This window comes from Elgaria multicarinata, chromosome 5, assembly GCF_023053635.1.
Source record: "Elgaria multicarinata webbii isolate HBS135686 ecotype San Diego chromosome 5, rElgMul1.1.pri, whole genome shotgun sequence".
NCBI classification, from domain to species: Eukaryota; Metazoa; Chordata; class Lepidosauria; order Squamata; family Anguidae; genus Elgaria; species Elgaria multicarinata.
In genome coordinates this window covers 3,207,917-3,496,274 of record NC_086175.1, presented here as the reverse complement: position 1 = coordinate 3,496,274, position 288,358 = coordinate 3,207,917, and the positions used below count along the sequence as shown (strand labels likewise).

Here is a 288,358-nt window from a genome sequence, read left to right as displayed (position 1 = left end):
GTTTGTTCTAGAGCCCTCATTCTCAAAGTGTAGATAGAAACCAACTATAAAGCTAAGAGAAATTAGGTCCTCCAGACTTTCTGGATGAACATCAATTTATCAAAACATAATTACACAACATAATCTACATATACCTTTTATGCATCATAAACATAAATATAGTAAAAAAGTTGTCTTGAATACTTTTTCTTTGGACTGAAGAATGTCCAAAGTACTATGGAAAATTTCAGAATCCGTAACAAAAAGGAAACTGAATTTACCAAAACCAGCTGCTCAGAATTAAAGTGTCATTCATTTCAAAATGACTTCCCTCCTGGGAAATGGACTTAAAAGCACCCTTAACTTTATTGGAAGTTTAAAGTAAAGCCAATATGAACGTTTGGTTACCCAAAATTGTGTTGATATCCAAATGACAGAAAAAATGTTAAGTCAACATAGAGGGTCAAATGAAAAATGAAGCTAAGCAATCCATTGATTTTGGTAAGTTTTTTTTTAACTAATCCTGCAGTAAGCAAGACAATGAAAAAGTTTGTATGATGTTCCTAATTTACTGGGTTAGTCATTTCATAACCAAAATGAAATTCAAGTGATTTGAAACACTTATTATAAGCAGCATTCAGGTACAGAGAAAAAATGTTTTCACAATTTCAAATTAACAAAAATAATCAAGTTATAATTCCCCCCCAAGTCATTTTACATGTAAGTTAGACACCAATACAAAGCTACATTTTGAAAACATTTAAAGAGTCAATGTTTTAATTCCACAATATATTTTACTTTGTCAAACAAGCTTAATTCTCAGGCTTAGACACCCAAAGGACAGTCTTCAGGGAAGTTGTGCGTAATTAATTTTGTTGTTGTTGATAGAAAATATTAACCCCCAAAAGTGAGCAATCCCTTGATCTTGTACATCTACTTAAGGCCTAAAATGCTCTCCCAACCCCCACCCCGGACACTCATGCACATTACGCAACGTATCACTCTGCCTGCAAATTCCCGATGGCCACCACCTTCCAGATGGGGAAGAGAGGATTGGAGAAGTTGGCAGCTGCTGGAATCACTGATTACACTGTGGCTTTTAAAGTGACAGAGACATTGATAGGAAATCTAATTACCAATTGGAAAAATGGAGTGGAGACCAGGGTGAGTATAGATGGATGGGGGAGAACTGAAGCAGAGCAAGGAATTGAATTTCACTTTTTGAAGATGTCTGCTGGCAGTGGGATAGTACTGCATCCCATTTTCTACTAGCATTTTTCAGATGTTGAGCAATTGGCAAAACAACATGTTGTGCAGAGGTTTTTGAAAAATTCTGGATAGCTCTAAATGATTAGCCTGGACTGTATATTATGCCACGGCAATATCAGAAACTTCAGAACACACACATTTGTTTGCAGAAGTCCTTTTAAAAACTTAACTGATAAAAAAAAATTGATGGGATTTTAGAAAACCTTTGAATGGTCTCTATACTGGGAGTTTTGCTGTACAGATGTTCACTTCTTTGCCAAGTAGAGAAGAGTACGTTCATGCCAATACAATATTATTTTGCTGGCTCCTAATTTGTATCATGATCTCCAGCAAAAGTGTACTAAATCAGTGCAGCATGCCAAAGGGTGCACGTGGTTCCACAAGAAGGAATAAATCCTTAAAAGACCAAAACTATTCTTATCTTTGTGGAATGATAAGTTGCCTGTGTTTGATCACAGAAATGTCTTTCTGCATCGTCAAAGAATGTTTTTAATCTTGATTTGCCAATAGAACACTGATGTTTCTCATCTCAAATAGTAGATGCTGGACAAGGTACATAAGACGTTCCGCTTAATTCAGGCTTGGAATCGGAATGAAAACTAATTCTTCACTTCTAAAGCTTCCTTCTCAGTCTTTTCTTTAGTTTTCTCTTTTTCTTCCAGTTTTTCTTCCTTTTGCAACAGTGACATGATCTCTGCTACTTGGTTAGTAGAAATATCAATATCTTCTTTGTCAATCAGTTCTACCACCTATGCAAATATAAACTTATGTTATATGCATGATAAAAGTAGTTACATTTTGCTTTATTCACAAATCATTGAAATCTTCCAGTTAAGGAAAATAAGTCAAGCATGCCTACCTAAGCAAAAATGGATTCACCACTGAACTGGACCACAAGGCCAAAGAGCAGGGCCTCGCAGCTCAGAGCAACCCCGAATGACCAATCAGGGAGAGGCAGGTGATGAGGGCACCAGGGAGCAGAAACCAAGTTGATTTTATTCCAGCGGGCGTTATGGTGCTATGATTTAAATGAGTGAAAAACTGCACATGCTCAAGAGTATAATTTTTTTTAATAAGACTGGCAATCAGTTGTAACATATCAAGAAGTGGTAGTAAAGCATGGAACAGCACGCAGAGGGGGAGAAGAGGAATGTTAATTGTGTACTTCACAACTGAAGAACTACACAAGGCAGTCTAAAGAAGAGTTCATATGATCATTATGCCCCACCGTCAACCACCACACAATTTTACAATAGTCTATAGTTTATTGGCTTAGGAAGACCAATGTGGGACTTTCCAAATAGCAATGACTTTGTCATGAAAAGGCATTGACGTTTGGATGGGGTTGGACAATGTGTGATCTCCCTTATAATTTTATTTATTTAAAATATTTCTAGCCAGTCTTTAAGGGCAAAAGCCCTCCCAAAGTGGATTACACATATAACAATGATAAAACAGCTAAAATTAATAAACTCAATTGAGAACCATTTCAATTGGGCTTCAGGTCTGGTTTTGGAACGGAAACTCCCTTGGTTGCCCTGTGGGATGACCTTTGCCGGGAGAGAGACAGGGGGAGTACGACTCTGTTGATTCTCTTGGACCTCTCAGCGGCTTTCTATACCATCAACCATGGTATCCTTCTGGATAAGTTGCCTGGGCTGGGAATTGGAGGTACTCTGTTGCAGTGGTTCTGCTCCTACTTGGATGGCAGATTCCAGAAGGTGGTGCTGGGGGATTATTGCTCTGTGCCATGGCATTTAGGCCATAGGGTTCCACAGGGTTCTATTTTATCCCCTATGCTGTTTAACATTTACATGAAACCGCTGGGAGAGGTTATCCGGAGATGTGGGTTGAGGTGTCATCAATATGCGGATGATACCCAGCTGTACCTCTCCTTTTCATTAAACCCAGGTGAGGCAGTGGCTGTACTGAATCAGTGCCTGAGCATGGTAATGGACTGGATGAGGGCCAATAAACTGAGACTCAATCCAGACAAGATGGAGCTACTGTTAGCGGGTGGTTCGCCTGGCCGGTTAGGTGATGTTTACCCTGTTCTAGACGGGGTTGCACTCCCCCTAAAGGATCAGGTTCGTAGTTTGGGGGTGCTCTTGGATCCAGAGCTGTCACTTGACGCACAGGTGAACTCAGTGGCAAAGAGCACCTTTTATCAGCTTAGGCTGATATACCAACTGTGCCCTTATCTGGACAGAGATAGCCTAGCTATCCACACTCTCATAACCTCTCGTTTGGATTACTGAAATACGTAATACGTGGGGCTGCCTTTGAAAACAGTCCAGAAACTTCAACTGGTACAAAACAGGGCAGCACAGTTACTAACAGGGACTGGCCGACGAGACCACATCACATCAGTCCTCTTCCAGCTTCACTGGCTGCCAGTCCAGGTCCGGGCCCAATTCAAAGTGCTGATATTAACATTTAAAGCCCTAAATGGCTTGGGGCCAGGCTATCTAAAGGAACGCCTCCTCCCATATGTACCTGCCCAGACCTTAAGGTCACCCTCAGGGGTCCTTCTCCGTGAGCCCCTGCCAAAGGAAGTGAGGCAGGTGGCTACCAGGAGGAGGGCCTTCTCTGCTGTGGCACCCAGCTGTGGAATGAGCTCCCTAAGGAGGTTCGCCTGGCACCTATACTATATTCTTTTAGATGCCAGGCGAAGACCTTTTTATTCTCTTAGTATTTTAACAGTCTATAAATAAATTTTAACTTGGCTATCTTAAATTTGGATTTCTGCACTGCTGCTGATTTTATCCTGTTTGTGCTTTTATATTGTATTTTATATCATGTTTTTATACTGTAGTTTTATACTTTGAATTGTTTTACTTTTTGTGAACCGCCCAGAGAGCTTTGGCTATTGGGCGGTATAGAAATGCAATAAATAAATAATCTAAATCTATCCATAGCAATACAATTCACCAACTCCAATGTACAGTTTCTTCCTTCCACAGTTTAAGCTGTTGTAGTACCCATGCCACAATAGTCTTAGTGGCATCTTGCACAAGGCGAGATTGTGTGGAGTCCTTGAAAAACTTCTTGCTATATCATTTTGCTGACATAAGAACGTAAGATGAGCCATGTTGGATCACACCAGGGGTCCATCTCATTCAGCATTCTTTTCTCACAGAGGTTAACCACCTGCCTGTGGGAAACCCATTAGTAGAACATTAGTGCGACAGGACTCTCCCGGTTCTGTTCCCCGGCAACTGGCGTACACAGGTGAACTGCCTCCAACACTGAAGGTAGCATATAGATATCAGGACTAGTAGCTATTGACAGCCTTATCCTCCAGAATTTATCTAATCCTCTTTTAGGGCTTCGCATGTGCACTCGAAGAAGCTCAAAATATAAATGAGGCAAGTAAACCTACTAATATAAGTAAGCACAAATTAACATGAAACGTTAAAGTAAAAGCCTTGCTAACATGTTTATAATTGGTGAGGTTAGCCTTCTATCAAATTTACCCTCATGAGACAAATTAGTTACTGAGAGTGGGTTTTGGCCCATATGCTAGGCCGGAAGGTCCTGGCAGTTATTTTTCTGGAACTGCCTTAAAAGGCCGCAGTTCCGAGAAAAGTCACTAGATGGCGCCAAAGGGCAAAACTATAACTGGTGAGGAGAACTCTGGCATTTTGTATATAGGATAATGCTTTCCACTAATTTCCCCAGAACAGACCTTGAGCTAACTGCCCTATAATTTCCTGGATTCCCCCAGATCCCTTTTTAAAAATTGGCATTATATTTGCCATTCTGCAGTCCTCTTGCAGAGTGGCTGACCTTAGGGATATGTTACATAGTTTTGTTAGATGATCAGCAATTTCACATTTGAGTTCTTTAAGAACTCCAGAATTAATACCATCTAGACCCAGTGATTTGTTAGCTTTCATTTTGTCAATAAGATCGAGAACTTCATCTCTTGTCTCCACTATTTGCATGCAGAAGTCTGTTCCAGCAGGGATTCCACCGTCCTCACTCCAAAAATATCTCCTACGCATGATTCTCTTTCTACATCGGATGTTCTCCACTGCTTTTGTAGTGCTGCCACGTCTATACTCTGCATAATACAGCACAAAATCTGTCTCCATAACAAGTTAAAATGGAAGAGTAAGAAGGTAGGCTGCAAATTGCGATCAAGACTATACATCTGCGAGCATTTAAGTAAATTAAGCGAAAGCCTTAATTTGTTTGTTCTTAAAGAACAATGCTAGAGGCGATTGCAAATGTTCTAAACAACCTTAGTTGTCCCGAAATAGTTGTATGGGTTAGATATTCTAAAGTCCAGTAACAGCTGATATATCCACATGAATTCTTGACACGCTTGTGCTGCTGACACATATCCTGAATCAGGAGACGAGAGGACAACTGTTACATGTTTTCGGCTGGCCCAACTAACGGCTCCACCTCCATAAAAGAATAAATGACCACTTGTAGACTTTCTGTCTGTGCTGTCTCTAGCCCAGTCAGCATCTACATACCTTATCAACTTGGGATTGTTAGTAACTGGCAGGTTTGGTTTTAGGTGTGAAGTTCCATTTAGGTACCTCCCCAACCTCTTCACTGCATTCCAGCAGCTTTTGGCTGGGAAGTTGTTTTTTCTGGACAAGAGTCCCACAGCTTCAGCTTTGTCTGGTCACATCACGATGCTAATATTCAGAAGCTTTCCAATTGCTTCTTGTTGTCTGGCAGGGAGTGGAGTGTTTCCATCTTGTTTAAGGTAATTTATCTCTATAGAAGTTCTCACTCCTTTTGCAACCTTGAAGCCAATGCTATCAAGCAGATGTTTTTGGTTAAGAGGGTAACTTTCATCTTCTTCCCTTTCTATTTGTATCCCAAGTTATATGTGATGTCTCCTAGCTGCTTCACTTCCACTTCTTGGTTAAGATACTGTACTATTTCATCACAGTCTTTCTTATCTTGGTAACATAAGATCAGATCATCCACATAAACTAAAATGTATGTCCATCTGTTATCGCTGTTTCTTGAGTACAGACAGGGCTCTACTTTGCTTTGTGTGAATCCTTCCTTGGTGAGCATCTAATCTAGTTTTCACTCCACACTCTTGCAGCTTGTTTTAGGTCATAAATGTTTTTTTCAGTTTGCACATAAGGTGTTCTTTTTCTTGTCCTACAAATCCAGGGGGTGGTTCCATGTATATGTTTTCTTCAATCACTCCAAAGCAATCTTTATATCCAGATGTTTGACATGCATTCTTCTGGATGCTGCTATACTTAGTAGTATTGCTATAGCGATGTGTGTTACAACAGGAGCAAATGTTTCATTGTAATCTTTGCCCTATTCCTGGGAGTACCCCTTATGCACCAGTCTGGCTTTGTATCTTTCCTTCCGCATTGTGTTTGATCTTGAAAACCCATTTGCAGCCTATTTTCTTCTGGGTGGTAATTCTGTGAGTGTCCAGGTTTGGTTCTGAGCTAGAGATTCAATCTCTTCCTCTGCATCTTTGCTCCATTGTTACCTTTCTGCTGCTGGCATCTTTGCTCCATCTTCCCATGTCAGGGGCTCCGGTATAGCTTCAGTCTTGGCAAGACAGGAGAATTGCTTGGGTGGATTTCCCTTGTTTGACCTGATTGAACATCTGACACTTGACTCAGTATTCCTTTCTTCTTGTTTAGGCACTTCAGGATTTTTTTATGTTAGTCTCAGATCTGCTACTAATTGTTGTGGACTTTCATTTTCCTTTATTGATGAATTTACTTCAGCATTTAGTATTATTTATTATTTATTTAAAATATTTATATCCCGCCCTATATCACTAAGATCTCAGGGCAGCGTACAGATAAAAACATAAAGTATAAAACAATAAATATACACAGTTAAAAACAAATTAAACCATGATCCAAGCTAAAACAATATATAATTTAAAAGCAATAGATGCAGTTAAAACAATGTGCCAGTGAGTTTAACCATCAAAGGCTTTATTAAAAAGCCATGTTTTTACTTGGAGTCGAAATGCAATCAATGTTGGCGCCAATCGGGCCTCCAAGGGGAGGGCATTCCACAGTCGGGGTGCCACCACAGAGAAAGCCCTCTCCCTTCTTCCGTACTTGATTTTTCACTTTCATCAATGTATAAAGCATGGCATTCTATGATTGCGTCTGACTGAGTGTCCAAGATTCTATATACTTTGCATCTCAGTGCATATCCAACAAGTATGCCTTCTTTGGCTCCAAGGTCCATATTGATCCTTTTCTTCTTTGGGATGTAGGTGTATGCCTTTGAAACAAACACTTTTAGATGTGCCATGCTTGCCTTGTGTCTATACAAAGTGTGATGTGCTGCTTGCCCATTTGGTTGGCAATGTGTTTTGTAAGTAAGTGACCATCATAGTTGCTTCTCCCCGGTACTTGTTATGTAACTCTGCATCAAACAGCATGTATTTTGCCATTTCTGTAACAGAATGGTTCTTCCTTTCTGCCATTCCATTTTGTTCCAGAGTATATGGCACTGTAGTTTGATGTTCTATTCCTTCTTGCATCTGATATTCCATCACTTTCTTCCCCATGTATTCACCTTCATTGTCTGTTAGGATCACTTGTGGCTTCCTATGGAATCTGTTGCTAACCACTGCCACATATGTTTTAATGCTTTTCAGCACTTGACTTTTCTCTGATTAGGTACATGACTGTGTCCTTACTGTAATCATCTATAAATGTCACCATGTATCTGTTTCCTCCTGGTGTTTGCATTTCCATGAGGCCACAAGTATGACTATGAATCACTTCTGGGGGGGAGGGGGGCATGATTTCACTCACACAGTGCTTGTTAAAGCTACGTTTCCCGACTGCCACATGATGTCATCAGTATACCCTTTGTTAGATTTCCTTTTTTAAATTGGGAAATGATGTCATAATGCCTATGCCCAAATCTCCTGTGCCATAGGTTCATAGAATCATAGAATAGCAGAGTTGGAAGGGGCCTACAAGGCCATCGAGTCCAATCCCCTGCTCAATGCAGGAATCCACCCTAAAGCATCCCTGACAGATGGTTGTCCAGCTGCCTCTTGAAGGCCTCTAGTGTGGGAGAGCCCACAACCTCCCTAGGTAGCTGATTCCAGCGTTGCACTGCTCTAACAGTCAGGAAGTTTTTCCTGATGTCCAGCTGGAATCTGGCTTCCTTTAACTTGAGCCCGTTATTCCGTGTCCTGCACTCTGGGAGGATCGAGAAGAGATCCTGGCCCTCCTCTGTGTGACAACCTTTTAAGTATTTGAAGACTGCTATCATGTCTCCCCACAATCTTTTCTTCTCCAGGCTAAACATGCCCAGTTCTTTCAGTCTCTCTTCATAGGGCTTTGTTTCCAGACCCCTGATCATCCTGGTCGCCCTCTTCTGAACACGCTCCAGCTTGTCTGCGTCTTTCTTGAATTGTGGAGCCCAGAACTGGACGCAATACTCTAGATGAGGCCTAACCAGGGCCGAATAGAGAGGAACCAGTACCTCACGTGATTTCGAAGCTATACTTCCATTAATGCAGCCCAAAATAGCATTTGCCTTTCTTGCAGCCATATCGCACTGTTGGCTCCTATTCAGCTTGTGATCTACAACAATTCCAAGATCTTTCTCGTTTGTAGTATTGCTGAGCCAAGTGTCCCCCAACTTGTAACTGTGCATTTGGTTTCTATTCCCTAAATGTAGAACTTGGCATTTAGCCCTATTAAATTTCATTCTGTTGTTTTCAGCCCAGCACTCCAGCCTATCAAGATCACTTTGAAGTTTGTTTCTGTCTTCCAGGGTATTAGCTATCCCACCCAATTTTGTGTCATCTGCAAATTTGATCAGCGTTCCCTGCACCTCCTCGTCCAAATCATTAATAAAAATGTTGAAGAGCACTGGGCCCAGGACTGAGCCCTGCGGCACCCCACTCGTTGCCTCTCCCCAGTTTGAGAAGGTTCCATTGATAAGTACTCTTTGAGTCCGATTCTGTAGCCAACTGTGGATCCATCTAATAGTTGTTCCATCTAGCCCACTTTTAGGTAGTTTGTTAATCAGAATGTCATGTGGTACTTTGTCAAAAGCTTTGCTGAAGTCAAGATATATGACATCCACAGCATTCCCACAGTCCACAAGGGAGGTTATCCTATCAAAAAATGAGATCAAATTAGTCTGACAGGATTTGTTCCTGACAAATCCATGTTGGCTTCTAGTAATCACTGCATTGATTTCAAGGTGTTTACAGATTGACTTCTTTATAATCTGCTCCAGAATTTTCCCAGGGATGGATGTCAGACTGACTGGTCTGTAGTTCCCAGGTTCCTCCTTTTTGCCCTTTTTGAAGATAGGGTCAACGTTAGCCCTCCTCCAGTCGTCCGGCACCTCACCCGTCTTCCATGATTTTGCAAAGATAATAGACAAAGGTTCTGAGAGTTCTTCCGCTAGCTCCTTCATTACTCTTGGATGCAGTTCATCGGGCCCTGGAGATTTGAACTCATTCAAGGAAATTAGGTGTTCTTTGACCATTTGTTTATCAATCTCAAACTGCAATCCTGCCCCCTCAACTTCTGCTTCACTTTTTCCAGGGGGGTCATAGACCCGCTTTTGGGAGAAGACCGAGGCCAAGTAGGAATTGAGCACTTCAGCCTTTTCTTTGTCGTGTTATCAATTTGCTATCCTCATTAAGCAGTTGAACCACCATTTCTTTCCTCTGTCTTTTACTACTCACGTATCTGAAGAAAGCCTTTTTATTGCTTTTAGCATCCCTCGCTAATCTCAGCTCATTCACAGCTTTAGTCTTCCTGACACCATTTCGGCACTTCTGCGCCACTTGTCTGTACTCTTCTTTTGTAGCATGGCCTTCCTTCCACTTCCTATATGTATCCCTTTTTGTTTTCAGTTCATCAATAACCTTTTGTGGAGCCACATTGGTTTCCTCTGTTGTCTTCTATCTTTTCTCCTTGTTGGAATTGTTTGTAACTGTGCCTTTAAAATTTCATTTTTTAGATACTCCCACCCATCCTGCACTCCTTTTCTCTTTAGGCTCCCTTGCCACGGGACCTTACTTATTATAGTTCTGAGTTTATTAAAATCAGCTTTCCTAAAATCCAGAGTACGTGTATGGCTACGCTCGACTTTTGTCTCCTTCATAATCAAGAATTCAAGTATGACGTGGTCACTTTCCCCCAGAGTTCCCGTAACTGCCACTTTATCCACTAAGTCATCCCTATTGGTCAATAACAAGTCAAGGATTGCCGATCCTCTAGTTCCTTCCACCACTTTCTGTAGGAGAAACTTATCACCCATACATGTCAGGAATTTCTTGGAAGGGCCGCTTTTGGCAGTAATGGTCTCCCAACAGATATCAGTGTAATTGAAGTCCCCCATCACTACTACATCACACTTCCTTGAAACACTGGCAATTTGTTTCTCAAAAGTTTCGTCCTCGTCTTCTCCTTGATTGGGTGGTCGGTAGTAGACTCCGATTATCATATTCTTTTTATTCCTTGCCCTATTTATTTTAATCCAGACGCTCTCGACGGGGCTCCCAATCTCATCCGCCTGTATTTCTGTGCAGGGATAGGTATTTTTAACATATAGTGCAACTCCACCTCCCTTTCTATTTCTTCTGTTCTTTTTGAACAAGTTATATCCTTCAATTGCTATATTCCAGTCATGGGAGTCATCCCACCAAGTTTCAGTTATACCTATCAAGTCGTATTTGCCTTCATGTAATAAGAGTTCAAGTTCGTTCTGTTTGTTTCCCATGCTCTGGACATTAGTATATAGACATCGAAGACCATGTGTTTTATAGTCTGGCTTTGTTCCTACCTTGTTGCAGACACTATTTTGGGACACTGTTGGAGCTGTTCTCTGTAGGTTTTCATACTTCTTGTGAGAACATTGCTTTGCAATACTAGCATACACTTTTTGATGGTTAAAATCATATTTATCATCAATTATAGTTCCAGTTGAAATTAAATCACTGACTTTGTTGATTGTACATTTGTCCCCTCTAAATTTCACAGTCAAACCTTTACACACTAACAGAAGGCTGTTCTTCATCTCTAGGACGTATAAGACATTTTCCACTTGCACTTCCCTCGTGCCACCCGCTGGTGTTTTACAGTGTAGAACCCTTGTCCCTTTCCCCTTTTGCATTTAAAGCTCTCCCATCAACAATGCTGCTGCTATTATTATTATTATTATTATTAAGTTCTCTAAAGCATTATCTGTAATTGGTCATATGAGAGGCTGCTAACAAAGCAATGTACCACTTAGAGTTTGAGTCATTCAGCGTGACTTTAACACATGCACGCTGTGGATTCTTTTGTACCTCACCTTTCTGTGAAAAACTTCCTCTGTGTTTTCCTTTATAGCTTTTGGCATGCTGCCTTTATTCAGAAAAACGCTTCTTGCAAGTTGTATTTTTATTGTCTTTCACTCTGTAAAGCTAACTGTGTCTAAGTGATGTTGAAAACATAAGCTTATAAAATCACAGCATTACCAAAACCAGCAGAACAAACAGCAATGTTTTTAAATAAAAAGCATAAGAATTCTCTGATCTGCACATTTCTAAAAGCATAAAATAAAACCATTCTTCAGCAAACTCACCTTTACAACATCATCTATATCAATTTTTCCATCCTTATTTTCATCTAGTGCTTCAGCAAGCCTGTTCAGTTTGCTTTCGGGTATCTTCTGAATCTGTTTCATCACACTAATAAGCTCATTGATACTGATGAGATTCTCCCTAAATGGGAAACACAACCTGTGTACAGCAAGCAATTACTACAGATGGTTAAAACACATCCCTCCTTCCCCACCCACACAACTATACAGTATTAGTCATTTAACCAGATTCTGTAATGAAAACAAGATAAATCACATTTATCTTCAACATGATTAAAATATCGTAAGGATGATAAGTTGTTAATTCTTTTGGGAGGGGGAGTCAGTGAATGGAAGATTGGAGTGAATTCTGATTGGCTGTTGGATTCAAGTGTTTGAAGGAGAGTGACAAGTTAGAAGCAGTATGTGTGTGGAGGGTTGACAGAGTGAGAGAGAGTCTGGATTTATCTGGTGAAGGGGTTAGATCAGAGTACGATCAGCGTTTTATTGTTCTGGAAAAAGAGGGAATAAAAGGAGATAGATTTGACTAGTGGGTAGAGTAGGAAAGGATACATGATATACTGTATTGTAACAAACAAGAATTGCAACAAATGAAACTACAAGATTGGGAAACTGCATAAACTTACTTATTGTTAAATAAAAGTTATTTTGTTTCATAAACTGGATTGGATTCTTAAAGTACCTGAGGCAAGGTACTGGGATATATGGTGGCAGCGGTGAAGTAAAAGGGTGAATAGAGTGGAGCACAAAGTGCTGGGATGGTTGCTGTGGGGCCAAGAAGGGTCAGTGAATCACAGAACCAGTGAGCAGCAGTATTTCAACTGGGTGCATGGTTGGTAAAAAGAAGACCCAAAGGGAGCAGCTGTGGCAGATGTCACGGAGACATTTCCCTCTCACCATGTTTGAACTTGCTGACATTTTTACAAAGTACAGCTAAAAGGGCATTGTTCTGCACTTCTCAGATTGCTTGGTGCTGCGACAGAACAGTACCAGAAAAACAAGGCTTCCTTCTAACCTTGGGGCTGGAGTGGATCACCCCAACAGTTGTGCTGAACATTTCCAAACTGCAGCAAAATTGTAATAACCCCTCCTCCTTCTCTAGTTCCAAGGCTGGGAGGAAACCTGGGACACTTCCTGCTCACTAGCGAGAGACAGAAAAGCAGCCATGGTGAACAAAATTGTAGACCCTTGCTCCAGGGTCTGAATCTGAACAGAGGAATGATAACACTTTAGTAGATTAACTTGTGCACTGGTCTAACACCGCGTTTTCAAACAGTCACTTACCTGCCATGGAACCTTTTGCAAGTTGTAGAAGATTCTGCAGCATGTCTAGGGTGCATCCATTGAGGCACTGGGAAACCATGCTGGACTTCACCATCATCCTGCATCCACTTAGAGTGCACTGCAGCATACACCCAACCCTCCCCCTGAAGCTACACATTACAGGGGATGACAGCTTGCCCTCTACACCTCTTTCAGGAAAGTTTGCCCACCATCACCAATTTTAAGGAAGCCCTATTAAGTTTCCAGGAATCCAAGTGATTCCTGGAACAGCCTGAAAACCAGTGACAAGGTATTTGAAATGTTTCATTACTTTGTACTTGTGCTATTGTGATAAGCAAAGTATTTTAAATTGCTTGTTTGATGGTATATCGTCCCTTAGCAACCGAAATTAATAATCAAAGAAGGGCTGCAGTTGAAAAGATTGTGGTTTAAGAGGTATCTATCTACACATGAGCTTTGGTTGCCTGAAAATCAAATCTTTGTTATGTAATAATGTATCATGAACATACAATTAGTAGAATATAGCTCAGTGTGACAGAGCACCTGCTTTGCATGCAGAAAGTCCCGGGTTTGATCCCTGGCTTCTCCAGGTAAGGCAACAAAAGAATCCTGCCTGAAACCCTGGAGAGCCTCTTCTGCCTGTCAGTGCTGACAATACTGGACCAATGGCCTGGCTCAGTATAAGGCAGCTCCCTATATTCCTATGTACCTGCTTATGCTTTATCTTTGAAGTCTGAAGTAATGCTGATTGGAAATATTAAACATTTAGTTCAAGAAAAACACAAGTTACTTTTGTCTATTTGTGGCTGCAAGTGCCTAGATCCCAAAACAGTTCCTAATGTTTCAACATGGTTAAGGAAGATACAGGATCTAGCTATTATGAATAAAATTACAAGAATTATTCGAGGAAGAGGAAGAATTAATGTGAATACTATTATCTTTATGTTCTAACCAAGAATTATATAATTATGTCTATAGAGTTGTCATCCAATTCAAGGACTCATAGTTAATCAATCATGAGTTTTAGTCAATCAGTTGTTTAAATGTGTATATGTGGAAAACATACCTCTAAAAACAAAACATACTTGCTTTGTTTTCAGATGAAGATAATGCCCCTTTTAAGATGGTCTTTGCCATAAGTACTTGTACTAAAAATATTTTTTGCCTGCTGACTGATTCGTCAAGAGATACCTTTTCAGTCAGGAAAGAGTTTCCAGCTATAACCATAAAATACATGAAAATTTAGATTTTAGAAGTTCTGAAGCACACTTCCTTTAGCTATAAAATCTTCCTCAAGCTAACCATATTTACAAGCATAAACATCTTCATTTATAGCAACTATCACTTACCCAATGGGAGGGCTAGTATCACTGTCCAACTGTCCATCCACCACTTTTTGATCTGTCTCTAACTCCCCAATGATTTTGTCAATCTGCCCAATCATTCGGTTCACTCTTTTAGTCAGTCTCTTGCTCGCTTTAGATTCTTCAACTATTTGTTCTTCTCCAGCCTTAGACAACTCTTTGATCTCTTGCAAATCCTAAGGAACAAAAACATTTTCATGAAGGCCCATTCAGATGCTAACCTAGATGTGCTGGAAAAGGATAGGTGGAAGGTAACTTTCCGGTCCCCTCTCCACCCCAACAGCCTCTCAGCAAGCCTCTTAAGAGTCAAGGGCTCCTCCTGAATGGGATGGATTGTGGTGCAGAGGGCCCAGGACAAATGGCTGAAGATGGGTGGAGGCACCTTCTGTCAGCAGGCAAGCTGGCCAATTAGTTCTTCCTTCTGATTGGTCCAAGCCGAAAAACAGCCTCTCATCTTGAAGTGACCTGTCTCAGTCTCTCTCTATCAGAGGGACGAGGTCTAGAAGGAGATATCTTTGGCAGCTTCTCTTGGACAAGTAGTATGATTCATGATAGCACTAGTTCTTCCTCCCAATAACAGGTCAAGATTTCATTTTACTGGCTCAAGACAGCTCTTAGTCTCTTCTTACCTCACTATACTCCTGCACATCATCCTTGAGTTCCTCAAGCTCCTCCTTCTCCTTTGTTAGTGATTTCTTTTGTTCCTTTAATTTAGTACAAGCATCACTGAGCAAGTCAATCTCTTCTTTGGTTATTTCTTCACCCTATGGAGAGAGAGCATCTCATGTTCTCCACATCTTATAACAAACATTTTTTATTTTATTTTATTTTAATAAGTGCAGTCCATAGGAAATCCAAAACTTTCTAATAGTCAAGACAATTCTAGATAAATGTTATTACTAGTTTATGATTACAGCCTGTCCTATATGGGTATCATTCATTGAACTGAATAGGAATTGTACCAGCAGTATCTACAGGCAGAGATTAAAACCAAGCTGTTAGATGAGCAATTATCCTGTCCACTGCAAATGAGGAGCAATGTGCTCAGGTGTCAGTAGCAGATTCTGCTCAAAACACTTCACTACAACATGCAAGTTTTCCATGTTCATCAGAGAGCATGGACGCCACCGCTCAGTCAGGATTATCTCCATGCTGAGATTCAGAAAGGTATGAAATGGGAAGAGGAAGAGACATCTCCTGTATGTCTAGAACGTGTTTAATATGCATTACCTGAATTTTAACATAGCATGTATCTCTCTTGCTTGATCTACTTGCCTTTAGAAACATTTCTGTGTTGCACCTACTCTCTCTGCTTGTCTGGATTACACAGGTTGATCTGTGCAGGGTTAATAACCCCTTGGGCAGGACTTTGGACTGTATGACCTATCAGTCTTTGAGACACACATATTCCTCTTGTAAAAAGTTAACATGGACATCACTTATCAAGTCAAATAGATGAGACTTTTTTCACTACAGAAGGCTTAAAAAGAAGTTTTTATTTCTTAAATGAGAATGAGAGAGCTAATGGCCAGGCCAAGGGGGCAGCCATTTTCTATCCCTTATGTGGGGGGAAAGAAATTTGAGCCTCTCTAGGTAGTTCCTGTCTCCACAGAATGCTGCCTCTGAAAGGCAGTCCGTAAGATATTTAATACTTCCCAGAGAGAGAAAGTAGTGATTGTTATCAGTGTTCCAACTCTTTCTCCCCTTCCCCACTGCCTATCATAACTGGAACCTACTTCTTCTATAAAGTTGAGAAAGAAGAGAGGACAGAATTCTGCAAGGAAGTACAAAAACCTAACTAGCCTCTTATCACCTCTCTAACCAGCAAAGGGTTTCTGTAGATTTTGTGGCTATCTATTATATCAGAGTAAGAACATGAATGAGCTGCATATATTGCTGAGGTTGTTCTTATTGTATTGTCAATGAATGAACAAATAAGAGGTCAGTCGCTGGCTGAGTTCTTTCCCTTTTTGTGGCCGGGCCATCCACACAACAACATTCTGTACATTATAAATGTGCATGCAGTGCTGAACCAATGCAATATCCCCATAAAAGCACAGACAGATGTGGAGATGTCTGCAGTTTAAACGTTAATGAATAAAAAGGCTCTCAGTGATACAGAATCATAGGCTTGGAAGGGAACATTTAGGCCACTGAGCCCAAACCCTCATTCAGTGCATAAATCCAGCTCAAAGCATTTATTTATTTATTTATTTAAGGATTTTTATGCCGCCATTCAGCCAAAAAAGGCTCTCACGGTGGCTTACAAAAGTATTTCTTGACAGTCCCTGCCCATAGGCTTACAATCTAAAAGACATGACACAAAAGGAAAGGGGATTGGGAGGGAGGAGGAGGAGGGGGAAAAGGAAAGCAAACTCAGGCACTACAATCTTAGTTGGAAAGTTCAGCAGTTACAGTTGACAGCAGGAGGGAGCGGGCTTGAATACCTCCAGTGATGGAGAACACCACACCTTCTTCACAGGACTTAGTTCCTAGTTCCCGAATAATGTTTCTTGCTCTTATCTGAACTTGTTCCAATTATCTGAATCCTTCTTAAAGTGTGGTGTCCAGAAGTAGACAGTATTCGAGGTGAGATCTGACCAGCGCAGAGTACAGTGGACTATTTCATCCTGTGATTTAAAAACTATACTTCTATTGATGCAACTTGAAATTGCATTTCCTTTTTTTGCAGCTACATCACACTGCTGACTCATATTCAGCTTGTGATAGACTACGTAACTCCAAGATCTTTTTTTGCACATACTATTGTCAAACCAGTATCCCCTGTCTTATACCTGTGCATTTGATTTCTTTTTCCTAAATGAAGAATGTTATGCTTGCCTCTGTTAAATTTCATTGTTATTTACTACCCAGTTTTTTAAAAATTTTGAAATTTTGTTTCTGTCTTCTAAGGTATTAGCTATCCCACCCAATTTTGTACCCTCTGCAAATCTTAGAAGCATCCCCACACCTCTTCCTTAAAGTCATTAACGAAAGTGTTTAAGAGTACAGGGCCCAGGACCAAACCCTGCAGCCCCCCCGCTTGATACCTCCCCTCCATCCTTTGATTAGGTAACATAATATTTTAGGATTGTTTCTGGCTGTCATCTGCCCACTATATTTTATGTAACATTGTCCTCCAGTCTTCAATCAAGAGTTTTGTTTTTTTTATTAATTATTTTAACAGGATGGAGTGTTTGTTTGTTTTTTAAATCCTTTGAATTCTCATGGCCATTACAACTGCGCAGGCAAAGAAAAGTAACTTCATAGGGTGGTTTTCATGCATCATTAGACAAGTGCCAGCAATGGATCTATTGGACACATTGTAACAGTCTGGGCATTAACAGAAACTAAAATTGGCTGCTTTATACACAATCTGTTTAACTGCTTTCAGCATTTGTTTAAATTGCCAGTTTACAATTGCTATAGAAATATAATGTATTCCTAACCTTAATGAACAGGCACCACTGCCATGTTTCAAACTTTGCAGCATGAAAACAAGAACAACTAATAAATAAATATTAAATATTCTTAGATGACATCTACACAAAATGTATGTTAATAAAATCCAAGTACACCAGTGGTAGCCAACGTATTTTGTTAAGTGAGCCACATGTTAAGTGCAAAGAAGTTGCAAAGATCACTTTTTATGTTTAGCGAGGTCCACATACCCTCCTGCTCCTGTCTAGGAGCATGACAAATTTCCACAGCCTGTGCCACAAGTTGGCTACCCATGAAGTGCACTATAAAAAACTAAACTACATTATGAAAGGGTGCAAGACTACCATAGGCTACTATAGACTACTACAGCTCAGAAACGGGTTTAGTGAATAACATATTATTTGCTAAGGCAAATTCATATGTTTTACAAAAAGCTAAGTAGCTAACAGATATACTTAGAATACTTTTTAGACATCTCCCCTTCTCTGCCAAACAAAATCTCAAAACTAGTATGTCCTAGATAGTACATTCAAAAGTACAAATAAGTCAGAAAGGTGAACCCAAACCATCAAACAATAGCCCTATTCAGTCTTTCTATACCTGAACAGAGCGAATACTTGAGGCGGAAGAGTGCTCCATCCCCACCCTTGTACTTTACTGTTACCCTGTACTCTTGGGAGGACAAAAGTCTGAAGGGGAAGGTTTCCAAGCAAGCCAGGATCCTGGCTTTCAATGGGATTCTCCATGGATACAGCACACTCCCTTCTTCAGACTGTCGCCCACCACAATGGAAATGCGCAATGAGGGGGGCAGAGCTGGAGCACTCACTCTCCTCATGCGTTTGCTCTACGTGGATACAGAACACCTGAATAAGGGTATAGATTTTTTTAAAAAGTGGGTACTGAACACTCTAAATGGAAAATATCAAACCCAGGTATCTTTCAGGCTAAGACATTCTGTATCAGGAAACATTAAGAACAGTAAATGGAGAGAAATTAGTCTCAACACTCAGGTTTGGAAAATGCCTGACCAGATTTGTAGAGCCAGACTTATTTGAAACCAGTTTTACTATTTCTAGCAAAGATCTTTCCAAACACAAAGGCTTGCTATAGATTAGCTTTTCCCAACCTGGTGCTCTCCAGAGGTTTTGGACTACAACTCTGAGCATTCCTGACCACTGGCTATGTTGGCTAGGGTCAATGTCAGCTGAAGTCTAAAACATCTGGAAGGCACCAGATTCTATAACTGCTATAGATGGTAGCCCTTCTGCAGATAGGGTTTTTTCAGCAGTTTGACCTCTCTGTACAGAAGAGAGAGCAGCAAGTGATCTTTTTGTACAATTGCAAAATTGCATCAGGATTTGATATTTTCCTTAGAAGATACAAGGAGGAAAGCGTTGTTTTTACTGTTGAAACAGGCAATTTCTTTTTCTTATTTGATATAAAATGTAAGAAGGACTAAAAATTTCTCTTGATTTTGTGGATTATTTCAAAATTACAACCAGTTTGAACAATTTGTATGAGATTTAATATTTCCATATTCACTTGCCAATAACATATAGTGTATATATCTGGTCTGTTCCAAATATGCAGTTTACTAATGTTGTTTTAGTTAAAGAAATAGGTCTGTGCCTCATTCTCACATACAAATTTAAATATGCTGATCCAGTTTACCCTTTTCCCCAAGTGACTGACTGCCTCGGGCAGACTGCCTGGAATCAAAGGCCTAATCAAGGGGAGCAGCCCTCTCAGGCAGGAGTGCCCAGTGTCAGTGCTGGCCTCTCCCGTTTTCCTTCTCTCCTCCCTCCTTGTAAGTGCTACGCAGTCTGTTAGAGCTCTCCCTCCCACCCATATACCCCCTGTAATAATGCCCAGGGTTCCTTAGCAAGGAGAAATGCCTATTAAACTATTGTAGATATGCCCCGAGAGAAAAAAGGGGAATATACACTAAAATTAACATTGAATTCCATTATTTTTAATTGGAATTAAAGGTGGGTACTGAGTTTGAAAAGGCTACTGAAACGTCCTGTAATTGAAGTATTTTATATTACTCAAAATACTTGCAGGTAGCAAATTAAGTAAATTCTTGTCTATTTGTATATGAAGGAGTAATCTGAATCTTTTATAACTGGACTCATTCACTAATTTAGTCATAGTTTGCCACTGTCCTATGTAGAATTCATGATGTCCTTTGTAGCACTATATTTCCCACCACCTCTGCCCACAAATCACCTTAATGCCTTCTAACACGGGCGCTGTATCTTTTAAAGTCTCTGAATGAATGGTTAAATCCACTTTCGCCAATTCTTGTTCAGCATCCACAGCTATCTGGCTTTTCTTTATATGCATAGTTGAAGCATCAAGATCTATTGTAGATTCCACCTCCATCTGAAACAAAGTTATAGGATCATATGAAATATAGTTATTTAATATACTTTGAAGTGATCCTCAGTTGCATCTTTGAAACTCCATACATGCACTTGGCAATGCTAATACGTATTCCAAGTGAGAAAGAAGGAATTCCAACATTTCTCCTCTCTCTGGTTGGTGAGTGGGACCACATTTTCCTTCTCCCTCATTTCTGCCATCAGAGGGCACTGAAAGAGTAGAATTCTCTCTAGGAATGAGGAGCAGCTGTTGATCCATTGAACAACAAACAGTCAGGCCAATTCTCCCCACTGGTGTCATTTTGCTGTTCTTGATACTTTGGCCAGTAGCTGGGCTACTCTTCTTGCTTCTCTAGCCACGATATAATGGACACTGTTGGGAAAGTAATGACTTGGTTTGCACATCACGATAGCAATTGGGTTGTTTAACCCAGGAATTCCGGGGACGAGTGCAATGCGACAACCATGTGCTCATTGTTTCTGCAACAAACCATGGGCAATTGTTGGGTTAAATCTGGGTTGTTTAGCCCATAAACCACCTAGGACCTTGCTAGACCAGGGGTTAGCGCGGTGCGAGGCCCGTGCTCGCCCCTGTGTGTCCAAATGACGCACAGGGGATCCCGGCCTCAGCCAGGGCTCGAGCCACCCTGGAACCGCGCTAACCAGAACCACTTGTAGCGTGGTTCTTCCTGCGGTCCTGGCCTCAGGTCGGGCTGAGGCTGGGACCACACACGTGTGGACCGGTCTGCTGCTTTTCCTGGCTACCGCACTTACGCGTGAGTAGCCAGGAAAAGCAGCGGACGGGCTGCAGCGCTCCCGCCGCCACCGAGTCCCCAGCCTCCATTTCCCGCCCCCCCCATGTCCCCGACCTGTGGCCGGGGACTCGGCAGCGGAGGCCATCACAGGCCGGGGACACGGGGTGGGTGGGTGGGAAACAGAGGCTGGGGACACGGGGGGGGCGGGAAACAGAGGCCAGGGACACGGGGGGGGCGGGAAACAGAGGCCGGGGACATGGGGGGGGCGGGAAACAGAGGCCAGGGACATGGGGGGGCGGGAAACAGAGGCCGGGGACATCAGGGGGGGATTGCGGGTGGGAGACATCGGGTGTGGGATCGGACATTGCGGGTGCGGGCGGGCGAGAGAAGGAGAACAGGGCTGGGGGACATTGGGGGGGAATCAGACATTGCGGGTGGGGGCGGGTGGGAGAAGGAGAACGGGGTCGGGGGGGAGAGAAGGAGACTTAGAAAAACTACTTACCTTTCCTGGCTCCTGCTGCCTCTTTAAAAATAAAAAAAATGGCGTCCGCAACAGTTCTCCAGAGCTTGTTGCGGCTCCCTGTCCTGAAGAAGCGGCTTTGCAACCAGCCACTTTTTAACTTATCTACATGGGCTGTGTGCCCAGACTGGGAAGACCGCCAGGTACCAGCAAACACACCAAATGAAGAGATAACACTTAATTTGTATTTCTCACACAGTTCAAAACATAAAGAAACAGAACAGTCTTTCTGTGCTTACGCCGAAGTCAAAGCCAGTCTATAAATCAATCCAGTTGTCATAAAGGGTCCGGGAGAGAGGGTCATGAAAGTCCACAAAGCCAGTCCGAGTTCCAAAGGGCAGGAGAGAGTCACAGAGTCCAAGAAGTCCGTAGTCCAACCGGTATATCAGAAACACAACAAGGCCAAGGTTTCAAAGTCCAGAGCTTTCTCAGGCAAACCAGATTAAGTCTGACAAGATCCTGGCCTGCACACTGTTACTTAAATACCCAAGCCCAGAATCAGAGCTGTTCCCTGTTTATCTGGCGTTTAGTAGCAATATGCTTGGATCTGCGTAACACCTCCTTCTCCGCCCTTTGTTGTTTGAACGATGGCACCGGTAAGATGTTTGTTTACTCTTTACTCCTCACATCGAGGCAGTAGCTAAATCCTGTCGTTTCTTCCTGTATAATATTGCCAGGATTCGACCATTTTTGTCTGTCTCTTCTGCCAAGACTCTCGTTCACGCACTGGTTATCTCTCGGTTGGACTACTGCAACCTTCTTCTCTCTGGCCTTCCTTCGTCTCACATCAGTCCACTGGTCTCTGTCCACCACTCTGCTGCTAAGATCATCTTCTTGGCCCGCCGCTCTGACCATGTCACTCCACTTCTGAAATCTCTTCATTGGCTTCCAGTTCACTCCAGAATCCAATATAAACTTCTCCTGCTGACCTTCAAAGCTCTTCACGGTCTAGCTCCTGCCTATCTCTCCTCTCTCATCTCACACTATCGCCCCGCTCGTGCTCTCCGCTCCTCTGATGCTATGCTTCTCGCCTGCCCTAGGACCTCCACTTCCCTTACTCGGCTTCGTCCTTTTTCTTCTGCTGCCCCTTACGCCTGGAACGCTCTTCCAGAACACTTGAGAACTACAAACTCAATCACTGCTTTTAAAACTCAGCTAAAAACTTTTCTTTTCCCTATAGCCTTCAAATATTGAGTTTGTTCTGACTCTATACTGTTAGCTTCTCCCTACCCGGTGCCTGTTTACACTTCCCTGTGCCTGTTTGCATTCTCCTTCCCTCTTTATTGTTTACTACAACTTATTAGATTGTAAGCCTATGCGGCAGGGTCTTGCTATTTACTGTGTTATCTGTACAGCACCATGTACATTGATGGTGCTATATAAATAAATAATAATAATAATAATAATAATAATAATAATAATAATAATAATAATAATAATGTTTGCTCTTCCTCTAAGGCTGAGCTGGAGGGAGCCTCTGCTGGCTGCTGCCCAGCCATGCTGGTACTGGGTCCAGCCTGCGGCTCTTCATCCCCAGACTCCTCATTGTCAGATACCTCACAGTTCCTAACACTATTCCCCTCTCCATAATCCCCTCCTGCCGCCCTAGCCGGGCCAGGTTTTGAAGGGTAGTTATTGTGAAAGTCCTGCACCAAGAGAGGAGCATGAACATCCCCAGCATTCTCCCAGGAGCGCTCCTCTGGCCCATACCCCAGCCAGTCTATCAAATACTGCAACTGCCCCTGATGTCTCCGAGAGTCTAGGACCTGTGCAACTTCATACTCCTCCTCCCCATCCACTAAAACCGGGACTGGAGGAGCCTTTGAGCCAGCATCCGGCCTCACCCCTGCTGCTGGGACCAATAGGGAGCGATGAAACACTGGGTGAATACGGAAAGTCCGAGGCAGCTGCAACCGGAAAGCCACTGGATTGACCTGTACCGTCACTAAAAAAGGGCCGATGAAGTGGGCGTCCAACTTCCTGCAAGGTCGATGCCGTGGAAGATTCCGCGTCGACAACCACACCCGATCACCAACTGCAATTGCCGGACCCTCCTGCCTTTTCCGATCTGCCCCCACCTTGTAGGCTTCCTTGGCAACCTGCAGCTGCTCCTGCACAATAGATTGCACCGCCTGTAATTCCTGCAACCACTGGTCTGCCGCAGGAACTTTGGTGGAGGCCTCCTTCTCCGCCCTTTGTTGTTTGAACGATGACACCGGTAAGATGTTTGTTTGCTCTTCCTCTAAGGCTGAGCTGGAGGCAGCCTCTGCTGGCTGCTGCCCAGCCATGCTGGTACTGGGTCCAGCCTGTGGCTCTTCATCCCCAGACTCCTCATCGTCAGATACCTCACAGTTCCTAACACTCCCGTCTGAATAAATTCCTAACGCGAGATCAGGTAGGTTTAGCAAGGCCCAAAGTGTCCTGGGTTGTTAATTGCAAGTGTAAATGACGAACACATGGGAGAAAGCACACTCGTCACTTCACTTACTCCAGCAATTCCTGGGTTAAACAACCTGGAATTGCCACTGTGACATGCGAACCAAGTCAATATCTAGTTAATGCATATACATGCAGCACCCTCTGGCGCACTCAATTCCTTTCAATCTGTTTTTTGGAGTAGAATTCACAGATATGTTCCTTACTCACAGAGGATTATAAAATGTTGTAGGTGTATATGCAATTCTGATCCTGAAAATCAGTCATTTGAATGAATAAATTTCTTAAATTCAAAAAGTAGTTTGGCAACTTGACATAAGAGTTGTTTAATACTACCACGCCACCAGTGTAAGCTTACTATTTCCTAATTTTCTTTTGAAACTGCTCACATATGAAATCCCTTAACTGTTTAAGTTTCAAAATACATAGTTGCAGAAACATTCAAACACATCAGTACCCCTTTTCATCCTCGCCATCATGTATTTATTATTAGAACGTTCTGTTCAATTGAAAAGCCAATTGAAAATCAAGCCTGAGAAAAACAATAACAAACACTGATACCATTTCAAACTGCCTACCCTCTCAGCAACTTGAAGGGTCTCTTTGGCCTTCTCAGCAGCTTCTGAAAGCCTTTCTAACTCTTTTTCTTGGTTTTCTTTCTTAATAGCTTCTTCTTCCTGAAGGGTTGCTTCCAGTCTGGTTTTATTGTCAACTTTTTCTCCTTCCACTTCTGCTGCTTTCACTTGAGCTTCTTTGGCCTAAGGAAAAAAAATCCACATCTATTCCCATTTTTACACTATTCTATAGGAACATTAACAAATGTTAAAACATTATAATGATGAATCAACTAGACTACTTCTGCACTCTACAGTGTAGGAAAATTATCATTAATCCAATACCATTCTTAGTAAATAAAAAGAGAAAAACTCATGAAGCTTCCCCATCTGGAAAATGGGCGTGTGTAAAAACAACCCCCCCCCCCCCCTGCCAAAGACTAGTGGCTCCACACAGAGCTTGGCTTGGGGCTCGTTTTCACCACACACACCAGTTTTCTGGACGGGGAAGCTTGACTTTTTACATGAAGCCATGGGAGAAATCGGAGACTCCACCCCGAGAAGATGTCGCTCTGACATCTCTGTGCACAGCTCCGTGCATGGAGTAAACAAAACAGCTTTAAGTACCACCGTGAGGGATCCCCGGCTGTGGAAATCTCTCCAGAATTGAAGGGGAGATCGTTCAGAGATTTCCATAAGAAATCGGAACCCCCCGATGTGAATTTTACTGCTGAACGTCAGAAGATCTGCAAGAGGGTGAGATTAATGAGATTACAACTCTCTGGTAGCTGTTTTGAAGCCTGGACACCGGGCGTTAAAAGCTGACAATTCTTGTTTCTAATTAGGTTGAACTGCAGTATGCAATTATCTCTAGGCTTTCCTCCTGTCAGAAATGTGAATCTTGAACTTACTAATCAACTTGATCTTTCGGAGCTATAATAAACTTGTAAGAAGGAAGAATAAGCAGGAAATTGCAGACGGAGAAGTTAAAAGGAACCTTCCAAAAACCTTTCTCTCAAGTAAAAGTGGAGAGAGGAGGATTTTTTTAAACAGGAGAGCTAATGCTTCTTCCTTTGTATTTTTTTTTTTTTTTTGCCTTTAAAATATTCTCTCCTGCTGTTGTTGTGAATTGGAGTGCTTGTATGGATTTCTTTCTTTCTTTCTACCCTCTTCCTTCTGCTTGGCTGTGTGAGGAATGAAAAACTGCTTCAAGCTATCTAGAATGTAAACAGAGATAACTGAGTTCGGTGAGGGTGAAAACAATCACCGAGGAAACCAGCAAGAGTTGATTAATGTGTAATGGCTGATTCCAGCAGAGTAACCAGGAGCAGGACTGGGTCTTTAGAGACACCTGCTGGACACACCAAGAAAGACATTGGGAGAATTTCTTTAGAATCACTGGCTGGAAACACTACAACAGCCACAGGAGGCAAAAACAATTCATCAGAACACAAGAAAGATACAGGAAAGATGGCACCACCTGATCATTCACAGAAAATTATTGATCTCCGAAGCAAGAAGATGGGCCAGATAGGAGCCAAGAACAGTGTAAGGAGAAGCAACTCAGGGAAATGAAGGTATAGGATCAGGGGAACAAAGGATGAACTGATGCAAGAAATCAAGAAGATGGGCAATGTTCTGAAACAAGTGACTGGGGAAATCCAGGCAGTCACAGACATAGTGGATGTCCTAGAAAACAAATCAGGAGTTCTGAATGCAGAATTGGAGAAAGAACAAGATCTTTTGGATCTAACTCCATTAACGTCTCCCAAATATAAAATTATACTATGTAGCAAATAGATTAAGACATATTGTAGAAGCAATTATAGGAGTAGGAGATCTATATTGGATGGCGGATAAAACTACAAGTAATGTAGAGATGAGCTTGGAAAATGTCTTTTTCAAGGAAGGAGGGAGAAAATGGGTTGAAAGTATAGATAATCCACTCCTGAGGTCTCAATGGGAAATTTGGAGTAAATTTAAAGGGAAGCTGCTTCCGAGCAACTCTCCCTTGTCACCGGTAATAATGTTAAAGAATTTCCCAGAGGAACTGAAGGGTAGATTAAGTAAAATATTAAAAGAGAAAAACAAATTGAAATTAAAGAATTGGATAAGAGATATAAACACAAGAGAAGATATGGAAGATTGGTTAAAGGAGAAAAAATTATCTTGGTTAGAGTATGGGCAATTAGAACAATGGAATAAAAAGTGGATTAAAGATAATAGAGTTTGTAGAGAAATGACGAAGTTTGAAGAGTTAATAGTAAATAAGGAAAAAGGTAAAGGAGGAAGTATAGTTTTAAAAGGGTTAATGAGCGAAATATATAAAATATTGTTAGAAAAGGAGTTAAGGGATAGCTCAGGGAAAATGGTATGGGAGACAGATTTGAAGGTACAAATAGGGCGACAGAGCTGGGAGGGACTGTGGAAACAAAGAGTGTTGAGAAGTATGTCAGTGAGAATAAAAGAGAATTACTATAAAATTTTGTGGAGGTGGTACCTAACCCCGATTAGATTGAATAAGATAAATGATCAGCCTTCAGCAAATTGTTGGAGAGGTTGTGGGGAAAAAGGAACGTATTTACATATGTGGTGGGAATGCAAATATGTACATAGATTATGGAAGATGGTGTTTTTTTGAAATTGAAGAAATAGTGGGAATGAAAATAGAACAAACACCAAAGATTGCATTACTGTCACTATTTGAAGATATAAAATGTGGAAAAGAAACTAAAGAGTTGATATCGAGTTTGCTGACTGCAGCACGATTGATGGTAGCTAGGATCTGGAAGATTCAAGGGGAATACTCTATTGAAGAATGGTATAAAGAAGTATGGGATATAGCTATTAATGATAAACTGACTTGTAATATTAAGTGGAGGAAAGGTATAACTAAAATAAATGAGTTTGAAGGAATCTGGAAACAGTTCCTAATATTTGTGTTTACTAAGGGAAGTGGGAAACCGCCAGCAGAAGAAACGATAAGATTTTGGAATCAGGAATAGATCCCGAGGTGGGGGGAGCACTATTATGTCAAGAATGATTATGTTATGGTATAATATTTTATAGTTAATATCTATTCAATACATATGTACTCAACATTTATTCAACATGTATGTAGTATGTAATAGTTGTTTTGATGTTTTCTTTTATTGTAATGTTGTATGTTTAATCAATGTGGAAAAGCAATAATAAAAAAAAACTAACTCCATTAACTATTTATTTATTTATTTATTACATTTTTATACCGCCCAATAGCCGAAGCTCTCTGGAGTTAAAAATGGAGTTAAAAGATAAAGAGCACTGCTTATGTTTAAGATCTATCCCAGAAGCTATCCCGAACCCTGAATGTGATCTTAGAAATGAAGTGATCAAAAGTTTGTCAACATTCTTGGACAGCAAGGAGGACATTATAGAAGCGGAAGTAGATCGTGTCTACAGAATAAATTCTTCATACGCACAAATAAGAGGGGTTCCAAGGGACATTATTGTTCACTTTGTAAGAAAGACAATAAGGGATCAGATCCTTCAGAAACACTATCAGAGCAAAATGAAAATGGTGGGCAAAGAAATAATCGTGTTGAAAGAGATACCTGCCAGAATATTACGTAAGAGGAAGGACTATGTATTTCTGACAGTACTAAAACAGAAAAAGATTACTTTTCGTTGGGAGCTCATGGAAGTGGTTCTTTTTACCTTTGGGGACCAGAGATATAAGTTAAATTCCATACAAAAAGCAAGACACTTAATAGAAACCCACAAAAAAGAATGGGACGAGTCACAATCAAAACTGGAAGAGGACTTAAGCACCAGGAGTGCTACAAGTAGAGAATGAGACTGCTTCCCTTTTCCTTCTGTATTTAATATTAACCCGATGATGGATTATAATTTTTTAACTTGGAACATTAATGGAGCAAATGCTCCCCAAAAGAGGAAGAAAATATTTCATTATTTTAAAAAAAATAAAGCAAGATATTATTTGTTTACAAGAGACTCACATCAGAAAAAAAGACGTCAAACATTTAAACAAAAAAAAAATTAGGTAAAGAATTTATTTCACCAAGTGGAAAAAAGAAAAATGATGTTGTCTTATATATCAAACCATATTTAAACCCAGAATTAATATTGACAGAGGAACAAGGCCAATTTGTGGGAGTAAAAAATACTTTAAATGGCATGTCAACGTTGGGGGGTTATGCCCCCAATGATCATAAAGCGGAATTTTATGAGAAGTTTATGACTAACCTGATTGACCTATCCTATGACAATTGGTGTTTGTTTGGTGGGGGATTGGAATGGAGTGATTTCACCACAAATAGATAGGACATCGGGGGGAAAGATTTAAAGCCATCAAGACAAACTCCCCCCAAAATTGTTCGGCCTTATGAATCATAGAATCATAGAATAGCAGAGTTGGAAGGGGCCTACAAGGTCATCGAGTCCAACCCCCTGCTCAATGCAGGAATCCACCCTAAAGCATCCCTGACAGATGGTTGTCCAGCTGCCTCTTGAAGGCCTCTAGTGTGGGAGAGCCCACAACCTCCCTAGGTAACTGATTCCATTGTACTGCTCTAACAGTCAGGAAGTTTTTCCTGATTTCCAGCTGGAATCTGGCTTCCTTTAACTTGAGCCCGTTATTCCGTGTCCTGCACTCTGGGAGGATCGAGAAGAGATCCTGGCCCTCCTCTGTGTGACAACCTTTTAAGTATTTGAAGAGTGCTATCATGTCTCCCCTCAATCTTCTCTTCTCCAGGCTAAACATGCCCAGTTCTTTCAGTCTCTCTTCATAGGGCTTTGTTTCCAGACCCCTGATCATCCTGGTTGCCCTCTTCTGAACACGCTAAAGCTTGTCTGCATCCTTCTTGAATTGTGGAGCCCAGAACTGGACACAATACTCTAGATGAGGCCTAACCAGGGTCGAATAGAGAGGAACCAGTACCTCACGTGATTTGGAAGCTATGCTTCTATTAATGCAGCCCAAAATAGCATTTGCCTTTCTTGCAGCCATATCGCACTGTTGGCTCATATTCAGCTTGCGATCTACAACAATTCCAAGATCTTTCTCGTTTGTAGTATTGCTGAGCCAAGTGTCCCCCATCTTGTAACTGTGCATTTGGTTTCTATTCCCTAAATGCAGAACTTGGCATTTATCCCTATTAAATTTCATTCTGTTTTCAGCCCAGCACTCCAGCCTATCTAGATCACTTTGAAGTTTGTTTCTGTCTTCCAGGGTATTAGCTATCCCACCCAATTTTGTGTCATCTGCAAATTTGATAAGCGTTCCCTGCACCTCCTCGTCCAAATCATTAATAAAAATGTTGAAGAGTACTGGGCCCAGGACTGAGCCCTGCGGCACCCCACTCGTTGCCTCTCCCCAGTTTGACTGGGTTCCATTGATAAGTACTCTTTGAGTCCGATTCTGTAGCCAACTGTGAATCCACCTAATAGTTGTTCCATCTAGCCCACTTTTAGCTAGTTTGTTAATCAGAATGTCATGTGGTACTTTGTCAAAAGCTTTGCTGAAGTCAAGATATATGACATCCACAGCATTCCCACAGTCCTCAAGGGAGGTTATCCTATCAAAAAATGAGATCAAATTAGTCTGACAGGATTTGTTCCTGACAAATCCATGTTGGCTTCTAGTAATCACTGTATTGATTTCAAGGTGTTTACAGATTGACTTCTTTATAATCTGCTCCAGAATTTTCCCAGGGATGGATGTCAGTCTGACTGATCTGTAGTTCCCAGGTTCCTGGGAGGAAGAGGGCAGAAGAGGGCAACCAGGATGATCAGAGGTCTAGAAACAAAGCCCTATGAAGAGAGACTGAAAGAACTGGGCATGTTTAGCCTGGAGAAGAGAAGAGAAGATTGAGGGGGGACATGATAGCAGTCTTCAAATACTTAAAAGGTTGTCACACAGAGGAGGGCCAGGATCTCTTCTCAATCCTCCCAGAGTGCAGGACACGGAATAACGGGCTCAAGTTAAAGGAAGCCAGATTCCGGCTGGACATCAGGAAAAACTTCCTGACTGTTAGAGCAGTGCGACAATGGAATCAGCTACCTAGGGAGGTTGTGGGCTCTCCCACACTAGAGGCATTCAAGAGGCAGCTGGACAACCATCTGTCAGGGATGCTTTAGGGTGGATTCCTGCATTGAGCAGGGGGTTGGACTCAATGGCCTTGTAGGCCCCTTCCAACTCTGCTATTCTATGATTCTATGATTCCTCCTTTTTGCCCTTTTTGAAGATAGGGACAACGTTAGCCCTCCTCCTGTCGTCCGGCACCTCACCCGTCTTCCATGATTTTGCAAAGATAATAGACAAAGGTTCTGAGAGTTCTTCTGCTAGCTCCTTCATTACTCTAGGATGCAGTTCATCGGGCCCTGGAGATTTGAACTCATTCAAGGAAATTAGGTGTTCTTTGACCATTTGTTTATCAATCTCAAACTGCAATCCTGCCCCCTCAACTTCTGCTTCACTTTTTCAGGGGGGTCATAGATCCGCTTTTGGGAGAAGACCGAGGCCAAGTAGGAATTGAGCACTTCAGCCTTTTCTTTGTCGTCTGTTATCAATTTGCCATCCTCATTAAGCAGTTGAACCACCATTTCTTTCCTCTGTCTTTTACTACTCACGTATCTGAAGAAAGCTTTTTTATTGCTTTTAGCATCCCTTGCTAATCTCAGCTCATTCACAGCTTTAGCCTTCCTGACGGCATTTCGGCATTTCTGCGCCACTTGTCTGTACTCTTCTTTTGTAGCATGGCCTTCCTTCCACTTCCTATATGTATCCCTTTTTGTTTTCAGGTCATCTCTAAGCTTTTTGTGGAGCCACATTGGTTTCCTCTGTTGTCTTCTATCTTTTCTCCTTGTTGGAATTGTTTGTAACTGTGCCTTTAAAATTTCCTTTTTTAAATACTCCCACCCATCCTGCACTCCTTTTCTCATTAGGCTCCCTTGCCACGGGACCTTACTTATTATAGTTCTGAGTTTATTAAAATCAGCTTTCCTAAAATCCAGAGTACGTGTATGGCTACGCTCGACTTTTGTCTCCTTCATAATCAAGAATTCAAGAATGACGTGGTCACTCTCCCCCAGATTTCCCGTAACTGCCACTTTATCCACTAAGTCAACCCTATTGGTCAATAACAAGACAAGGATTGCCGATCCTCTAGTTCCTTCCACCACTTTCTGTAGGAGAAACTTATCACCCATTCATGTCAGGAATTTCTTGGAAGGGCCGCTTTCGGCAGTAATGGTCTCCCAACAGATATCAGGGTAATTGAAGTCCCCCATCACTACTACATCACCCTTCCTTGAAAGTCTGGCAATTTGTTTCTCAAAAGTTTCGTCCTCATCTTCTCCTTGATTGGGTGGTCGGTAGTAGACTCCAATTACCATATTCTTTTTATTCCTAGCCCCATTTATTTTAATCCAGACGCTCTTGACGGGGCTCCCAGTCTCCTCTGCCTGTATTTCTGTGCAGGGATAGGTATTTTTAACATATAGTGCAACTCCACCTCCCTTTCTATTTCTTCTGTTCTTTTTGAACAAGTTATATCCTTCAATTGCTATATTCCAGTCATGGGAGTCATCCCACCAAGTTTCAGTTATACCTATCAAGTCGTATTTGCCTTCATGTAATAAGAGTTCAAGTTCATTCTGTTTGTTTCCCATGCTCTGGGCATTAGTATATAGACATCGAAGACCATGTGTTTTATAGTCTGGCTTTGTTCCTACATTGTTGCAGACACTATTTTGGGGCACTATTGGAGCTGTTCTCTGTACTGTGGTGCATTGGTCTTCATCCATTGTTGCATCGAAATTTACGTCTCCCGCCCCAGTAATGGACAATCTGGGGTTAGTAGACGCATGGAGATACAGAAATGATAGTTCAAATAAGTATACTACTTTTCAGAAAGGCATAAGTCCTTTTCAAGAATAGATATGATTTTGACAACTAGAAAATTTCTCACAAAAGTCATCAAAATAGAAATTTTACCAAAATCTTTTTCACACCGCAATCCTATATCTATGGTGTATAGGAGAAGAGAAAATACATTTAAATGAAACCTCACTGCAAGATAAAAGTATGGGGGACAACAGGAGAAGAAAACTGAAAGAATATTTTGAATTGAATTTGAATAAGGGAACAGATTTTCGAATGGTCTGGGATGCAAGTAAGAATTATGAGAGAGGATATTTCATACAAAAAAATAATCAACTCAAGAGGAAAAGGGAAGAGAAAATACAAAACATCCTGAATGAGATTTTAAAAAGAGAAGACCACCTAAGGAAAACACCTGGAAAGGCAAGCGTTCGTCAACTAATTAAAATGCTTCAACTATCAATGTCAACAATATGGGATATGGAAAAAATAATAATTGTGAAGCAAAGAAATTTTGAATCAGCGAATAAGCCAGGAAAATGGCTGGCGTATAAATTGAGAAAAGAAAGAGAAAAGAAAATAGTAAAAATAAAAGAGAGTGGAATAGAATTAACAGATAGCACAGCCATACAAAGAGTTTTTCACCAATATTATTGGAATTTGTATAAAGGGCATGACATTTCAGCAGATTTAATGGACAAATATATTGAAAAACAAAAATTACCAAAAATTACAAAGGAAGAAAAACAAATGATGAATGGACCTATATCAATAGGTGAAATTGTGGTGGCAATAAGAAAGATTAAGCTGGGGGAAATCCCAGGAATGGATGGGTTGCCAGGCCTATACTATAAAAAACTTGAGGAGGAACTTTTACAACCATTACAGACCACAATGAACGCTATCATGAGCAGTGGGGAGACCTGGAAGACGGCTTATATAACGCTTATACCAAAAGAGGGGCAAGACTTGACCATGACAAAGAACTGCAGGACAATGCATGTAATGTGAGATAGTGGAACAGAAACTCATAAGAAAATTTGATTGCATTAATGCGGCTTTGAACAGAGAGTATAGGTTTTATGCGCATTACAGGGACATATAGTTTGAGGTTATCCTCCATTTTTGCATGCTTGCTCAATATAGTGTAGATATCTCTTTAAATGATAATGGAACATACACTTACTACCTTACTATCTCACCTTGTCTGTTCCTACATCTTATGAAATATCAACTAGAGAAACAGAATTAAACTATTAGTTCGTCTAAAACGTGCTAGTTCATTCTTCTACTGATTTTTATAAACCGTTTCTGCCCCAGCTGATGGGCTAAATCAGGCCTCTCTTATAGGTCAATATGGTTGTCATCTTTTTATTAGTCCTGCTTCTGTGCATTGAACAGCAGCTTGATTAACCAAGTGAAGTTCTTCTTGGTATGGAAATAAGGGGTGGGGAAAACTTCAGTTGCACAATTTTCATACTTCAGGTGCTAATAAAACCCAAGTGGCAACCCTAAAGATATTGGCATCTCTCTGCTTTCAAATGCTGAAGTACTAAGGAGAAGATGGGAGGGGGCATATTTGCAATGAATCAACTATCAGGGGCCCTTTTAGGCTTCATTTAGGACTTGAGAAATGAGATGTTTCAAGTATGTGGAACGTTCCCCGCATTACAGTCATACTACAACAAACACACGGATCATATGTGAAAAACCCCAAACAAGGAAAGGTAAGATTTAAAAGTGTTTGTTACAAAATTTAGTGATGTTTATATAAAGCAAGACATACCACACTTTCAGGTAGTATTTGCAGGGTTGTTTTAAGCTGGTCAGCTGGTGAAAGTGTATCTGGAAGGTACATAGCTCTAGATAAAATAAGCAGTGAAGTTGGGATTTCCTGATTCAGATGTAAATCTAACCACTGCAATTAAACAAATAAAACAAAGTATAAGAACATGCTCAAAAACACTTTGTCACCATAGACTTAACATGGACAGAATAAGCCATGTTTAAACATTTAGTAGTGGACTTCTGGTTAAGTACTATTTATCAAGGGACTTGGAGCAGGAGAACATCATAATCAACAATCACAAAATACTTTCAGAAGATAGGCCAAAACAAATATGCTGGTCTTTAAGATGTCACAAGACTCTTCATTGTTGTTGGCCCTCAAGTAAACGACAGGTATTTTATTTTATTTATTTATTCATTCAATAAATTTCTTAGCTACCTTTCAAGACCATAGTATTCCCAAAGCAGCCTACAGCATATCAACAATACAATTCAACAAATTTATTAAGATACCCTCTTAATGATGGAGGTACACCTATCAAGGTGGGATACTGAAAATTGGGGATTCAGGGCCAGTTCGCACAACATGGCTTATGCAAAGTGGGTTCTTTAACCCACCATGAGCCATGGCACGTGTTAGGCCTGTGTGGCTGGCATTTTGAATATGCAACCCCAGATTGGTTTGATAGGGGGTTGCAACATGTCATGCGAACCCAGGTATCAGATAATTTGAGGGTTACATAACCCTCACATAACCCTATAACTAATTGAGGGTTATGTGAGGGGTGTTTAACCCTCGAATAACCCACAATGGCCAGGTCTGCGTAACACGGGACAATCTCTCTTGTGGGGGCGGGGGTTAGATACTGTAAATGGTGGCTGCACATGCTGCTGTGGGACCATGCTATGTCATGCAAACCAAGTCTCAATAATTATAAACGGAAGAGAGATGGATTTGTGAGAGGTATAGTTCACCTCATGGCAACATGCTTGCTTGCTGCAAATGTTGCAGATATCACAAAACTAGATAGGCCACCATGAGAGGGCTGGAATGGAATCAGCGGTCAGAGTATATCACATATACAAATGACACTGGAAAATGTAATCAGTGGAGAACAAAGTCCCAGTCCTCAAAAGGTTACAGCAATGCCAGCTGTTCCACATGTTCCCAGACAGGCAAAGCTGTGTGTTCTCAACATGCAGATAAGCAAATCATACTGAGAGGATTAATTAAAATTTGTTAGACGTTAGGTAATGTTTTGTGGCAAGGGCTAAGGTATTGCCTGGCTGATTTTGTTGTGCTTCTACAGGTTAAGGATATGATTATAAATTAAAATTTAATACAAAATTTAATACAAATGATGTTAAATTATTAATACTTCCAAAAAGCAACTCATTTACAGATAAAGTAATAAACTAAAAAGTATTAAGAATTTAACTTCAATTGTATTAAATTTTAACTTATAATCATATCCTTAACTTCCTTTCTTTTGTCTGTTTTTGGTGCTTCTACAGGTTTCATGAGCTGGGTGATGGAAGAGTCAATGTTCAGCATTTGAGAAAACTCCAAAAACTATTTGCAGAACTCATCTGCCTGACAAACTATATCTCCAGGTTACAGAGGGACAAACTATATCCCCAGTCCCTCAATTCCAAGGAGACTGGCATAGTGGCCTCTCAGTACTGGGGATGCTCAGTACCAATAGTAAAAACATTAGTAAAATACCACTGACACCAGATGAGGGACGGTAGGTGGGCTGCATGAATACACAGAAATTCAATTACAGATAAGCAACCTAACTTTCTTCTTTGTGATCTCTGTGCATCACACTTACAATGGAGGGTGGGTCAGTATCATTAGTGTAAAATCTCTGATAGCACCACTCATCCAAAAGAGCTGTCGTCTCTGGCTCGGACATCGAGACAATAGTGCAGTTATTTTACTATTGTATTAGTTTTATATGTTTTTAACCAGTTTTATGCATCTTATTGTATTTTGTATTTAATGTTGTTCCACCCTCAATCCAGAGGGAGAGGCTGTTCTATTCTATTCTGAATGTCAAAGGCTGCACCCACGTTGCTGCTCTGCAAAGTGCTGGCAGTGAAACTCCTCTACCAAATGTTACCGAAGTGGCAACACCTCTAGTAGAGTGAGCTTTTACTTGAGTTGGCCTCTGAAGTCCCGCTAACTCATATGCGAGCTTGATAGTTTGGACAACTCAGGCAGCTAGTCTTTGAGATGAGAGAGGCAATCCTTTTGTCATACCACCATAGCAGATAAACAGGCAAGGGATCTTTCAAAACAACTCTGTCCCATGACGAATGTCTAAGGAATGCATTGCCGACTCCAGCAGTGTCGATGGCGAAGGAAAAAAAGGCAGGAAGGACAATGTCTTGTCCTCAATGAAAATCTGACACCACCTTTGGTAAAGGCAGCATCTGGGTATAATACTGCCTTGTCCCTATGGAACAACAGATATGGTGGGTCTACTCTTAGTGCTGCCAGCTCTCCGGTTCTTCTGGCAGATGGGACCACTACTAGAAAGGCAACCTTAAATGAGAGCAAATGGAGATCCACTTGGCCAGCAGCTCAAAGCGGGGGTTGGTTAAAGCTTGCAGGACAACAGAAAAATTCCATGATTGAATCAGCAACCTTGTTGACCCAACTCTGTTTTTTTAACCCTTCAAAAAAACTGGATACCAATAGGTGGAAGAAGACTGAATACTTTCTCATGTGTGGGCGATAGGCCAATCCAGCCGCCACATAAATCTTTATAGAAGAGGGCTTGATTGCTGTTTCGTGGAGGGAAGAAATTCAAGCAACTTTGCGAAGTAGCAAGAGGTGGGACTGAAGCCATCCTTTTCTGCAAAGATGGAGAAGGGGTTCCATTTGCTTGCATAAGATTTTCTGGTGGCTGGTTTCCTAGCTTCCTGTATTAGTGCTGAAAGAGTTTCCTCCCTTTTTTTCTTTATTTATTGTGAATATTAACAAAATCGAACAGAAAATACATTGTGAAAAAGAAAAAAACATACATTAATATAGGATTATCGTTAATTTACATCATGTATACCATTCATAAAAAAGGGAGAGAGTTATACAAAGGTTTCAAGAAAAGCAGACCAGATATCCGTATATTTATCCACTTGCAAATTGTGTCTATATAACACCTGTTCAAAAGTTGATAATGTTATTAGGTCCTCGATCCATTGCATTATGGGAGGTGTGAATTTGTCCTTCCAATGTGATAGTACAAGTCTTTTGGCTGTCATAAGAGCTCTGAAGATGCATCTGCGCTGATCATGTGTTAACTTCCAAGAAGCCGGTAGGTAATTTAGGAGGACATGCACATTGCTCCATATTCTAGATTGTTTCAGTATGAAGTTAATTCTTATTGTTACCTCCTCCCAAAAAGGTGCAACTACAGGGCACTGCCAAAACATCTGAGTTAAAAAAGCATTAGATGCATTACATCTCCAACAATTGTGCAAGTTAGACAAACCCTTATTGAAAAGGCATTGTGGAGTCCAATAAACCTGAAACATTTTTTTTTTTGCTGAATAAGACATAACCTGAGATCCATAAAAGCTTTAGATATAGATGGTAGGGCAACTGTTAGGCAAGATAGGGCACTCCAATTCTCTATTCCTATCCAGTCTTAAACTATGGGTATCATATTTACTTACTGCTACTAAATATATATATATATATATATATATATATATATATATATATTATATAGTCGTGGATCGACGTGTCAGTTCAGCTGTTATAAGTGTTTCTAACAGTGCTGGAGGCTCTGAAGCTGTAAAAGCAGCTGGACCAAACCTAGATTCCAACAGGTGTTGCAGTTGCAAATATTGCCACTGGGCTGTAACAGGTAAATTATATTTAACACACAAGTCTGAAAAAGGCAAAAACTCATCGTCTGAGCCTATTAGTTGATCCAGAGAAAAAATCATCCTATCCATGTCCTCCACAGAAATGCTTACCTTACAATTCATAAATCTGGGTTTCCCCTTAAATCTGGAAGAGTGTCACAAACTATGGTCGGAGGGTTTTGATGTCCGAATGCCTGATTCCCGCCCCCGTTTTAGGTTAGGAAGTCCCGGCTGTTGGGGGAGCCAGAAAAATGTCTTCCTGGAGTGTAGTAGTTGTGCAAACCATTGCTGATGAGGCCACCATGGAGAGATGAAGATGTAGTTGGTTCTGTCTTCCTATATCTTCGCTACCAGAGGAAATGGGGGGGGGGGGAGATAGAACATCGTTCCTTTCCAGGTCAGAGAGAGTGGTTGCCCCTGCCTGCGCAAAACTTCAAGCAGACTTTGTTCCATCCCATTGCAAAGAGGTCAATCATCGGAAAACACCACAGAGAAAAAAGGCAGTCCCGGATTGAAGAGTTCAGTTCCCACTCAGGTGAGGTCTGTGCGGAGTGGCTCAAGAAGTCGGCCATGTTGTTGTTCTCATGAGCTATATGGATAGCAGTAACTTCTATCCTGTTCTTGATGCACCAGTTCCAGATTTTGATAGCCAGGAGGACAAGCTGACTGGTGGGAATCCCTCTTGTTTGTTCAAGTAAAAAACAGCAGTTGTATTGTCGGATACAGCAGTTGTGTTGTTGGATACAACCTGGATGTGTCGATTCCACAAAACAGTTGTGAAAGCTCTCATTGCCTTCTCCACTGCTAGCAGCTTGAGGTAATTGATGTGGTTGGCTGCTTCTCGTTTCAACCAGCGAACCTGAACTTTGAGGGCACCACAATGTGCACCCCAGCTCAACATCGACGTTTCAGTAGTTACCATTCTGGGGAGCGTTGGACGGTGGAACGGAATGCCTGCAGTGAGGTTGCCCATAGTCTCCCACCAACTTAGTGACAGCTTGAATGTGGGAGGCATTCTGCTGAGTATCAAACACTTTGATAAACCAATTCTGGAGTATTCTCATCTGCAGCCTTGCAAATGGAACCACAGCATGTAGCCCAGAAGCCGTTGTATAGCAAAGGCTTTGGTTGATGTTCGGCACCGGATTGTCTTGGCTAAGGCTTTTCACACTTGTGCTCTCTTTTGAGGGCCCTTTGTGGAGTCAATGGTTGCTCTGATAAACTGGATGATATGAGATGGTGCGGTAATGTTGTTGCCGGTACTATTAGTGTTGTCAGAAAGGCTGTTGTAGTTGCAAAAAAACCATCTTCTTGGCCGTGGCTCTGGTTTTTGCAGCGTGTCCACTGTTTCATCCATCTTGGAGTGTAACAACCCCACCCCATGAAAAGGAATGTTGTTGATTTATGTTTGTGCTTCATGTGAAAGCCCTGCTAAATGGAACCATGCATGTCTCTTTCCCAGTCTGACTGGGGTGATCGGGACCTGTCTCTGTGTTGACTTGGCTCCGATGGTGCTATTCTGTTCCCGCCACATCTCCTCTGGAAGTAGTGGATAGTATCAGAACAGGGGAGCGTGTCGCACTTACAGACGTAGGTTTTGGTATGGTATCGGCAGCTGGACACATTGGAGAGTCAAGCAGCTTGCTCTCCAATGCCAAAGTGATTGGTATCAGTGCCGACATGGGTACCAAGTTCTCTTTTCTCCTTGGGATCGGGGAGTCGAGCAACGGCGGTAAATGTACTGGTGTGCTGTAAGGAGATGGGGGGGAAACCCTCGGAATCCTTCCATCTGTTTTTCTCCTTATGCAGCTCCTGGTGTTTAGGGTTTCTGATATTTTGGGATAGTTTCTTTGCCATCGCTGTGGTAAGAGACTGTCAGATCAGCAGATGTTCTCTATTTTCCAACACAGTGGTAACCTTCCCAAGTGTAGAGCATGCCATAGTAGCACTTGGTGGTTCAGAGGCTTTTTTTAGGAGCGTCAACCATTTGTAGAGCCTTTTCCCACAGAAGGGATTGAAGTCGGTCAGCCCGGTGTTTTCAGGTTTGTTTGGTGAAGGACGGACAGTGATGGCAGGTTTCAACAATATGTCCTTCACCAAGGCATAAGACACCCAAAGGGTGTCTGTCTGAAGGTGGGAGCTTGCTCCCACGATGGACACACTTTCAAAATGGGGCCTTAATGGCCATGAGCCTCAAGGCACAGTGCGATATAAGATTGTTTGTAAAGGGGGGGGGGGAAATAGGTGCAAAATTGAAAGCTGGAAAATACTAGTAAGAGGCAGGAAAGATAGAAGAAAACTTTTTAAAATAACTCTCTCAGAGAAGTCTAAATATAGAAGCCTCCTAAATTGAAGCTGCCACAATGTTGGTCAAAGAAAAACTGAGGGACTAGGTGGGAACCCTGTGGAATATGCACACTAGGGAGGAGTTCCCGCCAAAATCTCCTCAGCTATAGAAGTTTCCCAAATGAAGCTCCGCACAGGCACAGAGCCCATATTTGTGATACACAGATGACCACAAAAACAACTGAAGGCTTTTTACCTTCTTTCTTGGCAGGAACTGGAATATTTTAATCCTTTGTCTGCATGTAGATAATCTCCAAAATATTTCTGGCCAGCACAGAAAATGTGTGCCAAATTATTCTTGGAAAGCACATCTACTCCCCCAGTGCCACCACCACATACTGTGCTTGGTTGTCAAATGGGAAGCCAAGGAATAGGCCTTCATCTACATAGTCCAACAACGCAACTTTCAACAAGATGTTGTTTCTGATACCATCTTCCATTGGTTTATGAACATTGGGCATTGCGGGTACCTTGTTAGCTCACATGAAGGCAAGTCTGGCAAAGACGGACAGCATAACTGACGCTCATACTATGGAGTCCACAGCAGCTTGCCGAGGTCTTCCATATGAGTAGATGGGAAGAGGAACAGTTTTAAATGAGAGCTTCTGCCACTGGGCCTCAGGGATCTTTAGATTAGTCATCAAAGTCTTCTCATACCTGGGCAGAGCTACACTCACCAGGGAATGTCTCAAAACTACAAGGTAATTATAGGAATGGTAAGAAATGGAGTGGGTTTTGAAATGAAAGACACTGTTTCCACAGGGGCTAAATGAGGAGCTGGAATTCTTACCACCCCTATAGTGACTGTGTAGTTCTGAGACATTCCCTGGTGCTTGTAGCTGTCCAGATATGGGAAGACCTTGATGAAATTTCCCGGTTATAATACTTGTAAGAAACTCAAAGAAAAAAACTTCTCGAATAGTATATAAAAATACATTGCCTTCAGTACATTCCATTTAGCTGCCTTCACAAGACAATTTGTTGTTAATAATTTCTGCAGACATTATAAAGTAAGTACGTAATATTTTAACTGTTTTATATTATTAAATATATGCACAGGCCTTATCAGCAATGTGCCCTAAAACTTTCTACATGTTTTATTTGAATTATGTTATTGTTTTCATATATGCACAGGTTGTGTTTGCAATGTCTCTTATAATTGAAAAAGGCTTTAAATTCTGTGTTGTCTCATACTTGCTTTTTATATATGGACTCTTACATCCCCCTGAAGAAGGCCTTAAAAAAACCAGGAGGCCAAAACGCATCAGGCTTTTGTACAATAAACTTCTCTACAACATCCTGAGACTTATTTCCGTTTTTGTGTACATCTTGGATGCTCACCCGCCTTGCATTCTCAATATATGAAGAACATTATAGATGTAATATTTGAACCTATGGGAATTTTATAAGGAGGTTTGGATTGAGTTTGCCTGCATTAAGCAGGGAGTTGGATCTCTTTACTCCTTCTTTCAGCCAAATTTGTAATCTGGAAGTGCTCTAAACCTCCAAACATGGTTCAATAAAATATGGTAAGTCTTAGTTCAAATCAGATTCTTCACAAATTAAGCCCAAATCTGTGGAGTATTTCCTTGAAATATAGCTATCTTTTCTGAACTGTATTGATTTTACCACATAATCATACAAAGGTGTAGGAGACTAAAAGCAGTTTTTACTTTGTGATTTGTCCTCACTGCTATATAACAGAAGAACGGATGAGATTATGTTTTTGTTTGTCCCCGACCCACCCACTTATTTTTTGTATTTAAAGCTAAAAGAATTTAAATAAATCCTGGTACAAAGGAAGCTAAAAGAACAAAGTGCTTGGATTATTCTGCTGCAAAGACACTGCATGGTGTTCTCTCTGCATTATTGTTTTTCACAGCTCTTGGGACCTCTGCAGAAGCCTTGTATCATAATGTTTATGCAGTGTGCGGCAACTCTGAAAAAGGCAAATTCCATGTCAAGCATAAGTAGGGAAGGAATTGAAAATAAAACTGCTGATATTATACTCCCCTTCTACAAATCTATGGTGCAACCACACGTAGAATACTGCGTACAGTTCTGGCCACTACACCTAGAAAAGATTATTGTAGAGATGGGAAGGTGCAGAAAAAGATAACTAAAATGATCAAAAGGCTGGAGCATCTCCCCTTATGAGAGAAAGTTGCAACATCTGGAATTGTTTAGCTTAGAAAAAAGGTTAGTAAAGCAGGACATGATAGAGGTGTACAAAATTATCCATGGTGTGGAGAAATTGAGAGGGAAACCTCTCTCTCTCTCTCTCTCTCTCTCATAATAATGCTAGAAACCAGGGGCTTCCCATGAAGCTGATTGATGGGAAATTCAGGACAGGTAAAAAGAAGCAATTTTCACACAGCGTATGGTAAAACTATGGATTTCACTTCCACTAGATGTAGTGATGGCCACCACTTCAGATGGCTCTAAAAAGGGATTAGATAAATTAATGGAGAATAAATATATCAAGGCTACTAGTCCTGATGGCTATATGCTACCTCCAGTATCAGAGGCAGTATGCCTGTGTACACCAGTTGCTGGGAAATATGATTGGTAGGGGATTATTGCATTTCTATCCTGTTTGTGGGTTTCACACAGGCATATGGTTGGCCACCATGTCAACAAAATGCTGGAATGGATGGATCCTTGGTCTGATCCAGCATGGCTCTTCTTATGTTCTTAAGACAGAAAGATAAGATCTACCTCAGAGAATTACTTTTCCTTCCATCCAACCTCCTAGAAGCTCATGGCAGCAGAGTTCTTCTCTCCCTCAATTTATCGTCACAACAACATTGTGAGCTAGGTTAGGCCATGAGGGAGGATTTGATCCAACACTATAACACACTAATTCTTTTTAACACTCTCTTCCCAGCCTTTGTGGTACGGCTTTACTCAATGTTGACCTACCATTAAGGGGGGGGACACTTTATTGCTTTCTTATTCCTTTACTGTTGTTGTAAGAATCATAGAATAGCAGAGATGGAAGGGGACTACAAGGCCATCAAGTACAACCCCCTGCTCAATGCAGGAATCCAACCTAAAGCATCACTGACAGATGGTTGTCCAGCTGCCTCTTGAATGCTTCTAGTGTGGGAGAGCCCACAACCTCCCCAGGTAACTGATTCCATTGTCGTACTGCTCTAACAGTCAGGAAGTTTTTCCTGATGTCCAGCTGGAATCTGGCTTCCTTTAACTTGAGCCCATTATTCCGTGTCCTGCACTCTGGGAGGATTGAGAAGAGATCCTGGCCCTCCTCTGTGTGACAACCTTTTAAGTATTTGAAGAGTGCTATCATGTCTCCCCTCAATCTTCTCTTCTCCAGGCTAAACATGCCCAGTTCTTTCAGTCTCTCTTCATAGGGCTTTGTTTCCGGATCCCTGATCATCCTGGCTGCCCTCCTCTGAACACGCTCCAGCTTGTCTGCATCCTTCTTGAATTGTGGAGCCCAGAACTGGACACAATACTCTAGATGAGGCCTAACCAGGGCCGAATAGAGAGGAACCAGTACCTCACATGATTTGGAAGCTATACTTCTATTAATGCAGCCCAAAATAACATTTGCCTTTCTTGCAGCGATATCACACTGTTGGCTCATATTCAGCTTGTGATCTACAACAATTCCAAGATCCTTCTCGTTTGTAGTATTGCTGAGACAAGTATCCCCCATCTTGTAACTGTGCATTTGGTTTCTATTTCCTAAATGTAGAACTTGGCATTTATTCCTATTAAATTTCATTCTGTTGTTTTCAGTCCAGCACTCCAGCCTATCAAGATCACTTTGAAGTTTTCTTCTGTCTTCCAGGGTATTAGCTATCCCACCCAAATTTGTGTCATCTGCAAATTTGATAAGTGTTCCCTGCACCTCCTCGTCCAAATCATTAATAAAAATGTTGAAGAGCACTGGGCCCAGGACTGAGCCCTGCGGTACCCCACTCGTTGCCTCTCCCCAGTTTGAGAAGATTTAAACTCATTCAAGGAAATTAGGTGTTCTTTGACCATTTGTTTATCAATCTCAAACTGTAATCCTGCCCCCTCAACTTCTGCTTCACTTTTTCCAGGGGGGTCATAGACCCGGCTTTTGGGAGAAGACTGAGGCAAAGTAGGAATTAAGCACTTCAAACTTTTCTTTGTCATCTGTTATCAATTTGCCATCCTCATTAAGCAGTTGAACCACCATTTCTTTCCTCTGTCTTTTACTACTCACATATCTGAAGAAAGCCTTTTTATTGCTTTTAGCATCCCTCGCTAATCTCAGCTCATTCACAGCTTTAGCCTTCCTGACGCCATTTCGGCATTTCTGTGCCACCTGTCTATACTCTTCTTTTGTAGCCTGGCCTTCCTTCCATATATGTATCCTTTTTTGTTTTCAGGTCATCTCTAAGCTTTTTGTGGAGCCACATTGGTTTCCTCTGTTGTCTTCTATCTTTTCTCCTTGTTGGAATTGTTTGTAACTGTGCCCTTAAAATTTCCTTTTTAAAATACTCCCACCCATCCTGCACTCCTTTTCTCATTAGGCTCACTTACCACGGGACCTTACTTATCATAGTTCTGGGTTTATTAAAATCAGCTTTCCTAAAATCCAGAGTACGTGTATGGCTACACTCAACTTTTGTCTCCTTCATAATCAAGAATTCAAGTATGATGTGGTCACTTTCCCCCAGATTTCCCGTAACTGCCACTTTATCCACTAAGTCATCCCTGTTGGTCAATATCAAGTCAAGGATTGCTGATCCTCTAGTTCCTTCCTACACTTTCTGTAGGAGAAAGTTATCACCCACACATGTCAGGAATTTCTTGGAAGGGACGCTTTTGGAAGTATTTGTCTCCCAACAGATAGGGTAATTGAAGTCCCCCATCACTACTACATCACACTTCCTTGAAACACTGGCAATTTATTTCTCAAAAGTTTTGTCCTCATCCTCTCCTTGATTGGGTGGTCGGTAGTAGACTCCGATTACCATATTCTTTTTATTCCTTGCCCCATTTATTTTAATCCAGATGCTTTTGATGGGGCTCCCAGTCTGATCCACCCGTATTTCTGTGCAGGGATAGGTATTTTTAACATATAGTGCAACTCCACCTCCCTTTCTATTTCTTCTGTTCTTTTTGAACAAGTTATATCCTTCAATTGCTATATTCCAGTCATGGGAGTCATCCCACCAAGTTTTAATTATACCTATGAAGTCGTATTTGCCTTCATGTAATAAGAGTTCAAGTTCATTCTGTTTGTTTCCCATGCTCTGGGCATTAGTATAAAGACACCAAAGACCATGTGTTTTATAGTCTAGCTTTGTTCCTACATTGTTGCGGACACTATTTTGGGGCACTATTGGAGCTGTTCTCTGTACTGTGGTGCCTTGGCCTTCATCCATTGTTGCCTCGAGGTTTACGTCTCCCGCCCCCGTAAGATTCAGTTTAAAGCCCTCCTGATCAAGTTCTTCATGCTGTGGCCGAACACATTCTTTCCAGCCCTTGTGAAGTGCAACCCATCCCTTGCCAGCAGTTCATGTTCCAAGTAGCATAGCCCATTGTTCCAGAATCCAAAACTCTCACGTCGGCACCACCTTCGTAGCCAGTCGTTCATCCATAGTATTTTTCTTTCCCTTTCTAATCCTCTTCCAAGAACCGGGAGGATGGATGAGAAAACTACCTGGGCCCCAAAGTTCTTCAGTTTCCTTCCCAGAGCTTCAAAGTCTGAAATGATTTCTTCGTAGCTCTGCTTAGCAACATCTTTTGTTCCCACATGGATGAGAAGAAAGGGGTATGTGTCCGTGGGTTTTATGAGCTTTGGTAACCCTTCAGTCACATCTCTAATCTGTGCTCCAGGGAGACAGCACACCTGGCGAGTCCATGGGTCTTCATGACATACTTGGGTTTCAATCCCACGCAGCAGGGAGTCTCCCACAACAACTACTCTTCTCTTCTTCTTGGTTGACCTACCTTCTGCCTCTTGTTCACTGTTGCATGGTGTCTCCTGTACTTCTTCCTCTGCAAACTGTCCTTCAGTCTAATCCTCCAGTAGCTGAAAGCGGTTGCTTAACTCCAATGGCCCCACCGGTGCAGAACGCCCTCTAATTCCTCCTCTCCTAACTGTCACTCTTTTCCAAGGAGTTTCCTCTTCATTGGCTTTCCTCCCCTCAGCATACTCCACTTCTGCTTCAGCTGGCTGTTGTTCTTCAATCTCATGTGCTTCTTGTTGCTGTTGCAGTTCCACCGTTCGGTCTCAGAATTTTTCATCTTCTCTTATTCCTTGGAGGGCGGACACTCGCCGCTCAAGTCCTCTCACTTTTTCTTCCAAAAGTGCCACCAGCTTGCACTTGTTGCAGGTGTACGCCATGTTGACCTGGAGTGCCCTGTAGTTTATTTCCCTCTATTATGAAAATGGTTATATTTCTATACTCTATTATTTTCTACCAGCAGCAAAAGCACTGGTAGAAAACAATGCAGAATATCCAGCATATATGCTTCTGGATCACGACCACTATCTAACAGCAATTTCATACTTTAAACTTCTGAAAGGATTCTTTACTTGTGCTAGTTCCCATTAAATTCTGCTAAGGACAACATGCATGCCTATTTCTGAAGGACTTGGAACGTGATGGAACATAGTTTAAGAAACACAATTAGACAAAATTATCTTATGAGAAACAAAACATTCATTAGTAGTGCCGACTTCTAAAAACGTTAAGACAAAAATAAAACTACACAGCTTTTTCTGCACACTGTTCCCACTAATCCCCAGTCTGCTGTTTGGACTGAAGGATCCACCAAGGAGCAATACCATAAAACATGAGGGATCAGCTGCTTTGGTAACCAAAAACTCAAGATATCCCTAGTTGATCAGTACCTGCTTAAGCTGATCTTTCAAACGTTCTTCTGTTACACCAAGCGCTCTCATACCTCTTGCTCGACATGCTGCTTGTAGCTCTTTAACTGTCAGGCTATCCACATCTTCCTCAGCTATTAGCTAGATATGACACAAAATTAATATTTTACCAATTAGTATTAAGAGATATCATCATTACCGAAGAATACAATAATGAAAGAAACTTCCAGCACCAAAACCAAGGTTAGAAAAAACAGTTTTTATACTAATAATGCTATGTTCATGCATTGTGGACTTTAAAATAGTTCTACTTAATTTGTGAGTTACGCTAATCATCATTAGTGGGTAATATTTGGATGGCCCTGCACTACCCATGAGTAATTGCTGTTATCACTTCTGTTCAAGTAGGATTCATCTTCTTTTTGTCACCAAGGTGTCCAGTGTGTGGGGTTGCTGTTTTTTACTTATCGGGGAAAGATCTGTCTCTCTCTCTCTCTCTCTCTCTCTCTCTCTCTCTCTTGGACTGGGGCTGGGGAAAATGGAGTACATGGACAGAGTTTAATATTGGTAAGAATCTCAGTAGGTAAGGGAGAGTTTTACAAGTTCAGGGAGGGATCTGCTGTCTTGAGGAGTTATATGCTTTGCATATAAAAGGCCCTAGGTTCAATCCCTGACATTTCCATCAATAATAATAATAATAATAATTTATATCCCGCCTTTTTCCTAGTACTGGGACTCAAGGTGGTTTACAAGATTAAAACATGTACAATTAAAACATATAAAAATAAATTACAAAGGTTAAAATAGAATTAAACCTACAGTAAAATTAAAAACATGTTAAAAAATTTAAAAACAGTAGCAGGTAAAAAGGGCGGGATCCAATACATTAACACAAGTCCAGTATAGTTCCAAAAGCCTGTTGAAACAAAAAAGTTTTTGACTGCCTCCGAAACTGTAGCACAGAGGGAGCCAGCCTAGCCTCCCTGGGATCTCACATAGCAGGGCATATGTTTGAGATTCTGGGGTGGGGGGTGCTATTATAGCAGACAGGCTATATGAACCAAAGTAGTTCCTCATACATTGTGTTATCTCAAAAAGGACATCAGAGCTGGGAAAGATAGAAAAGAAGGCAACCAGAATTATCGGGGGGGGGGGGGGTGTTGCAGGCCATCCACAATGTCATTTTTTACTTGCACTAACATCGGCATGGTAAGAGCAAGTACCCATGGCAGACCAATTGTACATAGGGTGACAAAGAAGATGTATGTCCTTAAAAGTGACTGTCACATATTACATCCCAGCATGGCTTGGGCTACTTTTGGAATATTTCTTGCATAAAATTACAGGTAACGATAAATGCATAATAAGCATTAAATAGCAATGTGGGATGGTTACAATTGGTCCGGCAGTCCAAAGACATTCTTCTGCTATAATTGATGGTTTTGTTACTCAAGCCTTTATTTATTATTTATTTATTGCACTTCTATACCGCCCAATAGCCAAAGCTCTCCAGGCAGTTCACAAAAACCAACACCACAAAGTACAATTTAAAGTATAAAGCTAAACCACAATGTAAAAACACAATATAAAAGTACAACCAGAATAAAACCAAGCAGCAATACAAATGTTTAAAATACAGACATTTAAAGTACAGATTTAAAACAGAAAGTTAAAAGACTAAGCTAAAAAATGTTAAAATACTGCAAAAATAAAAAGGTCTTCACCTGGCATCGAAAAGATTATAATGTAGGTGCCAGGCAAACCTCTCTAGGGAGCTCATTCCACAGCCAGGGAGCCACAGCAGAGAAGGCCCTCTTCCTGGTAGCCACCTGCCTCACTTCCTTTGGCAGTGGTTCATGGAGAAGGACCCCTGAGGGTGACCTTAGCGTCCGGGCAGGTACATATGGGAGGAGGCGTTCCTTCAGATAGCCTGGCCCCAAGCTACTTAGGGCTTTTAATGTTAATACCAGCACTTTGAATCGGGCCCGGACCTGGACTGGCAGCCAATGAAGCTGGAAAAAGACCGATGTAATGTGGTCTCATTGGCTAGTCCCTCTTATAACATCTCACCTGTTGAAGAAATACTTCTACTACTAATATATGTTTGGTAGCATAGCTCCTTATCTTAATATACACAATTTGTATAATGTGTTCAAATTGGCTCATTACTTTCAGATTTGTGATCTTGAAAATTATCTTCAAGGTAATTTTTTAGGGTGGTATCCACCCACATCTTCTTGTCATGCTATGTATAATTGATCTAACATGGGTGCCTGCTTTTAATATGTCAACACTAGTAAAGCATTTTTTGGATGTGGGTTGGCTATTTTACTTAAGAAGAAGGGATAAAGCACTGGTCGTCAATCTTTGAAGCACATTTGAAATTTTGAGAGTTTTGTGGCCTCTCTCCAAAAATGGCTGCCATGCAGGGAGGGTGCCATTCACAAAATGGTTGCCATGGTGGACATGGCCAGACACAAATCACCCACTTCTAGAAGGCAAACAGGTGAGGTTAAAAGAAAATAATTTGCCCAAGGAAAGGCAGAGGTGTGGTATGAGCTCCGAAACACAAAACCATTTTTTGAAACAGTTTTCTGCTCCAATACCCATTTTTCAGAAGGAAAAGTAATGAAGCTCAGACACAAAGAACTTGAACAAGAAAACAGAATACAAGGCAGAGGTGGGTTCTGAGCCCCAAACAACATATCACATATTCAACCCCACAAAAGCACAACAAATATACCCATTTCACAGAAGAAAAACTGGTGATGCTCAGAGAAATACACACCAACCCTCCCCAATCCCCCCTCGCCTGGGAAAATGCACCCCCCCCAAAAAAACCCCAACCCCCAGCTCACACACTATTTAAAGTAACAGGCAAAGCACAAACCACCACAGAAAAAGACCCAAGCAAAAGACACACAGCACAGGTAACATCCCCCCACTCCCCTCTAGCCCCCCAGGACACTGCCTACCATCCCCAGCTAACCTTTTTTCTCTCCTGGGCAGCTGGACATACTTCAAATCCAAAGCATGGGCTACAGCCACCCACCACCATTTTTATTTTCTAAAATTGTCTCTGAGGCCCAGAGGAATTCATTACAATAAAGATGGTGCTGGAGGTGGACACTTCACTTTGCATCATTCCAGCTTTCCAATTAGGAGGGACAAGAAGCCTGGTGGGCGCCAACGGACAGGTCCTTGGACCCCACATTAGAAATTACAGCACTAAACATGGGGGGGGGGGTATTATGGGGGAAACAAACAAAAAACTTGGTAGATGGGGCAACAGCAAATATGACAGATATATAAAATTATTAGTACAAAGACAGTAGACAGGAAAAAATGGTTCACCTTATTCTTTTTTCCTTCCTTCCCCAATAAGAGCATAAGACTCTTAAAACTAGGACCTGAAGACATCCAATGGAGTTGATAGACAATAAATTCAGAACTGACAAAAGTACTTCTTCACACAATGCATAATTAACTAATAAAATCTGCTACTGTATGATGTGGTGATGTCCTGTAGAGCTTTAGAGTGCTTTAGAAAGGAATGGAAAAATTCGCAGAGGATAAAGCTAATAGTCATTAACAGACTTTATTAGATGTTTTGAGCAATATACTACTGATTACCAGAAACTAATATATAAGAATGATCTCTTCCTTGTGAGCTTCCCACAGTTTGACACATAATGCTAGACTGTCATCTGACCCCACAATGCATGTTCTCATGACCAGCTACAGCTCTCAACACCTTCTTTACATCTTTTGAGTCCTCATTTTGTCTCTATTTTCTTTGGGCCTTGCAAAAATCCTGCAAAGTTTACAGGAAAGTAAACTGAAGTTTAGTAATTAGATAATTACTAATTAGACAACGACTGCTAATTAGGTTCTACTCCATTGTACTCTGTTTGTTTCACAGACTATTGCTGTCCTAAGATAGAAGCAGTCTGATCAAATGTACAAGACTCTCAGATGAATGGAAATCTCTATCCTAAAATGCAAATTCTTAAAATAAGAATTTTAAAGGCCAAGAGAAGCAATTGAAAAAAGTTAACAGGGAGAGATCCTCTTACTTTATCATCAGCTTTGATAGTTCTCAACCTCATTATCAGCTGGAAGCGGAGAAAGTTATTTGTTCCAATTGACTGAAGTTCTAGTAGTTTACAGAGAGCAACCAACTGGGGTCTTGTGAGATTATCAAGGGTTAGTTCATCTTCAAACAGTTTAGAGAATCGTAAAATTTCTTCATTGCTTGGTCTTTCACCAGTTTCACGGATCTGAAAATAGAAAATGCATGTTATAAAAGACATACAATGGTTTCCATAGTGTTCACTTAAAAATGAGAAATACTAATATGTAGGACTTATCACAGAGAAATAAGACTTAATATGTAGGACTTATCACAGAGAAATATATTAGTATTCCACCTTTGTATAGCTTGGAAACAGGTACAGAAATGTGATAGTTTCACCTTTCTTTTTAACCAAACCAAACCAAACCAACAACAGGAGGGCTATAGTACTCAAAGATGCCAAAAGAAATGTGAAAACTGCAGTTATTGTTTGCAAAAGTCTTCAGCATTCCATGTATAGGGGTCTGGGATAAAATTGCTAACTTGAATTTCCAGTATGCAATTACTAGGAGAGATCATCCAGCAAAATTGAATACAATATTACTAATATGCTCATGACAGCCAGCATTATTTCCCCCCCTATCAAATCCAGAACCAGATGTAGGTTCTTTAAGGCAATGGCTCACCATCATTATGGGTTGGTGAAGGGGAATAAACAGAAGCTGAATCCATAAACACAGTGTGAAGGTTTGAGATCTACAGAAACAAAGTAAAAAGGCCTGAGGTTTTCTGTTGGGGGGGGGGGCATCCCTGAGAGGAGTAGGTTCATTTCCCCAGTTAAGTTTTATTTCTTCAGGTTTGAAACAGTACTTTTGTTTTTGGGGAGGAGGGGATAAAAGCAAAGAGCCAACCTGGAAAAGCCAGCCAGAAAAGACAGGAGCATAGAGAAGAAACAGCCTGGGAAAATTTAACTGCAGCTTAGGGTAGGGTTGTGTTTTGCAATTTTTATTTCCTTTTAATGCCTTTGTATCACTCAATTCTATTGACTAAATACCTTTATATGTAATTTGGTTGTTTTAATATACTAGTAAATTGTTGTATTAAACTTCAAGTGTCTGGTGTGCCAATCACACCACGTCTACAGCCTAAACTCCACATTGCTGGGAAGAGGAAGGTAAAAGAAGGAAGGTCGGACTCTTAAGGAGGCAAGAGATCCTTAGAGGGTCCAGGACATGGAAGGAACCTTGACACACAGCTAGGAAACTGATTTGTGTGGTTTAGAGAAGACAGGGCTAGCCACTGCGGCTCTAGACCTTGCAATGATTCTTGAGAACCAGGTAACGACAATGGCTAGGAATGCTCTCTCTATTTGGATCTCATAAGCCAGTTGCAATCTCTTGTGTAAGATAGGGATCTAGTCAGCTATACATTGTCAACTTCCACGGCTGGCTTCCTGCAATGTGCATTACCTGTGCCTTTCAAGAGTACTTGACACAGAAATCAGCTGCCTGTCTGACAGGGAGTAGCTATCCACTATGGCCATCTTTGCACAATTTCACTGGTTGCCTATTAGCTTCTGGACTCAATTCAAAATGTTGGCCATCACACAGCCTGGGCCCAGCATACCTAAATGAATTCCTTCACCACCCATATGGACCCTTCACCCTTAAGATCTGCAGAGGAGGCCTTGTACTACATGCCTTCTACTTGTGAGCTGAAGTCTGGCATGTGGGGCAGTGCCTTTTCTATTGTAGCTCCGATTTTGTTGAACAACTTTTGCAAAGATAACCACCACACATCATTACCTGGCCTGTTGTTGGATAGTTAAAATGTTTCTGTTCACCGGGCATTTTTGTTTTACTTTGTTGCTAACCACTTTTGAGTTTAATATACTATTATGATGTTCTTTTCTCTCTCTGTCTGTCTGTCTCTCTCCCCCTCTCTCAATAAATAAATATATAAATAAATACTTTGTTACTTCTTTAGGCTTTTGAAAATCCTTTGTCATGCATTTATAGGAAGAATATGGACTGTTTTACAAAAAAACAAGCACCCTTAGACACGTGCAGCTACTTACACATTTCTTTAGACCCTGATCGAAGCTATTAACTTACCAAAATGATGGATTCTCCATGTTGAAATAAATACATCATGTTTACCCAGATATGTTTACCCAGATATTGTCCTATCTGCTAACTGTTGGCTTACCTATTGGTGCTAAAACTTTAGAACACAGAGAATAGGAAGTGCAGTACAGATGGCAACTGCTTGACTATTCAGTACAGACTACTCCAACTCTGATTGCAACGTTCTGTATCTCGACAAAGGCAAGTGTGTTTGAGTGGACAGGCCATGTAGTATAAGCCTGCTTTACATGCACTGCTTTGCATACTAAGAAAGCATTAGAAATTGCAATATTGAGTGCAGCAGTCGTCATCATCATCATCATCTTAAAATAGGTGCTATCCCAATTGAACACACGAGCTCTATTTATACAGTTTTAATTAGGGAACTGCATTAAGGAACATTTATGCCAGGATGAGTGGTACATCTGCTCTTTAAAGAATTATAGCACCAAAAAGAATCTATTGAATTTTAGGTTCCTTGTAGAGCAATCTTCCACAGTTTGGTGCCCTCTAGTTGTTTTAGACTATTTCTGACCACTGGTCATGGTGGCTGGGGCCAATGGTAGCTAAAGTCCAAAATATTTGAAAAACAGCAGGCTGGGGACATCTGTTGCAGAGGTTTGAAATGTTTGAGGTCATTTTACTGCAATGCTCTTATAAATGGATTTTTAAAATAATACAATTTTCCTTTGAATGAATCATATTAACAAGCACAGGAAAACACGATAGAACTTGGCATTCCAGACCCTTTCGACATTATTATTATTATTATTATTATTAATTTATTTATATAGCACCATCAATGTACATGGTGCTGTACAGAGTAAAACAGTAAATAGCAAGACCCTGCCGCATAGGCTTACATTCTAATAAAATCATAATAAAACAATAAGGAGGGGAAGAGAATGCAAACAGGCACAGGGTAGGGTAAACAGGCACTGGGTAGGGTAAAACTAACAGTATAAAGTCAGAACAAAATCAAGTTTTAAAAGCTTTAGGAAGAAGAAAAGTTTTTAGCTGAGCTTTAAAAGCTGCGGTTGAACTTGTAGTTCTCAAATGTTCTGGAAGGCGTAAGGGGCAGCAGAAGAAAATGGACGAAGCCGAGCAAGGGAAGTAGAGGCCCTTGGGCAGGCGAGAAACATGGCATCAGAGGAGCGAAGAGCACGAGCGGGGCAATAGTGTGAGATGAGAGAGGAGAGATAGGAAGGAGCTAGACAGTGAAAAGCTTTGTAGGTCAACAGGAGAAGTTTATATTGGATTCTGAAGTGAATTGGAAGCCAATGAAGAGAGTTCAGAAGTGGAGTAACATGGTCAGAGCGGCGAGCCAAGAAGATGATCTTAGCAGCAGAGTGGTGAACAGAAACCAACGGACTGATGTGAGAAGAAGGAAGGCCAGTGAGAAGAAGGTTGCAGTAGTCCAACCGAGAAATAACCAATGCATGAACAAGAGTCTTGGCAGAAGAGACAGACAAAAATGATCGAATCTTGGCAATATTATACAGGAAAAAATGACAGGATTTAGCTACTGTCTCAATATGAAGAATAAAGGAGAGCGAGGAATCAAATATAAAGCCAAGACTATGAGCTTCCTTGACTGGAGTAAGTGTAACATCATTGACAGTAAGAGAGAATGAGAGATGCGGAGAAGGTTTAGGAGGAAAAACAAGCAATTCAGTCTTTGCCATATTAAGTTTCAAACGACGATGAAGCAACCAAGCTGAGATATCTGAAAGACATGCCGAGATACGATCGTGAACACCAGGAGAAAGATCCGGAGATGAAAGATATAATTGTGTATCATCGGCATACAGATGATATTGGAGGCCATGAGATTGAATAAGATTACCCAAGGGCAACATGTATAAAGAAAACAACAACGGACCAAGCACCGAGCCTTGCGGAACCCCTACTGAAAGGAGAAAATTAGAAGACGAGCTGCCATTAGCCAACACGCTGAAAGAGCGACTCGCTAGATAGGAGGCAAACCAGTTATAGACAGAGACACAAAATCCAAGGTCATGAAGGGAATCTAAAAGAAGATCATGATCAACCGTGTCAAAGGCTGCAGTTAGATCAAGGAGAATAAGAACGGAATAAAGGCCTTTAGACTTGGCAGTAAGAAGATCATTGGTAATCTTAGTAAGGGCTGTTTCAGTGGAATGCAAAGGACGGAATCCGGATTGAAAAGGATCCAGAGCAGAGTTGCTAGAAAGAAAATCAAGACAACGAGAGTAGACCACACGCTCCAGGATCTTTGAAACAAACGGCAACAAAGAGACACGTCGATAGTTAGACAGAGATAGCCTATCAAGAGTAGGTTTCTTGAGAATAGGAGAGACTGTAGCATGTTTAAAAGCAGAAGGAAATGAACCAGAGGACAGAGAAAAATTAATAATATGAAGCAAGGAAGGGAGGATAGCAGGGATAAGATTAATAAAGACGCGAGAAGGAATCGGATCACGAGAGCAAGTGGAAGGCTTCGAAGAGCGCAGTATTGTAGACAGTTCATCAGCTGAGACCGAAGGAAACGCAGAGAAATTTGCAGGAGGAACTGACAGATGAGGAACAGGAACTGGAAGAGGAGCAGAGCTGGCCAGATCAGAGCGAATAGTTTGGATTTTAGCATTGAAAAAAGAGGCAAAGTTATTAGCAGACAGAGAGGCGGGGAGAGATGGTGGATTAGGCTTCAGAAGAGAATTGAAGGACGCAAAGAGCTGCTGAGGATGCCTAGCATTTGACCGGATCAACGTTGAGTAATACTGCTGTTTGGCCAATGAAATGGCAGAAGAGAAAGAGGAAAGTACAAATTTGTAATGGACAAAGTCCGCCCAGTCCCTGGTCCTACGCCAAAGGCGTTAAGCTGCCCGGGTTTTCCTCCGGAGTAGAAGTTCCGTTTGACCGGCTTCGCACCCACGGCAGAGAGCCTCAGGCCGAGAGCCCTTGTGCTCTCGCCCTTCGGCTCACGCCTCCAGCAAACTGGAGGCTGAAATACCTAAAAGAGGCGGAGCAGATGCTGAAATTCAAACAGACCAATCAATGTTGCTCAACAGCTTCTCTGCTGAGCTTAATAGCAGCTGCTCATCAAACTGCTCATCAAACTGCTCAAGCTGCTCATCATTAAATCAGAATAATCTGTTTAACAGCTGAAACCTCTAGAAACGGAGGAATTCAACATGGGCCTCTAAGAAAAACTAAAGACTGCCAAACTCTGAATCTGGGACTTTGGGGTGAGGAGTGAGTCAATGCAATGACCTCACCCAAGACACTTCATTCCCTAAAGGTCCTGTTGGGAGAATGAAAAACAGTTAATTGGAGACTGTTCAGCAGTGCATAGCTCCAAGATGGAGCAGGATCCCTATTGAACTTTGGTTGCTGTCAGGGACATGGCTCTCAGCACTTCCATTTCAAAGCGAGCTGAAAAAGGGGTTTAATGCCAACAATGGGCGTTGCTAGACCTACCGGGTGTTCCGTCGTTGAGGAGCGGTGAAAGCGGCTTTTCCCGTTCAGCCGTGACGCCTCATGCTCCACACCTGCCTTCGATTTGTGGCGGAAGTTTGCGCCGGTTGTGCTGCTGCCGCCGCGAGCACGGTTGCGCAGCCACACCGGCCTGATTGCCGCGGCTTTTTTTTTCGCTCGCTGCACGGTTTGCGCAAGTCCGAAAGACCGCAAACTTGCGCAGCCGTCAGCGATGCTGCCGCCGGCCCTGGCGGCGGCAGCGGCGGCAGTGCCAGTGCCAGCCGAAGTGCTGCTGGTGCTGTTGAGGGTCAACATTGATGCGCTCACTTCCTGATGGGGGTCGTGGCGGGTGTCATATGACCCGAGGTCAATCGTCTGCATGGCCACTCTGTGCCTACATCTCCCATCATGCCTCTGAGGTGTCGGCGGCGATGACCGCCTCTGTGCCCTGTGCCCCATCCCAAGGAGCCAACCCACATCTGGCCGTAGCCATGGCAGCAGCCCACAAACAGCTCTGCCCTCTGCCAGCCTGGTACCCACACTAACAGGCAGCGTACAGCACCGCCATTATGCGGCCACGGTAGCTGCCCACCGCAAGGAGTCACCAGCCACTTTTCCGTTCCTCCGTTCCTGCGCAAACTGTCACTGGGGAAATAAAAAAAAAAAGCCGCTCCGCCGCGCTGCCCCAGCTGGTGGACTGCGCGCAAATGGCGGAGGCGGCTTGACCGAAGCCGCTGACCACTCCCCCTTAGCACGCCTTTTCCTGACCAGTGCCGACCGCAGTGACCTCACATCCTCCCACACGTACTCCGAATTACCGCGGGACAGCAGGAAAAGGCGCCCTAAAACTCACTTTTTTAAAGTCGGGAGAAAGAGGCTTCACCGCGGGATAACGGCGGATCCTCGTGAACGTCATCTGGAAGCCTCGACGTGACTGCGGAAGGTAACGCGCGCTAGAGCCTCGTCTAGTAACGCCCAATATCAATCAATTAATTATTCCACATGATTGCCTCACGCAGAAAGCCTTGTCTTTTTTCCAGCAAATACCTAGGGCCTAGAGCAGCCTTCCCCAACCTGGTGCCTTCCAGATGTTTTGGACTTCAACCCCCATCAGCCCTTCCCAGCATGGCCAATGATCAAGAATGCTGGGAATTGTTGTCCAAAACATCTGGAAGGTACCAGGTTGGGGAAGACTGTCCCGGATAACCAGTTTTGGTTTCATATAAATTACCTTAGACTGCATTACTTTATTTATACAGCAGGTCAGCTGGTCATGACTCTTCAAGTCTTAAATGGATGATCATCACCAGGCTTGTGACTAGGTTATAGCAGAAGATATGCTCTTGCTTTTATTTAGTGTTTTTAATCTTTTAAATTTATATTAGCTTTTATAATGTATTTATATATTACAACTGTTAATTCCTTTAGGCACCTAGTGCAGAAAGGCAGTGTATACATTTAAACAATAAAGCAATATATGAATGGATTAAATATTTTACCTTTTGAAAGAAGGTCGAAAAGTCTTTAGTAGCATTCCCTTTGGCTGCTTTATTTTTTAAGGCTATCTCTTCGATAGTATCTTGAAGAAATTTAGCCAGTTCAAGCTTCACTCTTAGTTCTTTCTTCAATCTCTCTTCCTATAAAGAATATATATATCTATATTAATAGAAATACCCTCTGGACATGCACTATTTCTTTTCAAATTCCTGTGTCTCAATAAACATAAAGAAGGCCAGACTGAGTATTACAACGCTTAGTAGCAAATGCCATCATAGGCTTTTCCAGCCTATGCACATTTACCCCAAAACAGGTCTTACCAAATAAATGAGGCTCACTCCCAATTAAAAGGTGGGAAAGATTGTATCCTTACATATGACTATCCAAATGTATTGCCGCTCCTCAATACATCATCAGGATGTTTCTTCATGTGCATACACTTAAGTTTCTTTTCCTTTCTTAACATTTGTGTAATACATATACTGCGCAATTTTACAAAACCTGCCCACAATAATAGATTTGATCTGAAAATGCTTATTAATATCATATTCCTGCAGCGAATTCTTCCAACACTATAGTTTTACATAACAGAGTGCTACAAAAAAAAAGGACTATGAGTCTACATTTTGTACATGCTCCTGTTATCACCCAAACAATCAAATGCTATGCATAAACCCACATGCACTTAAACACCACAGGTTCCTATAGGCAAGGATTGATTTAATTTTAAAATTTTAAAATATTATTAGGCTGCTTTTCATGGTACAACCCTTTATTTATTTAAAGGTTTTATACCATGTCTTCAATAAAATTCTCATAGTGGCTGATACAACAACTTTCAACATCTGATTATTTCTTTCAAATTGTATTGTCCCATCCATATATGATCAGATGCATGTATAATCTAAATTTAAAATTCAGCTTTCGGAATGGTTTGGTTTAAATTACAGCTTTAAGTTTTCTCAATAAAATTTGTATTAATTTGGTTAACGTAGCCATTTAAATTTGCTGATTTGTTAACCATATACTGGCTGTGTTCAGACAACATGACAATCAACAATGGGGTAATAACCAACTTGACAGTTTATCGAGGATGTACTTCCTACACAACAGGATAATAATCAACCGTGGTGTGGATTAGGATCAGCACTGAGTTGCCTATTAGTCCACACTGAGTTGACTCACTCATCCCCCTCCTTCCCTCCCCACTCAGTCCTCCCATGACAACAAATAGTCATTGCTGCCAAAAATCTATCCTGCTGGCTGGACTAGAGCAGCAGGCACAGCTTTGACCACTCTTGCCTTGCAACTCTGTGGCTGCTAAAATAACCAATGGTGACCAAGGAAATAACCAATGGTAACCTCCACACAACATGATAACCAATGGTGATTCAAATAGCCAACTATGCACAGCGTTGGTTATTTCAGCCAAATAACCAAATGTTGGTTAAAAAAAACTCCCTCCACACAACATGATAACCCATGGTGGGTTAAATAACCAACTGTTGACTATTTAAACCACTATTGGTTATTGTGTTGTCTGAACCCAGTCACTGCATTTATGCTTTCTAGAAAGCTACACATCTTAAATATATTGCAATGATTTTACTATAAATATGGAATAGCTCGGGAACACTGCTTAATATATAATTCTGTTCATGATTTGTATCTATCTTGATTAGATGATGCGGAAATCCACTAGCCCTTGTACAGATATCAAGACAATTGTAAAAACATATTGTACACTTGTGCCAGATTTATAGTTGTTCTCAAGGATTTCTCTTTATATTTAATAAGACTGAAAGTACTCATTTTCAGACGTGCTTCAGCAGAAGTCTGTTTGTGCTAGAAGGAGGCGGAGGCGGACAACAATTCCTCCTTCCTGCTGTAGCTCCCTGAAAAGCTGCTCGGGGGGGTTGGGGGACCCAATGGAGCAGCATAGGAGGTGGTGCTGAGGCCTGAAGGAGTAAATGAAAAAAAAAAACACTCCCCTAATTCTGGTAGGGAGGCCTCTTCTGGATACTGGTTCCCTCTGCGAATGGAAGGAGACCTGGATCCAACCCAATGTGGAAGGAAAATAGCTTGGGGGGGGGGAGAGGGAGAATGGAATTGAACTATTCCCTAATCATTTATAACTCAAAGGTGGCGGGGAGACGTCCTAGAAGAAAAATAAATTCTAGTTTTTAATGACTTTTTTTTAACTAGACATTCTGCAACACTGAAGATATAAAATTCATTAAAAGCAATATTTCAGCTTAGAAAACCAGCATTGCCACAAGGCATTAAAACCGCAAATCAATATTGTAGTTACCTTCTTAGATTTTGTCTCAAATGTTGAAGGAAGCATACTGGGGAATAGCTTTAAGGCTATAGGGAGAAGGAACTCCATGAATGGAACAACAAGAAAGACTAGGAACGGGACCAACCGAAAGAGATCAGCGCATATCCGAAGGAACTGTAAACAAGTACATAAGAAAGTTACTGTTTAACACATCAGGATGTACAGTCGATATAACAGCAAGTTCTCACCATTCTCTCGGCACGCTCTAAAGAGGGTGAATGTGGTTAACCTTGAGAAGTCTACTCACTTCTTAAATCAGTTGTAAAGTGTGAGAAAGTGCAGCAATACAGACCATGGATGACTTTGTCTTATTCTGTAACTCCATCCTTAGATACTGACTTGTTCTCTTCCTATGGAGTGAAGACATATCCCTCTATCCACTGCTGCAGTGCTTTTCAAAACTTTATTTATTGCATTTATATTCCTCCTTTTTTCCTCCAAGGAATCCTCCTCCTCTTCATTTTATCCTCACAACAACCTTGTGAGGCAGGTTGCGCTGACCATCTGTGACTGGCCCCTAGTCACCCAGTGAACTTCCATGGCCAAGTGGGGACTAGAACCCGGATCTCCCAACTCCCAGTCCAACCCTCTAACCACTATACTGCACCAGCTTTGTCACTACATCCTGGTCCTTTATTTATTGATTTGTGTTTAAGGTCTTGCTGCTCTGCTGCTTTTTTAAAAGCTGTGATTGCTCGCTGGGAGGATTTTATTATTTTATGCTGGCAATAGTGATATATTAGTCAGAAACTGGCTGAATATTGATGGGGGTACACTTATAGTATGGCCATGGGTAGTGGGCAGTATGGCATGGTAACAGGTCAGTTGAGAAAAATGATTAGATATCTTACACTTGTTCCCTCTTCTGGTTCTTCCTCCAACTGGATGGCTCCTTTATTTATTTATTTTATTTCATTTCTATACCGCCCAGTAGCCGAAGCTCTCTGGGCAGTTCACAAAAATGAACCTTGGTAGCTTACCCTACGGTTTTCTCTTGCTGAATACCACTTCAGTTCAAAATACATTCTCTTTCATACGTGATTTAATTGTTGATGAGGTGGGCAATCTAGTTTGCATTAGGCAGATGAGTTGGAAGAATAAGACTGGGTTTGGATGTCACAACAACCCATGATGGGTTAAATAACTGTAATCAGTCAGTTTTTTTTAACCCACGATAGTTATTTGGCCAAAATAACCCACTCTGAGAACTCATGGTCTGGAGAGTGGGTTATTTAACCTACCATGGATTATCGTATTCTGACATGGTCACAGTGGGTTATTTTCATTGCCTACAGAGTCACTTGGCAAGAGTGGTCAAAGCCGCTACCACCATTCTCCTCCAGCCAGATTTCCATGACCTTCCCTGCAACTGATCATGCTCACAGCCAGACACCAGCCTAACCCTTCACCCAGCAGTGCACTGTGCAACCTTCCCAAGTGTCAAACACTGTCAGTTAGCAGAAGCTGTGCAGGGTTATCATTTTGCCTTAGGTGCCTCCTTGCCAGGGGATACTGCGTATGAGGTTTTGTCCCACTCCTGCAAACTTCCATGGAGTTATAGTGGCAACTCCCTTTTTGGCAAAAAGGTGTGTTCACTCATGTAGCTTTCTCAGTGAGCTGGGTTTCACAAGGCTTATGTGCATCTGTTCTAGAGGTGGCTGTGTATGAAGTTTGGTCCTGATCCTGAAAAGTTCCAAGGGTCTATTTTCACCACCCTCTTTTGTGCACCTGGTTTTTGCTCCATTGTGTGTAATCATGCAGGGGTCTGATGGTGCATAAGGTGCCTCATTAATAGGGGAGGCTAATTATAAAGTTGGGTCCTGATCCTGCAAACTTCCAAGGGTTTATCTGCGCCATCACCTTTTTGAAGCACTTGAGCTTTTTTTCACTCTTTCATGTTTAATTCGGCAGGGTTTTGATGGTGTATCAGGTGCCACCCGACTAGCAGAGAGGTGTGCATGAGGTTTGGTCCTTCCAGCACTTTAGAGCCACACACACACCCTTGTCAGGGTGATGCTGGAAGTGATGAATTAACCACTCCCCTCTCATTGGGATATTGTGGAAGGTTAAAAAAAAAAAAGATTGCTGCAATGTTGTCAATGGGTGAAACGGCGCCACTGCTGGATCTGAAGGACTGCAGCGGGACCGGGGTGGGGTGGGGAATGACTCAGATTATGCACAGTAGTTAATAAGCTATGCACAATAGCTTATTTGTCTGATCATGTGCAGGATAACAGTAGCTTATTTTCAAAAAATGCTACTGTGAGTAGTTTATTAACCCATCATGGTTTAAAGTGACGTCCGAACACAGCCTAAATCTCTCCCAGAAGTGCCCTTCTAGGTACTCTGTGCAACACCAGCACAGACTTGAGGGTCAGGGTGGTGGTGGTGGTTGTGGTCCATTTTCAATGCTAATCTTCAGCATGTCATATGTTGGGCATTCAGGACAGATTGGAGTATCTATTACCTCCACCCCTCTTCCCCTTCGTGTCTGAGCTAAAGCAGATGGTCTTGTAGTTGATGCCAAAGACTCCCAAGGTGTCTTGTTCTACAGGACCTCAACAATCATGTCAACAGCAGGACCTGAAGTGACTCAACATTTCAATGGTGTTGTCCCAACATGTCATTTGTTCAACATATGTAGCAAAACAAATTCTTGTTTTGGTTTTCTCAACTGGACAGGAAGATGGCGTTCTGAAAGTAGGAGATTTAACATCCATCTCAGTGTCATGATCAGGTCATTTCCTTTTGAGGTTTAGACTTACGCTAGCTGTTTCCCTCTTCAAACATGGGGGAACCTATTAAAATGTTTCGATGGATTCTAGATGACTCTGGTGGATTTCCCGGTTGATATGGCTGCCATTGCCATCATAACCCTGGTTGCTCTGTAGAGACTGCTCCTTTTGCTCTCTTTAAGGCACCAGCCCCTTTAAAATATCTTTAAAGCCTCTAATTTAGACTGGAATTAGACTGCTCCTGAAGAAACCTAACCTGGGCCCTACAAATCTGAGTAACAAAATCTGTTGCTAACATTCCATTTCTGATGAGATGTTCAAGTGGGTGATTGCCAGCCAATTCCATCACATGTGGATGAAACGGAATGTTTAAACCAATTTCAAACTGGGCTTCAGGCCTGGATTTGGAACAGAAACTGATTAGTCATCCTGTGGGATCACCTATGCTAAGTGGGTCCCTGTTGATTCTCTTGGAGCTCTCAGTGCTTTCAGTACCATTAATCATGATATCCTTTGGGATGGACTGACCAAGTTCGGTCTTGGAAGCACTGCATCACAGTGGTTCCTCTGCTACTTGGATTTGACAAGGTAGTGTTGGGGGATTATTGCTCTGCCTCTTGGCAGTCACATTATGGGTTTCTACAATGCTCTATTTAATCCGCCATTGCATCTACACGCAACAGAAGAGTTCATCTGGAGATGAGGATTGAGGTGTCATGAGTATGCAGATGACACTCAACTCTCTCTTTCTCTTCATCTAATCAAGATGAGGCAGATGTTTTGAATCAATGCCTGGTTAAAGTAATGGACTGGATGAGGGCCAATAAACTGAGACACAAGGCAGACATATTGTCTGTGGGTTGCTTGTTTGCCTGGTCTAGTGGTTTTCAATTTTTTCTGGAGTGGGTTGTACTCTCCATTTAGGATCAGGTTCGCAGTTTGGAGATGCTCCTAGGTCCATTATTTTTACTCATGTCACAAGTGACCTTAGGCTGATATACCAATTATGACCTTTCTGGACAGAGATAGCCTTCCTACAATTATCCATCTCTGGTAACCTCCTATTTGGATTATGGCAATACTCATAGAGATACCCAACAAAATGTTAGTGAAACTTCAGCTGGTTCAAAATAGGGCAGCAACATTACTAACTGGGTTGGCCATTCTGATCATATCATGCCAGTAGTTTTCCTTCTACAGTGGCTACTAGTATGTTTCTAGGCCCTATTCAAAGTGCTGATTTTAAAGCCCTAAATGGCTTCAGCCAAGCTACCTGAAGGATTGCTTCTTCCAGGTATTTATATACCCAGACCATAAGATCTTCTTCAGAGATCCTTCTCAGGGTGTCCCTGCCAGATGAAATATGGTGGGTAGCTACTAGAGAATGGGCTTATTCAGCAGTGACACCCAAATTATGGAATGCCCTCTCCAGAAAGACTTGCCGGATGCTTATGTTATGATCCATTTGGAGTCTAGTAAAGATTTTTTTAAAAAAAATTTTTTTAAAGATCCTCAGTGTTTTTAGCTTGGCTGCAATTATTTATATCCCACCATTCCTCAGAAAGAGCCCGGAGCAGCTAACAACTTATTTAAAACACAGTACATCACATAAACAACATTAAAATCATGACTCTAAAATGGCAAACATATAATAAAACAAAATAAAAGCATTAACACAATCAATCCATCAAAAAAGGAACAGAGGTTTTGCCTGTACCCCAAAACAAGTCTGTAATTTATATGTAAAAGAGAAGAGCATAGGGGACAGCCAAATCTCTACTGGAAGGGAGTTCCACAGCTAGGGTACTGCCACTGAGAAGGCCCTGCCACCACATGTGGTAGTGTCATGGGTCAGTTGGGTCACGTTCCTCAAGGGCACCATAAGCAAAGCCTCCCCAATATTGGGAAAGGAGGGTCTTCACATATTTGGGTACTACTTTTGCACACTAGTACTAACATCTTGAATTGGGCCCGATAATTCACTGGCAGCAGTGCAGTTTTCAAAACTGGTGCGATATGCTCCCATCTCATCCCAGTCAACAAATGGTCCGTCTTCAAGAGAAGCCCCACAGACAACATTGCAATAGCCCAATTGGAATGCTATCAGAAGTTATGTTTTGCTGTTGCTATTTTTATTTAGTTTTGCAGTACTATGGTTTGACTGTTTTTATTTTTAGGGGTTTGTTTATTGTTTTTATGGTTTTTCACTTTTATTATTAACAACCCAGAGTAGGTGGTATACAAATGATATAAATAAATTAAATTGAGAAAGTTGGACAACCTATTCATAGAATAGTAGAGTTGGAAGGGGCCTATAAGGCCATCGAGTCCAACCCTGCCGCTCAATGCAGGGGGTGTAATTGTAGACATTACTTCATTGGTGTGATCTTGGGATCATAGGTTACCTTAGCAATACATGATTTAATTTTAAGATAATCATTTGAATGCTTTGCTTTAACATGTTTATATTTAATTCAAGCTTCATTTTAAACCAAAGTTATTTTTTTCTTAATTGTAAATTGAAATGTTGTTTGCTTTTTTGCTTGTGCTACTCTTTAAGGTCTAGTAAATATTGATGATAATGGTATAGTAGTAATACTAATACAGATGATGACGATGAAGAAGAAGAAATATGCCTACCATTGGGACTTTGGCTAAGAAGAGTGTGGGAGGTGACAACAATTGTAAAAAGAGAAAAAGAGGCAACTAATGAACACATTTAACAATAAGACTTTTAAGCACTGCTGGGATCAACATAGTAAATCCTCTAATTTTGGCAATATTAGTGATTATATACTTTATCAATGCTTAAATTAAGTATTGCATAATTCTTGTAAACTTCTTTGTTTGGATACTAACTTCTCTTCCATGAATTAAAACAGAGTTATGGTAATGGAACAGGACTTTCTTGCTTCCCCCTTACCTCTGCAGGCCTCTGAGTACGAGAAGATCCACTCCTAAGGGTTGGGCAACCCTTGGGAGTAGTATGGGATATACTGCAGAGGCTGCAGATTGAACAGGTCTTAGCAGAAGTTGACCTTCCACGTGCAAACAGAAGAGCAACCTAGGATTCAAGCCATTGTACACAGTATATTAAGATGTATCAATCATCAAACAAACAAAAACAGTGGGGCTGAGTAGAATTTTAAATATATTTTTGCTTAACATCTTTTATATTGCTACCAGCCTCAAGTTTAAGCATGTGATACAATGTACACTAGTATTTATTTATTTTTAATGCAGTTTTTACTGACTTTCAATAAAAGAAAAAAAACAAGGTTTAGCAACCAGGAAGTTTCACATGTGTAAAGAACCCTGAGGACAATACTACCTACATGCTGTGGGAAAGAAATCAATGTGTAGTAAATTATGTTTTTACAATAGTAAAAAAAATGTATCTACACAATATGATTACCAATTGCTTCAAGTCAAAGTAATTGCTAACAGAGCATCCCAACACACAAGTTTCTGTGGTAGTGTATGATTTTTTTAAATATAAAATTGCAGATACTTGGGCAAAATTGCATCTTATTGTACTTGCTACATATCTTTTTAATATAAACAGCCAAACAAATGTCTACAATTGAGCTACTGTAGTGTGGTGACTACATGGTATGACAAACTGACCAAAATAGTTTCTAACAAGCAAAATGTTAGAAGCAACAATGTTAGAAACAACAATACTTTCTTATTCTGAACCATTCAAATGTTCAGAATACAAAAATAAAAATACAAGTTAATGAATTTGTGAACAACTACTGCAGACTAATTTTTGCTTTGTTTATTCTAAAACATAAAAAATACAATTTAGTGTGCAAACCTATGCATGTTTAAACAGAAAAAGTCCTACTACTCCCAGCATGCCCTAGCCAAATGTGCATAGGACTGCACCCTTAAGTTGTAAGCCTATACCCACCTAACCCAGGTGTAAGCCCCACTAACTCAATAGTCTTACGTCTGAGTAAAAGATTGTGCTGTTGGAGAATACAGACCACTGAGTACAAGTGGCTGAACATCATTGGACACCTAACACTTTTCATATATGGAGTAGAAAAACTGTCCTGTGTGAAAATGGTGTATTATTATGCTTCATTTAAATACATATAGAAGCTGCATAATTTTCTGCATAATTTTCCATACATGAGAGGATACATTTTTTGTAGTTTTACACTCTTGTATTACGCAGAACTCTTTATTTTAACCAGTGATGTTTAAGATGTGCATTTATTGGTAAAAAGTTTCAAAAATGCATCTCTAGTGTCACTATTTATAAACAAGTTGGCTAGGTATTGCTTAAATTCAAGAAATTTCATGTGAATCTGGAGTCCCCCAAATAACAATATAGATTGTTACCTGTCTCCGTTCTCGACGGGATAAGGTGTTGCCATGAAGAACTTGCCAGAGCATCCTTGCAGCAATTTTTGTATCAATCCACAACAAACGAAAGCCATGATAGTAGTGTTTCAGTTCATCAACAACCCTCTGTCCAAGAGACCTTTTAACTATGTTTTCTTCTGTTGTTGGGCTATATACAGGGCCTCCTTCTTCTAACTTCTTATTTTTATCCTTGAGAGACTTCAGGGATTTTTCTACCACAGAGTCATCATAATTAGGTTGTGAAGAATGCCACTTCCGTACTGGAAGATAACATGGCCCCAAAAAACTTCTATTTGGAGATGGTGACCACAAGTCAAGTGATCTAAACGCTGTAAAGTGCCGTTTTTCTGATCTTTCAGTCCAATCATCTCTTGTAGAGAAAATGTAAACAGGAGAGATACTAGTGCAATATTTAAAACGAATAGGCCTGTAAAAAAAGTGCATTTTAGTATTTACATTGCATACAGCACTTTAAAATTCATCCCATTTACCTTCACAATTACCCTGTGAGGTGAAATAGTAGTTTTACCCAGGCTTACCCAAAAAGATTTGTGTGACTGAGTGGAGATTTGAGAATGCCTCCCATATCCAAACCAGCACTCTATCTAATGCACCATATAGATCCTCTGACAAAGAAATGCTTATGCCTTCTACTCAGAATACAGCAATGGAATTCACTCTCTCTGGCTTATTATTTACAGAATTATACTGGGGGAGGTAGTTACATGTCAGGAAATTGATATGAACAAATCTGTCATGAAGCTTGGATGCACCATTCATTATATTATATCATATTATACACATAACACACACCCCAATGTTACCAAAGGCTTACCAACAATGAAAATGCAGGATACTCATGAAAAGGGGAATGTTTTTCAAAACAGAGTAAAGAGAGACAAATGGAAGGTAGCTCGGAGTTGTGAGTTTGCTGCCCAAACATTCTAGAAAAAAAGCAATGTTAGAGGAACGTCTTCCTTGGAAGGAGAAATGACAAATATAATAAAAGTGTTCCAGAGGTACCGAGAAGACGGGGGAAAGGGAAGCAAGGAAGACATTCAAGATTTAGGGAAAACTGAATCAGATGAACTGAAGGAGCAAACAGAAATAAAATGAGAAATCAAAAGAGAAGAATACAAAGCCAAGGCAGATGAAAATTTAAAATAAAAAACAGTAGTGGGTTATAATCAGTCCAAAAAGGAAGAGGTAACCAATATACAGACCAAGAAAAGATGAGTAAGAAAAATCCCAAGATGAGGAACAGCATAAAAATGCTGAAGTTAGTAGACAGGAATTCTTTCAAAAATTGCAGTGTCAATGTGAAAAATGATAGGATTTTAGAAGTGGGACCTGCAATAAATGTTGCAGTGTGGAGTGCTCCTGGTCCAGGGTTTTGGCAAGCTATGCCCTCTTCCAGGATAACCGATTCCCCCTCCTATCCCGTTTTCCATTTGCCACCCCCATCCCGGCCATACTTAGTCAGCATTCCCTGTCCACTGAGCATGCTTAGTCCTCATTTGGCTGGAGGGCGTTTTTTTTTGGGGGGGGGTGCCTCTCTTAAAGTGGTGTCCTACCTTTTTTAACTTCTGCAAAGTTGAGGTTTTTCTAAACCTGCTGATACCGCCTTCTTGTGCATGGATAATGCCATTTCGACTACATGAGGATTGGCACTCAAGAGAACAAGTTTGATATTGAGATATAGCAGAGGTGAGCCGCTTGTGGTCCTCCTGATATTTGGCCTAACTTCCATCATCCTTCATCATTGGCTAGGCTGGCTATGGCTGATGGGAACTGTAGGCCAAAATTTCTGGAGGGCTGCAAATTGTATATATGATAGGAAAAACAGGGGCAGAGGGGAGCATCACTGAATGTTTTAAAAGGCATTTCCACTTCTACCAGCCTTCCTATTGCAAGTAACAATCGTCCCAACAAAACTGTAGAATACAAGGTTTGTATTTCATTAATTGCTGTTTCTTACAGTATTTGAGGAGAACTGTACATCAATATGTGCTACATTATATATGTTGGGTTATTGCTAGAACTTTTCTCTTTTTGGAACTCTGTTTGTGCTCAGAAACAAACACACATCACGCAGGTCTTATATAGCAGAGCTGGTTTATTTCTTTCAGGCTTCTGTGCAGTTCAATTCAGATCAGTTCAGATCAGCACACTGAGGCATACACAGAGAGCAGTGATCATAGAGCAGTGATCAGTTCCATTTTATACAAGTGAGAAACTATATACAGATCTACACAATTCTTATCTACATTACATACAGCTGTGATGAGGCTAACTTAGAATCTTGGCAAGGTTCTCAGAATAGCCTCTATCTCAAGGTAATTGCCCACAGATAGACTTTCTCTGTTTAACCCTGAGATAGCCATACACACACAATTTTAATGACTAAGCAAGTATTTCTTTTCATATACTTAACAGTCCTCTTCTTGCGCATGTTGTTTAAATTGTGTTACAATCTGAGACCCAGCTTTAAAAGCATCTCTTTGTGTTTTATTACTGATACTGGTTTTGTGAATAAATCAGCTAACATCATTTTAGATGGACAATATTCAAGCTTAATCCAGCTTTTCTGAATTATATCTTTCACATGAGAATAACGAACATCTACATGTTTAGTTCTTGGCTTACACTTTTCAGATGTAACCATATTAATACATGCTTGATTATCTTCAAATATGGTTACTGGTGTCTCAATTTCTAACCTTAGATCAGCAAATAATTGTTTATACTACTCAATCTCATTACAAGCCAGAGAGAAGCTGATATATTCTGCTTCTGCACTAGAGGTTGCTACACAATTTTGTTTTCTTGTAACGTTCCATCTGTCTTTTCTCATTTTGTTTAACTTTGAATATTCATTTACAGGTAATGGCTTTACGACTTTCAGGTGAAGGTACTAGCTCTTACGTTTCATTTTTTTCTATTGCTCTGATTTCTTCTGACATTGCTTCATGCCAGCCCTGAGCTTCTGTAGGTTCCATTTCCTGAATTTCCTTAAATGAAGTAGGTTCATAGGCTATCAGTAAAGCTCTATGAGAAACTTGTTTGCTTTGGTATTCATCTGAGTAACGAATTGGAGCTTTGCGTTCCCTTTCTGGTCGCTTTGGCATAGTTACAGGTATAGTTTCTTCTTTTACAGTTTCTTCTCTCTCTTTCTCTTGCTGAGATTGTTCAGGAATTTTTTTTGTTTTTATAGCTTTCTGTTCTATAGGCAAACTTACATACTGTTTTGTTTCTTGCATTTGTTCATGAAAAACTACATCTCTGTTCACAATTACACTTTTGTGATATGGAGACCACAAACGATAGCCTTTTGTTTGTGTATCATATCCCAACAGTTTACATTCCAAACTTCTCTGAGCTAGTTTTTTTGGTCTGTTTTCTTTCTGAACATGAGCAAAACATTTACTTCTAAAAACTCGTATATGTGACATTCTAGGTTTTCTTTTGTAAAACATTTCATATGGGGTTTTTTCATGTACAGAGTGGTAAAGCCTGTTTAACAAATAATTTGAGGTGGACAAAGCTTCTGCCCAGAACAGATTAGACAATCCTGACTCTTTTAATAGAGCTCTTAACATGTTCTGCAAGGTTCTGTTTTTCTTTTCTGTAACTCCATTTTGAAATGGTGAATAAGGAGCAGTAAGGTCATGTTGTATACCCTCATCACTGAGGAATTTTTTAAATTGGTTGCTAAGAAATTCACCTCCCCGGTCTGTTCTTAGATTAGCTATAGGTTCTTTAAATCTATTTTTATTCTACTTAACAAACGCTTTAAACTTTCCAAAAGTTTCACTCTTCTGTTTTAACATATACACAAATCTAAATCTACTGTAATCATCAACAATAGACAAGAAAAATCTGTTTCCTCTTTGACTTGTCTCAAAAGGACCTGCAAGATCTGTATGTATTAATTCAAAAATTCTTTTTGTTGTTCTCTCACTATGTTTTGGAATGTTTGACTTATGACACTTGATTTCACTGCATACATTACATTCTACATAGTTAGAACATGGTTTGATTTTCACCCCTTCACACAATTCTGGAATCTTAGAAATTGTTTTATAGTTAGCATGACCAAACCTTTTATGAGTTAAATGGATACACTCTTGGTGTGGTTTGCAATTGGCTATTGTTTTTGTTGTGACTTTGCTGGCTACAACTTCATTTTCTGTACAAGTATTAATCACATACAAAGATTCTTTCATTATTCTCTGCACACACACCTTGTTTCCCTGTTTTATAGTACAATTTTCTTCAGTAAAACAAACCTCATACCCCATTTCTGTTAACTGAAATACACTTAGAAGGTTTGTTTCTAATTCTGGTACATATAAAACACTTTGTAGTTCAACTCTTAGACAATCAAAATATACATTATCCACACCACAAATCTGGATTTTTGTTCTATTTGCAAGGGTAACACACTTTTGCTCTGAAGTAGAAGTTTCTAAGGTTACAAATGAAAGTTTGTCTTTTGCCATACTTATTGAAGCCCCAGAGTCCAAAAACCAAGGATTCATTGTCTCTTTGACTCTTGCTAGAAGATACTTCTTTGTTGTTTCAGCTTCATTCATGTTGTTTTCTTCTCTCCACTTTGCTGTCGACTGCTTTTTCTTCTTCTTGTTGCAATCCCGCCTTAAGTGTCCTGTGGAACCACAATTAAAGCATTTCCTTGCCTTTAATGCAGCCACCACGTCAGAAGATTTATGGCTTTGTTGAAATTCAGCCACAGGAAGTTTAAGGCTCTGTTGTTTTGAAGCTTGTCTTCTTTCATAGGTTTCCAGTAGTTTTCTAGCTACATACTCGAGGGTTAAATTTTTCTCTTCTTGACTTTCCATCATGGTGACAACCGCGTCGTACGATGAATCAAGACTTGATAAAATCACATAGACTTGGTGTATAGTTGTAAACTCCATCCCTCGTGCCCTGAGTTGATTGAAGATTTCTCTCATGCTTTTCAAATGGTTTGACATAGACTGGTTTCAGCTTCATTCCATACAGCTTCCGGGTTAGAATTATTTTACTGCCCGCTGTTTCTCTTTGATATACAGCTTGTAGCACATTCCAGCACTCTTTTGATGTATTCAAAAACTGAATGAAGGAAATCTGAGAGTCTTCCACAGCTAATGCAGTAACTGCTATTGCTTTTGCATCGTCTTTAAACCATTTAGCATTCTGTGGATCTGCTCTATCTGGTGGATCCTCTGTGACTACATACCACAGTTCAGCCTGAATCAGATACATTTGCATTTTGTAAGACCATAATGCATAGTTAGAGTCATTCAGCTTTTCTAACAATTGATGCAAACCAGACATATTAGCTCCTGCCATTTCCTCTGCTTTAGGAATTGGTATCTCACCGTCCTCCTGCTCAGAGTCTTCTTCAGAGTCAGCTGACTGAGATTTTTCCTCACTTTGCAGCACTGGCTTTAGCTTGATGTCTTCCTCCATCAACAGTCTTCTGTTTTAGCAGACTCTTGGTTCTGATACTGCACCGTTCCCACCAAGTTCTGGTTCTTCTGCCTGGGTTAGGCTGGCGTAGGCTGCCTGGACTGGACTGGGCCCATAACCTTTGTTGGGTTATTGCCAGAACTTTTCTCTTTCTGGAACTCTGTTTGTGCTCAGAAACAAACACACATCACGCAGGTCTTATACAGCAGAGCTGGTTTATTTCTTTCAGGCTTCTGTGCAGTTCAATTCAGATCAGTTCAGATCAGCACACTGAGGCATACACAGAGAGCAGTGATCATAGAGCAGTGATCAGTTCCATTTTATACAAGTGAGAAACTATATACAGATCTACACAATTCTTATCTACATTACATACAGCTGTGATGAGGCTAACTTAGAATCTTGGCAAGGTTCTCAGAATAGCCTCTATCTCAAGGTAATTGCCCACAGATCGACTTTCTCTGTTTAACCCTGAGATAGCCATACACACACAATTTTAATGACTAAGCAAGTATTTCTTTTCATATACTTAACAATATATGTAATACTGCATTACATATAAGTGGAGAGCAATAGCTCCTCCTTCAGAAATAGCGTAATGGCTGCCTCAAAGGGCCTGGGAATGGGGCTGAGGAAAGTGGGAGAGCTGTGGAATGGAGAGAGAGAGAGGAAAGTACAATGCCGGCTGGAAAGGGAAGGGGTTTCTTGCCTTGAGAAGAAGACGAGGTGGCAGCAGCAAGGCAGTGAAGAGAAAAGGCTGAGAAGGTAATTCAAGGAAGTGTGGTGAGGAAGAAGCAGATAAAGCAGCCATTGGCTAGAAGAAAAGTGAACTTCCATAACAGAGCCTGGCAATAAAAGACTAAAGAAACTGGGACAAGCAACACTGTGCTTCACAGTGAACTGTGGCTTAAAGCTAAAGTTCATATTTGGTTATAGTTCTATTGGTCATTTTGTTAGTAGTGCTATTTACCACAAATTCTGTTAAATATTTGTTTGTTTCTTGAATGATTGCAATCTGCCCCTGTACATCCTAGTTATGGAAACCTGAAACATTACACTAGCACCATTTAAGAATGCAGGCAAGGAAAATACATCTTCCATTTGGAAAGTAGTGTATGACAGATACAAAATCAGGAGCGGGCAATTTATGGCCCTCCACATGTTTTGGCCTGCCACTCCTGACATCTCTCACCATTGGCTGTGCTAGCGAGAGCTGAACAGTAGACCAAAACATCTGGAGGGCCATAAGTTGCCCACCCTTTTTCAAAATATATTTGCCAAAGCTCTCTGGGCAGTTTACAAGACAAAGCTTAGAACCATATTTATTTATTTATTTCATTTTTATACCGCCCAATAGCTGAAGCTCACCATAAAATATCATAAATAAAACCATATGTTGAAAACAACAAAAACTCAAAAGTAGTAACAAAGATAAAAGCCAACAGTGTAAAGATCTAAAGACGCATTTAACACAATTTCTAAAACTGAAAGGCTAAAATGCTGAAAAAAATAAAAAGGTCCCCCACCAGATACTGCAAAGACCACAATGTAAGTGCCAGGCCAGCCTCTCTGGGAAGGTCATTCCACAACTGAGCTGCAACCATTGAGAAGGCCCTTTCCTTAGTAATCACCTGCCTCACCTCATTTGGAAGGGGCACCCAGAGAAAGGCCTCTGAGGATGATCTTAGGCTCCAGACAGATATATATGGAAGGAGATGATCCTTATGGTAACCTGGCTCTGAGCTAGTTAGGGCTTTGTAAATTAATACCAGCATTTTGAATTTGGACCAGTGCAGCAGAACAAGTTGCTTGGGTATACTGGTGACAATATATACGATAATAATAACTAATTTTTTACTATAATAACTATAGTTAAAAAACAATCCTCCTTGGTGGAGCCCCTGGCCCCCTTAGTTACCTATTTCATAAAATGTATAGTTCTGTAAGGCTACATGTATTAGAGGAGGGATTGACAAGAGTCTTAAATTGGACTTAACACTGCAGTAGTGCGTATGTATTGTTGATATATGTTTGTATAAATGTGAATGTTAATTTTACCACTGAAGACCAAAGGTCGAAATGTGTTTGCTATTAGTAGAGTGTTTGTAGGTAAAGATAGTTTTTAAATGCAACAATATTGTGTTTTTATTGGCCCAATATATATTGTGTATTTGTTTCCATTTTTTATATATGTGTTTTAACTAGACTGAAAAGTTAAAAAAAAAATTACTATTGTTATTACTATAGTTATTATTATTGCTTGTATTGTCAACAGTGTACCCAGCCTAGTTTTTCTGCTTTACTGTTGTATTTGTAAGGGGTTGGCATAAATTTCCTGTTCTGTTCAAGCTTGTTTTTGGACCAGTGCAGATCATAGAGCACGGGTGTAATATGATCATATTGGTCAGTCCCCAATATTGGTTGTTGCCCTATTTTGGATCACCTGAAGTTTCTGGCCCAATTTCAAAGGCAGTATGTCATAATCAGGCCTGTTCCCCTTAGTGCAGGGGAAGGACTTTCAAGCTATCAATCAGAATCAGATTCTGAAGCTGAAGAAACAGGACTAGAAACGTACCAGCCTACACAGGAAGGCAGAGAGGGGATTCTCTGAAGCTCCTCTCCACCGGACCTTATCAGTGAAAATGTTAACAACTCAGTGTCTGTGGGAACTCAGCAATCCTCTTAGGGGGAAGGGATCCCAGAGACCACCACAGGTTCAAAGGGCAGAGCTAAAGGAAGGTGAGAGGCAATCAGCTTGGCTAGCTTCTCATCAAAAAGTCCTCCTTGAAGTTTAAGAGCCTTAAAGACAAGGATAATTGTCTCACTTAGTTAGCCAAGTTTTAGCCTAAAGGAAAGTTCCTAGGGTGCAAGATCTCTTCAGGTGCGGAAGAGATGTTTATTTGCTGAATAAAACTTTGTGGATTACTTGGCAGACCTCATTATTGTCTCACAGGACAGTAGGAGGGCTTGGAAACACGACAGGCATGACTAACTGTAGCTAGGCAATCTGTGTCAAGATAGGTATGTAGTTGGTATGACAACCTAAGCTGATAGAAGGTGCTCCGTGCCAATTATGACAATAATGGCATTGCTGGGCCTAAGAGCACCACCCCAACTATGAATTTGATCCTTTAGGGGGAACCCCCTCCAGAACAGGTTAAATAACACTCATATGGGCAGAAGAACCACCCTCTAAATAATAATTTAGAGGCAAAAGTGGTCCAGTCCTTTGCAAGTCCTTCTCCCCGCTCCCCCACAGTTGCCAACTATCTACTGTGAGGACAGGCAGCCACCATACCAGCAATGGACTTGTGAATATGCTTACTTACGCATTGTTTATTAGCCTCTGCGATGTACAACTAAAACAAGCATGTTTTTCCCAGTGACCTAGAAGTTAAAAAGAAGTCAGTTTATAAGCAGATTAGGGATGTATCACAATGTAATATATTTATCCTTGCACTCTCACATAAAATTGGCTTTGTTCAGATGCTGCTCCACCACTGCAGGCAGAAACAATGTCATGTTTAGGACCAGTTGCAAGAAATCTTCAGCAGATTTGGTGAGAACAAGCAACGCAGGAGGCTCTTGAGATAAATCTGTAGTATTGGACTCCAAGCCCAGCAACATCAGAAGAATCTGATGAACTCTGTGAATTAGTCTGTTATCTAGCTACACTACAGTTGTGTATCTGTGTCTAACCCAGGGGTAAGCAACCTGGTGCCCACCATACGTTTTAGACTATACCATAACCACCTTGAGAGCCATTTTTTGTAGAAAGGTGGAGTACAAATCAAATAAAAAATAATCCCTCTAGCTTGCTCCTTCCCAGGATATAATGTATTATGTTTTTAAGTTTCCAAACCTATACTTTTAATTCAGAGATTAATTTTAGATTCATATCCGTAAAATAACTAAATATATGTGGATAGCCAACTGTTTGTGCTCTGTCTTCATATATGGTTTATGTAACTGAGACATGCTCTGTTTATGTGCATTTATGATGTTATAAAATAGATGAATTAGCCTTGTCTATTTTGCAAAATAAAGAAATAAAAATTTAAGTCTGTCTACAGGTACAACTTAGTTGTACTTAAGGCATGGTCATTACTGGTGAACAAACAATTCCTAGAAGCACTTAAGACTACTTAAGAACCACATGCAAGAACAGTTAAGATTAGGATTATACAGCAAGTGGATTTTAGAAATAAAACAGGGGGCTAGCATACTTAAATTCAAACAATACAAAATAAAACTAATAGAAATATTGAGCATATCAGAACAAAATGAAATTAAGGAAGGACAATGAATTGTGAAGATCCAACTACACATGAATAAGGGGAAAGCGTGGCTAGACAGAAGTGTTTCCTAAATATGGGGAATTATAGTCAGGGCTGGAGTATCTTGAGGTGTTACGGTCTATGCCCATACCTTTGATTACTGGCATCCTTGAAATGAAGGACTCCCTTATCAGGAATGCCCCTAAATATATACAGAGTGTATTTTCTTCAGTTATGCATAAGTGAAATTCAATACTACACACATAATGCCATGATCATCACCACCAAGTTTCCAACCTATGTACATGGTTAGAGATGCTCATTTTATGTTTCTATTTTAAAAATATATTATCAGGAATATCAACCTATGCTGCTATTCTACATGAAATAACAGACATTTCATTTCTAACATATACAGCAGCAGCTGTTAAGCATAAAATGGCTCAGGAAGTGTTAGGTGAAATGTTCGTTGTGTGTTTCACAACTGAAGTAATGCACAGATTGCTTCATACGCAGTATCTTAGTACTCCTTACAACAGCCCTGCGTTGTAGGCGAATATTATCTACATGAGCAGGTGTACTTGACGCAGATAATTCTGTTGCCAGCCAGGCGGTCACCTTTTTTTTTTTAAGCAACAAGCAGCAACAGATTCCTGGGCAAAAATCCCGCAGTGTCTCAGGACAAAAAGTTGCTCATTTTTCTGGAGCGCATGGGGCAAGCACAGGGCACGTAGAAACTTGGGAGCAGATGTTTGTTGTTGTTTTAAATGGATACTGTTGTTTTTATGTTTTTGATGGTTTTTAAATCTTGTATACTTTTAATGTTTACCATTTTTAACTGCTGTAAACCGCCCAGAGGGCTTCGGCTGTGAGGCGGTATATAAATGTAATAAATAAATACATAAATAAATGTTTGTCCTAATGGTTGCTGGGGGTGGGGGTTGCACTGTGTTTTGGAGAGGGAGACACGCAGGGATTCTGCGAGCCTTGGGCAACTGCAAAGGTGAGGAGACAGGAGGTCTGCATAGGTGTATTGATTTAGTTGACGGATGAGTGGGGCACGTGCTTGTGTGAGGCATGTGAGCTGTGGAGTGCATGCCAGTACGTGTGAAAGAGAAGCTGAAGGAAGTTGGGTAGTGAAGTTACTGCATGTGAGAGAAACTTGTAGGCGCAAGCCCCGGGTACCATTTCCTGCCTCGTCCCGGGCAGCAAGCGGCCTTGGGCGAGAAGGTGCCGGGGACCGGGCCGGCCCGCCCGTCTTCGTCGCCAGCCCAGCGCTCGGCCGCGGCACGTCGGGCCTTCCGCCATGGAAGCCCCCTGCGCGCAGGAGGAGCGCAGAGCAGGGGGCCGACCCGGCCCTCCCCTCCCCTCCCGCGGCGCTGGGACCAGGCCGCGGCTCCCTCCACAGCCGCCGCGCCAGGCTCGGCTCGGCTTCTCAGCGGGCCGCGGGTGGCCCTCGGCAGCCCCTGGGAGGCCCTTGCGCCCACGCCCCCCGGCAGGCCCCCGCCTGCTCCTGCTCCTCACCGGGCTCAGGCTCCCACTGCCACCGCCTGGAGACGCTGGAAGCCTTCCTCCCGCAGCGCTTCAAGAGCACGAAGGCCATCTCTCCGCAAGCAGCAGCAGGCCGCGACTGGCGAGGGGGAGACGAGACGAGACGGGACGGAGCGGGCCCTGCCCTGCCCTGCCCTGCCCTGCCCTTCTCTTCTCTTTTCTCTGCCCTCTCCGGATACTTTTCCTCAGACGCGTCCACGTGAGGGGAAGCCTGACACGCCGCATACCGGGAGACGAAGTTTCCGGCTCGAGGACCAATGCACGCTGGGAGGTGTAGTTTCCCACTTGAAATAACCCCAGCCGAGCCCAGTCGCCCGCCGAGAATCGAGCCCCGCTAGCCTGAAACACGCGTGTGACGTGGCTTCCGGACTGGTTTCGAATGGTGCTTCTTGACTCCTTCGGAGCGGCCGTAGTAGGAAATCGCCAGAAAAACCCGGGATTTTCACGTAGCTGTGTCTGCGGAACGAGCGCGTCTCCCTCCCCGCCGGAAGAAGAGGTAGCGCCGAAGACAGGCCCGCCCGCCCGTTTTCACTCCTAATTTACGTGGGGAATTGTATTTTCTTCTACTCTTTTTCATAGGTTTAAAAGCGCAATTTTAAAACCCCAACACCTTCCCGCCCATCTCCCCCCCCCCATTTGAATTAAGGCCTGCGTGAGAGAGGACATGAACACCACCCTCGGGTCTTGCGATGAGGTTCAGACGTAATTCCATAACGGACTCGCCTCCCTCCCTGCCCTAGAAACTCTTGCTGCTGACGGCTAAATAAGTGGCAGTCTTGGTGCCAATAAGATCATCTCGGCCAAGCATACTGTATGTGGATTTACCCTCTGTCACGCCTGCTTACATGGAGGGTAATATTGGCCTACCATGCAGGGCTGAGGTAAGGATTACTAAGATTTTTTTTTTAAAAAAAATTACTTTAAAACACAAAATAAACATCTTACAAAAAAGAAACAACAACACAACATACTACATACATTTTGAATAAATGTTGAATACATATATATGAGTAAATATTATCTATAACCTATTCTATCATACAATATAATCATTCTTAACATATAAGTGCACCCCCCACCTCGGGATCTATTCCTACTTCCAAAATCTCATACTTTCTTCCGCTGGCGGTTTCCCACTTCCCTTAGAAAACACAAATATTAGGAACTGTTTCCAAATTCCTTCAAACTCATTTATTTTAGTTATACCTTTCCTCCACTTAATATTACAAGTCAATTTATCATTAATAGCTATATCCCAAACTTCTCTATACCATTCTTCAATAGAATATTCCCCCTGAATCTTCCAGTTCCTAGCTACCATCAATCGTGCTGCAGTCAGCAAACTCGATATCAATTCTTTAATTTCTTTTCCACATTTTAAATCTTCAAATAGTGACAGTAATGCAATTTTTGGTGTTTGTTCTATTTTTATTCCCACTATTTCTTCAATTTCAAAAAACACCATCTTCCATAATCTTTGTACATATTTGCATTCCCACCACATATGTAAATACGTTCCTTTTTCCCCACAACCTCTCCAACAATTTGCTGAAGGCTGATCATTTATCTTATTCAATCTAATCGGGGTTAGGTACCACCTCCACAAAATTTTAAAGTAATTCTCTTTTATTCTCACTGACATACTTCTCAACACTCTTTGTTTCCACAGTCCCTCCCAGCTCTGTCTCCCTATTTGTACCTTCAAATCTGTCTCCCATACCACTTTTCCTGAGCTATCCATTAGCCCTTTTTCTAACAGTATTTTATATATTTCGCTCATTAACCCTTTTAAGATTATACTTCCTCCTTTACCTTTTTCCTTATTTACTATTAACTCCTCAAACTTCGTCATTTCTCTACAAACTGTATTTTCTTTAATCCACTTTTTATTCCACTGTTCTAATTGCCTATACTCTAACCAAGATAATTTTTTCTCCTTTAACAGCTCTTCCATATCTTCTCTTGTATTTATATCTCTTAACCAATCCTTTAATTTCATTTTGTTTTTCTCTTTTAATATTTTGCTTAATCTTCAGTTCCTCTGGGAAATTCTTTAACATTATTACCGGTGACAAGGGAGAGTTGCTCGGAAGCAGCTTCCCTTTAAATTTACTCCAAATTTCCCATTGAGACCTCAGGAGTGGATTATCTATACTTTCAACCCACTTTCTCCCTCCTTCCTTAAAAAAAAACATTTTCCAAACTCATCTCTACATTACATGTAGTTTTATCCTCCATCCAATCTAAATCTCCTACTCCTATAATTGCTTCTACAATATGTCTTAACCTGTTTGCTACATAGTGTAATTTTATATTTGGGAGACCCAATCCTCCCTTTTTTTGGCTTAAATACCATTTATTCTTATTTACCCTCGCTTTCTTATCTCCGTTACAATATTTGTTTATAATATTTTGCCAACTTTTTATCTCAACTTCTGAAATTTTTATTGGTAACATCCTAAACACAAAATTAATCTTTGCTAAAATCTTCATTTTTATTAATGCTATTCTTCCAAGCCAAGATAGATTTAATCAATTTTTCTAATACCTCTTTTTTTTACCTCGTTAAATTCTCCTTTTCTAAATTGTCTACGTTTTTTGTAATTTTAATTCCCAAATATCTAATCTGTTCCTTAACTCTCATTTCTATTCCCTTACGTTCCCATTCCTTTTCTTCCTTCTTAGTATGATTAAACAAAATCATCTCTGATTTGGACCAATTTATTCTTAATCCTGTAGCTTCTTCAAATTCTCTCAATTGTTGTTTAATTCTATCTATTTTTCTTATTGGATTCTTAATAGTCAATAGGGTGTCATCCGCAAACATATTCAATTTTATTTTCCTTACATCTCCAATTCCTTCTATCTCTCCATCATCTCTTATTGCGTTCGCCAATACTTCCATAACCATTGCAAACAGGACTGGCGAGAGCGGACATCCTTGTCTTGTCCTTCTGGCTAGTCGTATCTTTTCAGTGAGTCCATCGTTTACCACCACTACAGCTGTATTTTGGGAATATAACTGTTCTATTATAGTTTTAAATTTATTTCCAAATCCCATTTTATCTAAAATAATCTTTAATGCCTGCCAGCTCACACAATCAAAAGCCTTAAAAATATCCAATGCCAAAATTCCTGCCTTGATCTTTGATTTTTTTATCGCGTGTATTACATTTAAAACTCTTCCCACTAAACTATGCATCTGCCTCCCCGCCACAAACCCACATTGATATTCTCCTATATATTCTGATATAAATTTATTTAACCGTTTAGCCAAAATAGATGAAAAAATTTTAGCGTCTTGATTTATTAATGAAATAGGTCTATATGAATCGGGGATAGTCAAATCTTTGTCTGGTTTTGGAATTAATATTATCAATGAGTGTTCCCATGATTCTGGTATCTTCTCTCCTTGTAATATAGCGTTATAAAGTTTCAATAATTTCGGAACTAAAAACTCCTTAAAAACTTTATAATATTCTGATCCTAAGCCATCTGCTCCCGGTGATTTACCCACTTTCAAATTATCAATTACATCTTCAACTTCTCTTTGAGTTATTACCTTCTCCATTTGCTCTATGTACTATTTTTATTCCCTTCTTTATATACCTTCCTATATAATCCTCCAACTTCTTTTTTTGAATTTTTTTACCCTTATATAATTCCTGATAAAATTTCTGAAATTTTTTTATTTTATCCTTCATTGTTTGACAATAATTCCCTTGATTATCCTTCAATGCTCCTATCCCATTTCTTGCTTTTTCTTTTTGTGTGAGTCTGGCAAGCAATCTAGAATTCTTATTGCTATTTTCAAAATATTCCCTTTTCAAATACATTAAATTTTTTTGAACTTCCTCTAAATTTAAATTTTCTAATTGTTTCTTCTTAGCTTGTATTTCTATTAATTTATATTTATTTTTACCCTGCCAATATTCTTCCTCCAAACTTCTAATTTCTATCTCTAGCTTCTCCTGCTCTGCATACTGTTGTCTTTTTAAGTTGCACATTTCTCTAATACAGATTCCTCTTACTACAGCCTAAATGGTGTCCCAAACAACTGACCCAGCTGTTCCTCCCTTTTCATTGATTTCCCATGACTGTGACACTTCCCTCTGAATTTTTTCTACCACTTTATTATATTTCAATATTTTTGTGTTCATTTTCCACCTGTACGCCTCTTTATAATTCTTCTTAATTGCAAATTCTAAACTTAACAATGCGTGGTCAGTTACCTTTATTACCCCCATTTCCATTTTACAAATCTTAGTTGCAAAATCTTTTGAGACAAATATGTGATCTATCCTGGAGTATGTATGATGAACTGGGGAGTAATATGAGAACCCAGGCTTAGCCCCATTAAATAGGCGCCAAGAATCCACATAATCATTTTCTTTTACTAATTTATTCAATATAGTAATATCATTCCTCTTTTCAACATTAGTGGGGTTTGACCTGTCCCATCTATTATCCATAACCATATTAAAATCCCCAGCTAAGATAACATACCCCTCCTTGAATTCTTCTATTTCTTTAAATAATTTTATAAAAAACTCTCTATGTCTCTCATTTGGGGCATAAACATTAATTAATGTATATACCTTTCCTTCAATTTTACCTTTTATCATAAGATATCTACCACTATCATCCTTTTTTATGGTTTCTAATATAAATCCACTTTTTTTAAAAATCAAAGTGGCCACTCCGTTTTTTTTTTTGAAGTCCCCAATGACTTTTCATAATAAGCTAACCACTTGATCCTTATCATATTTGCATTCTCGAACCCTTGATGTGTTTCTTGCATCATTATAATGTCAGATCCTTCCTTATTAAACATTTGTTCTATTCTCCTCCTTTTCACGACTGCCCCAAACCTTTAACATTAAGTGTTGATACTTTTATTTTTTATCCATATTCACCCTTTTGATGTCTCTTCCGATCCCTTGTGCTCTGAAACTCAAATTCACATACATAAAAACACAAACACCATAACAAAACCCTCAATCCCCTTACTCTAACCCATACCATCCCCCTTCCCCCCTCCCCTCCCCCATCTCTTCCCCCCCCCAAATCCCCGTAAGTCTAACACTCCAGCCATCTACTTTAGGGGGAGGGGGGGAGGCAGTGCTGCGCCTGGCCGGCAAGGTCTCTATGTTTAACATTTCTATCTACAATTATCTCATAATACAGTTAACAATTCTATTACATTCCAGATGCCCCAGCCTCATCTCCCCCCCACCTGTTTCAGTCACACTTGCTTCCTCAAACAGACCCAAGCTCTTCAACAACTCCTTACCCTGATCCAAAGAAGTTACTCTGTGCTCCCCCCTACCATATGTAAATCTTAAGAAAACAGGATAACCCCACGAATATGTAATGTTTTTTTTCACTAATATTTCAGTTATTGGCTTGACACTGTGTGTCCAATTCAGTGTGTGCTGACAAAGATCATTATAAATTTGCACTGATTTGCCTTTATACTGTAGCTGGTAGGGATGTGCTCCGCTCCGATTAGGAGCGTAGAAGCAGTAGCGGATTGGCCTGCTCCGCCTTACCCAGAGGCGGAGTAGGAGCGGACCGCGGACCCCCTAGAAGCAAGGCGAAGAGAAGCGACCATTTTTCGGAGCTCCGAGTTCAGTCGGAGCGCTCCGGTCGCCATCTTGAAAACATTTCGCCATAGGATTGCATTGCGGCAAATAATCGCGCATAACTACATTGTTTTTGAAGCTATCGTTCTGGAAATTCTTGTGCACAGAGAGTCGTGGATGGGGGTCATTTTGAGACCACTCTCACCTCTCTGCGTGCTGTGGTTCACGTGCAATAATTTTTTAAAAATCGGGTCAACCGCGGGGCTCAAACGGCGTTTCGGCTTTTCGCCCATAGGATTGCATTGAGGGAAAGAATCGGGGATAACTGGGGGGGGGGTTAAGCTATCGTTCTGAAAATTCTTGTGCACAGAGAGTCGTGGATGGGGGTCATTTTGAGACCACTCTCAACTTTCTGCGTGCTGTGGTTCACGTGCAATATTTTTTTAAAAATCGGGTCAACCGCGGGGCTCAAACGGCGTTTCGGCTTTTCGCCCATAGGATTGCATTGAGGGAAAGAATCGGGGATAACTGGGGGGGGGTTTAAGCTATCGTTCTGAAAATTCTTGTGCACAGAGAGTCGTGGATGGGGGTCATTTTGAGACCACTCTCAACTTTCTGCATCGTACGGGTCGCGGGCTAGAAGTTTTTAAAAAATCGGCGGGAAAAATACCTTTTTCAAAGGGCTGAGGGGCAGAGTCAGCTCCCGGTCATGATGATCCCAAAGTTGGAGGAGGGCATAGGCAAAACAGGTAACTTGGGATTCTGGGAAACTTCTCTTTCTTCATCTGAACGGGCTTTTCCCCGTGTTTTTTAACACAGTAGCCCCACCAAATGCACAAACACAACCTGAAATCATATACTAAGCCAAGAATAAGAGATAGAAAACACAGCACTGCTCCCCACCCTAACCTTGGTGAACAACTGAATCGATGTGGTGCAAGGGGATGAGCTCCCCTAGGGCATCTCATCGTGGACGTGCCCCCACTCTCTCCTGCACTGGAAGGCCATAGAGCCTTCCAAAGAGAGTAAAACGGTGGAGCAATGCCTATCATGAGTTGAAGTGAATGGTCACTTTTCAGTGGTGGAGCAATGCCTGTTATGAGTTGAAGTGAGCGTTTTACTTCTTCTCAGAGCTGTTGGTGGCTGTCTTGAACTGGCAGCTACTTCCCCCTCCCCCGGGCACGTCCCCCTATTGCTGGTAAAAGACAGATATAGCCTTTTTTTTTTAATTCTTCTTGCTGTTTATTGAGCAACACTGCTGCTTTTAATTCCACCCCTCCTTTGTTTATTGATTGATTTATTCCATTTTATATGCATTACTGGCTTATCCTTGGCTCCCTTCCTTATGCCCCCAGAAATGCCAGCTGCATGCCTGCCTGCCTTCCCTCCCTCCTCCCCTGCCCACCTCGCAGGGATGTTGTGTGTGGGGTGCCCGATTTTCAAAAATTCGCCAAAAATCAGGGGATGATGGGATTGCCTTGAAACTTGGCGTGTGTGTGTATACGCCCATGAGGTGTCATGGTGCCAAACGTGAGGTTTCTAACTTCAACGGAAAAAAAGTTGTTTACTTTTTTAGCTTTCAATGCAACCCTATGGGGGGGCAAAAACGGAGCTCCGGATCCGGATCCGGAGCTCCGAGCGGAGCGGAGCGGAAGTGGGCGGAGCGGGGGCGGGGCGGAGCGACCCGCTCCGAAAAATGGCGGATCTGCAAGTGAAGCGGAGCGGGGGGTCCGTGCACACCCCTAGTAGCTGGGCCATAGATCTCAGTTTCTTCATAACTTGCTCTTTTTTATAGCAATTGCCAAATTTCACCAAAATATCTCTGGTAGCTCCTTTGTAATTTTGCCCCCCCACTCTATGGACTCGGTCCAATTCGCATTCCTCTAATTGCAAATCAGGCATCATCTCTTTAAACCACATCAAAATTATATCTTGCAAGTTTTCTCCTTGTACTTGAATTAAATGTTTTATGCGAAGTGATGAACGACGATTTTGATCTTCTAAGGCTATCAGCCGTAATTCGTGGTCCTGGAATTGCACATTAGACGATTTTTCAAAAGCCTCTTGTCTCTTCTCGATCAGGTCTGCTCCTGCCTCCAAATCCTTTATACTCTTGATGTTCTGCGTGATTTTATCAGCTAACACAATCATCCGCTTATCCAATTTTTCCGTTTGCTGGTCCAGTTTTTTAAAAAATGATTGCATTGTTTTCTGCAATAACACTCTTGATTTCAGCTAAGGTGGCTGGCTGGCTGCCAGCTGATTTTCCACCTTCGGCCATTTTAATCTCTTCTGTTGCTGTGTCTGTATCTTTCTGCTCTTCTTCCGAAGCCAATTTTTCCAGATGGGGGAGGTTATGATTACTGGGTCGTTTCCTTGACCACGTAACTTTTGCAATTTCCTTTTTAATCTTTCTTTTTATATTCGACATAGGGCATAAATCTCCTTCTTGAATCCTGGCTCCACTTCTTGCCAGGCTATTTTTATCTCTCTGTGCTTTTCAATACTTAATATTTTTTTATTTTATTTTTTTATTTTATTTATTTAAGGATTTTTATGCTGCCATTCAGCCAAAAAAGGCTCTCACGGCGGCTTACAAAAGTATTTCTTGACAGTCCCTGCCCACAGGCTTACAATCTCTTACAATTAATAACTCTTTCTTCTCTGGGGGGGGAGGAATTTCACCACACATCAAGACAGCATTCACTGGGGGAGACTGAAACAACCATAAACACAGTCCCGACAGCACCAAACAGCCGTTTCCCCGCCAAACGCTGCAAACGCTCCAAAGCTGCAGTCCGCCTCCCCCCCCCCTTGATCTCAAATTAGCACACCGCCCATCAATCAGTCTGTGCCTGGGTTACTTTCACTCTATAAAGCCAGTGTTTTACAGCTCTTCGCTTTCCAATAAAAAGTGAGATTCACCATAAATCAAGTCCACGTCTCTAACAATAACAAACCATTAACTGCCGTGCACTTCCCGGCACCTAGCAATCAGTTTCACTTTCCACAGAGACGTTTCTCCAGCTGCTTCAAATTTCTCACTTTTAAATCATTTCAACTTTGCACCATTATCAGCAACATCAACAATTAATATTCATAGTCCTTTTCCATCGTGTTCCTTTGAAATTTATGCCCTTTTAAAAGGAGATAATTGACTTTTCCGGCGTGGCCGTTTGGAAAGTTAAGAAACTCTTACCAGCTTCATGGCCGCCAAGCTCCACCCCCCCCCAAGGATTACTAAGATACTGTAGCACTCTGAACATTTGAAATGGGCTATCTACTATATAAATGTGAACTAGCATGTGTATCACTTCAACTGAGAAACAAACGTTTCTCTATCCCTGCCACCGTATGCTCTATCAGATCTGCATACTTATGTTAAGCTAGAACAGCAGCAACAATTGGTAACCCTAATATATTTTAAAACTAGAATTAAAAGACAAATAAGCATCTCCAACTATGTATATAGATTGGAAAACTTGGTGATGATCATAGCACATTATATATGTAGTATTGAATTTCAATTATGAGAAACTGAAAATACTCTGTACATGTTCAGAAGCATTCATATTATATGGGAATCTGTCACTTTCAAGGATGCTGATAAACAACGGTATAAACCTAGAGAGCAACTTCTGAAGTTAGACTACAGCCACTGTGCTGTAGTAGTTAATGTGCTAGACTGGAACTGGGTCTAGATTTCACTTAGCTATGAAGCTCACTGGATAATTTTGGACCAGTTGCTGATTTTCAGTCTAAACTACCTCACAGAGTTATTGTGAGAATAAAATGGAGAGAAGGAGGATCATATAAGCTGCCTTGGAGTCCATGGAGGAAAAATGGTGGGATACAAATGTAATAATTATTAAATAAAAAACAAAACAAATAAAAATCTCTTTCACACCATGTATAGATCTCCTTAAAGGCATTTACAGGGCAATCCAATGCATATTTACTCAGAAGAAATCTCATTATATTGTATGGGGTTTGTTCCCATGTTAATATGGACAGGAGTGCTATCCTTAATCAACGAAGGGTGCAATCATATGCATTGTTAGAAAGAAAAGAAAGCCCTACATCTTCCTGCATGATGGCTTGGGTATGCTGGTAGTTGTAGGACTTATTTCTATCTAAAAATATGTAGGATTATATCCTAAGAGGGCAGTGGCAGCTGGTACTTGGGCTTGTGGGTGGAAGATTGTGGAGAGGAACAAAAAAGCACTCTTTCAGACTTTGTACAAAAAAGGAAACCAAGTCAACTAACTTCAAGATCATGAGTGCAAAGTATAGGTGTGTAAACACAAAAGCACTCTTTTGGGCCCACCTTTAGCCAGCAACAACCCCCTTTGCGCACACACCCACGCTCACACATACAAAAGAAAAAGTCAAGTAACTTCAAGATCATGAGTGCAAGACAGAGAGTAAATACAGAAGTAGTCCTTTGGACTCACGTTTAGCCAGTGACAACGCCATCACACACACACACAAAATGAAACAGTCAAACACTTTCAAGATTGTGAGTCCCAAGGCCAAACTCGCACTGTTCTTGAAGAACTCTCTCTTCTTTGCTTCCTGTTCTTAATGGGCAATGGAAAAGGGAGCCCATGTTGATTTTCCCCACCCCTCCACATGCGTCTCTTTTCTGTTTTTGCTATTTTGCACTCAGTCCTGGTGCAAAATACCTCCTCTCCTGCGCCTCAGAGGGCCTGTCTATTTCCAGTCTATTTTCTCCACACTAGATTTAAGAACAGTAGAAAAGCATTACTGGATCAGACCCGAGGGTCCATCTAGTCCAGCATTCTGTTCACACAGTGGCCAACCAGCTGTTGACCAGGAATCCACAAGGAGGGCATGTTCCCCAGCAACTGGTGTATATAGGCCTTTACTGCCCCTGATACCAGAGGTAGCATTGATAGCCTCCAGGAATGTATCCATGCCCCTTTTAAAGCAGTGGGGGGATTTGGAACCCTGTACCTTTCCCCTTTGTTAGGATGTTTCAGTGGGGGTCAAGAAGTCTCAAGACAGCGTCTCCATCTCAATAGGAAAGGTTTTATTGCAAGCAATAAAGTGAGTCAGCACTCAGAGCGAGCGCTAAGTGAGGCTGGTCTGTCATACAACAGTACATAATTTTTATAGACACTTCATACTGATGTAAGTATTGCATACAGTTTCGTCAGTACAATTCATTTATTAGTCATTTGTATTGATTAAACATTAACTTTCATTGACGTAAACAATTCTTGTGTTTTTAGCCAAAAGGCCAAACTCTACTATGTGTCTACATGTCTGTCTCAGACCTGAGCAAGATGGAGGGAGTCAGATTAAGCTCACGGTCTTGATTTCTTCCACAGTTTCCCCCCTTTGAGCTGAACTTGGCTCATTCAAAAAGATATGTTGGAGACATTGGTCTAAGAAATAGGTACAGGGTATCGGCCTATATAGCCTGAATGGCCAGACAGATAATGCTCCATATTGTGGGTTCTGTTCACAGTATCCTCGTTTTGTTCTATGAAATTTAGCATCTGATTGAACAGGGGATGACTTTCTTCTTCCTACTCTTCATTGGTAAAATTTAAGAATTCTATGTCTACATTTTGTAAATAACCCGGACCATGCTCTTTAGAAGAATATTGGAGATTCTTTATGACAGATGTATTCATGAGTGTGTCTATCTTGGAAAGTCCATTTCAGTCTATGTGTCCTGGTTCGTGATCATTCTCTATCACTTTCTCCACTAGGCTCTGGTTCTCTCACAACTGTTTCTCACTCTCTATTCTTTGAGCTGAATTTTAATATGTATTCACATTCATCTTCTAGAACTTCTCTCATTTTGGGTCCAGTTCTTTTAAAGAACTCAAAACATATAGTGAGTTTTCTTTTGGTCTTAACTCTGGTTAATAGAGGCTATTTTTGTCTGGATTGGTATGAACCAAGATTCCATTACCCTTTGGTTATTAACAACTCAAATTTTTGTGGTCTATTTCACTAGGGGCATTAGCACAGTAACCACCCCTACTGTCCCTTCTTTGGAAGCAAGTTTTTCACATAGCTGACAATGTTTAAGTTGGCCCCCATCAGCTATGGCTTGCATGGCTCTGACATGGGGATGTTCTGGGAGAGCTCTGCTTAAACTACTCACTATTTGGATTACTAGGATCACACAGAATATAAACATTTTCATTATGCAAACACTTCCCGACACCAAATACAAACTACAAACACAAAACACATTCCTGTGAACGCTATTAACTCGCTTCTCTGTGGCCATAGCTAGACGGGCCTTTATCCCGGGGTGATCCTCAGGATCATCCCTGTGTGTCCCTTGCCCCGGGATCTTGCCCTCCACTTTGGCCCTGGTTTTTCTGTGGTCCCGGGCTGAGCGGAACGTGTGGCCGGGCACCGCAGGTTGACCCGGCTCCTTGCGAGGAGCTGGGAGCTGCGCCCATCAGGGCTGGGGTGGGGGGAGCAGGGAAAGTAATTTAAATTTTAAAAATTACTTACTGTTTGCACATGAGCATTCGTGCACTGCTGCCCCTTTAAGTTTTAACAAATGGCGGGCGCGATGCCTCTCCTTCTGAGGTCGTTGCATGTAAACAGAGGAGGGATCTCGTGATAAACAAATCACGAGATCGTCCCTCCTCCATCGCGGGCTAACCGGTAGGTCTAGCTAAGGCCTAATTCAGTCATTAGTTTAGTTTACAACCCGGGATGGCACATATGACATACTGTCGGGAGTAAATTTTCAGACTGCACAGTAGATATGGTAGATGCTCTACCATATCGTAGAGTATGGTATAGTATAGTATAGTATCTTCTATTGTAGATACTCCTTCAAGTCTGACAGCCTTTTGTTCTCCCAACTCTAAGAAAAGGTTGTGAAAATAATAAACACTTCGTTGTCTTTCAGGTTTTCCAATTTGTATAAAATGCTGTTTTGGTACATCCCATTCATTTGATGTCTCTTTAATCAATCTTAACCATCTAATCTTATATTGTTCATGTGTAAAATCTGTTCTTCTGAATATCTTATGGGGACACAATTGTCTTTTCCAGATTCTGATTACTTTTCTGAAGTCAGGGCATTTGCAGGCAACTTTCAGTTCTTTCACAGTAAAGCTGTGCTCAGTGGATGAAGCTGCTAGGCTCACCTACAGTCTTAATGGGGGATTTATCTTGGCCCTTGGTCAGAGGTTGTAAAGGGAATTTGTTTGTTCTTTGTCTCCAGCTCCCTCGTCAGCACTTCCCTTTTCCTCCAACTCCTGGATTATTTCAGAAAAACATTCACTCTTAGTTATAGGACTCTCGTCCGGTTTGTTGTCTTCTTTCAGTCTTTTTACATGGGCAGCATGTACCCAGGTGTTTTTCTCAACTACTTTGACTGCGGTATGTGTGAGTGTTTTTTTTAATACATGAACAACATATATCCAGAAATAAAATTAAGCATTATAAGTTAGACTCAATAGCTTTTAAATACACTATGCTACAATCTATTTATAATAAATCAAACCTAACAAGTTCATTCTTGCATAATCTATAATGTAAAATCAAATAAATGTAATCATTTTCAGCATCAATTGATGCAATATCAACATGAAAGCCAGATGTTAAAACAATTAATTAATATCAGCATGAAAAATCAGTCCTTTACATTTACAATTGTCTTAGCAAATATTTTAGCTTTTATAAACTAAATTGATATTTTAATCTGTAAAATAAAAAAAAATAAGAAGAGTTTATCAGAGCAAGAAGCTCTCTTAAAAGTCCAGGTAAAGAATTTGAAGCGGACATCTTGTTTCTGCTTTAGACAAAATCAAACAAAAAAGAATATAATTCTGTAAAAGAAGAACACAAAAGGGTTGCGGAGAAAGTCAGCAATCTGGAAGCAGAGATGCACACTCACAGACTCTTACTCAGGGAAAAGGGAGAGGGAGGGTCTTTTCTTTGGTAGAAGCAGTTCTTTTCAACTGGAAAGCCCACCATGTTTTCTGTGCCCTGTTCCAGTTAACAAAAAGCACTGACTCTTATTGTGTGGGCTGTCAGCTCTGAGAACTTACTTTATACATCACAAAGACTGCCAACTGCTCTGGTAAACCAGTGTAACTTTGCTGTTAATTTATGACATTTCACTCTGCATATAGCTCAGAGTGCACAGACAAAAGCTTATTGGTCTGAAATACAAATGCCAAGTCTTCTGGGTGATCAGCCTGGAAGCTTAGAATTAGGAGAAGTCAGGAAAACACATACACTAGGTCTTGCAACAAGGTTAAAACACAAAAACATAAATATGCAACAGCTCAACAATTAAATCAACAATAATACACTTTTAAAAACCAGCAAGATGATTTTGACAAGACAAAACAAGGGAATAGGTCAGCGCGCTTCTGTACTGAAAGGAAATTGAAAAGAATGAAAAGAATATTCAAAAATTAACTGAGTAACTCAGTACACCAGGAAAACTGACATGGGCCATAGACTCATGGATGTATTCCAGGTTTGGGTTTCACATGTGTTTTACAGAAATCCATACAAGTGACACAATTTTGACATGCTCTTTTTCCCCGCTGTATGTTTTCCTGGGGCACACCATTGTTTCCGTATTAAATCGCAATCCGCCCTTTGTTCATGTGCGACATTTGATGGCGCTTGTGAGCAAGTTTTTTTGGCTAAGACACAAGGTTTATTATAATGGGGTATCTATACTTTGTTTTCAAGTTCTCTTATGGTTTTCTTGTGGACTGTCTTTCTAATAGAGGAGCAGTTTCTTATATTTTCTATAACACTGTCGAAATTAAAGGAATAGCTACACAAAGACAGAATGTGGTATGTGGTTTCTGTTCTAAGCAGCATATTAGGCAATTTTATTTTCTTCTGTGTTTCTTCAGAAACATGCGGCAGAAACATGATTCCTTCCTGCGGCAGGAAGGAATCATAGAATAGTAGAGTTGGAAGGGGCCTACAAAGCCGTCAAGTCAAACCCCCTTCTCATTGCAGGAATCTACCTTAAAGCATACCAGATGGCTGCCCAGCTGCTTCTTGAATGCCTCTAGTGTGGGAGAGGCTATGACCTCCCTAGGTAATTGGTTCCATTGTCGTACTGCTCTAACAGTTAGGAAGTTTTTCCTGATGTCCAGCCGGAATCTGGCTCCCTGTCACTTGAGCCCATTATTCTGTGTCCTGCACTCTGGGAGGATCGAGAAGAGATCCTAGCCTACCTCTGTGTGACAACCTTTTAAGTATTTGAAGAGTGCTATCATGTCTCCCCTCAATCTTCTCTTCTCCAGACTAAACATGCCCAGTTCTTTCAGTCTCTTCTCATAGGGCTTTGTTTTCAGACCCCTGATCATCCTGGTTGCCCTCCTCTGAACATGCTCCAGCTTGTCTGCGTCCTTCTTGAATTGTGGAGATCGGAACTGGATGCAGTACTCAAGATGAGGCCTAACCTGTGGGGAAGAAGAAGGACCGAGGGGACAGGAGCAGGCAGAAGTAACATCGGGGCCTGCTCCTGCTGGACTCTTCCCCCCCCCCCACAGGGCAAACTGCCATCTTGGCCCTGTGGGGAAGAAGAAGGACCGAGGGGACAGGAGCAGGCAGAAGTAACATCGGGGCCTGCTCCTGCTGGACTCTTCCCCCCCCCCCACAGGGCAAACTGCCATCTTGGCTCTGTGGGGAAGAAGAAGGACCGAGGGGACAGAGCAGGCAGAAGTAACATCGGGGCCTGCTCCTGCTGGACTCTTCCCCCCCCCCACAGGGCAAACTGCCATCTTGGCCCTGTGGGGAAGAAGAAGGACCGAGGGGACAGGAGCAGGCAGAAGTAACATCGGGGCCTGCTCCTGCTGGACTCTTCCCCCCCCCAGGGCAAACTGCCATCTTGGCCCTGTGGGGAAGAAGAAGGACCGAGGGGACAGGAGCAGGCAGAAGTAACATCGGGGCCTGCTCCTGCTGGACTCTTCCACCCCCCCCCAGGGCAAACTGCCATCTTGGCCCTGTGGGGAAGAAGAAGGACCGAGGGGACAGGAGCAGGCAGAAGTAACATCGGGGCCTGCTCCTGCTGGACTCTTCCCCCCCCCACACAGGGCAAACTGCCATCTTGGCTCTGTGGGGAAGAAGAAGGACCGAGGGGACAGAGCAGGCAGAAGTAACATCGGGGCCTGCTCCTGCTGGACTCTTCCCCCCCCCCACAGGGCAAACTGCCATCTTGGCCCTGTGGGGAAGAAGAAGGACCGAGGGGACAGGAGCAGGCAGAAGTAACATCGGGGCCTGCTCCTGCTGGACTCTTCCCCCCCCCCCACGGGGCAGGCTGCCATCTTGGCCCTGTGGGGAAGAAGAAGGACCGAGGGGACAGGAGCAGGCAGAAGTAACATCGGGGCCTGCTCCTTTTTTTTATTTATTTATTTTTATTTTTCTACAATACTTAAACATACACATTTACATTTTCACATAAAAACAACAACAACATACTACATAATGTTGAAATGTTGAATACATAGTATCTTATCTTAAAAACATAATCAAAATTAACATACAAGTGCACCCCCCACCTCGGGATCTCATTCCTGATTCCAGAATCTCATACTTCCTTCTGCTGGTGGTTTCCCACTTCCTTTAGAAAACACAAATATTAGGAACTGTTTCCAAATTCCTTCAAAATCATTTGATTTAGCTATACCTCTTCTCCATTTAATATTACTTGTCAATTTATCATTAATAGCTATATCCCATACTTCTTTATACCATTCTTCAATAGAATATTCCCCTTGAATCTTCCAGTTCCTAGCTACAATCAATCTTGCTGCAGTCAACAAATTCGTTATCAGTTCCTTAATTTCCTTTTTACATTTAAAATCTTCTTCAAATAGTGACAGCAATGCAACTTTTGGTGTTCGTTCTATCTTCATTTCCACAATTTCTTCAATCTCCAAAAACACCATCTTCCACAATTTCTGAACATAGTTACATTCCCACCACATATGCAAATACGTTCCTTTAACCCCACAACCTCTCCAACAATTTTCTGATTGCTGATTGTTTATCTTATTCAATCTAACCGGAGTTAGGTACCACCTCCATACAATTTTAAAATAATTCTCTTTTATTCTTACTGACATATTTCTCAACGCTCTTTGTTTCCATAATCCCTCCCAACCCTGTTGTCCTATACCTTCAAATCTGTCTCCCAAACCATTTTACCCGAATTATCCACCATCCCTTTCTCCACCAATATTCTGTATATTTCACTCATCAACCCTTTTAACACTGTTCTTTTCTCCCTTTCATTATCTTTCTTAACTATTAGTTCCTCAAACTTTGTTAATTCTCTATAATCTCCATTATCTCTTACCCACTTTTTAGTCCACTGTTCTAATTGCCTATAATTTAACCAAGTTAATTTTTTATCCTTCAAAACCTCTTCCATATCCTCTCTTGTACTCATTCCTCTTAACCAATCCCTTAATTTAATTTAATTTTTTTCTATTAAAACTTTACTTAATCTACTCTTTATTTCCTCCGGGAAATTCTTCAACATTATTACCGGTGACAAAGGAGAGCTGCTTGGAAGCAGCTCCCCTTTATATTTACTCCAAATTTCCCAGTGAGACCTCAAAAGCGGGTTATTTATACTTTCCACCCATTTTTTTTCCCTTCCATAAAAAATACATTTTCCAAATTAGTCTCTATATTACTCGTAATTTTTTCTTCCATCCAATCTAATTCCCCTAATCCTGTAATTGCCTCCACTATATTGCCTGCTCCTGCTGGACTCTTCCCCCTCCCCCACAGGGCAAACTGCCATCTTGGCCCTGTGGGGAAGAAGAAAGACCGAGGGGACAGGAGCAGGCAGAAGTAACATCGGGGCCTGCTCCTGCTGGACTCACTCTCTCTCTCTCTCTCTCTCAATCTCTTTCTTTCTCTCTCCTCCCTCCTTGACTCCTTTTCCTTGTGTGTCAGGTCTTTATTAAATTGTAAGCTTGAGGGCAGGTGTAAGTGTAAGCCGCTCCGAGAGCCTTTTTTGGCTGAGGAGCGGGGTATAAGTATGATAAATAAATAAAATTAAAAAATTTTGTGATCTACAACAATTCCAAGATCTTTCTCGTTTGTAGTATTGCTGAGCCAAGTGTCCCCCAACTTGTAACTGTGCATTTGGTTTCTATTCCCTAAATGTAGAACTTGGCATTTAGCCCTATTAAATTTCATTCTGTTGTTTTCAGCCCAGCACTCCAGCCTATCAAGATCACTTTGAAGTTTTCTTCTGTCTTCCAGGGTATTAGCTATCCCACCCAATTTTGTGTCATCTGCAAATTTGATAAGTGTTCCCTGCACCTCCTTGTCCAAATCCTCCTCGTACCACAGGACTGAGCCCTGTGGTACCCCACTCGTTGCCTCTCCCCAGTTTAAAAAGGTACCGTTGATAAGCACTCTTTGAGTCCAATTCTGTAGCCAACTCTGGATCCACCTAAAAGTTGTTCCATCTAGCCCACTTTTAGTTAGTTTGTTAATCAAAATATCATGGGGCATTTTGTCAAAAGCTTTGCTGAAGTCAAGATATATGATGTCCACAGCATTCCCACAGTCCACAAGGGAGGTTATCCTATCAAAAAATGGGTTCAGATTAGTCTGACAGGATTTGTTCTTGACAAATCCATGCTGGCTTCTAGTAATCACTGCATTATTTTCAAGGTCCTTACAAACTGACTTCTTTATAATCTGCTCCAAAAAAATTTCCACGGATTGATGTCAGACTGACTGGTCTATGGTTCCCAGGTTCCTCCTTTTTGCCCTTTTTGAAGATAGGGACAACGTTATCCTTCCAGTCATCCGGCACCTCACCTGTCTTCCATGATTTTGCAAAGATAATGGACAGTGGTTCTGAGAGTTCTTCCACCAGCTATTTTTTACTGTTGGATGCAGCTCATCAGGCCCTGGAGATTAGAACTCATTCAAAGAAATTAGGTGTTCTTTGACCATTTGTTTATCAAGAGAAGTTCTTTATTGTGTCTTAGCAAATTGCTATTATACACAAACACAGAATAAAACACTATACAATTTTGAACTCCACCAACAAACCATTAAGAGTTTAATAGTTTTCCATACAGCTTTTAGACTTCGTGGCACATATTTGTATAGCATTGACAAGGAATTTGGAAGTTCTAAAAGATACATATTTCTCAGCATCAGACAATAGGAAACAAGTCTTAAACCATTTGTTTATCAATCTCAAATTTGCAGTTCAGCTTGTACTTCACTTTTTCCAGGGGGTCATAGACCCGCTTTTGGGAGAAGACTGAGCCAATGTAGGAATTGAGCACTTCGGTCTTTCTTTGTCATCTGTTATCAATTTCACATCCTCGTTAAGCAGTTGAACCACCATTTCTTTCCTCTGTCTTTTACTATTTACGTATCTGAAGAAAGCCTTTTTATTGCTTTTAGCATCCTTCACTAGTCTCAGCTCATTGTCAGCTTTAGCCTTCCTGACACCATTTTGGCACTTCTGTGCTACCTGTCTGTACTCATCTTTTGTAGCCTGGCCTTCCTTCCACTTCATTCCCCCCCCCAATTTTTTTTTTATTGTGAATATCAACAAACAAAACAAAAAATACATCGTGAAAATGGGGAAAAACACACCATAGATTGTGTCTATAGAATTATCATCATTTCCATCATATAAACTTTTTTTAAAAAAGGGAGCCACTTCCCTATCCACTTTCTCCACACCATGCATAAGTTTCTACGCCTCTATCATGTCTCCTCTTACACACCATTTTTCTAAGCTAAACAATCCTAGCCTTTCTTTATAGGGGTTATGTAAAATCTAGAATGTCCATTTCCCCTGACACGCAGACATGCATTCACACACGCGTGTACATGCGCACCCGCACATGTGTACACGCAACCACCCATTCGCACTCACACACACCCTGCATCCCCCTAAGACACTCCACCAAGAGCTACATCCATTCCCCTTCATACTTTCCTTTTGTAAGCCCCGCTTCCCCTTTAAGAACACCTTGCTCCTTTCAACGTCCCATCTGCAGTTTTGGCAGCCCTCCAACAATAGCATAGCTGCTACATTGTATCCTCCTGCCATGCACACCTTATCTGCTGTTTAGGAACAGTGCCAGGGTCAATTAACCCTGAAATGTAAACAAAGACAAGCATGGCTGCAAACTGCTGGCCAGCTCAGTTGCAGAGGCACGGGAAACTCTCAGAGAGGACCCGGTCTACCCAAACGAGAGCGCCATTGAAAGCCTGCGCAGGAGAGCACCTGGAAAGGGTGAATGGGTGCACAAGCCAGGGAAGAGGAGTGGCCAGATGCCCCCCCCCAGTAAGAACTCCATTTACCCCCATGCAAGTGGCATGTAGGCATTTACCCAGCCCTCTAGCCTAGTCAGAGGATATTGATTGAGTTAACCCTGCCGAATCCACTCCACTGACTAACTGCGTAGACATTGCCATATAAGGGAAGGGCTACATGCAGGTATGTGGCGCAAAGCACACCTGGGAACAGGTATCTTGCACGTGGTTATGGCGATGGCCAAATGTTTTCCCCGCTGCAGTTCCTCTCTTGACCACCGCTTGAGCGCAACTGTGCATGCCTGAGTGATGTAACAGATGAGGCGGACCAATGGGATATGGGCAAATGATGTGTAACATCTGGACTATATATGCTGTGGTTTGAATGCAACGCGGTGTGACCCTGTCTTTGCTGCATGAGCGCCAGGTTATCACCCTATTCTCGAGAATAAACATTTGGAGCCCAACGTCTTGCCTGTGATCTTTCGCAAGTGTTTTGACATTGGACTTTGATGCACTCGGAATTAGCATAATTTATCAACAGAGTTGCTCCAGCCCCTTGATCATTCTTTTGGGGTGGGGGCATTTTTCTCACTTTCTTGTTTGGAAGAATCAGCAATGAATAAACACACACTAGGCAGGCAGGAAGGCTGCAGGATCCTCTGAGGATTGCAAGGAAAGTGCTGCTCCTGGCTAGGCCAGGGCAGCATTTGTTGTTGTTGCATTTATATCCCGCCTTTTTTCCTCTGAGGAACCCAAGGCGGCATACATAATCCTCCTCTCCATTTTATCCTCCGGGCACTGGCCAGAGTGACTCCGGCTCGGCCTGCGTGGCGGCGCTGCCGCGTGGGCCGCTTCCCCACTTGCTGCGCGGCTGGTTTGAACGAGCCGCTTCAGGGGTTGCGGCGCGAAGGCGGCGGCAGCCAATCAGCGGGAAGGATTTTTCGCGCTGGTTTTGGCTGGTGAAGGAGGCGGAGACCTGGGAACGGAGGGCCGGTCGGTGGGTCGCGCTGGCGGGCAGGCAGGTGGAGGAGCAGCCGAGGCGAGTGCGGCGTGTTCAGCGGCAGGGACGGGGATGCGAAAGCCCCTCGGAGCGCAGCAGGTCAGTGAAGGGCGGGCCTCCCGGCAGGGGCAGGCGCCGGTGCGGCGCCTTCGCTGGCTGGGAAGAATGCGGCGGCGGCTCCGGCTCCTCCTTTCCCGCCTCTCGGGTGCCTGTGGACGGAGGTGCCGGAGGCAGCCGCTGCGCGTGGCCCTGGCAAGGGCTGGGCTTGTTTCCCCGGGCCGGGGGCTGGTGGCTGCGGAACGTGAGGCTCCCTTCCTTCCTTCCCCCGGGGAAGAGGGAGGCCCTGCTCCGGGCGCGCCTCCCCGCTCTTGTTCCCGGGGCCGGACGCGCCCTCCCGCCGCAAGCTTCGACCTCCCCGGGCTCCGCCAGGGGCTGCGCCCCTCCCTCCCTTCCCACACTCCGGTTCCCCTATTTTTGCGCGCGCGCCCCTTCCTCCCCCCCACACTCGGAGAGCCCGTAGGCGGAGGCTGCCCCCCCCCCCCGGGATGGGTTCCTCTCTCCGTCCCCCTGGGCCGGGTTGGGCCTGGCGCAGAAGCGCCGCCAAGCGGGAAATGTGGGGCTGCGAGGGCTCCGCGCCTCGCCTCTCCGCCGCCCGTTCAGAATGATGGTGGCGGTAACGGGTCCTATTAAGTAAGGCTAACTTGGAAGGCTCGGGAAAACAAAACGAAAAAGGATCTCGAGTCGGCAAAGGGCTCCCCCCTCCAAAGAGGGGGCGATTCCCGGCCGGGGCTCGTGCCTCGAGGTCTCAGCCCCCGCCTGGGCGCGACGGAGGCGGCCCGCCTGCTCGCCCCTTCCTCGCTCAGAGGCAGCTGTTGCTGTTTGAATTGGCAGCAGGAGGAAGGAGGGAGCGTGGATGCAACTCTGGGAACGTATGGCGCGGAAGCCATGTTTGATTCATTCTCCACCAAGTAGGATGGTGCGATAGTGATGCGTTTGCATCCTTCTGCTGTTCGTCCTGTACCAAGAAGAATGGAAGTGATTGTGAACCAGATAAAGTAGCGCGCTTCTAGGCTCAGTCCTGGTGTAAAAGTAAGAGGGGTGCTTTTGCCGAGCCTGGGATGAAGTCTTATCCCCGCTATACAATGCCGGGGAAGAGGGGATGACAAACAGGCCTTATCCTGAGAATGGCTCTTGGGTTACTTCGCAATGCAGCCGCTGATCTCTTTATGCCAAAATGTTTCTGATTTGGTAGGAAAGTAAAACCCCAAGTAATACTCTTATTTCCTTGAATACTTGTATTTTCAACTTCCTCACGTGCGTGAATTTCTGCAGCTTCAGGATATGCACAATTATCTGGATGGTTTAGAGGGACTGATTTTTGAAGAGTTTGATCTCTAGATTTTGAATATGGCTGTGGTGGTTAAAATACATAGAATGGGAAAGAATAAACATGATCCAAGCCATCAGAAATGAAAACCTACTAAGCGTTAGATTTATTTTGTTTCAATGCAGAATACTTTAATAGGTTGAATCTTCACTTACACAGGGTGCAACCCTTGCTGTGGAGCCTTCAAGCTGTTTTGTAAACAAAGTAAACTTCTCAGTTGACTTACAGACTGCCCATAAAGTACATTGTACATCTGTGAGTGGAGGGTGGAATTGGTTAAAGTGGGAGAAAATGTGAAGAGGATGGAGATTGAAAAGACCTCAAGAGGAGTGCAAAATCTGTTTTAATAGTGTGCCATGGTTCATGCAAGTCCCTTTGTAGCGCAAATTTAGTAACATGGTATTCAGTGCTGCAAACACCAGGAACAAAAATATAGAAACCGTGCAGTATTTCCTATAAAGACTAAGGTTTGATTTCTTCATGGGCTTTGGGGGAATGATTTTGTATGCCTGGTCACTTGCTTTTATTTTTCTCTTGTTATTTTTAGTAGTTAATTTTGTAACTTCAGCCATGCTCTAGTTGATATTTTTAATTGAAAGTGGTACACTACTTATTAAAAGATGGCATATAAATGCCATAAATAAGGATCACTAAAAGCAATTATATTTCCTATAATGATAACATTTGGTGTGTGGTTTTTTTTGTTTTGTTTTTTGTATCATAGCATATTCAACGGTTATATGCTTTCTCTTCCATTTACTTCATTATACATACTAATGATTTATTACCATTTTCATTATTGTACACACATGTCTTATGGAAGTTGAATGAACAGAAATGTTCTTTTTTTAAAAAAAAACCACAACCCTCCTGAGCTGCCTAGGCACATGGTGGAACAAGGCTATTAGTACAGCCCTATGCATATTTACTCAGAACAATCAAACTGTGTTAAATGGAGCTTATTTCCAAGTAAATGGCATGGGATTGCAGCACAGTGGGACATAATTTCTCAGTAACCATCCATAAGATTGCTTTGCAGGGATTGGCAACTTGTGGCCCTCCAAATATTTTGGTTTACAACTCCCATCATCTTTCACTATTCACTTTGCTGGCCAGGGGCTGATGGGAGTTATAGGCCGAAACGTCTGGAGGGCAACTTGTTAAGAATTGATGGCAACCAGCACCAGAAATGTATGATGTCAGAGCTGCAATTTTATTCTCTTTGTGAATGAGTAATTTAATTTGCAAGCTTGCATCTAGTGGACGTTAAGACATGTTATCCATGTGTTATAAAATAAAGGGGCTCTAAAGTCAAATGGAAACCTTCCTTCTGAACCAGCTTGAAGATCCTGGTAATCTCAGCACAGCTTCAAGTGATATTTGACATATACCTCTGACTTTGATGCTTCTGTTAATAAACCATCTTAGGAAATCAGAACATATTTACTTAGAATTAAGTCCCATTCATCTTAGTGAATCTGTTTTGCAGTCATGGTAAGCATATTTACTATGGGCAGTTTCAGTTAAATCCAGATCAACATTACTACTTTCTAGATTATTGTCAATACATATATTTCTGTGGATTAGTTAGCTAAGTTTTAGTTACATTTTCAGATTGTGTGCTTGCATAAAACGATAGATTGCTGTGCAAGCAAAGTAAAACTGGCAGTAATGTTAATACTGTCGTTTCATGTAGAACAGTTTTCTGCCTTGTCTGTCTACTTTCCTTGACTGCGTTATTTTTTTGGGGAAAGGATATATTGTGGAAAGCCATAATTGCATATAAAAATGGAATTCAATTGACTGGACAATTGTATGATCCTCAGAATAAGATTCTAGTACTTGCAGATAGATACCTGCAGGTCATCTGTGGTTCTGTTCTCTGTTCCTCCCTGCTGTCTCTTTATTTTGTAAAATCTTTACTCATATAGTCTGTCATCCCATTAATTTTTTTCAGTGCTATCTCTACAGCTGTAAGCTGCTTCTTATATTTTGCATTTGCCTTCTGGTATTTGTACGCATACATAAATTGCTGTTTTTTGCATTAAGTGGATGCAAACAGAGTAATCCTTTCATATTCTAAAGAAGGAAAACAATGATCTATAGTCACACATGTTTGATATGTGTGCATTTGTACTTTAATATTGGTAACCCAGTACAAAATGTCACCTAAGAAGCAGCCCTCACACGCTCTTTACTATTCATTCATACAAATTCTCTGAGAATGCTCATGAGCTGGATTGAGTGGTGTTCTGACTTCTACTCATGCTGTCAGTGAAAAGCTTTGATGTATTTCTCTGTACCCTGAGGTTGCTGGAGTTGCAGTCTGGAATACCGTGACTGGAATACCGTTAAGTGGTTCAGTTGAAGCTCTTTATTGCCTTGGTCACTGCAGAGCTACTACAAAATGTTTTGGTAATCCTTTACTATTATCAGTGTAATAAAATACATGTCTATTCAGATACAAGCTCTGTTGAGTTCAGTGGGACATATTTCTAAGTAAATGAGTGTAGGACTGCACTCATTTACTTAGGATTTACATTTAATTTTTTCGCAATATCAGGAAGTCTGGCAAAACCCAGAGCCAAACTGAAAATACTTGCCTTTTTGTGTCATTTATTTTTGCTGATTATCTTTTGGCATTTATTTATTTATTACGTATTTATATTGTCCAATAGCCGACACTGAAGCTCTCTGGGCAGTTCACAAAAAGTAAAACCACAAAATACAGTATAAAATATACAACCTTAAAACTTCAATATAAAAGTGCAACTAGAATAAAACCTAGCAGCACTGCAGAGATTTAAAATACAATAGCAGATTTAAAACAAAAAGTCAAAAATGCTTAAATGTCTAGAAAAATAAAATGATCTTTACCTGATGCCAGAAAGCACAATGTAGGCACCAAGTGAGCCTGCCTAGGAAGCTCATTCCACAACTGGGGTGCCACAGCAGAAAAGGCCCTCTTAGTGGCTACCCTCCTCACTTCCTTTGGCAGGGATGTCTGGATAAGGACCGCTGAAGATAGTCTTAGGGTTCAGGCAGGTACATAGTGGAAGAGACGTTGGGCCGTGGGTCAAAAGATGATCCTAGCAAAGGCTCCTCACCTGCAGCTTATAAAGGCCTGTTCAAAAACACTTTACACACAGGGCTCTAGCCCGTAAATCATGCCCATGTCCAAATGGTGGCACTGCTCAGCACCCCAAGATGATGCTACAATTTGAGTGACTCCTTCAACAGCGCCCCCCCTTTCTAAACACTTATCAGTTTCCCAGGGAACTCTAGCCATCTCAAGAGGGCGGGGTGGTGATGAACTCTTTCCCTGAGAATCCTGACAGAGAGAAGTTTGCACAGCCATTCACTGGTTATTTCACGGTTGGACTACTGCAACCTTCTTCTCTCTGGCCTTCCTTCTTCTCACATCAGTCCGTTGGTTTCTGTTCACCACTCCGCCGCAAAGATCATCTTCTTAGCTCGCCGCTCCGACCATGTTACTCCGCTTCTGAAATCTCTTCATTGGCTTCCAATTCACTTCAGAATCCAATATAAACTTCTCCTGTTAACCTTCAAAGCTTTTCACGGTCTAGCTCCTTCCTATCTCTCCTCTCTCATCTCACACTATTGCCCCGCTCGTGCTCTTCGCTCCTCTGATGCCATGTTTCTCGCCTGCCCAAGGGCCTCTACTTCCCTTGCTCGGCTTCGTCCATTTTCGTCTGCTGCCCCTTACGCCTGGAACGCTCTTCCAGAACAATTGAGAACTACAAGTTCAACCACAGCTTTTAAAGCTCAACTAAAAACTTTTCTTTTTCCTAAAGCTTTTAAAACTTGATGTTGTGCAGACTTCTACTGTTACTTTCTACTGTTAGTTTTTCCCTACCCTGTGCCTGCTTACCCTACCCTGTACCTGTTTGCATTCTCTTCCCCTCCTTATTGTTTTACTATGATTTTATTAGATTGTAAGCCTATGCGGCAGGGTCTTGCTATTTACTGTTTTACTCTGTACAGCACCATGTACATTGATGGTGCTATATAAATAAATAAATAAATAAATAATAATAATAATAATAAATCTAACTACAACTTGCTGAAACCTATACCTGACAGCCACAACTGAATATCGTATTGGCTGTGGCAATTAATGATGTCAGCTACATGCTGATGATACTTACTCCAGTTCCTTGGATGACCTCTTCCAGCATAGTGTTAAATAGTGTGGGAGACAGAGTGGAATCTTGTATCCCACAGGATAAGCTCCAGTTTTTCAGCATTGCATTCTACAACTTACTTTTTTGGAATGAATGGAACCACCTCAGTGTTATGCCCTAAACGCCAACAAAAGATGACTAGTCAATGGTATAAAAGGCTGGTGCAAGGTCCAGGAAAACTCCTGTTTCTCCTGTCCATTTTCAGTAAAGATTATCTACCAGTCCAACCAAAGCAGTGTTTACCCACCCACCCAAAATGTGCCTGAAGCTGGATCAGACAATTAGCTTTGTCCAAAAGACAAGCTGAGCAAAGTACTTTGAATCCATTTAATTTTTTTGTTCTCACATCTATTTCCAGTAAGATTTCTGAATAGATACCTATTCCAAGTTTGTTAATGACCAGTTTACAGCAGTTTAGTTATTATATGCACTTGTATTTAAGCACTACCCTGGTTGCTATAGGTGACAAGGAATCGCAGGCAGGGTGGATCAAAATGATTTTTTTAAAAAAAATATCAGATTTTTAAAATTTAAATTGGATTTTTTTGATTTAAATTGGATTTTTTAATAAAATGCTTTTTGAGGAAAAATCTATTTAAAGATAGTTTTCTATTTAAGATACATTATAGTCCAAAGGTTATTCATCATGAAATAAGGATTAGTTTTTAATTACGTAGCATGAGGCTGTTTAAATTTTTTTGGTAAATGAATTCCATTAATCCATTCACAATGTCATGCTCTTCCAGAGGTTTCTGTAAGATTATTTTTCTCCTTCCAATAAAGTACAGCAGAAAAGTTGTCCAAATATGAATGATTAACCTATTAAACTGGAGATAGTTCACCTCGCAATAATTTCATAATTATCTATTACGTGTTTCTAATAGTATAACCAAATCAGTATTTTTTATATATAACTAAAACTAATCTGAAAAGTTGCTATTCTAAAAATGAAACCTTCATCTGGTTTTAAATATTAAGATTATACCAGCAAGAATGAGTCTTTGGCAAATTTGAGTTGTGTAAAATATAGCGAGGAAGAGTGCACTTTGGGGATGGGGGAGTCACATGATTAAATCCAGTCTTTCTTTATTTCATTTATTTACTATTAAGATTTATATACTATTGCATTTGCTAAAAAGCCATCAAGGCTTTGTTCCTCTGATAGCCCACTTGGGCTCTAGGCTGGGCATAGAGGACTGACAAGAGCACTCTGTCCCCACACCCAACAGTTCATTCAGTTGCCACTGAATTGGAAGGAGAAAAATAATCTTACAGAAACCTCTGGAAGAGCTTGACATTGTGAATGGATTAATGGAATTCATTTACCAAAAAAATTTAAACAGCCTCATGCTACATAATTAAAAACTAATCCTTATTTCATGATGAATAACCTTTGGTCTATAGCATATCTTAAATAAAAAACTATCTTTAGATAGATTTTTCCTTAAAAAGCATTTTATTAAAAAAATCCAATTTAAATAAAAATCCATTTTTTAAAAAAAATATCATTGATTTTTATCCACCCTGATGATGTCTGACTTGGAATTTGCCTTTTTCACAGCAGCTTCACACTGGGTTGACATTTTCATCAAACTCTCCACCACAACACCAAGAACTCGTTCTTGGTCGGTCACCATTTGCTCAGATCACATCAGCATATACGTGAAGTTGAGAGTTTTGGCATCAACTGCATTTGGTGTTTTGATGCCCATTCTCATAGGCTAAGTCTACACTTTGTGTTAAATCATTATGATCCCATCATGGTATATCCCTTGTGCACATTTATACCCCAAAGGACAGACAATGACATTTGTTGCAGTATATTTGGATAACGTAGAATAAAAAGCTGAAAATAACACTATGAATGCAGTATATGGAATGGGTAATGTGCCCCAACAGTTGTCAGTGTACATTTATCCTATAAAGGAGTAGTGTAGATCTACACCCAGTTTGGAGATATCTTTCTGAAGCTCTTTGCAATTAAGGGTGTTTTAACCACCCTTAAGGATTTGGTGTCATGAGCAAACTTGGCTACCTTACTGCTCACTCCTAATTCCAGATCTTTTACGAACAAGTTGAAAAACATTGATCCAAATACAGATCTCTGTGGGACCCCACTGTTTACATCCCTGCATTTGGAGAATTTATCATTTATTCCTATTTTCTGCTTTTTGTTCTTTAACCAGTTACTGATCCATAAGAGGACTTCACCTCTTATTCCATGACTGCTATGTTTGCTCAGGAGTCTTTGGTGATTGACTTTGTCAAAAGCCTTTTGGAAGTCAAGGTAAACAGTATCTACTTGATCACCCCTGTCCATTTGTTTATTGACACTCTCAAAGAACTCTAAAGGGTTAGTGAGCCAGGATATACCCTTGCGGAAGCCATGTTGATTCTTTTTTAGCAGGGCTTGTCCTTGTATATGCTTACTAATTTTATCTTTTTAATAATCCTTTCAACCAGTTTACCCAGAACATATGTTAAGCTAACTGGCCTGTAATTTCCAGGATACCCTCTAGATTCCCTTTTAAAAATCACCATTACGTTGCCCATTCTCTGATCCAGAATGTTTGCTTTTTGTGGAGTAGCACTTAAAAAGCTTCATGGGTTTGGGTGCTCTCCTTGGGATCTTCCTACTTTGTTTCATATGGTGCAGGCTGTTATAGCAGACCAGTAAGGAACATTCCAACGGAAGATTTAAGTAATAATAATAATTTATTTCTTACTCGCCTCTCCCTTTGGATTGAGGCGGGGAACAACATCAACACATCTTAAAAAACTCTTGATTTTACATTGTCTGGGTAGGCCTGCTGGAAAAGGCTAGTCTTCAAAGCTGCCTTAAAATCACATAGGCCATAGCTAGACTTAAGGTTTATCCCAGGATTGTCCTGGGGTCAAACCTGTTCATCTAAGTGCCACACAGGGCATCCAGCGCTCAGGCAGGGACGAACCCGGGATGATCCTGGGATAAACTTTAGGTCTAGCTACGGTCATAGAGAGTTAATTTTACGAATTTCGTCTGGCAGGCCATTCCACAATCCAGGGGCGACAGAAGAAAAGCTAAGAAACTGATGTCAGCCTAGTTTTGGCTGACTGAAGTAAGTTCTCCCCAGAGGACCTGAGTGTGCGGGGCGGACTGTATGGGAGAAGGCAATCCCATAGGTAACCTGCACCCAAACCATTTAGGGCTTTAAAGGTAATGACCAACACTTTGTACTTTGCCTGGAAACTAATTGGCAGCCAGTGGAGCGATTGAAATGTTTGGGTAATATGCTCACCCCTAGATGTACTGGTGACCAATCTGGCTGCCATATTTTGAACTAGTTGAAGTTTCTGAACTTCAACAAGTTCAATGTTCAACTAGTACAGTTGTACTAGTTGAACTTCAACTAGTACAATGGTAGCCCTATGTAGAGCGCATTGCAGAAGTCAAGCCTTGAGGTTACCAGCACGTACACTACAGTCACTAAAGTCATACATGGCAATATAAGGCAGATTAGTACACACTGGAAGTGATATTTGACACAAGTTCCCCATGTTTTCCAGCCTGCTTATTTCTGCTCACTTGTCCAAGAGATGCTCAAAGAAAGAAATCCTTAAACCACCGCCTTGAATACCTCATATGCAGTAGATGCACCTACTGCAAACATATTGCTAAGGATCTTTTAGGTGCAGTAGATGGCTAGCTTATATAGTAAAAGGATGCATCCTGTTCCATGTTCTGCTGCTTCAATATAGATCATAGAATAGCAGAGTTGGAAGGGGCCTATAAGGCCATCGAGTCCAACCCCCTGCCCAATGGAGGAATCCACCCTAAAGCATCCCCGACAGATGCTTGTCCAGCTGCCTCTTGAAGGCCTCTAGTGTGGGAGAGCCCACAACCTCCCTAGGTAACGGATTCCATTGTCGCACTGCTCTAACAGTCAGGAAGTTTTTCCTGATGTCCAGCTGGAATCTGGCTTCCTTGAACTTGAGCCTATTATTCTGTGTCCTGCACCCTGGGAGGATCGAGAAGAGATCCTGGCCCTCCTCTGTGTGACAACCTTTGAAGTATTTGAAGAGTGCTATCATGTCTCCCCTCAATCTTCTCTTCTCCAGGCTAAACATGCCCAGTTCTTTCAGTCTCTCTTCATAGGGCTTTGTTTCCAGACCCCTGATCATCCTGGTTGCCCTCCTCTGAAAACACTCCAGCTTGTCTGCGTCCTTCTTGAATTGTGGAGCCCAGAACTGGACGCAGTACTCTAGATGAGGCCTAACCAGGGCCGAATAGAGGGGAACCAGTACCTCACGTGATTTGGAAGCTATACTTCTATTAATGCAGCCCAAAATAGCATTTGCCTTTCTTGCAGCCATATCGCACTGTTGGCTCATATTCAGTTTGCAATCTACAACAATTCCAAGATCCTTCTCGTTTGTAGTATTGCTGAGCTAAGTATCCCCCATCTTGTAACTGTGCATTTGGTTTCTATTTCCTAAATGTAGAACTTGGCATTTATCCCTATTAAATTTCATCCTGTTGTTTTCAGCCCAGCACTCCAGCCTATCAAGATCACTTTGAAGTTTGTTTCTGTCTTCCAGGGTATTAGCTATCCCACCCAATTTGGTGTCATCTGCAAATTTGATCAGCGTTCCCTGCACCTCCACATCCAAATCATTAATAAAAATGTTGAAGAGCACTGGGCCCAGGACTGAGCCCTGCGGTACCCCACTCGTTGCCTCTCCCCAGTTTGAGAAGGTTCGATTGATAAGTACTCTTTGAGTCCGATTCTGTAGCCAACTGTGAATCCACCTAATAGTTGTTCCATCTAGCCCACTTTTAGCTAGTTTGTTAATCAGAATGTCATGTGGTACTTTGTCAAAAGCTTTGCTGAAGTCAAGATATATGACGTCCACAGCGTTCCCACGGTGAACAAGGGAGGTTACCTTATCAAAAAATGAGATCAAATTTGTCTGACAGGACTTATTCTTGACAAATCCATGTTGGCTTCTAGTCATCACCGCATTGATTTCAAGGTGTTTACAGATTGACTTCTTTATAATCTGCTCCAGAATTTTCCCAGGGATGGATGTCAGACTGACTGGTCTGTAGTTCCCAGGTTCTTCGTTTTTGCCCTTTTTGAAGATAGGGACAACGTTAGCCTTCCTCCAGTCGTCCGACACCTCACCCGTCTTCCATGATTTTGCAAAGATAATAGACAAAGGTTCTGAGAGTTCTTCCGCTAGCTCCTTCATTACTCTAGGATGCAGTTCATCGGGCCCTGGAGATTTGAACTCATTCAAGGAAATTAGGTGTTCTTTGACCATTTGTTTATCAATCTCAAACTGTAATCCTGCCCCCTCAACTTCTGCTTCACTTTTTCCAGGGGGGTCATAGACCCGCTTTTGGGAGAAGACTGAGGCAAAGTAGGAATTGAGCACTTCAGCCTTTTCTTTGTCATCTGTTATCAATTTGCCATCCTCATTAAGCAGTTGAACCACTATTTCTTTTCTATGTCTTACTACTCACATATCTGAAGAAAGCCTTTTTATTGCTTTTAGCATCCCCTGCTAATCTCAGCTCATTCTGAGCTTTAGCCTTCCTGACGCCATTTCGGCACTTCTGCGCCACTTGTCTGTACTCTTCTTTTGTAGCCTGGCCTTCTTCCCACTTCCTATATGTATCCCTTTTTGTTTTCAGGTCATCTCTAAGCTTTTTGTGGAGCCACATTGGTTTCCTCTGTTGTCTTCTATCTTTTCTCCTTGTTGGAATTGTTTGTAACTGTGCCTTTAAAATTTCGTATCTTAAATACTCCCACCCATCCTGCACTCCTTTTCTCATTAGGCTCATTTGCCATGGGACCTTACTTATCATAGTTCTGAGTTTATTAAAATCAGCTTTCCTAAAATCCAGAGTACGTGTATGGCTACACTCAACTTTTGTCTCCTTCATAATCAAGAATTCAAGTATGACGTGGTCACTTTCCCCCAGAGTTCCCGTAACTGCCACTTTATCCACTAAGTCATCCCTATTGGTCAATAACAAGTCAAGGATTGTTGATCCTCTAGTTCCTTCCTCCACTTTCTGTAGGAGAAAGTTATCACCCACACATGTCAGGAATTTCTTGGAAGGGCCACTTTTGGCAGTATTGGTCTCCCAACAGATATCAGGGTAATTGAAGTCCCCCATCACTACTACATCACCCTTCCTTGAAAGTCTGGCAATTTGTTTCTCAAAAGTTTCGTCCTCGTCTTCTCCTTGATTGGGTGGTCGGTAGTAGACTCCGATTATCATATTCTTTTTATTCCTAGCCCCATTTATTTTAATCCAGACGCTCTCGATGGGGCTCCCAGTCTCCTCTGCCTGTATTTCTGTGCAGGGATAGGTATTTTTAACATAGTGCAACTCCACCTCCCTTTCTATTTCTTCTGTTCTTTTTGAACAAGTTATATCCTTCAATTGCTATATTCCAGTCATGAGAGTCATCCCACCAAGTTTCAGTTATACCTATCCCTTGGGTCAGATGCCATCCCTTGGGCCAGATTTTCAAAGATCTCCCTGAATATTCAAAAACGCCCTCTAAAAACATTCATTGTCCCATTCCTGCATTTTCACAACTGATAGTCAGAATTTTTTAATGCTTTGGCAAAGCCCATATTCAAGAAGAAACCAAGAGGTGAGCCATCAGTTTTTCCATATTGCTATTCAAGATTCTCAAGTCCATGATATTTGCGAGGATCTAATCAGCACAAATTGATAACTCCTCTAAGATGGCTTCTGTACTCCTCCATGTTGTTCAAAAGAATCCAGACTAGCTTTCACAGTGGCTTCCAATTGGTTTTGTAAGGCAAGATTCACAGCAATGATGGTAACGTCCACATGTGCCTCATAACGTAGGACAGTGTACCTTTGCTTGTATCCACATGTGCCTCTATGTATAGTAAGATCCTTCTCAGAGGCCCTTTTCTAGGTTCTTCCACGGTTCTAGACACTGTGAGTAAATACTTGGGAAAGGGTCTTCTCATTGGTGATGTCACAATTGTGAGCACCCGCAATGAGAAGGCCCTTTACCAATTGTGGGGTGCTCACCTGGCACCTACACTGATACCATTTTGGTATCACGCAAAGATCATCTTATTTCCTCAGGCCTTTTAATTCAGTTTGTTCTTGTTTTGGTGTAGCTTCGAGTGATTTTACTTCTTGGTACATATATAACGATAATTGTTGAGAATTAAACCTCTGTGGTTTGTTTACCATTATGTCTGAACCAGGATCTCTTGCTTATTGCTCACCTAGTAAGCCAGGGCCAGACCCAAGAACAAATCCTGGCTTATGACTCTGACTTGTTAGGAGAGGAACAAGCCAGAGATTATGGTTGAGACATAATGCTAAACAAACCAGAAATGGAGGGACCCTGGTCTGTTTAGCTGCTCCCGCTGGCAGGAAGAACCAATTGGGAGTGATTTAGCAGCATGCCCAGTGCTTGCTTGCTCACGATAAACCAGAATTCTTGCTTATTGTTACATGCAAACTGGCATAAAGGGAAAACGGTCTGCTACTTTCTAGTACAGAGTTCTTGCTGAACGTGTGCATCCGCTGTGGCCCACTTCCCAATGGGCTAAATTACAACATTCTTGTTTCTAAAGAAGGCCTTGACCAAACTATATTTTCAGATTGTTTCAATTTTCAGACAGAGAATGTATGTTTTGAGAACTACAAGTTAGTTAAAAAACATACAGCAGGTCTGTGTCATGAAGCATTTCTATTGTTGTAACAGCTAGAAAAAACATTTCAAGAAAGATACCATAAGTAACTTCATACCACATTCTAAACAGCACTGAAGTTATGTTAATATAATGTGGTATTTGATCAGTTCTGGATAATGTGGTATTTGATCAGTTCTGGATGGGGTTACATTTGCTCTTAACTAGTTGTAACCCCACTCAGTCTGGGATTTGGGCTGTGCTTTTAGAGTCAACATTGCTGCAGGATGTGCAGGTGGCATCTATTCATCGGGCCTTCTACAACTTTGACTGATTTGCCAGATTTTCCTCTTCTTGGAGAGAGACGGTATGAGCAGTTATTAGGCTAGGCTATAGTAATGCACTGTATATAGGATTTCCTTAGAAAAGTATTCAGAAAATACAATTGTTCCAGAATTCAGTGAACATATTGTTAACTGGAATTCACCACTGAAAACATACTACATCAGTTTAAAATATCTTTATTGGCTGCCAATTCATTTTTGGAATTGGGTGTAATGGTCTTGGCTTTTTTAAAGCTCTAAATGCCCTGGAGCCAGGTATCTAGAGGACTGCTTTTTCCCACATGAACCTGCCTGCCGATAAACATGCTTATCGAAGGCCCTTCTCTGTGTGCCTCCAACTTAGGCAGGTGGCTACAGGAGAGAGGGTTTTCTCTGGTGGTCACCAAATTATGGAGTTTCTGCCCTAGACATTTTGCCCTGTGCCTTTTTAAAACTGTATTTTAGTTGTCAGCTAAAGTAAGTCTGCCCTGTTCTGCTGTACCTTTAATGGCTTTTTAGTTATATTCTGACACCATTTAATGTCCTCATTTGCTCACCTAGGTTTTAACAATGCTAATCTGACTCTGTATGTGTGTGTGTGTGTGTGTGTGTGTGTGTGTGTGTGTGTTGTATTTTAGTGGTTTATATCAGGAATTCTATAAACTATTTCGTTATATCACTTTTTAAAATTATATTTTACATGCCTTACATTTACTTTGCTGGTTTGTGACTGTAATAAATTTAAAATGAGATAGTGCTTTATATGTATTTGTGAAAGGCATGACACAAATGTCACAAATAGACAAGATAATGAAAATGAATAACTGAACAAATGACTAGTACTTACTGTACAAACACATCTATCAACAAATACTGTATCCCAAAAATAATGTAAGACTTGTGATTTATTCATTTTAAGAAACTTTTGTTCCTGCAAGCTTAAAAAACAATGCTAATATTTAAAACATGTTATGTTGAAAATATCAGATGTGATTGTTAGTATGAGAGCTTTAATTCAAATATCTGGAAAATGAATCTCGGTCCTACACATCAGCAGTCAATTTCTGTTTCAGACCAAATGCCCATCTAGTGTTGGTGAACTGATTCTGCTCATGGCATAGCTAAAAGAATTATTTTGCAACAGCACAGTGCATAATGAATGTACAGTATATACCACAAATATTGACTGGTGGGTGAAGCAGTCATTTGGCTCATACTACATTGTCATAGTGGTGTGTCACTTGGAGGTCCTACCTGTTGAATGTGTACAGGAATCAAGGGGTATGAAACATGTACCAGTAAGTGCTGCATGATAGTGTGTGTGGAGGGCAGGGTGGGCAGAGGTGGATGAGCATCAGTAGTGCCACATTAATTTTGAAGTTGCAGGAGGCAGTCAACAACTCAAGTGTGGACTTCCATTCTTCTTTTGTGGACTGCATGGCATTCTTCAACATGTACACTTTGAAAGGATAGTCTTGTAAATAAGCTCATAAGACTTACTAGCCTGCAGAAGTTTCCTAGTAGCCTTCTTATGGACAGAACAGAATTGCAAACAGAAATATTACAGTTTTACACATCTGGAATATTGGCTCTCTTTACCAACACACATCATAGTCAGATACACATATTCCATCAGCTATCTACTTAGATTAAACTGGACTTGCCTGTCTATCCCTGAATTTTTTTCTTATATCAAGCAGGCCAAATCACCCTCTCTCCCCCTTTTCCAGTTTTCTTTTTGAACGAATACTCATTCTGTGCCTCCCAGAGGTCACTTGGCAAGCTCAGTCATCATTGGGCTGTGTTTTGGGTCTTAAAACTTGTTTTAAAAAAAGTTTTTTGTACTTTAGGTTTAGAATAGGAAGTGTAAAAATATTTGCACTTTATTTGCAGGTTCTCTGTAACCACTATAAATTTGCTCTTGATGGTGTGTGTGTGTGTGTGTGTGTGTGTGTGTGTGTATTATAAATAAATAACTTAAGAAAGCAGATTCTTGCTTAATGGAGGATAGATAGTGCAAAGTGAGAAGAAACAGGGCATGTGTTTTGGAGGTGGCTTCCTCCCTTCTCTGGATAATATTTTTATCTCAATTAACTTTTTTCATGTTCCAAAACTAGACACTCCCTCTTTCTTACACACACACACACACATTCAACCTTACATTTTTAGAGGACTTAGACTTAGCAAGTCCAGAATCTGGACTTCAGAGCTAACTTCAAGTTATAAGAAAAGAACCACTTATATAGACTAAGTTCAGATTATCAGCGGGGGCGGGGGGGAGGCCACCATGGAGAAAAGAAGCCACGGTGACTCCCCCCCCCCCCTGCCCTGCACCTGACACTCTCACACCCTTTATTTCCCTAATCACCCTTGCCATGGTGCAGGTTGCCATTTCGTCACAACCCTGCAAGGTGCATGGTAGGACTGGGTTCCAAACCACCCCTCAACCCCTACAATATATCATGGATTGTGGGGTGGTTTGAAAGTCATCCCTGCCGTGCCCCTCACTGGGTTTGGACAATACAGCAGCCTGTGCTGTGGCAAGATTAATTAGGGAAATGGTGGGCGCACGACTGGTGGGTGCACAGTGAAGAAGCCAGTGGCCTTTTCCCTGCTATTCATCTAAAGCTCAAGATGAAGAACTGATCTGCATGGGAATTTTGTGAAAGTGACTGTGAAAGAATAGTTTCTAAAACTATTTCTAAAATTCTATATATAATTTGTGTTTATCTGCGGTTTTCTTTTTTTATGTTTAGGTAATTCTGAGCTGGCTAAATAGTAATAATTGACAGTCATTGTCTGACGAGAAGTCTGCTTCAAATGTGTTTTTATTGGATATATGTTTTTATTGTATGTGTTTTTATTGTGTTTTTATATGTGTGTTTTTATTGGATGTGAGGTGTGAAGTTGTGTAATCTGTATTGTTTCCCCTTCCCTTATGTGTTTTGCTTTTGTAGAAAATAATAAAAGTATTGAAAGACAAATTTCTTCATCTTGAGTTTCCACTGTTTTCCCCTCCTTGCCATCTATAGACAAGGCAGGGAACAGCAGCAGCGAGGCTGCTTGAGGGAAGTGGCAACATATCCTTCTTTTGCTCATGAAACATTTGGGGCTCATCTATATCAAGCAGGATATTGCACTATGAAAGCAGCATATAAAAGGCAGGAGCCACGCTGCTGCTTTATAGCAGTATTGAAGTGCACTGACAACTGCTTTCATAGCGCCATATCCTGCCTGGTGTGGCTCCTGCCTTTTATATTTTGCTTCCATATGGCTTTCATAGTGCAAGTGTAGATTAGGCCTTGGTCACATAGGACTGGAACTGCAAAAAAGTGGAGGTTGTGGTTGGGTGCCATGCTTCCTCTCCTCTTGAGCTGAATGGCACTGCAGCATAGCAGGCATGAGGTGCAAGCATAGGGTGACCATATGAAAAGGAGGACAGGGCTCCTGTATCTTTAACAGTTGCATAGAAAAGGGAATTTAACAGCAGTTAAAGTGCAGGAGCTATACTGGAATGACCAGATTTAAAAAAGGGCAGGGCACCTGCAGCTTTAACTGTTGTGATGAAGACGGCATTTCACCAGGTTCTCCATATATACAAATAACACCTGTTGAAATTCCCTTTTCAATACAAGTGTTAAAGATACAGGAGCCCTGTCCTCCTTTTCCTATGGTCACCCAAACAACTCTTGCTGCTTTCTGCCCTGTGAAGTACTTGCCAGCACAATTAGCTCTACTCGTGAGCATAAAATTCCAGGTCAGCAATTGTGATGAGGCAAGTGCTAAAAATACAAAGCTGCTGAGAAGCTGGTTCATGTTTTTGGACTTCTTTTTGTTATTTAATCTTTTGTCAAGACACCCCAAAGTGATCCTTCAATTGTTATATAGCCCTTGTATCTCATTTGAATCAAATTGCCCCAGCACTGAACATGCCTTATTCCTTGCAATTTCACTGATGAGGTTCTTCACACATTGCAAGCAATCCTGACACCTCTGGTTTTTTCTGCATTCTCAATTTGCAGGAGGACTTCTGCACACACCTCTTACTTGTGCACATTTTGGTTGGTGAAGGACTCTTGGGTACAGCGATACCATTTTCTATAGTATTCTGCACCTGTGAACAAATTGAAAAACACATTAAAAACATGGTGGGATGGGTTGTCCTTGGCTGCAGTTAACATTGCTTATAAAATAATACAAGGAAGGGTCTGTTTTGTATGTGAGGCAGGAGCAGCAACTATTTTAAGGAATATTTCACAATTATAGCATGAAGATTTTGTGAGTTTCACTAGTTAGTATAAGTTTCCTAGATCATAAAACCAAATCCCTAACTATTCAAATAATGTGTGTGATGGGGCATGCATGCATGGTGTAATTAATCAGCAAGGCTGGTATGCCATTTCAGACAAGTTACTGAATTTATACTTAGTATGGCCAGCATTCAAGGTTAGGCGTAAACCTTAACGGTGGTATTTGGAAAATGCAACTTGGGTTGAGGATAAAGAGGCTCTTCGTTAACAAGATTGAATTCTCAGAGAGAACTGTTAGTAGAAACTATAGGAAAGTAACTATCAGAAGTTGAGAAAAGGCACATTTGCATGTCACGCTAAGCCACCCTGAGAAGAAACCATGGTGGGAGAGTGCCTTGTCCCTTAATCCCGACAGGCAATTGGCAGCTTCCCTTGGCTTGTTTCTCCCTCAGTCTCTCAGACTGCTGCAAGCACATATCTCAGGCGGCTTTGGGGCAGAAATCCTCATTTCCTACATCAGCACCCTTTCTGTAATTGATCCACTGTTGTCGCCTGCTGATGAGGAAAATCCTCTCTCCTGCTCCGTTCGCATCAGTTCACAAAAAGGATTTTTTTAAAAAATGAATGTGGGAACATGTTCACAAGCTGCTTTTTTTCAGGCTGCTTGCAAGTGCAGAAGACCACTACTTAGCCAAGTGCACCAGTATCCCCCTTTTGTTAATGTCCTCCACTTTGGTGCTTCCATTTCACAGAAGTAAGAACACCTGCAGGAAGACATTGGCAAACTTGTTTTTCATGTCAAGAAATTTGCATAAATTTCCCTTCCATTCTACTGCTCTGCCATGAATATTGTGTGATTTTTGCGATTCCACTTACTGCTCTGTACCCCTGTACATGGATTTTAAATTGATTTTAATTTTTTTAAATCAATTTACTTTTTTTCTGACCTGATGCGGGGTGGGTGGGAGACCTTCCATTGTCAGCCAGCAGCCCCAGAGGACCAATTGCCCTTCCTAGCAAACACCTTTCAGTTTTTAAAGGCTGCTTCGCGAATCTGATCCTTCAAGCACACACATCCATCTCCACAGCTCTGAACACAGGGGAAGGAAATTGGGAATCCTGGTGCAAATTTTCCCAGGCAATCTAGGACAATGGTTTCAAGGGAAATTTTCTGATGCCCAGGAAAGTGATTTAATTTAGCATGTTTATTTTACTTATATTTAGTAAACACCAAAACCAAAAAAGTACCTTATGTTGTTTATTTTGTCCCAGAAATGTGTGAGTGAAAAAATTTAAAGCACACTTAGGGTGCAGTCCTATGCCTATTTAGATGGGGTTGGGGGGGAATCCTACAACCATGTCATGTTGGCTGGGGAATGCTAGGAGCTGTGGGAGGTTTTTTCTGTCTAAACAGGCATAGGATTGCACCTTTTATGTGATTAAAATATTATGCAGACTTTTTATTAGATTACTTGTAAAAAGTTAGCATAGTAGTCTGAGAATGATTGGATGAAAATATGTTTGCCATATGACTGGAACAACTTTACACAGGATCGACTTAAGTAATTTTTTAAAAATAAACACTTATTAAACTTAAAATAAAATTTGAAGTTTAATTTTAAAACAAATCTACTGTAATAATTCTCGGAAGACACCATGAAGGGTAAATGTGAAGGCATTTTTATGTCGTCCTTGGCATTTGGTGTCAATAACTTGAACTCTCAAGAAAGCAACATATAACTACCATGACTGAAAACAGGAGCTAATAGGTAATGGCCAGTTTTCATGAAGATCTGTTCCTTTGCCAAGTCCATCTCCATATTCCTTCTTTTTTGGAGGGACTGCTCACTCCTCAACCCTTTTGTAATGTAAGTTAGAGCAGCAAGGTTCAAATTAACCCTTCAAATGCCCCCCCATCACCCTCACTCTCTCTAGTTCATCTCTGAGTGGGTGGGGTGGAAAACCTGAAGTTCAAATCAAACCCTCCCTCAAAAATCCCTCAGCATACCCTTCTTTTTTAGGGGAACTCTTTCCAGCATCCCACATCTCCCCCTCCCTGCTTCTAGACCTTTTCTGTCCCCTCCTTCTCCCCCCCCCCCCCCCGCCTGAAGGGCACATAGCTAAGCCTGGCCTAGCAAATGCTTATATTTCTGGGCCTAAGGAACTCTCTACCACAGTTCCACAAGCTGACCTTTTCCAGCTGCCACCAATCCTGTTAGAATATTTTAAAACCTGGCATAAGAGGCTTCAGCATGAGATGGGTACCAGTATTACAAAACAAGTGATTTATTAAAGATGCATTTTGTACATAAGGGACTACTTAAAGGTTTTCAAAAGACTGCTTAGTGACGATTCTTCAGGACTGAAGAGATACTGACCCTGTTCAGGCAACACACTAAGCCACAGTCATTAAGCATTTTGAGCTAAACATGATGGCTTAGCGTGTTTTGTGAACCATGACTTACTTTCTGTTACAAACCTCTAGGTACTTCTTTTACCACAGGCTAAATTCCCTAAATTTCCACCACAGCCAAATAGCCTTACGACCAGGCCCAGCTTCTGGATGCAGTCTTCTTCTGACGCCCAAGCTCCTCTCATTGTATTACTGGCTGCTTGGGCAGGAACTGGGTTTTAACTGCCCCCTATTCCTGATCTTCACCAGCTACCTAAGGTTATCCCACACAGAACAATAGCTTAACATTCAAGCTATTCAATTTCTCCTCAACTTTCTCCTACTCCTTTTTTACAGCACCTCATACCAGCCAGCAGACATTTTTCCTCTTTCTCCCCAGACGTTCTCTGACTAAACTCCTCTAACTGTTAACTGTCATACCTTAACTGTCATTTCCCAACTGTACTTTTCTAATTAGCTGGAATCCCCAGCCAATCAGAATTGAATTTACCTGATCCAAGCCCCATCCAGCAATATTCAAAGTGATTGTCTCTGTCTTTCCCCTTTCAGAATGTTGATAAGCAACTACTACACAGGCCTTTGACTGTAATAAAACCAGGCCTCAGGCCTACTCATTGTAGCTTTACAGAGGCAACACAAAGCAAATCTTACAGAATAAACTTATTATTATTATTATTATTATTATTATTATTATTATTATTTCTATATTGCCTCATGGCTAAAGATGTCTGGGCGGTTTACAAAAGATTAAAACATTAAAAATAGATATAAGATGGAGGCTCCCCGAACAAAGGAATCTCACAGTATATATAGGCCCTGACCACAAGAGGGTGTTAGTCTCTTTCTAACCCTTCTATTGGTCAGTTCTGGATTAGCACGTTAAGTTACATTCAATTTTCAAGTTAAGGTGCACAATCTCAACAAGTCATAGGTTACATTGGATGCTCTATTGGTCGAAAGTTTTTCCCTTTGTCTGCTAGGACATGATGTCCACCATTAAGGAATGCAAATCTGGCATATAGCCACATGTAGCCACCCTTTGGCAGAGAAGCCATCTTTAACCCTTGGCACATTACATTCATTAGAGAGATGAAACCTCTCCCTGGGGCCATCAATTCCCCCCTTTCTAGGGTTTAACTCATCCCCTCAAAATTTAAAACCATAAAAACATAAGACAGACAGGGTACAAAGACAACATACATTTAAAAACAACTTTGAGTTCTCAATCAAATATAAAAAAGAACTGGGATCAGTTAAAAGCTCAACATATGTTGCAACCAGCAAAGAGGGGGGAAAGGGATGGAGGAGCTGAGGGAGGGAGAGGGGCCATGCCACATGTAAGTTTCGGAGGGGGGATTCAATATGCATGAACCACATTTGTATTATTGATGAGCCCTTCTGTGGTGAGTGGACTGAGGGGCAAAAAAGTGGGAAAGGGGCAGGACTACCAGCACCCATGGAGCAGGACTACTAGCTTTACACTAGTGCAATAAATAGCTCCATATTGCAGATAGGGTGGCAGAACCAATAGCAGCTTGCTTGAAGTGACTGAGTTTGTGGCAGAGAGGAGAATTGACCTGGGGATTGCAAACTCACACTTAGCTACTACACTATATCAGTTGACAGTATATATCTGCTCTCTATATAGGGTGACCATATGAAAAGGAGGACAGGGCTCTTGTATCTTTAACTGTTACATAGAAAAGGGAATTTCAGTAGGTGTCATTTGTATGCAGGCAGCACCTGGTGAAATCCCCTCTTCAGCACAACAGTTAAAGCTACAGGAGCCCTGTCCTCTTTTGTATCTGGTCAATAGGGCAGGGTTCCTGCAGCTTTAACTGTTGTGAGGAAGAGGGAATTTCACCAGGTGCTTCATGCTTACAAATGACACCTGCTGAAATCCCCCTTTATATGCAACTGTTAAAGATACAGGAGCCTTGTCCTCCTTTTCATATGGTCACCCTACTATATATCAATCTATAATGGCCTCTACCAAGCAAGATGAGACCATTATAAACAGCAGGAGAAAACACCACCACAACACATGCACACACACAAAGACAGACATGTTTCAAAGAAAAGTTTTGGTAAGTGCTATGTGAAAAGCAAGCTTCAAATGTGATTTTAGAATATTAAAGTAGCAAGCAGTTTCCCTGGCAGAAGGAGGAAGTGCCAGCTATTGCTCATGTGTGTTAATTTAAGATTGCCTACACACTGATGGTGAGGGGCGAGAGGGAAAGAAAGATGAAAAAAAAAAGTCTGTTTACAACATGCTATGGAACTTTTTTAAAGCCACTCATCTTGTGCAAAATAATTACATATACATACATGTGCACATTAATATTTTTTGTCTGAAGTATTCGCTGTGTGTAATCATTTGGTCGCAGTTTAAAGTACCTACAGCAGCCTTCCCCAACCTGGCTAAGGATAAGGTGAGTTGCAGTCCAACACATTTGAAGTTCACTGTTCTGTTCTGCCTCTGTTATGGGGAGGACATTAGAGTTGTTGGGTGCTAGTGAGACCTGAATTACAGGGTTGCAGTATGAATCATGTATTTACCAGGATTTTGTCAAGTCTGGTTTCCCAGGCCGGTGGGAACTAGGGTGGATACTCTTAAATTAAGGTGATTTAAGTCCCTGATTGAAATCATGATTTTAATTATCAAGAAAAAGAATTGATTTAAATCACTTATTGAAATCAAGTTTTTTATTGAAACTTTTTCATATATTTCCTGCAAATATGCCCACTAATCCATTTTAATTTACAACTAAATAGAATACTCTTTACATAAAACTGCTTTGGGATTTGTTTCAAATGAGAAGCTATATAGAAATATTGTTAATAATAAATAAATACATGGATTAATTTTTTCAAACACTCTTTGCATGTTTTTGACTCATTGACTGGGTTTGGATGGCCCTAACTCATGATGGCTTATTTAACACATCATGGGTTATCATTTATTTATTTATTTATTTATTTATTTTATTACATTTCTATACCGCCCAATAGCCGGAACTCTCATCATGGGTTTTTTTGAACCCATGATGGCTTTTTTGGCCAAAATAACCCACTTTGATAACCCATGGTCTGTAGAGTGGGTTGTTTAACCAATCATGGGTTAGAGTGTTATGTGGCAATCACCGTGGGTTATTTTGGTTGCCTCCTGAGTCACTTGGCAAGAATGGTCAAACCGCTGCTGCCCACTCTCCTCCATCTGGCAGATCTTGGTTTCCGTGATTTGCCTAGCATCCGATTGCATTTGCCACCCAACCCTGCCCTAACCCTTCTCCCAGAAGTGAACTTTCCTAAGTGTCAAACACCATCTCAGTAGGGTGGTGGCAGCTGTGCAGGGTGGTCACTTTGCCTTGTGTGCATTCTTGCCAGGGGATACTGTGTATGGAGTTTTGTCCCGCTGCCCCTTTTTCGGCAAAAAGGTATTTTCGCTTGCATAGCTTTGTCAGTGTGTATGGTTTTCAGTGGGCTTCATGTGCATCCCTGCAAGAGGAGGCAGTGTATGAAGTTTGGTCCCGATCTTTCAAACTTTGAAGGGTTTCTTTGTGTGTTCCCCTTTGGTGCATCCAGGATTCTCCTTTGTGGTCTCTGTGTACACATGTGTACACACATTCTCTGTGCCTGCGCGGAGCAGTGTCGGGAAACTTCTAGAGCTGAGGCATTCTTTCGTTCCTTGGTGTGCAGTTGTGCAGGGTTTTGATGGTGCATCAGGTGCCTCCAAGTTAGAGGAGGCTATTTATGGAGTTTGGTCCCAATCCTGTATACTTCAGGGTAATGCTGGAAGAGCTTGGCTCTTTGGGATATTGACCTTTTGTTTATACAACCCTTGCACAATCTTAAAAGAAGCCATGGGCTATGTGAGGGTTAAACAACAACAACCCCCAAGCGGAGGTTGCATATTCAAAATGGTGGCTTTAGGTGCTCTACTGTCATGTTTCCAAGCCCTCCCACTGAGATGAGAGACAATAAAGAGGTCTGCTGTGTAATCCACAAAGCTTTATTCAGTAATTAAATATCTATTCACACCTGAAGTAGGTGAAAATGCAAGGCACTTTCCTCTAAGCTTAATTAAGCTAACTAAGCTAGACAGTTGCCCTTTCAACTAAAGGGAAAGTTTTCCACACAGTCCAAGAGCCACTTTAGCTCATGGAAGGTCTTTCTCGAGAAGTCTTTTGTGAGTGGCCATCCTGGTAGACCGCCTCTCACCTGCTCTGCAACTCCATCCTCTTGACCCTGCAGCAGACTCTGAAGGTCCCCTCTCCCTGCAACAGTGGCTGAGTTCCTAGGGACTGGGGGAGTATGGGCTCTGAGTTGTTGGCATTCTCTCTGATAAGCTCCTGGAAAATTCCTCCTTGACTCCTGAAGAATCTTGGAGGATCTTCTCCCCTACTTCCTGTATTGGCTGGTAAATTTCTTGTCCTGCTTCTTCTTCAGATTCTGAGTCTGATCGACCTCCTGAAACCCCTTTCCCCACACTAGGGAGAACAGGCATAATCCTGACACCCGCACACACCACAGTCTCACCGTGGGTTAAATAACTCTAGGAAGAATGAATGGCTGACCTTCTGTTGTTACGCTGGAATTCCCCTGAAAGTGTGTCTGTGCCTATGTTCTCATTCTGAAGTTGAGACCTTGGAATACATTGACTGGGTTCAGACAACACGATAACCAATGGTGGTTTAAATAATCGATGGGTTATTGGGTTGTGTGGCGGCAGTTTTTAACCAGCGGTTGGTTATTTGGCCAAAATAACCAACACAAATAACTAATGCTGTGCAGAGTTGGCTATTTGAACCACCGTTGGTTATCATGTTGTGTGGATGGCACTATTGGTTATTTCCTTGGACATCGTTGGTTTTTTCGTCAACCACAGAGTTGTCAGGCAAGAATGGTCAAAGTGGTGGCTGCTGCTCTAGTCCAGCCAGCAGGATAGATTTTTTGGCAGCAATGGCTGATGGGATACTAGAGGGAGGACTGAAGGGGAGGAGAGGGCGGGGGGATGAGTTAGTCAATTCAGCATGGACTAATAGTCAACTCAATGCTGATTCTAATCCACACCATGGTTGATTAATATTATGTGTGGAGAGTACTCTGTAGATAAACAACTGTCAAGTTGAATATTAGCCCACTGTTGATTATTGTGCTGTCTGAACGCAGTCATTGTCTTACACCGTAACTTGTATAATTCCCCAAGTCAGAAGTTAATTGTAAAGCTGGGCAGGAGATGAAATATTAGTTTTCCCTTACAAACCTAAAGAAGGGATGGGGCAATTCTGTTATTGTTTGTCAATATGATGTTTAATAAAAGGAGGGAGTATGTTTCTAGTAGGTTTTTTAGTTTAAGCGTGGGGTAGGATATTTTAGTGGGGTGTGTGTTTAAAAATAATAATTGTGAATTCTTCTTCGTGGTCTCTGTGCATTCACACTTAATGGGGCTCTGCGCCTGCGTGGAGCCTTCGTTGGACTTCAAATAGAATGTTTTGAGAATGTTTTGAGCGGGAACTCCTCCCCCACCGTCATGTGGTATATATTTATTTATTTATTTATTTATCATATTTATACCCCGCTCCTCAGCCAAAAAAGGCTCTCAGAGCGGCTTACACTTAGCAAAAAAGACAGTTCCTGCCCTCAGGCTTACAGTCTAATAAAGACATGACACACAAGGAACAGGAGGGAGGGAGGAGAGAGAGAGAGAGTCCAACAGGAGCAGGCCATGATGTTTCTTCTGCCTGCTCCTGTCCCTTTGTTCTTTCTTCTTCCCCACAGGGCCAAGATATATGCTATGTTCCCGCCCAATCCCTCAGTTCCTCTTCAACCACTGATGCAGCTGCCTCGTCGGGACTTGAGTGACATACTCACCATTGCTGAGAACTTCCATCTTCTGCGTTTCTTCGTTCCTCTCTACTTAAATCTTCAATTATATTCTTCCTAAAAAATTTTTTTTTAAGTTGTTATTCATCGCGTCTTTCGGGCGCATGGTGTTGAAGGCCTCATTTACAAAATGCATCCAGTGTGGCAGTAAATTGCCACCCTCGGACAGACACACGCTCTGCCTACTGTGCCTCGGAGAGAGCCACGTAGTTGAAGCCTGCAGGCATTGTATTTCCTTTTCTAGATAGGCTAGGAAAAATAGAGCCTACAGAGCTCTCCTCTGGCAAAAAGCGTTTCAAGCGGTCGACTCCAATCGGCCATCCAACATGGCATCCATGGATGAACCTACTGTGTCGGCTTCATAGAACCTGCCCTTGAGCCTTCCCATCTCAGGGGGCTCCATGGCGCAAACTGCAGCCAAAAAGCTAACAAAGAGGGTGAAGAAGTCAAAACCACCGGCCGAACCATGGCCCAAAAAGAAAAAGGACAAAATTAAGCATCGCAACCCTCCGAAAATAACACCACCACCTCTCCCTCTACTCGATTCCCCAATTCGAGTATTGGTGCTTTTGCCGCTACCTCCGCTGGTCATTGAACCCAATTCTACAGCGTCGGAGGGGGGAATTAGGGAGCTCTCGCCTCAGCGGCAACCTCCCATTTCCATGGATTGATCCTGAGAACCATCTATGGATCGGCTAAAAGCGCCAAATCAGGCTGTCGACACCGTGTCTCGACACCAGCATTCCCCATCACAGCCGACGGACCAGCCCTCCAAGCCATTCCCCCTCGCATCCCCATTCTAGATAAAGAGGAAGACAGCTATATCCATACTTGGAATACGGCCGCTACCGTACTCACTCCAACACAGAGATTGGGACCACTTCTACCAGCATTACCAGCCCCCCAGTCGTCACTACTACAACTGTTGGAAGATTATTTTATATTATTTTATCAACACTCGGAACGCACAAGTTCACGCTACCAAGATCACTATTACGAGCCTGTCTTGCCTCACCCACGTCCCAGGCATCCAACACCGCCTCCACCAGTACCACCGAGAGGCACATCTCTCACCAAGCCGTGCAAAAAACACCACTCTCCATTCCGAGACCGACCTCTGCCACCCCCACCGTCTGGGACCAGATATACTATTCCGATCTGAGCCGCCCAACATGCGTCTCCCCCCTCCGAGGAAGACTAAGAGTCGGATTCATCTTTGGCCTCTTCACCTCCGCCATCAGTAACAACAAAAGGCAGGGCATCTCCCTCCAAGGAACTCGGGGTCTTTTCAGACCAAGTCCTCCGGATGACTCAAAGTCTCCGTATCGAGGCTCAACAACAAGTAGAGCAAATAAAGGACCCGGTTTACAACACAGTGTACACAGACTCCACACTACTGGTATCTGTTCCGTTCCTGCCGGTCTTATTGCAAACTGTCCATCAGTCAAGGTGCACGCCCTCAACGATGGCCCCAACCTCAGAACGCCTGGAGTTGATGTACAGGGTGCAAGAGAAAGATGCTTCTTTCCTCTTCTCACATCCTCAACCCAATTCCATAATTGTGGAATCGGCACAGGGAAAAACCCACAAGCAACACAGTGCTCAGGCCGCAGGTTGGATACGCTTGGGAGAAAACTTTATTCAACATCATCCCTGGTTCTCTGAGTGTCTAACTATGGGGCCATGATGTCCAGATACCAGTTCTTCCTCTGGGATAAAATCGGCTCCCTCTGTGACTTCCTACCAGAGGACCAGAGGGAACTTGCCAGAGTATTCCAGGCGGAGGCAATAAAACTTTCCTGCCACCAAATTAATATGGCTCGACACCAAACTGACTGCCATGCTAAATCCATGGTAGGCGCTATAGCATTGCTATAGCATTGCTATAGCACCAGAGGCTAGAACCAGAATCGAGGACCTCCTGTTTGACGGAAAAGGTCTGTTCAGTTCGAAAACTGATGACCAAATGGGCTCAGTACAAAAAGCCTGTACCATGGCAAAAAAGATGGGCCTGAGCCAGCAGCAAACACAGACATCGACCAAACCACGTAGGTGGTTTCGCCATCAGAACCCCTACTACAACAAGCAGTACCCCATTCGCCCACGCTACCAACCCCAACAACAACGGAAACAATACCAACCTTCCAAACAGCGCCCAGCCCATGGCCTCACTAACCCGCCTCAAAGGCGTCACCTTTGATGGTCACCCCATTCGGCAATAGACTGTCCCAATTTTAACAGGCCTGAGATACAATCACCACGGATTCTTGGGTTCTCGATATTATCGTGAACTGATACCGTAACGAGTTTGCGTCCCTTCCTCCCATAGGCATCGTCAAGACTACAGCTCCAACACAGGTACTCATAACAGAAACATCAACCCTTCTCCGGAAAGTGGCAATAGAGCGAGTTACCATCAACCCACATACCAACGGGTTCTTCTCCCGCTACTTTGCAGTCCCCAAACATGACGGTGGGCTTCGCCCCATTCTGGACCTCCGCCCCCTAAATGATTTCATCCTCCCCAAAAAATTCAGAATGAACACATTGGGAACAATATTACCCCTCCTCCGTCAATGAACTTGGTTTGCATCCGTGGACCTCCAAGATGCATACTTCCATATCCAGATCTACCAGACTTACCGCAAATATCTTCGCTTTGCAATCGGCTCAAACGTGTTCCAATTCACGACCAAATCTTTACCTGATCTTTCACAAGGAATCAGTGTCCTTATGCCTGGACATCTTCCTTCCAAAGGTGGCATCTGATTTTCACATCAGTGAACCAATATCATTGCCAGCTTTCTGCCCCAATCCGACTTACGACCTAGAAAGACTACATCCACTAGATGTACGGAGAGCCCTCGCATTCTACAAGGCTCAAACCCAGCCTTTCAGATCCACTCAGAGACTATTTGTCTGTTATGGAGAACCTAAAAAAGGCTCATCAGTCTCTAAGCAACGAATCGCTGCTTGGATCCGTCAAACAATCCAGCTGGCATACCAGATATCCAACAAGGACCTCCCAGTCCTGGTTAAAGCCCACTCCACTCGTGGAGTAGCAACTTCCACAGCATTCGCCAGGGGAATTCTCCTCTCCAATCTATGTAGAGCAGCTACCTGGACGTCGCATTCCACATTTATAAGGCACTAGAAGATGGACGTACACGCCAGATCCAACTCCCACTTTGGAAAAGTTGTGCTTTCGTCCATCCTCCAATAAGACACCTTACCCATCTCTGGTAAGTGAGCTTGCTAATCGCCCCATTAAGTGTGATGCACAGAGACCATGAAGAAGAAATGCAAGTTGCTTACCTGTAACTGTAGTTCTTCAAGTAGTCATCTGTGCATTCACACTACACCTCCCCCCCCACTGTCTCCACTTTGGTGTCTTTAACCTACTGGTACCGAGGCATGGGTTAATCCCGAAGCCCAGGATTGAATAGTCGGTCTCAAGGAACTGAGGGATTGGGCAGGAACATGGCATATATACCACATGACGGTGGGGAAGGAGTTCCCGCCCAAAAAATTCTCAGCTATTAGAAGTCTGACGAAGGCTCCGCGCAGGCACACAGCCCCATTAAGTGTGAATGCACAGATGACCACTCCAAGAACTACAGTTACAGGTAAGCAACTTGCATTAACTTCTGTTATTTTTGAAACTTTTTATGTAAACTGTGGATTTTATTCTGAAAATATAATGTTTTTGCGATAGGCAGGATCTGGAGGGATTATATCTCCTTTATTCAGTGATATCTCTGGCATTTCTCCTTCAGCTGTTGTTGTTGTTGTTGTTATTTATTACATTTATATACCACGTCATAGCTGAAGCTCTCTGGGCAGTTTACAAAAGTTAAAAACAGTGAACATTTAAAAGAAATATACAAAATTTAAAACCATAAAAAGCATAAAATACAAACAAAAACAGACAATATCCATTTAAAAATGACTGTTCTGGGGTTAGTTAAAAAACTCAGCATATGCTGTATGCTGTTGGTCATTGAGCTGCTGATATCCTCTTCCAGTTTGTCAATGAGTGGGTCCAGCGAGAGTGAATCCGTTCTGGGCAATTCCCTTCTGAGATGTTAATGCGAGCACCACTCTCTTCACGCATCTTCTTTGCAGATTCTCCCCAGTGATGCTTCCAACCGCCTTCCCATGCATAAGTAGGCGAATGGTAAGCGAGACATTTAAACCTCCTTCGATAACACTAGTGTCCATCTTGAGCTGTGTTCAGTTAAGTCAGACTTAGCCAGTGGTCAAATCTTTGGTCACAGAGAGAAAATCAAACTGGCGGGGTAGTTGGGCCTGGCTGTGCGCGTTTGCTCACTTGGGCGAGGGGGAAGGGGATGGGATGGGGAGGAGCAGGAGGAGGGCAGGCGGGTGGTGCATGGGTGTCCAGGGCGGGCGGGGGAGGGGAGGAGGAGGAGAGAGCTGCGGCGGGAGGAGGGCAAGGGCAGCGGAAAGGAGCTGCGGCAGCTGCCTTGGCAGTGGCAGCCTTGGCGGTTTTGCTTGGTTCAGGCAACGGGCAGAGTTCCCAAATCCAAAATAGCAACTCTGAAGTGAAGGGTGTCTCTTGACCAGGTGTCGCTGCATTTTTCTGAACCTCAACTTTTCCCAGTTGTAGATAAAATAGAGTATTGGTGAATAGTTTTGTTGCTTTGGATTGACAAAATGTTCAAGCCCTGCTCAGCTTTATTCACACATGGGAATCAATGCCCATCTGCTTTCAAGAATCAGATTGTTTCTTCCTGAGGATAATCTAATCTACTGCAACAGTATGTTGTGATAGAATAGTTTTAAAATAGGAAGTGTCAATGCCGTACACTAGAATTAACTACCTTTTTCTTGAAGGGAATTTCCCCTGTGGTCATCTAAGCTAAGGTTCAATCTGGTTAAACAACCCTTGGTAAATACCATGCTAGTTAAGTTAACTTTTGGTAATTTTTGGCAATATTGTGTACAGATGGGTGAGCTCAGCATCAAAAAGTAGGGATTTGGCCTGGATAAATTTCTGACTGCTTTCTACAATATTTGACATAATGAAAGTAATATAAACACAAACACTAGTCAAAATAAATCTTCCAATATTAATGCTTCTGTTTCTTTCTTTGTTTTGCATTATTACAGCAGTATAAAACTGGAAATCTCTTTGGCTGAATGGATTTGAAAAGTAACTCTTTGCTGTTAACAAAAAAAAGTGTCAACCACATCAAAATGAAGCAAGTGCCAGAGATCCTTGGAAGTCCTACAGGGAAAACACAGAACTGTGAATTGAATCGTGAATGTTCTGTCTACCTGTCCAAAACACATCTTTCTGCCACACTACAGGAGGATGTCATGTCAAAGTATAATGGCCATGATGCTCTCCCATTTATCCCAGCAGAGAAGCTGAAAGATCTCACTTCTCGTGTGTTTAATGGAGAATCTGGAACACAAGATACCAAGCTGCATTTTGACTCTCAGGATATAAAAGAATCTGAAACGCCACCTAACACTACTCCTGCTAAGAACGGCTCTCCAGAGATTAAACTGAAAATCACTAAAACTTACATGAATGGAAAACCTCTCTTTGAATCTTCAATTTGTGGTGACAATGGAATAGCTGTATCTCAAGCAGAGGACAATGAGGAAAAACCAGCAAATAAAGAGAGGAGAAATAGAAAAAGAAGCATCAAATATGATTCCCTACTTGAACAGGGTTTTGTTGAAGCAGCATTCGTGCCAGATACATCTAGTCCCTCTGATGAGAAGGTATCAAGTTTCTTTGTTAAGTTTCTTTTTGGGTGATTATAGGTCATGTTACTTTGTATGATATAGTAATATATTTTAGCATGTTTTTTCAAGCTGATCCTTTGCTCAAAATGGCAGCTACTGAGGTTGAAGAGGATGGACATCCATCCCCCTCTGAAGTCATCTTTTTCCTTCCTGTTTCCCTTCTCAAAATCTTCTCATCGCTTGTCCCTTCCCCTAACCTCTTTGTTCCCACTCCAGGGCTCATTTCCTGGTCCTCCTCTGCAGTTTCTTTGTCAAGTTATACATTCAGACATAAGATCTTCCGCTCTGCTGCCTTCCCTTCCCCATTAAATAGGGAGAAAGCCAGAGTGGAAACCATTAATGTTACACTGTGTTTTGCAGCATTGATGGCAGCTGTTGTGTGTACATGACTATTTATTTTCAATATTTTTTATGTTGCTCAATAACAAAAGTTCTCTAGGTGGTTTACAAAAGTTCTCTAGGTGAACTAAAAACCATACAATGCAAAAATACAACATGAAAATAAAATCTAAACCAGAACAAAAGGAAAACAACCAAGCCAGCTGCAAAATATAGCAGCAATACAACAGATGTAAAATGTACTGAAAAACACTGCAGTGTCTTCCTTCCACTGAAACGAAGGAAGGCAGAACCACTGTGTGTTAGAATAGGGGTGGGCAGAACTCTTGCTTGTTTAATCTACTTTGGTTTTTATTAGAAACCCAAGATCCACCAAGAGCCATATGCAAAAACTTGATGCTGTTCTTTAATTCGAAGTGTCTTTGAGCACATTCTAAGCCTAAGAACTTGTTTTCAGTATTTGAACAGAGGTCACAGTCGTTTCACACAAAATTCCGCTCCTAGTTACCCCAAGCTCTCTTCATTTCAGCAACCTAATTTAGGTCTAAGAAGTAATTCTGTTGTTGCTGTTATTGAACAGCTGAGAGTCAGAAACAATTGCCAACTCCTGCTCTACCTTCTTACAGTCCTTGGATTTGGGCACTAATAAGGAGAGAGGGGATGATTCACTCAGGACATAGGACTCTCTTTTTTCCTTTCCCTCCAGTCAAAGAGCTTCTACAAGTGGGGCCCTCAATAAAATGTGGTCTCCATGTGGATTGCTCCTGTTCATTGTTACAGTTAGTGAACAGGACTGCTTACAAGGTGGCCTATTGGATAGCTCCTTAAAGTCACCCCATTATGGTTTTAATTTTGTGAACCGCCCAGAGAACTTTGGCTATTGGGCGGTATAAAAATGTAATAAATAAAATAAAAATAAATAAATAAATAAATAAATAAAATAAACATCTGCTTATTCTTCCCCTTCTTATTTCCTCTTTCCCTTCCTCCTGCTTTACAGCTGGCTAGGAAAGGAGAAAGAACTTTGGTGCCTAGTTGGTCATGGGCATCCCTCAAGGAACTAAGCCACAATTTTGTATTATTATAACCAGTTTTATCTGGTTATCAACTTGAGATGTTTTCAGTCCTACATCTATGGAAAGAAGAACTAACCCTCAATCTATACCCCAGCAAAACCTCTTCAGCAACCTAATCAAGAGAGAAACTGAAATAAAGGAGGAATTTGGAATGATCTCTCACTAACAGTTGCTGGAAACAAGTAGCACCTTTTGTAAAATTAGTCAATGACTTAAAGATTCTTGGGTCTAATAATGCATTGTGAAGTTCTGATTTAGCAAAATGCTAAAGTAATTAACACAAAGCTAGGAGAATGTACATTCTGACTGGGTTTGGACGACACAATGGTCAACGGTTGATTAAACAGACAACGGCAGTCTAAATAGTCCACTGTTGGCTATTGTGTCATCCGTCAGGAAAAACCATGCCATGGTTGGTTAACCAATGCAAATAATCAATGGTGTGCAGAGTTGATTATCTGTACAACTGTTGATTACTGAGTCGTGTGGCGGGCTCCGTTGATTATTTCTCATGTCTACAGAGCCCCAAGGCAAGAGCGGCAGAAACCCCTGCCACTCTTGCCCAGCGAGGTTCTATAGGCAGGGGAAATAATCGTATCCAGGAAGCGCCTGGGGAGTCCCTTGGCTACAATCCGTGGTTCCACACGTTTCCTGGGCCAGGCACATGCCGTCCCTGGGTGGGACGCTGCCAGTTCATACGCCCCACATGATCCCAGGGACATGCATGTCCCTTCCTCCTGCTCCTGCCATGGAGGGAAAGTGCTGGGGACTAGGGAGGCTAGGAGCTGCTGCTGCTGCTTGAAAGCCGTAGGAGCTCTAGTGCTCCCTGTCGCCCCCTGCCTAGGCATGGTATCCCCTTGCAATGCCTCCTTTCCATTTGTTGGGAGGCCAGGCCAGAGAGAGCTGTCAGCATCTTTCTCTACCCCAGCCGTGCAGCAAATGGGGAAGGAGGAGGCAGCGCGGAGCAATCTCATCCCCTGTCAGGAGATGAGAGCGCACCACTGCCGCCGCCTTCCCCGGCAGGGCCATAAAAACAAGGAAGGGGACAGCCGCGGTGCTACTTCATCTGTGGCCACCGCCATAGCAAGAAGTGGTGGATGGGTCTCCTCTACTGACGGGAGGCGATCTGTCCGCCGTTTCTTGTGGCGGCTGCGGTGCATCTTCCTCTGTGGCCGCTGCCGTAGCAAGAAGCGGTGGAGGAATCTCCTCCCCTGTCAGTAGAAGACACCTGTCCGCCACTTCTTGCTACAGCGGCTGCAGAGGAAGACGCACCACAACAAAAAGGAGATGGGGGAGCAATATCCTAGGAGAGGATATTGCTGGCCCACCTTCTTGCTGTGGTGACAGGAGTGGTGAAAGATGTGCTGTGGCTGTTGCAGCAGCAAGCGGCATCTCTACCCACCCACCCCCCATGGCAGCGCCCCGATACGGTAAGCGGGAACCAGTGCTGCCATTTAGTGGCGAGGGTGGGGGAGAGAGAGATGGATAGTTAACCCTGTGGACTTTATGTACTCTACAACATGCTGTTACTCAACGGTGGAGTGGGCTATGCCCACAGGATTGACTATTGTGTCATCCGAACTTGCCATCTGTGTCAAATCACTGCTGCCAGTATGATCTGGATTGTAATTAGCTGTGTTGGAATTCTTTTCAGGTGCCTTCCCTCCCTCCCTCCCTCCCTCCCTCCCTCCCTTCCTTCCTTCCTTCCTCTCTTCCTCTTTCTAGATGCATATGTTGCTACCATGGTGCCTTAATTATAGATCTGGTACTCTAAAAAACAAAAACAGTTAAATTGAGAGCTGGGTAATAAAAGTATCCAAAAATTCATGCAATATGAATTATTAATTATTACAGTTATTAGCAAAGGGTAGTATCCTATAGCGCAGCCATGCTACTGGAATGGACTGCTCGTGGTATAGGAACTAGTGGTTCCTGAAAGAACTGGTGGTGAGTGAGCAATAACACTTGTTTCCAAAATGGGGCAGGTTAGCAGACCTTTCAGAAGGGTTTCCTCTTGTTTCCATGCTTATTTTCAGAACCACTAGTCCCTGTTGCAGTAGTGATAGGTTCCACTAGCACAATAGAACTAGTTGAGGTGCAGCAGTAGCATAAGATACTGCCCATAGTATATATTTTATTCATAAATTTATTTATAAAATGAAGTTTCCTGTGTTGCTGTGTGTTCAGAGTTTGGTAGATGACACTCCCTTCTGAGCTCACTACCAACAGCCCCAAACCCAATCTGAAACAGTTGTCATTTGAGTAAAAATTTGTCTTCAGTATAAATACAAACTGTACTCCATTCAGTGCACGTTTAGTATTTTCCCTGATTCTTAAAATCTGTGGCCGAAGGCCAAAATACCTCCAGTCTGAATAATATTTACAAGAAGTCTTTTCTTAAAATATATTCAGGGTATTTTTTGTTTAAAAAATGTTGCAAGATGCTTGGGCTTTTTACTCTAGTTCTCTTTTGGTTGTTACTATTTCATATGGTAACAAGAATAAGACAATGACCCCATTCATACATAACAGTAGCAAATGGTAGGTTGTTAACCCATGTTTTGCAGGGATATACACTGTGCATGAGCCATTTCCACTTTCTGTAAATAATCTCCAACTGCTGGGTAACTGAAGTTGGTTAACTGCTGGATTGTTTAAGCTCCTGAATGAACCAGGGGTCCGGGTTATGCGCCACACTGATAACTTCTAATTTTGTTGATTGGAGATTGTTTTTAGAAAATGGAAGCAACTTGTACACAGTATGCATCCCAGCAAATAAACATGGGTTAATTAACTAACCCAAGATTTGCCAGCTTTATGTGCAAACTAACTCACTGGAGAGTTAACTCAGGCTCAGATTGAAAGTAGCACTTATGAATTTAAATTGTATTTAGCCTTCATTCCTGTAGTATATCCTGTAGGGTATTACAACCTCTGTTTTTTTAGCACATGAACAAATATTTAGCAATATTTGTAGACGGGCAGGTGAACATGCGAGCTGAAATTATTGTGCAGTCTCTTACCACTTGTAAAAATGTTGAGGGGTTGTTGTTGTTTTTGGTAGTGTCCTTAGTGTGAATAATCCCAAGCCTATTAGTTTGGAAGATGGTGAAAAGGAGAGACAAAGTTCCAGGATGTAAAAAATAATGTTTTATTCCTTGAAGTAGCTAGATTACCTACTGTGAGTTTGGACCTTGCGTAACAATTGGGGTAGGAGGGGGTGAATATTCAAAATAACCATGAAAAACACCCAGCACATGATCAATGCACAATTTGCCATCATTATATGTGAACTGGGTCTTGGTCTTCAAATACCAGTCTCCCTTTTCCTTTCTTTTTCCCTACTGATATTCTTATTCTTACTCTCCAGAACCACCTCTCAATATATAGCAAAGTGTTTTAGTTTGGGCCTCACAGCTATCCCCAAATCCTTATTCATTAACATTTTGTAATGCAGTGAGGGACGATTTCAGATTTTGAAAGAAAAAGCTTTTCCTTTTTACTTCCCCTTCTTCCAAAACTTAGCCTCTCAATAATAATAATAATAATAATAATAATAATAATAATAATAATAATAATTTGTTACCCGCCTCTCCCTTTGGATCTCACTTTGTGATCCTAGAATATACTATAGGGGTTCTTTTCCAGACTGGTGAGAACCCTGAGCAGGAACATCCCAGTAAAGGTTCAAGGATACACCACAACATTTTGTTGTTGGTCCCCACTTGTAATACTAAGAACACTGGAGGAGGAAGTAGAATTAAAGAAGCATGCCAAGAAGGCTCAGGCAGAAATGGACAAGAGCCATACTGTTTTCCTGGGCTTCTCAGACTAGCATAGTGATAGCTCCTAAATGAGGGATTGGTTGTAGCCCTCTGGATGTTGTTGGACTGCAACTTCCATCAACCATCACTATTGGCTATGCTGGGTAGGGCTGAAGGGAGTTTCAATCCGACAACATCTGGAGGGCCACAAATTGCCCACCTCTGTCCAAAACCAAGAAGACTTCCAGCCAAACATGGGGATTTCAGTTCTCTTCTTGTAGCACTATATCCACCAGCTTTCATTGGAACCACCAAATTCCTATCACTGTTAAAGGTAGGAAGTGTGTCGAGGGAGCACCCTACATTTCTGGGACACTTGGGATGTCTCTATTAAAGAGGCAGTGTTGGTAAAAGTGGACAGCATTGGCATCAATGACTTCTCTTGCAAGTCATATATTTTGTCCCATTGAACACATTGGGGACCCTTGAGAATTAAGCCTGCCCCTATCTGCATTTATAATTCAGACTAGACAGTGATAGAACCCAAGAGCTGATGTCTGTGTATAGTATATTATTATTTTCTTTCTCTCATTCACATGCACACACACAGAGAAATGTACACATACGTTTTTGTGGGTGTATTCATACAACACCTCTGCAAAATGATCCATGGTGACCTGCATGGTTCTGTCTCTATTGACATCATGTCAAGTTCTCTCTAAATCACCACTGTCCCTCACTTTCACATCTCTTCTATAGCCATTATACATGAAGAACCTCTAGATTTTAAAATCTAGAAATTAGAAAATGCTTAGATTGATTAAATGTATCCAATTCAGTTGAATTTGCATACATCTATTGTACGTTGTCACTAGAAATTAGAAATGTTCCTAGGCTCTGAACAAGTTAAATGTTTCATGAAGCTTGGGTCATTTTATTTTGTACCTCTCTGATTTTTGCCTGGTATAGGTACTCTGAGCAATTTCTGTTTGAATCAGTTAGTGATGTCCATATCCTTGTTGTAGAACTTCACATTGTCTGGGGACATTGGTTTGATGAAAATGACCCAGTGTGTGGTATCTAGAATCATGCAGACTCCATGTTAGGGAATATTAGGAAAAGAATAACACCTTTATACAAATCTACGGTGCAAAGACACTTGAAATACTGTATACAAAGTCCTGGTCACCGCATCCTAAAATTAATACTATAGAGCCAGAAGAGGTATAGAAAAGGGCAACCCAAATGATCACAGGACTAGAGCAACTCCCCAATGAAGAAAGATTACAATGTTTGGGGCTCTTTACCTTACAACAATGGTGAGTAAAGGGAGATATGATAGAGGTGTATAAAATTATATGTGGTTTGGAGAAAGTGGATAGAAATTTTTCTCCCTCTGATAATACTAGAACCCCAGGTCATCCAATTATTATTATTATTATTATTATTATTATTATTATTATTATTACTATCATCATCATTATCATTATTACATTTATATACTGCCCCATAGCCGATGCTCTCTGGGTGGTTTACAAAAGTTAAAAATAGTGAACATTAAAAACAAATACACAAAATTTAAAAACATAAAAAGCATAAAATACAAACAAAAACAGACTGTATCCATTTAAAACAACTATTCTGGGGTCAATTAAAAAACTCAGCATATGCTATTAAATGCTTCAACGTCCAATGAAGTTGAACGGTGGGAGATTCAGGACAGATAAAGGGAAGTACTTCTTTACCCAGTGCATAGTTAAATTATGGAATATGCTACCCTAAGTTCTTCTCCGTGGTCTCTGTGCATCACACTTATGGGCTCTGTGCCTGCGCGGAGCTCGATCACGGAAGCTTCTATAGCTGAAAGGTTTTGGGGCAGGAACCCTGCCCACCGTCCCACTGTGCATGCTCCAGCAGGTTCCCGCCCAGTCCCTCAGTTCTTCGTCGACTGCCATCGTGGCAGCATTGAATGGACTTCTCTCTCTTATGAAAAGAGTTTTTCTTGCTGAGCGGTACCTACCTTCATCCTTTTTAGACACCTTTAGCCTTCTTTTTCTCCAGCTCTGCTTTTTCTCTCAAAAAAATAAAAAAAAATAAAAATCTTTTAGTGTACCCCTTCCTCCTTTTCTTCGTCACGATCCCTGGTTGCAAAACACCTTGGGGTGTATGGCCATTAAGGCCCCTTTCAGGAAGTGTGTTCACTGCGGAAGCAAATTGCCACCTTCAGACGGCCATTCCCTATGCGTTTTTTGCCTTGGGGAAGGCCATATCATAGAGACCTGCCACCATTGCATGGCATTTACCAAGCAAACCTGCAAACACAGGGCTGACAGACTACAATCTATCCTTGAAGGTGGTGGAAGCTAGGCAACCATGCCTGCTTCCCAATGCAAAACACCAATGTCCGCCTCACTATCTAAAGATGGCACTCAGGAATCGCACAGTGAAGGGGACACCATTCCCCCTGCTCAACCACCCTCAGGCTTGGGCCGATCTAAATCCCCGAGTGGTGAATCCTCAGCTGCTGCAGCAGCAAGAAAACTGGCCAAATGGGCCAAAAAGTCTAAACAGACAGATCCTAAAAAGAAAAAGAGGAGGAATAAAGACAAGGATCACCTTCCGGCACACCCGACTTCAAGGAAGATCCCAACACCAATGCTGGACTCGCCAATACCTGTGGTGATCCCGTCCCCGGTACCGACGTCGATACCAGTGGCATCTATTTTGGAAGGGGAAATCCCTGACTTGCCGCCAGCCCAGCCATGTACGGGCACCACGGCTGCAGCTATAACCACTTGGCCCCCGACACCAATACTGACATGGGCACGGAGACCACTAACTGGATCCCCCCTGAGGCACGATCTCTGATTGGGATCATGCCTCCGAATAATCTACATATCGTCATTATCCAAGAGAGAGGGATGGCTGGCAACACCATCGACCCCGACAATATGAGGTCTTCCACCCTTCCCAACAGGTACCACATGCCCCTAGTTATGAGCCTTCCACACCTCGATTGCTGATATCTCGACTGCCAAGGTCACCGCTTGCTCAGACCCATGCTTCAATGCCACCATTTTCAAACCAGCAATCACCACCACCTCAACCACAACCACCACTATGGCCTCGCTCCCAGACCAAGGGAACAATGTCAGTGGATTCACCTTACTATCTTCCATGGCTCCTTCAACAATATCTCCAGACACAGTGGTAACCTCCCAAGACCCATCATCTCCTTCTGATGACTTGGGTACCTTCTCCGAGCAAATTCTAAGAATGGCGAAGGCTCTTGGCCTTGAAGCACAACAACAAATCAAGAAACCCAAAGACCCTGTCTTCGACGCAGTAATTGTCGAAGCAGCTTCATCCATAGCGATCCCATACCTTCCAACGTGACAGGTGCAACTGTCATGACGTCTGCCGTCCTCCACTGCTCCGGTGTCGAGGAGACTGGAGAACATGTACCGAGTTCAACACAAGGACGTGGAATTTCTTTTTACTCACCTGTCACCTAACTCGGTGATAGTTAAATCATCACAAGGCAGATCCCAAAGGGCCCACTCGGCACCTGCAGACAAAGAAAGCAGACGATTAGACTCTTGGTTGTCGAATCTACACTTCAGCCTCTCTGAGCCTCAAGATCGCAAATTACCAAGCAACCATGGCTTGTTATCAGCTTTTCCTGTGGGAGAAAATAGGCTCATTCTGCAATTACCTTCCCGATGACCAACAGGAACTCATACATGTGTTTCAAGCAGAGGCCTCTAAAATAGCCAGACAAAAAAACCCCACGGCCAGACACCAAACCAACTGCGGATCTAAAGCCATGGCTGGTGCCATTGCACTATGAAGACATGCATGATTAAGATCCACAGGCCTTACCCAAGGAACTCATACACGGATTGAAGACCTTCCATTTGACGGTGCTGGCCTTTTTCACAAGAAAAAGGATGAGACAATGGATTCTGTCCACAAAGCCAGAAGCACTGCACACAAAAATGGGACTTTCTCAACCTCTTTCCCACAGCAGCGAAGATGGTACTGACAACCAAATTACCACCTTTCCCAGCGTAAACATCAGGACCGCCAACAACAGCCTCAGCATACAAAGTGCCAACCCTTTGCTCCCTCTTCATGAAGGAGACCATATACAAAGAAACAGTGCCTTTTGACTTTCAAAAGCCCCAACTGCAAACCCCTCAGCGCCTTACCTTATTTGGACCTTACCTTCGACCCTTCTACGATGCTTGGGCTGCAATCACCACCGACACCTGGGTCCTCTGCATTGTAGAATCAGGCTACAAAATAGAATTCGATACCATCCCCCCATTCTTGGGTGTACAAATGACACCTCCATCACCCATGCTTACGGACGAAATCCAGTCCCTAATTTCAAAAGGAGTGATCCGACTCGCGCTATTTCATCATCCCCAAAAGAGGCTAACTCAGTATGCCCCCAATTTTGCAGTCGCGGGTGCTCAGGTATTGGATCTATGGGAGACACCTTTGTGATCTGGTCAGGGACCATGTTCTATATGTTCCCACCCATCCCGCTCCTCATGAGAGTCATATCCGAGATTCAGAGCGACCACACCTGGTGCATACTAATCTCTCCATGGTGGCCGAGACAACCATGGTTCACAAAACTTCTATTGCAGTCCAGACAGACATTTCTCAGACTCCCTTCAACGCTGAACCTCCTCACCAGGGACAAAGGCAGAGTCCATCACCCCGACCTGAACACCCTTCAGCTAACAGCCTGGTTGATCCACAACTGAATATACAAACCTTGCCGCAACCAATACAAGACATTCTTACGGAGTCCAGCAGGCAAGCCAGCAGACGCTTCTACTTCCCAAAATGGAAGGCTTTTACTACCATAGCTGCATCATCGGGATACGACCCCGTTTCTGCACCAATACAAAGTATTTTGGCGTTCCTTTACTCCCTTCACCTTAAGGGACTTGTACTCTCCTCCATCAGAGTCTACCTAGCAGCTATATTGGCTATGCACACTCCAATTTGATCCTTCACAGTCTTTACTCAACCAGTGATACGCCATTTTCTTAAAGGTCTAAGAAATTTAAGTGGCCCTTTCAAGTCAGTTCTACCGACATGGAGCCTTTCAGTTGTACTCCATGCTCTCACTAAGCCCCCGTTCAAACCACTTGCAACCACTGATCTATGCCTTCTCACCTTCAAGCTCGCATTTCTTGTCGCTTTTACATCTGCATGAAGAGCAAGTAAACTCACTGCATTGCGAGTAGATCAACCCTACCTGAACTTCCACAGGGATAAAGTCGTCCTCAGTCGTCCTTCCTTCCAAAAGTGGCTACCGATTTTCACTTAAACCTGGACGTCATCCCTCCAGCTTTCCCCCCGTCTCCTCAATCAGCACTCGAGTCCACCATGCATACTCTTGTTGTTCGAAGAGCCCTTGCCTTTTACAAATCAAGAACGCAGGCCTTTCGTTTATCCTTTCGACTCTTTATCTGTTATGGGGAAAAGAATAAGGGATCATCCATCTCTTCCCAAAGATTTGCTTCTTGGGTCATTCAGACCATCAAGTTCGCTTTTCTAACATCTTACTTTTCCTCCACTCCCTATTCAAGAACAGCCTGAAGTTTTTTTCAATAAGGGTTTCTAGCGGCTATTTTCGCATCACATACCCATGTTCAGGGTTTTTCCACTTTTACTCACCCATTGGTGAGACAATTCAGGAGAGGACTTAAGAACCACATTCCACCCATTCGGAATTTCACTCCCCAATGGAGTTTTTTGGTTGTGCTGACAGCACTAATGTCCAAACCGTTTGAACCACTAGCTACCGCTGATGTTCAACTTTTATCTCTCAAAGTGGCCTTTTTGGTAGCAATCACAACAGCAAGACGGGTGTCAGAACTGTGTGCACTACACATTGATCCACCGTACTTAATGTTACATAAGGACAAAGTTGTTCTCCGAACGGACCCTTCCTTTCTGCCTAAAGTACTTTCAGACTTTCACATTAACCAAGATGTGGTTCTGCCTGCCTTTTTTCAGGATTCCCCGTCGGCTCACGAAATATCTCTGCATACCTTAGATTTTAGGAGAGACCTCCTTTTCTATAAATCTAGAACACAACTCTTTCGTCATTCACTACATTTGTTTCTTGTTATGCTGGAAACAAGAAGGGCCAGCCTGTTTCGTCTCAACTATTTGCTTCGTGGATACTATCAAATTAGCTTACAGTTTGGCCAAGTTAGAGTTGCCTCACTCCATTTGAGCACATTCCACTCAGGGAGTCTTGATGTCGACAGCTTTCGGCAAAGGCATTCCACTTCATGATCTCCTATGTGGGCAAAGCCAACAACTTTCATCTCGCACTACAGACTTGACCTACAGTCCCAAGCGTATTGTGCATTTGGCAGAGCAGTCCTCTCATCGGGTCTCCAGTGAAAGCAGCTACACCAACCCTCAAGTTAGCTTGTCAATCACCCATATGTGTGATGCACAAAGACCACAAAGAAGAAAGACAGGTTGCTTACCAGTCCGCTCAGTTTTCTTGCAGGCACAAGTTAGACCTCGAACACAAAGTTGATTGCAGGGAAAAGGCCTTCATCATAGCCTTCTGTAGACATGCCTGAATTCATTCAGCAGGTCTTTCCCAGGAGATGCAGGCAAAAATTGAAGACCTACCTTTCAATGGTTCTGGTTTTTTTAATGATAAAACTGATGATGCACTTGATACTGTCCAGAAGGGTCGGGGAACGGCTAGAAAAATGGGTTTCCAACAGCCTTACATCCCACCACAGCGTTGATGGTCTTTACCTTGACTGTCCTTTTCTCAGGATTGATACCATCAACAACAGTAGCAGAAACCTCCACAGCAGAGGAAACAATTCCCTGCTTCCACTCCGACCCTTTCAGAGAGTGCTTGGCTCCTTTTCTTCCAGCTTGGCGAGCTATCACCAATGATCAATGGGTCCTCTCTGTTATAGAAGAAGGTACCGTTTAAGACATCCCTCCTCCAGGCACCATGAAGTATACCACAAACAACAACACCCTTTCATCAGAGGTCTTGTTGCTCCACAAGGGAGCCATAGAGAATGTCCCACCAGACGACCTTCGCAACGGGTTTTACTCCAGGTACTTCACATTGCCAAAGAAGGATGGAGGTCTTCGTCTAGTTCTAGACCTATGAGACCTCAATATTTACTGCCATGTCAGGAGATTTTGAATGGTCTTGCTGGCCTCGATGTCTGCAGTGCCTACTTTCATGTCTCCCGCAAGTATCTGCATTTTATTGTCAGAGACATGATTTACCAATACACTGCACTTCCCTTCATTCTCTCCACCGCACCGAGAGTATTCTCGAAATGCATGGCTGTCGTCTGTGCAAATCTCAGGTTCAGCAGCACTGAGGTATATTCTTACTTCGACGATTGGCTCCTTGTTGTGAAGACGAAGCTCCAACTACAGAGGTCCATTGTCATCACCCGCAACCATCTGTGTCAACTCGGCCTGTATATAAATTATGAAAAGTCTCATCTCTATCCAAGACAAAACATATAATTTATAAGTGGTCTATTGGACTCTAGTGTCAGCAAGGCTTTTCTCCCACAAGATAGGGCTCAAAAAATAACACAACTCGCAACAAATATCATGAAAGCAACTCATGTAAGGGCATTCGCTGTCCAATGCTTAAGCAGACTTATGGCCTCGACAACAGCTGTTGTACAGCAGTCCAGATTCCGAATGCAATGTCTACAGTTTGGGTTCCTCCAGTCATTCGACATCAACAAGAACCCCAGGTGTACCAAAATGAGCCTGCCGCCTTTCGTCCAGATCTCCCTCTTGTGGTGGACACGGCCGAGTTCTCTAAATCGGAGTTCCCTTCCACTCTCACAGCATTCAGGGCATCGTAATGACGGATGCCTCCCTCCTTGGCTGGGGTGCCCACTATCAGGGCTTGCAGGTCCACGGACATTGAACTGATGTCGAGTGCACCAACTACATCAACTGGCGATTTACAAATCACTGAAGGTCTTTGAACCGAACCTTCAACATGGTTACAGGTCGCAGCAGACAACACTACCACCATTGCCTACCTGAACAAACAGGGTGAAACAAAATCTCGACCCCTCCTAGAACTCACCTTACACATCTTGTGTTGGTGTTTCGACAGAAAACTGCCATACACATTGCGGGTGCTCACAGCCTCTTAGCGGACAATCTCAGCTGATATTGACAAGAGTCTCACGAGTGGCAGCTACACAGACAAGACCTGGACTATCTATTTCACACCTGGGGACTTCCAGAGATCGATCTCTTCGTGACACCAACCAACTCTGTGCTTCCCCAGTTTTGCAGCAGAGCGGGCCAGGGAAGGAACTCGATAGGGGTTCATTCCATTCACCCTATGGTGGAACATTGGCCTCTATTATGCATTGGCCAACCAGATGTCCTGCATTCTGGTAACCTCATGGTGGTCTCACCAGATGTGGTTCGCCCGTATTCTTAGTCTGTCGCAGGCCAATTACTGCAGCCTCCTGAACATCCCGGATCTCCTCACACAGTGTTGAGGGTGTTTCAGACACCCCAATCTCTAGTTGCTTCAATTGACAGCATGGAAAATTTAGGCTTGGAGCTCGACCCATTTCCGGCTTCTCTATGCCGATTCTTACAGACATCTAGGAAAGACTCTACCTAGGTGTTATATCATAGGAAATGAACTGTGTTTGCAGTTTATGTTCTAGCTAATAACTTTCAGCCTAGAGTCGCTTCCTTACATCAACTTTTATGTTTTCTTCCTTTGCTTTTTGATAGAGGCCTTCTTTACTTGTCTCTATGTGTTTATCTTGTAGCAATTTCTGCATCCCACCCTCCTGTTGAGGGATTCACAGTTTTTTCACACACTTTGTCTAAGAGGTTTCTCAAGGGTATTCATAATTTAGCTCCACCAGTCAGAGCTGTTGTCCCAGCATGAAGCCTCTCAGTTGTCCTAAAGGCCTTAACTTCTCCTTTCGAGCCAATGCTGGCATCGGACTTCAGTTTGTTATCATGAAAGACTGTCTTTTTAGTCGCAATGACGTTGGCACGTCGATCTAGCGAACTCTGCGCTCTCTGAGTAGACCAGCTGTATCTATCCTTCCACAAGGACAAGGTTCTTCTCAGGCCAGACCTTACTTTCTTACCTAAGGTCGTTTTAGATTTCCACTTGAACCCGGCAATCACTTCACCGGCTTTCTTTCCAACACTGACTTCGGCATTGGAGACAACGATGCATACTCTCGATGTCTGCAGAGCACTCACTTTTTATAAAGCTAGATCTACAGCCTTCTAATCCTCATCTCGTTTATTTCTTTGTTATTCTGGCTGAAAGAAGGGATTGCCAATTTCATCTCAGCGTTTAGCTATCTGAATTGTTCTTACGCTTGCTCTGGCCTATGAGATGCAAGGTCTATCGCTCACCACACCGGTTAGAGCCCACTCTGTTCGAGCTATGGCTACATCGACAGCTTTCGACAAGGGAATTGGACTTCCATTCCTATGCAGGGCTGCAACCTGGTCCCAACCCTCCACTTTTGGGAAGCATTACTGTCTCGACGCTCGAGCTGATTGCACGTTCAGAAGAGTGGTCCTCTCATCAATACTGGCATAAAAACCTACCATCATGCCTGCTAAGTCAACGTGCTATTCACCCATGTGTAATGCACAGAGACCACGATGGAAAAAGACAGGTTGCTTACCTGTAACTGTAGCTCTTCGAGTGGTCATCTGTGCATTCACAGAGCCCACCCGCTTTCCCCGCTACAGTGTTCGTGCCTATCATGAATACATTGCAGAACTCCTTGATGTTGACACTTATGGTGTCATGTTACAGTATTTTTCGTACATGTCATATTTCAGTCCCTTTGGTTCTGAGGCCACGTGTCAGTCTCCATGAACGGAGGGGAATGGGCAGGAACCCCTTTGAGCATGTGCACAGTGCCGTGGGGGAGGGGTTCCTGCCCGGAACGCCTCAGCTCTAGAAGTTTCCCAGTGCTGCTCCGCCCAGGCACAGAGCCCATGTGTGAATCCACAGATGACCACTAGAAGAACTCAAGTGACAGGTAAGCAACTTGTCTATAAGCTGTTGCGATACCAAAACTTTAGAAAGGACAATCCTATAATCTAGCCCAAGATGGACACAGGAATGTTAGAGTTTAGGTTTAACTAGATATCATCCTCTGCTTTTCCAGCAGCAATGACAAAAGCATTGTAACAGTAGCAGAAAAGAGAACTAATGTATCAATGATTTACAGAGTTCCTAGCAGTGCCGTTGCCACCTACCAATGGCAGTATTGCTCCTGACAGCACCCCCACTGTCTGTACATGGGAGGGGCTAACGAATCAGCAAGCAGTATTGGGAATGCGTTCATAACATGGGGACAATTTCTTTGTGAGGGGTGCATGATTTTTGCAAGGGAAAGGAGTCACTTAAGCAAGCATGAAAGCTACAACAGCAAATTCATAGAAACTAAACCTAAGCTGCCTAGTAGCAAATAGTGGAGGAATGCTGCAAGGCCTCACCCAGGCGATGGGAATGCAGCCTGTACAGGGCACAGTTTATCTTTTAGTGGATCTCAGGGTTTGCCTGATAGTGATATTTGTAGATGAAAATGGGAAAGGGAATGGGAATAGAATCCCATGCACCTCCCACTGTAACAGCACAGCCATGGACCAAGATTTTTTGTTTCCTGATACTGTGGGTATTATTTTTATCACTTTTTTATTCACTGAATGCTGATGTCACAGAACAGTCTTTGATTCTATATAACTTTTGCATTGGGTGCATTAAATGATTCTGAAAGTTTTCAGCCAGTATTTTGGCCTTGATCCTTCATTAGTTGTCCACACATACACGAACTACTCTGCATTTCTTACTATTGAGGCTTTATTTTGTTTACTGCCTTCACCAAGGGTGGAGGAATCGTTCAGACCCTTTGGAAAGATGGGGCTTTAAGTGGGAGTGGTACTCTCTTTTTTCCTAATTTGTACTGCTCTGGTAAATCATCCAGACCAGTGATGATTCAGAATTCATCACTTATTTATTTTATTTATTTATTTATTACATTTCTATACCACCCAATAGCCGGAGCTCTCTGGGCAGTACACAAAAATTAAATCATTCAAAGTATAAAACAGTATAAAACCATAATACAAAATACAATATAAAAGCTCAACCAGATAAAAACAGCAGCAATACAAAATTACAAATTTAAAACGCCAAGTTAAATTTTTTTATAGACTGTTAAAATGGTGGGAGAATAAAAAGGTCTTCACCTGGCATCTAAAAGCATATAATGTAGGTGCCAGGCGAACCTCCTTAGGGAGCTCATTCCACAGCTGGGGTGCCACAGCAGAGAAGGCCCTCCTGGTAGCCACCTGCCTCACTTCCTTTGTAAAAAAAAGAAAAGAAAAAAAGGTATGCATTATTGGATCTCTCCTGAAGAACCGCTTCAATAATTTTAGTTCACCTTCAAGGCATAAGGCTGATTTACACTTGCATTTATAAGATATATCATCAGATATATGTTTTTTCAACCATGTGTATCTCATTGGTCCATATGCCAGAGAGCCAGGGTTAGTCATTGCTCTTTGCTGCACATTAACCTAGTAGCTAATACAGCAGTGGCCAAAATTGTGGACACTTTTTGAAATTTTCATGTTTTGCAACTTTGCATGCTTATAGAAAATGTTCTGTTTCACGAAATTCAAATGTTTATGTATCAATTGAAAGAGAATTTAATGCTGAATTCAATATTAAAAACAATGCAAATATCTGCAGTACAAAAAAGTTATACTAACTTTAGTCTAAAAACAAACACAGGTGTGATTGAATAAAGAAGCGGGTTGGAATTGCAAACCCTACTGCCCAATCACAGTCCTTGTTCTGGGGACCAATCACATGGCAGTAGCTGCGGTACATCATGTTTCAAGTTGGGAAAAGTCAGTTTTGCTGTTCGTTTTGTAGAAGACAGAACAAACATCTTTGTTACTGAAGCGGAATTGGAGATTGTGTGAATATTTGAAGTATTTCTCAAATTAAAAGAGTACATTATAAATAGAGCAATGGCACCAAAGAAAAGAGTTGGTTGGACACCCAGGAAAAGAAGCAGAATTGTTGTATTTCATGAATCAGGTCTTTCCTATGCTGAAATTGCAAGGCAAGTTGGTCGAACAATGACTACATCTGGAGTATGAAAGTTTTGTTTACGGTATAAGGAAACAAAGTCAATAAAAAAACAAAGCAGGAAAAGGCCATAAAAAGTGCACGTCTTCTATTGATGACAGAAGAATAAAAAGGCTGTGTGTCAAGGACAGAAAAATGTCATCTGAGACCATCAGAGGTGAACTTGGTGCAACTGGCGCTTCTGTCAGTTCCAGAACGATAAGGAGAAGACTATCAGATCTTGGACTAAAAGGTAGGATTCCTAGAAAAAAGCCATATCTGAATCTACAGCAGCGCCGGAAACAACTACAGTGGGCAAAAGAACACAGTGAATGGACAGAAGATCAGTGGAAGCAAGTTATTTGGAGTGACGAAAGTAAGATAAGCTTATTTGGTAGTGATGGGCGAAAATATGTGAGACGTAGAGTAGGGAGAACTACATCCTGACTGCATTGAGGCAACTGTTAAGCCCCCAACAAGCATTATGATTTGGGCATGTATGTCAGCAGATGGTGTTGGCTGCCTTCATGTAATCGACGGCACGCTGAACGCACGAAAATACATTGACACCATCCTGGAACCAAAACTGCTACCTTCCATCAGGGATCTCTTTCCCAACAATGCACCATTTATTTTTCAGCAGAATTCAGCTCCCTGCCACACTACAAAAATATGCAAACAGTGGTTCACAGCAAAGGGCATTCAATTGTTGACCTAGCCAGGAAACAGCCCTAACCTGAACCTGATAGAAAATTTGTGGCACTGTTTGAAAATTCTTGTACGAATGAGGCGCCCATCAAATAAAAGGCAATTAATTGAGGCTATAATTGATTCCTGGCACCACGCCATAAAGAAGGAAGAGCTTCAAACACTTGTCGGCTCAATGAGATGTCGCTGTGATGCTGTTTCCAAAAATAAAGGCTACCCTACCAAATACTAATAGTACATTGCAATTGTAAGTACAGTATCTGATATGCACTGGTTTTAAACGTTTGAATTAGTTGTATGTATTTTATGGTGTTTTTATTTGTGTTGTACCCCGCCTCAATCCAGAGGGAGAGGCAGGTAACAAATAAAATTATTATTATTATTATTTTATTATTATTATTATTATTATTATTATTATTATTATTATTATTATATCATTGTATCAGATTTTACTGTAAATTGATCATGATTGCAGTATTTGCAGCATAACTTTTTTTGTACTGCAGATATTTGCATTCTGTTTTTTTGTATTGAATTCAGCATTAAATTATCTTTCAATTGATATATAAATATTTGAATTTTGTGAAAAAGAACATTTTCTATAAGCATGCGAAGTTGCAAAACATGAAAATTTAAAAAGGTGTCCACAGTTTTGGCCACCACTGTATGTGCTTTCTGTTGCGTAATGTGAAATGTCTCTGACATGCGGATCTAGAAATTCCAAGAATAGTATTATCAACTTCAAGAGAAACTGGAATAACAAGCCTCACATGTTAATTTAAGATAGCAGTTGCCCCATAATTTGTACCCAAATATGAGAAACTTCACACAAAGCCTTAAAGAAAAAGAAAATCCCCATGGGTTCCATTATAGCTGTTTTCTTAGCAACCCAAATCTTATTTAGAGCACTGAAGGTTTTTGGGGGAGCACTGGTTTTAAGTTACAATTGCAATGAACCAAATAGCGTTGTTACCAGAAAAATGAAGTTATGGTTATCAAATATTTTTCATGTGTATTCTGATATGATGCATTTGATGTTTAAGTTGCTAGAATTTGTAAATGTCTGCCTTTTATCTTTTTAACAAAAGGTTCCTGCTAAAGAAGATTCTTCTTTGCTTACTGGAAAAGATGACAAAACTCATGCATTGAAATACAATGTAGGAGACTTGGTATGGTCCAAAGTGTCTGGCTATCCATGGTGGCCCTGTATTATTTCAACTGATCCTCTTCTTCATAGCTTCACAAAACTAAATGGTATGCTTCTTTTTCTTTTTCTTCTTCTTTTTTTTTTTTTTTTTTTTTTTTGGTAGTTTAGTATTTGCAGCTATGGCTGTATTTGGCCCAAAAATAAGAAGGAAAAAAGAAGTGAACTGATATATTTTTATTTGACTGTTGATTTCATTAACTAGAGAAGATGGGAGGTCATGCAAGCTTTCTGAATAGCACTGAGGTATTTATTAGGCCAGAATAAAAAAGTACCTAATATTAATACAAATATAGTAGTAATTTGAATAAGTTTATTATAATATTTTAATATTTCAAATACTAGGATCACAATATTCTAGGGACTTGAGTATTCAGTTAGATTACAGGTATGTAGTAAAACTTTAGTGAGTGCATTTTAGTCTTGCAGAAAAATAATTCAGGTTCCTGTGGGCCAATCTGGGATAGACAAGATATTTTTGGTAGTTTTCCTGTATAGTTATGTAACTTCTACTGATAAGCTTGATTCATAGCCATTTAGGAAAGAGCAAAAGAGGCGTAGCTTTAAAAGAATTAATATTCTTGATTTGCCTTGTTAGTTTTAGCGCAACCTGATGCCTTCCAGATGTTCTTGACTACAACTCTCATCAGCCCCAGCCAGAATGGCCAGTCATAAGGAATGCTGGGAATTGTAGTCCAACTCATCTGGGAGGCATCAGGTTGCCCAGTCTTCCTGAACTTGGTGCCTTCAGGTAGTTTGGTCATGCTGTCTGGGGCTGATGGGAGTTGAAACCCCAAATCTCTGGGGGCCACCAGTTTGGAGAAAGGGGCTATAGCCCGCAGCCTGCCCTTCTTCCCCTTGGCTTTACCTACTAGCTGCATCATTACATCATTCAGTGTGGATGTAAGTTCTGCCAACAGTATGACGTAGTCTGACTCTGTAGCCCTCTCTCCTGCCCATGCTGTGAGGTTGTCTTACAGTGGGAGGTAGATATCACCAATTCTGAAAGGTGTGTTTTTTCGGTGGGGGTGGGGTCACAGCTGTGGAGTTTTGTTGTGTTTTACTTCTACTGCCTAACTGCACACTCCTAAAAATTATATAGTCGTTTAGGACTAGTGATTCTTTATTACCCCTGCAAGAACATCTCCATAGTTGGGCATAGAGAGTAGCTCAACACTTCTTTGAACTCTGCCACAGTTATGGTTAATTAAATGTTCTGTACTAATGTAAAGGATATAAACTCCAGGGCCTGAGAGAGAATTTACACATACAGTATTTGTACAATCTGTTTCAAAGGAGATTTTTTAGTGTTAAACCTATATATTAGAGATCAAAGATAGGGTGTTAACAAAATATTAATTAAAATGAAGTCTTATGGAAAAACAATATCTAAAAGTCAAACAATGGTCTATTATTCTTATGTGTATCATTGAATATGTTTTTATGTAGGTCGATATTAATATTTCTAAATGAGACCATAAATTATGTAAATACGCTTTCTACAATTTTTAGGACGAAAGAAAAGTTTTCGCCAATATCATGTACAGTTCTTTGGAGATGCCCCAGAACGAGCTTGGGTATTTGAGAAAAGTCTTGTGCCATTCAAAGGAGAAGAACAATTTGAGCAATTGTGCCAGGAAAGTGCAAAGCATTCCCTTACCAAAGCAGAGAAAATAAAGGTAAAAATTGTGTGTTATATCTCAGCTGCTATATTATCTGCCTGGATAAACACAAGAAGCACTGTGAATTGTTGTGGGACTGGGTAGTTTTATTTTTTTATTTATTTATTTATTTTATGTACTGCCCCATAGCCAAAGCTCTCTGGATGGTTTACAAAAGTTACTGCATCTAGTGTGTCACATTTCCTTGCAAATTCTTCTTCTTCTTCGTGGTCTCTGTGCATCACACTGATGGGCTCTGTGCCTGCGCGGATCTTCATTCGGGAAACTTCTATAGCCTAGAGTTTTGGAGGGAACCCGGTCCGTACTGCGAATGTCCCCAGGGGTTCCCGCCCGAGCCCCTCAGTTCTTCGTTGACCGCCAATGTGGTAGCTTCAACTGCGACTTCTCCATTATTCCTGCTCAACTTAACATCCTTTTCTAACAGCATTTTCTTCCATATTGGGATAGAAGTTTCATTTGAATATATTAATAGAGAGTGATGCTTTTCATAATACATATAGATAGGGTTTTTCCTTTTATTGCTGGCCTTGCATAACTACTTCATGTTTTCCCCCCACAGATGTTGAAACCTGTTTCAGGAAAACTACGCCCCCAGTGGGAAATGGGTGTCAAACAAGCAAAAGATGCATTATCCTTGAGAGTGGAAGAACGGAAAGCCAAGTATAATTTCATTTATGTTAGGGGCAGACCTCTTCTTAATCCTCAAGTAGCAAAGGAAGCAGGTCTTGTTGTTAAATCTTTGGAGGAAATGGATAAAATTTACACAGATGAAGACATTTCTCAGACTCTGAAATCAAGTAAAGAATATGATGTTCCTGCCAAGAGGAGGAGGAGAACAAAATTGCTTGCAATGGATGAATCTCAAGAAAGCATCAAACCTGTAAAGAATTCAACTCCTGAAAAAGTCCTTGAAGACAGAGAAGCCAAAAGAGGCACAGTGTCACCTGTCAGTAGAAAAAAGGCTGTTGCATATACTCCACGAAACAGAAAGGGAGATGCAGTTTCTCAGTTCTTGGTGTTCTGTCAGAAGCACAGAGATGAGGTTTGTACCTTCAGAACTTGTATTGTTAAGTAATTCTGTGTTACAGAAATCTGTTTTTCTTCTGATAGTTTTCAAAACATGCCACATGCTCTCTACTACATGAATTCTGTCTGTCCCTCTCATACACACACACTTGGACACTTGCATGAACACATGGCCATATGTACACGTATACATGTTCCATCGTTCCTCCAAGAACCCTGGATATCATGTATCGGATTATCCTTCATTGTCCTGGCAACAAATCTGTGAGGTTGCTTAAGCTGAGAGAGTGATTTATCATGGCTTAACAGGCTTTGAGGTCCAGTGCTCCATCCTGTATACCACACGGGCTCTTTGCTAATATCTAAACACTTTGGCCTTGATCCCAAAAGCTGTATTACATACATGTGTTGGCCTGTCAGCACAGCAGGGCTTTTCAGGCTTCAATTAAACAAAAGTCCTTTGGTGATGAGTGTGACACTGCCTCTCACAATCCTTTGTGGGAACACTTTTTGAAGGGACACAGGAACACTTGTGATTGGGAAACATTTGCAAATGGAATGTAAACTGCAAGGTTAATGCAGCTATTAACAAGTTGGCTGCATTTGTACATAATGCTAGACCATGATTTAGCATTATGAGCTGGAGTAAGCCTTGGGCTTTCACAGTGCTCCTCTCCGGTGTGACACAAAGAGATTGGAAGGTTTTATTTTGGTTTTAGATTAATTGCAATTTAGCATGGAGTCTGAACCTCAAGCTATGGTTAACCTTAACTATGGTTAGTTGAAACAAGTCAGCTTCATAAACTATGGCTTGAGGTTGCTTTGTTCCAGCAACTCAAAGTTAAAATTAACCACAGCTTGTCAAGGTTAGAATGTCTTGACAAGCTGTGATTAATCTAATATAGAAGGGAAAGCTCCCAAAATCCTCATGGCTTTGCCTGGTGGTGGGAAGAGTGCATGGTTCACTTTTATATTGCCAAGCTGTGGTTTAGCATTATATTTGAATGCAGCCACTGTCTCACTGCTATATATATAGTAGAAGACCAGCCCCACATCAAATTTTCTTTTCAGCTTTTTTTAAGGAACAGCAATACTGTCCTAGGCTGGGAGCGTAATACAGTCTGTGAGGCATTTACTACCTTCACCTACTCTTACAATACTTAAACTATTCTAAATAAAATGTCTATGTGCAAAACCTCTGTATGTACTTCAACAGAGTCCCCAGCCATTCACGCATGTAGGTGGAAGTCTGACTTATCACTAAGCAGGGAAAATAATTTATTTATTATTTATTAAAACATTTATATCCCGCCCTATATCACAAGGATCTCCGGGTGGCGTACAGATAAAAATCATACATATAAAATAGAACAATAAATATACAATTCAAAAACAAATTAAACCATTAATATGTTAAAACTAGTACGAAATTTTAAGACAGTAAAGTCCAATTAAAACGTTTGTTTTTAAATGTTGATATTTTAGTATTTTTAGTTTTATTCTGTGTTAGTTTAGAAGAATTATTTTGAAAAGCAGTCCATAAATTCAAGTATGAAAAAAATTGGATGGAAAATCTTTTCTCTCATCATTTTAGAAATTAATTTGTCAATGTCACTTGGGTCTGTTAACGCCCTCCTTTACCTGGAATATGCAGACCGTTGTCCATTTGATGCACTCGCTGGACGGGATATGTTGTCATACCTCCGTACATCATAGAACAGACGCTTCTTAATAAAGCAAGAGGTCCACTTTGCGGTGTCAATTTCCCCCATAGGGGGCGCAATAGCTCCCGATGTTTTGCGGATCCCCTAATCACATGACCAGTCCAAAGCAAGCGGCACTTCCTTTCTGGGTTCCTTTCCATGGAGGGTTATGTGGCGGGGCCTGTGGTCCTGCCTCTCAGCTGCCAGAAGGGGTGGTGGGGCTGTGTTTGATGTGGGGCCTGCTGGGTAATCATACTCTAAAGAGAGGAGGGAGGAGGAGAAGGTGGTGGCAGCCTCAGCAGTAGTAAAAGAGGCTGGTGCCCCTGGCCACTGCTGCCCGCTTGGTCTAGTCTAGCCCCAGGTCAGCGGCCTCCGGACATGGAGCAGTGGGGGAGCCAGAGATGGTACTCCGCTGTCGCGTCTTTTCGCGGTGATCCGCTGTGGCCTGCCCATTCCCTCGTCCGTGGCTCCTGCTGCTGGGGCCTTCCTGGGGCTCTTCACACCCGCCTGGGAGCTGCAACCAGGACATGGATGGGAAGGTGTAGTGGAGCAGCCAGTGGAGCTGAGTGACGGGCGGCTCGGAATGGTGGAAGCAGTCAGCCAGAGGAGAAATTACTTTCTCTAGTGCTCAGGGCAGAAGTATGGTTCTTTAAAGAGAAAGAGCGGTATCTCTTTTCTCAGTTTAACTCATTCAAATGCCAGCTTCATTGGCTTGGAGAGATTGGCCTCCTGAACATTAGCTTGAAGAGATTGGCCTCCTGAACATGTTTCTTTTTCTCAGGATTAATATCATTTTTCTAATCACCCTTCTTCCCCTCCCCAGTCACCTCCCGCCACTACCGCCACAACTTACCTGTAAATTGTCCTCCTCCCACAATTTAAAAGTAAGATCATAGCGATTCTCTATTTCTATTACCCCAAACTATGGTGGATGTAAAGGGCCCCTTCGCCACAGGTTGTGGCAATAGATATAGTAAAAACAGAGCTGCTGTGATCTTACCTTTAAATCGCGGCTCGGCTCTCTGGGAGGAGGATGCGATTTACAGGCAAGTCCTGGTGGTGGCAGCTCTGGGTTGAGGGAAGGAAGGGGCAAGGGGGCTGCGTGTGGAGAGTTAGGACTGAATCTCGTTTCGGAGGCGAGGCGAGCACCCCCCGAAGCTCCCTGAGTCCTGGAAGTTTCGGAGGTTCCAAAACAGCCTCCGAAGCAAGTCGGGAGGGTGTGTGTGTGTGTACAGCCCTAATAAAAACAGTTCTCATTACTAAAATGATACTGTTTATTACTATGTGATTACCAACTAGGAGATATGTAGTACCACGCAGTAACTGGTCTTTTGTCTTGTGGATCCCATAGAGTAAACAACAAAATGTTCATCTCTTATTTGACAACTTTTAGAAATAAAGCATTTACTTTAACTAAATATATATTCTAATATTTGAATAAGTATTATGTTTGTTCAGGTGATTGCTGAACATCCAGATGCCTCCAGCGATGAAATTGAAGAGCTGCTGGAATCACAGTGGAACATGCTTAGTGAAAAACAGAAAGCACGCTATAACACAAAATTTGCCATAGTGACCTCTCCCAAATCTGAAGAAGACACTGGTAAACGTAAAACTGTGCTAGTATACTCTAACTAAGTTTAATATATGTAGTGGTGTTAAACTAAGCACACAGTTTCAGACTTGTAGGGAGAGCAGTCTTTGCTGTTCTACACTTCTAATTTTGGTGTGTTGTGCTGATAGCAGTGAATGCAGTCTTTACAATAAAAGTCAATAACGTCTGCATTTCTTGATCATTGTTCTGCAAAGTTGCTCTATGTAAACCTACTGTTTAGATATTGCTGGTTTCTCATTCCTTTCCAGGCTATAAGCAGCTCCCATTAGGAGAAATAAATTTAAGTATTCTCATTCAGTATAATCATGGTTCTTAAAATAATAGTGTAGTTTGTAATTCTATTTTCCTTTGTTAATAATTACGACTGTTGACATACACAATTCGAAACACATATTTCCAAATTATAACTGACTTATTAAGTTGTTTGAATCTTGTAGAATGACATCAGAGTCTACAATGATTTTTTTGGGCTAGGTTACTATCTAGATAAACACTTTGCTTAATATCCTGAAATATGGTGGTAAAATTCTTTGGAATAGTTAATATACCTGAAGGAAAATTGGAGGGGCAATATTTATGATCTTTGTCAGTAGTAGTTGTAATAATAAAAAATAAAGTATATATTTAGTACATTAACTTGGTTAGATTGTTACAGAAATTTTAAGCCACAGGTTGCTGCTTTGGGCAATGAAAGGAATGAGGATGTGTTTGACAGGTTTGTCAGTTTTGGAAAAATGTATAAAAAGTGCAGTCAGTTTTGTTATCTGTGTGTGAAATAACATCTTGTGGGAAAGTTAACAGCTTTGTCTCAACGTGTAAAATATTTGGATGTCAGTTTTTAAAAAAACAAACAAACAAACCACACTACACAACATTCTGTATCTCTCAAGGTTCGTCACAGAAGAGTATGGGAGAGGCGAAACGTAAAGTTTTTCAAGAATCACCTAAAAGGAGATCAAGATCCAGAAGTAATTGAAATTTGTGCTGTGTACTATTGATTCATTATAAGTAATCTTTAAGTGTGCCTTTTTATGTAATTGCTCACAAATCATCATTCTTCTCTCAGATGTTGTGCTCCTTTGGCTTTAGCATTTTATGGATCCTGAATTAAATACTTGAGTGCTGTAATGCTGAATTTTATTCAACTTCCTGATAGTTTCATCCTACAAAATAATTAAAAACAGTATTGCTTATTCCTTATCTATAGAAGATGTCTTTCATGCTTGGGCACATTGTTACTAGTTTGCAAAAGGCCATCATTGTATGCCAGTACCAATTCTGTCACTATATTTTCAGAAAATATTGACATATACGCTGGCTGCAGTATTTTTTAAACATCCTAGTTTGCATTAAACATGACTGGACAGTTACCCATGGTTATTTCTCTTTTGAAAAACTGTTTCATTAGAATTTGTTACAGAATAAGGAGATACGTTTTGAATCTTGAATTTCTAATTGCCCAAAGAAGCAGCTGATCCAAGGCACTTGAATACTGCTCCTTAGATTCATATTAAACATGCAGTCTGGCCTCCTAGAGTACAGTTGAGAAAGGAAAAACAGTGACGTAGAAGTTTACTACATTTTTTTCATATAGATCCAGGCTAAGAAATTAACTTTTTTTTTTAAAGTAGAATCTTTATACACTAAAACAGCTGTTGAAATAGACTGTATAAATTAGCAGCTGATCTTCTGCCTTGGGGACCCGTAACATGGAATTTGTTTACTTTAAATTGATTCCTCCACCGCATCTTGTAAATATGTGAAGTTTTAAAAACGTTTCTTTATGGCTTTATTTTTTTAGACTCTGGCACAAAACGATTAAAATAGGGTTTGTACAAAATAAATTCACATACTACATATATTGCTATATTTCTTGCAAAACATGAGAAGAATGATCTGCCACACTAATGAACTTACAGACAGAGTTAATATTTCCCCATTGTATAACAACTTAAGCTTTATTCTTAAAAGAAATTACTCCCAAGCAACAAACTACAGATTGTGGATTCATTGGTAAATTGTTTGAAACAAGAAATTAATGTTAACTTGCAGAATAACTGTGTTGATTTGATCTGAAGCTTTGCCATGAGAGCACTTGTAAAACTAGTTTTAATAATAAAAGCGGTGATCCCCAGGACGTTAAGGGTTAATAAAATTATTAACGTTTATTTAAATAGTAATGTAACTAGATCAATTCAAAATAATTTCTAAGTGAGCTTTAGATCTTTTTCATGTAAGTTTCCCCCATCCCCTGCTCCAAGGTAACTTACATGGAAATAAAAGGAAACCAATAAAGAGGACAAAGAAACCCACAGAAGATTTTGAAGTTCAGGAAGCACCTAGGAAAAGGCTCAGGATGGATAAAAAGAATTATCAGAAGGTAACTATGTTGTTCTCTTGTTCAGGTACATTATAGCAGCACCAGACTTGGTTATCTTAGTTTCCATTTTGTCAGAATTTCTATAATGTCCTGCTTCACTTTAGCAAATGAATTAATTATGGGTGGGTAACTTAGAATGTACTTCTGAAAACACTGATGCTTGGGATACAGGTGAAAACATATACATTCATGAATCTGTCTTCTCCTGAACCTCTCTGCCATATGGGATAGTTGCTGTCAGAAAGCTGAGAGAGAAAGATAATAGACTGTGTTTGGGGGACCTGATGTCTTTCACCTGGTAAAGAATATCCTAAATGTCCCCAGGAAGTATGTTCCTTTCTTCTGCTTTAGGGAGCCGTCACTGCTTTTATGACAGCAGTACTCATTATACTAATCCTTTTTTCATCCCAGTTTATGTTTATGTATCTAGCAACCAACACCTCACACTAAGGAAAGGACAAAAAATGCCGTGCATAACAGGCCTGCAAGCAAGAATCAATGTGGGCAAACAAAATTGAGAAAAAGCCAGCAGAGCTTTGCTGTACAGATTCCCTCCAGTCAGTGGCCATTTTGCAAGTATGCTTATACCGTCACTTGCAGAAGCAATGGCACATTGCTAGTTGACTAAATTAACTGATGCATAAGCATGTAATTCCAACTATTACTGGATGAAACCTAAATAATGAGTCTTAAAGCTGACTTAAAAGTTTCATCAGTAAATGGGATGGATCTAGGATCTGCCTTTTGTGAGCAGAAGAGCTCTACAGAAGATCCCTCTCTTATTTTGGGGGATTCCACTCCTACACAGACCACAGCTGCAGGGGTTCTGTGGGAAGGAGGGGGTGAGGAAGTCAATTTACATCAGCACAGTTGATCCAGCTTAAATCTGGATGCATCCATATATTTATGGCTAGCATATTGGCTTTAAAATTCAGATGGCCAAAGTAAAATGAATATTTGCACATGTTTGCTTGGTCTTTCAATCTCAGATCTATATCTAGTCCTCTTCTACCCATTCTGTTGGTGAGGAAGAGGCAGTTCTGGAAACCCGACTTAATTAAATATTCAGGAACGGCTCCAAAACATTGATTTCACATTTAAGTAAGTACATAGACATGTATTGCAGATAAGAGCGATAGAACAACTATTATGAAATATTTTGAGCCACATCTGCTTTACAAAACATAAATGTATGTTACTTTCATATAAACAACAATGGCCATCTTTAAAGTGTAGGCCATAGAGTATATTTATGATACAAATATAAATATATACAAATATGGTGTTGCTTCTGTAAGTTGGTCTTGTAGAGCTGGAAAAATGTAGAAAAGAATGTAGAAAAGGGCAAGTAAAATGATCAAGAGGCTGGAGTATTTCCACTATCACGGATGGTTACAACATCTGGGATTGTTTAGCTTGGGAAAAAGGAGGCTAAGGGGACATGATAGAGGTGTACAAAATTATGCATGGTGTGAGGAATGTGGATAGGGAGACATTTCTCTCTCAAAATACTAGAACACGGGGTCATCCCATGAAGCTGATTGGTGGGCGATTCAGGACACATAAAAGGAAGTACTAATGGAATTCATTACCATAAGATGTAATGATGGCCACCAATTTTTATGGCTTTAAACTGGGGTTGGAGAAATCCTGGAGGAGAAGGCTATCATTGGCTACTAATCCAGTATCAGACAGTAAGTCTATATACCCCAGTTGCTGGGGAACATGGGTTGGCAGATGCTGTTGCACATGTGTCCTACTTGTGGGTTCCTGGTTGACAGCTGGTTGGTTGTTGTGTGAACAGAGTGCTGGACTAGATGGACCCTTTGTCTAATCCAGTATGGCTCTTAGGTTTTTATGTCTGTGTGTGGGCTAGTAATAGTGGGGCTGGTGGTTTCATAGTTTGGGATTGGTCTACAAGATCTTTTGGCTGCTTTCTTTTTGATTATATGGCTAATTAGTATTCTCACAGCTTTTGTTAGTGACTGAGAAACTTGGCATATTTTCAATTTATGTACATTCTTCTGTTCTTATTCAAGGCAGTCCATAATTTGCAGAATGGTTTGTTTGGCCTCCCTTGACTTAAGTAAAGCTTAATTTCAAATGAGGACCTCTGTTCAGGATTTCACTGCTAATCATTCTCTGACCTTGTTCTCATGACACAACAGCCACCCTGTCTTAAATTACATGTGGGGCCTGTTGTGTTGTGCCAGACACCCAGAGGCACCTGTCTTGCTATGCCTTGTAATGACATGCAAACCCTAAAACAAGAAATAGATAATTTGAGGGTTATCTAACCCTCACTCAACCCCTGCCACCTGGGTTCACACAACACGGCAACCTGTTCAACTTGCAAAAATAGCACCTGCAGGTGCTCTGCACAACACAACAGCCTCCTGAGCAAATGAAGCCACAAGTGTGTATCAGGGCCAATATCTGGACCAAGCCTTGAATACCCTTGAATTCTGACTTGTAACAATATATTTAAGACTTGGGGTTCATCTACACCAAGCAGGATATTCCACTATGAAAGCAGTATATAAAAGGCAGGAGCCACACCAATGAAACTGGTATATAGTATGTCTCAATGGGCCCCAACAATTGTCAGTGCACTTCAGTACCACTATAAAGCAGTAGTGTGGCTCCTGCCTTTTATATACCACTTTCATAGTGGAATATGCTACTTGGTGTAGATGAGCCCTTGGTCTAGAATTCTTTCCAGTGCACAAACGGGCAGGGAAGTCGTCTGCTTGTTGAGATTTGAGGAGTGGGTTCCCAGCTACCTGTGTTCTAAGCAATTGGCAAGAGAGACTTCAGGAACTGATGGATATCCCTCATTTTCTCAGTTATGGGTAACGTTGCAGCTTTTCCAAACCAACTTGTCCTTTTCAACAGTTGCACAACCTTTTTAAAGAAGCTATTGGTCAGTCTGCTCCAGTGGCAGATGGTCTTGCTCTTTATGGTAAGCCTGTCAGTTCTTGTCTTGCAGATTGAGCAGACTGCTGATGAATGGATGCGCCTTCTCAGCATTTATATCAAGCATAGGAGAATTCTTCAAGTAGTGGAGAGAGTGCCTTCAACCTATATAGCCTATATCTGTGATTTATCACATAAAACAATGCAAAGGACTCAGCTACATAATGCTGAGAAAACAGCCCTCAAAATTCACTGTAATCTGAGATCCTTGCTATGTTTTTGCTTCTCATGTGGGAAGCAGTGACCCTACCTATTCAGTACAATGGAGGGCCCCTCCCCACCCAACAGGCAGCAAAGCATAGAAAGAACTGGCATACTGGCTCACCTTTCCATGGGAAGGAGAAATTCCTAGCATGTCAAGCAGCAGTAACTTTTTGCCAGAAGGAAAGAATCTGGAGGTGGTGGAGTTACCTTTTCTTGTTAACACAGAAACTGTCAAGCCACACCTACAACACCATTGTCCAATAGCTACGGAATATTGGCAGTTTTAAGAGATTAACACAATAAGAGAACCCCTACAGAAGCCATTGCCCCACGTTTTATATTCTTGGGCTCTACTTCCTGGGATTGCAGGGGAAGGTGTGTGGTGAGCCAGCAGTCCATTCTAGCCTTCTCTGGCAGTTGTGAACAGACAGACAGCTGCTTCCCACATAAGCACCCATAATGGGGGTCCTCAGCATGGCCACCCATGTGTGCCCTTGTGCCTGCAGGGAGCTCCAACAGTGCCCCCTGGAGCTCTCCGTTCCCTGCCCCTTCAAAAATGTATATTTAATAAAATCCTTTGAAAACGTTAGAGCACCAGGTTGTCCTTCCTGTTCCTGAATGTGTCACTGATTAGCTCTTTGGTGGGCAGGAGGAGTAGGAAAGAGTTTCTTCATCCCCCCCACCCCCATCTTCTGCCAAACAGATCTTTATGCTCATGTGCTCCCTCCCTCCCTCCCTCCCTCCCATCCTCTAGCCTTGCTATTTCTCTCCCTGATGTCTTTACCTTGCTGTTTCTTCCCACTCCTAGCCTCCTTTCTCTCACTATTTCCGTCTCCCTCGCAGTTCCTAGCCTTGCTCTTCCCTTCTCACCATTTTATCTGCTATGGTGGGCAACAGAGTGGCTGAGTCTGGGTTCGAGATAGGGAGATCTTTTTCTTTCCTTTCGGGGCTGGGGGGATTTTCCTTTCCTTTGGACCTTGGGAAGTGTGTGTGTGTGTATATGATGAGCTGAGCCATTCTTTGTGGGCCTCCTCAGAAGTAATTTGCATTGAGTTCAATGTAAGCATGCATATAATTGCAAGCTTAAAATGAGTATTTTGTTGTGCCTCTGTGGGGTCAAATTTGTGGCTTGGCTTTGGAGTTGAGACCCTTCCTCTGCTTGAACTCAGTTTCTTGAGTGAATTACTTGTCTTTTGACTAGTCAGACCCCCACGGCAGCCATTATATGACTAGTTGGTTGTTTTATTGTGGTTTTAATTTTTGTGAACCGCCCAGAGAGCTTCGGCTATTGGGCGGTATACAAATGTAATAAATAAATAAATAGCCTCATCCTCTGTGGGAGCCATTTTGTGCTGGTGCCTGCATCAGTTTCTCAAATTCCCAAAAGTGCCTACAGGTCCAAATTGGTTGGGAACCCTTGATTCAGAATATTTGGCCAGGCTTTACTCGCAGATCACATACAGAACATGATACTCTCCCAGCATTGCAGTATCTTGACCAGCTTTTCATGCTCTGAACTTTGCCCCAATCTTCAACAATGGAGGGTTGCAAAAAGAATCTCCTTTACTTTTAACTCTGTGTTATTAGTAATACTGGAAATAAGCCTTGGGAATGCTAGTGGATGGTGGCTCCTTGTGATGTAATCTGTACCCCATTTAAGAAATTAAAGCACGTGATTATAACAATTTTTAAGAAGTCTTCATAGAGTCTATAATACATGTAGCACAAATTTAGCAAATACAATGCAGTTTGAAATGCAAATCAAATATTCCATGCATTTATGAATTGTGGCTGGGTTAAAAAAGGTTGCACCTAATTTTTAAATACGTTATAGAAACACTTGATATCAACACCAGTCCAATTTAATGATACCAACGAACATAGGTTCTTTTTGGAGAGACAGTGCTGCTACAAGTTAGTTTTTACCATTCAAATAAAACTATAATTTGTTTCTACTAGAGAGTGGTTTTTAAAATGTGTACAAGATCAAACATGATAAAGCATGTTTTAGAACAAGTGGAAAGTGTTTCATGTGACCTATGGCAATTTTAAGTGAAGGTTTTAATTACCTAATCACTAAAGTAATAAAGGTCCTATGTTGCCTAGGTGCAGTGCTCACTGCTAAAGAAATGAATGGAAATCACCCACTCTTGAAATACTGTGTGATTTCTACTCTAGTTGTATGTTCAAACAAGCATTTGAAATCTATGTGACACTATTCTAAATTATAACATTGTATGTTACTAGTAACTTAAAGATTTTTACATGAATGGTTTTAAAATAAATGTTTGTTTTAACGGATAGTATCTTTCACTGAGAAACTAATATGAGATGGCCTTGTCAGATACCATTGTATTTGCTGTGACTTTTTATTTAAAACCAATGTAAGTGAGTCAAAGTCATTTGTCTGGTAACAGGAGCCCTGAAATAATTTCCACATTTATCCAACTTAGGAAATTTTTTTATTTTATTTTTCATTTTTTGTTTTTGTTTTTTTGTAACAGAGGGAGACAAGCAATGACAAAACAGCAAAAACAAACTCTTCTAAGGTCACAGAAACCTCTTCTTCACAAAAGAACCAGTCAGGTAATGTGGTTAGAATAAGTTTTAATGTATCATTTTAAATTAAACCATGATAAATTCCAGTTGTTGAAGATGGCCAACTAAATTTTTAATGAAAAGCTGTGGCAGTGTTTGAATCCCAGTTTGAGTTGCATTTTTCCTGTATTGCTGTTGTTAAGAACATAAGAAGTGCCCTGATGCTGGATCAGGCCAAGGGTCCATCTAGTCCAGCACTCCGTTCACACAGGGGCCAACCAGCCGTCGGCCAGGGATGAACAAGCAGGACATGGTGCAACAGCACCCTGCCACCCATGTTCCCCAGCAACTGATGCACACAGGCTTACTGCCTCAGATCCTGGAGGAAGCACATAACCATCAAGGCTAGTAGCCATTGATAGCCTTCTCCAGGAATTTATCTAACCCCCTTTTAAAGCCATCCAAATTGTTGGCCATCACTATATCTTGTGGTAGTGAGTTCCATGATTTAACTATGCACTGTGTGAAGAAGTACTTACTTTTATTTGTGCTGAATCTCCCACCAGTCAACTTCATTGGATGACCCTGTGTGCTAGTATTTTGAGACAGGGAGAAAAATGTCTACCTATCCACATTCTCCAAACCATGCATAATTTTGTATACCTCTATCATGTCCCCTTTATCCTCCTTTTTCCAAGCTAAACAATCCCAGCTGTTGTAACCTTCCCTCATAGGGGAGATGCTCCAGTCCCTTGGATCATTTTAGTTGCCCTTTTCTGCACGTTTTCCAGCTCTATAATATCTGTTTTTAGGTGTGTTGACCAGAACTGTACACAGTATTCTAAGTGTGGTCGCACCATAGATTTGTATAAAAGCAGTATGATACTGGCCGTTTTATTCTCAATTCCTTTTTTTATCATGCCTAACATGGAGTTTGCCTTCTCTACAGCGGCCGCACACTGGGGTGACATTTTCATCAAGCTGTCCACCACAACCCCAAAGTCTCTTTCTTGTTCAGTCACCGCCAGCTCAGATCCCATCAAGTTATACTTGAAGTTGGGGTGTGTGTTTTTTGCCCCAACGTGCATCACATTGCCCTTGCTTACATTGAACTGCATCTGGCATTTTGATGCCCACTCTCGCAGCTTGGAGAGATCCATTTGGATCTTAACAACCTTATTTGGTGTCATCGGCAAACTTGGCCACTTCACTGCTCAGTCCTTAATTGCAGATCATCTATGAACAAATTGAAAAGAATTGGTCCCAATACGGATCCCTGTGGAACCCCACTATTGACTTCCCTCCATCGGGAGAATTGATCATTTATTCCTACACTGCTTTCTGTTCTTAAACCAGTTATTGATCCATAAGAGGACTTCTCCTCTTATTCCAAGTCTGCTAAGTTTGTTCAGGAGTCTTTGGTGAGGCACGTCCAAGTAAACAATGTCCACCGGATTACCGCTGTCTACATGTTTGTTGACAATCAAAGAATTCTAGAAGATTAGTGAAACAGGACTTGCCTTTAAGGAAGCCGTGTTAATTCTTCAACAATTTTGTCTTTAATAATGCTTTCAACCAATTTACCTGGAACTGATGACTAACAAGCCTGTAATTTCCAGGATCCCCCTGGATTCCTTTTTTAAAACCGGTGTTACATTGGCCATCTTCCAGTCCTCTGGTACAAAGGCTGAACTTAGGGACATGTTGCATATTTTTGTGAGGAGGACCGCAATTTCATATTTGATTTTTTTGAGAATTCTAGGATGGATACCATCTGGGCCTAGTAATTTATTTGTTTTCAATTTGTCAATAAAGTTGAGAACTTCATCTTTTGTCACCACTATTTGCCTCAGTTCCTCAGATTCCCTTCCTGAAAACATCAGTTCAAGCACAGGCATCTGTCCTGTATCTTCTGAAGTGAACATCGATGCAAAGAATTCATTCAGCTTCTCTGCAATCCCCCTGTCCTCCTTTAGTACTTCCTTAACTCGTTGTCGTCCAACGGTCCAACTGCTTCTCTAGCTGGTTTCCTGCTTCTGATATATTTAAAGAATTCTTTATTGTTGGACTTGATATTATTAGCGATGTGCTCTTCAAAATGCTTTTTTTGCATCTCTTGTTGTTTGCTTGCATCTCCTTTGTGCAAGGTTGTTGCTCCCTTTTATTTTCCTCACTTGGGCAAGATTTCCATTTTTTGAAGTCAGTTCAAAAAATGGAAACCCTCTTTTCTACAATAGCTTCCTTGGCACTGCTTGTTAACCATGCTGGTGACCTCTTGGACTTGGTGCTACATTTCCTAACCTGTGGAATAAGAACATAAGAAGTGCCCTGATGCTGGATCAGACCAAGGGTCCATCTAGTCCAGCACTCTGTCCACACAGTGGCCAATCAGCCATTGGCCAGGGATGAACAAGCAGGACATGGTGAAACAGCACCCTCCTGCCCATGTTCCCCAGCAACTGGTGCACACAGGCTTATTGCCTCAAATATTGGAGATAGCACAGAACTATCAGGGCTAGTAGCCATTGATAGCCTTTGCCTCCAGGAATTTATCCAACCCCCTTTTAAAGCCATCCAGATTGGCAGCCATCACTATATCCTGTGGTAGTGAGTTCCATGATTTAACTATGCGCTGTGTGAAGAAGTACTTCCTTTTATTTGTTTTGTATCTCCCTTTGGATCAAGGCGGGGAACAACAAATCAACACATGTTAAAAATTCTTGGTTTCATATTGAATCTGATAGCACTGTAGTCACTGTTGCCAATTGGTTCAGCAATATTTACATCTCGTATTAGGTCCTGGGCAGCACCACTTAGAATTAAGTCCACGATCATCTCCCCTCTGGTTGGTTCCATGACCAACTATTCCAGGGCACAGTCTTTTAGGACATCAAGAAATTTAACCTCTTTGTCATGGCTGGAATATGCATTTATCCAGTCAATGTGAGGATAATTGAAGTCACCCATTATTACAAAACTTCCTTGTTTGGAGGCCTCCCTAATTTTTTTTCCATCTCAAGGTCACCATGAGCATTTTGGTCTGGGGGACGATAGCACGTTCCTAGCACTACGTTAGTTTTGGGGCCCTCTATTGTCACCCACAGCACTTTTGTGAAAAAGTCTGCCCCATTTAGGTGCTTTAGTCTACTTGACACAATGCCCTCTTTGATGTACAGAGCAATATCGCCCCCATCTTTGACGTACAGAGCAATATCGCCCCCAGTACTCCCTTCCCTGTCTTTCCTGAAGAGTTTATATCCGGGAATGTCTGTATCCCCCTGGTTCTCTCTGTTCCACCAGGTTTCTGTAACGCTCACTATGTCCAGATTCTCCTTTGAAACCAAGCACTCCAATTCTCCCATTTTGGCTTGGAGGCTTCTATCATTTGCATAGAAACACTTATACATGGTGTCCCTCCCCTCATGTCTCTGGCGTGTCCCTTTTTCACTGTTGCACTTTACCCTCTTTGATTGGCTATCATGTTCCATCCTGTACTCATGGCCTATAACATAATCAAAATTAACATACAAGTGCACCCCCCACCTCGGGATCTATTCCTGCTTCCAAAATCTCATACTTTCTTCCGCTGGCGGTTTCCCACTTCCCTTAGAAAACACAAATATTAGGAACTGTTTCCAAATTCCTTCAAACTCATTTATTTTAGTTATACCTTTCCTCCACTTAATATTACAAGTCAATTTATCATTAATAGCTATATTCCAAACTTCTCTATACCATTCTTCAATAGAATATTCCCCCTGAATCTTCCAGTTCCTAGCTACCATCAATCGTGCTGCAGTCAGCAAACTCGATATCAACTCTTTAATTTCTTTTCCACATTTTAAGTCTTCAAATAGTGACAGTAATGCCATTTTTGGTGTTTGTTCTATTTTCATTCCCACTATTTCTTCAATTTCAAGAAACACCATCTTCCATAATCTTTGTACATATTTGCATTCCCACCACATCTGTAAATACGTTCCTTTTTCCCCACAACCTCTCAAACAATTTGCTGAGTGCTGATTATTTATCTTATTCAATCTAATCGGGGTTAGGTACCACCTCCACAAAATTTTAAAATAATTCTCTTATATTCTCACTGACATACTTCTCAACACTCTTTGTTTCCACAGTCCCTCCCAGCTCTGTCGCCCTATTTGTACCTTCAAATCCGTCTCCCATACCATTTTTCCTGAATTATCCATTAGCCCTTTTTCTAACAATATTTTATATATTTCGCTCATTAACCCTTTTAATACTAATCTTCCTCCTTTACATTTTTCCTTTTTAATTATTAACTCCTCAAACTTCATCATTTCTCTACAAACTCTGTTTTCTTTAATCCACTTTTTATTCCACTGTTCTAATTGCCTATACTCTAACCAAGATAATTTTTTCTCCTTTAACAACTCTTCCATATCTTCTCTTGTATTTATATCTCTTAACCAATCCTTTAATTTCATTTTATTTTTCTCTTTTAATATTTTACTTAATCTACCCTTCAGTTCCTCTGGGAAATTCTTTAACATTATTACCGGTGACAAAGGAGAGTTGCTCGGAAGCAGCTCCCCTTTAAATTTGCTCTAAATTTCCCATTGAGACCTCAGGAGCAGATTATCTATACTTTCAACCCATTTTCTCCCTCCTTCCTTAAAAAAAACATTTTCCAAACTCATCTCTACATTACAAGTAATTTTATCCTCTATCCAATCTAAATCTCCTACTCCTATAATTGCTTCTACAATATGTCTTAACCTGTTTGCTACATAGTATAATTTTATATTTGGGAGACCCAATCCTCCCTTTTTTTGGCTTAAATACCATTTATTGTTATTTACCCTCACTTTCTTATCTCCGTTACAATATTTGTTAATAATATTTTGCCAACTTTTTATCTCAACTTCTGAAATTTTTATTGGTAACATCCTAAACACAAAATTAATCTTTGCTAAAATCTTCATTTTTATTAATGCTATTCTTCCAAACCAAGATAAATTTAGTCTTTTATATTTTTCCAATTTTTCTAATACCTCTTTGTTTAACCTCGTTAAGTTCTCCTTTTCTAAATTATCTAAATTTTTTGTAATTTTAATTCCCAAATATCTAATCTGTTCCTTAACTCTCATTTCTATTCCCTTTCGTTCCCATTCCTTTTCTTCCTTCTTAGTGTAATTAAACAAAATCATCTCTGATTTGGACCAATTTATTCTTAATCCAGTAGCTTCTTCAAATTCTCTCAATTGTTGTTTAATTCTATCTATTTTTCTTATTGGATTCTTAATAGTCAATAGGGTGTCATCCGCAAACATATTCAATTTTATTTTCCTTACATCTCCAATTCCTTCTATCTCTCCATCATCTCTTATTGCGTTCGCCAATACTTCCATAACGATTACAAACAGGACCGGCGAGAGCGGACATCCTTGTCTTGTACCTCTGGCTAGTCGTATCTTATCAGTGAGTCCATCGTTTACCACCACTACAGCTGTATTTTGGGAATATAACTGTTCTATTATAGTTTTAAATTTATTTCCAAATCCCATTTTATCTAAAATAATCTTTAATGCCTGCCAGCTCACACAATCAAAAGCCTTAAAAATATCCAATGCCAAAATTCCTGCCTTGATCTTTGATTTTTTTATCGCGTGTATTACGTTTAAAACTCTTCCCACTAAACTATGCATCTGTCTCCCCGCCACAAATCCACATTGATCTTCTCCTATATATTCTGATATAAATTTATTTAACCGTTTAGCCAAAATAGATGAAAAAATTTTAGCGTCTTGATTTATTAATGAAATAGGTCTATATGAATCGGGGATAGTCAAATCTTTATCTGGTTTTGGAATTAATATTATCAATGAGTGTTCCCATGATTCTGGTATCTTCTCTCCTTGTAATATAGCGTTATAAAGTTTCAATAATTTCGGAACTAAAAACTCCTTAAAAACCTTATAATATTCTGATCCTAAGCCATCTGCTCCCGGTGATTTACCCACTTTCAAATTATCAATTACATCTTCAACTTCTCTTTGAGTTATTACCTTCTCCATTTGCTCTTTATGTACTGTTTTTATTCCCTTCTTTATATACCTTCCTATATAGTCCTCCAACTTCTTTTTTTGAATTTCTTTACCCTTATATAATTCCTGATAAAATTTCTGAATTTTTTTTATTTTATCCTTCATTGTATGACAATAATTCCCTTGATTATCCTTCAATGCTCCTATCCCATTTCTCGCTTTTTCCTTTTGTGTGAGTCTGGCAAGCAATCTAGAATTCTTATTACTGTTTTCAAAATACTCCCTTTTCATATACATTAAATTTTTTTGAACTTCCTCTAAATTTAAATTTTCTAATTGTTTCTTCTTAGCTTGTATTTCTATTAATTTATATTTATTTTTACTCTGCCAATATTCTTCCTCCAAACTTCTAATTTCTATTTCTAACTTCTCATGCTCTTCATGCTGTTGTCTTTTTAAGTTACACATTTCTCTAATACAGATTCCTCTTACTACAGCCTTCATGGTGTCCAAAACGACTGACCCAGCTGTTCCTCCCTTTTCATTAATTTCCCAGGACTCTGACACTTCCCTCTGAATTTTTTCTACCACTTTATTATATTTCAATATTTTTGTATTCATTTTCCACCTGTACACTTCTTTATAATTCTTCTTAATTGCAAATTCTAAACTTAACAATGCGTGGTCTGTTACCTTTATTACCCCCATTTCCATTTTACAAATCTTAGTTGCAAAATCTTTTGAGACAAATATGTGATCTATCCTGGAGTATGTATGATGAACTGGGGAGTAATATGAAAACCCAGGCTTAGCCCCATTAAGTAGACGCCAAGAATCCACATAATCATTTTCTTTTACTAATTTATTCAATATAGTGATATCATTTCTCTTTTCAACGTTAGTGGGGTTTGACCTGTCCCATCTATTATCCATAACCATATTAAAATCCCCAGCTAAGATAACATACCCCTCCTTGAATTCTTCTATTTCTTTAAATAATTTTATAAAAAGCTCTCTATGTCTTTCATTTGGGGCATAAACATTAATTAATGTATATACCTTTCCTTCAATTTTACCTTTTATCATAAGATATCTACCACTATCATCCTTTTTTATGGTTTCTAATATAAATCCACTCTTTTTTTAAATCAAAGTGGCCACTCCATTTTTTTTTGAAGTCCCCAATGACTTTTCATAATAAGCTAACCACTTTGTCCTTATCATATTTACATTTTCATACCCTTGATGTGTTTCTTGCATCATAATAATGTCAGATCCTTCCTTATTAAACATTTGTTCTATTCTCCTCCTTTTCACGACTGCCCCCAAACCTTTAACATTGAGTGTTGATACTTTTATTTTTTTTATCCATATTCGCCCTTTTGATGTCTCTTCCGATCCCTTGTGCTCTGTAACTCAAATTCACATACATAAAAACACAAACACCATAACAAAACCCTCAAACCCCTTACTCTAACTCACACCATCCCCCCTTCCCCCCCACCCCTCCCCCCACCTCTTCCCCCCCCCCAAATCTCCGTAAGTCTAACACTCCAGCCATCTACTTTAGGGGGAGGGGGGAGGCAGTGCTGCGCCTGGCCGGCAAGGTCTCTATGCTTAACATTTCTATCTACAATTATCTCATAATGCAGTTAACAATTCTATTACATCCCAGATGCCCCAGCCTCACTTCCCCCCCGCCTGTTTCAGTCACACTCGCTTCCTCATACGGACCCAAGCTCTTCAGCAACTCCTTTCCCTGATCCAAAGAGGTTACTCTGTGCTCTCCCCCACCATATGTAAATCTTAAAAATACAGGAAAACCCCAAGCATATTTTATTGTTTTATTCACTAATGTTTCTGTTATCGGCTTGACACTGCGTCTCCAATTCAATGTGTGCTGACAAAGATCATTATAAATTTGCACTGATTTGCCTTTATACTGTAGCAGGGCCATAGATCTCAATTTCTTCATAACTTGCTCTTTTTTGTAATAGTTGCCAAATTTCACCAAAATATCTCTGGTAGCGCCTCTATAATTTTGCCCCCCCACTCGGTGGACTCGGTCCAGATCACAGTCCTCTAATTCCAAATCAGGCATCATCTCTTTGAACCACTGCAGAATTATATCTCGCAAATTTTCTCCTTGAACTTGAATTAAATGTTTTATACGAAGTGATGAACGATGATTTTGATCTTCTAAAGCTATCAGCCTTAATTCATGGTCCTGGAATTGCACATTGGATGATTTTTCAAAAGCCTCCTGTCTCTTCTCGATCCGGTCTACTCCTGCCTCCAAATTCTTTATACTCTTGACGTTCTGAGCGATTTTATCCGCCAATACAGCGAGCCGCTTATCTGATTTTTCCGCCTGCTGATCCATTTTTTTAAACATGATTACATTGTTTTCTGCAATAACGCTCTTAAGATCAGCCAAGGTGACTGGTTCCCTGCCAATTGATTTTCCACCTTCCGCCATTTTAGTGTCTGCTGCTGCTGTGTCTGTATCTCCCTGCTCTTCTTCCGAAGCCAATTTTTCCAAATGAGGGAGGTTTTGATTACTGGGTCGTTTACTTGACCACGCAACTTTTGCAAATTCAGTTTTAATTTTTCTTTTTATATTCGACATAGGGCATAAATCTTTCTTAATGTCCCGGTCTCCTTCCGCCCAGGTTATTTTTATCTCTCTGTGCTTTTCGGTACTTAATAACTCTTTCTTCTCTGATACGGGGGAACATTCACCATATATCAAGTCAGCATTCGCTGGGGGAGATCTGACCACAATAAACACAGTTCCAAACAGCAGTATCAAACAGTCGTCTCCCCTCTCCAAATGCTGCAGTTCACTTTTCCCTCTTATGATCTCAAATTAGCACCTATCCGTCAGTCTATGCCTGGGCTGCTTTTAACTCTCTGTAAGTTCGGTAATTAACAGCTCTTCCTTTTGCAATAAAGAGTGAGATTCGCCATAAATCAAGTCAGCGTCTCTTACAACAACAAGCAATTAACTGCCGAGCACTTCCAGCCCACAGCAGTCACTTTCATTTTCAGACAGAGATGCTGCTCTCAACTCCCACCGCTTCAATTTCTCACTTTTTAAATCATTTCTGCTTTTCACAATCATCAGCAACATCAACAGTTAATATTTATAATCCACTTCCATCGTGTTCCTTTGAAATTTATGCCCTTTTAATAGAGATAATTGACTTTTCCGGCTTGGCCGGTTAGAGAATTAAGAAACTCTTACCAGCTCCATGGCCGCCAAGCTCCGTCCCCCATGTGAACACAAGTTTAAACACAAGCTGTTTGGCCATTGTGTGAACAGAATGCTGGATTAGATGAACCCTTGGTTATGATTCAGCATGGCTCTTCTTATGTTCTTAAGTTAAAGATAGCAGAAGATAGTAGTAAGAATTACTAAGGATTCTAGTCTCCATCAGTGTATTGTAAATATCCATGAATTTACAGACAAATTTCTGAAAAGTAAAAGAGTTTCATTTATGTGGTGTTGAATAGTAACAAATATATAGTCTGATCCTGAGCTCTTTTAGTTGGAGGTAAGTTCCACTGAATTTGCAGCCCTACTATAGCATCAGGATCCATGGGCTAAAGGTCAATGTCATGTGTGTCTGTTGATGTAGACTCTAGTCTAGGAGGACTCATTCTACAATGAATATGGTAGTAATTAATATGTTGCAACATGGGGTCTCACCCATTTCCCCCCTGCAGCTGGAGTCTCCCCCACAATATAAAATGTTGTGTTAGGGGTCCCCCTGATTCAGGAACAATTTCTAAGAGAGTGCAGACTAAAGGAGAAGATGGGAAATCTGTGTACTGCTTTCAGTTATTAGAATCCAAGCTGCTGTTATTTATTCAGTATTTTCTATTTTTATGCACTTAGTGAGATTCAATTCAACAGAGAAATTAGGGTGAGTGGGAAGTCGAGAATAAGGCTGTGAAATTATTGTCCAGAATACACATTTGTAATAGCACAATCCTATAAATGACGACTCAAATGTAAGCCCCATAGAGTTCAATGAAACTTACTCTGAGGTAAGTGTGTGTAGGATTGCAACCAAGAGAGGAAGATAGGGGTTCTAATGCTGTATGTGGTACCCTAAGAACACATTTTTTTAAAAGTTTTGAAAGTTTTTCAAAACATCAGAATCAACTTACTGGCAAAATGAAGAAAATCTTATATATGCCACCCAAAGCTCTATAGAGAAAGAGTTAGATACAAATGTAATAAATAAATACTTGATCAATTGCAAACATGTTTACCTGAAATATTTCTTAACTATTAAAAACACAGTGTTCTAATATTTGTTTTGCAATTCAGTGCTGTGGAAGTCTAAAAGGCCAATGTAAATGATCCCTACACATGAGAAAGAATGTTTTCTGCTGACTTCAAGGAAATACATTAGAATTCCAAGTCCACTTTGTAAACAGAAATTATTTTACCACAACGACAGGTCTGTCAGATGCATGTAAACCACTGAAGAAGCGAAATCGGGCTTCAGCTGCAGAATCTTCACATCTTGCTTATAGCAAAAGTTCATCTCCTTCAGCTTCCTTTACAGAGAATGAGGTAACAATATGAATGAATAGCAGCATTCAAATAAACCACCATTAAAAAAACCATTAGGTATGACTTTTTAAAAGGAACATATTCTAAAAAATAGAACAAGGCATTAAAAATGGGACAGGGTATATGTCTTTTGTAAGCACCTTTCCCTTTCAACTTGTGACACACTATGGGAGACCAGTCAGTACGGGAGGGGGAAGACGAAAGTCTGGTGAGTATATGTCCCTGACATGCAGTGGGGGTAAGGGGGTCTAGACATTTAGTCCATTTCAGCTCTCTGAACCTTTGAGTGTTAGTTTCCACATAAGGCTTGTAAAACTGAAAAAATATGTATTAAAATAGAAGCAACCAGTTCAGATACTTCAAATATAGACCAGACAATATGGCTCAGAAAGCAGCTTAACCCAAAAGCATTGCAACAAAAGCATTCCTTACACCAAAATAGGAAGACATGCTTCTATCCCTTATGCAAAGTAGCACTCTGGGAAACTCCGCACAACCTATGTTTATGGTTTCAGTCTCTTCTGTCTAGAACTCCCTATCTTTTAAAATAAAGAAGGTAAAATAATGAAACAAAGAGCATCTACAGAGTATTTTGAAAGTCCATACAATTCCACCTGTACTGTGCCCCAAACAAGTTAATATTATATTTTAAAATCACAAAATTAAAGTTTGAAACTAATATCCTTCCATTTTTTGGTGTATAAGAGAAAATCCAACCTACTACTTTTCCAAAGAAGAAAAAACTCTGAGATGCCTTACATCTAAACACATTTTGTACCGATAGATTATTTTATAATTTCATGTTAAATAGAATCACATATAAATACCGATGCCCCTTTGTATTTAGATCAGTATTCTATGGAACTATTTTGAACAACTAACTTCTTCGTGGTCTTCGTGCATCCTATGTATGGGCTCTGCACCTGCCCTGAGCCTAGCTTTGGCAAACTTCCATAGCTGAGATAGTTTTGGTGGAAAACAACTCCCTCCTCACCGTCCCATTGCACTTGCTCCAGTGTGTTCCTGCTTTCCTCCCAGTTCCTTTTCAACCACGTTTGGTGCTTCGTGGGGAACTTCATTTGTTTGGAACTGTGTTTTTTCGTGTATTTGACTGAGATTTCATTTATATTCAGCCTTTTTCTCTATTTTATCCTTATTTGTTCGTTCTTTTCAAAAAATGTTTTAGAGGGTTTTTTTTGTTGCTAGCTCCTTGCGGTCTTTGACCATGGGGCCCTCTCCTCCTTTTTCTCCGCTTGTGGCACAGACAGCTTTTTTAAAAAGTGCTCTTGTTGCAGGAGCAACGTCCTGATAACGGATGGACATTCCCTGTATCTCCTTTGTTTGGGAGAATCTCATGTAGTAGAGATCTGCGCTCACTTCATGAACTTTTCTAAGCAAGCTCATCATAACTGGTCTGACCAATTGAGGGTGATTCTTTGGAGGCTGCCCATACACCCAAGAGCTCCTTCAACTCCTCATTCATCGACCATGCCTCTGCCTGCAGCCTCCTCTCTGAATCATCAGGCTGTAACCATGGGCTGTCAGTTCCTCCAGCAACAGGATGTTCCTTGGCCATCACTATGGTTAAGAAACTGTTCAAAAAAGCTAGAGAGCACAAATCTTCAGATGCTCATAAAGAGAAGAAACAGACTAAGGATCTTAAGTCAGCTGCCCCTTCGGTCATGGTATCGACAGTCTCCATATCGATACATTGAGTTAGCGTCACAGACTGGCTCAGCAACCACAATCTTTGGTTGCTTCTCCGATTCCCATCCTCTTGGTTCCACAGACCACTTCAGTATCAGAGGGCGAGATTAGAGATTCATCGCCACCGAGGGAAGAATTGCCTCCACTGCACACAATGTGCTCAAGAGAATAATCTACACAGGCACTCAGGCATGCATATGTGAAGGAGGAATATGGCTCTACATATTACAGAGATAGATCCAGATCTTCATTACGTGAGTTGGACCATTGTTTTGACTGGTCCGCTCCTCCATGCAAATGTCAATCTGTAGATTACTGGCACTATAGGAGAGATTATGATGTGATGGCTCATCGATCTCGATCCCTTGGAGCAACAGCACTGCATTACCAGTTTCCACCATCAGCATCTCTAGCCTGTCCTCCGAGAGATAATTTTGCCTGCCATCCCCGATACCTCCTCTCTGTCAATGTGAGTGAGACATACCACCCTGGAACCCGTACTGAAATGGTACTTCTAGCACCAGTGGATACTAGGAGAGATACTTCTCCCCAGTTCATTGAAGCCTACGTATCCAATTTGACATCTGTTTCATCTGAGTCACATTCTGTCCCATCGCCCAACGATATTGTGGGTACATTGGAGTGAGCATCTCCATCTCAGGACATGAGGCATTTTGCAGAACAGGTACTCCAGATGGCACAGGCTTTGATCATAGACATGCAGCAGCCCATAAAGAAATTGGATGATCCCATCTTCAACGCCCTGTATAGTGAGTCATATATGCCAGTGGCTACACTGTTCCTGCCAACCTTGTTACAGATAGTCTGGCAATCATGGAAGGCCCCGTCTTCTATGCTGCCCACTTTAAAGTGCCTAGAGGGTCTCTATGTGGTTCAAGAAAAAGACACAATTTTTTATTTTTATTTTTTTGTATACCCCAAACCTAAATTGATCATTGTAGAATCGGCACAGGGCAAATCAAATAGATCCTATAGTGCTCTAGTGGATAAAGAGGGCAGAAGGTTAGATATGATGGGCAGAAGAATCTACTCTTCAGTGACTCTTGGTCTGCAGGTCACAAATTACCAGGCCATCCTGGTAATTATTCCTGTGGGATAAAATGTTGTCGCTGATAGGATACTTACCTGATGAACAAAGAGATGTCGGCACATGTCTTTCACTCCGAGGCTCTGAAATTGTCAAGGCAGCAAATCAACACTTCTCAACACCAGACTGATTGTGTGTTAAAGACGATGGTTGGAGCTGTAGGTCTTCATCGCCACACTTCACTACGGTTGAAGGAACCCCCGCCAGAAACACATCCACATATAGAAGACCTACCATTTGATGGCAAGGGTCTTTTTAATGTGTCTACTGACAGTATGATAGACACTATTCAGAAAGCTAAGGCTACTGCTGGGAAAATGGGGTTTAGCTCAACACCACAGCCTTCATTTTGCTCTCAATATTGGTTTTGGCCACAACCCCCATTCCAGCATCGACGACAACAAGACAGGGCTTCTTGTTTCTAGTCTCCTGTGCAACAGCATCAACACAGGAGGCAATTCCCATCATCTAGATACTGATAGGGTTGTAACAAGTCTTTGACTTCCGTATAACTTATCTTCTTTCTCAGATGTTTGGTGATATTCTGGCAGGATTCCATGCTTCCTGGGCCACTATAACTTTGGATAAATGGGTCTTAGTGATCGTCAAAACTGGGTACAAGATAGAATTTGGAGTTCTCACTCCCACCGGTGCCATAAGAGTAACCCCCCTTTGACTATTCTCAAGGAGGAAGCCTCTACTCTTTTACAGAATGGAGCTATGCAGAGGGTCCTGCCCTTCATTATGGAGGAGGGGTTCTTTTCCTGTTACTTTATGGTGCTGAAGCGGGACGGTGGACTCTGACCAATATTAGGTTTGAGAGAGCTCAACTATTTCATCCTGACGAGAAAGCTCCATATGGTCACGTTTGCCATGATCCTGCCACTGTTGAAAAAGAATCAGTCGTTCACATCCATGTGAATTAGCGAGATACTTTCACTTCATTATAGGCTCAGATGTTTCATTTTCATGTCCTTCCATTCAGCCTCGCTGCCACTCCGAGGGTTTTCACAAAGTGTATGGCAGCCATCTGTGCACATCTTTGGATTCGAGGAATAGAACTGTATCCTTACTTGGCTGATAAGACAACAGAAAGCACAGGATATAGTTGTTGTCAGGAACTTCAGGCCACGTTAGGTCTTCAGTCAACATGGAAAAATCCACCTTTGTACCAGCACGTCAAATTCATTTCATAGGGGTGATCCTGGATTCGATGATGGGCTGAGCTTACTTGCCACAATCCAGAGCCGTGGCTATCATGGACCTTGCGTCCCACTTTTTTTTAAGGAGGGATAGTGACTGCCTTCACAATACAGAGACTTCTTGGACTCATTATTATTATTATTTTATTATTTTATTTATTTATATAGCACCATCAGTGTACATGGTGCTGTACAGAGTAAAACAGTAAATAGCAAGACCCTGCCGCATAGGCTAATGGTATACGTAGTCCAATGGGCTTGACTACGTTTGCAGCCTCTGCAGCAGTTCCTTCTATGCTCCTATGACAACAATGGATGCCCGTACGGTGCGGTGGTGGATAAAGTCGGACAACCTGTTACAACGGATGCCGTTCATACAGCCTGAACCAACTTGGTTTCTTCAACAGTTGGATGGGGAGCCCACTGCAACTCTGAAGACACAGGGATTATGGTTGCCAATGGAAGGCTCTTTTCACATCAATGTTTTGGAATGATTGGCTGTAAAGAAGGCACTTCAATTGTTTGAGACCGACTTCTGGGGTCATCATGTACAAGTTCTTACAGACAATACCACAGTAGTGGGATATTTAAGCAAATAGTGCAGAATGCGCCAGTCTTAACTCCTCCAGCTCATAGTGGAAATATTCAATTGGGCACTTCCAAGGGTCATAATGTTGTCTGCACGTCACATTGTAGGAACAGAAAATCTTACTGACAAACTCAGTCAGAGTTTTTTCAATACCCATGAGTGGGAGTTGTTCCACTGGGTACTTCGCCAAGTGTTCAACCTTTGGGGCACACCAACCATAGACTTGTTTGCCACCTCTTGCAACACAGCATGAAAGAGGTTCTGCACCCAAGCGAGGATTGGTGCCTCTTCTCTCAGAGATGCCTTTGCGATACTGTGAATAGAGGGCCCGGCTTGCATCATGTCTGAAGCCGCCTCAGAACTAACCTCTCTGATGTTAACGTCTTTTGGGAAAAGGCTTTCCGTTCTCCTTGAAACTACAATCGTCTCGCTTAGTTTGCATAGTTTTGCCTAGGGAGAAGTTTCAAAGAGATTAGACTCTCTTCAGGTGGGAAGAGATGTTTATTGCTTAAATAAAGCTTTGTGGATTACTTAGCAGGCCATGTTTTTTTGTCACCTAAGAAGGTAGGAGGTTTTTTAAGAAACACAACAGTTTGATTCTGGTTTGATGTATTCTTCAATTAGAGTATATCTGGCATCTGTTTCAGTTCAACATAACTTTGTTGAAGGGTTTTCTGTGTTTACTCACCCTCTGATAAGGAAATTTTTGAGAGGCATACATAATTTAGCTCCCCAGTACATCCTTTGATACAGCAGTGGAGTTTATCAGTGGTACTGACAGCTTTTATGTCATAAACATTTGAACCATTGGCAACTATTGATTTGAGATTATTAACCTTTAAAGTTGTTTTTCTGGTCACAATAATGTCAGCCAGAAGAGCATCAGAACTTGTGCCTTTCCAGTTGATCCCCCATATCTCATTTTCCCTGGAGACAAGGTTGGTTTTAAGGCCTAATGTGTCGTTTCTCCCTAAGATGATTTCTGATTTTCACCTTAACAAAGCCATCGTGTTGCCAACCTTTTTTCTGTCTCCCTCTAACCGGCTAGAATTGACACTACATTCATTGGATGTCAGGAGGGCTTTGGCTTTCTGCAAGTTCAGGAACCTTCTGGCCACCCTAGGTCTTTAAATCAACATGGAAAAATCCACCTTTGTACCAATGCATCGAAAGTCTCCTAAGCTTTTTGTATGCTACGGAGGCCATAATAAAGGCTCTCTGGTATCACCGCAAAGACTTGCATCTTGAATTGTACAGACTATAACATTAGCATACCAGTTGGCTGGAAAGGATCCTCCAGGTCCAATACGAGCACCTTGGAACTGAGAGCCAGTTTCCTGGCATCCAACAGGGTTACCAGTATCCAAAATGGGTGGATCCATACTGGGTGCTGGAGGATAGAAAATCAAGATTCCTGCAGACCCTTCTGTATGAGCTGTCAAATCTCTGACTACTGAACCCAAGATTTTCAGTTCTACAGTCAGTTCAAGAATTCCTCCCGTAGTGGAGTTCTTATTTCCATTTGAGATGCATCCATTACCATGGATTCCTAGCTCAGCAGCTGGGGAACTAACTTTAAGAGGGAAACTGCTCATTCTCACAGAAGTCCCAAGAACAGCAGATTCCTAAAGTGGAGGGAGATAGTTGGCACTTGTTGACTTCTTAAGACAATGTGTTGTCATACAAACAGACAGCTGAGGATGTGGCCACAGTCTCATGTAAACGAAGCATTTCTATTCTGGACTCAGACAGGCAGGACACATGATTTGTTTAAAACCTAGAGTAGTTACAAAGTTTGGGAAACTGGCAATAGACTGTTTGGCCTCTCCATTCAACAATTCACTGACTACATTCAAGTGGGGGGGAGGAAAAGAGATAGTCAGTCCACTAAGGGCAAATTGGTCACATGGTGTCAGTCTTCCTACTGTTCCATCAGGTGCTCATAGAATCATAGAATAGTAGAGTTGGAAGGGGCCTATAAGGTCATTGTGTCTAACCCCCTGCTCAATGCAAGAGGAATCCACCTGTGTCCTGCACTCAGGGATGATTGAGAAGAGGTCCTGGCCCTCCTCTGTGTGACAAACATTCAAGTATTTGAAGAGTGCTATCAAGCCTCCTCTCAATCTTCTCTTCTCCAGGCTAAACATGCCCAGTTCTTTCAGTCTCTCTTCATAGGGCTTTGTTTCCAGACCCCTGATCATCCTCATCTGGCATTTGAACATAGTCCTGAGGGCTTTACCCAGTACTCCTTTCAACCAGTGTCTACTTCATGCAGAACATTTTATGTCCTCACCAGTCCATCCCAAAAGTAAACGTTGGTTTTCATAGGGTGCAAGAGGTCCTTCTGCTCATGACCTATTTTCATATGAAGAGTGGCATACCCAAGACAGTGTGTGAGAGAGCAAGAGAGGGGGGGAGCAATATAGGCAGGCAGAGTGCTTTTCAGCCACAATTGTCTCCCAAAGCAGCTTATAATCAAAATACATACAAAGTACAATGTAATATAGATTATATCAGAGTGTGTGTTGTGGTTCTGGTAGTGGTATAGTCCGGCTTCTGGAATTTTCTTTTCTAGATGGAGGGTGCAGAAGAGCTGCAAGTGACAGTACCAAAACAACTGATCAACATTCCTCTCTTAACTCTTCCATCCCCCCCACTCCCCCCCCCCACACACAAATTGTTCCTTGACTAGAGAGTATATGTGTTATTTCTGGTCAATATATTCCCTTGGATACTTATCCAGAAATCAGTATGTCAATTTCCTTACGTGTGAAGGTGTGCACAAAAGCCTTGTGTATCTACTTCAGGGGAGTTATTTTTCAGAAAACCACTGAGGCGGGGGAGTGGCCTGGCACAGTGCAAGATGGCCACATAAAAATTCAGCTCCTCCAGAGCCCTCCATGAATGTGTATTTGGAATGATTATCAGCTCATAGAAATTAACTTCAAAAAGACTACTAAGCATGGGGATGTTGATACACCAAGAGGGACTAAAAATGAAACTGAACAGATTTCTTCAAGCCCAGAGAAGAACTTTCAGAATAATCCCCTGGGAGGTGGCAAGTTGAAAGGATGGCATTGGAGTCTTCAGAAAACAATGGAACGCCTGTGGATACTATTGCAATCTTAAAAGCTGGATTTGCAGCACAACAGGACTCTCTAAAAACTATGTTTACAGGTACTTGGAAAGAATTAATGGCTCTGCTGGAATATAAATTGGAAGAAGTCTGGAGAAAACTTGAAACCATAGCAGTAACAGCTTCAGCAGCCATGGACATGAGCATTACAAATTCAAAAACTCTAAAGCAGATTCAGAAAGATTATTTATTTTTAAAAGAATGTATTAAACATTTGGAAAACAGGTCTCAAAGGGGGAAAATATGCATACAAAATATTAAGGAGGGGGCTGAACAGGAAAATCAGTGCAGTTTTATGGTTGTTTGGCTTAAATCTAAAATACCCTCCCTGGATCTCTCGGAGGATGATAATTGAACGTATACACAGAGTTTCACCAGGCAAGAGCAGCTCCCGCAAAAGACATTATTAATTTTGCTCACTTCACTAAGAAATAGGAGATATGAAAAAAAAACTTTGTTCAATCCAGGACCTCATATAATGGCCAACCAGTAATGATCCTACAAGATCTCTCTGCTGAAACACTTCGCAAACGTCATGAGTTTTGCCCATTTACAAAATGCTTACAAGATGCCAACATTTGTTATCGTTGGAGGCACCCCTTTAAACTGATAGTCGTTAGAGGAACAACGATATTATCTGCCTCAATGAGGGAAGACATGGTGGAACTACTGAAAATGCTGAATATTGGAGTTGTGCCAGAAGCTGTTGTGCAGGAGGACACGGAGGTAGCATTTGCAGACAGCTGCTGGGACACCACAAGAAGAAACCAGCGCAGCAGGAGAAGGCCAGTTCTGTGTTCCCATAACCATGAAGCCTACACTAAAATTTTATGAAAAAATAGCTGTGAGATCCCAGAAGAATTGGATGTGGACTCTAAACACTATAATACAGCCACTTCTAATTATAAGAAAACATAAAACTCCAAGTATGATGAAAATCAAACTTGGAGCTGTGGAGAAGAGGGGAAAGTGCAATGGAGGAGCCAAGGAGCTGTAAAGTATTGATTATTCATATGTGGCAACCCTGGTTCACACCTCTACTCAGAGTATCCCTTGAGGCCAAACTACAGAACCTTATCTCCAGAGACTCGGGCTGCATTCTCCATCCCAATGTCCACACATTACAACCAACAGCTTGGAGAATTTGGCGTCACAGCAAGAACCCGACTTCCCACAAATCATACTGAATGTCTTTCACGCCACCAGAAAACCTGCTACACAGAGATCTTATTCTCACAAATGGAAAGTTTTCTCCAAGTTCACTTACACTGGAGCATCCAACCTGGCATCAGCTCCCATCTCGGTCATCCTGCAATTCCTTTACTCTCGACTTCCGGGAAAATGGCGTTGGAGGCTGCAGTGCTGTGTGAGTCTCCGCGACTCATATAATTTAGTTTAGAAGTTTTACTGTTTTATTGACCTATTTTAAGCAGTTTTATTGTTTTATTGTTTTACTCTTTCACTTGTTTTTAATTGCGCTTACTGCCTCTGCATTTCCAGCTTGCAGTTTTGCAGCTCTTGACGTGCTGCTCCTTCCTTGAACTGCAAACTGCTTTTTACCAAGAATTTAATTAACACTTGGCAGCTTTCGAGTATTAGTTGCCACTCCCTGAAAGGGGTTTTAAACTTTTTAGTAGGGTGGACTTTTTTTAGCTTGCTTACCTCTTGGTCATTTGGCTGACCATGAGAAGGAAAAGAGTTTTATCACCTCCACAAAATGCAAGTAACGCGCCTCGCGCCAAACAGTGAAGGCTTGACAGTTTTATTGCTCGGCAGCCTCCTCATGCCGTCTCTGCTGCTTCTCCGAGAGATGAGATCACTTTGTCTAACAGATATGCTCCTCTGGCCGAGGGAGGCGAAGTTACTGGTGAGTCTATCTTAGGAGACGCTGGCGTTTCTCAAACAAACCAGCCAACTGGAAAACTCCCAAAGTGAAGCTTCTTCCTTTGAATTACTGGCTGAGCAATGTTTTCTAACAGCGAGGACACTCCAGTTGATTAGTTCTAACTTAGAAACTGTGCTAAGTTCTTTAAATAAACTGTTGACATGGCTCCCAGAAAAGCTTCTCTGCCAAGGCATCCAGGCTCAACCTCCACCCCGCCCTCCCCGCTTAGATCTGGTCTTCGAACCTCTCTGCAATAATGGAGGCTGTTTATCTACAGCCCCCAATAGTGGACCAGATATCAGAATAATAGAGCGAAAAAATGGTGGCCTAGTTCTTCAGCCTTGCTCGATGGTTATAGATGTACATCCCCATGGAGGACAACACCCATTCTGGGGATCGGTTCAAAGTGCTAACTTAAACCTCAAATGGCTGCTAAATATTCAGCCATCATATTTGTTGGCTGTGGAACTACTTTTCTCTTCACCTGTTTATAAGAGGTACCTATTGAAGTTTACTAAACCTACCACCCCAAATTTACTAATGAAGGAAAAACTTTTTCTGCACACTGTGGGGATCTACCCATCACGGCTTTTTAAAGATCTCCAGGTTAAACCATTAATATCCATCAAAAGCCGCTCTAATTCTATCCTCCAGCTGCAGTTTAATGCCCCCAAACGGAGTAGCAGCAAATCCATGGCTTTTTCAACTGCGGTGTCTGAAGAAGCAGATTTACCACACAAAAGCTTTTTTCCTTCTTCCTGCCCACTGTGTGAAGACCAGCCTCAAAGCATCCAGCAATCTCCGAGCAGGCCCTCCGACTCCCTCGTCTTGGAACAGGAACTGCCTCCCGATTCACTTCATTTGAGGGTGGAGGTCGATTTCTTACATACCATCACTACCTTGCAAGACCTGATAACTTTTGGTCAAGACACTCCTGTGAAAGTTGACAACGTTCGTCCGACATCGTGCCTCTATCCAGGAGTGCTGCATACATCGGTGGGGAGCAAGACGTCATCCATCCCATCCTGCCAACTGCCACAGCTGTCTGGAGGGCTGCCTAATGCTAATCAAGTAGGGCCGACATCAGAGTTAATATCGCCCAGTATCATCGATTCCGACCCACAGCTTCCATCGAACCATATGACAGCAAAGAGGAATGGCTGCATTCAGAGGGACATGGATGGATCACTGGTCGGGATTACCCCTCTGGATTGATGCCAGTGGCCCCAGGGTGATTCCTACCTCAGGATCATATCCTGGAATATTGCGGGCTGGGCAAACAAACGTTGGGATAGCTGCTTTTGTCAATATATCTCTTGCTTTGATGTAATCTTGCTTCAGGAAACCTGGGCCATGGACACTGTTGTTGTTAATGGATTTTCCTCCTACTCTTTGAATGCTCACCGGGCAAATAAGAAAGGTCGTCCAAGGGGTGGCCTTGCCATTCTGGTGTCCTCCTCACTGATAGCTAAGGTTACTGAATTGGAAAACTGTGAACAACTGGCATTTGGAATTTGTTTGGAAATTAATGCTAGTTATTTTATTTTTGTGAATGTTTATATCCCTCCTGCTAAAGATCAAGAAACTCTGGCATAAAGTAGAGAGCTATTTATCCACTCAAATTATTAGGTTCCCTGATGCATATTTATATATTCTGGGTGATTTTAATGCCAGGATTGGCTCCAATAACAACGATCTAGAAGCAAGATACCCTATCTTGAGTGAACTTAGGGAAAATCGAAATTTTCCACACAGAAACTCAAAATATCAGTTTCTGAATTACGCTGGTTTTTGCCTGGCTCAATTTCAGCTCAGTCTAGATTTAATTATTTTAAATGGGGTGGACCTTTGGGAAGGCTCAGGTGAATTTACCTTCTCAAATTTATTTGGTTCAAGCACAATAGACTATGGGCTGGCATCTAGAAATGCCTTCCAGTTAGTTTATCATTTTTATATAGGTACAAGAACCTGTAGCGATCACCAGCCTTTAACCCTTACTTTATGCGCCCCAACTCCTAATTTAAGACTACCCCATACCCACTTAACTGATGTCCTGTTCGAGTGCCCACACAGAATAAGGGTAAAATGGTCTGATAAATTAAGCAATCTTCTAGAGGAAAGACTAAACTCCGATTCAATAATTCGACTAAGATCAGCAATTTTGTGGAAGGAATCGGCTGCATCCTCTATAAAAGCATATGATGATTTAATCGACTCCTTCCAAGATGCTTTAACTCATGCAGGCAGGTCAGCCCCAGACAATACTGCCACTACGATCTATAAGGGCCCTATTTGGTTTGACAGAGAATGTTACCTGAAGAAAAATGAGTTAAGGGAGTCTTATATAACCTACAGAAAATAGGGCTACAATTATCTCCCTTCGACCTATTTTCAGCTAAAAAAGCAATATAAGTCCCTCATAGTCCAAAAAAGACGCCAAGCTGAACGAAACTCCTGGTCCTTGCTGTTAAATGCCTCCTTGAATAATGATTCAAAAATGTTTTGGCAGATCGTGTCGGGCGCCTTACGATCCAACTGCCAAGCACCCAGTTGCACAATTCCAGCTCAGGTCTGGGAGGATCATTTCAGAGCCATTTTTACTGACCCAGACACTATACAATCAGCTCAGGCTGATATGCAGGATGTCACTTTCTCCTTCTTCCCCCCCTGGAATTCAGTCTCTAAGGAGGAAATGATTGAATTAATACAACAGCTTAAAGGGGGTAAGGCACCCGGCATAGATTTTATCCCTGCTGAATTTATTAAAATCAATCAGGATTGGTGGGCCCCTTTGTTAGCTGCTCTTTTTACCATTATAAATCAATCTGGCAAAATCCCTGATAGTTGGAGACACGCAATTGTGGTTCCGATATACAGAAAGGGACATCCAAAGGATCCTGGGAATTTTAGACCTATCAGCCTCCTCTCAATAATAGGCAAGCTCTGTGCTCGATTTCTATCTAATAGACTAACTGACATCCTCGAGGCCAATAATGTTGTCACAGAAGCCCAAGCTGCCTTTAGAAAGAATCACTCCACTTCTGATCATGGTCTGATTCTTTTTCACTTAGCGGAGAAACATCTTAAGTTTCTACGTAGCAAACTGTTTGTCGCCTTCATGGATCTGAAGTCCGCTTTCGACTCCATCCCTAGAACTAAACTATGAGAGAAATTAGATAAAATCCTGGTGGACAAAAGACTTCTTAATCTTATAATGGTTCTATACAGCCACAGCAGGATGCAAGTTAGATGTGGCACACAGGGACAGCTTTCAAATGAAATTCCTATGTCTAGAGGAGTAAGACGGCTGTATCCTCGCACCTACACTATTTAACTTATACATAAATGATATTGAGGAGGCCCTGTCTGACCATGAAGGACACTTGCCCAAACTTGGCGCAAGGAAAATTCCTATTTTACTTTACGCAGACGATGCTGTTATTCTCTCCCGCTCTAGACCTGGTTTGAAACATCTTTTAATGAAATTCTCCAACTTTTGTTTGACCAACGATCTGAAAATTAATTTTGAGAAATCTAAAGTCATGGTCTTTGAAAATAGATTTTCTCAACGTCGGTGGTCCCTTGATGGGCATATCCTGGAACAGGTGAAAATTTTCTCTTACCTGGGGCTGCTTTTCCATCATACCCTGTCCTGGAGTGCCCATAGATTGGCCACCCTTAATAAAGCTTCAGTCAGTTCAGCTGCAATAACACGCTTTTTCTTTACTAAAGGGGGAATGTTTATACCGTCTGCCATCAAAGTGTTTAATGCCAAGTCTGCAACCCAGCTTTTATATGCCTCCAATATCTGGATAGGGGGATTAACATCTGAGATAGATAGGCTGCAGACAAGGTTTTTGAGGACCCTTCTTCAACTCCCAAAGTGTGTCCCTAATTCTGTACTTCTGCTGGAAACCGGGGAAAGCTCTCTTTCGCTTAGGGCTTGGTGGTCTGCCTTAAAATTTTGGATGGAAGTTAGTCTTTTTGGGAGGGGCTCAGGTCTGCTTCCCTGTCTGGCTCAGGACAACTATGTGAACAGCTGGTCCAAGCTTCTTGCCAGGAAGGCAGCTGCAATAGGTCTCTCCTCTTCCCTCCTCCTCAATCTGGGCTTGAATTTTGCTTTTAAAGCTGTCAAACAAAGACTGTGGGATATAGCCTTCTGCGACTTACATGCTCGCTCTCATGTTTCTTGCTCTCCCAGTGCATTGCACGTTCATTACGTTGGGCCTCTTCAGCTGGCCGACTATCTAAAGAACTTGTCAGTGGCTAAATATCGTATTGCCTTCTCCAAGGCCAGATGCAATGTTTATTCTATTGAATTACTTCAGGGCAGATATGCTGGTGTCCCTTATCAGGAACGACGGTGCCCCTGTAGGAACATGGAAGTGGAGACGATGGAGCATATCCTTCTGTCCTGTAGCTTTTATAATCAGGCCCGCCATCTTATGATCACCCCATTGCTGAGCAAACTGTCCAGAAGTACAGGCAAATTTTATGTTAAGTTTCTGTTGGAAGATAAGTCCTCAAGTGTACCTTTGGCTGTTGCTAAATTTCTTACAGTGGCGGCTAAGATTAGAGCTCATTGTGTATTAGACTAAAGTTGACAATAGCTCTAACTGTATGATTTCATGTCTGATTCTTGTGTTTGTTTGTCTGTTGTTTGTTTCTTTCTTTTTATGGATCTATGGATCGCAATAAAGAAAGTAGAAGCAGTAGAAATTCCTTTACTCTCGCTTCGAGAAAGGCCTCAAATATTCTTCCCTCCGTGTCTACGTAGCGGCCATATCCGCCTCTCATGTTCAGGGCTTTACTGTTTTCATGCACCTGCTGGTCAAATGCTTCATGAAGGGTATGAAAAATATGCTCCCACCCTTACGTTCTATGGTGCCACAATGGAGCCTCTCAGTTGTTCTAAAGGCACTCTCATCAAAACCATTCAAACCTCTCATGACTATGGACCTCCAGTTACTTACCTTTAAGGTAGCTTTTCTAATTGCGTTAACTTCAGCCCACAGGGTGTCAGAGTTATGCACTGTATGTATTGAACCCCCTTACCTGGTTTTCCATCACGACAAAGTCGTCCTATGGCCAGATCCTGTGTTCCTTCCCAAGGTGGTTTCCTCCTTCTATGTTAACCAGGACATCACTCTGCCAGCCTTTTTTCCGTCACCTTCTTCTACATTGGAGAGCACCCTCCACTCTTTAGATGTTAAGAGAGCCCTCGCCTTTTATCTGTCATGGACAGCACCATTTCGTAAGTCCCAACGCCTCTTATGTTACGGGGGACAACAGGTTTCCGCTCAGAGACTTTCATCTTGGATAACTCAAACTATCAAGTTGGCTTACGAAATTGCAGACATGCCTCTCAATGGACGTATTCGAGCACACTCCACTAGAGGAGTGTCTACTTCAGCAGACTTTGAACAAGGGGTCTCGATCCCGGGCCTCTGCAAAGCAGCTACATGGTTGTCCCCATTGACATTTGTCCAGCATCACCATTTGGGTCTCAGGGCTTGGAAAGATTGCGCCTTCGGATGCGCCGTTCTTTCCTCCATCCTATAACATCCCAGCTTGACATCACCCTCCTCCGGTAAGTCTGCTTGTCATTCACCCATATGTGTGATGCACAGAAACCATGAAGAAGAAAGACAGGTTGTTTACCTGTAACTGAAGTTCTTCGAGTGGTCATCTGTGCATTCACACAACCCACCCACCGTCCCCACTACAGTGTCAATCTGGCACGTAGTGTTTAATCTCCTCAGTGGGACTTCTGCGGTCTTGGAACTGAGGAGTTTGGGTGGGAACCCCTGAGCATGCTCAGTGGACAATGGGGGAGGGGTTCCCGCCTAAAAAAATGTTCTCAGCTTGTGAAGTCTCCGGAACTAGCTCTGCGCAGGCGCAAAGCCCATATGTGTGAATGCACATATGACCACTTGAAGAACTACAGTTACAGGTAAGCAACCTGTCTTTTGGAGCTCAAGTGGGATATTCCTCTTCTCCTTTTTAAAGACTGCAGTCTGCCTGTGTATCCTGGAGGAGAGGCCCTTTCCCCATGCTAGATCTCTTCTTTCCATTGAGAAGAGCAGCAATTCATAGGTTAGAGCAGAATTTCTATATCCATTATGAAGTACATCTATTGTCAGTATATCTGCATCTTTTGTTTCATACCTGCTGGTTATTGCCTTGAATATTTGGGGCTGTAATTTTCCCCTTGGTTTGAAATATAGCATATCTATGCTCCAGTGTGTGGTCTTATTCTACACAGAGTTCTTGCATGGATAGCAGCAGGGCATGAAATATGCATATTAGTCAAAGAAGTAATTACATTTTTAATACTAAAAAAGCTGGGATAGAATCCTTTGAATGTAGATCCTTCCCCAAAGCTAAAACCAGAGTCAGGTCGGAGTCAGACAAATGTAATACGATAACTGTTCAAGGTTTGCACATTGTGTGCACTGTACATGCTGGAGATCTGCCACTACTATTAGCTTAAATGTCTATCATGTTTAATGGAAAGGGGAGGGCTGGAGACATCCAGTCCTTTCTCGAATCATGCCTAACTAGTCAATTCTCTCTCTCTCTCTGTCTCTCTCTCTCTCTCACACACACACACACACCACCACCACCCATATGCCCCAAATAGAGAAGTGGGCCTTCAGCTGTGCTTCAGCTCACTACAGGGCTTCAGTAATGAATGAAATGACAAGGAGATGGAGTTCACCCATTCTTTGCCCATATAACTGTGATGAACTATAAGACAATTTGGTCTTTCTCAACTTGCATCCTTTTTACTCCAAACAGGCCACACCTCTATGCCCTAAGAAAGGAGGTAAAGCATGCCTCTTCTCTTCCCCCACTCAAGCCAGCAACTATGTTTTTTTGTTTGTTTGCTTGTTTATTTGAAGTATTTTTATGCTGCTTCTCAGCCAAAAAGGCTGCAAGAGTTGCTTGCATATAACTAATTAAACAAGACTTTTCCTGCCCACAGGCTTATAATCTAAAAAGATTTAACACATACATAAAAAGGAATGGGGAGGAAAGAGGAGAAAAAAATAATTAATTCTTTTAGTAGGTTTAGTGAAATGGCCCTGCTGTCCCTTTCATCTCCCTTAATAAAGCCTGCTGTATGACTGCTGGTGGTGACCACTGAGGGAGGAGGAGTCTTCATGGGGGAGATCTTCCGCAGGGCTGGCGGAATGGCCCTCCGTTCCCTCTCAACTTCAGTTTAGCCTACTGGAATGGCTGGTGGTGGTGACCATTGAGGGATGGGAAACCTTCAGGCCTGGTGGAATGTCCTGCTCTCCATTTCCATCTCCCTTGTGTTTAGGACGTGCCCCCTTCTGAATCTTGCTTCTGTGGATGTTTGTGGGGGAAGCTTGAAAAGTCCACTGCTCTCTTCCCCACAACTGTGGACGCACCTTTCAAAAAGCGGGGAACTTGCTTTACTCTCCCTCCTGTGAAGAGTCTGTGTGAGTGGTTGCTGGACCACTCAGTGTCAGGTATGGGGGCAGGCTTTGCCTCCACTATAACATTGTCCACAAGTACAACATTTAACTTTCCTCGATAAGAATGGATGACATCAATTCTCTAATATAGGAGGAAATAAGGGGGCACCATCTCCCCACGTGGAGTGGCTCCAGCCATTTATTCGGTATAGTACTCATAATGAGGCCATGCTAAAGAGGGATGCAATGTTGAGAACTGGATTTTATTACAGAGCCCCTGAATGCCTCTGCAGCTGAGGTGAATGCCCTTTTCAGCTTTCTGTTGGTATCAAACCTGAAAATTCTACTCATCATAAAATCAAGATAAGCATATCTAGTTTCTCCTTTGGTCAGTTTAGATTATATCAAAAATTCAGGGATATTTGTAATGGTATGCCTTTAGCTGGTCCAGATAGAATCTATTACATAATTCTGAAGTTATAAATAGAAATTAAGTCCTATAACTTAGGGCATTTCGAGTAATTCATGTTGGTTTGGCAGATTGACGCTTTATTATTATTATTATTATTGTTATTGTTATTGTTATTTATTTATTTATATAGCACCATCAATGTACATGGTGCTGTACAGAGTAAAACAGTAAATAGCAAGACTCTGCCTCATAGGCTTACAATCTAATAAAATCCTAGTAAAACAATAAGGAGGGGAAGAGAATGCAAACAGGTACAGGGTAGGGTAAGCAGGCACAGGGTAGGGTAAAACTAACAGTATAAAGTCTGCACAACATCAAGTTTTAAACGCTTTAGGAAAAAGAAAGGTTTTTAGTTGAGCTTTAAAAGCTGCGATTGAACTTGTAGTTCTCAAATGTTCTGGAAGAGCGTTCCAGGCGTAAGGGGCAGCAGAAGAAAATGGACGGAGCCGAGCAAGGGAAGTAGAGGCCCTTGGGCAGGCGAGAAACATGGCATCAGAGGAGCGAAGAGCACGAGCGGGGCAATAGTGTGAGATGAGAGAGGAGAGATAGGAAGGAGCTAGACCGTGAAAAGCTTTGAAGGTTAACAGGAGAAGTTTATAGTGGATTCTGAAGTGAATTGGAAGCCAATGAAGAGATTTCAGAAGCGGAGTAACATGGTCAGAGCGGCGAGCCAAGAAGATGATCTTTGCGGCGGAGTGGTGAACAGAAACCAACGGACTGATGTGAGAAGAAGGAAGGACAGAGAGAAGAAGGTTGCAGTAGTCCAACCGTGAAATAACCAGTGCATGAACAAGCGTCTTGGCGGAAGAGACAGACAAAAATGATCGAATCCTGGCAATATTATACAGGAAAAAACGACAAGATTTAGCTACTGCCTCAATATGAGGAAGAAAGGAGAGCGAGGAGTCAAATATAAAGCCAAGGCTCCGAGCTTCCTTGACCGGAGTAAGCATAACATCATTGACAGTAAGAGAGAATGAGAGATGAGGAGAAGGTTTAGGAGGAAAAACGAGCAATTCAGTCTTTGCCATATTGAGTTTCAAACGACGATGAAGCAGCCAAGCTGAGATATCTGAAAGACATGCCGAGATACGATCGTGAACATCAGGAGAAAGTTCCGGAGATGACAGATATAGTGAAACCTGCTTTATAAAAGAAAAATGTCTTTCGCTGGAGAGAGTTGGGTGCAGTTGCATGTATTTGCGTCTGTAAGTCAGTGAGCTGCTGCTGTGTGCTGCTGCATGTTGTTTTTTATGTTTGTGAGTGAGAGTTGGGAAGGAGTTGTTTTACATTTCTCTTGCTATCTCTGCTATGTGCATTTGATTTGCAAGCTAAAATAACAGTGGACCATATTCCACATTGGTTACAAACAACACTGTCTCAGCTTTAGACCCCTCCCTGGAGCTGACAACAATGCCGCCTGTATACTTCCTGCATTATTGGAGAAGTTATGAATATGATAATAAAAGCAGGAATAATGTGGGGATAGTAATAAAATGGCTTGTCTTACAGGGTTGATGATGTATTGAAAGTGCAATATTAATGCTAAGTATTATACAGGCTTAGTGAACTTAAATTTTGCTCCTGAGGGGGCTCATGTAGTTCAGTAATTACTTTAAAAAAAATCTTTCATGTAAGACAAGAATTAAGGTACTTGCACTTTTACTCATGCAGAAAAAAGGAAGGGGGTGTAAGTTAAGGCACCCTAACCCTTAACCTCTGTGCCACATAAGCAACACATTCTACAGTCCCATACATTGCACTCAATTAAACACACTTCCCCTTAGTCTTCCAGCACCAACCCTCTTCCTCTACAGGGCATGATGGGCGCAGTGTGACACACCGATTCTCTGTTTTCCATATATCCTTTTATTGGGGTTAGAGAAAATGGCAATAGTTCAATAGTGACTGACTACACTGCATGGTGGGTGCAAGGGAGGGATGGGAAGGGGGGAAACTTAGTGGGGAGCAGATAGGCATTGAGGCCTGTGCTTGTTTCCCCCTGAGGCAAATAGGCGTTGAGGCCTGTGCTTGTTTCCCCCGAGGCAAATAGGCGTTGAGGCCTGTGCTTGTTTCCCCCTGAGGCAAATAGGCGTTGAGGCCTGTGCTTGTTTCCCCCTGAGGCAAATAGGCGTTGAGGCCTGTGCTTGTTTCCCCCCTGAGGCAAATAGGCGTTGAGGCCTGTGCTTGTTTCCCCCTGAGGCAAATAGGCGTTGAGGCCTGTGCTTGTTTCCCCCTGAGGCAAATAGGCGTTGAGGCCTGTGCTTGTTTCCCCCTGAGGCAAATAGGCGTTGAGGCCTGTGCTTGTTTCCCCCCTGAGGCAAATAGGCGTTGAGGCCTGTGCTTGTTTCCCCCTGAGGCAAATAGGCGTTGAGGCCTGTGCTTGTTTCCCCCTGAGGCAAATAGGCGTTGAGGCCTGTGCTTGTTTCCCCCTGAGGCAAATAGGCGTTGAGGCCTGTGCTTGTTTCCCCCCTGAGGCAAATAGGCGTTGAGGCCTGTGCTTGTTTCCCCCCTGGGGCAAATAGGCGTTGAGGCCTGTGCTTGTTTCCCCCTGAGGCAAATAGGCGTTGAGGCCTGTGCTTGTTTCCCCCTGAGGCAAATAGGCGTTGAGGCCTGTGCTTGTTTCCCCCTGAGGCAAATAGGCGTTGAGGCCTGTGCTTGTTTCCCCCCTGAGGCAAATAGGCGTTGAGGCCTGTGCTTGTTTCCCCCTGAGGCAAATAGGCGTTGAGGCCTGTGCTTGTTTCCCCCTGAGGCAAATAGGCGTTGAGGCCTGTGCTTGTTTCCCCCTGAGGCAAATAGGCGTTGAGGCCTGTGCTTGTTTCCCCCTGAGGCAAATAGGCGTTGAGGCCTGTGCTTGTTTCCCCCCTGAGGCAAATAGGCGTTGAGGCCTGTGCTTGTTTCCCCCTGAGGCAAATAGGCGTTGAGGCCTGTGCTTGTTTCCCCCTGAGGCAAATAGGCGTTGAGGCCTGTGCTTGTTTCCCCCTGAGGCAAATAGGCGTTGAGGCCTGTGCTTGTTTCCCCCCTGAGGCAAATAGGCGTTGAGGCCTGTGCTTGTTTCCCCCTGAGGCAAATAGGCGTTGAGGCCTGTGCTTGTTTCCCCCGAGGCAAATAGGCGTTGAGGCCTGTGCTTGTTTCCCCCTGAGGCAAATAGGCGTTGAGGCCTGTGCTTGTTTCCCCCTGAGGCAAATAGGCGTTGAGGCCTGTGCTTGTTTCCCCCCTGAGGCAAATAGGCGTTGAGGCCTGTGCTTGTTTCCCCCTGAGGCAAATAGGCGTTGAGGCCTGTGCTTGTTTCCCCCTGAGGCAAATAGGCGTTGAGGCCTGTGCTTGTTTCCCCCTGAGGCAAATAGGCGTTGAGGCCTGTGCTTGTTTCCCCCTGAGGCAAATAGGCGTTGAGGCCTGTGCTTGTTTCCCCCTGAGGCAAATAGGCGTTGAGGCCTGTGCTTGTTTCCCCCCTGAGGCAAATAGGCGTTGAGGCCTGTGCTTGTTTCCCCCCTGAGGCAAATAGGCGTTGAGGCCTGTGCTTGTTTCCCCCTGAGGCAAATAGGCGTTGAGGCCTGTGCTTGTTTCCCCCTGAGGCAAATAGGCGTTGAGGCCTGTGCTTGTTTCCCCCTGAGGCAAATAGGCGTTGAGGCCTGTGCTTGTTTCCCCCCTGAGGCAAATAGGCGTTGAGGCCTGTGCTTGTTTCCCCCTGAGGCAAATAGGCGTTGAGGCCTGTGCTTGTTTCCCCCTGAGGCAAATAGGCGTTGAGGCCTGTGCTTGTTTCCCCCTGAGGCAAATAGGCGTTGAGGCCTGTGCTTGTTTCCCCCCTGAGGCAAATAGGCGTTGAGGCCTGTGCTTGTTTCCCCCTGAGGCAAATAGGCGTTGAGGCCTGTGCTTGTTTCCCCCGAGGCAAATAGGCGTTGAGGCCTGTGCTTGTTTCCCCCTGAGGCAAATAGGCGTTGAGGCCTGTGCTTGTTTCCCCCTGAGGCAAATAGGCGTTGAGGCCTGTGCTTGTTTCCCCCCTGAGGCAAATAGGCGTTGAGGCCTGTGCTTGTTTCCCCCTGAGGCAAATAGGCGTTGAGGCCTGTGCTTGTTTCCCCCTGAGGCAAATAGGCGTTGAGGCCTGTGCTTGTTTCCCCCTGAGGCAAATAGGCGTTGAGGCCTGTGCTTGTTTCCCCCCTGAGGCAAATAGGCGTTGAGGCCTGTGCTTGTTTCCCCCTGAGGCAAATAGGCGTTGAGGCCTGTGCTTGTTTCCCCCTGAGGCAAATAGGCGTTGAGGCCTGTGCTTGTTTCCCCCTGAGGCAAATAGGCGTTGAGGCCTGTGCTTGTTTCCCCCTGAGGCAAATAGGCGTTGAGGCCTGTGCTTGTTTCCCCCCTGAGGCAAATAGGCGTTGAGGCCTGTGCTTGTTTCCCCCTGAGGCAAATAGGCGTTGAGGCCTGTGCTTGTTTCCCCCTGAGGCAAATAGGCGTTGAGGCCTGTGCTTGTTTCCCCCTGAGGCAAATAGGCGTTGAGGCCTGTGCTTGTTTCCCCCCTGAGGCAAATTAAATCTGCAAGAGAAAGGAGTAAATGAATCCTCTAATTATGATTAAATGTTCATAGGCATAGGACCAGCCTTTTTAGCAGGTTGGCTCTGTTTCAAAGAAATAAAATCTTAGAATTTAGAAACTGAACAGGGGAAGTGTGACCTAATAAGCTTGAGTAGCTTGTTTGTTAAGTCTTACCTTTTGTTCAACATACATAAGATTGAATTCTAAAGCTTAAGATCAGATATGCAAGAGATTTGCTGTCAGAGTTTAACATTTTAAAACATACCTTATTAAAGTTAGACACAATATTGGGTGGGTGCAAAGAAGTGAAGTTGTAAGCAAATATAATATGTGAGACTGTAGCACTTCTTTACTGCTTACATGGTGCAAAAAATGAAGGCAGGCTACTTAACTTCCAGTTGCCATGTTTTCTGGACCATGAGCAAATTTGTAAGCACCTTCTCTTCGGCCAAAGGATTTTTTGATCCTAAAAAATCTTGTCCTGCTTGGTGATTTGGGGTCAAAAATGTCCAAGAGCTGTTAATTTTGTGCCTGAGTGAAAAGATGTTTAGTCTGAGGAGAAAGGCCAGCACCAGTAGCTTTAAATGGCCCATGGAGAACCTGTATTGGCCATTTGTGTCACCTGCTCCCTTTTGCACTAGTAGTTGTCACAACATTTTCTGCCATATGCAGTGGTGGTAGAGCTGCAGTACAGCAAAAAGCCGTCCAGGAGCTCCTTCTTCTATGGAACTACCATGATGGTGCAGTGAGTAAAAATACCCTTAGTGCCTTGTGAATACAATTGCAGTAGAAAGAAGACAATTAAAGTGTATTTAATAATGAAAAGACCTAGGATAAAGAGGGAATAATTTCTAGCATACTTCTGTGTTAAGCTTCCATATACGGAAACATTAGCTTTTTTTCTGCCATTCTTTCTAGCTAAGCTTGTCTATGGTAGTATCAGTTCTGCTTCACCCCTCCGCACCAAAGAGTGTCCCTGGGCACATCTGCACCAAGCAGGATATAACACTATGAAAGCAGTATTTAAAAGGCAGGAGCCACACTGAAGTGCACTGGCAAATGTTGGGGCCCATTGACACATACTATATACCGCTTTCATACCACTATATCCTGCTTAGTGTGGCTCCTGCCTTTTATATACCGCTTTCGTAGTACAATATCCTGCTTGGTGTAGATGAGCCCCCTGTCACAAACAAATCTTTTGCCTGCTGAGGTTTTTAGCATCATGGCTGCTGCATATGGTTGGTGGGACCTGGCTATTATCCTCATAATGGTCATTATGTTCCAAAAGGGGTATATGCATGTCAAAGTATGTCATCTGCATGTGCCGCCTTACTGCACTTGCTACAGTGGAGTTTCACAAACATTGCAAATAACTAACTTCAAATCTATTGTCTCAATAACCCTTTTTGAGGTCTATAGAACTAAACAGATGGATACTTTGACTTGCTAAGGGACAAGCATCAGAAGCATACTCTTTTTGAGTGGTATACTATTTTTTTGGTGTTCAGCGTGGTAGAGTTTTGCTTACTTCAATCTTGCATATGAAGGTTTTTGTTTTTCATATTTCCTTTCCTGAATATCTGAACCATAAATAAAAATCTGGCAATTCGTATGTGAGGTGTGTTCAGAAATTCAGATCACCTTCAAGCCACTTGAAGATATTTTTCTTGTTTGCAACGAAGTTTATATTTATGCCAAATACATTTTAACAAAACAAGCAATCAAAAGTTGTAGGCTTAAACAGACTTTGTATTATATTCTCCTTTACTGTGAAATAAAGAAACTGCTGACTAACTTGGCTGTCATTTTTACTGTGTTCACAGGATGCTTTTTTTCTGAATTTGTTCTCCATTTTATGTTGTTTGATTACATGTTTATTCCTCCATTTCACAAAGAAGCTCAGGGCAGGGTTCAGCCCACCTCCATTTTGATGGGTTCTCTAATTACCATTCCTCACATGTTGAAATTTTCTGTCTTGAGAACCTGTGGTATAATGCAACTGTAATGTTAGCTCTCTCTCTCTCTCTCTCTCTTTTTCTCTCTCTCTGAAAAACTAATTTTGAAGCGATGGGGATTAGTGGAGAAGGAAGAATGAGGGTACTTAGTTCTTTCCCCCTTCAAAATGCCCTGTAGTTGCTTTTCAACAAAATAACCCAAAGAGTAGGCAAAGCCACTGGAAAGGTGATTAGCAGGGAAATGAATGGTAAGAAAGTCTGAATGCTTTGTATGATAAAGATGTTCTAGAGCCATATTTACATGTTTTGGTTAGAATTTCCCATGCTCTAGAGTTTCCTAGTAGGACTGCTAGCTCCTTCTGACCTTACAAATTCTAGTGGAGCTAACAGAAAGGGGGCTGTACATATTCTTCAGAAACCAAGAGATGTGCATATGGAGAATATCTGCAGTCTATTGCAAGTTATTCCTTGCACCTTCTGCTCTCCTTGGAGCTAGTAGCATGGAGAGCTGACTTTAATTAAACCAACTTTCAGTTTTCAGCATTCATGATCATTGGCCATACTGGCTGGGGCTATTAGGAGTTGAAGTCAAATTTAGTGGTATGCAGCCTGTGACATCTTGCCTTTGCCTATGACGTCTTGCCTTCACCTGTGACGCCCAGAAGTTACCTGACAGGACTCTCCACTCCACTAGCACTCAGGACCTACTTCAATCCCTCCCCCCCGTGCTGATGACGCGTGTGAGGGTTTAGGAGTTCTGTTGCTGCTCCTGTCTTGCCTTCACTCTTTTAGGCCCCACAGCCCAGCAACCCGGCCCTCAGTTTCCCATTCCGCTGCCACCATTAACTGTACTCTCCTCATACACTTCTTCTTTGTGGTCTCTGTGCATCACACATATGGGCTCCGTGCCTGCGCGAGCTACTTTCGGGAAACTTCTAAAGCTGAGCTTTTTGGCGGGAACCCTCCCCCACACCCTGGTGCGCATGTCAGGAGAGCTCCCGCCCAGCTCCTCAGTTCTCCTTTGACCGCCTCACAGCTAGTTCGTTGGGTTCTTCTCTGAAAATAAAACCAATTATTAGCTGAGTACTTACCTTTTAAAAAAGTCTTTTCTCCTCAAGATTCTTCTTCTTATCTTTCACCTCTTCATCTTCTCACGTTTTTTCGTCAAAAATAAATAAATAAATAACTTCGCTATCTGCGCAAGACGATCAGCGGCTGCTGATCGCGACAATTTAAGGATTGTATGGCCCTAAGGGCACCCTTTCGAAAATGCACGAGATGTGGTGCTAAACTGCCGCCATCCGACGGACATACCCACTGTTTAATATGCCTTGGAGAAGGCCATAAGGTGGATTCCTGCCATAACTGCCAGGCGTTTAGAAAGAACAGAGCCGATCGCCTTAAGGCAGAATTGTGGATGAAAGCCTTGCAGGCTGTCCAAAACCAACAGCCCACTATGGCAGCGACAACGCCCAACAGAGAGCAAACAAACGCTCCGGTGGCCAGGCCTCATACCCCACCGCTTTCCTCAGCAGCGAGAGAGGCACCCCCCACGCCTGGGAGGGCTACGACAAAACTAATGGCAAAAAGGCTAGTAAAGGGAGCAAGGACAACGAAAGCCGCAGATGCTCAGAAAAAGAAGAAAAAGAAGACCAGCCACCATAGGCAGGCGAACCAACAGGAGGGTCGACCGGTACCGACTACCCAAACGACATCGTTTTCCCCCTCGACATCGAGGGCGGATATTACATCTCACCCGTCCACAGCGAGAAGACGTTCTCCATCGGTATCAAAAACACCGACGACATCGGGGGGGCCCTACAGCGAGAGCAGACAGGAGACACTCTCCATCGATACCGAGAACATCAACCATGCCACGCCCCTCAACATCGAGGACCCGTGCTATGCAATCTCCATCGGCATCGAGAATGCAGACCGCGCAATCCCCATCGACAGCAAGAGCGGAGAACATACCCCTTCCATCGATATCGGGAGTAGACAATGCACCTTCGCCTATGACACATAGGAACGATACCGTACCATCTGTCTCCATATCGGAGGGTGAAATTAGGGACTCACCCCAGAGGCAGGTCCTTAGGCAACCTAGCCCTCAGACAGCTCTTATACTGAGACTGACGCAAGACAGACAGAGTCGTTCACAACAATACTATCGAAGAGAATCCCCAGATTCACTCCGCTCTGCAACACCGAGAGGTCGATACCGATCATGTTCCCCCCTCTCGGAGAGGGATAGACGATCAGACATCTCATCCCATTACTATGATGAATCCCGTCGACATCGACATCATGACAATTACTACAGATACACTTCTCCCCCACGGAGACCACTGCAACAATCAACGTCGGTACCGTACCCGGCACCAAGACAGGATATGGAATCGACTCAATACGCACGCGACCCCCCAGCTATATCAACAGCAAGGGAGGGAGAACAAGAACAATATGAGGAACAGAGCCTGGCACTGCAAGTAACCTCCCCACGCTCATTAATGGATGTCTACCAATCTGATACAGCATCATATTCTTCTATCGCCCCATCCACAGCGTCACCAGATGGAGTAGTAGCGCCACAGGAACCACTTTCACCATCCGAAGATCTCGCTCATTTTTCAGATCAGATCCAGCGCATGGCACAATCATTGGGACTGCAAACATCGCAACAAACGCAGGCGCTAGATGATCCAATTTTTGATATCATAAACGTACAATCAGCTCTACCTATAGCTATCCCTTTTGCGCCAACACTTCTGCAAACAATCCAATCTTGGAAGCAACCCGCATCGATGCCCCCTGCATCAAAGAAATTGGAGAACATGTACAAAGTTCTAGAAAAGGATGTGGGATTCCTTTTCTCTCACCCACAACCAAACTCGATTATTGTCGAGTCAGCACAGGGCCACTCCCAACGTATCCACTCTGCGCCAGTGGATAAAGAAGGTAGACGGCTAGACCTCATGGGAAGAAGATTTTATTCTTCGGCTGCACTAAGCTTGAAGGTGTCAAACTATCAAGCCACCATGGCGAGGTATCAGGTCTTCTTACTGGATAAAATAGCCTCACTTTGTAACAATCTAAGTGATGACCAGAGAGAACTTGCAAGAGTATTTACAGACGAGGCAACAAGACTAGCCAAACAACAAATTAACACCTCAAAGCACCAGACGGACTGTGGCTCAAAGGTAATGGTGGGTGCAGTTGCACTTCGTCGCCACGCATGGCTCAGATCCACGGCATTATCACAGGAAGCAAAAACCCGCATCGAAGACCTCCCTTTCGATGGGGAAGGGCTATTTAATTCTAAAACCGATGAGTCCATGGACTCGGTACAGAAAGCCAGAACGACGGCTAGGAAAATGGGATTGACTTTTCCCCCTCAGCAATCCAAGCAGAGACGGTGGTATAGACAACCACAGATTCAATATCAATATCAGTACCAGAATGATCGCCCCAGATTCCAGCAAGGGCGTTTTCAACAACAACAAACACAACAACAAAGGCCAAACAGAGGACAGTTTCCCTCTTCACGGAACAGGTTTCAGAAACGTAAATCTGACTTCAATAACAAACAGCGGCTTTGACTGGACAGTCAAAACCACCAAAGAAATCACCCCGTTTGGCCGTCAATTATCCAAATTTCTTCCAACATGGACACACATGACATCAGACAGATGGGTCCTTTCCATAATTGCACAGGGATATCGAATAGAATTTGACACAATACCACCATCCGGCATCATGTGGGCCACAACTCCCTCAATACCACTAAAGCAAGAGGTTCTATCCCTCTTAGCAAAGGGAGCCATCATCAAAACACCAAAATCCCAAATACATCAGGGATTCTACTCCCGCTATTTCACCATACCAAAAAAGGATGGCGGCCTACGTCCTATTTTAGACTTAAGAAGACTTAAACACTTACATAACCCCAAAGAAGTTCCAGATGATCTCCCTAGCAAACATACTACCACTGCTCTCAAAACACGCCTGGTTTGCATCAATAGACCTGAAGGATGCATACTTTCATATCGACATACATCCCCAAAGCCAACAGTACTTAAGATTCCTCATAGGACAACAAACATTCCAGTTCACAGTACTTCCATTCGGCCTATCCACAGCACCACGCGTGTTCACAAAGTGCATGGCTGTAGTATGTGCCTACTTACGACAGAAAGGAATACAAGTCTACCCTTACATAGACGATTGGTTGATAGTTGCACAATCCCGCCAGTCGCTGCTTCAAAACCTAAACACCATACAACGATTACTTCAAAATCTAGGCCTTTACATAAACTCAGAAAAGTCTTACATAATACCAACAAGATCCATAAAATTCATAGGAGCAACCCTCAACGCAAACCTATGCAGAGCGTTCCTCCCGTCAGACAGAGCAACAACAATCATCACACTAGCAAGAACAATACGACGACGAAACAAACAAAGGGCCATCACCATCCAGAGAATGTTAGGATTGATGGCATCCACCACTATGGTGATAAGACTTGCACGTCTAAAGATGCGAAGAATGCAACTCTGGTTCACAAGAGTATTCAATCCAAAACAAAACGCAAGACGAACCACACTTCACGTACCACCAGAGGTGTTAAGATCACTACTATGGTGGACGTCTCACCGCAACCTATTAACAGGGGTCCCCTTCCACCCCTCAGAACCATCGGGCGTCATAACAACCGATGCCTCAATGGTGGGATGGGGAGCTCATTACAAGAACCTCACAGTACAGGGACGCTGGACTGGCAAGGACAAGGACAGACATATCAACATGCTAGAACTACTTGCAGTCCAAAAAGCACTGAAGGCATTCCAAACACAGCTCTACCACCAGCATATTCAGATAACATCAGACAATACAACCGTAGTTTTTCACCTGAACAAGCAAGGCGGAACCAGGTCGAGACCTCTAGTTCTGCTTACTATCAAAATATTAGAATGGTGCAATGCTCGTGGCATCACCGTTACCGCAGTTCACATCGCAGGGGAGCACAACCAACTTGCAGACCAACTCAGCAGAAACATGACATCTGCTCACGAATGGCAAATTCACCCAGATGTCATTCAGAGCGTATTCGACAAATGGGGCACTCCATCCATCGACCTCTTTGCCACAAACGGCAACAGCATCTGCATCCAATTCTGCAGCAAAGCAGGATTAGGACACCAATCGATGGGAGATGCTTTTCTCCGCAAATGGAACACAGACTTCTTCTACCTGTACCCACCAATTCCTCTACTAACAAGGATCTTAGCAAAGATAATAACCGACAACACCGACTGCATCGTCATAGCCCCATGGTGGCCCAGGCAACCTTGGTTTGCCCCTCTCCTAGACAGATCACAGGGGAGATTCTGCAAGCTACCGATGAGAATAGACCTGCTTTACCAGAGCCAAGGCCGAATCCACCATCCAGATCTGGACTCTCTACATCTGACAGCCTGGAGGCTAATGCCAATGTGAACCAAGGTGATTACCCACCTGAGTTACAGGCCATACTGGATGCGGCCTTAAAGCCATCAACAAGACTTTCTTATAAGAGAAAATGGGAAGCCTTTTCAAAGTTTGCTATAACAAAGGACTCTGACCCACAGAAATGCAATATAAATGTAATTTTATTGTTTCTGTTACAGTTAGTTCAAAGAAACCTAAAGTATTCATCAATAAGAGTGTACCTGGCTGCAATTACTGCATACCATGATAAGTTAAACGGATACTCGGTATTTGTACACCCAGTGGTCCAGAAGTTTTTAAAGGGCCTTCATAACTTGCATCCCCTTGTTAAATCTCCGTTTCCGTCATGGAGTTTATCTGTTGTACTCCATGCCCTGTTAACCAAGCCGTTTGAACCGTTGGCCCCAGTTGATTTGAGATTAATAACACTTAAGCTTGTTTTCCTCATCGCAATCACCACTGCCAGAAGAGTAGGTGAATTGGCAGCACTCAGAGTGGATGAACCGTACCTAACATTCCATCGAGATAAGGTTGTGTTGCGTCCAGACAGTCAATTCCTCCCGAAGGTGGTGTCATCGTTCCATGTCAACCAGGACATCATTCTTCCAGCCTTCTTCCAAGCTCCCACATCAGACATTGAAAGGTCGCTTCACATGCTCGATGTTAGACGAGCACTGGCATTTTACAAGTCACGCACAGACTCCATCCGCAGATCACAGCGACTCTTCATCTGTCATAGTGGCCCTCGGAAGGGTCTACCTGCATCAAAACAAAGGATATCATCATGGATAGTTCAAACCATATCTCTGGCTTATGAACTAGCAGGCATGACACCCCCAACGTGTGTCAAAGCCCATTCCACCAGAGCAGTCGCAACATCTACTGCATTCAATAGGGGCATCTCTGTCACAGAACTATGCAGAGTGGCAACATGGTCAAAGGCCACAACTTTCATTCGGCATTACAGACTCGATATGAGAGCTAGAGCCGACTGTTCATTTGGAAGAGCGGTCCTGTCATCAATCCTGCACTGACACCTACCCACCTCCGGTAAGTGAGCTTGCTAATCGCCCATATGTGTGATGCACAGAGACCACGAAGAAGAAATGCAAGTTGCTTACCTGTAACTGTAGTTCTTCGAGTGGTCATCTGTGCAGTCACACAACCCACCCACCGTCCCCGCTTCGGTTTGGTGCCAAATTATATATATAAAACAATTCCTCCTCGGTACTGAGGCTTAGGTCTCAGGAGAACTGAGGAGCTGGGCGGGAGCTCTCCTGACATGCGCACCAGGGTGTGGGGGAGGGTTCCCGCCAAAAAGCTCAGCTTTAGAAGTTTCCCGACAGTAGCTCGCGCAGGCGCAGAGCCCATATGTGTGACTGCACAGATGACCACTCGAAGAACTACAGTTACAGGTAAGCAACTTGCATTTCTCCACAGACCACACCAGTTGTTTGAAAGTAATTAGAATTTATTAACATAAGTAAGTGCGTGAACAAGATATTTGGATCTATCCACATGACTGTAGGTACAAGGCTGGTGCTCTATGTTGGGGCTGTGTTTTTGAGCAGGCATGGCATAGAATGTATTAGGGTACATTCCTATGCTGATGCTTGTAAGCCTTTGGGCATCCAGTACAGAGCAGGAGGAATGGCAGAGGCAATATTCACCTCTGCATTCCTCCCACACGGCAGTTTAGCTAGAATGACTTTTCGCCCATCTAGCTGGGGCTCTGTGGAGCAGAAAGGAAGGAGGTTGAGGAGGCTTGGGGATATGGCATAAGCCAGCCTCCTCAGCCCCCTCGCTACCAACTGGCATGCCCTCTTTCTGTATTCTCTGAGGTTGCCTTTGCAACCTCGGGGAGGCAGCCAATAAGGTTCTCCCCATGCCCGCTGCAAGGGGGGTGAGAGGTCGGATTCCTGGCTCAGAATTCTTAGGATTCCAAAGTATCCTATGCCCCCTCCCCCCAGACTCTGTCTAGGGGCTATAGGATAGCTATCTCCATGGCTCAGCACAACTGAAAACAACACGCCCCACATTCATAGGTAGTTTGGTTGGGAAATGCTAGTGTTGCCTACCGAGGCAGGGGAAGAATGTAAGTATCTTAAAATAGCTTTAACCCACAAGAACAGTTCTTAATATGCTTACCATTTTCCTTTTTTATTGTTATTTTTTACAAAAGAAATCTAAAGTGATATTAAACATTTGAAATCAACATTGAAAGCATCTATGAACTTTCCTCTGTTACAATTGATAAACTATAAGAAGCACAACAGCAAAATTTTACAAAAACATGTTCTGTGTGGCTCCTGTAAGATGGATGAATTCTTTGAGTCAGTTGACATAGCCCAGTTAGGAAATGCAGTTGCATAATGCGGAGCAGTTGTAAAATTCCAAAGTAGTTTTCTAAAGGAGAGGGGAAATACAGTTTTACTGTGCGAAATGGGGAAAAGAGATATCTGAAAAGGGTTTTGGACTTCAGTTTTCCTTTGAACTGCAAATGAAAAATAAGCAGCATTTTTGACATCATAAAAATGCTTACTTGTTTCAATTGTAACATGTACTAGAAATGAGGGCTGGCAACACAAGATAAGACAACTTTGCAGACATGAATGTCATGTTATTGTCGTTAGTGGCCTATTGTACTTGTGGCCTTGGATCATATCGCTTGACTTAGGGCCAAGCAGGCACAGAAGATTAGAGCACAAATTTATGTGGATCTATGTTTATTAGAAGAAAATGCTGAATATCTAGATTTCCTTGACTCGGTAACTTGAGAAGGAAAATATTTACTTTTAAAAAAGAACTGGCATCTTTATAGGAGTTTCATCAAACTTCAACTCATATATCTGAGATGGGGCATTATTTCTCTTTGTTATTTCACTGATGGAGAACATGCCATAAGAGGCACATTCATATTGGCCATTCAGCAAGATAATGGATGAGCTGGGATTTGAAATTAACATCTTCCAGAAATACATGCCTAGTGACATTTTGGGGTTAGTTGTGGGGACAGAGTGCTATAACTCTAACAGCAGCCAACACTATAAATCTAGCAGCATATCATACACAATGTTTGCATTAGCAAACTGCAATACATAGACATCTCCTAGACCTAACCATCCACTAGCTTTTACTGACCATGAATCATACAAAATAAGGAAGTCAAATACAAAGCTTTTCAATTAGTATTTTGATAAAACAGTAGTTCTGGTTTGAATAATAATATTTTTAGAACTGAGTATTGAAAGTATGCTGAATCTTCCACATACCTGTTTGCTAACTGGAGTCTGGGTTCCAAAGGGCTGCTAAGGTTCATCATACTTGTACTTGCATAGCAGAACTTTTGATTTATTTTCTTTGAACACCACAGTTTCAAAAGCAGTTTGTCTTGCAGTGTGGGGAATCTTAACTTGTTCATAAATGATTTGGAATTAGGAGTGAGCAGTGAACTGGTCACATTTGCTGATAAACCCAAATTATTTAAAGTATTTTAAACAAAAAGGGATTGTGAGAAGCTCCAAAAGGATCTCTCCAAACTGGGAGAGTGGGCGTCCAAATACCAAATGTGGTTCAATGTAAGCAAGTGTAAAGTGATGCAAGTTGGAAGAAAAAATCCCAAGTTCAAGTATAACCTGATGAGATCTGAGCTGGCAGTGACTGGCCAAGAAAGAGATCTTGGGTTTGTGGTGGACAGATCAATGAAAACATCAACCCAGTGCGTGACCCCTGTAAAGAAGGTAAACTCTATGTTAGGCATTATTAGAAACAAAATTGAAACTAAAACTGCCAGTATCATACTGCCTTTATGCAAATCTATTGTGCGGCCACACTTAGAATACTATTTACAGTTATGGTCACCACAACTAAAAAAAATATATTGTAGAGCTGGAAAAAGAGTAAAAAAGGGTGACTAAAATTATCAAGGGGCTGGAGCATTTCAACTAAGAGGGAAGATTACAACAGCTGGGATTGTTTAGTTTGAAAAAAGGAGACTAAGGGGGAACATGATAGAGGTGTACAAAATTATGCATGGTGTGGAGAATGTGGCTAGGGAGACATTTTCCTTCCATAATCCTAGATCCCATGGTCATTCCATGAAGCTCATTGGTGGGAGATTCAGGCCGATAAACGGAAGTACATCTTCACATCGCACATAGTTAGACTATTTTTATTTATTTATTTATTACATTTTTATACTGCCCAATAGCCAAAGCTCTGGAATTCACTACCACAAGATGTAGTTATGGCCAACAATTTGGATGGTTTTAAAAGGATTGGATAAATTCCTGGATTGTCATGAATACAGCAGGACCAATTCACGCTGCCCAGGGATGCTTGGTCCCTGGGTTGTTTAGCATGACATGCAAACCAGGTACTCTGGCTTGACAGGTAGAGATGAGCTAGAGTTTTTGGTTCATATGTCACACTAAACAACCCAAGAATGAAGGGGTTGGGTTGTTCAGCTGCTCCTGCTTGCAGTTCCCTTGGTTGTCAATCTCTGCAAACCAGGCTGCTGCTGGTGAGTGAAGGAGAGAAGAAGGGCTGACAGACAGCTCCCGCCCCTCCCTGCCCACAGAACTGCTCCTTTCACCTCCTCTCCCAGGTCAGAAGAGAAGCTGCTTCTGCTCCCTCCAGGCCTGCTGGGAGGGGAAGGGGGGAGGCAGGGAGCTTGGACTCCTGGGTCGAAGGTCAGAGATCCAGGAATCCAAACTATCCTGTGGTCCAGCAGACCCTACCTAGGGACCACAGGATGCCCTCTTAGCCGCTATGCTATAAAAGAAGAGGTTTTATGTTTAATATATTCAGATCAAATTTGTGTCATAAGCAACAGGCATAAACAGTAGTGGAATCACTGATACAGCAGAATTTGGCACCGATTTCTTTTAATAAATGAAAATAATATATTAAAGTTTTATTTTTTAATGAAGACATGATTATAGTTCAGTATTTCCTGATTTCTTATAAAGTGAACTTGCAGTTATTGAAGTAGGGAGTTGAAACATTGTGCAAATTATGGAAAGTTACTGTAACCATCATAGGACAAATATGCATAAGAGATATTTTTAATTAACTAATTTTATGCAATGCATCAAAGGTGACTGGCTGTTACAATATGCAACATTTAGTATAAATTTTGTTTGAAATTCTGATTATTCAGATTACTGGGAATGTTTTATTTTTATTTATTACATTTTCATTCTGTCCATTAACTGACATTCTATGGTCAGTTTACGAACAAAGCTTAAAAAGTACAAAATGCAACAACACAGTAAAACGTTGTATAAAACCAAAATAGTAACCAAGATAAAAGCCAGCAGCAATGCAAAGATCTAAAACTGTTATAAAAAAGGAAATTTTAAAGGCACAGTTACAAACAATTCCAACAAGGAGAAAAGATAGAAGACAACAGAGGAAACCAATGTGGCTCCACAAAAAGCTTAGAGATGACCTGAAAACAAAAAGGGATACATATAGGAAGTGGAAGGAAGGCCAGGCTACAAAAGAAGAGTACAGACAGGTGGCGCAGAAGTGCTGAAATGGTGTCAGGAAGGCTAAAGCTCAGAATGAGCTGAGATTAGTGAGGGATGCTAAAAGCAATAAAAAGGCTTTCTTCAGATACGTAAGTAAAAGACAGAGGAACGAAATGGTGGTTCAACTGCTTAGTGAGGATGGCAAATTGATAACAGACGACAAAGAAAAGGCTGAAGTGCTCAATTCCTACTTTGCCTCAGTCTTCTCCCAAAAGCGGGACTATGACCCCCTGGAAAAAGTGAAGCAGAAGTTGAGGGGGCAGGATTACAGTTTGAGATTGATAAACAAATGGTCAAAGAACACCTAATTTCCTTGAATGAGTTCAAAACTCCAGGGCCCGATGAACTGCATCCTAGAGTAATGAAGGAGCTAGCAGAAGAACAGTCAGAACCTTTGCAAAATCATGGAAGACAGGTGAGGTGCCGGACGACTGGAGGAAGGCTAACGTCCCTATCTTCTAAAAGGGCAAATAGGTGGAACCTGGGAACTACAGACCAGTCAGTCTGACATCCATCCCTGGGAAAATTCTGGAGCAGATTATAAAGAAGTCAATCTGTAAACACCTTGAAATCAATGCGGTGATCACTAGAAGCCAACATGGATTTGTCAAGAATAAGTCCTGTCAGACAAATTTGATCTCATTTTTTGATAAGGTAACCTCCCTTGTGGACTGTGGAAACGCTGTGGACGTCATATATCTTGACTTCAGCAAAGCTTTTGACAAAGTACCACATGACATTCTGATTAACAAACTAGCTAAAAGTGGGCTAGATGGAACAACTATTAGGTGGATTCACAGTTGGCTACAGAATCGGACTCAAAGAGTACTTATCAATGGAACCTTCTCCAACTGGGGAGAGGCAACGAGTGGGGTGCCGCAGGGCTCAGTCCTGGGCCCAGTGCTCTTCAACATTTTTATTAATGATTTGGACAAGGAGGTGCAGGGAACGCTGATCAAATTTGCAGATGACACAAAATTGGGTGGGATAGCTAATACCCTGGAAGACAGAAACAAACTTCAAAGTGATCTTGATAGGCTGGAGTGCTGGGCTGAAAACAACAGAATGAAATTTAATAGGGATAAATGCCAAGTTCTACATTTAGGAAATAGAAACCAAATGCACAGTTACAAGATGGGGGACACTTGGCTCAGCAATACTACAAATGAGAAAGATCTTGGAATTGTAGATCGCAAGCTGAATATGAGCCAACAGTGCGATATGGCTGCAAGAAAGGGCAATGCTATTTTGGGCTGCATTAATAGAAATGTAGCTTCCAAATCACGTGAGGTACTGGTTCCTCTCTATTCGGCCCTGGTTAGGCCTCATCTAGAGTATTGCGTCCAGTTCTGGGCTCCACAATTCAAGAAGGACGCAGACAAGCTGGAGCGTGTTCAGAGGAGGGCAGCCAGGATGATCAGGGGTCTGGAAACAAAGCCCTATGAAGAGAGACTGAAAGAACTGGGCATGTTTAGCCTGGAGAAGAGAAGATTGAGGGGAGACATGATAGCACTCTTCAAATACTTAAAAGGTTGTCACACACAGGAGGGCCAGGATCTCTTCTCGATCCTCCCAGAGTGCAGGACACGGAATAACGGGCTCAAGTTAAAGGAAGCCAGATTCCGGCTGGACATCAGGAAAAACTTCCTGACTGTTAGAGCGATGGTGGAATCAGTTATCTAGGGAGGTTGTGGGCTCTCCCACACTAGAGGCATTCAAGAGGCAGCTGGACAAGCATCTGTCAGGGATGCTTTAGAATGGATTCCTGCATTGAGCAGGGGGTTGGACTAGATGGCCTTGTACTCCCCTTCCAGCTCTGCTATTCTATGATTCTATAACTAAATCCACCAGCCTACACACTGCCTTGTTTTAATTTGATTTTACTATTTTAAAATTTCATACTGGTTTTTAACATATTAATGGTTTGATTTGTTTTAGAATCATATATTGTTCTATATTATATGTATGATTTTATTTGTATGCCGCCCTGAGATCCTTGTGATATAGGGCGGGATATAAATGTTTTAATAAATAAATAAATAATAAATATATCAGCAGAATCCCTAATCTGTCTTGGTTGCCCAACAAAATACAATACAAACACTCACAATTGGCACGTGAATAGATAGGAAGTCTAGAGAAAGAGATAATTTTTATAGACCATGACAAACGTACTTCCTCCCCAACCCTCATGGCTATGTTGGCACTATACCCAATATCCAGGATGGCACAGCTTGGAGAGACTGACCCCTGCCTGTTCCCCTACCCAAGTTTCGGTAATGCGCACCAAGTTGGTCCTCTCATCCACAGTTAAATCGTGGATGATGGAGATTTCATTTTGGACCAACCTGGCTTTCAGCAACAACACCAGTCCTGAGGGCAAACTAGGAGTCAACTGATTGGGGGAAGAACCACAAGCATGGATGGACTTGAAGTGTCTAGGCCCTTTCTCAGCTGGTCCCAGCACCATATCTCCCCCTAGCTGTAACCACAGTTATGGGACACCATCCCTTCCTAGGTTATCCAGATAAATTATAAAATTTCAGTGTAAAATAAAGAGCCCCTAGCCTGGCAGACATCCATCCACCTCAAACTTCAGCCCAATGTTAATTGGGGTGGGGTGGGGGGCGAGCTCTCTGTTGGATGTGGCCCTCTCTTAATGTTGCATCTCCCAAGAGCAGGAACTAAACCACGAAATAGTTTTGAATGTCCCTACCTGCTCTTCTGTTGTCCTGGCTGCTGTACCCTTCCACTGGTTGCTGGGGTGCCTTGGGCTGGGCAGCTACGACGCTACACGCTAAAAGCCACAGGTTAAGTGCCAAAGACCTTTTGGCTCTTGCACTTTAGTTTGTGTCTCTGCCAACATGCAGCACTAAATACCTGAAGGGAAGAGAGACAAACAACTTCAACCATTGGAAAAGACGCCCTCCTCCTAGAAATAGTCTCCACATTAATCCATGATATTGTGCAAGTGGAAATTCAGGTAAGCTAGTACAAATTTCTGCCTGGCTTGAGTTAAGAAATGCTGTACATGAAAGCATTCTTGTTGAACTTCTGGGATCCCACACTGATGGTAGTTGCACAGTTGTCTTAAACAAAATGCATTTGTTGTATGTGTGTTGCCACTGCAAGAAGATTCTTCTTAATGCACATCATAAATTTATGGTGCTGCATTTTAAAGTCATTGTAACAGTTTTTTAAACATCTTTTTTATGACAAAGCAGATTTTTCTTGAAGCTGTTATTTTAGGACAGCAGAGGTGTAAGCAGGTCTGGATCCCACAAGGCAAATCCATGTGTGGAAGCAAGCTTCTGCTTCTACATACACATCTCAGTGCACATCTCCATATTCATCAAAATGCTTATCCAGTCCCTGTTGAATGGGTGGGTGTATCTTTTAGGGGGAGGGGGGAGGATGCATATCCTCATTCCAGGAGCCAGAAGTGTGAGTAGTGATGTGCACTTTATTCCTGTTTTAGTCAAAACTGTGTGTGATAGGAAAGTTTGTACAATATTTGTACAATATTTGTACAATAAGAAATATTTTAAAATGTTTATTTTTCACCATTCTCCCTGATAACAGGTATCCAAGATGGCTTACAGTAAGAATTAACATTACAATAAACCAGAATTTTAAACACTTTGAAAACCCATTTTTATGAATAAAACAATAAAGTAATATAAAACAATAGCCAGTAGCACAACAGAAGAAATTACCCTTTCCTAAAAGAAAGTTTTTTATTTGCCAGGAAGGAAGGGTAGAGGTTACACTAACTTCCCTGGTGACAGAGTTCCAGAAATGGCATGAGCCGTCAGTGATCAAATGCTGCTGCTAGTAACTACTTGTCTCATTGTGTAAAGTGGAGGAAACCAGGCCTGGGCCTCAGAGACCTGAGCATCTGGGCAGAGTCATATTGGGGATAAGTGGTTTTGTACAGTCCAGATTATTTAAGGCTTTATTGGTTAGTATCAGAACTTCAAATTGGGCCTGGAACCAATTGGTAACCTATGAAGTTACTGGAGTGCAGACATGTCTTTGTGCCACTGCATCTTCATGTTTATATTCTAGTATATGTTCACTATTGTTTGTGTAAAAAAAAAAAAGTACTGGAAAGCTGGTATACGATAATGTAAATAAACCAGTTAAGTATGCATGCATTTAGGTAGGACAACATTTTGGACCCAGTTTGGATGGATTAAAACTTTGGGCCTATTTTTGTTGTGTGTATTTAAGACAAGTTATGTGTTGGCTAATATGCAGTGGCTTTCTTTTACTAGAATTCATATAGATTTGGTAATTTACTCCACAAAATTCTACAGGAGTAATCTGGCAATTTTCCAGGATTTAGGATTCTTTCAAAGTTCTGTGCCAATAACCAATACTGCAAGAAGAAGACTGAATTCTGCAACCTGCATAAGTTACACACATTAAAGAAACCTCTCTCCATGTGGGTGGCAGCATATCTAATCCGTTCCCAGTGGCAGAGCAGAAAAACTTTTCAAGTATTTTTCCTATGGAGAAAGTGCCTTCAAGTTACTGTCCCATCTTTGCTATGAGAACAAGGGCTTTTCGATCGTTCGGGATTGGGTTTGTTTGTTTTTAAAAAAGAATTCTCTAGTGAGCAGGAATATTTTCTGGATGCTGAATTCTACACTCAGTTCCAATGTATATGGTTGTATATTACAATCACAGAACACATGCAACAATATCTATGAAGTTTCATGAACTCAGATTTAACTACAACAACGATTCCTGCCTCCCCCTATGCATTTCCTAGGATTGGAACCAGAGTATGGTAGTCACACCTTTGTTATGACTCAATGATATCAGTGGAAGTCAAGTGTGGCTAACTTAGTCAGGATCCAAGTCTTAATCTTTAGTCATTTCCCACCTGAATGGCCCTTGTGCTTTTCTGACCCTTTATTGCCTTCCATACATACCCACGCACACCCACCCTTTTCTCATATTCTTTCTAATAAAATTCTGGAATGAGTCGAGATAGATAGACTTTTCATAGCCCACTGATATTTCACTGGACGCTATGTAGTGTTGTTTGCTTCGACTGTGGGGTGCTACAAAATCTGCAGGGACAGTTCCCCTCACGAAAGCACTGAGCACTTGTGCCTTGCTCTTGAGCAGTCAGGCCCCTCTTGGAAGTTGGCTCTCTGCCAATTTTACATAACTAATGATGCAGTGAATCCAAAAAGATTCTGAGAGCACTTTCAGTTAAATAAAATCTCCAACCTCCTATCCACAGGAAGGCACTCAAGTCAGAATATGAAACAGTTCACTAATTGATCATTTGACAGTTATGTCACAAATGCCTCTTTTTCATTTTTGTAAAGGACAGCTTTCCTTTAGTTGGGAGTAGTGCCTGTTAGGTAACAGAGGAATTGGTGTAGTTGTCTTTTCTCACAAATCTGACTGTAAACCCAAATGCCAGAGATTTTTAATTCATTCTTATCTTTAGATTTCAGATGGTCAAGGAGATGAGCGGTCAGAGTCGCCCTATGAAAGTGCAGATGAGGGTCTAGTAGAAGCATTGCAGTCATCCAAAAAGTCTGACCGAGGAGCTGCAGCAAGAAAGGAATATGTTTGTCAGGTAAAGAGAAATCAATTTGAGCAGGCTTTTATTCCTCACTTAAAATAGTGGAAAAAATGTGAGAATTTCAAAGTGAATCAGCAAATCTGAGGAATATTTTGAAATTGTCATCTGAGTAAAAATAAATAAATCTGTTGTATATTGTTTGCAAGTAGCATTAAAATATTTAGATGCTATGTCAGTCAGAATTGGAAGTAGATTTCTTTGACTTTTCTTATGCCATAGTTGGAGATGAAGAGACCATCTGTGGCCATTTTCCCCTCTAGTCAGTGCCCATGGCTGCATTCAAAATTACTTTGCCTACAGTTTACTAAAGAGAAAATGTAGCTTTGAGTTAGTGTTGCATAAATAGGGAACCTGGCATTTTCATAAAGCATTTATAGAGGAGTACGTTTACTGGAGCAGGAAAATGCAGATACGGTGAGTGCTGTGAAAGTACTTTGCTAGTTATTGTAAATGTAAACAACACATTTCTAGATCTGGATCATCCCTTAAGGTTGGAAGCTACGCACACCTACCTAAGAATCACTTATCTCTAAGTGAGCATGCATAAGATTAGGCTATACACAATTTTAATTGCTCCTTTAGTTTACACTTAAGTTAAATTGTATGATCCAGAGGGTAGTTAATAAGTGTAGAAGGGGATTTTCCTACTCCTTTACATGTATACATATGTGGTTGAAAGTAAGGCTCAAAATAGTCTGACAGATAATTTAAAATAGAAATGTGATCCTAGATTTGTCATAAAAGTAAGAAAGGAAATACAGCTGAGAAAGAAAGAAAAAAATTGTCAGCATTCTCTTAACTTTTCTCTTCTTAAAAGCTCTGTGAAAAGCCTGGGGACTTGTTGCTTTGTGAAGGACGGTGTTTTGGTGCTTTTCATGCAAGCTGCACTGGAATCTCTCGAAAGCCCTCTGGACACTTTATTTGTAGCGAATGCTCTTCAGGCAAGTCTTGTTCATGTACACTAGCAATTTTTGCATGTTTTGTTTGAAGAAATCATTTTAGATCATGCTTAGCTAGAGGATAAAGTGCCTCGTATTCAGTTAAGGCAGAATTATAGGTGAAGTAAGAGTAGTTAGAATAGTGTAACTTTTATTTTTCTATTCTTTCTTCATTTTCAACCTTGCTCCATAATGCTAACCACAGTTTATTGATAATCTATCTCATTATTTGTTCCATATGCACAATATCCCTTTACTCTTCTGCGTAGAATCTCATTTTCCCCCATTCCTTTTGGACATCAGAGACTGCCACAACTAGAGAGAGGATTTTGACCGTGTAATTCCTTGGAATTATTGTTTGGATCAGGTTTTCTTACACTGATTTGAGATTGGGAAGGAATTTCCTCTGCATCCTTTGGCTTGTGAATCTAAGGAGTTTTACCTTCACCAATGTATCTTAGTTGGCTTGCATGAGTAATCTGGAATTATGTGCTCTGTAAGCACTTTTTGCAGTGCATGTTTTTCTGCTTTTGGCCCTTGGCGGGGCTGGATTGAGTGAGCTGGCTTATGGGGATGTTATAAACTGATGGTCCTGCCTTTGGTCTTCTTCAGTGGTTCTCCTGTAGTGCTGATTTAGTGAGCCATGTATATGGAGGATAGGTTACTGTCTGTTGATACCATTTGGCAAGTGTGAGCTACATAATGCAGAGTTGGGTATATTTCATACAGGGTCTAGAGCTCCGCATGAGTCTCCTGAGGGACAAAGGCAGCCATCTGAGGATTCATCTCGACCCTACAGAAATTGTATGTCCTTTGGAATACTGCTGAGGAATAGCCAGCTCCTTCCAGTGTTTGGGAGGATTCTTTTCCCAGGGGATGAGGGGCAAAGAGAGAACAGTTGTAAGTCAGGTCTAGTTCTTGGCGTCACCTTAAGGAGCTGTATTCCGATCTAGGCCTTGCTGAGTGTTTTTAGTCTATAGTTCCAGTATTTAGGAAGTCTTTAGTTGCCAGTTATCTGTAGCTGAACAATTGTCTTCAAACAAAGCAGGCACCAAAATTGTTTTAGGTGGGTTCAATCTTTGGTTATATACTAATAAGAATTAGTAAGCGAAAAACCTTCAGATCCATTTTTCATTTTTATCAGTAACATGTGCACTCTCAAAGCATAACATCAAAATATTACATCAGATTTTTTAAAATCTTGTTATTTTAAAGGAAAGCATTGCTAAAGGGTGCAATCTATGAATTGTGCCCTCAATGATCAGAAGCCCCCAAACTCTGAGGCTTTCAGTTATCCAATGCAGAGCAGGAGGAGTAATGGACGCAATCTTTGTCTCATCCTCCTGCTCTGCATTTTTCACTAGATGGGCTTTTTTGCCCATCTAGCAATGGAACTTTGAAGGGAGAGGGAAGGAGTCAGGAGAGGCTTCAGGATAGCTTGTATCTTGATCCCTCCAGTTCTCTCTCATCCCTGCTCACTAAAACACATCCTTTTCTCCCTTTCCAAGGTCACTTTCCAACCTTGGAGGGCAGCCAGTGTGGTTCTTCCCATTCCTGCTACAAGGGGATGGGGGAGAGGAGATCAATCTGATGCCCTCTTCCAAGGTCGGAGCACTGTCTCCAAGCTTAGAGGGGAAATCCCCACTAGCCTATGGCCCCCAAGACAATAATACTTCCTAAACATTTCTGGTTATCAGAGACTTCCATTCTTAGGGGTCCCCCCTCCAAACATGCAATATCTCTCTCTTATGTGTGGATGGTACCATATTTACAACATGGGTTCCACACTCACTTCTAAAGTTCAGAAATATCAGAGGTATGCTACCTCTAATTCTGGAGACCACATAGTAGTCATTGATAGCCTTCTCCATGAATTTGTCTAACCCCTTTTTAAAGTCATCCAAACTGGTGTCCATCACTAGGTCTTGTGGCAGAGAATTCCATAGTTTACCTATGTGTTGTGTGAAGATTTATTTTTACCTGTCCTAAATCTCCCTTCAACTTCATGGGATTACTCCAGGCACTAGCATTATCTCTCCACTTTCTCTATACCATACATAGTTTTATTCATTAAACAAAAACCTGCGTTTTACAAAACAACGGTAAGGCTCTAAAAAGCAGGGAAATTGGGAGTTAAGGCTATTTTCTGCCCACATCTGTTCTAAAGTATGATGTTTTCCAGCATTAAGATATACGATACATCAAGGAACTCCAAAAGATGTGCATCAGTTTAAATAGACAAACCAAATGAATCACCCTAACCCAGATAATTCCTCAGAGGTCAAAATTAGTTTTCAACTCATGGCATAGGTTGTCTGTTTATTGAATATCAGACATATGGTGTTGGGGGACTAACACAGAGGATTTTTCTTACGTGTTTAGCAATGTGAGATCAAAGGCAGAGCTGGACCTAATAGTTTCATGTTTAAGGATTATTTTAAAACTATTGATGAAAATGATTTTTGTCCTCCCCATGATATGGGAGTTGCAGTGCAACACATCTGGAGAGCAGCAGGCTGGAGAAGGTTTGTTTACACTTGGATCCTATACATGTTTTCTCAGAAGTCAGTGCTGCTGAGTTCACTAGGGCTTCCTCCCAAGTGGTATAGGATTGCAAACTAATCTCATCTGAAAGGAGTTCAAGACAGCCAAACTAATCCTTTTCTGTTTCTATCACTCTGATGAGATGATGTATTGTGGAGGGATTGTGGGGAGTGAACAGTATATTTTGTATAAACACATTTTAAGAAGAAGAAAAAATTTGGTTCTTTGAAGGGCAGGATATTGACCAAAAGTTGAAAGTGCCAGCACATGCTCTGGTTCTACATCTGCAACAAATACTGCCCATTTTATGATCAATCATGTTGCTGTGTGTGAGAGAAAAAAATTGGGCACCCCCTGTATTTAGTAAGGATATAGAACAGCATTCCCCATCCTGCTGTCCTAGCATTCCTGACCATGCGACATACTGACTTGCAATGATGGGAGTTGTAGTCCAACACCTTTGGAGGGCACCAGGTTGGGGAAGAGCTGCTCTAAAAAAAAGAGAAGTAGGTGGCCCTAAGTTGTTCGTCATCAGTTTTCCACAACCCCAGTCACCTCTGCATATCATATTATCCATCCTATCTTCATGGTTTATGTGCTTTGGGCGAATGAGAATTTCACTGGCACTTTCTGCTTCCTTAGGGAGGATGTAGCATTGAGGCTTGTGAGCCTTAACTCCCAATTTCCCTGTTTTTTGGTGCTTGTTTGAAAACTATAGAGCCTTAACATTGTTTTGTAAACCGTAAGTTTTTTGTTCAATGAATTTCATGGCTTTGTGTAACGGATGACCAGCTGTTATACAATTGACAACCAAACCAGAATCAGCCAGGATATTACACCATGTTGACATCCAATATTAAATCAAAGCTAGTGTTATGTGTTGAACTCACTTTTCAAATTAATGAACCAAAATGCTTACATCTCCCTCATTTTTAAAGATAAGGAGATGTAACTTGGTAGCATGGTAGCTCTTAAGTAGGGATATAGCCATGGCAAGTTTGAATCAGATCTGTTCATGCCTAGATTTTTAGGATTTTTTAAAAGTTAAAACAAATCTCCTCTTTGGGGTCTAGGACCTTGAGCAGTACAAGTTTTTTAAAAATGAAATAAAGATAAAGAGATGAAACTTGGCAGCATGGTAGCTCTTAAGTAGGGATTTAGGCATGCCAAGTTGGAATCAGATCGGTTCATGCTTTGATTTTTAGGTTTGTTTGTTTTTTAAAGTCAAACTTTTAAAAAATCCTAAAAATGAAGCAATTAACCGATCAGATTCCAACTTGGCATAGCTCAATTCTTGCACAGGCTGCATTTCCATCCCTAGATATTTACTCAAAGTAAGAGCCATTGAATTTCCTTGGTTGTTGAAATGCAATATACTTTTAGATTTGCCAGTCTCCGCACTCTATATGTGTTATGAATGCCTGCTCTGTTGCCTCTATAGTTTCCTGCAAGGCCCAGCTAGGGGAGGCCAGTAAATTAAACCCAAGGGTGGAGGGTGGAATTCCATCAAGCTCATCTGAGAGCAGATGCTGTAGAACATGGACCTTCCAGGAATGTTGAGGCTGGATTTCTGGCAGACCCAGCCAGGCAATTTTATGGCCTGTTCATCCCTCTGTTTGGTAGCCCACAGGAGCACCTGCCTCATAAAGCAAATGGCCACATGAGAACTATTATTATGGTCTGCTACTTTGTTTGTCTTTAATAGTCTGTGATCCAGACCTCGTCAGAAGGGGGAATAGTGTTACGTGGTTTGGGTCAGTCTAAATTATCTCCAGGGGTCCCTTACTCAGTGCCTCTGACTGCAAAGAGATTGAGGATTTCCCCCCAACTCTGTTACCCTTGAAGTTGAAAATAGATTTTATAACACAAGCTGGAAAACAATGAATACCCCTTTAAACTTGTTAAACCAATAAAAACATGCCACACAAGGTCTTAAGATATTAATGGTTTATAAAGAAAAGTAAATGCAAAAGAAAATCACATACAGAAGTGAAATGTGAAACATTACATTATTATTATTATTATTATTATTATTATTATTATTATTATTATATCTGTATCCTTCCTTTTGCTGAATGCTGGACCTCAAGGCGACATTACAAAATGAAAACATATACAACTAAAATCTATAAATAGAAATATACAAAAGTTAAAAACATTATTAAATACATTTCAATATTAAAGCATTTAAAACTTTAAAAATATATAACTATTTAAAAGTCCAGAGCTAGTCTAGACTGCAATGATCAGAACCACTATGCAAAATACACTACAGTTTAACTCTTTCTAAAACTTATGAGAAAAACAGTGTGACTAGGCCGAAACCAATGTTGTAGGCCCAGAAGCACTTTGAAAGGTTTCAAAATTGTACTTAAAAACTTACAGTTAGCCCAAACTAATTAAATGGAGTGTTTGAAGCTTTCAATTTTATAGCGGTATGGACCAAACTCTTAGAAAAAAGGAAAAGAGCACTGGGTGTGGATTGGGGGGCAGGGGGATGAAAAGGAACGTATAGCTCCCTATTCCAAGGAGAGATCTGAAGACCAGGTGATCATGGATCCAGAGGAAGGCCGAAAGAGATCTCTGCTGAGTTCTACACCCTGCTTCACCAGTGAGCAAAAAAACAAAGTGGCCTTGGAAAAAGATAGCCCAAAATACTCTCAAAAAGCCAAAGGAAAACATGTTCCAAAAGAAAACTCTTCTTCTCTCGAAAGGGAGGCAAGAACCAGGCTGAGTCTGTTTCTCAGAAAGCCAGGGCTGCTTATGAACTAAAGTTTCAATCCCATTCAATTCCATAGCTTTCTTATGGTAGGGTCTAAAACTAGGCTGCTTAGTGGTTAAACCAAAACCCAACAATCAGAAGGAATGATTCCACTAAGGAAATGACTGCAAGAGGATCCAGGTGGCCATTTTAGTTTCAGCATACCCTATTTCTTCGATTCTAAGACACACTTTTTTTCCCATATAAATATCTCAAACCAACATTTCGTTCTGGCACATGTAAATTTCAGCAAGATAGATTGGTGAAACATTTTTTATTTTATGAACGTTAGAATGACACCCCACCCCCAATTACTGCTTTATAATGGTGGAATGCAGAATCTATTTGCATTTAACTACATGGACACTGCAGTGTCTATGTAAATACAGTTCTATCATGTCTCATTCTTGTTTAATCAAAGAAGCCCCAAATGTTGCAACCTCTTCTCATGGGATAATTGCTTCATTTACCTGACCCTTTTGCTGCACCTGTTCCAGCTCTATAGCATCTTATTTGCAATTCAGCGACCAAAACAGGGCACAGTATTCCAAGACCTAGTTCACATGTAATGATAACCCATGGATTGTTGTGGCCATGTAGGAGTGAGCAAGCGAGTTTGCTGTGTTCCACATGCTCATTGCTTCTGTTTTACATCCACATAGCCTGTTTTGTGGTTATTACCCTGGGCTATTTGTCCCTGAACGATTCTGATGTCACTTCAAACAATTCAGAAATGGGGGTGTTGAAAGCAGGTGCAAAGCAGAAGCAGTGAGCATGCAGGAAGCAACGGGCTTGCTCGCTCTGGCACACTCCCGTCAATTCATGGGCTAACCCATAAATTGGCATTATCTGCAAACCAGGTCAATGTGGTTGCACCATAGATTTATATAATGGCTGGGAACGGACAAATTCAGAGAAGTGTGAATACTGAATGGCAACTGCATTTTGGTTCATATATTGTTTCGGCAATGTAAATTTACGTAGGTTTGCATCAAAATGCAAACTGAATACATTTCTCTGCCATCCCTAAAAAAGGCATTACAATATTGGCAGTTTTATTTTCCGTTCCTTTCCTAGTCATTCCTAATATGGGATTCCCTAACACAGCTTGCACCTCTTCATATTCCTGTCAATTATCAGCTGGGAGGCAAGACATGGTCACTCAGTCTTGCTCACCACTCAGGTGCTGGGTTGGCCGTTAACTATCACCAAAGAGCTTTTCCAGGTGTTGTGGAGTCTAGCTGTACTGTGCTACTTTGGCAGCCGCAGAGTGTGGAGCCAGGCAGGCACAGCTGAGCTTGCCAAATTCATAACTTTACCTAGAAAACTTCCAATTCAGGGGGAGCCAGAAGGATGCCCCAATGGGCATCATCACTCTGAAATCTAAGGAGCCTCTCAGCTGGAGGAGCACTCTGGCCATTGTAGCTCACCACATGGGAGAGCAGAGTACAGATCTGAGCGCTCCCACTTTTGAAGACAACTGCCTTGGAGTAGAAGTAACCCAGCAGTGGGGAGCAGGTGTTGTCAGAGCTGCTAGGCCTAGACCCTGGAGCCCTCAGATCTGTGCACTACTGTCCCAGGTGGTGACCCAGTTCATCTGGGACTGTAAACTGCTGAATATCATCTAGTCTGCATGACTGAAAAGACTGCATACTGAGTGTTTTGAACATCAGTTGATCCACTAAAAGATCACACTACCCAGGGGATGGGATTAGGAATTTATTTTTATTTATTTATTTCATTTATATACCGCCCCATAGCCGAAGCTCTCTGGGTGGTTCACATAAGATAAAACATTTAAAAGCAATATACAAAAGATATAAACCACAAAAACATGCAGCATGACTCTGCACGGATCTTTCAGATGCTTTACCAAATCGTTTTTCCGGTGGTAGCTTTTTCCACAGCAGGGACACTGAAAGGGCTTCTTCCCAGTGTGGACACGCTGGTGTATGAGGAGCTCTCTCTCTATCTGCAACTGCTTCCTGCACTCGAGGCACGTTGGCCGATCCCCTGTGTGGACTTCTTCGTGCCTCTGGCACCGCCGGTACTCCCAGTAGCTTTTTCCACCGTACCTGCACTTGAATGGTTTCTCGCCTGTGTGAGTTTTTTGATGGGACTGGAGGTTGCACTTGGGTGGCGAACTTTCTCCCACACTCGACACAGGAAAAGGGCTTCCCACCTGTGTGAGTCTGCATATGTTCCGTGAGGGCTTTCTTGTAGCAGAAGCTGCTCCTGCAGTTTTTTTTACGGGGCCGTTCGCCAGTGTGAATTCTCTGGTGGTACGTTAGGGTTGACTTGCACCAGAAACTCTTGTCACAGTCGCCACACTGGTAGTGCCGTTCTTTTGAGTGGAACTTCAGCAAGTGGTACTTCAGGTTGGCGCTGGTGGTGTGGCTTTTTGTGCACTTGGTGCATGCGAACGGTTTCTCCCCCATGTGAATGACCTGGTATCCCTTCAAGCCCACCTGGGACTTGAACTTCTTCCCAGATTTGACACACGGGTAATGGCCCAGGTGACACTTTTGGTGGTTCCGGAGGACTTTCGTGGAAATGAAACGTTTCCCAGATGTGTTGCATTGAAACGGCTTCTCTTCCCTGTGGAGTTTCTCATGTAGAATGAGATATTGTTTCTGGCTGAACGCCTTCCCACATTTGGATCATGTGAAGGACTTTTCCCCAGAATGGGTGGTGGAGTGAGTGTTGAGGTTGGCCCGCTGGCTGAACTGCTTCCCACAGACCTCACATGGGAAGGGCTTCTCCCTTGTATGGGTTCTCACGTGCACCATCAAGTGTTCGCTATGACTGAACTTCTTCCCACATTCTCGGCACTCGAAGGGCCTTACCCCCTTGTGGATCTTCTTGTGAGTAAACAGGCTTTCCCGACTGCCTAGGATTTTCCCACAGTATTTACATTTGCTGCCTCCCTTTCCCATTATCTTGCCCCGGATCCTTTCTGCGTTGGCTGGACAATCTCCCATGCCTGCGACTCTCCTTGTCCTCCAAACTTTTAGGGCGGGTCTCTTGAGATCCTGGACTTTGAGAAGGTCCTGGTCTTTCCCGAGCTAAGGAGGGGCTCTGAGCACCCCCCGGCGAGTCCTCATTGTACAACTCCTGCCCTTGTTCAAGCTTGGAAATGAGCTGACACAAAGGACACTGCTTTTGTACATTAGTGAAAGAAGCCACCCTGGTGCCCATGTCAGGAACAGGGGAACTCATGTTGCCTGTAAATTTCCACTCCTCTAAACAAAAGGAGGATAGCCTAACCTACTTTTCATGCTCTGTTTGGACAGATTCAGGCAGAGATTACTGGAAATGTTTCTGCACCTTGTTTTGCGTTACAGTTGCTGCTGTCGTTTTTTTTATTTCCATTGTTATCTGAGAGCTGAAGAAGGCTTCACTCTGGATGGCATTACCTTGTGGATTCTGTGGATCCTCTGAAAAGAGACTAACCAACAGTCTACCTTTAAGGGAACAACGATATACACATAACATAACTTTTCCACTTATGCAAAGAAAATGAAAGAAATCAGAAGAAAGATTTATTGTATTGCTTTTTGAATAGAGCATATGCTTATAATTTATCACCAACAAAAGGCACAAATGGATAGAAGCATTTAGGGTTGAAAAGACTGATAGGAAATGAGTTACCGAGAAAATGCATGTGAACAATAAATTTGTGACAATGTTGATATGTATGGTGGTTTTCAATTTAGTAATGTGGGGGTTTAATTCCTGATGTTTGATTAATTACCCACAGCCAGAATTTAATCTGGTTTTGTTCTAATCTCAAAAAATATTCAACTTTGTTTTTCATTTTTTATTAGGTGTTCACACATGTTTTGTGTGTAAAGAGAAAAAGTCAGAAGTGAAACGCTGCATAGTATCTCACTGTGGGAAATTTTACCATGAAGCTTGTTTGAAAAAATTCCGCATGACAGTTTTTGAGAACAGGGGCTTTCGATGCCCTCTCCACAGTTGTGTGAGCTGTCATGTTACTAATCCTTCAAATCCCAAAGTATCCAAAGGTATTCTTTTCTACATATTTTTCTTACAACTTTAAAGAGCTTTCTCAGAGGCAGTTCACATGCCATCAACAGCCTAGATTAGTGGGGGGGGGCAGACCTAAGGGGGCCCTCCTGATATTATTAGACTACAGTTGCCATCATCCCTGACTATTAGCTATATTGGCTGGGGCTGACAAGAATTGGAATCCAATATTATCTAGAGGTTCCCCACCCCAGGCTAGATGCTGTTGCATCTGACCCCCACACCACGGGCTGCAGCAACATGAAGCACATTTGTCAGGTGGAAACTCCCAATAGCATGAAGAGTTTCAGTACCAGGAGTAGAAGCCATCCGAATTTCTGTGAACTTCCACATGGCCACACAGAAGCAGGTGGGCTATGGATAAGGTAATGCAGGGGTAAGCAACCTGGTGCCCTCCAGATGTTTTGGGCAGCAACTCCCATAAGCCCCAGCCAGCATGGCCAATGGTCAGGGATTATGAGTGTTGAAGTCCAAAACATCTGGAGGGCACCAGATTGCCTACCCCTGAGATAATGCACACACCACTCCTCAGTATCTTAAAGATGGGTGGGGAATGTTCTCTTGTGATGGGAAGCCAGCAAATGGTGGTTGCCAATGCCCTCCATAGTATTCTTTTCACAATTGTATGAAAACCTTATCTTTACTATTCCATGATGCTTTCCTCCTTTCTCTGTCCTGTGTGATATTCCTTGTGAAAATAACAATGACATGTATGTTTTCATCTTTTTTTCCCCATGGATTCCCAGATTTGGAAAAACAACAACTGATGATCTAATCCATCCCATTGCCACAAGTAAATAATCACACACATCATACCTGTGAGACGAAAACATCTTCCCGCTCCATCTGACTAGATTATTTCCCAAATTTAAACAGGTGTATCTGAGATGCACCAGATTAAGAGAGAATAGAACAGCTTCAAAGGTCAAATCTCACTCAGATCTATGAATCCATCTGAGTTTTCTAGGCATCAAGAATTAACAAATATGGGTTGTGGTCCCTGAAATCTCACTCAAGTCAAGTAACACAAAGTGGTACCACAAAATATCCACATTTATTGCTCAAAGAGAAGTAAAGAATAATAAATCTATGTAATGATGAAAGAAGCAAAACACATTACTACATATAATGCAATTAGAATGATTAGAAGTATGATAGAAATCATGGCTAGCATATTCCTTAGTAAAATTAATGTTCTGTTCCTCTCAACTATAAAAGCAGTCTTCATTAAGATCTTACAATTAACAATCTGGCAAGCATGGTTTACAGAGCTTAGGTAATCGTGTTTGGTAGGCATCTCATTCTCCCAGGATCTATCTGGGCAATCAGATCTAGTTCTTGCTTTTGTAATGCTTTTTGTAGATGACCTCACCTTAGATTTTAGAGCTAAGCCGTACCGCTATTCCTATTTATTTCAGTGTAACCAGGTCTGCCACAAACACTAGTAACATCCAGATGAAGATAGCCATGCTAAGCTAAGCTACGTGCTGCATCCAGCACTTGACCAACCATTCATGGCAGCCTTCCTTAATTTCTAAGAATACATTCCATTACTCGCTGTTTTCCGACAACAGACACAATTCATCACATCTGTTACTGATCACTTACAGTCAGCATATACAGATATTAGGAGTAGCACTCCTATGAAATGAAATGAATTCTTATCAACAATACACATTACATTCATACTGGGCCAGTTCAAACGACACTCTGGGTTTTGTGGTTAACGTAACCATGGCCAGCTGTGGTTACGCTAACCACATGCAAAATGGGTACCCAGACGACACTTTTAACCCTTTTGTGGTTAAGTTTGCCTTAACCACAAAAAGGTTAGGTGCAGCACCTGAGTCCTTCATGGGACTTTAAGGTGATAATCTCTTTCAGTTGCTATGATATTAGAAGCCAGGCATCCTGACAGTCCTTCAGTCTAGAATGTCTATGACCAGCTATTTTCATACATTTTTTCTGCACTTATTGGCTTTGCCTCACCAGTGCAATATTCCACAGCACTCCCTCCTCACGGGTGAGTCTGGTTTGCCCATCGTTGGCCATGCTGGTTGTTTCCAATGTGAGTTGTCCACCCACATCTGTGGAACCACAGGTTCCCCACCCCATTTAAGTATTTTAACATTATAAACAGCTTTGGGTGGCTTGGCAGAAAGAAGGCCTGGGAACTACAGACTAGTCAGTCTGACATCCATCCCTGGGAAAATTCTGGAGCAGATTATAAAGAACTCAATCTGTAAATACCTTGAAATCAGTGCAGTGATGACTAGAAACCAACATGGATTTGTCAAGAACAAGTCCTGTCAGACTAATTTGATCTCATTTTTTGATAAGGTAACCTCCCTTGTGGACTGTGGGAATGCTGTGGACGTCATATATCTTGACTTCAGCAAAGCTTTTGACAAAGTGCCCCATGATATTTTGATTAACAAACTAGCTAAAAGTGGGCTAGATGGAACAACTATTAGGTGGATTCACAGTTGGCTACAGAATCGGACTCAAAGAGTGCTTTTCAATGGAACCTTCTCAAACTGGGGAGAGGCAACGAGTGGGGTGCCGCAGTGCTCAGTCCTGGGCCCAGTGCTCTTCAACATTTTTATTAATGATTTGGATGTGGAGGTGCAGGGAACGCTGTTCAGTTTGCAGATGACACAAAATTGGGTGGGATAGCTAATACCCTGGAAGATAGTAACAAACTTCAAAGTGATCTTGATAGGCTGGAGTGCTGGGCTGAAAACAACAGAATGAAATTTAATAGGGATAAATGCCAAGTTCTACATCTAGGAAATAGAAACCAAAGGCACAGTTACAAGATGGGGGATACTTGGCTCAGCAATACTACAAACGAGAAGGATCTTGGAATTGTTGTAGATCGCAAGCTGAATATGAGCCAACAGTGCGATATGGCTGCAAGAAAGGCAAATGCTATTTTGGGCTGCATTAATAGAAGCATAGCTTCCAAATCATGTGAGGTACCGGTTCCTCTCTATTGGGCCGTGGTTAGGCCTCATCTAGAGTATTGCGTCCAGTTCTGGGCTCCACAATTCAAGAAGGACACAGACAAGCTGGAGCGTGTTCAGAGGAGGGCAACCAGGATGATCAAGGGTCTGGAAACAAAGCCCTATGAAGAGAGACTGAAAGACCTGGGTATGTTTAGCCTGGAGAAGAGAAGATTGAGGGGAGACATGATCTCTTCTCGATCCTCCCAGAGTGCAGGACACGGAATAACAGGCTCAAGTTAAAGGAAGCCAGATTCCAGCTGGACATCAGGAAAAACTTCCTGACTGTTAGAGCAGTACTACAATGGAATCAGTTACCTAGGGAGGTTGTGGCCTCCCACACTAGAGGCCTTCAAGAGACAGCTGGACAACCATCTGTCAGGGATGCTTTAGGGTGGATTCCTGCATTGAGCAGGGGGTTGGACTCAATGGCCTTGTAGGCCTCTTCCAACTCTTGCTATTCTATGATTCTATGAGGCATATACAGTCGTGTGAAAAAGAAAGTACACCCTCTTGGAATTGTATGATTTTACATATCAGGATATAATAATCATCTGTTCCTTAACAGATTAGGTAAATCTGTAAAAATTAGGTAAATACAACCTCAGATGAACAACAACACATGACATATTACACTGTGTCATGATTTATTTAACAGAAATAAAGCCAAAATGGAGAAGCCATGTGTGAAAAAGTAAGTACACCCTTACTGCTTCCATAGGAATTAAGATGCTAAGTAGCAGACAGGTGCTGCTAATCAAATGCCCGTGATTAATTGATCATCAGCAAGTATGACCACCTCTATAAAAGTCAACGTTTTTTCAGTTTGCTGGTCTGGAGCATTCAGGTGTGTGTTAAGCCAAGGAGGAAAGACATCAGCAATGATCTTAGAAAAGCACTTGCTGCTGCCCATCAATCTGGGAAGGGTTATAAGGCCATTTCCAAAGAATTTAAGTCCATCATACTACAGTGAGAAAGATGATTCAAAAGTGGAAAACATTCAAGACAGTTGCCAATCTTCCCAGGAGAGGACGTCCCAGCAAAATCACCCCAAGGTCAGACCGTGCAATGCTCAGAGATATTGCAAAAAACCCAAGAGTTACATCTCAGACTGTACAGGCCTCAGTGAGCATGTTAAATGTTAAAGTTCATGACAGTACAATTAGAAAAAGACTGAACAAGTATGGTTTGTTTGGAAGGGTTGCCAGGAGAAAGCCTCTTCTCTCTAAAAAGAATGTGGCTTAGGTTTGCAAAGTTGCATCTGAACAAACCACAAGACTTCTGGAACGATGTCCTTTGGACAGACAAGACCAAAGTGGATATGTTTGGCCATAATGCACAGCGCCACATTTGGTGAAAACCAAACACAGCATATCAGCACAAACACCTCATACCAACTGTCAAGCACAGTGGTGGAGGGATGATGATTTGGGCTTGTTTTGCAGCCACAGGACCTGGGAACCTTGCAGTCATTGAGTCGACCATCAACTCCTCTGTATACCAAAGTATTCTAGAGTCAAATGTGAGGCCATCTGTCCGACAGCTAAAGCTTGGCTGAAATTGGGTCATGCAACAGGACAATGATCCCAAGCACACCAGCAAATCTACAACAGAATGGCTGAAAAACAAAAGAATCAAGGTGTTGCAATGGCCCAGTCAAACTCCAGACCTCAACCCGATTGAAATGCTGTGGTGAAACCTTTAGAGAGCTGTGCATAAACAAATGCCCTCAAACCTCAATGAACTGAAGCAACGTTGTAAAGAAGAGTGGGCCAAAATTCCTCCACAACGATGTGAGAGACTGATAAAGTCATACAGAAAACAATTACTTCAAGTTATTGCTGCTAAAGGTGGTTCTACAAAGTGTACTTACTTTTTCACACATGGTTTCTCCATTTTGGCTTTATTTCTGTTAAATAAATCATGACACGGTGTAATATGTCGTGTTGTTGTTCATCTGAGGTGGTATTTACCTAATTTTTAGATCTGCAAAGGAAGAGATCATAGAATCATAGAATAGCAGAGTTGGAAGGGGCCTACATCGAGTCCAGCCCCCCTGCTCAATGCAGGAATCCACCCTAAAGCATCCCTGACAGATGGTCGTCCAGCTGCCTCTTGAATGCCTCTAGTGTGGGAGAGCCCACAACCTCCCTAGGTAACTGATTCCACCGTCGCACTGCTCTAACAATCAGGAAGTTTTTCCTGATGATTATCAATAAATAATAAAAATTGGATTAAAAAGTTTTTTGGGAGAAAAGTGTGAGTAGAACTTTAAATTTCTTCTATCTTGATGCGCCTTAAATCTGTCCCCCTCCCCATTTTAATGGATTCTGCATGCCCCAGTTTGATCATGTTATGTCACATCTATTTTCAGTCTCCGTTTCTTGTACCCAAAATGTTTGTATAAAGTATCACTTCTAACATAAGTACTGCCACGTATGAGGGATCAGGTTTTTTAGACCCATGGTTGTCATAGAAACAGTGTAGCCCCAAGAACTCTCCAAAGATCAAATCTGTTCATGTGTGTTGGTCACCTCGTAGTCTCAGCTTTCCAATTGCAACAATACCTGTGGCTCAAAGGACTGTTTGACATCTTTTCCACCCTTGCTATTCCATTTCCTTTCTGCTTGAATGGTTTCCCCAATTCTCCCCCACCCACTGTTCCAGTGGCTGATGACTGCAAACTGATGCCCTGTGGCCAAGAGATATTAGTGGAATCCGAAAGTTCTTCTTCGTGGTCTCTGTGCATCACACAAAATGGGCTCTGCGCCTGCGCGGAGTCTCGATCAAGAAAAAACTTCTATAGCTGAGGCGTTTTTGGTGGGAACCCCTCCCCCATGCGCTGAGTGCGCATGTGCAAGCTGAGGGGTTCCCGCCCTGAAGCTCAGTTCTCTTTCGACCGCCATTGTGGTGACCTCGTTGGGAAAATTCTCTGTAGAAATAAAATTGTAAGAGGCGTTTTATTCTTCTCTTCTTCTTTCTATCCTTCTCATATTTCTACTTTATTATTATTCTTGTTATTTTACAATTTTTTCTTTCCTATTTTTCGCGAAAAGTGAAAACGCCCGTAAGGGCATATGGCCCTCAAGGCCCCATTTAGGAAGTGTACCAAGTGTGGAAGTAAACTTCCCCCCTCAGACGGACACTCCTGGTGCCTTTTGTGTTTGGGTGAAGCCCATATTGTCGAGACCTGTCGTTTTTGCCAAGCTTTTTCCAAGCAAACACGACGACACAGGTCAGATAGGCTAAAAACCCTCCTTTGGAGCAAAGCCTTACAATCAGTCGAAAAACCCTCGACATCGACTTCCAGCACTATGGAACCTGTTGAAACTTCCCCAAAATCTCCTTTATTGGCTCAGGAACAGCAACAGCCGGAGATACCTGTGACGCTTGGGAGAAGTATTACGCTTTCTATTGCCAAACGATTAGCAAAGAAAGCAAAAAAGGCAAAGCATACTGCCTCGAATCCGGAGGAGCGCAGGAAAAAGAGAAATAAAAAATCTCTTAAAAAGAGTGTGCCGAACCCTACTCGGCCGTCTTCTCCTCCTCCGATGACTAATATACTGATGTCGACGGTCGATACCGTACAATCTCCCGCGACATCGAGGAATGATCCTTTGCCGCAGACTTCGGCGGCCGAGCCTTCTGCATCGATGCCGATACCGGCTCAGCCTCTGCCGCCGCTATTGCTGTCGCCTATACCGTCACTAAGGCCACAGTCGGCACGCGGCCCGAGGCTAACATCAACGTCTGAAGGGGAAATAAGAGATGTATCTCCAGCCCCCATACCGCCTGGACAGGCGCGACCTGAGGACAGACGTTATAGACACAACTCCCCAGACTCCATGTTCTCGGGTCACTCAGGGAGAGGTCATTACTATTATGATAGACCACTACCATCAAGAGACAAGTCCCGTTCACCACACCGTGACAGATGGGAACGGGATCCTTACAGAGACCAATACTTCAGCAGAGACATGTATTATCAAAGACCTTATGAGGGACAATGGGGTTATTCTCCCCACCCCTATTACCCCCGGCAGCCGTATTATGGGGGGCATCCACAAGCTGAACTACTAGCTGCAGCTGCCACTACCATGCCGAATCCTCAATCTAGCCTGGTCGATGCCAGCACACAACCAATGCAACCGCCTGCAACGCTACCTCCCAGTATACAGACGTCGCAACAACAACAACCACCCATTCATATGCCGGCTCCGAGAGTCGATTCTCCATCGTCACCACACGACGACTATGAGTCTGATTCGTCATCTTCGTCCTCGGCACGACCATCCATTGCGTCCCCAGATATAGAGGTAGCTCCACAAGGGGGCATCTCTCCATCAGAGGACCTGGGCCATTTTTCGGACCAAATTATTAGAATGGCTCAAGCACTAGGTCTACAGGTCGAACAATCCGCTTCCACTATACAGAATCCGGTCTTCGACTCTATTTCATCTGATACCTTAAAACCAGTGGTCATTCCAATGCTACCAGCCTTACTGGAAACCATTAAACAGTCTTGGAAGTCACCCTCGACAGCCCCACCAACTTCTAAAAGGTTGGAAGGGATGTATAAGGTCCAGAACGCAGATGTTCAGTTCCTCTTCGAGCACCCGCCTCCAAATTCCATCATCGTCAAGGCTGCTCAAGGCAAAAGCAGGCATCAGCATTCCTCACCTGTCGACAAAGAGGGACGTCGTTTAGACCTCCTTGCTCGCAGGTTATATATTTCCTCATCTTTAGGCCTAAAAATCACAAATTACCAAGCAGCAATGTCTGGTTACCAATTACTACTCTGGGACAAGATGGGAAAATTGATGGAGCACCTACCTGAAGACAAAATGCAATTGGCGAGACTCTTCCACTCCAAAGCATCCCAACTGTCTCGTCAGCAGATACACACTTCCAAGGACCAGGTCGATTGTATAGCCAAAACTCTGACGGGGACCATAGCACTCCGTCAACACGCTTGGCTCCGCTCAGCGGGCCTTTCTCAAGAGGCACGCTCTAGAATAGAGGACTTACCATTTGACGGCATCGGGCTTTTCAATGCCGATACCGACAACTCGCTTGATACTGTACAAAAGGCGAGAACAACTGCTCGCCGTATGGGATTCAGTCAATCCCAACAACAATTTCAACGACGCTGGTCTCGACCACGTTCCTCATATTATACCAACAGACAACAATACCAACAAGTTCAACCTCGTCAACAACCACTACAGCAACAAGCTTTCCAGCCACGTAAGCAGTTCTCAAATTACAGAGGCAGGGCAACCTCTCGCAGGAGTGAAGCAGGTTTTAAACAGCGTCTTTGATTCCCTGCCTACACCTGTAAATAATCCCATTACTTTCTTTAATGATAGACTCTCCCACTATTACCATCAATGGGAGACTATCACTACCGACACATGGGTCCTCTCTATAATACAAAGAGGATACCGCATAGAATTTAAAACCCTCCCTCTTCTCGGTAATGTGAAGATTACACCACCTACAGTACCTCTACTCCAGGAGGTCGACATGCTCCTTAGCAAAGGCGCCATCGAACCCGTTCCATGGAGTCACCTTAAAAAGGGTTTCTACTCTAGGTACTTTACCATACCGAAAAGAGATGGAGGAATTCGCCCTATTTTGGATTTACGTTTGTTAAATTTACATATCACAACCAAAAAGTTAAGAATGGTTTCTTTGGCTTCTATTATCCCACTATTACTTAAAGGACAATGGTTTGCATCCATTGATCTTCGCGATGCCTACTTCCACATCACGATGGAGGGCACATACCGAAGATATTTACGTTTTATAATTGGCCATAACATCTATCAATACAGAACTCTCCCTTTCGGCTTATCCACGACCCCAAGGGTCTTTTCAAAATGTATGTCTACCGTCTGTGCCCACCTTCGTCTCAAGGGTGTGGAAGTTTTTCCCTATCTTGATGATTGGCTTATTGTAGCACCAACAAAACAACAACTTCAAAATTCGATACAATTAAACCCCTCACAGGTCATTCAGTTCATCGGGGGGATTCTCGATTCCGTATCCGCCCGAGCCTTCCTACCGGCCTCTCGATGCACACGCATCATCCATCTCGCTCAAACTTTTCGACTTCGACCCCACATATCGGCGTTCAAAGTACAGCAGTTATTAGGCCTTATGGCCTCCACCACGGCAGTGGTTCAATATGCCCGCCTAAAGATGCGACCACTTCAATCTTGGTTTCTAAAACACTTCAATCCTCAAAAAGACTCAAAAAATCTCTTACTGTACCCTCCGACAGGAGTAAAAGACTCTTGTATGGTGGACGGTAATCGACCATCTAACACAGGGAATCCCGTTCAGTCAAGAACAACCAACAAAGATACTGACAACAGATGCGTCAATGAATGGTTGGGGCGCACATTTAAGCTCCCTAACTGTCCAGGGCTTATGGTCCAAAAAGGAAGCCAGACAGCACATAAATCTTCTCGAACTACGAGCAGTTCAAAGAGCTCTCGTTGCGTTCGAATCCCAGATTATAGGACTTTTTATACAGATAACCACAGACAATACCACAGTGGTTTCGTATCTGAACAAGGAGGGTGGCACCAAATCGGAACGTCTTCTAAAGTTGACAATGAAAATCTTCGACTGGTGCATCCCAAGACACGTCACTTTCACTGCCATCCATATTGCCGGCACTGAAAACACACTAGCCGATTTCTTAAGTCGATCCCATCATCTGGCACACGAGTGGCAACTCAGCAAGACTATAGCCAAATCAATATTCCAAGCATGGAACACGCCAGACATCGACCTTTTTGCCACAGAGACAAACAAAATCGTTTACAATTTTTGCAGCCGAGCAGGTCTGGGCAAGAGCTCCTTGGGCGACGCCTTCACACTGCAATGGACGAATGCCCTCTTTTACGCGTTTCCTCCTTTTCCCATCATACCCAGAGTGATTGCCAAGATAATAGCCAACAAGACCAATTGCATCTTGATCACTCCCTGGTGGCCAAGGCAAACGTGGTTTGCTGCACTTCTACGGTTGTCGAACAGTCGATACAGACAGCTTCCACTGTTACCAACACTGCTGACACAACAACAAGGCATAATCAGACACCCCAATCTACAAACCCTGAGGTTAACAGCATGGAACATTCAGTTCTCCAATCTGATGTAACTTCCACTCGATTGCAAGACATCCTAGAAGCAGCTAGGAAACCATCCACTCAGAAGTCGTATACACAAAAGTGGACTACCTTTGAGAAATTTGCCAAAGATAACAATTTCAACCCTTTCTCTTCCACCATGGACCAAATTCTCACATTTCTGTTGTCCCTCTCAGAAAAGGGCTTATCCACGTCTTCCATATGCGTATATCTATCAGCAATATCATCAATCCGGTCCAATATAGAAAATTCAACTGTGTTTTCACATCCTTTATCGAAACGTTTTTTGAAAGGACTCAATAATTTAATTCCACCAATCCGTGCACGTATACCATCCTGGAGCATCTCAGTTGTACTAAATTCATTAACTTCAAAACCGTTCGAACCACTGGCCACAACAGACCTCAGGTTACTCTCCTTTAAAACGGCCATTATCTAATTTTCCATAGGGATAAAGCCATATTAAGGCCTGACATAGCCTTTCTGCCCAAGGTGGTTTCAGAATTCCATCTGAATCAAGACATTGTTCTTCCTGCATTTTTTCCTTCTCCATCATCACAGATGGAAATTACCCTCCATACACTGGACGTACGAAGGACTTTAGCTTTTTATAAGCAGCGTACAGAACCTTTTCGCAAGTCCCCCCGTTTGTTTGTCTCCTATTCGGGACAACATAAGGGTATGCCTATTTCATCTCAAAGACTTGCACGATGGATCGTTGAGACTATCAAGTTGGCATACCAACTTGCCAAACTCCCTCTGGACACAAACGTCCAAGCCCATTCTACAAGGGCGATGGCCACCTCGACAGCCTTCGGCAAGGGCATCTCCATCCCTGAACTTTGCCGCGCTGCGACTTGGTCGAAGCCATCGACTTTCGTGAAGCACTATCGCTTGGACACGAGAGCGAGAGCCGACTGCTCTTTCGGGAGGGCTGTTCTTTCATCGATATTGACATAAGGACACCAACCCACCTCCGGTAAGTCAGTTTGCTAATCTCCCATTTTGTGTGATGCACAGAGACCACGAAGAAGAAATGCAGGTTGCTTACCTGTAACCGTAGTTCTTCGAGTGGTCATCTGTGCAGTCACACAACCCACCCTTCCATCCCCACTTCGGTGTAATATGTATAGTACCTTATGTCTTTTCTTAATAACTTTTATATATAGGGGAAGTAACCCTAGGGATATATAGTAGCATTGTTTGTGCTAAAACTTTATTTCGGTATCGACACCTTCATCGATACTAACACCTAATACTACTGTAAGGACACTTGGTTCGGCATTGATGTCTCCATTGATACCGACAGCTTTATTTTTTACTCGGTTTCGAGACCACAATGTCGGTCTCCAGGAACTGAGCTTCAGGGCGGGAACCCCTCAGCTTGCACATGCGCACTCAGCGCATGGGGGAGGGGTTCCCGCCAAAAACGCCTCAGCTATAGAAGTTTTTTCCCGATCGAGACTCCGTGCAGGCGCAGAGCCCATTTTGTGTGACTGCACAGATGACCACTCGAAGAACTACGGTTACAGGTAAGCAACCTGCATATTCCAGAGGGGAGAAGGTGTGAAGAGATATTTCTTTTCTTTTTTTTTTTTTTTATATATATATTTATTTTTCTACATTACTTAAACATACACATTTACATTTCACATAAAAAAACCAACAACAACAACTTACTGCATAATGTTGAATATTGAATACATAATATCTTATCTTAATAACATAATCAAAATTAACATACAAGTGCACCCCCCACCTCGGGATCTCATTCCTGATTCCAGAATCTCATACTTTCTTCTGCTGGTGGTTTCCCACTTCCTTTAGAAAACACAAATATTAGGAACTGTTTCCAAATTCCTTCAAAATCATTTGATTTAGCTATACCTCTTCTCCATTTAATATTACTTGTTAATTTATCATTAATAGCTATATCCCATACTTCTTTATACCATTCTTCAATAGAATATTCCCCTTGAATCTTCCAGTTCCTAGCTACAATCAATCTTGCTGCGATCAACAAATTCGTTATCAGTTCCTTAATTTCCTTTTTACATTTAGAGTCTTCTTCAAATAGTGACAGCAATGCAACTTTTGGTGTTCGTTCTATCTTCATTTCCACAATTTCTTCAATCTCCAAAAACACCATCTTCCACGTGAAGAGATATTTCAAGACTGACATCCTCAAGTGCAGGAGTTCTGTTCCCCACACAACCTTTCCAAGATCAGGCTCACTCCCATTGGTCCTAGTTTTCACTTTCTGTAATTCTCATAAGAATAGCTCTGCTGGATCAAACAAAAGGCTAATTCAGTACAGCATCCTGTTTCCCACAGTGGCCAACCAGATCCTTCTGGGAAGCCCCAAGCAGGACATAATGGCAATAACGCCCCCCCGCCCCCCGGCCCCTGCTGTTATTCCCCAGCAATTGGCATTCACACTGTCTCTGAATCTGGAGATAACATACCTTAACTAGTAGCCGTTGACAGCCCTGTCCTCCTTGAATTTGTCCAACTCCCTTTGAAAGCCAGCTAAGTTAATGTCAATCACAGATAAAATGTGGGAGTTGAAACCATATGTTGACAGTGGGTTGTAAGGGAATGCTTTAGGGTGGATTCCATCTGTCAGGTATGCTTTAGGGTGGATTCCTGCATTGAGCGGGGGTGGTGGTTTTGGACTCGATGGCCTTATAGGCCCTTTCCAGCTCTATTATTCTATGACTCTGTGACTCAAAGGGTGACAGAGGAGGAAATGGGTGAAGTGAGATTGAAAATAATGCAGAACTTCCATATTTTCACGTGGAATGTTATTTCTTTCATCTGGACATACTTGACTATGATTTGCATATGTGATACTCGTATCTGACAGACATTCGGTGGGGAAAGTCTTGTACAGGTTGTACAACCAAAACTAGCTAAATTTCTTCTTTGCATCAAGGAATTCCTACCTTTAATGAGGCAGGAACTGAGACAGGAACAAGAACAGATGTTTATGTAAGCAGACAATAAGCCATCAATACTTAAAAAAATAAATATCCATTTTGTTATAGCATATTGCACCTTTCCCCAACTATGTGTCCTCCAAATGTTTTAGACTATAATTCCTAGCATTTGTGACCCTTGGCCATGCTGGCAGGGTTTGCTAGGAATTGGGAAGGCTGTCATTATTATTATTATTATTTATTTATTTATTTATATAGCACACATGACAGCATACTGTGATTTACAGGATCTCCCATAAATATAAATAGAACATTACAATTAGAAATGTGAAATTTCCAGAAATTTTGAAGCCATGTTAAAGATACAGAAGCCCTGTCGTCCTTTTCAGAGGTCACCCTATCCAAGGGCACAATTCTATGCATGTTTAGATAGAAAAATGTATCCCAGCTGGGAGTTATAGGACTTTTTTCTGTATAAACATGGAAAGGATTGCACCATAAATCCTAACCACATTTAAGGAGACCTTGATGGATCATTGATGATACCTTGTAGATCACTTCCATCAGTTATTGGACAGAAGGATCAACAAGACTTGAATTGAAAGCTGTTTTCTTTCCCATGACTGCTAAGTGACCTCCCAGTTTTGTATGGATATCTATTCAATTTACTCTCTAATGTTACATAAGACCACTGATAGCAAGGATTGCTTAGTTCTTCAAACTTACTCCATTATGCATTCCCTTCTTGTTATTTGACGTCTCCTGGCCATTTGCATTAATTCAATTAACTGAAAAATTTGCAAGACTGGCATTGTAATGTGATTTTGGTCAGATTGGTGTGCTATACAATGCAAACGTTTGGCTTTAACATGCAGCCAATAGTTTTTGCCACGCTATTTGGATCAGTGTGTTTCTATTGAGGAATACTTGTGCACTGGGTTATGTCTCAACTAAAGAACGTTATCGCCTGATCCTTAGCACTTAAGATGGGACATACAAATCACAGTGGCAGAGTGTTGTTCAGCTTTTGCAAGTATATATGGTATAGTTAATGGTGCGGCTAGGAAGGGGGTGGGGGAGTAGGGTACCTAGCATGGCTCTATCAGTAGAAATCTGTAAATTAGCTAAAATACAGTGTGCCTGGATTGTAAGATTTTCCAAATGAACTGTAGCCATTAGCAATACTTTAAAAAAAAAAATTCCAGTGTTTTTGATCAATATTTTTAAAAGATGATGCACATGTACCTTTGTTTGTGCTAGGCAAGATGGTGCGATGTGTTCGCTGTCCTGTTGCTTATCATGGTGGTGATGGTTGTGTTGCCGCAGGGTGTGCAGTGATCACTTCCAGCAGTATTGTTTGTACCGATCACTTCACTGCCACTAAAGGGAAGAGCCATCATGCACATGTCAATGTAAGCTGGTGTTTTGTGTGCTCAAAAGGTAAATATAAAGCCTTTTAATTTCTCACTATAAAAATAATTGGCATTTCAATTTCATGTGTTTTTATTATGTCTTAGAGCTCTTACTTTAGTAAGTTGTCTTACAATTCTTCTGTTGAAAAGCCTTTATTTGTTATACCAAAGTGTGGGTGTGTTGCAAGGGTGAGTGGGGAATAGTGCATTTAGAACTGAAGAGTTTTCATATCCAAAAGCATGTGATCTTGCTTGTAAAAAGATAAACAAGAAGGTATCTTAATTGGTGGTAAACACCCAGAAGTCTGTGAAACCTATCTTTTTCTTTCTTCTGTAAGAATTTTAATCATGACAAATAAAATAATAGTTGTAGGCTTAATACAAAAACTGCTACACCAGCATCTTATTCATGTCATATTAACTTCCAAAGCTATTTTAGGAGTGCACCATGAGATTCATAATTTTTCATTGCCCTTTTAAAGAGGGAAATAACATTCCCATATTAGTCTGATATTGTCCACTTTTCCCCAGCTCTCCTGCTGTTGTTGCTGCTTCACCATGTTCTCAGCAGTGACCATAAAGGAAATGCTCCCTCTTAATAGACTACTAGGTTTATCCTCAGCAGCCAGCTACTTTCCATCTGTGTGAACAACAATGGTAACAAAGAGAGGCCCTGAGGAGCAAATGTTATCGACTATGATTTCTGCCTCAGGTTCTTCTAAATAGCCTTGTGCACACATTTAGCCTTTACAAAAGTTACCCTCACCTATAGCACTTATCCAGGTGAAAACATAGGCCATAAGTATATGCAGGATTTCAGCCTACAAGCAGCTGTATATGGAGGCAGGTCCACATGGGCAAAAGAACACTACATTTCTTAATTACTATGTGGTTCATCACATGAGGCTGAAATCTTGCAACCTTACCAGGGATTTCTGCTTCTGGTTTCTTTCCAGGATTACAATGGGCTTCTTTACACGGCGGACACGTGATCTGAGTTGAATTGGATTTTTCTATTTTTTTCCATTACACAGAGCAATCTAGTGGCTGAATTATTGCACAATGCTGGCATTTCAAACAGCCAATTGATCAGAATAACACCCCTTATTATGTTATCTCTGATCTTTTTGAGAGCAGGATAAAGGTCGTAAACCGTGGGAGGGGTCCTGGAGGTTGATGTGTCAAGGACCCACAGACTTCTGTGAGCAGCCTATCTTGATTGTACAATGTAAGCCCCATGTAAAAGGACTCTTAAGGTAGCGTGAATCTATTTGAAGAGATGCACACATTGCACATCGCCCACTGCTGCAAACTGATCTAAGGACCAGGGTTGTTGTTGTTGTTATTATTATTATTATTATTATTATTATTATTATATTTATTTGTATCCCGCCTTTTGCCCAATGCTGGGTTCCCTTTCCTTTTCCAACAGGCGGCTGTTGACAGCTCAGCAAGTACATTTACCAAATTCCTTGCCCACAACCTGCTGCTGCACCCATGGATTTAGGGTTCAGTGTTTAGCATTTTTAATGTTTTAAATAAAATGCTCATTTTCCCTTCTACTGAGATGTGGACTATTTTGCTTCTTTCTTTGCAGGTGGAAGCCTTTTATGTTGTGAGTCTTGTCCTGCAGCATTTCACCCAGATTGTTTAAACATTGAAATGCCAGACGGAAGTTGGTATTGCAACGACTGTAAAGCGGGAAAGAAAATCCATTTTCAGGATATTATTTGGGTGAAACTGGGAAATTACAGGTTTGGACTTCTAAAAATAAAATAAATATTTGAAGAGGATATTATTATTCACTTTTGTTTCTTAACTTGCCCTTGTGGACTCAGGGCTTGGGGAATTGATTCATATGGATGTAGTATACACACACACAAATAGATATAGGTATATACAGAGAGAGAGAGAGAGAGAGAGAGAGATGTATGGTGGAACTGAGTTAAGCAACTGTTATTAATTTATCTGTGAGAGAACAGGATTCTCAAATTCTTCTTTCTTCTTTTGGGGTATTTCTGTGGTAGGTGGTGGCCTGCAGAAGTCTGCCATCCAAAAAATGTTCCCCCAAATATCCAGAAAATGAAGCATGAGATTGGAGAGTTTCCTGTGTTTTTCTTTGGCTCTAAAGATTATTATTGGACACATCAGGCTCGTGTTTTTCCCTATATGGAAGGAGACCGAGGAAGTCGATATCAAGGAATTAAAGGAATTGGAAAAGTCTTTAAAAATGGTACAAATATTTAATCATTAAGCTTAAAACACAGTAATACTATGTGAACATATTGTGTTTAAAATGCTTCAGCTTAGAATTATAGGGTTCCAAGTTCACTGAGATGGCTTCAGTGACCTTGAACGTGAATATTTTATGTATGCTTCCATTGCTTTTAAGAAGTTCTCACATATTCCTGTATTCTTTAATTTGCATTTTACCTAAAGGTTCGTACTGCAATCTTTACTTGTTTCCCTGTTCCAGTTTAGTTCTGGTTCAAGCCAGAGAACAGTTGATTTTGCACTCCTGAACTGGATCAGTTTCAGCTGAAATGGGAAAATTAAAATACTATTAAATTTACAATGCTAATTTACAAAATGAGGTTGCACAATGTTGATGATTCTAATTTTCATTGCACCCAATATAAGACTAGACTGGTTAAAAGGGGCAGAATCCAATAGGGCACTTATACCTCCACCAATTCTCTCTTACACCTTGCCAGTTCCTGTCTGTAAGAGGCACCCGGCCCAGTGCTTTAAGGCAGCCATCCACTGTAACAGGCCGAAAGGATGAACAGTCTGATAGAGGAAGCAAAAGAGAAAAAAAAGCTTACATCTGTTTAGCTGTCTTTTGCTGCATTTGTGGGAACCCAAACCCATCCTCATTATTTTATACGCTGCGTAAGAAAAGTTACATTTCAAAGTGCTTAAGGAGCATTGCTTATATCCACTTCCTAAAGTCCATAAAACAAGTTACTTCTAATTTGAAGCTTGACATACAACTTAGAACAATACACTAATTACAACTCTAGATGGAATGTGAAGGATGCACTGCTGAATTAAACAAGAAAGGTACAAATCTCCAAGCACTAACAACAAATCCCGTTCCCTTCGGGGACAATGTGTGTATACAGGTCTTGGTACAGAATTTGTGCCTGATGGATTATATTTGTGTGGATGAAATATTTGTTCCTACAATTTATACCAATAGTTTCTTTTTAAAGCTTTACAAGATGCTGAAGCACGTTTTCGAGAAATAAAGTTTCAGCGGGAAGCCAAAGAAACTCAAGAAAATGAACGCAAACCACCCCCTTACAAACATATCAAGGTAAGGTGGTTGAGGTCATGTACTGCTTTTGGCCCTTCCCCCATCCCAATCAGTGGTGCAGGGTGAGGTCCTTGTATACAGCCCAATCCTGAGTACAAGGATCTCTAGATTGGGATCCAATTGATGCCCATTGGCACTGGTGGGGGAACAATTTTCAAGCCCCCATTGGTCACTGGTGGCCTAAATATCATACTCTGAAGAACCTTACGTAATTCATAAACTGGAAGAAATAAAAGGCATTAAGCATGCAATCCTATGCATATTTAGACAGAAATAATCCCAGCATACTCCCAGCCAGCATGCTGGGAGTTGTAGGATTTTGTTTCTATCTAAATATGCATAGGGTTGTGTCTTAAGTAAAGGAATATTCCTCTTATAGGGAAAGAACCTTAATTATCTCCTCCTTCTAGTTTAGTAAACTTAGGTTAAGATCTTTACAGGCAATTTATCCACATTCCTTTGTTAAGTAACATATGTGAGAACGTTAATGGGGATGAGGCACAGAAAGAATTTTATTATAGTTGAGAAGCTGAAGAATAACAGTGATGAGAGAATGCAGATTTATAGGGGCAGGGGAATTGTGTTGGAAATAAAATAGCTGTATGGTTATAATATTGAATGTAGGTAATCTCTAAAATAAATTGAAGTATTTGTTCTTTGTTCATGTTAATGAGAACAAAATATGTGTTTATGACAGTACAACTTCCTCAAAATACTTATCAGTAAGGATAGGTTTTTGGAAATCTGTAGCTGGAACATAAAACACATCATTTATATTGATAGAAACCATAAGAAGGTGATTAAAATTACTCTGGGAGGACAGACTGCAATTGTGAAAGGACTCTTATGGAATATGTTATTCGCTCTCTATGGTTCTAATACGACAGTATTAGTGAATAATATATAAATCTATTTGTAATTAAAAAACAGACCTGGACAGAGGAGGAGCAGAGGGAATTATATGATTCTATCAAAGAGTATTTTCTATCCTATTAATTTTTTTGAAGAAAATTCGAAATTTTTGAAGTGTGATAGATGTGCCTAGGGTAAATGGATTTTTAAAATATTGTTGTTATTATTACATTATATTTGTATCCTGCCATTCTTCCAAAGATTGAGAAGTGGCCTCTTTTTAATTTTGCAGCAGCAACCTTGTGAGGTAAGTTAGGTAAAAGATAGTAACAGGCTTCAAATCGAACAGTGACCTTCATGTGTTCAGCTTGGTATTTGGACCTAGGTCTTCCTAGTCCACGTCCAACACTTTCCCCATTATTTCACACTGGCTCTTTGTAAACATTTATATATGTGCCTGGGAAGTTTTAATTAGTTTTATGCTTTACGCTCTTTATAAAAGTATGCATTTGTAACACAAATTGATTTCTTACCTCTTGTCAAAGAGGAAAATAAATTCTTGGATGGATGACTGATATGGAAGTCACTGGAAACATTTCTGCATGGCAACAGCTGCAACATGGCGAGTTCTGCTTGCATGGAAGGTCCCCAGCTGCTGCTGAGAATCTGCTGGGCTAGCATGGAAGCGCTCTCTCCATGCAATCAAATCTATCCACATTGTGAAAGGCTATCTCAGTGTAGCCTGTTACATAGAACTGCCACATCGCAGAAGCATTTCTAGTGTGGCCACCTGCAGGCCGCAACTTAAGGATCTGCCTTGAATTGAAATGGTCCAGTGGAAGAAAGACAACTTCCAGACACATAGGAGATACCCTTGTTGCAGTGAACAAACATCCTGCAGATTAGTAGTATTTGACTTGGTCAGAGGATGAGATGCCCGCAAAGCAAAGTGGTCTTAGAATGGTTCCAGATGTGGGAGGCATCCTGAATTGCAAGATTTTAGGGTTAGGGAATGGCCATTCTTGATAACCAGCTGGGGAGCAGGAGAGGAGTTTGTGGGAAACACAAAGGAGTGTGAAATATTGGCAGGGTGTGTGTGAGTTTTGGAGATTAAATGGGTTTGAGTTGGAAGATGGTTTGCATTTTTGAGGAACTACCCAATGACTTCTTCAAATCTTTTATTATTCAGGTAAATAAACCCTTTGGAAAGGTTCAGATTTACACTGCTGACATTTCTGAAATCCCCAAATGCAACTGCAAACCGTCTGATGAAAACCCCTGTGGATTTGATTCTGAATGTCTGAATCGGATGTTAATGTATGAATGTCATCCACAAGTGTGTCCGGCTGGAGAGCGCTGCCTAAACCAATGCTTTACCAAACGCCAATACCCCGAGACAAAGATCATCAAGACTGATGGCAAGGGATGGGGCTTGGTTGCAAAGAGGGACATTAAAAAGGTAGGCATGAAGAGAGCTGCATCCGTTCATGGAAGACTTCTTTGGATGCCTCACTCTTTCGTTGGAAGAGGTCCCAAGTATTTGGGGTTTCTGCTTAGCTTCGTCTAGGACTTGCACAGCGTTGTGAGCCCATAAATATGTTTTGTAAAGGTTCGATAGATTGATTTGTTTGTGCTTGTAGGCCCTAGACGAGTTTTGTTTCCTCCCTTTACTTGACTCATCTGGAGCTGTTACTATGCATTAGTAACATTGTGTAGATTAAACAACAGGAAGAGAAGGGTAGGCTTAAATTCAGTTAAATGTACTGAAGAAGTCGACCAGATGGGTGATATAGGCACATATAACAAATATTAGGAGACGGCTTGAGGGCAGATGGAGACAACTCCTGGTGGATGCAACCAAACACTAAGTGCCTATAGTAAGGTATATTCAGGGACAGTGAGGGCAGCAAAAAACAATACCTTGCTGCCACTATCAAATCATCTGTCTGCTGCAATGAATTTGCTAGGCACTTCCAGAATAAAATCTTCTGCATCCGCCAGGACTTAGACTCCAGTGTTATAGCAGGTGAATCTAGTGAGGTATCCAGGGCACAGCCTTGTCCAGTTTTCTTGGATGAGTTTCAGTTGGTACAGCTTGAGGATGTTGACAAGCTGCTTGGACAGGTTCATTCAACCACCTCTGTATTAGATCCTTGCCCCTCTTGGCTAATTAAAGCTAGCAGGGATGGAACAGCCGGCTGGGCCAAGGAAGTGATTAATTCCTCTCTGCGAGAGGGAGTGGTCCCAGGCCGTCTGAAAGAGGCGGCAGTGAGACCACTCCTGAAGAAAACTTCCCTGGACCTGGAAAATCTCAGTAACTACAGTTCGATGGCAAATGTTCCATTCCTGGGCAAGGTCCTTGAGCGGGTGGTGGCGGGCCAGCTCCAGATACTCTTGGATGAGACTGATTATCTGGATCCATTTCAGTCGCGTTTCAGGCCTGGTTTTGGCACAGAAACAGCCTTGGTCGCCCTGTATGATGACCTATGTCAGGAGAAAGACAGGGGGAGTGTGACTTTGTTGATTCTCCTTGATCTCTTAGCAGCTTTCGATACCATCAACCATGGTATCCTTCTGGGATGACTGGCTGAGCTGTGAGTGGGAGGTACTGTATTACAGTGGTTCTGCTCCTACCTGGCTGGTTGGCTCCAGAAGGTGGTACTGGGGGAACATTGCTCAGCTCCTTGGATTCTCCAGTATGGGGTTCCACAGGGGGTCAGTTTTGTCCCCCATGCTGTTTAACATTTGCATGAAACCATTGGGTGCGGTCATTCGGAGTTTTGGAGTGTGTTGTCATCAGTACGCTGGTGACACACAGCTAGCTCTTTTTCTCCTTTTCATCTTCAACAGGTGAGGCTGTGGATGTGCTGAACCGGTGCCTGGCTGCGACAATGGACTGTATGAGGGCTAATAAAATGAAACTCAATCCAGACGAGACTGAGATGCTGTTAGTGGGTGGTTCTTCTGACCGGACAGTGGGTATTCAACCTGTTCTGGATGGGGTTGCACTCCCCCTGAAGGAGCAGGTTTGTAGCTTGGGAGTTCTTCTAGAACCATCTCTGTCACTTGAGGCCCAGGTGGCCTCAGTGACACGGAGTGCCTTCTACCAGCTTCAGTTGGTGGCCCAGCTACGCCCCTATCTGGAGAGGGATAACCTAGCTAAAGTTGTCTATGCTCTGGTAACCTCCAAATTAGATTACTGCAATGCGCTCTACGTGGGGCTGCCTTTGAAGATGGTTCGGAAGCTGCAACTTGTGCAAAATGCAGCAGCCAGATTGATAACTAGAACCAGAAGGTTTGTGCATATAAGACCCACTCTGGCCCACTTGCATTGGCTGCCTGTATGTTTCTGAACCCAATTCAAGGTGCTGGTTTTAACCTATAAAGCCTCACATGGCTTGGGACTACAATACCTGACGGAACGCCTCTCCCGACATAAACCTACCTGTACGCTATGCTCAACAACTAAGGTCCTCCTCTGGGTGTCTACTCCGAGGGAAGCTCAGAAGATGGCAACAAGAGAGAGGGCCTTCTTTGTGGTAGCCCCCCAACTGTGGAACATTCTCCCTGATGAGGCCTGCCTGGCGCCAACATTGTTATCTTTTCAGCACCAGGTCTCTTCTCCTAGGCGTTTAACAGCATTTAATAGCATATACTGAGTTTTTAACTGACCCCAGAACAGTTGTTCTCCAGGTTGGTGTGAGGAAGGCATCCCACAATGGGTTAACTCCCCCTATCGCCCAGGAAAAGCAGGGACTCACATGACTGAGTTTTAAGCCCTCTATTGGTCTGAAGCTCCTCCTAGCCAGTTCGTCCCTGCTTTTCGCCCAGGACAGAGCTACTTCTCATCTCCTCCTATCTCAAGCCTATACTTATCTCTATTTCTAACACTTTTTAAACTTCTTACCTCTTTGACTTTCTTTCTCTTACCAAAAACAAACAAACAAACAAAAAACGCTTTTCTGCTTCCTTTTCTCTGCCGCTTGCCTATCATTCTCTATGACCCCTCCGGCAAAGAAAACCATTTCGAAGCCTCAAAAGAAAAAGAAAACAACGACTCATGTGAGAGTCGTTAGGAAGCCATCAGCAGACAAAAGGATGACCTGCCAGAAAGGTCAAGGAGATAACCAGTTTGCCGGCTTAGGCTGCCTACTGAGTCTCCCAGCCACGGAGGATCAAAGAGATCACCAGCCCGGAGGCCAAGGCCCCTCGCTGAGTCTCTTACACACCAGGAACGGTGCGATCCCGGCCTCAAAAGATGCAGCCGAGACTGAGGGAGTCGGGGGCTCAGCACGCCACCCTCTCCACTCAGAACAAGAGGAGGAAGCAACGGAGCAGCTGGATGCTCCAACAGCATCAAGGGTGAGATCAAATCCATTCTTTCTCCCCCACGTGGATGTTTCCCGCCAAACAAAGCGGGCGGCCATTTTGAGTTGCAGTTTCGATTCCAACTTGCAAAGGGAAGCCCCTCCTCCTTCCACCTCCTCCATTGCTCAGCCACAGAATAATGAGATAGCCCCAACGCCTATCCTAAGCATGGCTCAAATAGATAAATCTGTTTTAGCACAGATCACTAAGGCAGTACTGGATAATCTGTCTGACCATTTGTTAGACAAGCAAACCTTGAGATCAAGCCATTCTGCAAAACGCACCAGAGGCTTGCACACTTCTGAGTCTTCCTCCTCTCCTCCTCCACAATTAGAAAACAAAAATAAAAACAATGATAAAACAAAAAACAAAAATAAGGCTTTCAGGTCAAAACAGCCCAATTCTTCCCATAGTCTGCACTCATCAGCAGGCTCTGGGGATGACTCTCCAGACCCACACTCCATAGCCAAAGGTCGCTCTAACAAATCCAAGACCCCCTTGGCTGAGCCCCACCATGACAGTGATTCCTCCATAATGTCACTGCAGGAGTTCTTTTCAGAAGGAGAGGAGGGTGGATGGTCAGACATAGAAATTACAGACCATATCTCGGCTGATCGATTCTTTAACAAAGAGGATTTTTTACCTTTATTGTCCAAAGCAATTGTCTCTCTAGCTAGTGAGCCAGTACAACCCGACAAACAGCAATCTTTATCTAGAGGGGCAGCGATGTTTCCAGAACCCAAGCCAACCACCAGAGAGGTACCTTTTCCCAGTTCCTTTAATAAATTAATGAAGGAGGAGTGGAAATCTCCCCTCCAGGGGAAAAAGGGAGTCAGTACAGCGCAGAGGTTTTATACTCTTCCTCACAATGTGATGGAAGAATTAAAAATTCCATTAGTAGATGCCCCTGTGGCGGCCTTGCTCTCAGGTGCTGTATTGCCAAAAGACGGTGACTTTCCCCTAAAAGACCACGGGGAAAGAAGATCAGATACAGCTTTAAAAAAGGCGCATGAAGCTTCAGCATTAGCTTTAAGGGCCTCAGCAGTATCATCTTTTTTCGCTAGAGCTTCCATCTTATGGGTGGAAGACATAATAAACAATAAGGAATTAGATCAGCCTACTTTATACAGAGGACTGCTCAAACTCTCTAAATCTTTTGCCTTCCTGGCTGATGCTACACAAGATGCGCTTCAGTTTTCAGCCCGCTCCATAGCAGCTGCTAATGTGGCCAGACGTTCCATTTGGCTTAAGCACTGGAATGTTGATCTTCCCTCAAGGGGAAATCTTGCGACTGTACCTTTCACAGGTACACACCTTTTTGGAGAAGAGGCCTTAAAAGATGTCCTCATAGAGACTAAGGATAAGAAAAAAGTTATGCCTTCATCCTTCCGGCGAGAAGATAAAAAACTCATCCGGTCTTATACATCCTTTCGCCCATTCCGGACCACTAACCAATCTTCCTTTCGATCCAAAAGCTACAGGTTTCCTAAACCAGCATGGTCCAGATCCCGCTTTCAGTCCAGAAGCGCCAACTCCTCTAGCGCTTCTGCCAAACCCCCTTCTACTTTCCAGGCCTCAAGGTCTGGACGACAGCAGTTCTGACGCCAGGGAACCCTTCATCGGGGGGAGACTTCAACATTTCCTCCCAGCATGGGAACAATCCACAGACGATCACTGGGTCCTGGACACCATCTCCCATGGTTATCTCATAGAGTTTTGGAAACAACCTCCCCCTCGGTTCACCCCATCCCCCACATCACAATCCGCCACCAAGAATCACATCCTATCTACCGCCATACAGCGTCTACTTCAAATAGGAGCGATAGAACCAGTACCATCCATAGAAAAATATGAAGGTATTTATTCCATCTTATTTCTAGTAGCCAAAAAGGGCAAAGGCTGGAGACCAATTCTGGACCTCAAGCATCTGAACAGGTTTGTCAAATATCGAAAATTCCGTATGGAGACATTGCAAACCATCAAAGAAGCCCTTCACAAAGCAGAATATTTGACTTCCATAGACCTCACAGAGGCATATCTGCATATTCCCATCTCACTACCTCACAGAAAATTCCTATGCTTCACGTACCAGAACTATCATTACCAGTACAAAGCACTTCCATTTGGCCTATCCTCGGCACCCCGCATCTTCACCAAGATCAGGGTGACAGTAATAGCTCATCTCCGGCTAAAGGGCGTGCATATTTATCCATATTTGGACGACCTTCTTATCCGTTCTGTTTCCAGTCAGAAAGCCTCGCAGGATCTACAGACAACTGTCGAGTGCCTAGAAAGACACAGCTTTGTCATAAACAGAAAAAAGAGCCATCTCACACCCACCCAGGTCCTCCCTCATCTAGGAGCACTCATCGACACCTCCAAGGGCTTAATATTCCTCTCCCCAGAGAGAATAGTCAAGCTTCAGGACCGCTCAAGGGCAATTCATCGGCAAAGAATAACCAACTTAATGGATGCTGCGCATCTTCTGGGTTTAATGATCTCATGCCTCGGCATTCTCCCATGGGCCAGGCTGCATTCTCGCCTCCTTCAGTGGTTCCTATTGCCCTTCCAAGCTCAAATAGCAAGGAGGGATCGCCTCCCAATACTTCTCCCTCTGCACGTCAGAGACTCCCTCATGTGGTGGCAAGACCTCCAAAATCTGCAGGTGGGCAGCCCCTTCCAGGAGCCTCAGAGGATCTTACTGACAACAGATGCCAGCCTCGAAGGGTGGGGAGCCCACTGCAACTCTCTCCTGGCCCAAGGAAAATGGAATGCAGAGGAAAAATGCCACAGCATCAACTGGCTGGAGCTCAGGGCAGTACACCTGAGTCTAAAAGCATTCTCACGCCATCTGCAACATTCTCATGTCCTAGTCAGACCGGACAACACAACAACACGAGCCCACATAACACGTCAAGGGGGTTCCAAATCCCTCTCCTTACACCTGGAGGCCCAGAGCATGCTATTATGGGCCGAACAGAACTTAGCCTCCATATCAGCCCAACACATCAAAGGGACCCTGAACCATACAGCAGACTATCTGAGTCGGCAACAAATAGACCCAGGGGAATGGAGCCTACATCCAGCAGTCTTCCAGAGAATCATACACCATTTCGGCCCACTAACACTGGACCTGTTTGCATCCAGGCAAAACCACAAGCTGCCAAGATTTCTCTCCAGATTCCAGTCTTACGGAGCCGAAGGGATAGATGCACTATATATCAACTGGCCGAAAGAGAGGCTCTATGCATTCCCTCCAATCCCCCTCTTAGCCAGAGTTCTACAAAAAATCAGAAAGGAACAAGCCACTGTAGTCCTAGTAGCCCCCTTCTGGCCCCGACGCCCCTGGTTCTCCGAGATTCTAGCCCTAGCAGTGCAAGGTCCATGGTTCCTGCCCCAGATCTCAGATCTCTTGTCTCAGGGACCAGTACTGCACCCAGACCCAAATTGGCTCAAACTAGCCGCCTGGCTGCTGAGAGGTCCATCTACTTAACTCTGGGTTATTCTGAGGATGTCATATCCACCCTGCTGGCATCCCGCAAGGACTCCACCACCAGAATTTACGAAACAACCTGGAAGTCCTTCTGCAGGTGGAGTGAAAGGGAGAAGCTTATTCCACAGGCAACAGGTGTCAAGGAACTCCTAGCCTTTCTCCAACAAGGCCTTCAGATGGGTTTAAAACCGGGTACCCTGCGCAGGCAAACGTCAGCCCTGTCATCAGTCCTTTCCAGGCCTGGTAGGCAGCCACTAAGTTCACACCCTCACATCAAAAGATTCCTCCGTGGAGCCGCACTCAAGAGTCCTCCCATTGTCCATAGGTTTCCTTCCTGGAGCCTACATGTTGTACTTTCTGCATTGACTAAACCTCCCTTCGAACCAATTGCCTCTATCCCACTACGCATTTTGTCACAAAAAGTACTTTTCCTTGTGGCCATAACATCTGCTCGCAGAATCTCAGAGTTATCTGCCATTTCAATCAGAAAAGGCCTCATCACCTTCCATAAGGATTCTGTCGTCCTTCGAACAGACCCGACCTTTATCCCTAAGGTCAACACGCTATTCCATAGGTCACAGGAGCTTATTCTGCCATCTTTCTGTCCTAACCCTTCTCATCCACAGGAGAAGGCCTGGCACAAGCTGGATGTCCGCAGAGCCATTAAAGTTTACTTAAAAAGGACAGAGTCCTTTCGAAAATCTGATTCACTGTTTGTTTCCTTTCACCCTGTGGCTATGGGCAAGAAGGTTACCAGATCTACCCTAGCTAGGTGGTTAAAAGCATGTATTTTTTCGGCCTATGAGGCCTCATGCCTCCCCAAGCCATTAGGAGTCACAGCTCACTCCACTAGAGCAGCAGCCACATCAGCCGCCTTAAGTACTAATGCCCCTCTGGCAGAAATCTGCAAGGCGGCCACCTGGACAAGTCCTAATTCCTTCATAAGACATTACAAAATAGACACATATGCCTCAGCGGATGCCTCCTTTGGCAGGAGAGTCCTCCAGCAGGTTGTAGGACTACAATAGACTCGGCTTAAGATTTTCCCACCCAGATAAGGGGTTTTTAGCTTTTCCATATCCCATTGTGGGATGCCTTCCTCACACCAACCTGGAGAACGGAACATTGGTACTTACCGAGAAGGTTCCTTCTGGGTTGGTGTGCGGAAGGCATCCCAACCACACCCTGAAACACCACCGAGTCTATCAGGCCACTTGTCTCTGCATTTAGCCGGCCAGACCTTTTCCTAAGGATCCTCAAAGTTTGTACTCTCAGATTGATTTCTAAGTACTTACTAATAAGTTATCTGTTCCTCTGTGGTTCTTCCTTACCTATGATACAAAGAGATGCTTCCTTTCTCAATTTCTGAGCTTTAGCCACGGACGGAACTGGCTAGGAGGAGCTTCAGACCAATAGAGGGCTTAAAACTCAGTCATGTGAGTCCCTGCTTTTCCTGGGCGATAGGGGGAGTTAACCCATTGTGGGATGCCTTCCGCACACCAACCCAGAAGGAACCTTCTCGGTAAGTACCAATGTTCCGTTTTAAACAGATATTGCCTCTTTTTGTTTGTATTTTATGCTTTTTATAGTTTTAAATTTTGTATATTTATTTGGGGTGGTATATAAATGTAATAAATAATAATAATAATAATAACAACAACAACAACCTGGAAAAATTATTTTGTCCATGCTAACGGAGTGTCAGTAGAATTTACCTCTGAAAGATTTTGTGTCATTTTAGCAGCAATACTTCTCTGTTCTTCAGGGTGAGTTCGTGAATGAGTATGTTGGTGAGTTAATTGATGAAGAAGAATGTATGGCAAGAATCAAATATGCTCATGAAAATGACATCACACACTTTTATATGCTTACTATTGATAAGGTACAGTATTTCTAAGTGTCTTAATGTGAATCCCATATTTGTCCTAGATAAAGTTTCACTTTTATTAGTTGCAGTTGCAGTTGCAGGGCACTTGCTGCATGCCATTGTCCTGTCAGGGAGAGAATGTCACAGAAAGGAAGAGTAAATCCCATTGGTCAAAAGCATCTCCAGTCTAAGAGTGACTTAGGCTGTCCGTGGAGAAATGGGGAAGGGCGGAAAGTGCTCGTGCTTCCTTTATCCCTTGCTTCTGTCTTATAACTAAATCATCTTAGTTTGGGAATACAAGCCCACATAACAGCCCTACAGAATTCATCTATGGGTGCCTTGGCCAGAACACTGCTGGAGTTGCAGCTTTACTGAGCGTGCCAGGTCTTCTTAGGCGATGACATTACAACCCCTGAGCTACCTAGCGAGTGAAAAGGATCTAGAGATCAATTCTGCAGAGTAAATTTCCCAATTTCACTGATACTGCGATATTTAAAGAAAAGAAAACGTTGCCCATTTCCTCTAAACTTGATTTCATTTATTCAGCACTTTATAGTTACAACAGATATGTGTGTGACCTTATCTGTATATTGTGTTGGAGTGAAGAGCTACAAGTTAAATAGATCATGTGTGATTTGGTCTGAATTTTTGTCATTAGTTATGCTTCAATAATGTTCTGTTGTTGCATTCCTGACTTCCAGGACCGCATAATTGATGCTGGACCCAAAGGAAACTATTCTCGGTTTATGAATCACAGCTGTCAACCAAATTGTGAGACTCTGAAATGGACGGTACATGGTGACACCCGCGTAGGACTGTTTGCTGTGTGCGATATTCCTGCAGGTATAATTATATATTGTTGTAGTTCAAGTTTCTTCTGGTATCACTGAGAAGGAATACATCTTCCCATTTTTCAATAAAAATGGCTTCTCTTCCATTAGAGAAGAATTTTAGACCACCTAAAGTAATATGATGTCCCTTAAAGGTGGCTGCTAGATTTAGGAATGATCTACAAATGGCTGATATAAGTCAGCCTTGCTTTTCTACAGCTATGCTGTAGGCAGTTGGTTCCTGTTACTCACAAGCTCTTAATTTACCTCAGCTCTGTATGTGTGGAGTGTGGAAGCGGTGTAACACCACCTTTTTGTGCACATCAAACTTTAGTTTGGAGCCAGTGTTAATGGTTTGCCTTCATTCAGTCTTCATTGAAAATTAGTAGATGTTCCCCACAAATAAAGTCTTGTAAAATGTTTAGTCTATTTTTAGATTTGTATCCTACTCTTTGACCAGACTCCGAAGCAGTTTTCAGGAAGCACCAGAAGGATTACAAAGTTGGCGCCTGCCTGACCTCCAGAGGCAGGGATTTCCATAGGAGGGGGGCCACCACGCTGAAGGCTCTTCCCCTGGTGGACTCCAATCAGATGATAAGTCTATGTGGAACCACCAGGAGCAGGCCCTCAGTGACCGCGCAGGTTGGTAGGGGAGAAGGCACTTTCTCAGGTATCCTGGTCCCAACTTGTTTAGGGCATCCTGTCCCGTTGTTTTGTCGCCGAGGCCAGTGAGAACTGTCAGCTCTCTCCGGCTTCAGCGTTGAAAGTAATGGGAACGCTCGCACTACGGATGAATTCATCCACAGCTGGAGCATTCCCACTTGTTTCGAGGCAGAGGGAGCTGTCAGCATCAGCTCCCCCTCCCCATCCTCAGCCTCGAAACAAATGGCAATGCTCACGTTGCAGATGAATTCATCGGTAGCGTGAGTGTTCCCATTATTTTTGACGCTGAGGCTCTCTCCGGCCTCAGCATCGGAACTAATGGGACAGTACACGATGCGGAGGGATATCATCCCCAGTCTGGGGATGGTATCCCTCCGTCTGGTATCCTGTCCCATTTGTTTTGACGCTGAGGCTGGGGAGAGCTGACAGCTCTCTCCAGCCTCGGCGTCAAAACAAATGGGACAGGAGCCGGTGGCCCATGTTCCTGCACAGCTGCTGCAGCCCGAACTGGCAGCCATAGAGGGACATGCAGCGCTGCAGCAACAAGGAGGCAGGGGCACTTCTCTACCCCCCTCTCCTTGTTGCTGCAGCAGCACTCGTGGAGTTGCCCCTCTGCGGCTGCCGCAACCCAAACCAGTGGGGAAGAGATCTGCCCCCCAGTTCTGGCTGCGGCGGCCACGGAGGGACATGCGCTGTGGGCGTCGCTGCAGCAAGGAGGAGGCGGCAGGGGAGCTTCTCCCCACCCTCCGCCCCTTCCCACAGAATGGTGGCACCCCGATACAGAATGGCGGCGCACCAATACAGTAAACCAGCACTGCCATTCAGTGGAGGGGGGGGCAGAGAGAGGAATAGTCAAACCTGCCCTTATAGCCTACTCCACAGATGAGTTACTAGCATGTCACCCAAGCGCAGCATGCAAACAGTCATCTGTGGAGTGGATTATAAGGGCAGTGTTGGCTATTGCTGGAAAGGGGCATCTCCCCACAACAGCTAAGTTGCTGCATTCTGCACTAGCTCCAGCTTCTGGAGCAGCTTTAAGGGCAGCCCCCTACGTAGAGTGCATTGCAATAATCCAGCCTTGAGGTTACCAATGCCTGTACCACCGTGGCCAAGCTATCCTTGTCCAGGAGAGGCCGTAGCTGGTGGACCAGACGAAGCTGGTAAAAGGCACTCTGAGACATCGCAGCCACTTGAGCCTCCAGCAACAGAGATGGATCTAAAAGTACCACCAAACTACAAACCTGATCTTTCAGAGGGAGTGCAACCCCCTCCAGAACAGGCAGGGAGCCTGTCTCCTGGACTCAGGAACCACTCACAGGGTTTCCGTCTTGCCAGGATTCCGTTTATTGGCCCTCATCCAGCCCATTACTTAGTCTATGCACCGGTCCAGGACCTGAACAGCCTCACCTGATTCAGTTGTCACAAGCAGATAAAGCTGCGTGTCAGCAGCATATTTATTTATTTATTTATTACATTTTTATACCGCCCAATAGCCGAAGCTCTCTGGGCGGTTCACAAAAATTAAAACCATAACAAAACAACCAACAGGTTAAAAACACAAATACAAAATACAGTATAAAAAGCACAACCAGGATAAAACCACGCAGCAAAATTGATATAAGATTAAAATACAGAGTTAGAACAGTAAAATTTAAATTTAAGTTAAAATTAAGTGTTAAAATACTGAGAGAATAAAAAGGTCTTCAGCTGGCGACGAAAGGAGTACAGTGTAGGCGCCAGGCGGACCTCTCTGGGGAGCTCATTCCACAACCGGGGTGCCACAGCAGAGAAATTGATGGCATTTTGCTCCAAATCCCCTAATGACCGCTCCCAGTGGCTTCATATAGATGTTAAACAACATTGAGGACAAGATGGTACCCTGCAGAACCCCATAGATCAGTTGCCAAGGGGGCGAAGAATAGTCACCAATGTTCCTCTAAAAACAACCCCGTAGGTATGACCAGAGCCACTGTAGCACAGTGCCTCAATTGCCCATCCCACGGAGTCGATCCAGGAGGATACCATGACCGATGGTATCAAAAGCCGATGAGAGAACAAGCAGGATTAACAGAGTTGCATTCCCCCTGTCCCTCTCTCGATAAAGGGCGACCAAGGCTGATTCAGTGCTGTAACCAGATGGAAACCCAGACTGAAATGGGTCCGGATAATCAGTATCCTTTAAGTGTGCCACAACCCTCTCAAGTACCTTCCCTAAAAGGGGGGGTGTTTGCGACTGGGCGGTAGTTGTCTAGTACCATTGGGTCCAGGGTGGTCACACTACTGCCTCCTTAAGAACAGCAGGAATCCCCCCTTCCCAATGGGAAGCATTTATCACCCCCTGGACCCACCCAGTCAGACCCCTCGGCTTGCTTTTATAAACCAGGAGGGGCAGAGATCAAGAGGGCAAGTGGTTGGTCGCATTGCTGTAAGCACCTTGTCCACATCACCAGGCCACAGTAACTGGAACTGATCCCACAAAATCAGGCAGATGATGGTATCAGCCACCTCACCTGGAGCTCCACTAACAACAATTGGTCCTCGATGGGGCCAAGGTCTCATTTGCTGGGGTAGGTGTTAACAGCCACCAGACCACCCAGAAGAGCTCCGCTGGATGGCTACTCGAGGACGCGATGGAGGCAACAAAGTAAGCCTTCTTTGCTGCCCACACTGCCACGCAGTAGGCATGATTATGCACTCTAGAACGTGCTTGGTCATCTTCACTTTGAGTCTTACGCTATTTGCGCTCTAGCCAATGTCCAGCGTGTTTCATTGACCGCAGCTCCCTAGTGTACCAAGGAGCAGAGCAGGCTCTACAGGGCTGGAGAGGGCACTCAGGTGCAATCAGGTCGGTGGCTCTCCACATCTCACAGTTCTACAGTGAGGCTAGGGCCTCGGCTGGATCACCAGCTCTCTCCACTGGAAAATCCCCAAGAGCATTCAGGAATCCATTGGATTCCATCAGTCTCCTCAGGCAGATCAACCGAATGGGTCCCCCACCCTTGCAGGACAGGAGTAACACTGTGAGTTCAAATCTCACCAGGAAATGGTGTAACCATGACAATGGGGTAACTTACTCTCCCCCCCACCCCCCATCTTCAGACTACCCATCTTACAACTTGGAGCAAAAACCAAATCTAGGGTATGCCCTGCTTCATGTGTTGGGCCCATGACAAACAGAGAGCCCTAGGTGCTTGTCCAGCTGCCTCTTAAAGGCCTCTAGTGTGGGAGAGCCCACAACCTCCCTAGGTCACTGGTTCCATTGTCGTACTATGGTTGTCATGGAGGCCAAGAAGTCCTAAGCTGGAGCTCCAGAGACTGTCTCAGTGTGGAAGTGGAAGTCGCACCACACTCGAGACCACCTTGGTCAGGGAGGATGCTGGCCAGCAGGGTGGGCGGTACACCAGCAGCATCCCCAATCTGTCTGTCTGGCCCAACACCAGGTGCAACTGCTCAAGGCCTGCTCCAAGGTGGAGTGGCTTCCTGGTGGTAGAGATAGAAGATCTATGAATCACGGCGACTCTCCCACCCTGGCCCTCCAATCTACGTTGGTGCTGCACTGAGTACCCTGGTGGGCAGAGCTGAGTCAGATCAGCCCCACCCAGCTCAGTATGCACGCCAGGTCAGCCTTCTCATCATGAATTAGAGTGGTCTTATTGTGGACTGACCTGGCATCAAATAGCAGCACCACAAGGAAGGAGGGCTCAGTGGATGAGCTACCAGATACATGAGAGCTAGAGGAGGGTGGGGCGGGTAGAAGGGGAACAGTATATAGACACCTGTAACCTGATTTCCATTGATGTCCCAGCCGCCCCCTCCTGCCCCAAATCACTGGAATAGCAGCACCCTCTCCCTGTGTCCCTGCATCAGGGTTTCCAAAGCACATCCTTAAAGGGAGAAGAGTCTTGGGATGCTATAGGAAAATTTTATTACACATGAGCCTAAGGCGTTTCGGACTCTTGTTTTTTTAGGCCTTCTCCAGGGAGCTGTAAATGTACATATAAAAAACAGGAATGAAACAATATATAACTTAAAACCTCTTACAATTATAAGAGCACACTGCAAGCACAGCCTATGCATACATATGAACAATAATATATAATTTCAGTAAAACATGTAAAAATGTTTAGGGCACATTGAAGATGAGGCCTATACATATATTTAATAATACAGAGCAATTAAATTATTACATACTTGTTATAAAGTCTGCAAAAATTATTAACAACAAATTGTCTTGTGATGGTGACTAGATGGGATGTACTGAAGGCAATGTATTTTCGAGAAGTTTTTTCTTTGAGGTTCTTACAGGTGTTATCATAACAGGGCAATTTCATCAAGGTCTTCTCATATCTGGACAGCTACAAGCACCAGGGAATGTCTCAAAACTACAGGGTAATGATAGGAGTGGTGAAAATTCCAGCTCCTCATTTAGCCCCTGTGGAGACAGTGTCTTTAATTTCAAACCCCACTCCATTTCTGTTTTCAGCAGCTGCTTCTTATCCTTGTAGTTAAGTTTTTCCAGTGTCCAAAACTTAAAAATCTGTTAGAAGATGTATCCCTAAAGTGGGATACAAGTGAAGCTTTTCCTTCTTCTTCGTGGTCTCTATGCATCACACATATGGGCTCTGCGCCTGCGCGGAGACCTGAACCGGAACTTCTACTAGCTAGGTAAAACGTTTTAGGTGGGAACCCCTCCCCCACGCTACTGCGCATGTCCTGGGGGTTCCTGCCCTTACCTCAGTTCTTCGTCATCCGCCATTGTGCTAAGACCTAGAAATCGTATCCTCCTAGTGAGCTTCTTCAATTCTGTATTTCAAGTTTTCTATATAGTTCTTCTTTTCTCTTCCTTTTTCTTCTTCTACCTTTTAATTTTTTTTAAAAAAAAATTGTTATTCTATCTTTCTGAGAGTGATCGTTCGGTCGCAAGCACCTCAAGCACATGGCCGTGAAGGCGCCTTTCAGGAAATGTGTGAGGTGCGGCTCTAAACTCCCACCAACAGACGGTCACTCCCTTTGCGTGATCTGTCTTGGCGAGGGTCATAAAGTGGAGTTGTGCCATCACTGCATGGCATTTACCAAGCAGACAAGAAAAAACAGAGTGGACAGACTACGTGCCATTCTATGGGAAAAGGCCCTTAGGACAACAGACCCCATACCGCAGAAGCGCATGGAAAAAACCTCCTCAAAGGCAGACCCCATACCACAGAAGCATATGGAAAAAAACCTCCTCAAAGACAATTCACAAGGATCTGAGCCCCGAGGTTCGATCCTTTGTAATATCGGAGGAGACAATGGCAGAAAATAGGGCAATGATACCCCTAACGCCAGGCTGATCCCTAGCGATGTCCGCGGCTAAGAAAATTGCCGAAAAGGCCCGGACCCCTAAATCGGGAGAACAACAAAAGAAAAAGAAGAAGAAGAGAGCGGAGCCTGAAAAACACTCCGCCTCACGTGGCGCCGCCTTACCGCCAAGATCGCCAAGGACCAGTCATTCGCCGTCGACCTCGGTACCGACGGCTATGAATCCCACAGTACCGAACTAACCATCGATACCGACACCCCTACCGACAGCCCGTAGTTCCATGTTGGAAGGGGAGATTCGAGATTCGGCATTGGCGCCTTCCATCCAGTGTACGGCTATAGTCCAAGACAACCAGGACGAAGCAAGTCGACAAAGGCCACAGTCTACGGTACCGACGGGCCATAGAGAAAGATCCGTCTCACCTAGGTCTGATTATGAACGATTATCCCAGTATTCAGCATATCAGACACACCAAGACCTGTATGATTGGGAGTATTATCGCCCTCGAGGATACTACGTCGACGAACGTAGACACCAACACTCCAGAGACAAAAATTTTGCATATCCTCCTCCTCCTTCCAGAGTCATACAAGTACCAAGAGTTCTGTCCGCCCAACCATCGCCGGGGCGTCAAGTCATCATCGCGAAGACAATATTGTCTTGGTACCAATAGTGGCCGCATCGTCATCAGCAGTACAGCATGATCAGGCCTTGCAACCACTACAACAATCGACCAGATCTGACTCAGATGTCGAATATCGATCGGACTCAGACTCCGTGATCTCAGTTACCCCGTCGATGCCATCACCCGATGACGTGGTCATCACTACTGACCCAGCGTCTCCATCTGAGGATATGGGTAGATTTTCCGACCATATTCTCAGGATGGCACAATCTCTGGGATTAGACGTCCAACAACCTGAGGAAACCCTCGATGCTCCTATTTACGACGTCCTGCAGACAGAAGTGAATGCCACGGTAGCCATCCCCTTCCCCCCCACTTTAAAGCGCACAGCACAGATTTCTTGGAAATCACCCTGTACGACCCAACCAGCATCAAAAGAGGCTGGAGTCAATGTACAAGGTGCAGGAGAAGGATGCTGAATTCCTGTTTCAACATCCTAAGCCTAATTCTACAATTGTGGAATCTGCTCAGGGCAAGGCTCATAAAATCCACTCTGCCCCAGTCGACAGGGAGGGAAGGAAACTAGACTACCTTGGCAGGAAAATATATTCTTCCTCTTCATTAGGATTGCGAGCAGCTGCCTACGAAGCGACTATGGCCAGATACCAGATTTTCCTGTGGGAGAAGATTGGCTCCCTTTGCGACTACCTCCCAGAGGACAAGAGGGAGCTCGCAAGGGTGTTCCAATCGGAAGCCTCTGCCATAGCAAAGCAGCAGTTAGCTACAGCCAGACACCAAATGGACTGCCACTCGAAGTCAATGATGGGGTCGATTGCACTTCGAAGGCATGCCTGGCTGAGATCGGCGAACCTCAGCCAAGAAACGAAAACCCGAATCGAAAGCAGGAAAAGGAAGAAACTCATTAGGAGACGCGTTCACAAGAACTTGGACAGGGGAGTTGCTTTACATCTTTCCCCCCTTCCCACTCCTGACGAGGGTTCTAGCCAAAATGCAAATGGACAGATCGGACTGCATCTTGATAGCCCCTTGGTGGCCTCGACAGGCTTGGTTCCCTCATGCCCTTCGGTTATCAACAGGGAACTACATAAAACTTCCATTGGTACCGACGTTGCTATCTTGACGCCGAGGCAAGGTTCGACATGCAGACCTGTCGACACTTAAAATGACGGCATGGAGAGTAACACCTGCACTTCCCCCTGTACTGCAAATTTAACAGTAGATCACATGCTTCTGGCATCAAGAAAACCGTCAACAAGAAAATCTTATGCCACAAAATGGGAAAAAAATGCAGGTTTTTCTCGGAAAATTAACCAAATACCTGACTCGTGTCCAATTTCAACGACATTGGAGTACCTTCTGTCCTTGTTTCAACAAGGACTCAAACTATCGTCCATTAGAGTTCACTTAGCAGCAATTGCAGCCTCACATAAGGGTGTTGGTGGATTCTCTCCCTTTTCTCACCCTACATCGAAAAGATTCCTGAGAGGCCTTAAAAATACTATACCACCAGTCAAGGATTTTGTCCCATCGTGGAGCTTGTCAGTGGTGCTCCAGGCTCTTACACGGAAGCCTTTTGAGCCTATGGCCACAGCAGATCTTCGACTCTTATCGCTAAAAACTACATTTTTGGTAGCTATCACCTCAGCAAGGCGTGCAAGTGAGCTTAGGGCTCTCAGAATAGACCTTCCGTATACTATTTTCCATAAGGATAAAGTTGTGCTTCGCACTGATTTGACATTCCTGCCTAAGGTGGTGTCTACCTTTCACACTTCTCAAGACATCCTCCTCCCTGCCTTTTTCTCTAATCCCACATCAGTAGTGGATACATCTTTACATATGCTGGATGTGAGAAGAGCTCTTGCCTTTTACAAGGCCAGAACTGAGACTTTCAGAAAGACTAAACAGCTATTTGTTTGTTATGGGGAGCCGCGCAAGGGACTCCCTGGATCATGTCAAAGATTGTCACGATGGATTGTGCAGACACTTGAACTGGCATATTCACTTTCTAAAGTGAAATTGCAACAACCAGTGACAGCTCATTCTACCAGAGCTATGGCAACCTCTGTAGCTTTCAGTAGAGGAGTACTTCTAAGAGAGGTGTGCAGGGCAGCAACGTGGTCCACTCCATCCACGTTTATTAAGCACTACAGCTTGGGCACTCGTGCAAGACAAGATTGTTCCTTTGAGAGGACAGTTCTTTCCGAGGTCCTCAGATGACACACCAACCCACCTCCAGGTATGTCAGCTTGCTACTCGCCCATATGTGTGATGCATAGAGACCACGAAGAAGAAATGCAGTTTGCTTACCTGTAACTGTAGTTCTTCGAGTGGTCATCTATGCATTCACACAACCCACCCACCATCCCCGCTTGGTGGTGCACGGTAGTTATGTGTACATTTTTATTAGTTCCTACATTTCATGTTTATGGGAGCACAATGTCGGACTCCTGTAAACTGAGGTAAGGGCGGGAACCCCCAGGACATGCGCAGTAGCGTGGGGGAGGGGTTCCCGCCTAAAACGTTTTACCTAGCTAGTAGAGGTTCCGGTTCAGGTCTCCGCGCAGGCGCAGAGCCCATATGTGTGAATGCATAGATGACCACTCGAAGAACTACAGTTACAGGTAAGCAACCTGCATTTTAGCATCCTGAGACTTTTCTCCCTTTTTGTGTACATCTTGGATGCTCACCTGCCTTGCACCCAAGCACACTCACTCCCATTCAGACCTACTCTCAACCATTCACTCCACTCATCCAGCAATCACCCATAGCAGAACAGCACAATCACAGTTCTAGCTTGTGGTAACCAGCTGCTGGTCACATTCGGACATCAGGCCTACCTCCAACCAAGCAATAGAGAGAATAAGTAAGTGCTTATTTCCATTCAGTCTCCTTCCCTTAGTTACCTGCTCATTCTGTTTTCCCCCTGGAGTGTGGCCACACTTCTCCCCATGGCTCTCACCCAGGGGAAACCCCTACTTTCCACCTTGGGCAGATGAAGTAGCTCTAACACATGAAGCCCACAACCTCTGACTCTCACTCAAGGTGGGTAACCAACAAGATGTAACTGTAACTATTCCCAAGAGATCCCTTCTCTCACACAGGGAAACTCTACTCACGCAACCTATGTGATCCGTAAACAAGCAGCATGTTAACCCAAGGAAGAGAGAGCGAAAGTGAAGCACACTCACCCTCAGGGACACCCTCCTTTGGGGTTGCCCCCTTCAGGAACACCCACCAGTGTCAGCCCACCACCTCATAGCAGGGCAGTTTAAATCTCCGTGATACCTCAAGGTCTCAACAGGCTCAGAGATAGCACTCTTCTACAGTTGCCTGGAGAAAACTTTGGCAGGTGTTGACCACTGTGGTAGCCAAAGGGGGGTATTTCATGGAAATGTACAGTGTTTGTGGATTTTATGGTAGCTACAATAATATGTCTCCTTTGTTTTCATCTACCCAGGGACAGAATTGACTTTCAATTACAATCTTGACTGTCTGGGCAATGAAAAAACTGTGTGTAAATGTGGTGCTCCCAACTGTAGTGGTTTTCTTGGCGACAGACCAAAGGTATGTAGAGTACATAAAGAGTCAAATGTATTCATAATCTCCTCACTTATTATATTTCTATCCTACCCACCCCAAGATCTCAGGGTGCCATGAAACTTAATAAATAAACAATTAACAATTAGCAATAACTTAGAATACATTTAGCAACATAACCACACTTTATATATTTAAAGCCAGCAAATCTAATGCTACAACTGCATTAGAAGGAAATAGTACAAACCAATTTCAAAAGTCTAATTTCTTAAAAGAAAGATTTTGGTTTCCACACACACAGAATCAGCTACATAACCATGGGGTGACTTCTAAAAGTGTTTCAGTGTGCATGAACCCTTTCTGGCCTTATCTAGCATTGTCTAGCTACTAACTCCAGTTAGATACATCCTGTCAGTGTTTTAAGTGCCTATTATGGGAACACGTACTTGTAAAGGCTAAGCTGTTCAGCGCTTCATGGATCACCATACCTAGCAGTTTGAATTGCTATCCCATGAAGTTGTTTGAAGGGTCTGATCTTGTATGTTCCCTTTTAATCGACCCCTGATAAAAGGCTGGCTCCACATTCTTCACCAGTTAAATGCTTCGAAATGCTTTCCCAAGATAGCCCCGTACTGATTAAATTACCACATTCTGTATTCAAGATTCAAATCTAATAGGCAGAGGATACGCTTAATTGCTGCTACCTATTGATGAATAGGCACCATCAGTGACCTCCCTGCCTCCAGTCGTGATCACCTGTCTTGCCTGGCTTCAGCCTCTTATCTGGTAGTCTCCCATACAATTTTCATACAATTTGCCAAACACTTATTAGAAATAGAAAACTTTGGGAGAAACGGGGTCTCGTGATGAATAGCTCAGGATTGAAGCCTGGAGATGTGTGCCTCAAGAATAGAATTATATTAAATTGGAATCCAGCCTGCTGCTAATGGCCAGGCTTCTTCGTTCTTTCCTCATCTTTGTACTGCCCCTATCTGCAAGTGTAACTTCAGTTTTATGAGTATTGCAATTTCTCTTGATTTTGGAAACTCATTTTGCATTACATACACTTTCAGAATTCATCCTCTAATGCTTCAGAGGAGAAAGGAAAGAAAACCAAAAGAAGAGCAAGGAGACGTAAAACAAAGAATGAAGCAAGAAAAAAATCTGAAGATTACTGTTTTCGCTGTGGTGATGGAGGCCAACTTGTATTATGTGACAGAAAATCTTGTACAAAGGCATACCATCTCTCTTGCCTTGGTTTGGTAAAGCGTCCTTTTGGTGAGTAAAATGAAGTATTAGGTTTCTAACAATAATTCATGGTCCTATAGAAGCCTTCACTAAAAATATAAATCTATTGTGATGTGCCTGTTTGCCAAGATGATTCCAAGTTTAGCAGGGATGGGGGTTGAAAATAACAACAAGCCAGCAAACAACTTTCAAGAATTGGTGTTTTTCTTGGGATTTAAAATGGATAGGAATTACTTCTAAAGATCCCAATCTGTAGTAGCCCAGCTAGAAACAGAAGAGGCGGCAGCATCCTCACTAGGCAGAACTGGTGTAGAACAGCCTTCCCTAACTCGGTGCCCTACAGCTGTTTTGGACTTCAGCTCCGAGCAACCCTAGCTAGCATGGTCAGGAATACTGGGACTTATAGTCCAAATTATTTGGAGGGCACCAAGTTGGGGAAAGCTGGTGTGAGTGGAAAGCCATGTGAGTGAGCAACCAGGCCAGTGCATATGCTGCCTGATGGGAACAGTTGAGCAATCTCGGGATGCACCATCCCTGGGTTGTTCAGACGGGGTGTGAACCAGGAGCTCTTGCTTGTCAGCGGGGGAGACAATACAGAGCTGGAATCAACCTTGAAACAGGACCGGCCAGGAGCTGGTCAGTGTGCACCAGCACGCTCGCTCACTCACTCACTCACTCACAACAACCCAGGGCTTCAAAAAATGTCCAAGCTGGGCCTCAGCAACAAGCAAATTCTATCCTCTTTTTCTTACCCCCTGAAAGGATCGACCTGAAAGATATTTTTTTGAAAAAGTTTTAAAATTAAAATATCAGTGCTAGTTACCTTTGGCAGTTTTAGACAAGGCAAGTGGCACAATATGCTCACAAGTTCATCTTTGTTATTTTTAAACATAGTTTCACAGACTACCTTCTTCCCTGCCGCCAGTCACTTCCCTTAATTGATCTCATTTGATCTTAATTGATCTCATAAATACTTAGCAGTATTTCTCCTCTTACTCCTGCAATGTTGGAAACAAATAAATTGTTCCAGATTATACGAAAACATAAAAAAGAACGTTAAAACTAAATCAATTGATTAAGGCCATGCACAGAATTCAGTGTAGAAAAAGTGTTTCCCCTGAATTGCTATTGTATCCGTGTTTATTATATGATACTACATTAGTGTCCACAGCCTAGGGTGATGCCACCCGTGGACAGACGGTGCTTTCTAAATTGTTATGATCATCTGTGCTGCCACTTCTGGTAAGAAACATGTTACTCCAATCATGTGTGATGAACAAGGAGCGAGAAGAGCCAGCACAGGTTGCTTGCCAGTAACTATCGTAAAGCTAGCCCGAGGGTGTATAGCTAGCTTACACCCTGGTCTCCGCAGCCACCACTCCCAGAGGCCTCCTAGCACCAGAAGCCTCTGCGGAAGGACGCCGGAATCCTGGCCCGGCAGCCCTGGATTTAACACTGACCCAGTAGCAAGAAGATAGCAGCACAAACAATTGAGGTAGGAGGAATTATTTACAAGTAAGAGTAGGAGTTTTGGGAAGAACGAAAAGTAAAACAACCATTTAAGCATGCATAACATAGGAAACCCAGTAACAATAAAACCTATCTACTTACTCCAAAGGAGGGCCTTGCAGTCTGAGACAGCCATGGACACTTCCATCTAAACCGTATGGAAAGGCAAGACAAAGACCAGGGCTCCCAACTTTATACCCTCAAAGCTCTCATCTCCCTCTGGGCTCCCCCCTCCCCTTGGCACAGCTCCAGATGCCTAGTTTCACACCTATCCAGCTGTGGCGCCTCCTTCTTGCCCCCCCCTGCTGGTTTATGGCCTTGAGGCCTGATAAGAGAGGCTCTCCTCTGGCACCAAGGCGTCTCCTATCTTTCCACTGCCCTCCCCAGGTGTCCGGATGTTGAATCCTCTGGCTGACACTCTTCTTCTTTGTCTTCTTCTTCTATATTTAAAAAATTGTAAACTAAAACTACCCAAACCATTTAACCCGTTCTATGCTACTCGGTAGACATGCAGTCTATCTGTTGTCCACTCCTTTACAACTATCGTTCTTTGAGTGGTCATCTGTGCATTCACACCATGCACCCTCCATCCCCGCTGTAGGTGTTCATCTGGCTAATCACGTTTTGGGGCTGCTGTGATGGTCTTAGGAGTGAAGGTGGGATCCTTCCCTTGACTGTAAGCACTAGGGTGGGATGGGCTTTCTCGATTAAACCTCTCAGCTCTGGAAGTTTCTTAACAAAGGCACTGCACAGGCACAGATCCCATATGTGCAAATGCACGTAGGACATCTCCAAGAACTGCTATTACAGGTAGGCAGCTTGTCCATATGAAGGAAGTTACCTGTTACATGGGCTTGGTGGAACATTTAGCAGCAGGCTCCCTGATAACAATGCTCATTTATCATCTATCCCTTCAGCATTAATTTTTCAGTTGCTCTTGTTGTTTGATGTGATGTAGGATAAAATGTGATTGCTTTTAACTGTTTTTCTCCAAAGCTAAGCTATGCATTGTTAGGCTAAGGTAATTTTTTGTATACCTACCATAATTTATCTGGCATATAAGCAACCACATAAAAGAGTCAATTTGCCTTATTTTTCTAAACCATAATTAAGATAAAATACCTTTATTCAAACTAGCAACCCTGATACATCATTTAATAATTCACACAATGCTTATATTTTTGAATTGACTCTTTTCTATCCTTTTATAATGCAGGAAAATGGGAATGCCCCTGGCACCACTGCGATGTTTGTGGCAAACCTTCTGTTTCTTTTTGCCACTTCTGTCCAAACTCTTTTTGCAAGGATCATCAAGATGAAACAGTGCTTGATTCTAACTTAAGTGGACAGCTGTTCTGCTCAGACCATATTGGAGAGAACTTCACTGGGAAAAAAGCGAAGAGACCCCCTAGAAAACTGTCGACACTGAAGTGTAAGAGAAGGCAAAGAAACAAATGGAAGAAGACGGAGTATAAATAGCAACGAACTGCAGTTCCTGCTGCCAGTGCTGTCTTGTAGATATGTTGTGAATAGCGTCAGGGAAGGACACATTTTACATATATTGTGCAAGAATTGGGTTTGGGGCAAATCATTTTTAATCCACTGAGCCAATTGCAGCAGGGCGTTCTGCTGTATCTGCACTGATCATGAACTGTGGCATGCCGAGTTCAGACACTTTCAGGACAAGCCAGGTTTACTCTTCAGCAATAATGACAACACTTGAACTGTTAGAATTGAGACAGTTCTTTACAGTATTTCTCTAGTTGGAGATAGGTTGTTTTCCAACCAATTAAAAGGTATATACACATAGCTTTTGAAAAAGTAGTCACCACTCAACAAGTGTTTAAATAGTACTTAGGTTTTTAAAGCTAAATGTTGTGGGAAGAGCTTGCCTGCCTTGCCTGCATTAAGTTAGGTGCATGGATATCATGCTGTTTGGAGGCACAGAACTCAGTATCATGGCCACATGCATTCAACTTGGCCCTTTTCATAGGATGGATGTCTGGTTTGCTTTGGATTCCTTTTGTTTGATGGTAATGACATTCTACCAAGGAAAAGGAGCATGAAAGAAAGAGACCTCATGTGCTAATCTATGGCAAGATCTAAAAGAACCCTGTCTCCTGTTTAGTTTTAAATAAGTCCACACTTAAATTGATATTAAAATCTGTGCCCAATTTTTAGATTGTATTTGCATAATAAAAGTCTTTCAAAATCAAGCTAAATTTTTAGTCATATTCCTTTAAAAAGAATGAATGTCTTCCACAATCTCTATTATATCAAGATGATACAGTAAAATAATAAATAAAATAAATAAAATAGATCCAGGTGCAAATCTTATACTCACTTACTTGGGAATAAGTCCCATTGAACTCAAAGGAGCTTACTTCTGAGTAGACATGTATAGGACTGAATTACTATTCTTTTTTGTGGGGGAGAAGGAATTCCCCCCCTCCAGAAAGCATTGATTTATTTCAAACATATATAATACAAAAAAGAAGGGAATTGTACATACAGACAATATACACACTACAAAGTATACATAAAGCAACTTATACAAATCAGTCTCTCTGTCTGTTGAAGGCAGACGTCGTTGTTCGAGCTCACAAGCTGCAAGAGGAGAATGTGGAAGAAACTCTTGAAAGGGATTAAGGTAGCCTTCCTCCAACCGTGCCCCAATGAGCAATTTCTCTTAGCCTTCTAACCACTGAAAACTTCTGACTGCACCCTAAGGATTGTTAAAAGCATCTTACAATCAATAAAATACTAATGTACAAAAAAACAGGAATACCACTGCAGGCCGCAGGTAGTGCTTTCTGCAAATTTAGGAGTGCAGGCTTCCCTCTCCTCCCATGGCCATGTGCCACAGCATTACATGTTGGAGGGGTGAGCCAAGGCCTTCCTGTTCAGGTTTCCCCCTGACTTCTCTCTACAAGCTCCAAAGGTCTGGGTTAACCTCTGGCTGCCTATTGATTGGCAGAACATTTCAAATTTTCAAAGAGCGATTCAGTCCCCGCTGCAGATATTGTCTTTGGAGTTCACAAGCTCCCCCCCCCCCCCCCCCGGTGTCCCCATTTTAAGAGGGTCCCGGTGCTGGGGTGGATTGTTTGGAAATGGCCTCTATTCTCTCCCCAGGATTCCTCCATGCTGGAGCTTCCTCAGAGGCCCATCCGTCCTTATGCCCCCCAGTTCAGAGGGGCCCCGGAGTTGGCGGCTCTTTCAGGGGGAAAGGCTCTTTCCCCTGCCAGTCAGGAGGGCTCTCGCCCACTTTTAAAGGACCAGCCATGCCAGAGCCTCAAGAGCACACCCCTAACTAACAGGGGACCCGGTGGTTCCTTGTCTTCCCACCACAGAGCAGTGTGGAAGAGCGGGAGGGGGCGCTTGTGCTCCTAAGCCCCCTTTCGCTTCCTCAGCCCCACTTTTCACTTCCGCCCATGCGCGGCCTCCTCTCCTTGTGAGTCAGCTCGCAGCTGGGGAGGGGCCCTCCTGCTGTGATGGGTTGGTTCCTAGCTCCAAGCCTTGAGGACATACGATGGTGCAGCCGCCTCCTCCTCGTGGCTGAAGCTAGGCAGGGCTGAGCCTGGGTGGGAGGCCGCTCCTTAACGTGCTTCTCAAACAGCAGGTATACGTAGCACAGTGCGGAAATGAACCCAGCTGTGCAGTCAGAGGTTGAGAGTTTGAATTCCCTCTGGGGGAGGGGTGGAATCCTTCACAGGCTACTCTAGCGCTGTATAAGGTTTCAGCCTGCTGAAACTACCACCACCCACTTTTGGTACGATTCCCTAACCGTAACCCCCCCCCCCCCAAAAATCGACTGAACAAGAGGGACCATGGGTCCAGCTCAAGCTGACATCACCTAGGCTGCCTCTCACCACAGACACCTTTTAAGGAGCCGTGACTCAGTCGCAAAGCACCTACCTCCCGTGCAGAATATCCCAGGTTCAATCTCCTGGAAGGGCTGGAAAGATCTTCTCTTCTCAAGTCCCTCTCCCTCGGATCTCTCCAAAGATGAACAGGATTGCCTCTTGGAGGAATCCGAGAAATGGGACAGGCAGGACTGGGCAAGATGACTGAGGAGGGATCGCTCTCACAGCCTTTCCTCTGGATCCCAGCTTCAAGAAACTGGTCTTATAGCAATGGCAGGACCCAACCAAGATCACCGAACCTCCCAAATCATGGTGCGCTCTCTACCACCTTGTCAAGAAGAACAAGTACTCACATCTCCTCATCACATCTCTGCTGGTTGCAGCAGCTGTAGCTTGGGGCAGAAATGTTGGGAAGGCTCTGCTCAAAGGCACTCGGGGCTGGAGCTACTCATAAACACAGCATGACACCCTCCCGCTGAGTGAATATTGTGGGATCTTATCACACCACATCGGCCCTCCCCTGGATAGGTGGGCTGAAAGAGGCCATCCCATCAGAGCAGGTTCCACCATCCACTTTCACAAAGATTTCCATGTCTCTAGCCTTTATGGCAGACCTGTGCCTACTTTACTTCACCCTTTCAGCCAAGGCTTCAAGCCTTGAAGTGGTAGCAAGGAGACGCTTACGGCTCAAGAACTGACAGACAGGTTCTTTTTCTAAAGCCAACCTTCTGAACCTGTCCTTTGAAGGGGGAATGTATTTTTGTTTTGGCTCTGGACAAGATCCTCCATCACCTGTCAGAAAAGAACACTCTCTCAACTGCCAAACAGTCCTTTTGCTGCAACAGACCTTCCTTCCCTAGGAAGGATCCCAAACACAATCTCACAGGCCTTGTGGAAGATTGAATACCAGATACAACTGGAGATCCAGCAGGGTAGGTCACATGTCCAAGTAGCTCCTACCCCCCCCCCCAAAAAAAATAGGATTGGCCCCATCTTCCACGTCAGGGAAAGGCCAGTAGGCTGACCCAATTTCCCCAGGCCTAAACACAGGTCAAGGGACAGCTGGCTAGGGCCTATAACCTAGAATTTGCCCTGAGGCCTCAGGATCGATTCCTATGTCCTCCCTCCCAAGAGATCAGGAGGCTGTCAATCACTCTTTGACACCAACGCAATAGAACTGTCATAAAAAGGGGAGGAGGGACATGCCTGATCCTCAAATTCAGGGATCTCTTTCCTCACCTCACAGTCAAACGTTTCTGTATGGAGACCTTGTCCACCATAGTCTTTTATTATTATTATTATTATTATTATTATTATTATTATTATTATTTATTAATTAATAATTTACAATTATTACATTACAATTACATTACATTACAATTAAAAGAAAAACAATATCTATATAAATAAATATGTAAATGTCCGTTCGAAACACGTTATATCTCCAAACGTTCACCGATTGCTTTGAAATTTTGACACAACGTTGCATTCGAATATGCGAGCGTTGTTATGTAACTATGTTCTATATGGGGTCAAAGGTTTGTCTTAAAATCGAAGAAATAGGCCTCCTCAAAACCAGTCCTGCTGATCATTGTGACATCGCCAACCAGTAGGCCAATCCACTGCCTCTGCCTCCTCTCCTATTTGCATGTTCTCTCACAATTGGCTGAGTGAATATAGATGTCACACCTGTGACAGTTACACGTTCTGAAGAAAGGTAACTGCCAGGAGTTTCCACTAACCTCCTCACCGTAAAAACATCCTTTTTTAAAAACCAAACAATTTGCTTTACTTCATCCAAATAATGCCTCACAGAAGATCACACTTAGGTCGTCGTACTCGCGGAGCGGAAGCACTGCGACGAGAAATTGCAAATCAGACTGAGGAAGAACGGGCATCAGCAAACGAGAAAAAAAGAAAAAGAATGCCTCAAATACGTGCCAAGCAACGTTCAGCCAGACTTGAGTATGCACGATTGTGAGCACGGCAATCGCGTTCTACAGCTTCAGATCTGCTTTGTTCTCAACAGAATGAATGCGACAGGCTGAGAGGGGCTGAAAGACGTCAATGAGAAACAGCACATCAGCGTCAAACACGACTCCGTGGTAAACAATCACACGATTACAATCGCCTTGCATTCCGGTACAACCCAGCTCATGATTATAGTTTGAGGCGGCATGTTCTCATTGGCACTATGACTGAAGTGTGTCCTTATTGCAAGGCTCTTAAATTTAATGGAGAAACAAAAGGAATGTGTTGTGCTGCTGGAAAAATTAAACTGCTTCAACTTGGAGAACCACCAGAGCCATTACAAACTTTGCTTGCCGGATATATCGCAGAATCAAAGCATTTCCTATCTAACATCAGGAAATACAACTCATGCTTCCAAATGACATCGTTCGGCGCAGAAATCATCACAGCTCCATTTATGCCAACTTTCAAAGTCAAAGGACAAATTTATCATAAAGCCGGCTCCTTCCTTCCGTTTCAAGATAGTCAACATAAATTCCTACAAATGTATTTCATTGGTGATGGCAATGATGAATTGAATGCACGCTGCGGAATTTATACCAGCATAAAAAGGTCCATCGTTTCAAAACTGCAACAGCTACTTCACGAAAAAAACAATTTAGTACATTTGTTCAAAACAAATGGTATACTCCTTGGTATACACCTGAGCTGAGGGCAATGAAGCAAGAGGAGAGACGGCTAGAACGCAGGTGGAGGAAAACTCATGCTGGGTCTGATCGAACACGGGTTAGAGCTCACTATCGAGCCTACTCTGTGGCAGTGAGGGTGGCAAAGAGGCAGTTCTTTTCCACCAGCATTGCGTCTTCTCAGTGTCGTCCGGCGGAGCTTTTCCGGGTGGTTCGCGGCCTGTTACACTCTGGGCCAGGGCGAGAGATGGTGGAACCCTCGGTAGCACGCTGTGACGAGTTTGCACGGCACTTTGAAGATAAAGTCGCTCAGATTCGTCATGAATTGGACACCACACTTAATGCAGCTCCACTAGTAGAGGCGTTCAGAGCGCCGTCCAGTTCAGTTTTATTGGATGAGTTTCAGTTAGTGAGGCCCGAGGATGTGGACAAGGTGCTTGGCCAAGTCCGGTTGACCACCTGTGTGCTTGACCCTTGACCCTCATGGCTCATTACATCAAGTAAGGAGGGGATCGCTGGCTGGGTCCAGGAGGTTGTAAATGCCTCCTTGAGAGAGGGAGTGGTGCCGGCCTCTTTAAAAGAGGCGGTAATTAGACCACTCCTGAAGAAGCCTAATCTGGACCCGGAGGATGTTAACAACTACTGGCCGGTGGCTAATATCCCTTTCCTGGGCAAGGTGCTTGAGCGAGTGGTTGCAGGACAACTCCAGGCACTCTTGAATGAAATGGATTATCTAGATCCATTTCAATCGGGTTTCAGGCCTGGTTTTGGAACGGAAACTGCCTTGGTCGCCCTGTGGGATGACCTCTGTCGGGAGAGAGACAGGGGGAGTACGACCCTGTTGATTCTCCTGGACCTCTCAGCGGCCTTCAATACCATCGACCATGGTATCCTTCTGGATAGGTTGTCTGAGCTGGGAGTTGGAGGTACTGCGTTGCAGTGGTTCCGCTCCTACTTGGATGGCCGATTCCAGAAGGTGGTGCTGGGGGATTATTGCTCTGTGCCATGGCTCCTAAGCCATGGGGTTCCGCAGGGCTCTATCTTATCCCCTATGTTGTTTAACATATACATGAAGCCGCTGGGGGAGGTTATCCGGAGATGTGGACTGAGGTGTCATCAATATGCGGATGATACCCAGCTCTACCTTTCCTTTTCATCAAACCCAGGTGAGGCAGTGACTGTTCTGAACCAGTGCCTGAGCACGGTAATGGACTGGATGAGGGCTAACAAACTGAGACTCAATCCAGACAAGACGGAGGTACTGTTAGCGGGTGGTTCATCTGTCCGGCGAGGTGATGTTTGCCCTGTCCTGGACGGGGTTGCACTCTTCCTAAAGGATCGGGTCCGTAGTTTGGAGGTGCTCTTGGATCCAGAACTGTCACTTGAGGCACAGGTGAACTCAGTGGCAAAGAGCACCTTTTATCAGCTTAGGTTGATATACCAACTATGCCCTTATCTGGACAGAGATAGCCTAGCTACAGTTATCCATGCTCTGATAACCTCTCGCTTGGATTACTGCAATGCGTTATACGTGGGGCTGCCTTTGAAAACGGTCCGGAAGCTTCAGCTGGTACAAAATAGGGCAGCCCGTTTACTAACAGGGACTGGCCGACGAGATCACATTACGCCAGTCCTTTTCCAGCTTCATTAGCTGCCAGTCCAGGTCCAGGCCCAATTCAAAGTGCTGGTATTGACATTTAAAGCCCTAAACGGTTTGGGGCCAGGTTATCTGAAGGAACGCCTCCTCCCATATGTACCTACCCGGACCTTAAGATCATCTACAGGGGCCCTTCTCCGTGAGCCCCTGCCAAAGGAAGTGAGGCAGGTGGCTACTAGGAGGAGGGCTTTCTCCGCTGTGGCACCCTGGTTGTGGAACGAGCTCCCCAGAGAGGTCCGCCTGGCGCCTACACTGTACTGCTTTCGTCGCCAGCTGAAGACCTTTTTATTCACTCAGTATTTTAACACTTAATTTTAACTTAAATTTAAATTTTACTGTTTTAACTCTGTATTTTAATCTTATAATCAACTTTGCTGTGTGGTTTTATCCTGGTTGCGCTTTTTATACTGTATTTCGTAATGGTGTTTTTAACCTGTTGGATGTTTTTTGTGGTTTTAATTTTTGTGAACCGGCCAGAGATCTTCGGCTATTGGGCAGTATAAAAATGTAATAAATAAATAAATAATTTTTTTAAAAAAAAACAGCAATTGACATGATGCCATCTGATACAAACAAGATTGTTATTCATGCTGACAAAACGCCTGCTGGAGAACATGTGCGAAGATTCAATGCTCCAACTATAGACGAAGTGGCAATTGTTATAGTCGGAGATCAATCTTGACAGGATCTTTCAAAGGTGAAGATGTCCTCATTCCTCGCATTCCTATGATTCCAACAGATATGCCATTTCAATTTAAGAGATTGCAATTCCCAATTTGATTGGCATTTGCAATCACCATCAACAAAGCTCAGGGCCAATCTTTAGAATTGTGCAGTTTAGATCTAGACACAGATTGCTTCTCACATGGACAATTATATGTTGCATGTTCTAGAGTCAGCAAACCAAACAATCTCTATATCTACACAGACAATGGAACAACTAAAAATATTGTATATCCACAAGCATTGTGAAATTAAACATATTAGAAACATCCGCTTTGTCTTTTCTTTCTTTTCAATTTAACCAGACTGAGCCACAGCAACGCGTGGCAGGGTACAGCTAGTACTACATAAATGTTGAGTAACATTAATATCATATATTCTCACTTAATCTATATAACATAATCATACTTAACATAAAAGTGCACCCCCCACCTCGGGATCTTATTCCTGATTCCAAAATCTCATACTTTCTTCTGCTGGTGGTTTCCCACTTCGCTTAGAAAACACAAATATTAGGAACTGTTTCCAGATTCCTTCAAAATCATTCGTTTTTGCTATACCTCTTCTCACTTTAATATTACATGTCAATTTATCATTAATAGCTATATCTCATACTTCTTTATACCATTCTTCAATACAATAATCCCCTTGAATCTTCCAGTTCCTAGCTACAATCAGCCTTGCTGCAGTCAGCAAATTCATTATCAATTCCTTAATTTCTTTTTTACATTTTAAATCTTCAAATAGTGAATGTAATGCAACTCTTGGTGTTCGTTCTATCTTCATTCCCACAATTTCTTAAATCTCCAAAAACACCATCTTCCACAATTTTTGTACATATTTGCACTCCCACCACATATGTAAATACGTTCCTTTCCCCCCACAACCTCTCCAACAATTTGCTGGATGTTGATTATTTATCTTGTTTAATCTAACCAGGGTTAGGTACCACCTCCATATAATTTTATAATAGTTCTCTTTTATTCTCACTGACATATTTCTCAACACTCTTTGTCTCCATAGTCCATCCCAACTCTGTTGTCCTATCTGTACCTTCAAATCTGTCTCCCAAACCAATTTCCCTGAACTATCCATCAACCCTTTCTCAAGCAATATTCTATATATTTTGCTCATTAATCCTTTTGTCACTGTATTTTTTCCCTTATCAGTTTCTTTTTTGACAATTAACTCCTCAAACTTCGACAACTCTCTACAGTCTCCATTTTCTCTTACCCAATTTTTAGTCCATTGTTCTAATTGCCAGTAATTTAACCAAGTTAATTTTTTATCTTTTAGAACCTCTTCCAACTCCTCTCTTGTATTCATCCCTCTTAACCATTCCCTTAATTTCATTTTATTTTTCTCTATTAAAACTTTACTTAATCTACTCTTTAAATCCTCAGGGAAATTCTTTAACATTATTACCGGTGATGAAGGGAAGCTGCTCGGAAGCAACTCCTTTTTATATTTACTCCAAATTTCCCAGTGAAACTTCAAGAGCGGATTACCTATATTTTCACCCCATTTTTTACCTCCTTCCCTAAAAAATACATTTTCCAAATTCACCTCTATATTACTTGTAGTTTTGTCCTTCATCCAATCTAAATCTCCTACTCCTATAATTGCTTCTACAATATGTCTTAACCTATTAGCTACATAATATAGGTTAATATTTGGGAGACCCAATCCTCCCTTTTTTTGGCTTAAATACCATTTATTCTTATTTACCCTCGCTTTCTTATCCCCATTACAATACTGATTTATAATATTCTGCCAACTTTTTAGCTCTGATTCTGAAATTTTTATTGGTAGCATCCTAAAAACAAAATTGATCTTTACTAAAATCTTCATTTTTATTAATGCTATTCTTCCAAACCATGATAAATTTAATCTTTTATATTTTTCCATTTTTACGAAAATCTCTTTTTTCAAGCTATTTAAATTCTCCTTCTCTAAACTCTCCAATTTTTTTGTAATTCTAATTCCCAAATATCTAATCTGTTCTTTAACTCTCATTTCTGTTCCTTTTCCTTCCCACTCCTTCTCTTCCTTTTTAGTGTAATTAAATAACATCATCTCTGATTTGGACCAATTTATTCTTAACCCAGTAATTTCCTCAAACTCTCTCAGTTGCTGTTTAATTCTTTCCATCGTTCTTATTGGATTTTTAATAGTTAGCAAAGTATCATCCGCGAACATATTCAATTTTATTTTTTTAATACCACCTATCCCTTCTATCTCCCCATCATCTCTTATTGCGTTTGCCAATAATTCCATAACCATTACAAACAGGACAGGCGAGAGTGGGCATCCTTGTCTTGTCCCTCTGGCTAGTCGTATCTTATCTGTAACTCCATCATTCACTACCACTACGGCTGTATTTTGAGATCATAACTATTCTATTGTAGCTTTAAATTTATTTCCAAATCCCATTTTATTTAAAACCAACTTTAATGCCTGCCAGCTCACACAATCAAAAGCCTTAAAAATATCCAATGCTAAAATTCCCGCTTTAGTCTTTGACTTTTTTATCACCTGTATTACATTTAAAACTCTTCCCACTAAATTATGCATTTGTCTACCTGATACAAATCCACATTGATCTTCCCCTATATATTTAGCTATAAATTGGTTTAATCGTTTTGCTAAAATAGTTGAAAAAAATTTAGCATCTTGATTTATTAACGAGATAGGTCTATATGAATCAGGGACAGTCAAATCCTTATCTGGTTTTGGAATTAAAATTATCAACGAATGTTCCCATGATTCTGGGATCCTCTCTCCTTCCAATATAGCATTATATAACTTCAATAATTTTGGTACTAAAAACGTTTTAACAACTTTATAATATTCTGGTCCTAAACCGTCTACCCCAGGTGATTTACCCACTTTCAAATTCTCAATAACCTCTTCAATTTCTCTTTGAGATATAGTCCTTTCCATTAGCTCTTTATGTTCTATTTCCATTCCCTTCTTTATATACTTTTCTATATAAACTTCCATCTTCTTTTTTTGAGTATCCTTTTCCTTATATAATTCTTGATAAAATTATTGAATTTTTTTATTTTACCCTTCATTATATGACAATAATTCCCTTGTTTATCTTTCACTATTCCTATCCCATTCCTAGCTTTTTCCTTTTGTGTGAGTCTAGCTAGCAATCTAGAGTTTTTATTACTATTTTCAAAATACTCTCTTTTCATATAAATTTTTTTTTTCTGGACTTCCTCTAAATTTATATTCTCTAATTCTTTTTTCTTTGCTTGTATTTCTATTAATTTATGTTTATTTTTAAATTGCCAATAGTCTTTCTCCAAATTCTTAATCTCTTCCTCTGACTTTTCCTGCAATGCCACCTGTTGCCTCTTTAAATTACACATTTCTCTAATACAAATCCCTCTTGTTACCGCCTTCATGGTATCCCAAACAACTGCCCTTGCCGTTCCTCCCTTTTCATTAATTTCCCAAGTTTCTGACAATTCCCTTTGCATTTTTTCCACCACTTTATTATATTTCAATATCTTTGTATTCATTTTCCACCTAAATGCTTCTCTATAATCCTTCCTAACTATAAATTCTAAACTTAGCAATGCGTGATCTGTTACTTTAATTACCCCCAATTCCATTTTACAAACCTTAGTTGCAAACTCTTTTGAGACAAAGATATGATCTATCCTGGAATACGTATGATAAACTGGAGAATAATATGTAAAGCCAGGCTCCGCCCCTCTAAGTAAACGCCAACCATCCACAAAATCTTTTTCTTTTACCAATTTATTCAATATAGTAATATTATTCCTCTTTTCAGCACTAATGGGGTTTGACCTATCCAATCTATTATCCATAACCATATTAAAATCTCCAGCTAAAATAACATATCCCTCCTTAAATTCTTCTATTTCCTTAAATAATTCTTTGTAAAATTCTCTATGTCTCTCATTTGGGGCATAAACATTAACCAACGTATACGCTTTACCTTCAATTTGACCCTTTATCATAAGATATCTACCATTGCCATCCTTTTTTATATTATCTAAAATAAATCCACTTCTTCTTGAGATCAAAATAGCCACTCCATTTTTTAAAAAAGTTTCCAATGACTTTTCATAGTAGACTGACCATTTCATACGTATTTCATTTACCCCATCCCTTACTTGGTGTGTTTCTTGCAAGAAAATAATGTCAGATCCTTCTCTATTTAGCATTTGTTCAATTCTCCTCCTTTTCACGACTGCCCCCAGACCTTTAACATTAAGTGTTGAGATCCTTATGTTTTTATCCATATTCAGTTCTTTGATATTCTTTTCGATCCCTTGTGCTCTGAAACTCAAATTCACAAACATAAAAACATGAAATCCCTTTCAAACCCTTCCCAGCCATATCCCACCCCTCTTATTATTTTTCTATCTACCGCTCCTCATCCCCCCTGTCCCCTACCCATCCTCCTCCCTCCCCCCACCTCTTTTCCCCCCACTAAATCCCCGTGAGTCTAACACTCTGGCCATCTACCCTTGGGGGGGGGGGAGACGAGCCCACAGTCCCAAATCAGTAAGCCTTTTATTTTTTTAAAAAAAAATCATTTCTTTTCTATCATCTCAGTATTGTGACAGTCACCATCCCACTTGCTCCAGCCGCTTCTTCTCCCCACTCCGCTTGAGATGCCCTTGCTGTCCGGGTTTTGATTTTTAATATCCATAGTTTCAGTCCCACCCAGACAGTTGCAAGAATTGCAAGGAGTTACATCAGCCACTTTAAAGGTCAGGAGATAATTGGTTTATTGGTTAACGACTTGACAAGTGTGATTGATTGACTGTCAAGTTGTAAATTGGTAGGTAAAGATAATGCTCTGTATATAAGTCTTGTGTAGAAGCATATCTTTACTCTCTCCTGTGTGAATATGACGTTCTGTGAGTATATTGTATGATATTGTAAATAAGATCTCTATGTCTATGCTGTAAAGGAAACCACACTCAGCCAAACCGGCTGCCCACTGGATTTTGCACAGATCTTGGAATAAAGCACACAGCTCTCAATTTGAAAGGGTTAATCCCAATCCTTTATTGAATTAGGAAGGGTAAGAGGCAAGCATTTACATCAGATTAGCTACTAAAATAGATACATCAACCCCGAACCCCATACCAGCAAACTAAAACATTTGTTACAGAATATTCTTCCCCACAGCCAGGTGTCCTTCAGCTCAGGCACTGGCCTCAGATTTGGTAGACTTTTTAAGGCCCCTCGTTTCTACTCCTCCCCCTCCCTCTGGAAGGGCCAGTTTCTCTTTTACAGTTGCAAATTGCCCCAAGGTCACTTCTCTCGCCTCAACGGAGCCAGGAGATGGCTCCCCGCCTACGGCCAGGTGGAGAGATAAGCGGTACTTCTGCAATTCTATAACAGACAATGAACAAGAGTGAATTGCTAAAAACAGTAATTTTGAGTACGCTTAACCCCTTCCTTACATATGCCTCAGTAAAACATTGCTGAAGAAATTGCTGTTGCTGTCGTTTATCTTTGTGGCTGTATTCGCTTTCTCTGAATCCTGCCTGGAACGCTGTATTACTCTGCTAATCTCTCTGCTTGGAGAGGATTTTTTTCCGGACAAATCAACACTTGCATCCACATCCAGGCCCAGACTTTTTAGAAGCTCTTGCCCCTGCTCCAAGGAGGTCACTCTACGTAGCATTCCAGCATGCATAAATCTCATGGAAACCCCCATGCATACTTAATTCCTCTTGCCCTGAGCTTCTCTGTAATAGGCTTGATACTGCGCCTCCATTCAACAGTTTGTTGGCAAAGATCATTGTAGATTTGAATTGAAGAACCCTTAAACTTCATTGTCATGGATCTTAATTTAATCATAAGCTGCTCCTTTTTATAATAATTGCCAAATTTCATCAAAATATCTCTAGGCGAAGATCTGGATCGGCTTACACCCACTCTATGGATTCTTTCCACTTCTTCATTATTAATTATCGGATCTGGTACCAGCTCTTTAAACCAAGCCAATAGTATTACTCTCAAATCTTCAGCTGGTTGCTCTGGAAAGTATTTGATACGAATCGACGATCGTCTACTCTGGTCTTGCAGCTGAATCAATCTTTTCTCATGCTCTTCAAAGTCTATATTATGCTTCTCTTTCAATAGATCCATTTGCTTCCCCAGATAATTTACTTCTGTTTTAAGTGATTTAATCTTTTTGTCATTTTGAGCAATCATGTTAACTAACCCATCCAGTCTCTTGTCCATCTTTTCAGTTAGTTTGTCCATTTTTTCAAGTAATGCCGTATTATTAAGGACCATAAGCTCTTTGAGCTCATCCATTTGTTGGCTTTTTGCCAGCTTTCAACGCCATCTTTGTGACGTCTTCTGGATCTGGATCTGCTTCGGGCTCTGATAATTTATGCGATCTTGCAGATGTATGATTTGACGGATGTAAACGAAGCCTCTGCCAGACAGGTTTATAATCTTTCTTATCTTTCTGCTTCTTGGGATTAGACATTCAACTGTAAATCACTTTACCGGGCATCGATCAGCTGACTCTTAAAGTTTCTTCTTCTAGTCACATAAATTTCCTTCCCTGCACTCCGGCTGTCAGTTTTATTACTCTAATGAGTCTCGCTGATAATCTCACTGATAGCCGTTGGCAGGGAATGCTGTTATATGCGTTTCCCCCCCACTACTTCCCGGCAAATTATTAGTGTGTCGCACCATAAATCACATCGGTCGGCAAAACAGGATCCACACAGTCCCAATCAGCTACATTCTTTAACTGCCGCTAGTAGTGGGTTTCACACAACAATTCATTATAAAATCTTGCCCGCTTGTTTAAGATGATAGAATTTAACGGCTTCCGAGTTGGGACCCTAAATTATGACCTACCGATTCATGGTCTGCCAGGCTCCGCCCCCCTTGTCCACCACAGTCAAGCCATCCCACTGGGAGCCTTTCTAGCCTCAATGGACCTGCAGGACACATACCTCTATGTAGGCATTTGCAGCCAATACAGGCCATTCTTGTCGTTTTGTGTCCAGGGCTATACTGGCAGTACAAGATGCTTCCATTCGGCCTCTCCTCCTGCCCCCGAATCTTCACCAATGTTCTGGTGGTGGTGGTGGCAGTCATCCTCAGAGTGCTGGGAGTGGCCATTTATGCCTATCTGGAGGACCAGCTGGTGGTGGCCCCTCCTTCCAGGAGACTGTTTTGGCAGTCAGCCTTACAGTCACCTTACCTTGATGGGCTGTCTCATAAACCAGAAAAAGAACCACCTTCACACACACCCTTTCACTCCAGCACCTTGGAATAATCCCGATCATGACAGAGTTCACCATATGTGACAGACACTGCAACAGGCTCTCAGGAGGCCTGATCACCCTTCTTCCCCCTGATGGCCATGCTGGTCTCCTGCTTTGGGATCATTCCGTGAGCAATGCTCCACCTTCAACTACTGCTGTCCTTCCTGGCTCCTCTAATGAAAAAGGTCACATGCTCAGTCCAAATGCAGATCAGCCTCACTAGGGAGGTTCACCAGTCTCTTGAGTGGCTCTTGAATCTACCCCAAAGAAAAGGGTTGCCCTCCCACAATAAGAGGCAGGACAGTAGTAACGACCTATACTTGCCTGGAGGGGTGGGGTGCCGTGTGTGGGTCATTCCTACACAGGGGCTATGGAACCAGCCTACACATAAACTCCCTAGAGCTTCAGGCCATCCTCCTCACTCTGTTAGTAGCAGAATGCCTAGTCATTGGACACCTGGTTCTGATCCAATCTGACAGCACAGCAGTGGTCGCCATATGTAAATCACCAAGGCGGATCGTGGTAGGATGCTCTGCACAGGGAGGCAATTCCCCTCCTAGCAGTATGGGCAGTAGGTCATCCCCTGTCTCTCATTCTAACATGCTAGTGGACTTACTAAACCATCTAGGACTAAGTCTGACCAATTGGGCCCTTCACCCTGGGCAGTCAACCTGGTGAGGGGGGTCTTTCCAGGAACCTGTGCTTGGACCTGTTCACCTCTGCAGAAAACATAAAAGTCCCAGTGTTTTTCAGCAGACACTGGGGCCCAGGGGCAAACGCCCTGACCACCAGGTGGCCAAGGAGCCTGCTTTGTGCCTTTACTCCACTATCCTACCCCAGGTGGAATTTCAGGAAGCAGAAATTGTCCTTATTGCCACATACTGGCCCCAGAGACAGTGGTTCCCCCACCTCCTAAAGCCTGCAGTGGGTAGTCCATGTGGCATGGGTTGTCATGGGAATGGAAGGAGGAGAAAAGGAGAGCGCGGCAGTTGGGAGCAGTTAGGAGTGCAGCAGCGAGAGAGAAGGAGGAGGAAAAAGAGGCGGGAGGAAAAGGAAAGGAGGGAGGTTTTCCAGGGATTTTGGGGAGATAAGAAAGTGAAGGTGATGGTGGACAGAATGTCTGTAAGGAGCAGGGAATTGGGCAGCCTTTCCACAGTGAACAGCATTTCAGGAGCAACATTAAGAGGTTTACCTGGGCAACATGCAGGGCCCTGCAGGAACGGTTGGACATCTCTTTAGGAGTTGAGATAACTCAGGGACTCACAGAGCGTTAATTGTGAAGTTGTTAATAAATTCTTAAGTTTTGTAAAACAAAGGGCTTCTGTGTTTGACTAAGTCCCAGGGCCTCACCCAGATTCATTACTTATGGTTGCATCCATACCACTGATAGAGCTAGGAAGAGATTTCATCTTGCCTAAGAATGTAATGTGCCACGGGTTAAAGATGGCTTCTCTGCCAAAGGGTGGCTACAGGTGTTGTCCCTTAACCAGGGATTAAAAGGCCTGCTTCCCCGGTGCGTTAATAGCCAATCAAACACACGAGGCTGGAGAATACACTTAATCCATTTACTTCCAATACTGCAGTATGGGGGTGCTCTCCGGTTCCACAAGATGGAGGCACCCCGAACAAAGGAATCTCACATTATTATTATTATTATTATTATTATTATTATTATTATTATTATTATTATTATCCCGCCTTTTGCCCAACGCTGGGCCTCAAGACAGCCTTACAAAGTTTAAAATATACATGGGGGGGGGGGGAAGGAAACAAAACCATAAACAATTAAAAAATACACAACAAAATTATAAGACATTAACATAGATGGAGGGCTGGATTATTCTCCAAAGGCCTGCTGGAACAAAAAAGTTTTAGCCTGCTTCCAAAAGCCCATCAAGGAGGGAGCCAGCCTAGCTTCCCCAGGAAGAGAGTTCCAGAGCACCGGAGCAGCCACCGAGAAGGCCCTCTCCCATGTTCCCACCAAGCGTGCCTGTGAAGAAGGTGGGACTGAAAGAAGGGCCTCTCCAGAAGATCTCAAAGCACGGGCAGGCTCATAAGGGAGAATACGTTCTTTCAAATAACCTGGACCCGAACCATATAGAGCTTTATAGGTCATAACCAGCACTTTGAATTGTGCCCGGAAACAGACTGGAAGCCAGTGGAGCTGTTTTAACAGGGGAGTTGTATGCTCCCTGTAACCAGCCCCGGTCAACAATCTGGCTGCAGCTCTTTGAACCAGCTGGAGTTTCCGAACACTCTTCAAAGGCAGCCCCACGTAGAGCGCGCTACAGTAATCCAATCGGGATGTAACTAAGGCATGTGTCACCGTGGCCAGGTCCGACATCTCTAGGAACAGGCACAGCTGGCGCACTAGCAAATGCACTCCTGGCCACCGCTGAAACCTGGGCATCCAGGCTCAGGGCTGAATCCAGAAGTACACCCAAGCTGCGGACCTGCGTCTTCAGGGGGAGTGTAACCCCATCCAACACAAGCTGAATCCCTATTCCCTGATCTGCCTTTCGACTGACCAGGAGCACCTCTGTCTTATCTGGATTAAGCTTCAATTTGTTTGCCCTCATCCAATCCATTACTGCCAACAAACAGCGGTTTAGCACAGAAACTGCTTCCTTGGAATTGGGTGGAAAGGAGTAGTAGAGTTGGGTGTCATCAGCGTACTGGTGGCACCGCACCCCACAACTCCGGATAACCTCTCCCAACGGTTTCATGTATATGTTAAATAGCATGGGGGACAAAACAGAGCCCTGAGGGACTCCACAGGCCAATGGCCAAGGAGTTGAACAGGAGTCCCCCAGTACCACCTTCTGGGTCCGTCCATCCAAGAAGGAATGGAGCCACTGTAAAACAGTGCCTCCAAGACCCATCCCTGCAAGGCACCCCAGAAGGATACCATGGTCGATGGTATCGAACGCCGCTGAGAGGTCCAGCAGAACCAACAGGGACACACTCCCCCTGTCCAGTTCCCGGCGAAGATCATCCACCAAGGCGACCAAAGCTGTTTCTG

The 288,358-nt window shown here is 42.3% G+C and overlaps 2 protein-coding genes across 3 annotated transcripts; one reads left to right on the top strand and one right to left on the bottom strand.

The window, feature by feature from the left end:
- Positions 1–683: 683 nt before the first annotated feature.
- Positions 684–79,321, bottom strand: LETM1 (leucine zipper and EF-hand containing transmembrane protein 1). Of its 2 annotated transcripts, none has more exons than XM_063125904.1 (14): positions 79,195–79,321; positions 76,723–76,780; positions 67,898–68,348; positions 60,780–60,923; positions 58,471–58,608; positions 51,391–51,594; positions 47,336–47,455; positions 34,247–34,378; positions 24,603–24,782; positions 20,159–20,314; positions 15,116–15,250; positions 14,472–14,662; positions 11,821–11,977; positions 684–1,997 (listed from the first exon to the last, which is right to left on the bottom strand). In XM_063125904.1, the coding sequence occupies exons 1-14, from the start codon at positions 79,271–79,273 to the stop codon at positions 1,848–1,850; spliced, it is 2,295 nt and encodes a 764-aa protein (XP_062981974.1). In that variant the 5' UTR covers positions 79,274–79,321; the 3' UTR covers positions 684–1,847. The 2 variants fall into 2 exon arrangements, with proteins under 2 accessions (XP_062981974.1, XP_062981976.1); XM_063125906.1 differs by having other exon boundaries at positions 11,821–11,959; positions 79,195–79,320.
- Positions 79,322–131,319: 51,998 nt separating this feature from the next.
- NSD2 (nuclear receptor binding SET domain protein 2) lies at positions 131,320–271,313 on the top strand. Its single transcript, XM_063125913.1, has 22 exons — positions 131,320–131,999; positions 151,195–151,360; positions 152,823–152,989; positions 153,552–154,034; positions 157,180–157,324; positions 158,227–158,304; positions 159,598–159,716; positions 165,401–165,482; positions 175,930–176,045; positions 216,567–216,698; positions 217,522–217,645; positions 226,775–226,975; positions 241,362–241,541; positions 243,111–243,267; positions 243,541–243,746; positions 244,729–244,832; positions 246,874–247,143; positions 255,311–255,427; positions 256,114–256,255; positions 266,308–266,414; positions 267,461–267,665; positions 270,361–271,313. Exons 1-22 carry the CDS (start codon positions 131,406–131,408, stop codon positions 270,621–270,623), a joined length of 4,158 nt encoding a protein of 1,385 aa, XP_062981983.1. The 5' UTR covers positions 131,320–131,405; the 3' UTR covers positions 270,624–271,313.
- The last annotated feature ends 17,045 nt before the right edge of the window (positions 271,314–288,358 follow it).

Bases quoted from the DNA above. Each gene is read 5' to 3' on its own strand.
- LETM1 (XM_063125904.1), bottom strand. From the start codon at position 79,273: ATGGCCTTCGTGCTCTTGAAGCGCTGCGGGAGGAAGGCTTCCAGCGTC. The intron at 47,456-51,390 runs GTAAGAGGATCT...TGTCATATCTAG, and splicing joins CTATCAAAGCTGATGATAAA to CTAATAGCTGAGGAAGATGT. The intron at 20,315-24,602 runs GTAGGCAGTTTG...ACTTTGTTTCAG, and splicing joins CCCTTCAAGTTGCTGAGAGG to ATGGAGGTGGAATCTACAAT.
- NSD2 (XM_063125913.1), top strand. From the start codon at position 131,406: ATGGATTTGAAAAGTAACTCTTTGCTGTTAACAAAAAAAAGTGTCAAC. The intron at 244,833-246,873 runs GTAAGGTGGTTG...TTTATTATTCAG, and splicing joins CCCCTTACAAACATATCAAG to GTAAATAAACCCTTTGGAAA. The intron at 256,256-266,307 runs GTATAATTATAT...TCATCTACCCAG, and splicing joins TGTGTGCGATATTCCTGCAG to GGACAGAATTGACTTTCAAT.